General features: G+C 42.1%; 5 protein-coding genes and 1 long non-coding RNA gene across 17 annotated transcripts; 2 read left to right on the top strand and 4 right to left on the bottom strand.

The window, feature by feature from the left end:
• Window positions 1-99,326: 99,326 nt before the first annotated feature.
• LOC115598025 lies at window positions 99,327-115,155 on the bottom strand. The gene is made up of 3 exons (XR_003987331.1): window positions 115,087-115,155; window positions 106,023-106,175; window positions 99,327-99,560 (listed from the first exon to the last, which is right to left on the bottom strand). It is a non-coding gene; the product is annotated as an uncharacterized LOC115598025 (long non-coding RNA).
• A 127-nt stretch (window positions 115,156-115,282) lies between these two features.
• Window positions 115,283-132,548, top strand: AKIRIN2 (akirin 2). Of its 3 annotated transcripts, XR_003987330.1 has the most exons (6): window positions 115,283-115,980; window positions 126,834-126,977; window positions 127,544-127,693; window positions 130,389-130,582; window positions 131,403-131,474; window positions 131,806-132,487. XR_003987330.1 is itself a non-coding variant. In XM_030446992.1 (5 exons), the coding sequence occupies exons 1-5, from the start codon at window positions 115,779-115,781 to the stop codon at window positions 131,814-131,816; spliced, it is 579 nt and encodes a 192-aa protein (XP_030302852.1). In that variant the 5' UTR covers window positions 115,301-115,778; the 3' UTR covers window positions 131,817-132,548. The 3 variants fall into 3 exon arrangements, 2 of the variants coding, with proteins under 2 accessions (XP_030302852.1, XP_030302853.1); XM_030446992.1 differs by lacking the exon at window positions 130,389-130,582 and having other exon boundaries at window positions 115,301-115,980; window positions 131,806-132,548; XM_030446993.1 differs by lacking the exons at window positions 115,283-115,980; window positions 130,389-130,582 and adding an exon at window positions 116,951-117,036.
• A 5,490-nt stretch (window positions 132,549-138,038) lies between these two features.
• Window positions 138,039-173,892, bottom strand: ORC3 (origin recognition complex subunit 3). Of its 7 annotated transcripts, none has more exons than XM_030447383.1 (20): window positions 173,572-173,892; window positions 171,231-171,285; window positions 168,392-168,489; window positions 165,129-165,273; window positions 163,794-163,898; window positions 162,751-162,896; window positions 161,704-161,840; window positions 160,730-160,889; window positions 159,816-159,929; window positions 157,790-157,923; window positions 157,259-157,322; window positions 154,191-154,307; window positions 153,233-153,312; window positions 149,064-149,197; window positions 146,593-146,675; window positions 146,026-146,123; window positions 144,940-145,081; window positions 140,761-140,877; window positions 139,665-139,744; window positions 138,039-138,612 (listed from the first exon to the last, which is right to left on the bottom strand). In XM_030447383.1, the coding sequence occupies exons 1-20, from the start codon at window positions 173,593-173,595 to the stop codon at window positions 138,507-138,509; spliced, it is 2,139 nt and encodes a 712-aa protein (XP_030303243.1). In that variant the 5' UTR covers window positions 173,596-173,892; the 3' UTR covers window positions 138,039-138,506. The 7 variants fall into 7 exon arrangements, with proteins under 7 accessions (XP_030303243.1, XP_030303242.1, XP_030303246.1 ...); XM_030447382.1 differs by having other exon boundaries at window positions 146,593-146,678; window positions 173,572-173,684; XM_030447386.1 differs by lacking the exon at window positions 165,129-165,273 and adding an exon at window positions 171,511-171,590 and having other exon boundaries at window positions 146,593-146,678; window positions 173,572-173,636.
• On the top strand, window positions 173,578-208,681 carry RARS2 (arginyl-tRNA synthetase 2, mitochondrial). Its single transcript, XM_008495386.2, has 20 exons — window positions 173,578-174,038; window positions 174,782-174,855; window positions 175,455-175,560; window positions 176,727-176,810; window positions 180,142-180,239; window positions 181,561-181,616; window positions 183,134-183,217; window positions 184,272-184,348; window positions 188,252-188,407; window positions 190,795-190,901; window positions 191,527-191,622; window positions 194,330-194,390; window positions 197,455-197,531; window positions 198,478-198,602; window positions 202,560-202,627; window positions 202,715-202,824; window positions 203,874-203,969; window positions 206,195-206,269; window positions 207,145-207,208; window positions 208,548-208,681. Exons 1-20 carry the CDS (start codon window positions 173,865-173,867, stop codon window positions 208,632-208,634), a joined length of 1,875 nt encoding a protein of 624 aa, XP_008493608.2. The 5' UTR covers window positions 173,578-173,864; the 3' UTR covers window positions 208,635-208,681.
• A 1,520-nt stretch (window positions 208,682-210,201) lies between these two features.
• Window positions 210,202-228,188, bottom strand: SLC35A1 (solute carrier family 35 member A1). 4 transcript variants are annotated; one of them, XM_030448556.1, is made up of 9 exons: window positions 227,989-228,044; window positions 225,585-225,713; window positions 224,689-224,866; window positions 218,184-218,343; window positions 217,671-217,823; window positions 216,814-216,880; window positions 213,112-213,288; window positions 212,054-212,188; window positions 210,202-210,732 (listed from the first exon to the last, which is right to left on the bottom strand). In XM_030448556.1, exons 3-9 carry the CDS (start codon window positions 224,823-224,825, stop codon window positions 210,602-210,604), a joined length of 960 nt encoding a protein of 319 aa, XP_030304416.1. In that variant the 5' UTR covers window positions 224,826-224,866; window positions 225,585-225,713; window positions 227,989-228,044; the 3' UTR covers window positions 210,202-210,601. The 4 variants fall into 4 exon arrangements, with proteins under 4 accessions (XP_030304416.1, XP_030304417.1, XP_030304414.1 ...); XM_030448557.1 differs by lacking the exon at window positions 227,989-228,044 and adding an exon at window positions 227,655-227,700; XM_030448554.1 differs by lacking the exon at window positions 225,585-225,713 and having other exon boundaries at window positions 227,989-228,087.
• A 3,466-nt stretch (window positions 228,189-231,654) lies between these two features.
• On the bottom strand, window positions 231,655-249,880 carry CFAP206 (cilia and flagella associated protein 206). Its single transcript, XM_008495384.2, has 13 exons — window positions 249,804-249,880; window positions 249,484-249,592; window positions 247,984-248,067; window positions 247,607-247,697; window positions 246,348-246,536; window positions 245,922-246,080; window positions 243,437-243,645; window positions 242,522-242,641; window positions 239,845-240,043; window positions 238,983-239,120; window positions 236,912-237,105; window positions 235,715-235,858; window positions 231,655-231,885 (listed from the first exon to the last, which is right to left on the bottom strand). Exons 2-13 carry the CDS (start codon window positions 249,589-249,591, stop codon window positions 231,655-231,657), a joined length of 1,866 nt encoding a protein of 621 aa, XP_008493606.2. The 5' UTR covers window position 249,592; window positions 249,804-249,880.
• Window positions 249,881-256,993: the final 7,113 nt, after the last annotated feature.

Below are 256,993 nucleotides of genomic sequence, written 5' to 3'. Positions count from 1 at the left end.
CTTGTGTTTTCCCTGCCAAGTATCACATTTCACTGAATTTAAATTAATGTGTGCTTAGCTAATCAGGATACTAGAGCTACTGCAATAGGTCTTGAGACATTTCTAATGTACTCTGATCTTCCCAGAGGCTGAGGCAAGGTAAAGTGATGGTAAAGACAGCAACCTCTGCTTCAGTCAGAGGGTCGGGATCCACAGGGAAACAGGGTGGCAGCCACAGCACGGACCCTCTCACCACCCCATAGGCTTGGCTGTGGCACCTGAGGGGCTGGGTGGGACTTGTGCTGTCACTTCTGGTCAGGGCTGGGGTAAGGAGCTGATGGAATGTCACTGTAGCACCTGCAACAGGTAGTTCAGATTAACCCAAACCACTTCCCTGCTGCTATTGTCCCCTTGTCTCCAAAGCCAGGCAGGGAGCAGGCAGGGAGCTGACAGAGCCCCAGGAGCTGCCCTGCTGCAGAGGGGCTGAGGTGACATGGCCACTGTCACCCCCCAGCCCTGCATCCCTTCCTAATGACTGGGCTGGAGGACTCTCTTGGATCTCTTAGGGTGCAGCACCTAGGCTGCAGCCATCCTTCACCCCACAGAACCCTGTGGGCATCCAATTGCACCCTTCATCACTACGAGTCAAAACCACAAAGATCCAAACTGAGGAAAATTATGAGTTACCTCCTGAAGAGTAACTGGAAAGATAAATTTGTTGAAATTAGCTACAGATTACTTCACGTGGTAGTAACATGACCATATATTTCAGCTTCTTGAGCTGTTTGTTCTCTGATTCAGCCTTCCAGGCTGAGGTGTGAACTACTTGATGCAGCTCTGCTTGCTCAGATTGCTTCCTCTAAGTTTTCAATACTTGTCAAAGGGTCTACATGATCCTGTAGCAGCCCAAATCAGGCTGACACATACTCTTACTCCCTTTGAGGGAGGTGACAGCAGTATTGCTGAAGAGGGATTGAGCCACAAGAGCAGGCAGATGCAGGGAAGTGGGGAACACCAATGCTAATGGTAGCATAGGCTGAGGCAGGAACTTCGGTAGAAAACCTTTGGCCAACTGCTATGCAGGGTGAGAAGCTGTTCTGTAATATTTTTTGCTCTGATGTGATGGATGTTCAAAAGCTTTTAAATATATCCACTTCTCTTTGAAGTCAGAAACAGTATTAAAGATCATCTATAAAGTGTCAGACACAAAAGGCTCTGGGAGCAACTGAAGGGAGCGACTGCTAGACCTGCATTATCCAGCACGATGCATTTCAGGAGACTGACTGGTGTCAGAGGGATTCATAAATGTTACCTCTGATTAAATGCCACCAGCTGTCTGTTAACCTAAGATCAAGAACTTAGGTTGTCTCTGCACAATGGCAGACATCTCAGATAGGTCTGGAAAGTCACTCCAGGCTCAGCTCTGCCCAACCCTGCCCACCCTCCCCAACTATATGCACCCTGCTCAGCCATATGCAATGTGATCCAACTGTATGTACCCTCTCCTAGGTTGTGAGCACGGACTAGCATGATAGAAAAGCAATTTAGCTCTGGAAGCAATAAGTCTTCCCTTCTTCATGCTTTTTATTAGAAGGTCTCAGGCTCACTGCCCCCCTGATGGGGGAATTTCTGTGCTGAGGCTTTGCATGGGACAGAGGAGCTGGAGCAAGGGGTTAAGGGATGGAAATGTGGTCTCTGGAGGGATGTCACTACTCCTGCCAAGGACCTCTAGGGAGAATTCAGCTGTCTGGAAACCAATTTCCTTAGGAAGCAAGACCAAGACCATTCTAGTTGCTTTACATGATATGCAGGTGACATGAACAAGACACTCAGAGCCTCCCTCCTTCTTCCAGAAGCCTTTTCCTTTGTGTAACTCTAAAGATCTTGATGAAGCCCCAGCTTCATCAAGAAGAGGCAATCTGGACCCCTTGAGCAACATAGTGTAGGAGCATTACAGAGGCAGAATTATTGGTGCCAAAGGGAAAACAGGGCAGCATTGTCCCCTGATGGCAGGGAGAGAGTAAGAGGCTCTGATGGAGGTCCCTCTCAGCTCCTCAGTTCCTCATCAGAGGGGCAGGAGCTGTATTGTGGAGCCTATGGATACACAGAGGAATAACAGTGAAATTGCAGGCTCTTGATGACCTCTTGATGAAACATTTTTAGAGGAGCTCTTGGAGGATAAAAAAAAAGGTAGGAAAAAAATCCTCCTTTTTTTCACCTATAAAACTGAAATAAAGAAATAGTGTATGTCAGTCTCTCCAGAAGTCTTCACATTTCCCTTCACTCTCAGAATCTAGCTTAATAAGCTCCAAACATAGACTGCTTTAACAGACAGTATTCTGACATCTCTTCGTGTTATCTAGAAAATGTCAGCAGCTCAAATGCAGAACAGGAATGTGGCTTCAGTCTTAATTCAGGCAATTTATTTTTTTTTTTGTCCTTTGACATCCAGTAGCTGCAGGGGTGATACCTCAATTCAAGAAGTAGCTACAATTAAATGAAATGTGATAACAAGAAACATCCAAATTCCAAACAGATTTCAGTTTAAGGTTTTGAATATGTAAATTTAGAAACATAAATTTTAATTTAAGCTACAGAGAAAAAAATGAATAGCATTTTGGTTGCTTAGAAAATTTAATACATGATGTTTTCTTCTCTCTAAGGGCTTGTAAGTCTAAAGTTTCAGGCAGATGGAAACATTATGAATCTTATATACGCACATCTTGGTTCATTCAATTAAAAATAATTAAAATTATAAAATTATTGAGGTGCAGAGTTTATATATACATAATGCAAGAACAGACCTTGTGACTAGCTAGGCACATACTAACACAATACCTCAGCATATTACTACATCTTCTGCCCCCTTGCTTTTCAAACTCGGCTGCTATTTTGCTCTTGAAACCCAGTTCACTTTGAGGGGTTTGTGACTTGGGTTTTTTTGGGGTTTTTTGGTTTTTTTTTTTTAAATGATTCTCAGCTCCATTCACTTCATTGCAGTCTTTTTTGTACTTCTGGTAGTTTACAAGAGTCCAAAGAGGACCTGACCTGCTGCTCCACCTCCTGTGGTCTGAAGTCTTGCACCTCTTTAGCCACTTTGGGCTGAGAAATTTCAGGTGTGCTTTACAAATCCAGACCTCTGATGAAAATCACACCTTTAATTTTCTTTCTGACTTCATTTTTTGCTTAGATATAATCTTAAACTCAGAATGGCTAAGCTGATGTTTTCTTTTCCTCTACATGAAATTCTGCCTTCTTCCCATCTTTCTACAGTATCACAGATGTGTTACCTTTGACTCAGTCCTTCCACATCACCAGTAGATTTTAGCCTTTTCATCCTTGTAATACTTATCCAGAAGCTCAGTTTCTTTTACCATCAAAACTTCCTTTCTTTTTGCCTTTCATTGCATCAGTTTTAGCTTCCTGAAATTAATTTAAAGTAGTCATTGTTCAGGCCATCTTTCAGGCACCACCCACTGCTTGTCAAGTGCATTCTATGGTTTAGTCAAAATTTCTCACCTGTGTATTTAGGGCCTTTCATTTTTTAGCTTCACCATTTCTGTTTAGACTAATAAATTATGACACTGACCATGCTATTTATTGCAGAATAGTTCCAGCCTATTCTATCCATCAGTCTACCTTTCATTCTTAGAAGATACATCTTCTTCCCATAATGCATTTTAGATTTGGGTAAAATCCCCATATTCACAGAGATACTAATATTCACCTCTGCATAATACCCTAAGAAAAAACAGAACACTGATGTTCTAGTTGGCTCAGTGATAATTTTTCTTTCCTATTCTTTCTATTCCAGCTTACTTTCACATTCATGCCATTTCTCTTCATTACCTCTTTGCCACAAGTAAATAGCAGTAATATCAGCAATAAAACCTGCCACCAAAGAAACCTCCAAATCCTGCACCAGCACTATCAAACAGCAGGCTATCATCTAAATTGTATCACAGATGCCTCTGCATCTGTGTTTCTACCATACAGCCCCAAATCATATGACTGCCTCTGCATCTGTGTTTCCACCATACAGCCCCAAATCTGAAAGAAACTGCCATCGCAGAGTGATATCACCAGCTGCTACCATAATATAAATTCATTAGAGACAAATATCAGACTTTAAAGATAAGAGAGAATATGTTTGAATTTTAATTTCATTTAGACTTTAGAGAGAAAAAGAAAACTGGAAATCCAGAAATCAGTCCCAGTTTTGTAGATCCACAAAATCTGAGTGTCAGTCATGGTGATGAAAAGCTTCACTTCCAAGAAATATGCAAGATTACCCTAAAAATCCTCCCATCAATATTAAATCTGGGTTTTTTTTCTTGCCCTAAGAAAAGGTTTAAGGTCATTCAGACTTCCTCTCCCTGCTACAATACTGTTAAAAAAGTAAACTGGTGTTGAAGTACTATGCTGCTATTGCCTTGAGTCCAACAGATACGAAAAAGGGGCAGCAGGAATGTGTGATAAAGCACAGTTTGGAATGGAAACTAATGCTTTCTTTAGCACTAGTCAAGCTCAGAGGGCATCTTGGATTCAAATTAATGGCAGCTGCTTATAAAATCAGGTTCCAAAAGGACAGTGCATATCTAAAACTACAATTCCTTGCAAGCAGCAGTGCTGCATGGAAGAGAAAAAAGGGGGTATTTTACTCCCTAAATGTTCTACCAATTTTGTCAGTACATTGTATTTTGGATTGGACTTTGATAGTGGGAAGTAGTTGCCAAAGAATAATAAAGTGGCATTCTTCTATGTCCATCAGAGATGTAGATTGGCTCAGTAATATACAAGATTGGCCAGAGGACAGAGACTTAGCTCCTAGCACTCTCATTGAAGCAGTCCAGAATAGTTTTTATTATTTGTCTTCCTTTTCAGAATGATTGTCTTTGTGCATGTGTGCATTGAAGGCTTGGCAATGATATGATCTCGTAAGGCTTTTCATCAGCTCAAGGAGCTTAATAAGAGAAAGTGTATCAGAGCAAATGTTAAAGAAGTTGACCTGTCAGTCAGCGAGCAGCTGAAGAGCTGGGAGACAGCATGCAACACCCATAGGCAGCGGATGCTGGGGCTAACAAATGCCAGGGTAGGGGCTGCAAAAAGCCCACGGGCTAGTAATTTGTGAAGGAGAGTGAACAGCTGAGGATCTCTCTACGTTTTGTGTCCTGCCCACCACACTTATGCACTCAGAGAGCAACCAAGTTAGCTCGGCAGCCAGGATCCAACTACATTCACACATGACTAAAGGGAACCTTAGCAGTAAGGATGTGACATGTGTAGCTTAAATTTATGATGGTTCATCTGCTATGTGAGTGGTATCTTGAATGGAGTCCAACAGCTCTTCCGTCAGCTGCATCCATATGCTATGCATGTGTTCCCTGCTAAGCACATCTTTTAAATTTAGTCTTTGTGGGTGCATCTTCTACACTTTCTCCATGTTTGTGGCTCTTTCATGTGCGTTCTTTCGAAAAAATACTCCAGTTCATTTCAGAAGCTGTGGCAGGCTCTTCACATGCTCTCCAGCCATTCAGCCACGACCTTGTTGGGATGCCCCAGCACTGTCCCTCCCCACTTCACCAAGGCCATGTGGCAGCCACCGTTGCCCTTTGGGCTGCACCATGAGCTGTGAACTCCTCTGGGAACCATTAGTGCTTCCCTGCTCCTTTGTTCAGAGGTGGTGAACATCCTGCTGGTGCTTGCAATGATGTTTGCTCCTATTTAAAATTTATAGGCTCTCTGGCAGAATGATCTGAATATGGTGACAAGTCTCCTCCCCATAGGATCTTATGTGGTGGATTTTAAGACTCATCTGTCGGGTGTTTTAATCAGCGTTCACCATTTTTCACATTATTGCCTCATGGGGTAAGGGATGTGTATTTCTGTCTTTGAAAGCAGTAGTTGCCCTCCGTAGTTCTCTCCCAGGTCTCCAAAGTGAAAGAACCTTTTCTAGCAGAAATAGGTGTCAAACTACCCAGTAGCACAATGGCACACGCACAATAGATTATAAAAGCCTTTTCTCTGGCAGGCATTTGTTCCCAAGTCTTCTTCTGGAACGGAATGTACTGCCCTACACGTCAGCAAAGGACTCAAGGCTCAAGGAAAGTAAGTAAATTAGAAGGGAGAGAAAACATGAAATACTCTTCTCACAACTAACAAATGTGGAGAAATGCTGCTCTGATATTAAGGACTAATGCCATTCTTCAGGGTTGAGAGTTCAGATTTATGAAAGAAATGCATAGGAGTTCCCAGAGGAGGGAGTGAAAGCCAAAACACTCAAAACATAATGAATCTGGACACAAAATGATATGTTCACATAAGAGTGGTATGAGTTAAAAACAGAACAGTGAAGTGCTAAGAAGTAGTGTGTGTGTGTGTGTGTGTGTGTGTTCAGAAATTAAATTGCAAGCAAACGTTTGAGAATGGAATAGTGGAAAAGCTTAAAAAGCAGAGGGATTAAGGAAGCTACTGAAGCTCACGTGGTAATCTGTGCCAGAAAAAAAGTACAGAATTTGGATTTCTTCTGATTTTAATGACACACTGTTTCCTCTTCCCGCAGATAACCTTACTGATGTGATCGTCTTGCAAGGAGAGGGTGAATTAAAAAATAGCATCTATTCAAATATTTAGCACATGCCCACAGTAGAATTCATGTTACCTAACTCCAGTAGTCTGAAAGTTGGAAATGGGATTCATCTGCCCAAATTTAGATTCCTTCAGTGCACACGTCAACAGCTGAGCCAGTCATACTGACTCCTTTATAGGCAATGAAGAGAAACAGGAACTTCTGATGCGTAAGCACATCTCATCCTAACACATATGTCTAAAAGACATCCAGCAAGTCACATGGAGAAGTGGCTTTTTCTCCATCAACTATAAAGAGAGTCCAGACTGTTATCATTATGATACAGGCTTATAAAGTTCAGCAAAATTAATCTCTCTCTGGGTGTCTAATCTAAATGGGTCGTTGTCATTCCTTCATGTTGACAGAGAGAAGTAGTGACTTACAGGTCTTGGTCATCTTGGTCATCTCCCTCAGCTACAGAAACCTAAAATAGCTGGTATGAGCTACTCTCCAGAGATATTTGCTGCTAGGGAAGCCTCTGAGATTGTCCTGGGAATTCGAATTACTTGAGCCATTCCCACATGTCTCTTTTCGTGGTTTTAAATGTTGCCTCCGGAAATATGGAAGGCTTAGGAGAACAGTGCCAGGAGAGGAGGGAGGGGCTTCAAGGGCAAATGAAACCTGACTGTGTCATTTTTATTCAGGTATCATTTAAGCCACTGTCTTCCCTGAAGTTTCTCTCTTCCTCTGTCAGTAGCTACCACTGTTGGTGTTGGCAAGGAAGGGCATAATTTTCTTCAGAGAGGCCATGCTGTGCACACAAGGCTTGGAGGCCTGTCCCAAAACCAGAGCATTGCTTGCCCACTAGCCCACCCTATGCTGGGAAGAAAACACAAAAAAAATGCAGGGAGGCATAGGAAGGCGCAAGGGTGAACGAGATATTACAGATAATGAAACTGGAAATGTCTTCTCTTTTTTTCTCCATTTGTCCCGTATAGTGAGATAATCCCTCAATTCACAGTAATTTCATCCCTCTCCAATTCACACAGTGATCCCCAGAGCATGCAAATGATGGGCTGCAGGTTTTTCTGGTCACTGCACTGCCTTTCACCACTCCATGCCAAGTGAGGCGTGAGGTCTCCTGCAGGGCTCAGGTGTAGCTCTCTGGTGTGGCTACACACACACACAGATCACCATCTCTGGGCAGGTATAGTGGTGTGGGTTGTGGAGGGACATTTTTCATCCTTCCAGACACTGACAGAAATGCTTAGCAAAATATACACCTTTGTCTTCATTTTGCACTGTCCCTCCAGAAAGCCACGTTCAGAACCTCACACCTCTTTTTCCTGTTTAAGCGCCGCTTAATTACCTGCTACATGCAAAATGGATCCTCATTAAATAGAATTTATCCTAAAACAGCCCTGATTAAGCAGAAGTAATTATTGCTCTCTGCCATTAGGCTTAGTCAGTCCCCAGGGAAGCTTTCTGAGAGCAGGAGGAAGATGGGGATCACAGCTCTCTGGTGCAGAGACTCCACTTTGGCTCTGTGTGTGTCTACAGCCCCAAGCTGGGAGAGCAAGGAGGATTGAACTATTGGGGTTACAGATGGGCAGGGCTTTTCTTTTGCTTTGCAGCTCTTTGGGGTACCCCCCTGGCACCAGCTTGGTGGGGCTATTAGGCTGGCAGGCAAACTCTTAAACCATGGGGGAGCCTCACACCTCCACCGCCCCATCCTGGGTTTTTTTGCAAGCTGTGGCAGCTCTGCACTCTGGATGCCTCCCTCATTCGTGGGCCATGCTATCCATCTTTGGAGCCAGAGATGAGGAGAGCTTCCCCTCCCTTTTCCCAGCTCCCGCAGGCATTGCTGCCTGCTGTCTGGGCAGCAGCTGAGCAGGCAGGAGCAGCAGCTGTAAAGCTTGCTAGGGGGAGGGGATAATTTCTTTTATTTTTCCAGGTCTCTTTGGGCTATCCCCATGGGCAGCACACCCGCCAGGCTGTGCTCCTCCATCGGGGCCAAATTGTACCTCCAAATTAACCATCACTTTATAATCTATGTTCTCTGCCAGTAAGCTCAGGGGACCAGGGAGAGGGTCTGGAGGATATCTAGGGACCATTCAGGACCAAACTGAAATCTGAAGTCAGGACTAAACTTAAAATTGAGCTTGCTACTTCAGAGCAGGGCAGATGTTATCCAGACGATGTCTGAACCTTCACTTGGTCTTATTTTTTCCCAAGGGTTTTTCCAGGCAGGTCTCACTCCAACCTGTCCTGCCAGAGGCCAGTTTCTCAGCTGTGAGCTGGAGGCAGTGACACAGGCAGTGCTGGAGAAGCTGTCCCTGGATTAGGTCCAGCTCTGCCTACCTCTGATGTGAGCACAGAGCATCAGAGGAGCCTCTTTGAAGCATGTGGTAGTGGCAGTCCCCAAAGGCCCAGCAGAATCTCTTGCTCATCCTCGCCATCCTCACCCATTCTCACTCTGACCCACTCCTGGGGTGAACACCAGGGCTCATCCTGCAAAAGATCTGTTATAAATACAAAACAGGGCACACAGAGAGGGTTCCCTCCATGGACAAATGTTTTCAGGCTCCAAGGAGCTGTTTGCTCCTTGTCTGCTTCCAGGACAGATCATACCTAGATCTTCATGTATTAAATGTGATGGCTATAAAAGACTACTCAATGAGTTAGCAATGTGCTGGGTGAGAAAACACACACACAAATTAAGCATTAAATCACTGCCTGCTTGTTTCAGGGGAGACACCAGCTTTGTGTTACAAGGAACAGTGAATAAATACTCCCTGTTCACTCCTGCCCATGCGACTTTCCTAATTTCCTAGGTGTAACTCTTTCTCCAGATGGAACATGGCCAGCTCTGTGTCATCTCAAGGCATTTGTCTTTCTGCAAGGCTGCTCTCTGCAGATCCAGAAGTCAAACCACTGAAACTGAAGCTCAAACCTTGCTGTTACCCTGTGTCTCTGCCCACGGTATATGCACATCTTTGTCAGGGAAGATTCTGTGTCTGCAGAAAGAGCATCTTCTTTTCCTAATCTCTCTCATGCCCTTCCTGGCTTTTCAAATTCTGTATCTGTAGGTTACAAAGCTGGCTGCTTGCTTTTTCTGCTCCTGTGTTTGCAGGACACCTAATAATAGCACTTACCTGGAACATTTAGGTCTCCAGAAACTGCACAAACCCTGATCACCACATTGGGCTAGTGAAGGAGCTGAATATTTGGCACCAATTCATCAGAAGGACTGGGAAGGCTGACAGCTCCCTCTTCTGATCTGCCCCACAGCCCCTGCCTTTACATTCCCACATGGGGAGTAGCGCTTGTCCCCAGTTCCTGCACCCAATGCTTTTAAGCCTGTATGTATTAGCCAGGAGCAGGGACTTTTCAAGCTAAAAATCAGATGCTGTTGTCCAACTTGCCACCCTAACCATGGTACACAGACCCATGGCACACCCATGTGACCACATCATATATTCTCAGCATCATCAAGCTTAACCCCACAGCACAGCCACGCTGCTCAAAATGCTCTCAAGAGGAGTGTTATGAATTAAGTAAAAGGAAAGCAAGGTGAGGGGGTATGATGGTCATGCAGGGTGAGAGGCAGTGAGTGGTGAAGCTGTCCTCAGAACCACCAAAGGATTTTCAAATTATGCGTATCCTTCTGGGACAGGATGCAGACATATCAAATGAAGCAGCAGATGCTACTCCCACCTGGGATGTGGACTCACAGAGGACATCACAGTGAGGCACATTTTACGCAGAATATCTGCATGCAGGCAGATTCCTCCTCCTTGACTCCCTGGATCATCTTGCCACACATCTCAGCCTTAGCAGGTGGGATTCATGCAATTTGGAAACGGATCAAGTAGTGAAAAATAAATAAAACTGTACTGTGTGTCAGCAGTGTTTGCTACTATTCCCGGAAGGTAAGTACCAAGCACTACAGAATACTGCTGGCATTAATAATTCCTGCATTCTCTATTTTGTCAGTTCTGTGAGTCTTGCTAAGTCTCACATGAAAGGATCTGAATGTGATGGACTGTGCTGAGTTTGCCCAGAATTCTCAATATTCAGCTGAAAATAAACTAGAGCCCTGATGCCAAATCTTCAGTGCTGATGACTTTGCTTCCATTTCAAGCAGAAAAAAGACAGATTTCTCTTTTTCTGCTGGAAGTTAGTCATATAATCCTGTAATCAGTAGAGTGGTGGCCTATCATTTGCAAATCAGAATAGATGTCAGGAGAGAAAATATAAAAAACTGAACATTCATTGCTCATCCACCATAATTACCATAAATAAATCCTTACATCTGAAAGCAGAAGTGCCAGGTTAGTTTTATGTGTAGAAATACCTTCACATTGTTTCTTTTAAACCTAGCTAATATCTCCCATCCATTTCGTCTGGGACCAGATTATTAAACTGTGGGTAGATCTGACTCTTCCATCCCCCATTGCACGTGCAACATATTTACTTTTTCTGCATTGAACAGATTTTGAGTCTTGCTGTCCGAAGTCAGCTGAGAGACACCTCCAGCCACCTCTAGCTCTACAGCATCTCAGACTTCCACACCACTATCTCTTATATTCTCCAGCCTCTCTGGCACATAACCTGCCACCCAAAATCCTCCATACAAAATATATTTCCTTGACTTTCACCTTGATCTGCACACTTCCCTTACTCTCTGTTGCTTAGTCTCACTGTTCAAAAATCTTCCTGTCATCACTGAAGGACAAAATCTTTCCAAACCTAGCAGTAATCACATTCATTTTTCCAGCTTTCCTCCAATTCTTAGACTTCTCCAAGTGTCTCCTGTCCTGGCATTTCTTTTCCTTGTACCTCTGTTGGGACAGGATATGGTACAGGGAAAGACTTCCCCACACAAACTTCATTGGTCACAACTGAGATCTTCACCCAGATTCCATCTTCTTCCTCTCAGCACAGGTGAATCAATTAAAAAAATGGCAACATAGAAGCCTTTTCTGGGGTTCCCTGTCTGCTCTGCCTTTGTTTCTTCTGTCTGCTAGAGCATCTAAAAAGGACCATGACTATCTATCCCATGGCTATCTCCAGATCTTAGTCTGCTCCCAGCATATTGGTCCCAGGTAACAAAGAATGGGGAAGACCCTGAATCTGAGGGTGTACTTTCAAAAGGTCTCTGTGGGGTATTCCATAAATACTAATCTTTGTCCTAACCTTGGAGGTGCAACCATGTCCTGCTAGTGTCAGAAGAATAGGAGAGTAGGGCCAAACCCCCTGGCAGACAGAGTAGCAGAGCAACCACAGAGAAACTTTAATACCAGATCTTTAATACCAGAACCCCTCCAGAGGCCACATATAAGCAGACAGGAGAGCCCCTGCAGGCAGAGAACCCCCAAGGGAGCTGGGTGAGAGAAGATGTGAGCCCTAAGACACCTACCCCTGCTCTCTTCCCTTTGCCATCCCTTCCCTGTGACAACTCCTTCTCCATCAGACACAGACCTCCATCTGCTCTCAGATTTACACCTCTCCCAATGCCATGAAATTCTAATGCTGTCAGGCTTGGAGTTAGTGCCCAGCATTCACACTACTGCTGCTGGTACATCAGCACAAGCAGCAGATTTTGCACATCTCCCAGCCATTGTTTCAGGCTATCAGGAAGCAGCAGGAAGCCTGCACAGGATCACTGATGCTCTGCTCACGTTTGGGGGTTAATTCATAATCAAAAAGGCTGGAAAATCTTCTTTTTTTCCTCCTAATGACAGTTCGGAAGCAGAGGCTTTGCAAGGAAGAGCAGGGTATGCTGTTTGCTTTCGTCAGCCTCTATGCCTAATGCTGCCTGCTGAGGTAAAACCCTGGTGAAGCCAAGACAACCTGTAGCTTTCATGCCTCTTTGTGTGTCAGAATTAACAGAATGGGGAGAAAGAAAATTGTATATTGCCCCAGTGACTTGTTTTAATTCCACAAACTGCCTTAATAGCCTCAGCCACAGCTGATACATAGCAGGAGTACAGCCTTTTTCTTGATGAAGATAAGGCAAATTTAGAAAAGCACATAAACAGCCCCATCACAGTGAGCCAACAGGCCAGGTGTTTGGCACCACTGTCCTGGAGAAATGGGAGACTGAAGGGCATGAGCCTCCCTCATCTTCATTTATTCAGAGCCCTTTTGGCTGTCCCAGCTCTTGCCATGTTGGACCAGATTTCCCAAGAGACCTTTACTGAAATGGCTGCTGGGGTTGCCCCATTCCCACAGCCAAGTCAGGACCAGGAGCAGGAAAAAAAGAGAGAGATCTGTCCCATGCAGGAAAGGGCTTCCCCACAGGGACAGCTGGAGGAACAGGGTGAGATGAGTGTCAGCAAGCCCATGGGAATAGGACCTGGCCAAAGAATGGCTTTGGTTTAAGATGCTAGGAGCAAAGGACAAGGCAGGTTGGAAGGCCCTGCTGGATTTCCACTGCTGTGGGGTGGCCACAGCTCCTTCCAGGAGGGATGCAGGCTCCCATGGATCCAGCATTGCAGTCACTAGCACCAGAGAGATAACTGGGACCAGCAAAAGAGATCCAATTCCAGACCAGAGAGCCTAAACAGATTTTAAAATAGGTTTTGCCTAAGGGTGAAGAAAGAAACAGTAAATTTTTTAATTTGGGCATGGGCCCATCCTTGCAAGAAGGATGTCTCAGAAAAACAGCCTCTGGAAGGGCTTAGGCAGGGTTCAGGATAGAAACTGTCTGGAGAGATGGAATGGGCTGATTTCTATCAAACCTGACTTGACAGTGACTGTAACCACCTGGTGCAGCTGTGAAAAAATGGTCAAAGCAATTCAGAAGCCAGGTATTTTGCACAGAAGAGAGGGAAAGATCCATACTGGTGTATATGGCACCAGTAAGACCTCGATTCATCTGTGTCAACCTGACATCCCACATCAATGAAACACAAAATCAACAGTAGCAGGCCAGGGGATGTGCTACAGGGAACAGGCAGATTCACGTAGAAGGAGGAGGAGGAGCTCTCCTTGTTAAAGCTGGCAAAACAAAGGATCTGATTGCTGCCTATAAACATACTGGGGGTAGACACCGGGGAAGGAAAACAGCTGTTATGCTGAAGGACAGCACTTGCACAAGAACAAAAGAGTATGAAGAGGCCATGAATACATTTGTGAATATGATTACAGGACATGGTGCCTACAATAGCAAAGGACTTGCCTTGGTGACCAGGACACCCCATTGGTTTTAAGTTGTGCAGCGAATCCCCTGGCTGTTGTTCCTGATTAATTTCCTGCTATTAGCTTTATGCTCCTTGCCAGCTAGTAATGTGTAATTCCTCAGGGTGAAACATTGTGGTATATTTGTCATGCAAAAAACATATTTAGAGCAAGAGCATCTAACCCACCCCATCCACATCCCAATTCATGCAGGAGATGGGAAAAGCTGTTCCTGATGTTGGTGAGAGGAAAGCAGAGCAAGAAAAGAGAAGGTAAAGGCTACAGAAACATTAAAATCTGGAGCAGTTGTTGAAACTTGCTCACCTGCAGAGGCAGAGTAGAGATGAACCAGATCCCTACAGAGAAAAAAACGGGAACGTGATGGCACATGTGGAAAGTTTTTGCACTTGGGATAGCTATTACCGAAGTTTTTGAGTTTTAATACTGCACTAGGCAGGCCGGGGACTGTTTCTGGGTCAGGAGGCATCTTCCTGACTTGCTGCTTCCCAAAAACCAGGGCAGTGGAGAAATGGGGAGTCTCCTTGCTGCTTCCCTGGAGATGACCCTGAGATTCTCCCCAGCACTGCCTGTGTGCGGGAGGGTTGATTTTTGTGCTCAGGGCTCTAGGAAGGCAATGTGCTCCTTACAGTGGTTCAGGACTAATTTTCTGGGCAGAGAATCCTCCATCAGTGACAGAGCATTTTTAGTTATTTTGAGAAGAAAAGAATGAGCTTTTTTATGTGGGTTTCTTTGGGCTCCAGAATCTATAAACGTCTTCATTTTTAAGTGTCAGCCTTGACACGCACAGCTGATTTAGACCTCCGTGATAAATATATCTGCTCTGCTATGGATCATTTTGGGGGAATTATAATTGAATTAAAACTGTGTACTATGTGGGCAGGCTGTGATAGGTAATTAAGCTTATTGATTATGCCACAGCTCAGTTTGTCAGATGTAGCTGCTATTATATACTGGACAGAGCTCATCTCAGATGGTACAGACTGGCACAAGGCCATCCCGTCAGCAGCAGCCTTCACCAGTTCAGGACTTTTTCTTACTGCTGAAGCTGTGTAAGAGTTTCCTAAGCAAAACATATGAACCTTGTCATGCTTGGAAATGTTGTAAAATTATACATTTATCTATCTTAGCAGCCAGGCAGATTGAGTGGTCTGTGAAGCTCCTCTCTAAGCCTGTGCTGGTTTATAGGTTCACCTAGAGGCTACACTCCAGTCAGGAGTAGAAATTGCCTTTGACTGAGGACCACACTGAGCACTGTCAGATTTTCATTCCACGCCCTAAACTCAACACATAATTGGTGGGGTTTCAAATGAGGAAAACCAAAATATTTGCAAAACTGTTCTTTGCAAGCAATGCAAATAAGGGATTTTACCCAAACTAGGCACAGCTTTTCAGAGTGAGAAAAATGCGGTTTGATGCCAGTGCTAAAATAAATCGGGGAAGACTGGGAATAATGGGAGGGGAGAATGGGAGACCTGGGAGAGAGTCAGTGCCATCTCCTCCTAGAGGACAGGCAGCCAGGCTTCCTGACAGAGGAAGGTGAAAGCTGGAACAGGCCTGGATAGGACTGTCTGCTCCCTGTCTGCTCCAAGGGATACAGGCTGGCAGTGGGTTTGCCACATGAGATGCTGCCTTCTCTGCTCAACCTGCCCAACTCATCCCATGGTGACAGGAGAAGCCTACATGGCAGATGGCAAGTTAGGTGCCCAGCTCCTGTCTGTATTTCCAAGCAGAGACAGATTAGGTTGCTGTATTCTTGCCCTTGCCCTCTAAGCACCAATTCTCGTCGTGCCACCTGGGAAACCAGAGAGACAGGGTGTCCCCACCACTGCCTTGTACCCCACCAGCCTTGCTGACTTAGACAGGCTCCCCAAAACCCAAGGACTGCTGGTTTTTTGGGTTTTGTTTTTTTGGTAGAGACACTGTTTTTGAAGGTAAAAGTTCATTATTGCACATGTGCAGAGCAATCCATGGTCGGAAAAGTCTGTGGCTTTAAGAACATCATGTACCTCCATAACAGGTCTGGCCAGACACTGAATCCCCATGTGTCCACTAGAAAAGGGCAGTTCCTAATTTTCAGGAGCACGTAGCGGCATTGAAGTCTGTGACACAATAAGGCCTTAACCTAAGAAATCAGAGAAGTTACTAGTAAAACCTGTGACTGTAACCTGTGGGAGTTATGCTGAAGTCAAAGGGACCACTCACATTTTTAAAGTCAGGTTATGCTGGAGGAGGCTTTTTGAGCTGAGCCTTGGAAGGACTGAGAAGCTTCTGAATATTAGATACTGGGCATCCAATTTTAATTGGTAATACTGCTTTCTCTTCCATTTTCCATACCTGAGCCCCAGGAATGAGAGAACAAGAAAAATTAACTTGTATCTTTCATAGTGTGAGATATGTATTTCCTCCAAGGCTTTACCTTGAAGCTGAGGCATATTTCCTAACCAGAAGACTGAAAAATACTGTGAGAAATGTGCCTGAAAGTATTATTTATGAAATGTGATAATCCAGTTTCAAAGAGAAGAAAGCAATAAACCTATTTTCAGTTATAGGAAAAGATTATTTTTTTTCCTTTTGGTCTCATTCTCTCTATCCAAATCTTTGAGCCTGTTTATTCCTTTTCTTTATGACTGAAATGCGCCATTGCTGAGCAGCTGCTTCTGTTGGGCTCTGACTGCTGCTAAGCACTTCAGTTTTAAAATGTGAACAAAGACAATGTGCCATTAGGGAGGGAGATGCTGCTGGAAGGAAAGTCAAGGTTGCAGTTGTCTCCTCTCAATATGAGACAAGATGCTGAGGTTATATCTGTATTTTCATGTCTAGTAAACACGCTTAAGCCTTTGCTAAATTCTAAAGCTGTTTTCATGGACTATGTTCAGAACACGTTGGGAAAATAAATGACAATTCAGCATTTCATGTTACTCCATTTATTTTATACATCAAAGTATATCACCTTTATAAAACAGAAACTGCACCCCAAACCTCTTGGCCCCCTTGTATGCTACTGCCACTTTGCAACATCCTGAGCCAGCCCATGCTTTACATCCTCTGAAGGCCTGAAGTCTCCTGAGCTGATCCAGTGCACTTACAGACTATCAGGGCTGACAAGACATTCCCTACCAGCTGTGTCCTTAATGGGACCTAAGTGATGCTCCTTCTAGTCAGTCCTTTTCCTCTGTTCCTGAGCAGCTGAGAGAAGAGTGGGATTTGCATTTACTGGGTGTTTGATTGGCAGGTTTTTCACTGCTCTCCCCCATTGTGAGCTCTTGGGGATTTTATACATGGGAAACAAGCCTCTATGGTCTCACTGCGTTTCTTCTCCCATGTTCTTCCCTCCAGAGGTGGAATTTGCTCCTCACATCCTCTGCTGAGACACAGAGAAGAGGTGACCAGCCCCTGGGAGTAATTTTTCCCACCAAGTCCAAGCATCATAACTGGAAAGCTGAAAACAGGTAGGTCTGCAGGAAATACCACTGTCAGGGAGACAAAAATAAGATCCTTGCTTTTTCCTTCTCCCCAGGGCACTTTGGAGGTGCCAGCCAGCCCTTTCCACAGCTGGTGAGGATGGAAAACCACCTCTTCACTCTGGTTTCGACTCCAGGACCTCCTCAGCCATCATCCATCACTCCCCACTAGCTGGGATGCATGTGCACTGATGAGGTTCCAGCCATCCACCACGTCTGCTTGACAGCACACGGAGATGTCTCTGGCTGCAGGAAAAGTCACAGCCACAGGGAGCCATCCCCTGCATCTTCCTGCCTCTCAGATTTAGCAGAAGTCTTTTCCAATAAATATACGTGCTGGGAAGCAAGGTAAGCTAAAGACAAAGATGGGAGAGCAAGAAGAGGCCTTGGGATAGGAAAGGACAATTGACACTTTCTGGCCTCTGATGTGAGCTGACAGGAGATGAACAGGGAGCGCTGTCAGGAGAAGGCAAGTGTGTCTCACAGATCAGTATACCAACCTTGTGCAGTTTGGAGTTTAGGGACTCCATATTTTTGTATTTAGTAGACCTCACTATTTTTTCTTTTGTGAATTTCTTCGGTCGTGCTTTGACTCAGTCACTGAGCCAGGGGAACATGTACCAACTCTGCAGCAGTGGCTGATAGATCTGCCACAAAATCAGCATTTTATTCCTTGGGTAAGCTGTAAAAATTCCTCTACCACTTGCAGGTTAAGTACAGGGTCTCAGGAAGGGCCAGCTAAGTTCTAGTAGAACTGTGTTGGGCCAGGGCAGCACAGGTGGGCATGGGGAACCAGGAACGGGTGTGCTTAGCCCTTCACCAGGCTGCATGGACATGACCTCTCCTCCCCTCCCCTCTCCTCCTCCTTCTCCCCCTCCAGAGGGAGGATCATCTCAGTCCTGTAAAACACAGAACCACTGTGGCCTGATTTACTGAAAAAAAAAAATAATAATTGTCCTTATAGGCTTTTATGGAGTGATTTATAGGGCTAAACTAAGTTTAGCTTTACAAATAGGAAGAAGTGTACATTTTTGAAAAGTTTAAAAATTGAAGGCCCACTGAACTGAAGCTTCACTGAAGTTGACAGAACTCAGTTGAATTGCTGCTGAGGATCTCTCTCACTGCCTATGCTTTTCATTGCAGGCAATATGTTATTTATGTCTCTTTTGTTGTCTTTTGGCAGTGCTGGGATTTGGAAGGCTTTGGTGCATCCTGCCTCTGTGGGACTGAGTTCTTCACCACCATTTCCTGCTCACAGGGAGGGCAGTTCCTGGGGGCTAGCTCCTACTTACCATGCTGAGACTCCTCTGAGGGACCTCGCTGAGTTACTGGAGGAGTCTCTCTAGTGGTAAGCACCATGAAATCTGCAATTTCTATTTCACTGACAAGTGCTGATGTTAAGAAGAAACTGCTAAGCTGACACAGCCGAGCTTATGGACTGGATCTGCCTTCAATGATAAGAGGATGGGAAAGCCATCTTAGGCAAGAAGGGGTGAATTTCTCATCAGTTGCTTTTAGGAGTGACAGAGAGGATATTCCTGGAGTGTACTCTGCTTCTGTTTAGAGTGATGAGATTCTGAAAGTGAATAAACAGAGACGTGTCAGGTGGTGAGAGCTGGTGCACAGACTGGAAGCCATCCACTCACAGGGAGCAGAATGATGGGGTCTTTCTTTTCCCTGGTAATGTATAGCTGGGTTGCCAGGTTTCTTGGTAACAGAAAGAACTGCTCCTCCATCTTCTTTTCCTCAACCACACAACTCTCCTGCCTTTTTCCTCCATATCAGGTTGCATGTCAGGTTAAATTATAGGAGCAGTGATGGAAAGGAAAAAAAAATCAATTTCTATAATCTTTGCTTTGACTTGTTGCCCTTTCTTCCCTCTTTTTTAACCAGCAGACCAGATCCTACTTTCTTTATTTCTCGTTGCACTAATTGGTCTTGGAGGTGCAGTTGTATTTGAGGTGCTTGGCAGCCACGGTATGGCTGAGGGAAGTGTTGACTGTATAAAGAGCCACAACTCTTCCAGGCTGCACACAGCATTTTGAAAACCCATTTCAGGCATAAAAAGCAATCATTGTGGTTTGAGACCAAACAAGCATAGGAATATTGTAACCTGATGAATATTCACCTGAGCAGGTGGGATGTCTTGGCAAAGCCACTGCAAGATGTATCTGTGTGGATGGTATCACAAGATATATTAGTTGTTTAGGGTGAAGGAAATTCTGCTAGGGAAATGCAGTCTTCAACCTGATGATAAAGCTACAGCTGAGTGCTTGGGGCAGTCATATTTTCCCCTTACAATGTCAAGGATAGATTTAAAAGTTCTTGGAAGCTATATGAGAGCAAATGGCCGCTGAGATCAGGGCAGGACTCTCTGCAGGCCGGGAAAATTACTTTGCTTTCAACTGTTCTTCAGTCTGTTGTTGTATTTAAAAATGGGCCCCTTACTACAGAAAGTGGAGTTTTCAATTATTTTATAATAGACTATATTTCCAGAACACAACTGCTACAACAAACTGATTTTTCTAGAAGCATAGGCTCAGCTCCCCGATTCTTTCTGCAGGTTTTTAAGCACTTCATTTAAATGAATTTCTTGGAGAAAAATAACATCTGCTACCATTTCATGCAATTCGATCTATTTCTCTCTCTTAAAGGGAGACTTCATGCCCTTTGTATTTACAGATAGTCATGTTAATATGGAAATTAAATTAAAGGTGGATATAAAGCATACATCAGTTTCAGGAAGGTAAATGGGTCAGTAAATGTATTTTAAAGGTTCATTGAGTTGGTAATCCCATTCAGCACATTTACAATAAAGAGATACTCAGTCTTTTATGTAACTTCCTAAATTTTAATAGCAGTTTATTAAAGGATTGGAAGAAAAATACATAAACAGAGCACTGTGAGCTGGCTGCTCTTTAAAAATTTTTCATAAAGTACAGTGAGCTTCATGCTGAACTGTAGAAAATGCAAGCCTTGAACCAAAACAAACACCACAGCTTGTTAACATAACAAACATAACAGTTTTAATATCTTGTTATTTTTATACCAAAGCAACCTGGAGTCCAACCTCCAGGTATACCAACTCCTGCAAATAAAAAGAAAATGTTGTTCCCACACCTAGCCACACATTGGCAAGGTGGCTGCACAGAAAATGCAAACAAAATCATCCGTCTGAGGGAATTCATAACTCCCAGGGTGAGATCCTTCTCAGCAGGCTGCAAACAACCAGTCCCTGAGCAGCCTTGTTCCTGGCAAGGAGAAGAGAGGTTCCTGTTCCTCAAGGCCTGACCTGCTGCCTGAAGTCAAGGTGAGCCTCAGTGCCATGTCCCCGTGGGACAGGGCGTGTGACACGAGGCACCCGTGAGGTCCCCCAGGATGCTGCTGATTCACACTTGGCCCATGTGCCCTCTTTCTGCCAACCAACCAACCAACCTTTCAATGCCCATGCCCATGAGCTGTGCTGCCAACTGATAGCTCAGCTCAGGGGCTTTTTCTTGCCACATCCACAAATTCTTCCTGGCACGAGTGGTTCTAAACCCCTCTTTGGCTATTGCTGCGCCACCCCATCTCTCCCACAGACTTCCTCAGGTAGGATCTGAGGTCTTTGCTCGGGCTGTTAAGCAGATAGAAATCTATTTGCATCTTCCAGCCCATGAGAGCATTCTAATCACCCATTAATACTCCATCCCACTCTTCTAGTAAGGTTGGTAGCTCACAACCTATCTCCAGGGACATCCTTCAGATTGGATGGTGTTCTCCTGAGACCTGATGAATCTCTGACTGCTGCTAAAGCCCCTTACATCAGCCTGTTCATGTCTCAATCTTTGCCTCTACAGGCAAGTCTGTGCTAGGTTGTTTTTTAAAGTATTTTCTATCTCAAGTCTCCTGAAGGACAAAAACAAACAAACAAAAAAGCATAATTTGCATTTGCAAGCTACCATGTTCCAGAAGTGGAAAGGTGTCCTTGGGGCACCTTTCTCCTTTTCCTCCTCCAAAAGGGAAGGAGGAAAAAAGTAATTGCCTATTCATGAGCCAGCATTGGTTTTCCAGGGAATGCAGCACTCTGAAGGAGGGTACACAGAGAATAGTGGTGATTAGGAAAATACTAGCTCTGATAATTCAGGCTCCTGGAATGAACTCACGCATAAATAATTCAGTCTCCATTCTCCAGTCTACCTGTGAAATTCATCACATTTTCTGTCTTGAATTTTCTTGTCACAATGCTCATATCTGGTTTATAGATAAATCCAGTCAGTTGAAATGTAGCTGGAAAATAAGACCCTCCTAGCCTTCATCTGCTAAGGAGAGCACCTTTTTCCTCCTGATGTGCAGCAGTGACTCCTGACACCCTAGAAAAGAGCAGGAGTAAAAAAAAAATAGTGCTGTCTGCTGTATGGCTGTTATAGACTCCTATGGCCAGATTTAACCATCGTGTTTCATTAAAATGAAGACAGTTTTCTCTGAGTTCTCCAGGGCTGTGCTTGGCTCTTGGTTTGCAGGCCAGGCACAGCTCTGCACTTAAACACTACAGCTGTGCTGCCAGCCCTCTCGGGACAGAGGAGATGGAAAGTGATTGCAGAAAAGGGCTGTTGAGCATCAGGGTTACTTTGAGAGGCTATAAAGCAACACACAGTGCCTGGGGATGCAGCACTGCCAGAAGGCTTTGGGAAATGTGGGATTTTGGTTCCGTCTGTTCATCTGGGTTGCAGGAATAGAGCCCACCTGCTGATGTTGTGTTTGGGTACCATGGCGTGCTTTGTGCAGACCTTCTTGTCCTCTTCACACGCAGCACTGCTGCTCCTGCCTGGAGGAAGACGGAGCTGGCCCTATTCCTGGTGTCACAAAAACCTCCTCATGTAGCCTGGAGCCACAGGCTTGGTCATGCTTGGAGGCTCCTGTGTAATGTCTTCAGAGCACAAAATGTAGGCAGAGCAGTACTCAGACTTTATGGGTCTCAGTCCTTGGTTGCACCCCTTTTTTTTCACATGCAGAGATTTCCTGTCCACATTGCCACCTGTGAGGATGGAAAACAGCTCTCCCAAGCCTGGAGGTAATTGTTAGTCATTACTTTGGTAATCTTTGCCCAGAATACATTTGTCTTGGGGCAGGAACATGTGAGATATTCTAGGCTCCCTTCCCAGTTATGCTTGCTCCAGCAATGTGCATAGATTTTAATGTGTGCCTGCCAGTTTACAATGCCTGAAAATGAACTGTTTGTGGATGGTCTTAAATCCTGCCTGTGCATTGCTGTTTATGTTTGTTTATCCATTAAGAGCTTAAACTGCTTTTATGGCATATATTAGGCCACGGGGATATTTTAAGAATGAGACAATAAAGGCTATTGCACAGGTAGTAAAGTGGTTTATTTCTTTCATTCCTTCCTCAGGCAGTGTCTGTTCTGGGATGTCCACCAATGGAAGGGGAGGATACTTGGAGCTGGTGATGGCACTGACAGCAGCTGGCTTTCAGAGGTAACTGGAAGGAACTAGGAAAGGCAGGAATTGTGCCATTTGGCCCTTTTCTAATGTCCTGAGAGACAAAAAGCTTTATTTTGTCCTATTAGTTACTGTTCATTGCTAATGTGGAAATATCAGGAACGCTGAGTCTCATCTTCTTTGTTGCACTGGGGGTTTTTCTTCCACAGGGCAAAAGCCATCCCAAGGGCAAGAAGAACCTTTTTAACAGCACAGATTGCCCAGCAGCTGCATCTTCAGGCATTCACAGATCCACAAATTACTCCTATGCACACACACGCCTTAGACTCAACAAATTTTGTCGAAATTACTTCCCACTGAATTCAATGCCTCATGTTTTGGCATCTGTATCACCACGAGCCTCCCAGGTCTCCACACTCCTGGACAGAGGGCTTAAGGCAGTACCCTCAGGGATGAGGGTATGGAACAGGTTTTTATTTTCTGGAGTAACATTCCATGTGTGTGGTCCTCACCTAGCCTGAAAAAAAAAAAGTCCCAGAATGAGAAACCTGGTGCCCATGGAGACCAGTACCACACAGCACAGGGTGCAACTGGGCAGGAGCTCTCTTGATGGTCCGCACCCTTATATTTGGCAGGGAGGACAAGGCCTGCTGGATTCAGAGTCTGTCCCTCAGCTAACACCAGGGGGAAAAGCTGGGAAATTAAGCATCTTCAGGGCTTGCCAGATTCCATGTTCATGTTCACACCACAATGTGAAACCAGGAAGAAATATGACTAAAAGACAGCTATGTGTCCTTATGTCCCAGGCAGTCTCTGATGGAAAACTTAGACTAGAAATTAGGTCATAAAATAAGTTCCACTGCACCATTACACCTCCAGTTCAGTGGAGGACTCTGGGGCTAACAACCTGCAATGTTTTTTCCACCCATTTAGTTTGATGAATCTCGCAAAAACGCAGTTGCAGATCAGATCTACTATCGTGCTCAGACACCAAAACAAACCCTTTCTTACCTCCTCCTTTTAAATCCCACAGCTCGGATAACCCGCTCAGCAGCCTCTGACATGGGGAAGTCAACACTTGCAAATGTAGCAGAACAGCTCTTCCAGAATAACAATGTTGTTACCAAGCTCTGTGTGGGCATCTTAATTCCAGGAGAAGAGCCGCTACCCCAAGACTCCTTCTAGAACAACTATTTTGGTAAATTTCCAACTGTAGGCAAGCCCTAAGCTTTTCAGTCACGACTGGAATGAATCATTCATTTCTTTAGGAGCATGTAACAATCCTGCATATAGAGTGTCTCAGTCTTCTTGGGTCAAAAAGCTACACGGTCTAGAGTTGAAATGTGAGGAATTGCCACAAATTAGAGGTAAACTCTTCCTCAGTTTGATGGCTCTCACTTTTGCAAATGGTTTCACTGAAGTTAAGGTGGCTGCTAAAAGCCTTAAGTGAATCTGAAGCTTCTGAAATGGAGACCAGAGAATAATTGCACCACGGAGTATCTGTAATATTGGAGGCAGGAAGGGATGTGAGTTATCTGCTCCTTAAGAGAGAGGTAGATAGCAAAACTGAGGTTAGAAAACTGTTATATCTGCTAAAAAGCAAGAGGCAGAGATGCTGTCCTCCCCCTTCCTTCCACAGCATCACCTTGACCCAGTATGGCAGATGCTTTGGGCCATGTGTCCAGGGTGACACCTGGCTTCTCTATACTCCTGATCAGGACAGCACCTCTTTCTGGTCTTGGTCACACAGATCACAGAATGTTAAGGATTGGAAGGGATCCTCCCCAAGAGGCTAAGTGGGGTAGCAATTGAAAAGCCCTGCACAAGCAGTTTCCTCACTGGCACCTGGACCATATACCCCCCTCCCAGAAAGAAAGCTCTGGGATATCTGTAAATGAATTCCCAAGGTGAGCTGTGTCATGGGTTAGGGGTGCTTTTCATATAGCTTTTAACTTCTCCCCCTTCCTATTTTTAGGCTTCAGGACAATTAAGGAAGAGCTCTTCTTTTTCTCCTCTCCTCTCCTCTCCTCTCCTCTCCTCTCCTCTCCTCTCCTCTCCTCTCCTCTCCTCTCCTCTCCTCTCCTCTCCTCTCCTCTCCTCTCCTCTCCTCTCCTCTCCTCTCCTCTCCTCTCCTCTCCTCTCCTCTCCTCTCCTCTCCTCTCTTCTTTCCTCTCTTATTGTTATCTCCACTCTGCACCCAGTGATTCTGATGTTTCAGGCTCTTTGGAAAACTGTCCATGCCCCTCCGAACCGGCCTTCTTGAACTCTCCTCTGTTTGCTGCTGCATCATTTCCAAAGTATGATAACTACACAAACACACATATATATAAGGCTGTTGGCACCATTAATTTACATCATTGTATCAGCATTACCAAATAACACTTTCCATCTACAATTTAGCATCTCTCCAGCTACTTTTTGGACCACCACTGACCGTCCACTTTCATCTCACTTCTCTTGATGATAGCACTGTATTCCTTCTTTGGAGGGACTTCAGTCAATTATTTCTTCTATTCTGCACTGCTTCCTGGAGTTGTTAGACTCCATTTTGTTTGCCATAATCTTGCTCAGTTATCTTGCTGTGTCAAGACCCTTCTGAAGCTCCTTACAACTCCCTCTAGTTCTGACACGCTGTGGTAATTGTTTTTTAAAATATGACATTTTCCACTGTTCTTTTACACAATCTACACTTTATCAGAACATAATCAGGCCTGGATGGAGGGAGGGTCCATAAAGGGGCAGAAACACCTGCTGCAGAAAGCCATGAGACCCTTTGATACAAGCTCCCAGGCTTTTTATTTTTAGAAAAAAAGGAAATTATATTCCGAGGTCTGTGTGGTAGTGCCTCATGTTATCAGTGCTGAGTTCCCTCTTCCTCGGTGGGTATCCTTTCACATCACTTCTGATCTAATCATCAGATGCTTTGTTTGAAAGCCATTTCTGCTTTTATCTTGTTGCTATAATTAAATTGCTTATCTTTTACAGGGGCTTCTGATTTAGGGCATGGTGTTTTAAGAAAAAAACAACCCAACATATACTGTATTGAAGCATCCTAACCAGGCACTTATTCAGTTGTAGGCATCTTTTCACCTTTACAGCTTTGCTCTGTCTCAGTATGCAGGGCAAACACAGAGGAAACTGTGAGTAAGACTTGTGCAACTCATTTTCACACTTCTCTCAGTCACTGTCTGGAGAGAAGCAGCCTGATCTTAGAGGACTGAAAAAAAAAAAACCAAAAAAAAAGCCAAGCCAGGAGAGGGATGAAAGAAATTCGGAGGCAAGACAGGGTAAAGGAAAAAGCAAAATTGCAGACGAAGTGGCAGAGGGAAATGGGAAAATGGGAAAACAGTGTTCTGTAACAAATTACTGAAAAAATTACAATCTCAGTGTAATACTGTTAGGATGTGGAGTATCTTTTGAGGCACTTTTCACTAAAAAGAGCCAAAACATGTTTAGATGGATACCTAAATAAATAAAACCTTCCCATTCCTCCTTAATCTCAGATGGTCTTATTAAGAGCTCAGATTCATAAAAGGAAAATCCTATTAAGCTACATGTGCACCCTAGCAGTAATGTTTTCTTTTAAAGATACGTCTCTCTCCTACACACTCCCAAATCACTTAAGAGGCTTTTATTAAATTTTAGAGTTAGATAGCTTTCCTTTGCAGACAGCCCAGAAGTAGGAAATGCTGGCTAGTTAAGAGCAAGGGAAGGCAGGCAGTATTGAGTCAAGGAAGAAAATGAAAAGAGAAAAAAAAAATCAAAACAAAACACTGTATTAAAAAAAAAAAAAAAAAAAAAGTTCTCACTCCTGAAGGAGCTGACAATACATTTCAAAATGATACAAAGTCCCTATTTCATATAACCATGTTACAAGTCAGCAGCATGTGAAAGAGCAGAAGGCAACACCACAAAACCAAACAGTGCTGCAAGAAATTATCTGCCTTTAATCACCCGGTAATTTATGGTGACACAGACAAGGGGACTGAGCCATGAGAACAGTCACACCACTCCAGTGGTATGTATGTATTTATGCCAGAGATGGGCAGGTTTTACTGCTCTTATACTGAGCAGTAAATTAGGACAAATACATGATGTTTGTTTTGTTTTCTGGGGGAGAAAATGATTCTGCTTTTGGGGTAAATCCCCAGTAACACCGTTGATGTTTTTAATTCATGGGTGGGCTCCATTAATTTGTTACATCATTTTCCTCATTAACAGCTTATTAAGGCAGGCTACAAAAGCAAATGGCAGCACATGGATTTCTTGCAGGCAGGCATCACCTCCCAGACAGAGAGGTTGAAGGAGCGGCCACCGGGCTGCCCGGGCTGTACTCCAGCCGCATCTAGGGGCTTTGCAGAGCATCCTCATCTCCTTCCTTCTGAGCATCCTCATCTCCTTACTGATTCAGACAGAGCTGGGCTGGAAAACAAGTCCCAGAGGAACTGACTCCAACATATCTGGTGGCGTATGAGGCATTGCAGCGAGGCAGATGATGTAATATCGATTGTCTCTTAGTGAAAGAGGAGGGGAATGTCAGCCAAAGAAATTATGCCTGTGAATAGCAGATGAGGAGGAAATAATGAGAGAACTGGTGGAGTAAATGAAGACATAAAAGCATGTAATACAAAGAAAGAAGCATTTGCTCTGACCCCGGTGACCTGCTGTGGTATTAGTGTACAGTTTTAGTAGTGTAATGATCATTAAGGCTCTGATCTCCATTACAAGGAGCATGGAGATTTCTCTCCCTCATACAAGACTGTGCATTTCAGTCTGGTATTAATAAAAATTGGTTTCACATATCATTACACTTCCCCAGCTTAATCATCTTTGAGTGCATTGTGTGTTCAAATGTTGCCATTTTGGGGAGAGCACTGAGCCACTCATCTTAACAGGTTGTTTTTTCCAGCATCTCGGCACAATCCCTTTCAGCGTACACAAGCGCTGTCACCGTGGCCTGTTTTGGCAGAAAAGAAATGAGGCTCAGGTCTTCAACACAACCATGTGGCAGTTTGAGTTGATGGGCTGTGGTTTTTTTCCAGCCTTCAGATAAATAATACTATTTTTTTTAAGTAAAAAATCTGATAAGTGACTGCATGACGTGCAAATGTATCAAGAAACACTCGTGAAGAATTTTCCTCCAAAACAAACTTTTGCCCAAAAACTGAGAGGGAGATGAAACAGACATTTGGCTTCATAAGCAAGTTGGATGTAGCAAGGTTGTTTCCCTGCTGGCTGGAGGTGATGCTGCCATGATGATGGAGTCTCCCAGCCCCAGCTGGGCTCAGCTCTGCTGCGGGAAGCCCAGAGCCATGGGAGCTCCAGCACAAGCAGCGGCTCACTGGGATTTGAGGCTGCTCAGCTCCTGAGATCCCCAGGAGACAGAGGCAGCTGTTCCTCTGTTCTGCACTGGGAGAAAATAATAAAGACCAGGAATGGGTTGATTTTTCCAAGTGATTCTTTTTCCCTTTTCCTTGTTCCCCACAAATTATTTTTTTTTGGGGGGGTGGGGTGGAGAAAGTGGTAAATGACTCATTTTTCTGGTGAAACAAACTTTTGCAAATGTCAGGATTTCTTGTAGAATAGAAGTCTTGCATTTCAACCAGCTCTCAGCAGAGACATTTCAAACCAAGGCATCTGCAGCGTGTTTAGTTTCCTTAGTTACATGTCATATGCATCCAGGTAGAAAGGGCAAGGGTCTGACACAGCTAATACAGCTTTTTCAAGTATCTGAGTCCTTCCATGGCTTTTAAAGAAGCCAGGAGTGTCTGTCTACAGCCAGGAAGACAGCAACAAGAGTACATCTGACCTTGCCTCTCCTCGACCTTCCCCCTTATCATATCAGCACGTTTCCAGTTTCTGCTTTCTATTGTTTGAAGAAAAACAGTGCTTCAAGGAAAGGGATGATTTACAGTGTACTTACTTACTTCACTAATTCAGGCTGTGCACACAAGGCTAAGATCATATATCCTTCTCCCCAGATATGAATAGGGGCTGCCTAACCTTGATTTCCTCTGAACAGTCAGTCTCACTTTCTGGTTAAACTAGAAAGTTATTCCCTCCTCTTCCAGGCCAGAAAGCCCTGCACAATAATCCAAATGCACTAAGGAGTCTCCTTCCTGGGATACTATCTTTTCTTGAGATGGTTCTTCTCTGCCTTGTGACATTTAGGTCACTGAAGCCCAAATTGCCTTCTCAGAGAGTTGCTGCACATTTCCCTCAAAACTAGTGGTAGCAATAATTTATAAGCTCACGGGACAAAACCACAGCAGATCTTGCTGAGCTTGGAGCAAGACAGTGATCCTGAACATCTTCTCTAAAGATGCTACCCTTGCTCCTAGAGCAATTTTTCTAGACGTCTCCTATGTATATGAGAGCGGGTAAAGCCACAAAGCGTGGAATTAATGATACAGAGATGCTTGCCTGGTTCCGCAGAGTCTGCAGAACTCCTTTTCTGTGACATGTGGACAAAGTTTCTTTTTGGTGCTGTAAACTGTTAGATATGGGCTGTGGCGGGTGATGTAGGAGCTGCAATGCATTTGTCTGCACTTGACTGTGCACATCATATTCTATGCTGAAAGAAGTGGCTGGGTGCCAGAGCAGAAAGTTAGTTGTTTTGTTCTTGGGGTGGCTGTAGATGGGGACAAAATGACCTTTTCTGAGGGCAGCTCAGCTGGGGCAGCTTCTGGAGTGAAAGGTGAGGCAAGGTGTCTGGCAGAGAGCTAGCAGATGGGGCTGGCACTGACACCAGGAGCTGAGTCCTGCAGAGGATGGAGAGCAGGGGTGAGTTCTGGAGGCAGAGACTTCACCTATGGATGAGGGACACGAGAGGCTCCTGAAAGTTTCCAGACTCACAGCAGGCTGGGTTCACCAGGAAGGAGGGAGTTGATTTCCACAGCTTTTCTTTTTATTTTGCCCTCCCCGGGGCTCTGAGCTTCCCTAGCTTGGCAGTTGTCTTATTCTTATTTACATTCCCACAAAACCCAGCTTCAGTGACACAGCCCCAGCTGCTGGGGTGCTCAGAGATTGCTTCAGGAGAAAATGGGAAGCAGATAACCCCAAAGCTCACATGCCAGTTACCCCAGTGAGATTTCTTTCCCTGGTGCCAAAGAGGCTGCAGCCCCTTTCCCTGGAGAAGGAATCCTTGCACAAAATCCCTGTTTCCAAAGACACCCCGGCCCTTCCCTGGCACCTGCCCAGGAGAGGAATAGGGTCCACATGTCCTCCCTCCCTTGTCCCATGGGCACATCCTTGTACCCCAAACCCTCAAAAGCCATCTGCTGAAATGTCTCTATCTAGGAAAGAGAAACAGCACCAGGAGTGCTGATGCTGGGATATAGAGGGTGTTCCTAAAGAACTTAGAGGATTTTTTTATGTCTGCAGGTCCAGACAATCCATCATTGGAAAGAGGGAGACACCAGATGAAACAAACAGCAGAGAAAAGCAAAGAGAAATAATTCTGTACACAGCGTGCTTGTGGAGTGCCTCTTAAAAAGAGTTATTTGGGACAGGTTGTACTGATGCTGGATTATAAAAAGGACTGGATAATTTTATAAGCAATACAATCCTTCTGTGTAGAGTTATCTGAAGCTTCAGAAAATAAGGTACTCAGCTTACAAAAATAAAATCTCCCACTTGTATCTTATGATTATACAACTTGCTGGATCAATTACCATCCATTTTTTTTTTAAGTTTACATTTCCTCAGGCCTTGGGTACCGCCCAGGACTGGTGGTTCAATCTGAACTATTAATGGAGCAGCAGTGAGCATCCTAATGGAACAGATCACATTACCAAAAAACAACAACAAAAAAATCCCAAAAAACCCCCAACAGCATTGATTTGTTGTGTACTCATCGATTTAGTTCCTTCCCTGACAGAAGCAAGGCATGCTGTGATCCCACTGCTTGTTCTTCACCTGTCCATCAGTCCTTCCCCCAGCCTCCTAATAGCCTCATGCACCTCAGACTGCAGCAGCCATGAGAGCTTCAGTGGGGCCACCTCCTCCATGAGGGTTGATATTTAGACCATCTATTGGACACACCAGTCTCTACTTCTCTCCTGTTCCTGACCATGGACTTCTGGATTGCTGGTGGCACTGGGGGGGACACAAAGGAGTGAGGGATCCTGTGGCAGAGACAAAGAAAAGATGGGGAGTGGCTGTGTGTTCAAATGACTGGGTTAGGAGACATGAGAAGAAAGGAACATTTGGTTAGGGGAGGCCTAGGGAAACAAAAATTGGCACAAGAGATAAACTGAAAGAAACAGGGCTGGGGGGCAAAAAGAAGGATGAACCTCTCAGGTATCCATCCATCCATCCATCCATCCAAAAAAACAGATATATGCTTTCATTAATTTGCCTTTTTTTTTGGCTGCAGTCGTCTCTAAAGTGTTCCAACAACCATGTTCCATTTCTCCCCATAACTTTGTGGACAGAGCAGACTGATGCAGCCTTACTGAAACTGACAGCCCTTCTTTTTCTGGGGGGTATAATGGCAACTACCTCCACTTCAAACCCTGGAAAAGGGAAAGATAGGGAAAAAATCCTTAGCAAGGCAGAGAAACTTTGGGAGGACATGGCAAACAGCACAGAGCCTGTGTGCCAGTTCCTTCAAGCCCCCTGCAAATGGGACTGGGTTGGGGGCATGGCCAATCAGAGAAGCAAGTGGGGCCAAAATGTCACTGCCCTTGAGGTCTGATGTTCTCTATGGATCCCTGGATTATGATGAGGAGCTGCAAAGTCATCCAAAGTCTTCTTCTACCACTCAGCCAAAGCCACCACTGGGTGCTGGAAGCATGCTGGCAGAGGATGGAAAGCTGTGCCCTGGATCTTCAAGGATAATCTGATACAGATTTTGGCATTTGACAAGGAGCTGTTATGTACCAAAGCTGGCAATATTCTGGAGCACTGGCAGACAGGCATTAATATTAGTGGTCACAACCACTGCACGAGTGTTTTCATGTGGGTGACAGCAAAGGACTTGGGCACAAGTGGCACTGTTGTGGTCATTCTGCAAATGAACAGTGAGGACGGCTCAAAGCTGCTGGAGAGGGATGGGAGGGCAGTGAGGGGGCAAGAAGTGCAGAGAGTTTCATCTGTGAAAGGTGTCTTGTCCAGCCTATGGGCCTCACATGCCTAAAACCCACTTTTTGTCTCGTTCTGATTGGGCTTGCAAGTGCAGTTTCCCTCAGTTGTATTAAAACTGGGGATATCTTACTGCAGCATCAAAGCAGGACCCAGCTCCCCATGGCTGCTTATTTCCCAGGGTAGGGAGTATTGTGGGCTCTCCACAAGCTGTGGCATTCAGAAGCACAACAGAAAAAGAAACACTGCTTGCACAAAAGGTTTTTAATGGAAGGAAGAAAAGAGCACAGCAGAGAAATGTGTTCAGATTACAGGCAGTCTTAAACACACACCAGGAGTCTGGTCTGAAGCCCTGTGAAATCAAAGAGTTCTGTCAAGTGTGTGTTTCTGTCAAGAACAGTAAGTTTTTTGGATCAGATTCCAAGTGCATTTTTTCTCCTTTTTTTTTTCCCTGGTGTTTTTTTAATAATGAGTAAAGCCACATCAGCTGTAATGGATTGCTTCTCTTCCTGCTTTCAGGAGTCAGAAAGAGAATCATTGAGCCATATTCTCCTGCTCCTCTGCAGAAAGCAAATGGCTATCCTTGGATATCAATCACTGGGGTAAAAGCTAAGAAATGTTACCAAGGAAACGTTGTCAGGCCCATTGGCAGTCTCCTTTGTTTAGTAGGTTTACCCACGAGCAGCATTTTATTGTTCTGAAATCAAGAAATATCAAAATAAAATAAATGCAACATTTTTGATGGACCGACCTGCTAGGCACCCTCCCTGGTGTAACCAGCACCCAAACTATTTTGAACTGCTTTAATCCACCAAATAGAAAAAGACCTCTAAGATCACTGAGTTCAACCATCAACCCAGAAAAAAACCACCACGCCCAGTGAGTATGTCCTGAAGTGCCACATCTATACATTTTTTTTGATGTCTCCAGGGATGGGTGCTCCACCACATCCTTGGGAAGCCTGTTCCAGTGCCTGACTACTCTTTCAGTGAAGCAATTCTTCCTAATATCAAGCCTAAACCTCCCCTGGTGCAACTTCAGGTCATTTCCTCTAGTCCTGTCATTATTTACTTGAGAGAAGAGGCCAACACCCACCTCGCTACAACCTCCTTTCACATAGATGTTTGTCACTGTGTAAAATGAGTTCTTTCTAAGAGCAGGTAAACATTAAAATACTTGTAATACGTTAAAATACTTGCAAGAAGAATGAAAGACTGCAATGTGTCACCCGTTGATCCAGCTGTGAATCATGAATAATAGCAAAGCATGTTGCAAAAGAGACAGAGCTGACTTTGATGGGCAAGGTGCCACTTTTACACTGTGTGGGTGCCTTTAGTACTCATGAATGCAAGGGACTAATAGCATCAATTTCAGTGCCAGACCTCATAAAACAAGTGCTGTGCCACACTTCTATCATCCAGCACTTACAACCTCCTCCAGCATCACCCAGCTTCCCCCTCTGCTGCCCCCAGCCCGGTTTTCCCAATGCCTTGCTTCCCACTGCTCAGCACCTCCTGGGAGGTGACAAGTGCCCTCAGCTTCAAGTCACTTCAGTGCAAGATGAGGGCACCTGGAGCCTTGTAGGAGGCATTCGTGCTTCAGCAAAAATTTGCTATTTAAATAGGAGGCTGTTCTGTGTGGTTCGTGATACACACAAATAGAAACTCCGGTGTCACCGTTGTCTCCTTCTATGATCTTAGAGTAGATCTCGGTCTTCAAAGGTGAAGGGTTAGTGCTCTGTGTTACTGCAGAAATATAGGTAAATGCCCAGCTTAGACAAGCAGCAAAAAGTGCCCATGAAACACCTCAGATTTCCCACTAGTTCATCTAAAATAATGCCACTTCCTGGGCCCCAGGACCTTTGGAGAGCATCTTTTCCTGAGGCAATATTCAGCATCCTGGTGTGTCCCCCCAAAAAGAAAAAACAGTAGTGGGGAGACATTCAAACACGTGGGGAAAGCAAGACCATGTGCTCACAGTACAAGTGGAGGAAGGACTGCTATATGTAAGCTCCAGTCCTGCTCTCACACAGATCCAGCTGCAAGGTGCTGGGAGCTTGGAGCTGGTGCTGGGTGGGAATGCATTCTCTGGAGTCACTGGGGCTTTAAGCAGCATTGTGCCAAAGCATTGTCAGAAGAAACATCAATAAAAGCCATTGTTTCTCACACAGGTGCTTCCAAGCACTATAAACTTTCCCTCAGACAGAAAAGGCACAGTTGATGCCATAATTATTGCAAAATAAAAAGATTAAAATGGATTGATGTATTCAGGCACCAGCATCAAGTCACATATCTCTCTGGTTTTATTGGCACTTTCTTGGTCATGGCAGGGGAAGGTGAAGCAGGCAGTCCCACTCATTAACTGTAATATTCTCTGACTTATACCATTCTTTTTCCATATTTTCTTTCCTTTTATGTTTAAGGACAGAACATCCTGGACTGCATGATCCTGTGTGAATAACAAAATTGGGTAAGGAAGGACTCTATTATTCTGGAAGGAATAAAGGGAAAAAAAAAGCAGGAAAAAAAAAAAGGAAGAAGTAATGATATTTTCTCCTCCTGCTGACTCTAGATCATACAGCATGCTCAGCCCTGCAGCCACAGGCAGGCTGCAGGGAAGAAGTCAATCAAAGGGGATGCTCAACTAAACAGCGATATCCCAACGCTGGAGCAGCCCTCCAAAATCATGCCACCCTCTGCAAACCCTGCAGGGATCAGGAGTTTACCATCCTACTTGTGACTGAAGCGACTGTCACTTTGGGGATGCTGTGCCTGGGCTTTCATTAGACTTTGCTCATGTGCCTCCTGCAGTCTGCCAGAGCCAGCTGGTGTTTTGGGTGCCGTTCAGAGGAGAAAGTTTACATCCATGCTAAATGCTGAGGAAACCTTTATGGATGAGAATGTGCATAAATGTCTGTCTGCTCAGGGCTTTGCTTTCTCCTTTCTTATTTTGCTGCCATTTGTTAGTCAAAATCCATCGTGATGCTTCCTGATATGGATTCAGATGAAATTACTTTCCTCAAAACCACAAGGGTCTTCATGAAAGCCTGCAGTGGAGATACTGAGGGCATTAACTTGAGACTTATGCCCCCATCTCCGTTCCACCAAAGATTTCCTTGCAATGGATGCAAATCAATTCTTTTCTTTTCTTTGTCTCATCTTCTTATCTGCAGGACAGGGAAGGTGGCATCTTTGTGCCTCTGAAGAAAGGCATCTACAGTGCAATTCCCCTCCTACCCCTTTTCCCTGGGATAAAAGATCTTCCCCTCACTATCAGGGCTATCATGTGAGGCCATTGGTCTGGAAGGGCAGACACCCCCCAGTAATCTGGCCCCTTCCAAGGTATCACTTTGAAAAGGAGCCACAGCATCAACCCATTGCTCTGTCAAGACTCCCAAAAGTCAGCGAGCACCATCCCTTCATGGAGATTAAACCAGTTACAGGCAGAGAGGACTTCAGCTCTCTGAGGGAATGATGCCACTCTTCCAGAGGCAGGAAGGAAATCCTATATGGCTGGGCAAGATGACCTGGCCATGGTTTGCTGGGGGACAGACGAGGTGCAGAGGACTGTTCGTTTCCACTTTCTTTCCTCCAGTCTGGATAAAATGAAAAGAAATTCCTTTAGCTGACAGAGATGAGCCAATGTACTTCCAGGCTACTATCACTCTGCTCTGCTTTCTCCTCTTTTCCCCTGAACACCCAACTTCCATTTCTTGCCCCTGCAATGGCTGCAGACAGGGGAGACAGCTACCACCTGCCAGTGAGTTGGTGGTGGGTGCTAAGTGGTGAACAGCTGAGAGCAGATACACCTAATGACTGCACCTCACTCATTAGAAGGTGAAGGGAAGGGGGACAACAGAATGTGGGCAATTTACAACGAAACACAACTCCAGCCTGGCTGATAACAGCCCTTTCCTACCTTTTGTCACTTGTGAGATGCTTGTGCTGATGCCTGATCACCATGAAAGCATGTCAGTCCCTCCTATATCATAAATACGAGGGCTCTCACAGATGCTGAAGAGCATTCATAGCTCTGTTGCTGCCTTCAGAGCAAATGCTGATCTGAATTAGTTGAAAATAGTACCATTTGTCTTAGCACCATTCCCTGCCTTCCTGTCCTAAACCCAGTATCGCCTAAGTGAAACATCCCCAAAGTGAGCTTCTTGTTCATTTGTATTGACAGCTGGTGAGAGGAGATTAAAGATGTCCCAAGACACACAGCCAAGTAGTCTCCTCTCTTCTCTGCTGCTCTAGGTCCTTACCCTGCCAGGGAACAAGTAACTCCTTTAAGCAGCAATCCATAGCCGATACTCCCAGACCCAGAGAGCTTCCTTTCTTTCAGGGAGAAGTGGGGGTAATCAGCAAAACTGAGATAGAAACATAGCAAATATTTGCTTAATCACATTAAACAATCTGAGGGAAAGGAGCCCATGAAACGCAACAAGGGTTACAGATCAGGCAAGGGCAAACTAAATGGGGGAGGAAAATGTCAGGAGTCCAGAGGGTGCTAAGATATCTCTGGCTCCCAACTCCTGAAATCCCCCTCCTAGCTTTAGCTGGCTTGCAGGCTGACTGCTGACAAGACAGCTGTCCTCATCCCCTTGGGTGAAGGTGACAGCCCAGGAGAGGCTGTCTCCATAGGAAAGGAAAACCCTGAGCAGTGGAGCTGAGCGGGACTGTGCCCAGGGACCCTCTGCCCTACTCCCACATCGGCAGCTGCGGGGACTGCACAACCACAGCAACTCCAGCCATGGCACCACCAGTGTCCAGCTGAGTAATGCACAAACAAGAGAACCCCCTGACTGTTCCCAATGTGGTGTTTAAGAACCAGGAATGATTCGGGACAGCTGTCTGCCGAGGGGATTTGCTGCCACTGTCATCCCTGTGGTCCCCTGTTCGTGCGCTGCATGGAGAAGACGAGGTTGGTTTGTGATTTTCCATTAGCTGATTGCTTTTACAGCCCCTGAACTTTATTCCTCTATACTTGATCATCTGGACTTTTATTTGTTAAAGGAGGCATGACATATAGTCCCTTCCCTAATGTGCACTGGGTTGGTTTCACCTGCTCTCTCCCTAATCCGAAGAGAAGCCACGTTATTATCCACATATATTTCTGCCTTGTTTTTTTCCACGGAACGTGGTCTGTTATGTACATAAGTGTTCATACGCCACCCAGTGGCTCCCGGGTACTGCTCTCACCAGCCATAGTTCCTCCAGGTGCCCAAACCCCTTTTCATAGAATCATAGAACTGGCTGGGTTGGAAGGGACCTCAGAGATCATCAAGTCCAACCCTTGATCCACTACCGCTGCAGTTACCAGACCATGGCACTGAGTGCCACATCCAGTCTCTTTTTAAATATCTCCAGGGACAGAGAATCCACTACTTCCCTGGGCAGCCCATTCCAGTGCCTGATCACCCTCTCTGTAAAGAAATTCTTTCTAATATCCAACCTAAACCTCCCCTGGCACAACTTGAGACCGTGCCCTCTTGTCTTGCTGAGAGTTGCCTGGGAAAAGAGACCAACCTCCCCCTGGCTACACCCTCCTTTCAGGGAGTTGTAGAGAGTGATGAGGTCTCCTCTGAGCCTCCTCTTCTTTAGGCTGAACAGCCCCAGCTCCCTCAGCCTCTCCTCATAGGGTCTGTGCTCGAGTCCCTTCACCAGCCTGGTTGCCCTCCTTTGGACCTGCTCCAGGACCTCGATATCCTTCCTAAACTGAGAGGCCCAGAACTGGACACAGGACTTGAGGTGTGGCCTCACCAGCACTGAGTACAGGGGCAACCGTGGGCTACCTCCCTGTGGCAAGTACATTGCACACTGGAGCTGTGCTCCCTGGGGACTGCAGGCAGCGAGGTCCTTGGAAGCTCTTTCCATCCCTTCCACACCACTCATGCACCGTGTTCTGCAGTTTTGGGGGTGCAGCACTGTGCTCTGAATTTAGCACAAGTCAGCAGGGTACACCCTTTCCAGACACTCACATCTCTCATGCACATGCAAACATTTTCTCCCAGCTAACCTGGGCATGCTGTCACGTTCTTAGTTTTATGCCTTTAATCAAATGAAAGTAAAAAAAAAAAAAACAAAAACAACCAACCAAACAAACAAACAAAAAAAAACCCACACAAAAAACCCAACCCAACCCAAAAAAACCCAAAAAACAAAAAAACCTTGGGCCAAATTCTAGAATATCCTTTCCCACTTAATCTCTAGCCTTTGGGTCCTTTGGTCAAGCATGAAAATGCTCTGTGCCCCCCAGCCTCTTGCCAGGTCTCCCAGTCCACCCTGCTGCTCCTGGGCTGAGCTGGCAGCTAAGGAGAAAACTGAGAGGAGAAGAGAAAATGCCAGCATCCAGCTGTAGACAACTCAATCCTTTCTCCCAGTCTGCCTTCCCCTCCTTCTCAATCAGAAAGCCCCCTTTCCTCATGTCCTCAGAGCTGATGCCCAGATCACAAAAAGACTTGGGTGGGACTTTAGTTTGCCTGAGTTGCCATTCTGGCCTTTCTACAGATTTTCCTCCATCATTTTCCTGTAAAAAAAAGTTCTACACTCATTACCTACCCCTTCAAAAACCAACAGCAAGCACAAAGAGCTCTCCAGCAAGATTTACATACCGTGCTATCCTGTACAACAATAATTTCCCAGCTGACTTTCTGCTTCTTGCATTCAGCAGCCCCTGCTTAACTTCATGCTTTAAGAGTGTGCTTTCTGATTCGACATGTAGTTATTGGACATTACACATTCATCTCATTCATTTCCCTGCTCCCCAAGGGGATGTTCTTCACCATTTGTTGCCATAATGCTCGAGGGCAAGGAGTAATTTTTCTTATTTAGCCTCAGCTCTATTATTTTGCCCTGCCGTTTGCTGTCGGATGCCAGAGATGAGATGCCCCTTTGGGCAGAGCAGGCACACTCCCTATTTGCAGCACAAATTGTTTTCTTAATCACCCTGAGCAAAGCAGCAGCAGTAGCTGTATTGGGAAGAGAAACCTCACCCTTGCAAGGCCATGTCCTACTGATAGCCCACGGACTGATCCTCACACGCACAGAACCCTCATCCAGAGGGAATGATCATGGAGGTCTCAGCCCAAAACATGGCATTTCAATGGAGTCAGTTGCTTGAAGTGTGCCAAAGCTGAATCAAATCCTACTTGCAGGGACAGGCAAGTGAGCTCTTATATTTACAAGTACAGTCAGATCTGGATTTTGTCCCAGGACATGTTTTTGCTGGTTAAGACAACTGAGCAGGGGCTCAAACAAGTGCAGGGAGCCAGGCAGCAGTTCCTCCCTCCAGCTGCTCAGGTGACTTGTCCCCAGTGGTGCCTTCAGAGAAGACAGGGAGATAAAAAGATGGAGACTACCATTCTGGCTGCTGGATGCACCCAAATGCAGGCAACTCCCTTCCAGGAAACCCTTTGTCAGAGACCAGAGTGGCCAAGCATATTCCTTCACTTTTATTACCCAAAACTCACAACTTGATGCTCCATAACTCTTGACCCCAACCAGATAAGACACAGACCAATGCCTTGTGGTCCACTAGGATTTGTGCTGGCTGTGACCATTTCCATGCTTCCTGGAGCCAGACTCACTGTGGGAAAAACCTATACGTGGATTTTAGCGTTTCAGTGCCAGCCTTTGTAACCCTGTGTGCCACACCAGGGTGGGCAAAAGGACACCTCCCACCTAGAGAGGAATGTGGGGCAGGACTTCATGTGAAACCCAGGCAGGTTTCAGCCCAAGTCCACCCTTTTGCATAGGTACTGCATTCCCTTCTCAAGCCTTTCTGTATCACTGTGTCTGTCTGCAAGCACTAAACATAATAAAAGGCCATTGCAGGCTTCATCCATGCCTGGCTATAATTAAATAGAGGGACTGATAAACTGGGTATAGTTATACCTCTCCATCTGGTCTCAGCAAAGGACCACTGACATTTTGTTCATATACCCTCATTTTTTTATCCCTTTCAGAACATGATTTGCATCATAGCTTTTTAATGAGCTAATAGTTAAAATAGCCCCCTATAATTATGCTAGAATAATCCAGCATTATTTCAGCTTAATTATAGGGGGTTATCTTAACTATACATCATTTGCAGTTCTCAGTCACTCTAATGCACAGATGTCTGAAGAAATGACATAAAACACCAGCACATTATAAAATATCTAGAGTGGTGCTCATTTCGCCTGTGGAAAATGATCACATCTATTTTCCCTACCTCTGCTATGCAGTCTCCCTGCTCAGATTATTTCCTGCCAACCAAGAGATAATATTGAAAGCAATGGAAATAAAATACTTCACTATCTCACACCACGCTTTGATATTGTTGCCTCTTTCATTTTCATATCTCCTTGATCCTCTCACAAATCTTCACATCAACATGCTAGAGTTGATTTCTCCAAAACTTTAGCAGCTCTGGAAGCAAACCAATTCCTAAACCCAGGAACCTGCCTTTGTAGCTATGGCCAGACTACAGGCCTGCCTTTAACTTTGCTGTGGGTTTTGTTTATCTGCGCTATATGACCCAAAAGGATTGCCCTGGTAGCACAAAGCATTGTTAATCTCCTCTCTCCCCTCAGGGACTGCCACATCTCAAGCAGATGTCATTATTGGAAACACCATCTAACTTCTCTCTTCTGCACCATGTGGCTCTTCCATCTAGGGTACCTCCTGCTGCTGGATGCAGGATGTCTGTGAGAAGACAGGTGAGGACTTACTGGGAAGTGGTTGTTGTCTGGGGAGGTGTAGCTGTCACCTCTGTCCCCCAACACTCAGCACCCCACCATGTGTTGCCACACTGATGCTGTTACCAGTAGCTCTGCTGCATTCCCTCAGTCCAAGCCCACACTCAGGCATCTCAGGCTCCAGGACTCCTTACAGCAGTCACAACTCTCACCTAACCCAGTCATCCCTTCTCATCTTACAAGTCAATTCAACCTGCAAAAAAAAAAAAATAAATTTGGTGGCCACAAGGAAGGTACAGGCAGCTGCCTCTGTCTTCATGGCCAGTGCTGCCTATAGGCAGAGTAAATATTTCCATTCACAGCTTCAGATGATGGTTGGAGGGGATGAGTGTGGCAGAGAGGTCTGAAATCAGGCAGCGATTTGGGCAGGAGTTTGTCCCACAGCCCTTGTGCTGTCCCTGTAGTGCTTGGACAGCCAACACTGATTGTGGGGACAAAGAAATGCAGCAGCTCCTGGGTACCCAGCAGAGAAAAGGACAACTGAGAGGTCTGTGCAGCCCCAGCCCCAGGGCTGCAGGGCTGTCTGGTGTGGAGATACATCCTGGTACCCACCTGCAGATGGTACCCATCCAGCAACTGCAGGATGCCAGCCCCACTGGGAAAGCTCTCCTGGAGATGAACATGATGCCCTGGGTCAGAAAGTAGGCCAATGATGAGAAGCCTGCACAGTTGAGTGACAGCTCCCTGACACTGGTCTAGAAAGACCAGTGAGGAAAAATCCTCCTGGGTCCTGGAAGTTCCAGCCTGCTTTCTGCAACAAGAAGGGAAGCTTTTAGCGTAAGATCACTAATGGCCCTTCCTTCGTTAGTATCTAGCTTACCCTCATCTTCGTGATCTTGCAGGACCTTCAGCTAGGTTATACAGAAGACAACACCCTTTCCATCATTTCCAGAACAGTGGTAGAATAAAAACAGGGTGCTGAAATGCAGATAGGGATTTTATGTGCTGCACAAAGGTCCTTACATTTCCAAACAACATGATATATTTGATGTACTTTTCAATTTAAAACAAGCAAGGAAACAAACAAAACAAATACTGGAATAAGTTAAAATGTTGGAATACCTAATATTTTTCTAAGGGAATCCATAGCATGATCTACAATAAGCACCCTATGCAAGGAATGCAAGGGGAACCAGTGTATATATTCTTTCCCATTCACAGGTTTACATACTCCAGAAAAGGAAAGGTTTACAGGAATATTCCTCTAGGTTTGAGGACTTTCATACAAGGAAAACATCAGAGATTTGTTCATTCAACACCATTCTTCACGTTGCCTTGTAGAGCAGGATGAGAAGGAAAAGCTTTGTTTCCTGGAATAGGTGAAGGAAAAGGGATGGTGGGAAAGCTGGTGGTGGTAGCCCATGAAGATGGTAAGAGCTGCATGCACATGTGCACAGGCAATGCTCAGCGGGGAGAGGGCCACCAGAGACAGACTGCAGCCACATGAGAACCTCTGCAAGTTCTTTCTTTGGAGGATGTTACTATGAAATGGGTCCCCATAAAGCAGTGAGGGATAATTGGTATTATTGACCAGAGATGGGCAGCACTGCTCACTGCTCAACTCAGGGAGGTGTTGAGCACCATGGTAGAGCAAAGGAGAGGACTGATGGCTCCAGGGGAGGTGAAGGTAGAGCTGCATTTCTGTGCAGTCCTTGAGCCAAGGACTATTTTTACCTTCCCTTCTCTCTTTTAGCACCTGTGGATCATCCTAATAGGCAGAGACATAGCATATAATAAATGTCATAGCCTTGCTGGAAAACACCTCATGGCTTTTAAACTAATCCCTTGATACTTTGAGAGGACTGATGCATAGCATTGATTAAACCTTGGTTGTTGGTCGTGCTAAGGTAACACTTAGTGCTTGTAGTGTGTTCCCTTGCCAGGCTGGTCTCTGTCTCTGCTCCTCCATGCCACAGGGGCTTCAGAGCCCCCCCAAATAATGATCCTGATGCTGATTCTCTGAGCTCAAGCCAGAGATATACATCCTTCAAGCACTAATTTATCTTCCCTATAAAGCAGTAACTGATGTTACAAAAGCCTCATCCTTATCCCAGTGGTCTTACAACCCCACCAGCATCTCTCATCCTGTAAAGAGGTCCTGGTCTCTGGAGGGTGCCACCTCTCCTTAATTTATTCTCCCTGTTAATTTGCTGATAGACCTGCTCACTACTGTAACTTCTTTTCAAATGCATGTGGACATTTCCTTCTGCTCAGTGGCTCACAAGGTCAAGGATCTGCACTCAGGACATGAGAGAAATGTGATACAAGTTTCCTTTACACTTGATATGGGGCTTTTTGATGATCTCTTTGGTACTTTTACTTCTGATTAAAAAAGAAAAAAATAAAAAATTTACTCTATAGTCTCACCAGATAGACAACTGCATTTGAATGCAGGCAGATGCTTGCCTGAAGGGTAGTGTCTGGCCAAGATGATCCTCAAAGCAATAAAGTTCATGCAGGCAAATGGACAGATTGACCTATGCAACAAGAAAAATATCATGAGGCACCACGAAGAGGATCAACCATGAATTATTTTTAAGACACAGGATGCAGTCACTCATCCCACATCTTAGCAGGTTGTTTTTCAAGGTATAGAAATAGCCCGAAATAAACCACCTGAGGATTCACAGCTGGAATTTGTGTCTGTGGAGGCAACCTGCAAAAAATCTCTGCATGTTCTCCAGGACTTGCAGATATGACCAAGCCCTGAGGCCCTCTGGCCCTGTCTGTACTGTGAGGTGGAGAGTGACCCTAAGGGTGGTTTAAGCACACAGAGCATCATGACCTCTTCCCTTTCCCACCCATCACAGGGCACCTGACTGAAGAGGAAGGAAGAATTATTTTTTGAGCATCTCACATTCACCAAAAGGATCAACACTGACCTTGTGAGACTCATAAACAGGATGCTGATGGTGGAGAGGGCTGCAGTAGATGGTCCAGTCTGTGTTCCATCTCTAGAGAAGACCTTGACAGGCAGGTGGTCCAGACCTAGCACAGTGTACCTGGAGAGGGTTGGTGTCCCTCTCACCTGTCAGGTCTGCAGCTTGGGCTAAGAAAGGGTCTTTGAGTGGAATTTGCAATGTAAGGGTGAGGCTGGGCTAGCCTGACTTGTCAGCAGAGACATCTCCCTTGTAGATAGAGTCTCCTTTAGATGTACATACTGAAGAAATGTAGACTCTGAAAAATTCCAGCCTTGCTATGCTTCTTTTGATACTGTGTAGTTGTAATGCTACATGTCCCTACTTTTGTGTATCAGGAAAAAATAAGTATAGGGAACTGGAGTTCTTGTTCATCATCTGGTAAAATGATAGAAAGTAGTCTCAGTGAAGTCTTGAGTATTAGCAATCACTTCAGTATGCATTTTTACTTATCCAGGGTTTTGGAAATATTGCTAGAGAGCATGGGATGAAGACTTAAAAGAAATCACCTCTTATGACCTAACAAATCTATTAGAATCAATTATACTGAGTTATATCAAGCTGAAAGCTGACCTCAGCAGCAAATTTCTGTGACCCACTTGTGAAAATTGTAAGGATTAAATCCTCAAGAGTTACAGAGGCCTTTAGTACCTGGAGGTCTGTTTGCTCTGCTCACTTATTTATATATGCATGCCTTCCTGCTACAGTTCTTCATTAACCTCCTTCATCTTGTATATGAATCAAAAGTATCTTTCTCCTCTCCCTTGCTGATGCTTAAAAGGTCTTCATAGAGGTGAACTGGAAATGTCTGTCTTACACTCTAAAAGTTTTCACCTTCTGGAAATGTCTGGAAAATCACTTAATGCATCTTATCAGGGTGGCTGACTCCTTTTCCCAAAGCCTGTCACTTCCCAGACTCCTACAAGGAGTATCCTACACCATGTCTATAAGGACTCCTACATCAGCCATCTCTAGTAGCCATCCTGGGCTGCAGGTGACTAGAAGTTTCATTCCTTTACCTTGCCTTTAAAATATACTTCAAATAGTGACAGCACAGCTGATAACGCTTGTTCTGGCCCAAAATCTTCTCAGCTAATAGCAGGCACAGGACAGGGGCTTCTGAGTGAGAAGACTTGATATCAGAGTCCTTTTTAGCAACACAGAAGAAAAGGGCATCTCTAGCAACAGGGAAAACCAGTTGTCTTCTGTGCCTTGGGTGGCCAGATCTTGCTCTCAGCTGAAGTCCCTTGGCTGAGTCCCTTTAACTGCCTGTGATGAGTGTTTAGGTCTGGGTGACATTACTGAAGTTCATCTAGCTGTTAAATAGTAATAAAACAAATTGTCAGCACCCCCTTGACCCCCCATTTAATGGCAGTGCTGGAAGGATTAACAAGTGTGAGAGCTTGATGAGCTCTGCCAGAATGTTCCCAAGCAGAGCAACTCACACATTTTAATGAATTTGGCCAGCAACTTCCCTCGGTGCTTTGCTTTCTTGCATATTCATATGATGAGCTTTTATCAGCATAAAGTCTTGTAAAGGCAGAGTTTCCAGGCTGTACACTTGAATATTCCCAGGGAGCGGAGTTGGAAACTGGGTCATACAGGTGGTGAAGCTGGAAATCTGTGTGTGGCCAGACATGTGGCAGGTGCCCACAGACTGGTCCCTGTCCCTGCTGGGCAGTGATGCTGGGGTGATGCACTGATGCAGGGATGTTTGAGAGGAAGATAATAGGTTGGTGTAAAAAAAACAAAACCAAAAACAAACCCAAACCAAACCTAGAAATGTACGTACCAAACAATTTGCACTAACTGGGAGCTGCTTTTGAGAGCACTGGCTGAGGATACAGGATTTTGCTTCTTTTGCTTCTGTATCCCTTACCTCATCTCAGTGTGTTAAGTCAGAGTGTTTCAAGGTCATCGCTGGCACAAGGGCTCATGCTGACTGTAAAAGTTTGAATTATTTAATCCTTTAGGGACTTAGGAGGGAAGAGCTAAAGGCCGGACTGTGGTACAAGGTATATCACACCAAACAAAGAGATGGAGTTTTTGATTGTCTAATGAGGACTCCCTGATGGACTTTCACTGGTACTTGTGCTTGTTCATTATTGCCCCTTTACTTCACATAGCCAGTTCAGATACTAACTCAGCAAATTACCTCAAAACTGTGACTTGCCTGGTAATGCATAATTGTGCTAATTAGATCTCCACATAATTTAAATCCCTAAGTAAATCCTTGATTTAGGGTGAGCCTTTGAAGGTACACTGAACGAATGAAAGTGCTGAGTCTATTGAAGAAGAGTCGGGCTTTCCGTGTTCTATCAATTGATCTCAGAAGCTCATGATGTCCAAAGGCCACGAGTGGGCTCCGCGGCTCCTGCAGGGTTTATGAAGCACTGTGTGCTGTAGAGAAAGGTGTCAGCTGGGACCCAGTGCCAAGTGGGGGACACACAATCAGATCTGCTAGGGAAGGAGGACTGGCCAGCTCTACACAGGTGGGATGAAATGGATATTGGGTTTATTAATTTTCTCAGAATCGATGAGAAATCAGACATTGTTAAAATGTGTGTTCCGTTTAAAGCCCCAGCAAGGCCAGCTGCTCACTGAGTGGATAAATTTCAGCAACTGCCTGTGCATTAGAATACAGACTAAAAAGGAAAAACTAGCACAACTGAAGCATTAAACCAATGCTGACAGGACATGGGTGAGTACACACAAATTGTGTTCACAGCCCAGGATGTTCAGAGCTCCCGTTTGCATCCACAGACATCCAATTGTTCAGATGCTGCAAGCACATGGTCCTTTTCACCTGCCTAGCCAGAGTCTGTGGCAAATAGCTACATAAACAGGGGTAAATAGCTATGTAAATGGCCAGTTCATCATGCCCACATCTGGAAGTGCAGCACCTGCCACAGACTGAGGATATCACCTCTCAGGAGCATCCAGATGGTTGTCTGAGCTGTCAGTCCAGACCATGTCCTCATGGAAGCTGCTGAATGTCCCCAAGAACTACAGCATCCCCTGAATGCTGCCTGTGAAATGCCAGCACTGCCCCAATGCCTGTAGCTGACACATCATAGAATCATAGAATCGACTGGGTTGGAAGGGACCTCAGAGACCATCAAGTCCAACCCTTGATCCACTACCGCTGCAGTTACCAGACCATGGCACTGAGTGCCACATCCAGTCTCTTTTTAAATATCTCCAAGGATGGAGAATCCACTACTTCCCTGGGCAGCCCATTCCAATGCCTGATCACCCTCTCTGTAAAGAAATTCTTTCTAATATCCAACCTAAACCTCCCCTGGCACAACTTGAGACCGTGTCCTCTTGTCTTGCTGAGAGTTGCCTGGGAAAAGAGACCAACCCCCCCCTAGCTACCCCCTCCTTTCAGGGAGTTGTAGAGAGTAATGAGATCTCCTCTGAGCCTCCTCTTTTCCAGGCTGAACAGCCCCAGCTCCCTCAGCCTCTCCTCATAGGGTCTGTGCTTGAGTCCCTTCACCAGCCTGGTTGCCCTCCTTTGGACCTGCTCCAGGACCTCAATATCCTTCCTGAACTGAGGGGCCCAGAACTGGACACAGTACTCAAGGTGTGGCCTCACCAGGGCTGAGTACAGGGGCATCCTGCCCTCCTGCAAACAGGAAGGATAAACCACAAGCAGTTCTTTAAAACCAAGTAATTCAGCATTTACACTGCAGCTGTCAGACCACAAATCTGGAGCAGATGTTACAGCAGGGCTCCAATTCTGCTGGTCCAAAAAGAAATACAGTATCTGCTCAGCTCCCATTCCAACCACATGCAGGAGCAGACTCTAACATGTACATCTCATGCTGGCTTATGAGGCAGAAACACTCGTGATTCTAAACTAGTCAGCAAGATGGTCCATGAGGCCCCATAATGGTTAACACTCCCTTACCATGGAGAGGTTTTTAGTAGACTCAGTCCATACACTGTGTTGTTGCCTCCTCAGTTTTGATCATCGATCTGAAGAGCATATTTCCTTGGAGAACAACAAAGAAATTCTGGCTGCAAAGCTGCTGAAAAGGCCACTTTGTTTGATTTTTTTTTTTCTTATATCGCTTTGTGTTTCTGCTTCACAGAACAGAAGGGCAATAAAAATTAATTTCATGATGTAATAAAATGTTTGCCTCAGAGGTTTCTGGAAGACAAAGCACTGATATTTTATTTACATGCAAAAATTCATTATGGATATAAAAATGTGAAGACATGGTGTGATTGTTAAACCTTGGGATACTGCAGGCTTAGGACAATGTAATCAACCAAATGAAATACCATTTTAAACCAAACAAGGTTATAGACATTACCATTAAACATGATGGTAAATAAATATACTTTTCCCAACCCATAATTGTTTAATCTTCATGGAGTGGGAGTACAAAAGCTTTGTTAACTGGCTTCAAATGATTCAGGATTTGGTTCCTAATTGAGAAAATCTGCCTTTCCTGAGGTTAGCAGATGTTCAGAACAGTTTCATAATAGGTTATCTTAGTTTCCCAAGGTTGTGTTCCTCTTCTCCCAGCCTACTTATGCTAAGCCAAAAACCCCGTCTTGTTCCTTCTCTTGCTGCCTGGCTTTCTAACAAGATAGAACAGCAACTCCAGAAATAAGAAAAGTAGCAAGCTGGGTGACCCTTGTCTGAGGGTCACTTAGCTGGAGGATGGAAAGGGAAAATCGAGAGAGTGATTATTTAGTGTTTTTAGGGGGGTTTTCTTCATTTCCCGAGACTCCACGTTCCTGCCTTCAGGTTGAGTTTAGGGTGTGCAGGGTGAGTGAGGCCATGACACAAGTCACTTTGTGTTCTTAGTAAGTTAGAAAGACATAAAGAAGTTGTTTTTTCTGAAAGGTGGCTTTCTCTGGCAATGGGGTATGCTGGTGTACAAAGCATTAAATTGTTGGCTGGCACTATGCAGTGCTTACTAAAGAAACTGCAGAAGACATACAACCCACTGCTGAGAGCCATCACCTCAGCCTCCCTTGAGGTTTAATCAAATGCACACAACTAAGGTTTACATTTGTTATTACCAGGAGGGCAATAAAAATGAACTGCACAGCAAAGATCCTGTTTCCCCAGAAGCTGGTTATCAGCCCCATGGAGCTGGTGGGTGCCAGAGCTTTTGTTTGGGTGTTTTGCAGAGGCTGAAGTGTTCCTGCCTGAGCTGAAATAGCTGAAAGGGTGGGAGTGGAAACACGCTGCATGGCAAAGCTGGGACCTGGGGACACGGGCAGGAGGGTCTCTGTGTAGCCAAATGCAAGCACCCAGGGTGTCTGTTTTGGGGGAAGGCAAAGCCAGGAGACTGATCCTAAACCAAGGCAGGGAAAGGAGGTGGAGGAGAAAGGAGAAACCTGAGTAGATGCAAAAAAAAGGTCTGCATGTTCACTGGGCACATTAAATAAGCAGAAGCCATTATGCCCATCATCTCCAAGCAAATCCAGTCCCATCAGCCCAGAAAAGGACAGAGATACATGATAAGGGTGTGAAATGTCACCAAAGAAGTCAGAGAAAGGCAGTAAGCCACAAGACAAGGGTTTACAGAGTCACCACAACCAGGAAGTTTTGGGGATGGGGAAAAGAAGGACAGGAGGTTTCAGCAAAGTAACACCTTTCCCACCTTCAGCCCCACCAGCAGCATTCAGAGGATCAGGGCTTTGTCCACATTTTGTAAAAAATCAGCTGATGCCCAAAGCAGAGACCACATTTTGTGTCTGACCTTCCAAAAAGCAAAGCCAAAAACTTCAGGGAGCCCTCAGCCCAAAGTCGAGGTCTCATTTGACCTATTTTAACCTATTTTACCCTTGTTCCCACATCCTGAACCCATCTATACAGGGAAGGTTCACCAAGCCTGAAATGAACTGGTATTTTTTAATAAGCATAATTTTTACATTTTTTAAAGAGTACTTTCAAGAGCGTTTTTTTGAGCATGGCTGTAAGTAGCAATTTTATAGCAATAACACATATTTTCCCAGTGTTAGATTTTGGTTTTTGCTGAAGACAGTAGCAAGGCCACAGCATGAATACCAAAAAAATCATTTGCAAGCTGTAGTGAGCTTACAGTATGTAAGCTCCAGTGACCCATTAGATGTTTTATGAAGAACTAAATAAGTTATTGGTTTTTTCTTCCTTTTCTAAATACCACCCCTCAGAGTTAGGATGGATGCACAGGTTGATATGACCAGCAATCACCAAAAAACATCCCTACTCTCCTGCTTCAGCCATGAGTACCCCGTGCAGCCCTCTGTTTTCAACATTCAGTCCACAAACCTCCATGAACTTTTAGGCTTAGTATTTAGGAGGGCAGCATAGTTGTCCAGCACTGTTTTTGCCATAGAGTAAAACACTACATTTTTTATAGCCAGGTCTTGGTCACACTAGAGCCCAGGGGCTTGGGGAGTTAAACATTCCTTTTTTCCAGGGAGCTGGAGAGGGTTTTGGAGGCATGAATGAAAAGGCACACTCTCCTGTTCTGGGACCATTTGTCAACCCACATCTAAGGGAAAATTGCCTGAAATTGCTAAGAATTGCACTCAGTGACCCACACAGTCCTTTCCAGTCCACCTTCTGCAATAATCAAGAGTCACAGACAGAATGCAATTATGCAGGGTGGCTCAGTTATGCATAATAAAAACATCCCACCAAAAGGAACAGCCTGTGAAGGGGCAGCAATACCAAGAGACCAAGCAGTGATAGTGCTCAGGGGACATTAACCTACAATGAGGTTTAGAGACAAATAAAGATTAATACCATTTCAGGCTTCTTCAGCTGGGATGTTATGTTAGAAGAGAGGATATTTTCTCTCTTTCCCAGTAATGAGCTCACTCTCATATGACCTCTCAACACAGAAAATTACCATGTGCAATTACTCCGCCAGAGTGATGCAACCACTCTTCAGCTAAGATCACTCTTACTCTGAAAAAAAAAAAAATTTAAAATTTTTTTAAGTAGTCAAGGGTTCAAAGAAGAGCTACGAAACCAGTGAAAAATCTTATAAATCTAGGCCAATTTGGTTACTTCCCAAGCTTCATCCTGGCTGTGACAGCCTGTGCATAGCACATACTGACTCCTGTGGGAAGGGTGGTGAAGTTATAGAAGCAGTTGCTAGATGACACAGAGTAAAGGGGAATAATGTATGCAATAGATGCTACTCGGGAAGGAGACATCGTAACTGTCAACTACTCCATGCAGAGAAAGAGCAGATTACTGCAGCCTAAAAAGTCATTTTCCCCTTAGAGGAATGTGTCGGAAACCTATTAAATTGATGCTAGAGTAATCACTAATAAATAGATAGTCCTGTAGCAGCAGAAAGAGGGACAAAATTACCAAAAAAGTCTTTGTTTTTCATAAACCTGAGAAGAAGTAGTGGTGCTAGGCATTTTTGCTTTCATTTGGAAGGCTTGCCAAAGTAAGATTTTTCAAAGCAACTACTCCTGATAGTGTGTTGAAAATGAAGATTTTTCTTTGATAGCAGCAAAGTGCATAAATGATTCACCGGAGACAGAAAAAAAAAATTAAAAAAAAAAATCAGAGACAGGGTGACAAAGTCACTAAGCGAATGCCAATGTGAAGTGGGATTTCAGAGAGCTGGTAAACAAGCTTCCACCCCTGGTACATGCCAGCTTGAAGATTAGAACCTCAGGGCCTCACTTTCAAGCGAGGTTTAATCAGAATCTCCATTTCTGCAAGTGCTGATGAGAAACCGTGTCTGCGTTACTGCGCCGCAAATGAGTTCTGAGTGGAAATGTCATAGCAAGATACCTGAGCCTGAAGTCTGTGGGGAGAACTGGAAACATGATTAAATAAGGGTACAAAATGATCACGGACTAGCTAGAGACTTTCTCTTCTAATTAAACTGGTTCTGGATTCTGGAACAGATGGCAAAGAAACCTGTATGGTTTCAGGGTGCAGTCTGACATCACTTCAGGGATGTGGTTGCTTGGCATTGCAGATGACTGTATTTGGTACTCTATGAAGTCACTTTCTGTCCTGTGATTGTATGTCCTTAATTCTACTCCATCTGAAGACAGCTATAAATGGTTCAATGACTCCCATAGGTGCATGGTGTCATAAGGATGTAAAGTCTCTAGAGAAGATGGGGAACCCACCTCCACAGTCTGTGCTTCTTAGGGCACAGCAGCAGCATTTGGGAAACACTAGTTGTGACAGAGTGGTAAAAGTAGTGTGCCATCCACCCCTGGGCTCTTTCCATAAGTACAGAGAACTGAGAGCTGGGTGTAAGACGGTGGCTCAGTTCATTGGAGCTCTTTCACCACTACCACTCAGCAGAGTGGGTGCTCCTTTGTCTTTTCTCTAGAGTAATGGCAGCAGGAGCCCTCCCATTCAACAGCTGAGAGCTACATCAAGTCCCTGAGTGTGATTCCTGGTTTTTGGGCTCAGCAAGGTACTCAACCAAAGTTTTGTCTGGGGTCTTTTCAAGACATATGGATGTTTCAGGAAGGTCCCAGGGGCACAGAAAAGGTGAGTGCCAGACCTTCACACAGTAGATAGCAGATACTAGTCATGGTTGCATCTGGTCTTGAAAACACTTTGAAGCTTCATTATTGTTTTCAGGCTTGTGCCCATTCCAGTCTGATCCCATCCATGTTCTGGCCACGACCTTGTTCTAACTTGGTTGCCACCCCTGATTTGAATAAGCCCTGACAGTGCACTATGGCTGGAAATGAAGGCCTGGCCCCATCCATGGTCTTAAGTTGTGCTGAGGGAGGTTTAGGTTGGACTAATTAGGAAATTAGAAAGAATTTCTTTACGGAGAGGGTGATCAGGCATTGGAATGGGCTGCCCAGGGAAGTAGTGGATTCTCCATCCCTGGAGATATTTAAAAAGAGACTGGATGTGGCACTCAGTGCCATGGTCTGGTAACCACAGTAGATCAAGGATTGGACTTGATCTCTGAGGTCCCTTCCAACCCAGCCAATTCTATGATTCTACGTTCCCCTTTCCTACTGTGCAAAATGAGTTAAAGATACTGACAGATGGGCATTTCTGTGTGTCAGCTGTAAATGGTTCTGCATATCCAGGGAATCAAGGAATCGTACCCCTGGACGGCAACCTGAAACCATTTTGAATTCAACCCAACCACTCCAACCCAACTCTGCTGCACTCCCATGTTTCTTCTGGAATAGTTATTTGCAAGCCTAAGAAAAAGGGGAATAGTCCTGTGGTCTTTATTTTGGGTTTTTTTTTAAGGCAGATCCAGCTCTGTGCCTGTTTCACATATGGTCCCACAGGCAGATGAAGGAGCAGACATCCAGAAGCATTGAGCTCTTTCTCATGAACCCCGCACTAGGATTAAAGTAGGCAGGAACTGTTAATACAGTCCAGCCACTGGAAAACATATATCAGTTTATAGCCATCCTGTTTCCCATTACATTTATGCTGAAAGGCATTTCCTTTATCTTTTGAACTTTCAGAGAGGGGAAGAGGAGTTAAGCTCACTGTGATTCTTCTTTCATGGGCAGGATACAACAGGCTGGTTTTAGAGGCAGTGAATGAGGATGATTAATTACCACTCACTTTCTCACTCCATCAGATTAGCAAGGGACATGCCTGTCATGCCAGCCTCCCTGCTCCACCTCATGTATACAGAGGGTGAGTGGTGTGACTCAGTCTCACACACCACCTTCTGAAGGGAAGAGACAGATCTGTGAGTAAGAAGGACACGGTCCCCAGTGTCCTTAATGCAGCAGTGTCAGCCTGCACTGAAATATTTATTAAATGCAAACACAGAAGTGATTGTGCCTTCCTAATTTGGCAATGCCATCTGAAGAGTTAGAAGGCACAGCACGGATCAGCTTAATTAAAATGTTTCAATTCAGAAGCTAATGATCCTCATCTGGCCACGCAAACGCAATGAAGAAAACACAAAAGATGAATGAACTATGACATTATAATGAACTCTGGGACATAGTAATAAATGTGGATTTCCTTTTGTGATGTCCAGTTCCCCTTTGTGCACATACCAACCAGGAATCACATATCAGATAAAAGAGATGATAGCTACATCACAGAAACCTGGGACCCTTAGCTGGGCTAATGGCCCAGCACGCGTTAAAGCCCCATTAGCAACTACAATGGAAATGAATAATGACTGTAATAAATAATGAAGACCTGTCCCTTAGAGAAGATGTATTATATTTCCCATTGTATATGCCAGTAGTTAAGAGTATTTATAAGCTACAGTCACAAATGACTGGCTTGTGCTAAATGTAGCTTGGAGTAGGCAGACTCCAGACTTCCAATTTTCTTGGAAGTCTCCGGGCCGAATTCAGCAGCTACGTCAGTGATACTTTCAGCAGTACCATTTGTCCCCCACCTGCAGGAGCAACATACAATTTGGTGCTCCGAGTATATGAAGGAAATTGCTACAAAAGTGGTCATAAGTTTTCCTTGGTGTCCCTGCTCTTTGAACACCAGGGTGCCTCGTGACAGCCTGTAGGGAACCAGGAGGGGAACCAGGAGAGGTCACAGAGAAGAAGCCACAGTTTCCTTAGGTGGAGAAGGGACCTGGAGCAGAAACCAGAGAGCTGATACTTTTTTCCTTGGACAGCCTAAATGTTAAAGTGTCTTCCCACCCTCACACAGTGCTCTTCCTGCCTGCCCTCCCAAGGGAATGTGGAGCCACTGCTGGCATGTGGGAGAAGACACCCTGTTGAGTACAGCTGTGGGCAGTGGTGGGCAGGAGTCATTGGCATCTGCTCCAAGTGCACAATGATTTGAGCAAACCAGCTCTGGAATCACACAAATCATTGGTCATTCAGTGTCACTTCAGGACTTGTAAATTCAGAATAAACCAGAGTAAGTGTTTCCTTAAACCAGCCAGTCAGCGACATCCCATCCTGCAATGAGGGTGAGCCAGACAGTGCTGCCAACCCCCAGAAAGTGCCTGGCTCTCCTGTTCCCACTTGTCAGCATACAAAACAACTTGGTGGATTTTGTTTTTCCTGTTCCCAGGGTTCACTTTTTACACATGCAAGGTGAAAAATATGTTACTAATAAGGTTGAAGGCTGGAAACATTAAAAAAAAAAAAAAAAATTAAAAATGGGGGCTGTGGAAATTCTGCCAGCTAGGCTTCTGCAACAAGGGGTTTCAAATTGTGATGTTATTAATCACAGACCCCTATATGATTTTCAGAAAAGTGCATAAGCCCAGAAGTCTTCCAACTGCTAATGCTAGTCCTCTTGGTTAGTTTTAATATGCCCCTAGGAGTCCTCCACAGCCCCCCTGCCATCTTAACCATGGGATAAAAATTACTGCTCTATCATCATAGCTATAAGAAAGGAGGTGATCTGTCTGGAGTGGCCACTTTCACCATTGGAAGCTGCTGCAGGGGCATGGCAAGGACACAGCAATGATCTGGGTTTTGTTGCTAAGGGGCAGCAAGGCCACCCAGCATCCTTGTGCTACACTGCTGAAGAGCTGGATGCTTGGCTAGTACAAATTAGTGCGTGCTGTCAAGAGAATTTGGACCTTACAATGCATTTATTTAGCAGCTGAAGACACTGCTGGTGCTTCCAGGAAGCAGAATGTTTTCACAAAAAATGGGAGGTTTTCAGCTGACGGTCTTTGCAGTTCCTGCAAAAGCAATGAAGAAACCCTCTTGGTAAACAGGTAAAAGGAGGAGACCTACTTTGATTAGAGGCTGCAATAACATCCATTTCTAGCAAAGCCTATATGAGGGGCTACTCTGTCTCAGGCAACATTTGCTCTCTTGGTACATGTTTTAAACCTGGTATGGTGAACAAACCATGAACTATGAAAGTATCAACCTGAAAAACCCACAAGCAATGGGGGTGTAAAATTACCTGTACAACTACCTGTATAATAAGTACAAGGCTTTCTTGAAAGCAAATTTCTTTGCTTTGAACCCCTGTTTTCCTTAAAGTTTGGCATGATCTATCTACCAAATATACATGGCCATCGTGGTGAGCAGGGGGGACAGAGAAATGTATGAGTTATAAGTAAAGCTGGACAAAACATGAAGATAAAAGAAGCAAGAGCTTCTTAAAGCTCAACAATTTGTTTTAAATGTCAACAAAGACTATGAAGGAAAGCAGGCATATTTCTTATGAGCAGCTGTCACAGGGGGAAGAGGCAGCTAAGATGGAATATGAGTCTGAAGATGATGATGCCTAAAGGAAAGCATCATGACATTTCTTCAGGCTCCCAAAGTCATTCAAAAGGTTAAACTGAATTTCTTTCCTCAGATATTATATTAAGTGAAATCACATCATTGTATGACTGACCTTTCTTCTGATAAGGATTTTAGACATGTATTTTTAATCAGTCAGAAGGATTGTGTTGATGAAAGAAAAATCTCCTCAGACAAAATTATTAATGTGAGCAATATGGTTTATGACAGTCCAGAGTCATCAGAAAGTGTATTTTCCATAACTTAAACCCAACAAAATATACAAGCACAGCTTTTGTTTTCCAGAACAATTATTTTTTTCTAGAGGAAGAGAAAAGCAATTAAAATATAATGTGTTTATCTTTGTATTTATGAATGTCTTTAGTTCTTTCCCCAATAAAAGATATCATCAATGATCCATTTCTTCAAAAGAACTAGTTTTCCAAGACAGAAGAGTTGTAAGTGTTGTTAACATCTCCCAAGAAATTCAAACCTGCCAAGCTCTGCTTTATTTGGTATTTCTCTAAGTCAAATATGTCTGCAGTGAATAATACCCAAGTCAGTCTCTGTGAGAGAGCCTCTGAACCAGATTTCAGTGCAGAAGAAACTGCTTTTCATGTGAGAAGAGTGAGGAAATCAGTGAAAAGCTAGAATGATAATGGCCTGGTTTCCTGAAGTTTAGGTGTAATATTTCCAGTAGGAATCACTGTAATGCATTTCATTGAGGGATTCAGTGGATGTGTCTTAAAGTGTATATTCCACTGTACTGCTGGGGATTTAGGATACCCAAATTACAAGTAAATTTGCCAGCAACCACCCAAAAGGAGAGCTCTGTATTGGGCATTTGTAGGGCTACCTGTTTCATCCTTACTTTGTTATAGCTAAAATGCAGTTTCCATTGTGCAGTTGTTAGGGGATTATAAGGGAATCAGCTGCCCAGGTTCTAGGCAAGGTGCTAAAATATCATCCTGTGACCTCTTCATAACAGCTTTAACAGCATGGCTAACAAAAGTCTATAAACTTCTGTGATGAACTAACATAGACATTTTCTTTTGGTCCACTGTTGGGAGAGTGAACCACTCATGAATTTTGTCCCCTTTTTAGTTTTCTTTCTTCTGAGATCTTAAGGTTTTTTCCCAGATAGAGAGAGCTCTTCAGCATTAACACCAGAAATATTTTTTGAAGAAAAACAGTTTCTTTTAAAAAAATCCCAGACTAAAGGTACTACTGAGGTTTAAAAACAATTTGAAGACAGACGTAAAGATGGAAAAAAAAACCAAAACAAAACACTAATGTTCTCCAAAAATTATTTGTTCCTGGCTTTGTGGGGGCATTCACTTGCAAGCTAAATACAAGTGGACATCAAGTTCTGAAAAACAAAAGGAAGAAAAAAACAACAGAGCATTTATGTAGTGTGAAAACACTGTGAAACTCAGGAAAGTCCCCATGTCTCCATTTCCTACAGGAATTATAATTTTCCAGCCTGTATTTCATTATTTTTTATGACACTCTGTGGGGCCAGGACAGGTGGGATGGACCTTTTCTGAACAGTGGGTGGGCTTTGTGGGTCAGGCAGGTCCCTGGTCCCACAGGCCTCTTGTGCCAGGACATGACCCAGGTCAATTCATCACAGCACTGAGAAAGTAATCCTATTCCTAAAGCTCTCTTACAGGTTCAGATCACACAGAGTTTTTTTGATAGGGCACAGCTCTCAAAGCCCAAAGAAAGACTTGGAAACTTTAGAATGCATTAAGATACCCATCTCAAGGAGCTAGTGGTTTTCAGAAGCTTATGGTTGTTATCTACTATTGACAATCAAATGGATTTAAGCATGTAGCTGCCATTTGCAATGATTTGCTCAATATATGAAAACTTCAGCCACAGACTTCTGAACTGAACTTCCCCAGCAGTGAAAGGAGCATCCATCCCAGGGGTACTGGTAAATCTCCCCATAATGAAAGAATATAGTGGTGGAAGGGTAGGTGGTGGGGGTTGAAGAGCAGCTGCCTTCAAGGGGAAGGCACAGCTGAGACCTACAGTCATGGGACTTACCCCGGACAATGCAGGTCTTAGGGTTGCTGTCTGGACACAAGAGAAGCTTAATCTGGACAGCATCAGGAACCGAAATGGTGTGAGGAGTGGTGCAAGCCCAGAGCTGTGTGTGGGCAGGGAGACATGGGAGACGTGGTGCTGAGAGCATGGCCAAGCAGGCAGCAACAGTGGGCTTGGAGGGAAGCTAGGGAGAGTCAGAGAGGTGGTGGCAGGTATATGAGCTCATTTTGAGGGCCTGTTGTACCTGCATGGAAAAGAGAAGGGTTGAGGTGGAAAAATGAGCTTTGCCAGGGTTGCTGTGGTAGAGATATGGTGGTGAGCCCAGTCAGGGCTGTGAGGTGAGGTTGGTAGGGTTAAGATGTTTGGCTGTGCTCTCAAACATCAGGATGAGTGCATGCATGAGTCTACAGGTACATCCCATGTGCACAGACATAGTGCTGTTGTCACTCAGCCCACGGCATGACTAGCAGAGCCTTTAAAAAGAAACCACACATGCACAAATATTTTATGTGCATGCCTTATACATAAGGCATGGGCCAAACGACTTGCCCACACAGTTCTGAAATGTACCCTTTTAATCCCTTTGGTGCCAAGGAAATGTTATTGACTACAAATGGTGACAGGGACAATCACACAACTCAGTCCATACGTATAAAAACCAGCAGGCAGATCATAAATGCCTATTTGAAGGAATACAGATGAATCAGTAATGATATTGGGGTGACTAGCCAACTGCCTTAATTGATATGTACAAAACCATATGTGCTTATAAGCTTACAAATGCTAACTCACGCTTATCACCATCTGCACAGAAAAGACACAGTAAATTTCCTTTTCCTAAATACAGGTTTACAATTTTAAAAGAGATGGGCTGGGAGGGTAGTGAAAGGCTGTGCCACGAAATGTCCATCACCGTGGGCACGTGAGTATCTTTCGGACCTGAGTTGTTTAGTGGCTGTAACAGACGTTGGTTGTTGTCCAGCTTAGTGTGAAGATGTGAGATAAATTGAATAACCAGCTTTTTAAGCAGAAAAATAAAAGCAAGTTTTGTGACAGATTAGGAGGAAGGGCAGTTGTACAGTGGCTTCCCTTCCTCTGCATCTTCCTAGAGCTGTATATGAACCCACAGGAGAAGGCTCAGGAAGAGCAATCCAGAAGTATACAAATGACTTACAAGTCCACAAGTAGGTCATTGGTCACCAAAACTTCTGCTGGAAAAGCCATGGTGGTGACAAATGGTTGCAGCAAGACGAAGCTCTTTTAGGGCACGGCGCTTCAAGGTCCAACCAGGTGTCCCAGCAGATACTCATGAGTAGTGCTCTGAGCCTATAGCCCTCAGAGTTGACCAGCCTGGATCAGTGCTGCTGCTCCAAGAGGAACTGACCTCTCTGCTGGCTTGCTCAGGACTGAGCTGAGCCTTTAAGTTCAGGCCTCACCTTTTATTGGCCCCCTAATCCTGCTCATGCACAGTGGGGGCCCACCCTAATCAGGCACAGGTGGGCTTAACACAAGCTCATGCCCGCTACCTGGCAATTAGTGGCACCTGGTTGCCTCATTTCACTACAAATGGTCACATATTTGTTTCCCCAAAGTTGCTGTGAGAACGTTTGGCTGAGGGTATAAGTCCTGATCACTACAACCAGAGGGAGTGCAGAGCACAGAACATATTACTGCAGACTGGCTCATTTTTGTGACCCATCATCAACTGCAGGCAAAATCAGATGCCTTTGTTTAAAATCAGGTGTGATGGTGGCTGAACAGTAGCCTAGAATAACAGTCCAATTGCCAGGGAAATGATTTAGTCTGACTGTAGTACTCCTGCATTCATAAGCCAGCTCTGCTGGCTCTGCTGTGGGGTGGTCATGCCAGGAGAAGAGCAGCAAACAAGTCTAAGAAATGGCCTCCTGAATCACCAGGAAAAGGAATTGGCTCTGGTGCATTTATTGCTCACCACATGGGTTCTTTTCCTGCTAGATGTTATTATGCAGTTTGAACAACACTAAATAAAATCTTTTTGCTAGCTTATCTTCACTGCCCATAGAAGAAACTTGCACGTATGTTTCTAACTGTAAGGAGTTTTATTTGATAGCAAGGTCTGTGTCCTATTTAAAAAGAGATGGGAGCTTAAAGTTGAGGTGCTGTATTCATTCATGCCAAATGTGTGTGTTTTCTCATTTCTTGGCACTTCAAATATGCTCCAGATCACTCACAGTCAAGGCCAACCAGTCCTATTTCTGCTAACATAGCCTGAGCACACAACTGCAGGGTTGATGCCAGCTCCATGACTGGTCCTGAGAAGACAGGTGACATCCAGCCTGGCATAAAGCTCTTAACATCATTCAGCCCCTTTGGTTCAGCAGAGTGAATTTTGCATTGTATATTGGTTTTGTCAAGTATCAGGTGTCCTGTAAGGTTATGGGACAAATCCACAAAGATATTTTGGAGCTTAAATTCTCCTTAAGTCAGGAGATAACGGGGGCGGGGGGGGAAAGTGCTTATACATCCCCTTGCTTAACCAACACAGCTGAAAGTTTTATCCTATCTGTCTCCACAGAAAGATTCATCAGGCTTACCTGTCCTGAAGCCTGCCATTTCTGACTTGGGCTTCATGACAGAAGATTATTAAGAAAGAAAAATTGATAAGGATTCTCTTGACACTTCTGAAACACAGAGGACATGCATGTGTGACAGGGACAGGTGAGTTACTCTCATTTTAAAAATCCTGACAGTACTGTGCACTAATAGTGCCATAAATATTGTATCTGTGCCACAAAGGAAGCAGAGTTGTTATAATTCACCATCATGCTGGCACTGTGCTGTGTCTGGGTGACCTGCAGGCTCAGAATAATAATGACAGAGATTCATCAGACCCCACCATGGACAAAATGGAGAGGGAGTATGTGATGGGTAAAGGCTTTGATCACATTAGATGATCCCTGTTGAAGGAAGGATTGGATGGGAAAGGTGCATGTAGAAAGTACAATTTTTAGACAGGTCTCAGTAGTTCTCAAATGACAGAGAACCCCTGGATGTTGGCAATAAGTGTCAGTCACTGCCAATTTAACAGGCACACCTGAAACAACTCGCTCCTGACAAGCTGGCAAACATGGCAGGGGAGCCAGTAAGTAAGAAATTGATCCAGGGGCCCACAAGATGCCCCCACCCAACATGATGCTTCATTTTTTTCCCCCTCAGGAATGGCAGTGTCTGGTCAAGCCCAGCCAGTACAGCAGCAAATTCCAGGCCACCATCCAGCTTGTGGTGGGCAAAAGATGTCATGGGAGCAGGGACTCCAGGTCATGTTTAGTGGGCATCAGGACCTTGTGCACAGGGCCAAAGCAATACAAAGCACTTCCTAAGCCAGGAGCCAGCAGAGCAAATGAGTCCCTTTGGAACCTGCTGCCCAAGAAGCCCAAGATCTTCAGATCTGAAGCTCTCTGAGTGTTTTCTTCAGCTGTTTTCTTCACTTTCCCCATCTCCCTGTGCACTACTGTCTCCAGTTATGGTAATCTGTACTCAGGACTTCAAAAGCCCCAGAATAAGGTAGCAGGAGCAAGTCAGATGTGATCACTGCTTTGAGAAAGGAGGCACCAAAGGGAAGCAAACTTGGCCTCTCTTCCTTGAAATCCACATATCATGGAGTTCTTCCTGGAAATATACCAAGCATAAGTCAAGTCAAAGGAAATAAAAGAAAAAAAGCCCTAATAAAGAGTAGTTCAGAATGTACAGTTTTTACTGCTGTTGTTTAGAGGTAAAGGCATTAGCACCTTTGAAGCTCAGGGTCAATGCTCAATGTGCAGTGTAGTTCATTGTAGTACACACCAAATGTACTCAGAGATTTGAAAATCAACAGTAAATCAGAAAGCCAGAATTCAGTGGTAGTTTCTAAAGGCATTTAGCAAAGCTTGCCTGTGATTCCAAAACTCAGTTTTATAGCAAATATAGCAAAATAGATCAACAATAGAACTTTATGCCAATAGTTAACGCTACAACAAAAAAGGACCAGAAGGAACTTGAAAGGTGATCAAAATCACCCTTATCCCAAAGAAGAGCCAACAATAAGTTTACCAGCCCCACAAGGGCTTGTTTAACCTGTATGCTTAAAACTCCAGGAGCTGCAATTTAATCTGTGTGCTGCTCGTCCTACAGATACTGCAAAGTGGTTGTTCTCTTTCTCTTTAAAGATATTTTTAACAAATTTGAAGGCTGTTATGAGTCTTTAATTCTTTACACACTGCTAGTCTAATTAGTTTAGTCTTTCTGTGGACCCCATGGTTTTGACATCTGTCAGTGGTCAACTTCTCCTCTGCGTCCCCTCCAGCAGACAAATGTTTTCTTTGAAGTGCAGCATCCAAAACTGAGCTTAGAGCTGCAGTCCTGGCAGCACTGACCTTAGCAGGAGGAATATTTCATTTATACTGCAAGATAAACTGCTGTTTGCATTCCCCACAGTAACATTTACCTCTTTTATTAATTATTTTTTTTATCATGTAGACACAGCTGATTTATGTTGGACCTTCAATCCATTCAAAATTCCTCTCTTTTCTGCAGATTTCCTGAAGACCAAGTATTTGCCATTAGATATTTCTGTAGATGGCTATTTCTACCCGTGTGTTATACCTTGAATTTTTCCTTGTTGAAACTGACCCTCGTTATTTTCAGACCATGCCTCCATTTTGGGAAGACTGCTTTAAATTTCCAGCCCTTTATTTCAGCAAGTTAGCAGTTCTTCTCAGGTTTATATCAGCTTCAAAAGAATACATATTCTAGTCCATCATCCAGATCATCAGTGGGAACACAGAACAGAGTTATGGCAACATCACAGCATCTCTCTATAGCATAGAATAGTAATCAGTATTTTAATCTGGAAGAAAATCTAAAGACATGACCAGTAGCATTTACAGGTGGCAGTGACATACTACATGAAGTCAATTATACAAGGATGTTTTCTGTAAACTGGATTCATCTGAGAAACATGAATATGCCAAAATGCAAATCACAAGCATCTTTGGAAATTAAGAATTCAGGTCATACCTGTGGGATGAGGAAGTGTGCTTTGGAAATTGTGACACTCAGACTTAACCCACTGAAAAGCAATCTTGAAGTAAAGCAGCAGCAGGGCATAGCAACAACCCTTGTACAAGTAAGCAGTGAATCATGAAGCAGAAAAACATCCAAGGAAGGGATCTCTTAGATAGTCAGAATGTTTCCTACAAAAATGTTTCCCAAATTAAAATTAAATTGACAATGCAATTTTTAAAAGGCCAGCAATGCACTTCTTTCAGATACCTATCCACCTGCAAGGTATGATATGATATATGCAGAGCAGTGCCTATGATCTGCAGTGTCAGCATGATTCCTTACTCAATTAAAGGAGCTTAAATGTTTGTGCTGTTGTAAAACATGAGGGTAGAATTCAGATTGGTGTATTCAAGGCACCAGATGGATGTGTGGGACAGGGAACAAAATCCTGTGGTCCCCAGAGGAGTGAGCAATAATCCAATTCAAACTTTCAAAGTCATAGCCCGTAAAAGCAGAAACTGCACAAATCAGTGTTTTCCATTTCTGAAAGTTCTGAACTGGCAGATCTTCCTATGTAGTCCAGCTTGCTAGTAAATCTGATCACAAAGAAAGCTTATGAATTAAGAACTAATGTGGTTTTTCAGTTGCAGAGCTGAGGCTGAGAACTCTTTTCTGTAAACATTAATATTGCACAGTTGAGTGAAAACTGAAGAAAGTAATGTTTGTCAATGAAGATTCAGAGCAATCCTGTTGCTGAAGCTTTAACAAAGACTGCCAGAGCAACAGGAAGAAACACCAGCAGAGCTCATTTCTCTATTTTTTTTAATTTTTTTTTCTCAGTTTGTTGCTAAAAGCTTTCCACAACCAGAAAGACTGCAGGGAAAAGGGGCATTTCAGACTCCTTATGGCAGAACTCTCAACCAAAAAAATGAAAGCACAGAAGGAGCCTGGTTTCTACCATAGCCTTGCAGACAGGCAATGTACTACTCTCACTGGATATGAAGTGCCACCTCTCTCATTAGCCCATGGCTATTAGGACACCCAAGGATGGCTCTTTCAGGTACTTCAGAGGCTGGTGTAAGGACCTTCCTGTGATAGTGGCCACAATTATGTGGGGTAATACAAGACTGCACTTGAAAAAAATCTGTTTTGAAGATGGCACCACAGAGAAAGCCATCTATCTAAAGCCTGCAAGTGGGCTTCAGGATCCAGTGCTGTGGAACACCTCGGGGAGCTTAAAAAAGACACAAGAAGACTTCTTTTTGCTGCCCTGTGGTACTGAAACAGAACCACTGCTGATGTGCATCTCTGAAATCTCCTTTAATACAGCATTTTTAGTGTCTAACTGCTTCAACTGGTCCCATACAGTACAATACAGCTCTGTCTCCTTTCTAATGTATTTAAATGTATGCAAGAGAAGTGTGGCTACAGTGCAATTAAAGTGCCATTTCTGTTCATTTTAAATGTCAGTGCAATTAAAGTTCATGGCTAATAATATTCACAGAAGTGTAGAATTTTCTATGGATTTTTCTAGGCTCGCCATTTAATATTTCTGGAGATTTCCATATGTGAAATCTTTATCTTCTGTTAGCACCAGTGCTTGGTTAGCTGCAGCCCTTCTCTACTCACAGAAATCTTGGACCTGAGGCTTGCCTGTGCTGAGTATCTATTGCAGGCTGATATGGGATCTATCATGTTGTTACCAAAAATCACCTGACAGTGATTTAATCTGCAGTTCTTTAATCTGCAAACAACTTTATTTAGATACAGGGATAGAGCATCCTCATGCACAATGGAAAAGGATGCATGTCCTTGAGAAGCAGCTGCTGCACCTGCAGCAGTCTCATTCTGCTTTCATGCAGGGCTACACCAGGGACAGGCATCACACAGTCTGATTTTTAGTGTGTTGTGATGTTCTGGAGGGTTCCTGGCTGCTTTGTACTCTCCCTTCACCATGGCTAGAGCAGAGCAGAGCCCTTGCCACGGCAGCCCCAGGAACTCTTTTCTTCTTGCTTGCTTCCCTGGTGAAAACCAAGAGAGTTTTCCCCTCTGGAGGAAGCAATATTTTTTCCATGTAGGAACTTTGAGGGTCCAAGTGGGTATGGCTTGGAAAGGGAAAGACACAGTTCACTTTTGCAGGGCCACAGCAGTAAAATGTTCCAGGAGTTGGGTTGTAAGGAGGTTATCACAGCTTCCCAATAATCTCCCTGTGACCTACAAGTGAACCTCCCTACCTTTGGTACTGCTGCAGCTTTGGATGTATTCTTCATCAAGAAAATGAAAAGCATGGTTCTTACAGATTCTGCATGCCACTGAAGAATAGATCTCCCCCCCAAAAAAAGAGGAAACCACATTAGGTGAGCTAACAGCATGCAACAGGCAAGTGTAAAGCCACTCTGGACCCCAGCATGGAGCAAGGTCTTGAAGAAGACAAACAAGGCAAGCTTTCTGTGCAACTTCCCTATATTCTTTAAAGACCTTTTTTAGCTTTGCCCAGCTCTGGGCTTTTCCAACATTTTTATTTCTCACATATTTTAATTTTCTGTATTTAATGCTAGGTGCCAAAAAATAACTGACGTTATCTTCACAGTTCTACTCATCAAACAATTAAAGATTATTAATTAAACCTACCAGAATGATCCACAAAGTATGAAGCGAGCTCTGTGCTATTGCAGTTACGGAGTAGTTTGTGGGGAGTTATGATGATTGATGTCTGACATAAAAGCAGATGAGCACCTAGCTGACATATGTGTCCTGACTAGGGACATGCTCTTAGACCTGGACTGTTTCCTACAGACATTTCTTTTCACCATATGCCTTCTCTATGCTTTGGCACAGGGCCCTTATCTCTGGCTTTTAGACTGTAAAGCATGCAGGAAGCTGCTGCATGAGGCAGACAGCCCCTGTCAGCCTCCATCCACCTTTCCTTCTTGTGGTCATTCTTCAGCTATTCAGAGCATGGAGAAAGAGATCCGTATTTCCTCTACAAAGGGCCACTATAAAGCTCCAGTTAACTAGAAGAGTAAGTTTGTTCCTCAAAATTAATAGAGGAAGGGGAAAAAACAGAAGTTCATAGCACACAAATACAGAAACCACATTTCCATTTCAGAAAGAATAGCTGATATCCTACTGCTGCTGATATTTTAGCATTATTCACATTAGTTAATTCACCCCAACAGTCAGGCAGATCTCCTTGCAGCACTAGTGTGAAGTCCTTTTTTTCTTTTGAGAAGCTCCAGATTGTCCCACGGAGAAAAAAGAAGGAGCACCCAGGTGCCTCCCACTGCTCCTAGTTAGAGAGTACAACCCAACTGCACACACCAAAGCTTTTCAAAACGGTGCCTTCTGCATTATTTTTTAGCTTGTCCCAGCTGGGACATTGCTGACACACATGTCAATAAAGCAGCAGTACTGTGTCTCAGATGTTAGAGCCCAAAACCAGTCTCTAGGTGGGCTGCTGCAGAAACAAGTCTGGAAGAAGCTTCTGCTTCTTTTAGACTCCTCAGGAGTGTGACTCTGAAATCACTGCATGAATATCAATGTGCCTGCAGCAGGCTTGTGAAGTTCAGCATCAGCTGAAACCACTTGAGAAACGGCTCTCACTGATTTGCAAATAAACCAGAGGGAAATGGGATAAAACAAAGAGAATTATGTGGATTATTTAACTGGACCGCAAACACTCTAATCCTGTTGCTTCCTAGTGCATAAAAGTCCCAGAAATCTGAGGTGTTTATTCCAAAATAGCAGCATGGATGACACAAAAGTATCTTCATCACCATGGCAAGATCCTGTCTAAAATTCAGGTGTCTCTCTGTCTCTGGCCCCTCTGCAACCAGCAGGTACTTCACCAGAGCTCTGACATGGGCAAGGCGATTGAGCCTGGTGGTTTGAATCCTCCTCTACAGATACTTGCATCCTTCCACTGACAATCAGCCCATTTTTGGATGGCAAAAGTCAGTTATGTGGTGTAAACCCTGCCCAGCTTGGACACACTGCTACAGGTTTTCCATGATGCTTTGAAATCACTTCTCAGTCAGGAACATGCCAGAGCCAAAAATCCTTGAGTGGGACCTTTTGTCCATACACCAACACTCCCACCACGATGCTGGTGGGCTATTGCCATGTACAGATGATGCCAACCAGGGCTTACTTCAACACCTGACATCTCCTTGAGATCCTGGTACCTGCTGCAGAGCAATCACATTGCAATAAATAGCATCTCTCTGACCTGAGATGTCTGAAGACCATGGCAGACATCAGAAAAAAAGTTTAGGAAGCTGGGACAATACCACAAGCAAGGAAATGCTAGTTTTTTACAAACTAAAGATAAATCCTTCAGGGGGACAGCCCTTTGCATCATAAATAATGAATATGCATCCTGCTACCAAAGCAGACACCTATAGAACAGCTTATACACATGGTTTTGTTAGCCTGCTTTGACTTATATTAACACCAAAGGGAAAGTAAACTTGTAGACAGACAAAATTACTTGAACACATTTTCCCTGAAGACTGCTGGATCCCAAGAAAGTTTTTTCTCTCTAATTTAGTGAAGAAAATTTGAATTCATAAGCAGCATCTTGAACTGAGATTTTTCCTTTGCAGAACTTGCATTCAGCCTCGCTACCTATGTCTCTGATCTTGACTTAAGATGATGGTTAATTCAGATCTGTCCAAAAAGAGACAGCTCCATAATTGCTTATGCAAAGAAAACCTTATCTGCTTCAAGCATAAAGCCTGATGGAAGAGAAAATTTACAGTCATAGAGGGCAAAATATATTTTGTCCTTACTTGGGCTGGTTTAAGCCTTGTGGAGTGTAACACAGGAGGGTTGTTTGTTTGTTTGTTTTGCTTTGGGAATGCAGCTACAATTAGTCATCTCAGAGAAATTAAACATCTCTATGAAAAAGGTATTATTCATGTATTCATGCCCACATTAACCAAAACACTCTTCTTCTTCTAAAAAAAAAAAAAAAAAAAGGAGCTGTTATTTAATTTGAAAGCTATGAAATGCAAACAGCTCAGGGATTTTCAGCATTTAGGTGCCCTTCATGGACAGGGAAGGAGGACAGTGGGCAGTGTATATGCCTGGTAATGAAAGATGCCCACTCCATGTGGAAGTAACACACCCAGAAAATGGAATATGTTCACCAGAAAATGGCTCTGCCGTGGCACTGAAATGGTACTGCTTTTCAGTGTATTCATCATTAATTACAAGCAGCACACTTGCACAGATAACAATATTAATATTCTGACCTTTAACACTCACATTAACATTCTAAAGCAGCACAGCCAAAGTGAGTTTATAGCTTAGGTTAACCTTTCCTCTTAAACCCTCCGATCTCTTTCAACACAAAATCAGAGGGCTGCTAATGCTGACCAAGATGGGGCTCCCCCAGTGACAACCAGATGAGGGGGAAGAAGGAAAGCCAGGTTGGAGGCTCCTCCAGGATGGGCTGTGTCCCTTTCAGGCACACTTCTTGCCTTCACTGGACCAGGAGAAGCATCAGAGTGCCACCATGTGCACCATGGAGAGCTTTGCCTACTCAGAGTTCCAAGCACAGCCTAAAAAGCATCTGTGCCTCACAAGTAATGGCTTGGGCCACCAGGAGGTTGCCTGGGCTACCAGGGCCATTCAGGCTGCAAAACCCATCTCTGACATCCCACTCATTAAAGCACAAGCCTTTGGGTGAATTTTCTCCTCCCCATCCCATGGTGGGAGTGGGAGATGAGTGAGTGGAGGCTGGGCTGGTACCAGCTGGGCCTGAACAATGACATAGGCACTGCTGAAAATCCCTGCATACAGACAGAATACACAACAAAGGTCACCTTTTTCTTAGATATTTACATTTTCTGGGGTTATTTAAAGGTAGTATTGAAAAGAACCAGTCAGGAATAAGGAAAAGTGTGACAGAGAAGAATAAGAACCCATTGTGTTAGGAGCTGTACAAATCCAGAGAAGACAAAGCCACTATGCTAAGAGTGGGGATTATAAAACATTAATGGCCTACCTTTGGATGCCTTGTCAGTGATTTTTTGGTCTGTGGTGGCCCATGAATCCTCATTAAATGCTGTCTGCATCACTCAGAGCTCATATTCAAGAGGATGCCACTAAATCACACACAGGCACTAAACACTGCTGTGGAAAACACCAGTTGTTCTCCTTCCATATTACCTGATGCTCCTGGCCTGCCTGGCAGAGTGTAGCTTCTCTCCTTTTATAGGTTCAGCATTACAGAAGTTTCCCCTGAAAAGAAATGTCTGGCTACTTTTGGTCATTTTTAACTTCAGCAGCTTAACTCTGTGTTTTTCTTAAAGTCATGTTAAAATCTTTACAATTCTTGCTTTGGATGAGAAAGGCAAAATGTCTGTCTTTGAGACAAAAGCAACAAAATCACTGAATCACAGAAAGGGGTTGGATGGGACCTCAAAAGATCATTGAGTCCAATTTCCCTGCCACAGCATGTAGAACACATCCAGGTGGGTTTTGAATGTCTCCAGAGAATGAGACCACAATCTCCCTGGGCAGCCAGTGTCCTGTCACTCTCACAGTAAAATTTTTCCTCATGTTTATATGGAATCTCATATTCTGAAGTTTATAGCAATTGCCTCTTGTCTTATCATTGGGCATCACTGAGAAGAGCCTGGCACCATCCTCCTGGCTCTCTCCCTTTATGTATTTATAAATATTAATGAGGTCACTCCTCATTCTCCTCTTCTCCACACTGAAGAGGCCCAACTCCCCCAGTCTTTCCTCATAAGGGAGATGTTCCACTCCCTTCATCATCTTGGAGGCTCTGCACTGGAGTTTTTCAGGCAATTCCCCATCCTTGACCCGAGGGTCCCAGAACTGGACACAATATTCCAGATGCAGCCTCCCCAGGGCAGAGCAGAGGGAGAGGAGAATCTCTCTCAGCCTGCTAGCCACCCTCCTTCTAGTGCACCCCACCCAGGATGCCCTTGGCCTTCTTGGCCACAAGGGCACATTGCTGGATCATGGTCATCCTTCTAGAATCCCCAGGTCCCTTTCCCCTTCACTGCTCTCCAAGAACTCAGTCCCCAGTCTGTACAGGTACTTGGGGTTGTTCCTACCCAGATGGAAGACTCTACACTTGCCATTGTAATTCAATAAATTTTTCCCTGCCCGACTCTCCAGCCTGGGTAGGTCCCTCTGAATGGCAGCACAGCCTTCTGGGGTGTCAGTCAGTCCTCCCAGCTTTGCATCATCAGCAAACTTGCTGAGAAGGCACTCTGTCCCATCACCAAGGTCATTGATAAAGATGTTGAACAGGACTGGACCCAGCACTGACCCCTGGGGGACTCCACTAGTTAGAGGTTTCCAGCTGGACTCTGTGCCATTGATCACCACTCTTTGGGCTTTATTGCATAACCAGTTCTTAATCCATCTCACTGCAGATTTTCCTATCTTGCAGAGATTCTTCTATTCTTCTGCACGAGCTTGCTCATGAGGATGCTGTGGGAGGCTGTGTCAAAAGCCTCGTAAGGTCAAGATAGGCTACATCCACTGCTCTTCCTGCATCTACCCTTTCATTCACAACATCATAGAAGAATATCATATTCATCAAGCATGATTTCCCCTTGGTAAATCCATGCTGACTGCTCCTGATAACCTTCTTCTTTTCCACGTGCTTAGAGATGAACAAGATCAACCTTGCATTTGAAGCTTCCAGGTGAAGAGAGGAAAACTCCTGCCCCACAAGAGACTCTTCAAGAGATCACATCTTGCCTCACCTGTATTTTTGCTGCTCCTAGCAACCCTTTGCCAATAGTATTTATGTCTGAGATGCACAGTACAGAAATAGCCAGGTTCCTGTTAAGGAAAGAAGCTGGGGAATAATGCCATGCAACTCGTTTTTATAGCAGCCCTTTTCACATGCAGTGGTCCCTGGTGCCCAGCATCACACCATCACAAGCCAATAGAAGGCTACTGGAGCACCAGCCTTGAAGATGCAGGGTTATATGTCCAGGGAATGTTGCCTCCTTCTGCAGCCATGTGGCTACTGGGGGTGTCCAGCAGAGCACAAGCTCATGCCTTGGATCATGAGGGCAAATTAGCACCTGAGGGTACATTGTGACTTGCCATTACTTATAAATATGTTCAACAGAGGCAGTGGACAAGCTGAAAAAGTAATGGTAAATTAAAAACACTTGATAGTTTCAAAATCTGGCTCCTGCTCATGAATGGAAATAAATGTTGTAAGGGGTGATTCAGGGAGCTTAACTGGTCCTGTGGTTTCAGAGAAGGGGTCAAAGGAGTTACAAATGGAGATGCTGTACAGCTGGAGACCAGAGCCAAGCAGCGTTAGGGCCAATGACTAGGAACCCAAGGCAATCAGAGTGACTGAAGACACAGCAGGAGGATGGTGGGACTACTGCTGAAAAACAGTTAATTTATCCAGAAACTACAGATATGGCATGTCCTGTGCTATCTGGTACTGCTTATGATTGTGTGCCACATTGAAAAGACAAGGACCCGGAGCCTGGATTTCTTGCCCCACTGTGGTGATGATTTTAGAAGCAAAAACCTAAAATATTAATGCCTTATTTTAGCAAGTGAGACAAGGACCATGTGATGGCCTGCTCCAGCAGCTCCGTTTCCAGTTCAGGCTGATTTGGTGTCATTCATTGCTTTGATGTCATCAGTGCTTCTGCTGCTTTGAGGAGGTCTGTTGTTTGCATTAGCAAGAAATGAGAATCAGGTCTTCAGTAGTCACTGGCAAACATCAGGACTGGGGGGGATAATTTTCATCCTTAATCAAGGCTACAGAATAGCAGGCAAGTGGTTATGAGACAGTCTCATCTGGCATCTAAGGGCACTTGAATTGCAAATGGTGTTTGTTCTGCTTTCCTTCAGCAGCCCTTTGGTGTGGGTGCACATCTGCACTTGGGAGCAGAAGAGGGAACCACTTGCTTTAGCAAAGAGGACTGAATTCAGTATTCATTTTAAAACAAAACTTCAGATGGCTTCCCAGGGGTGACCTTTATGCCTTTATGTGACGCAATTACACTGTTACTGAATCTTCTTTTTTTATTCTTGCATGGCTTTCACTGGGGAAAATCACACTGAAAGCAACAGCTATTTTACAAATATTATACACCTGGCTCTGACTGTGTGCCAAGGTTTTCCATTAAATGCACACTATGTTGAGTAAAAATACCCTGTCAAGGCCACTATACACCGGGTAGAGTTTCAATAAATATTTATTGCCCTGCCTGGCCAAAAGCAAATAACATTATGTCTCCTTATCAGAAGATTTAATATTCATGCAAGCCTGCTTTGCTTTTTATTGCTGGTCCTTTTAGGAATCTCTGGGTAAAATTTCAAGCTATTTGTTGGCATAAACACCAGTAGAAGGACCAGTGAGGTGTGCCTGCTGCCTCGCTTGCAGCCAGCCTGACAGAAACAGCAGCACAGAGAAAGCAGATCAGCTGCATTGAACCCAAGACATCCTCATGCATGGATGGAAGAATGTGAAGGCTTCGGGACAGTTACAAAAGTCCCTTTTTTTCTGCTACCTTTCCTTCTAGTTCTCTTTCCTCTGATTCGAACACTTTTTTTTTTTTAAGTGAACCCTGTGACAATAATCCTGTCACCCTGTGCACATCATGCCCTACAGGGACAGAAGCATTTCCTGTGTATATTCTATCATTAATGCATGGGATCCAGATCAGACAGTGAAGAGTAGATGTCCTGACAAGAGTGCCAGGGCATTTTTAATGGTCACATTTGGATATGACAGCCCTGGGGCACTCTGCAATATCATTCTTCCCATTCCCAAGAGGCTGACAATTAGGCACAAGGCAACCATGAGGGTGAGGGAGGAGAAAAGGAGGAAGGCTTGGCCTGAGACATCCTTGTGTCTGTTCTGCTATCACAGCAAGAGCAACCCCCGTGTCCCTTCCAGGAATGTCACCATCTCCTAATTGGTGCTCCACCTCACCTTATGCAGCTGGACCTAGGGGCCCAGCACCGTGTTTTTAAGTTATAAGAATGTTAGGTCAGATTGAATGGGTAGGTACCACTTCGGCAAATGTCAGCCAGGGAGTGCTGTAGCCTCTTTTGGTCCACAGTGTTGTAGCCTCTTTTGGGCAGCCACAAGAGGGCAATAGGACCAAACCTAGGTGTCTCTTTCAGCAGAAAACAGGTAGGAGCAGAGCTCATCCCTGCAAGATGCTGGGCGCTCGCTGAAGGACACTGAGCAGAGCTGCTCGGAGTCAGGGAGATGCAGCCCTGGACCAAGAGCATCAGTTTGGTCCTGCAGCATCCAGCCAGGTCGGCTGGAGCCATGAGCAGGTCAGAGGCAGAGAGCCAATGTTGGTCCCCTCCCCTGGCCCTGCATGGGATTCAGCAAGGAGGGGACACCACCAGCTCTGGTGCAGAAAGCTCAGAGGGAATCACTCACCCACCTTGCTCCATGGGAAGCAGAGTTTCACCACTGCTTACAGGAGAAAACATCTACCAGCTCTGCAAGCTACAGCCAGCAGGCATGTGGAATGGTAAATTATTAAAATAATTGTGTTCTTTACCCATATTAAAAGCTGAAGTGGTGTACCCTGAGCATTACAAACCCCAGTGGGAACGGGATAAACATTCCCGTTGTGCAAGTACACTTTGTAGCGGGGTTTAGCAATTAGCTGCATCAGAATAACAGAATATCAGAAGAAACCTGCTATTTGCATAGAACATCACTGATTTTTCCTTCTGTGCTTTCCATTTCACAGCCTTCAAACCATTTTTAAAGAGACAAGTAGAGGCAAGGACAAGAGGGAAAGCTGTGCGTTTACATGCTAAACACAGCGTGCATTGAAAACAGCAAAAAAATCCTATGACTTGAATCCAGGTCAGCTCTGTGTGAACAATCCCACTAATAGGCCTCATTATCAAAGGGAAAATTGGTTCTTGCTGCTGGAATTGTTATAAACGAGGGTTGTTAAAAGCTGAGTTTATTACTGTGAAGCTGGAATGCATTTAAAAACGTTATTGAAGATTTTCCAGTCGCCTAATAATTTTATTAGGAACCACTTAAAAGATCAGCTGAAAATGTGGTAATTTTTGCATAATACAAACAAGACTTATTCTTCATCATGCAAAACTACTGTGGTTTTATAAGTAAGGTTTATGTAAAGCAGCCATGGAGGTTAGAGGTGATGATGACCTCCACATGAGAACTGACTTACTAACAGAGTTCAGCCCCACCAATATGCCAACAAGTGTTGAAAAGTCCCTCCCGCTAAAAAAAAAAAAAAAAAAAAAAAAGTTTACAGCCAACAGGTTTAAGGGACTACCAGACATTGGCAACCTCCAATTCAGGTCCAGATAACTGGCTCAAATCCTGACCCAGTCACCAGTAAATAAAAGTAGCTCCAAGAACCTTATCTGACAGGATGCTATGGTCTGAGTTTCTCACAGACACAAGCTGCAAACTCAGCAGTTAAATGTGTGAAATGTGTACCTTAACTGACCTGGGCTGAGCTCCCCATGAAGCAGACACTGCTAACTGGCTGAGATGTTATGTTGACTGAGAGCACGCATCTTCCAGGCTCAGAAGTTAGTGCCTACTGGGCATATGTAATATAGGTTTTGAAGTTAAATCCCAGGGCAAAAGGCATATCATCATGGCAAGGGTAACTGGACTTGCCCCAGCAAGCCATTGACCAAGCTCAAAGACATACAACTCTCTGCAAAACCCTTTCCTCTGACATGGTCTGTAAAGCAGCACACACCAGAGCTCCCACTAGCAGAGTACTTTGGCTGCATGGATTTAGTCAATGGATTAGTGATGTTCATCCCTTCATGGCTTCTTATTTTCCCAGAAAAGGGGAAGAAGGGGTACAACACAATTTTTTCCATTCTTCGTGACACAGGAATTGAGGACAACCTTCTCATTGCAACCACTGGGAGGAGCCATGGCATTTGCCTCGAACCTTCAAGAGCCAGGTTGGCATGGGCACCACAGCCTCAGGGACCCTGCATAGGGTGGCCACTGGTCTTATGGACACCAGTCCGGGAGCTGAGGAGGTGCTCAGCACCAGTATTTTGGGTCAATCTCTGCAGTAGCATCATACCCTGCTGTAAGGTATCCGGCAGGGACAGCTGAGGAGGATTTTGTTCCTTCAGCTGGACAGAGGAGCCAGGCAAGGCCACTGACCTTGGCAGCTGATCTCATGGGAGAGAGCCCCTGCAGCACAGCCTCACAGACACTGAACTCCCCCTTCCATCTGCCTCCCCAGTTTCCTGGAGCCTGGAGTTATGCAAAGGGTTTTGCTCCATTTCCCTCCATGGCTATCATGTCAGCTCCTGGCTAAATTGCTGTGACAATTAGGGGGAATAATAGGGAGATGTGACATATGTTTTCTTTTACTTCAGTGCTGGCTGCTGAGAACTGGAACTAAAGGTACCAGGCAGCTTCTTCCCTGCCTCTGGAATTTCAGAGAGGGTAACTCCAAAGCATTAAGAAGGCAGAAATAATTACACTTGCAGAGACTAAATTAAAAACAATGAGAGAAAGTGCATGGTTTTCTTTGTAGCAGCCCTTGCTTGCAGCAGTTCTGTATGTTTCAGATAAATAGAGCAGACACTGGGAAACCTTTTGGAAGCTAATCAAAACCTCTAACACAACAGTAAAATCTTCTCACAGCTGGAGCCAGAGAGCAGCATTAATATTTACTAGCCAATGAGTATATTTACATGAAAGAAAGTAATCCACGAGTATCTTCAATATGAAATTAAAGCATACACATGGGCTAGCAGGAAAATAAAACAAAACTTTTTATTATGTCTGTGCCAACATCTCCAGTAATGGGCTAATAATTACAAATGTACATGCAAGGTTCTTGCAGTAGGGAAGGTTTTGCAGCAAACTTTTTTCTCTTTTGAGATCTCAAAGTCAATTGTGGCCGCTAAATTGTAGGACACAGAGGAACAAAACCCAAAGGTTTAATTTGGGATAAAATACTTCACCACGCAGCTTGTCAACTAAGATTTAGTGTGAGAACTATGGAAATATTTCACAAATGCCTGGGCTACAATAGCACTCGGATGGCGTTCAAGCCTAGAGAAGAATGTTTTGGAGAGCAAAATACAACCCTTTCAACTAGAAAACACAAGGTTTCATAAACATTCCTTTAGGTCTACTCTTGTCTTTGGTGGGGTAGCATTTTTACTGGCACATAAGGACAACTCTGTGTCAAGCCATAAGAACTAACAGCCTTTAATATATTAACCAGGTGGTTTAACAAACTGAGGATGAAAGCATTTAAAGAGGAAGAAGGAGGCCCTGTACTTGTCTCCATCACGACTCTCCCCACATCATCTCCACTGTCATCAGAGTTTCCCCAAGGCATGCTGTGTGTTAACACAGCCACCTTAGGGAGACACTTACATTTGTATTGCCTTTCTATCATCTGTTCTAACATATGTTAATGGGTTTGTTTGCATGCACAGACCCTACTGATTTACCTGAAGGTCCAAGGTTGCACCAGCCTAGGGGTATTTTGCATAAGGACACTTCATAAATGTGACAATCTAGCTTATAGATCTTGTCATTCAGCCAGTGACAGACCAATCTGTACACATGCTCCTACACCAAACACTTTATTGCTAACAGTGCGGTGAGTACATCATGTGGCTTAGATACAGCAGCTTACAGGGAAATGCTCTGGATATCTTTTTCCCTTTGTTCCAAGAAGCACCTAGCTCCAAGGCTGCTCTACTGAGAGCTTTGTAAGGCTTTGCTGCATTAGCTTCATCCTGTCATTCTGGACACGTCGTTTTTCACTATTATGCTATTTGTTACTCATTTGAATTTCTGCTACAGTAATATCAGTAGAATACCCTGTATATCCCAGACCAAAACAGCTGAAAGATGTCAAAAGGAAATATTGTTGGTGCTCAGAGAATGAATGATTGCCTATATCACCTTGCCTTGAAAAGTGTGAACTATAAAAAAAAATTGAGCATCAATCTTAACAAAAATTTTTGCATTGGGTCTATCAGTTGTTACCAGTCCCTTCTGCAACTTTCAAGGTTCTGTTATCAAAATGTTTTTTTTTTAAATTGCTAGTGAAGGTCTCAGGCTTTATCCCTTAGGAGGGTGTTATTGAAAGAGAAAAGTGTAAGAAATTTAAACATTCGATTTATTTATCTTTTGGGGATTGGGCTTTTTGGATTTTTTGATTGTTTGTCTCAGCTTAGCTAATGGAAAGTCACTAGCATCAGTCTCATGTTACTGGAATGAGTTTCACTATCGGGTTGTCAGAGCTGCCATATTACAGCTGCCAGCCCTGCAGGAGGATATTTATTACTTGAAAAACAACGGTTCCCACTGGATTTAGAAAACAATATAATTGCAGTATTTTATAGGGCATGTTTCATAAATGCCAGAGGTGATTGGCCTCTTTCCCCAACCCTCAGCACCCATTTCCTTCTCCCTCTCCACTCCCCCGTCAAGGTCTGGGACCACTCCAAGTTAGTGATGCTCCCTGCATGCTGATGCACTGAAGTGAGGGCAGCATTAATTGCCAACTTAAGTCTAAAACCACACAAGGGAATGGCAAAGCAAGGCTGGGGGTCAGGTACAACCAATCCTGCCCCTCTGAAGCCAGGAATGACACCAAATGTCATCAGAGCACCCTCCTGCAGACCCCGGACTGACCTGAGCACATCAGAAGGCAGCATCGTGTTGCCTCTTGCCTCCTCAAACCAAAGATGCTAATCTTCAGTCAGAGGTTAGAAGCAAAGGCAAGTTGGCTGAAGGACAACTAATTAAGTGATATATATGTATACTTTTATATAATGTAACCTTCAGCATAAAGAAAGCAAGACTGAGTCCAGATTTCGCATTCACTTCAAGCCACATCTTCCAGAAAGAACTTGCAGAGAAAGGAAAAAGAAAAGGAAGAAATGGAGAAGTATACTACCACAGAGCTGGCTGGCAATAAGGAAAATGACTGGGTAATTTTAGGCAGATATATAGAGAAAAGTTAAAGAAATCACATTTCTTGGGTGAAAAGAATGAAGGCTAAAAGGGTTCTTTAGGGCGAACAGAAGCCAAAAATGAAATCCTGGTCTCTGGGCACAACCCGGTGCTTTGCAGAATATTCTCATCACGTATCAGGAAGGCATTTCCTTAATTTTTCCTTACAAAATTTTCTCTACAGAGAATTTCCAAGCTGAAAAAGACAAGAGAAATACTTAGAAGTTCTTTAGCTCTGGGCCTTGACTAGGGAAGACAAAGTTTAAAGTCACCCAGAGAGTTCCCAGGAAGATGTACTCCCTGACAGCTTAGCAGCATGGTTTTTCCCCCCCCCCATGGTTCCAGACAAGTTTCTCCTTCCCATCCCTGCACACAGATTCTTGCTCAAAGAAGGCACAAAACGCAGATGCCCAGCGAGGTTCAGCATCAACACATCCTGCAGGTGGGGACCTCAGCAACTGTAGCATGACAATAGTAATGAAGCCTGTCCCAAAGGGGATATGGGAAACAGCAGCAAATACTCAAAAGCAGAGAGCATTTCTGGAAACAATCACTTATGAGGGAGTTTAAAAGCCATCCCATTCAGAGTTCATGGGATCTAATTTCAGAGGCATGAACATTTGTAGAAAACGGGTTTTCAGACAAAATAAAAATCAAGATGATAATTAGGTTTTTTAAAAAGAGAGAGAGAGAACAATCGTTGGCCCTATATAGAAGTTGCACAAAACATGTTTAAATGTACCCTAATTAAATAAGTTCTGATTGCTTGAACACTGAACAGTCTTTGTCTAGCAGCATCTTCTAGAGAAAGTTTGCCGTGCTGGTTTGGCTCCTGCTTGTGGCCAACATTTGCAGCCAAAGAGGAGAAAAATCACTGCTTAAGCTGATAATCAGCTTTTGCTTCTAACACAGTTTTAAAAGCTAGCTGAGCAGGTGAGAGTGTATGAGAGGTCTGAACGTGTCCAGGGTTGAAGTGATGCTGAGACTAGACTGTGCTGCCATGCACAAAGAAAAGACATGAGCTGTGCAGCTAGTGCCAGTGAGACCTGGGAGCTCTTTATTTTGTCCAGTGTCTGTTTTCTAGCTAAGCATCCACCAGGCAGGAGCTTCTCTGGTGAAGTGAGCTTGCCCAAAGCCATACTTCACAAAGGATTATCAAGTTCCTTTCAGAGGAGACCAAAGAAGGAATTAACAAAGGGTCAGAGGACAGGTCATCCCTGCTCTGACCACCAGTCAGCCAGGTCAGTATCCAACCCTTTGTAGTGTTCTGGATGTCTGGTGGCACAGGACACTCAGACCTTGTTTATGTCCTCACTTCTCAGGGTTGGGTCTCTGTGACCTTACAGTGAAGTCCTTAATATCCACATCCATAAAGTCACGGCTCTTTGAGGTCCCATCTGTTGCTAGGCTGCATCAAAAAGGGGGATGGTGGGACCTCATTCTCAAAACTGCCTCATCATCATCACCTCAACACCTTGATATTCCCAAAGTAGAAGAGCCAGAATTTTATTCCCTGCTGTCTGCATTTGTATAGCACATCCCCAGGCTGTATTTGGTCTCACAATCAGTGACCTCACAGAAAAATATTAAGACTTACATTGCAACAGATTGACCTGGTGAGATATGCCAGCCGTGACTTTCATGGCTGCTCTGACTGACTCCCAGATCCTAAGGTCTCTTTTTGCTGGCAAAACATCTGGCTGGCAGAATCTGTCACAGCATGCTGTAAGGGTACAACTAATTCATTTCATAGCCACTTCATCGTGCCTAATGCAGCACAAAGATAATAAAGCAGTTTCACTCTAAAACACTAGCTCCCAGGTTGGTACAACAGATTAAATTGATTCAGTCTGGGCCACATCACCCCATGTGGCAATTCATAATGTCAATGGGACATTAAACAGTAGGAGTTGTCTTCTTAGCAGTCAAATCACATACCATCTGCAGCCCACTGGAGTGCCCTTCTGTTAAGTTCCATGTCAGACTATGGGCCCTAATATCATGCCTGTAAGTTACCATAAAGAACCATCTACCTACAGCTGATTCCTTGGCTAGTTCACAACAAAAAGCAGAGAACCCACTGTGTACACAATGCTGACAACACTAAGTGTTTCACAAAATCCCCTTGCATTTTCCCAGGAAAAGCTGCTTTTGATCAGGTGCTGATGGGGGTTTCCAGATCTTGACTGAACTCACATTTGCTTCATCTGTGCTCTGGGCCATGTGGAGTTGGTTTCCAGGAAGGTCAATTCCCTCCTGCTGCTGCTACCTCGGCTGGCAAGCCTGGGAACACACAGGAGAGTCCCAGCCCATACCTGGGAACTGTCTCCTTTTAAACCACAGATCTAACCTGTCCCCACCATCTCTGAGCTGTCTCTGCCATCAGTATGATGTTAGCGAGCCTCTTTGTGTACCTCAGCACTTCTCCAGGGTTTATTTTATTAGAATTGGCTCTAAGAAAGCTTGCAGGCAGCCTTGATATGAGCCCCAGTCTTGTCAAGGACATACAGTCATATCACAGCAACTACAGGGCTCTGCAGAGCTGTGACTGACAGTCCTGGTATCCTAGAAGAAACTTGTATGGACTTTTTCCTGAAGTTAGTAAAATGCCATTTCCCTTTGATTACTATGACATTGCTTTTAGATTCCTATCCACATGTGCTCGCAAAAAAACAAAATACTAAGAAAAACTCTTCTTTCCAGTCCTACCATACTGAAAGAGTTTCCTTCACTCTCCCACCCCACCAGCACAGGGACACCTCTGGGCTGTGAAAGACCACAGGGCAAAGAAAAGGTCATGGCTGGAGGCTCATCTCTGGAAAAATTTGACTTCTCCAACCTGTTTGGATTAAAATCTCCAGGGCATTTGAACCACATGATCTAAGGAGCTCAGCTACTCCAGAAAAAGGCAGTGTCCAATACTAATAGATATAATCCTGATGGTTTTCAGCTCTCCTTCTCTCTACCTCTTGCACAGTGCTGTAGTGCTTATTCCTACCCCAAGGCCTCCTTTTGCTCCTCACACAGCCTGCCAAAAGTCAGGATGGACAATTGCCTCTTGTGACTGACATGGAGGAGGAGAGCTTCAGCAGTCATCAGCAGAGGCCTTCACAACAACAAAACTCACTCATCTATTCTTCCACCTTCCTAAAGCACAGCTTGTGAAGAGAGAAAAGATGAGAGACACAGAAAGAAGGAAAAGCAAGCAAGCAAGCAAACAAGCAAGCAAGCCAAGGAGTAAACTTCTTTTCCCTCCTGTAAACGAAAAGCTGTTTTCCATTTTTATGGTTTTTAGCCTGAAGAACTTTACAATTCTTTTTAAAAGAAATATATAAACTGCCATTTGATAAAAAGAAGAAGTTTGCTCTCTAGTGGCTGAATTGGGAGAGTTTCATCCAAAATTTTTTTGCCACTCAATATTTGCTCTCTACCAATATTTCCTATTGAACAACTACCTGTGGCCAGAGTGATTGCACCTGGGAAAAACAAAGTACATGGCATTAAGATTTAATCCCATGGAGATTTGAGTGAGAAAAGGAAATGGCTTCTGTCTCAACATGGTTCCTGATGTGGGAACATGCTAGGATAAGGTCTGAAGGATGAACTGGTATAGGAGAGCTTATGTGGAGACCACTGTGGCAGCAGGTGTATCCTCCTGGTGGCATCTGGCCTTTGATCATATCAGACCAAGCCTGCACTGTGACTCTTCCATCATCATAGTATTTTTAAGCTGGGACTGGTTTGTGCTATTGGTCAGGATGCCATTGGATGGGAGAGTTAAGAACTGGGGGCAGAGTAGGTCAGGAGGGGGCAGCAGCTTTGCCCAGTCTGGGAGGTGGACAATAGACACTTGCCAAGCTCCTGCACGCATTCCTGACCCCAGGCCACCTTGCAAAGCTGAGCAGTCTATGTCAGGATTTAGAAGAAATTTCCACATTTATGCACATTTGCATTTCTGTCCCTGGTCTTTAGCCTCAGGGATTTCAGAGCAAGACGATCCAGTCTGCTCCACTCCCCCAGTCCCTGCCCTCCTGATTCCCATTTTAGAGTTCCCCATCACAGCTCCTCAGACCACATGTAGACTACAGCCCCTGGGATCAGGATGGTGTTTCTGAAAAGTTCTTTTCCCAGTGAAGTCCCCTTAGGAACAGAAGGTCAGTGGCAGGCTGTCTGTGTGCCACCACCATCTCATTTTTCTGCTTACATCACATCTGGCAGTGCCACAGCGTGATGGGATTAGCTCAGCAGTGGTAATGAATCAGACATTTCCTATTAACAAACAAGAGGGAAAGGGAGAAACAAAGAAAAAAAAGGGAAGCTTTTTTTTTTACAGCCACAGCAAAGGCCAACCCCATCCACTCATTTTTTTTTCAGACCTATTATTTCATGGAAAACCCTGCGAGACCTTATGTGTCGGCAGGCAGATGGAGAAGGGGACGAAACAGATGAAAATGACAGCCAGGTCTCAAAGGCCCACCCACCCCTAAGACCCATTCCCAGGCAGAGTAATTGCCAATCAGAAGCAAACTACTTTATAATTAAAGCATTGTACGAGCAAGGGGATGTCTGGGGCTTTGCTTAATTGCTTGACACATCAGAGCAGCACAGAAGCACGGAGAGAGGGGTTCAGGCAACACTTGCTGAAATCAAGTAAGGGGTTTGCCATGGAGCTAATCCAGGACAGGAGCGGAGCCAGGGCATGGGCAGAGGCACTAGAGAGCCTCCAGCCAAACCCTGCTCGATCTTAGCTCAGGAGAGCACCACCGGCTCCTTTCACACATCTGGGACAGGCAGAGACACATCCAGGCCCTGAGGGTTCTCATTCCCAAAAGAGGAGCCCCACGTGGTTTGTCGCTGTGGATCATGCAAGTTCGGGCCATGCCCCATGGCTCTGCTGCTTTTGCTCCTGGACTGCTGCCCAGCTCTCATGCTGCATCAAGGAGCCCTTTCTAGAGCACAAGCCCTGCTGAGGGTGTCCTTCTCCTTTCTTCCTATCATTCCTTCCCTGCAGATGGGCCTAGGAGTTTGTCCATGATGCTGGACTATCACTCTTACTTGCTCTGCTCCTCATGCTTAGGAAATCCTCTTCTGCAGCTTAAAGCCAGAAATGTGCCACTGTGGTTACCCAATCCAGTCTCCAAAACTTGGTTTGTTGGGCTTCCCAGGACCAAACCCTTCTTGAACAAAGGTATCTCTTTGAAAAAATGGCTTTTGTGTGAGAAGGAGAGATGGGTGATATGGGAAGTCTGTCCCAAGCACTGTGTGTGTGAGAATCTCACCCTGCAGAGCAGAAGTTGATCTTGAAACAAGTCATGTGTAGTCATTTACAAAATAAAGCCACCCATACATCAGGGATATTTCATCACTATGGCATTGCAGAATTTTGATTTATTTTTTTTTAAGTTTGAGGTTAATATTGCAGATGGAAAATGCAGAACCAGCTTTTGAAACCCCTTCTGAGTTTAATCTAGCCCCTGGAGATGAGGAAGTGACTACGTTAGTTTCTGGGATTGTCTCTTGCTACAGCATCATTTCCTATTATGAACTAGCCCAGTGTGACACAACATCAGTGGGAACCAAACTTAGGCTTTGGGTATTTTTGCAAATCCCTAATCTTCCCAGGAACCAATACCATTTTCCAACTTTCTCCAGCATCAGCTGCCATGGTGTGCTCTCTGCACACCACTAACAGGACCACAGAGCTACTTCAGAAAAAGACTCTATTAATCCATCCTGGAAGGGCCATTAACCCATTCTTCTGACACAAGGCAGCAATAAAATTGCTGAGCATGGAGTTGGGTTGATGTTCAGATCAAACAAAACAGAATTATGCCAGTGAGACTTGTAAAACAAGACATTCCCCTTCCTGGGGGTCTTCATTTCAAACAGGCCTGAGGAAAAAGAGCATGTGTATCAGCACTTTCCTACAAATAGCAGAACCTTCTCAGGATGTGGAAGCACCGTATAGTCCCCTTTTTGCCCATCAGTCCTTCCAAGAGGCTAAATTTACTTGCTTGGCCATGATACTGCACTACGTCTGCCACGTGCTCTGCTCCTCATGCCATAGAGTCTAGCACCAGAAAGGTTTCACTGTGGCTCTTTTCTCATCTCCTATAGAACCTGGATCACTGGACATCCTGCAAGTGATCAAAGGTCCACTTTTAAGAAAAACAAGATGAATGTTAAGTCTCCTGTTAGGGGCAAACCACTTCAATCTTAACTGAAGTCTTTGAAGTCTGAAGACTATTACACTCACTGTAAGAAAATGCATCTTTTTTTTGTCTGAGTTTGCTTACTTTGTGCTTCTACCTACCATTTTTTTTTCCTGTTCATCTGATAGAACAAAGAGCATTCTGCCATCAAACAGCTGTCTTCATCCAGGCAATGGTAAGCAGTGACCAGACCTCTCCTCACCCATCTTTTCAATGAGCCAGGAAGAGGAAGGCCCTGGAGACTTTCTAATGTGCTGCCACTTCTGTTCCCAGATCTGTGATTTCACATTAGACATGTGTTGAAACACATGTTGTTCGTTTGCACCCAGCTGAACAACCAGTCTCAGCAACTGAGCCTTCCCCCACAGCATCAGTGACATGTTCAATAAAAACACAGCTTTTGGATAATTATTCATATCTGTGCTTATGAGTTGATCCCCAGCTGTCACTGAAGACAAACCTAATGCTGTTTGGGCAGATCAGGATGATGAAAGTAGACCTTACATACAGGATGGAGGATCTTGTATGGGAAGGAGTGATGCCAGAAAGGACACAAGGCAAAGAAGCAGGTTGAACACCAGGTCCTTGGGATGCCATGACCTTTGCTCCCTCTTCAATGAGGAGAAAAGACAAATCTTGCCTGTCCCAGAGGTAGAAATCTGGCAGGGCTAAGTCTGAAACTTTGCTACCCAAATGAGGACATGCTCAGTGAGGTCTCCTCTGGCCTCTGAGGCTAGACACACTGTTCCAGATGGAAGCTGAAGTCATCCAAGTTGCTGAAATGTCTCTCCTGCACCTTACAGCGTGTGGGGAGGCTGTCAAGAATGGCAAGCAGATCGGGAGGGAGGGGGAGATGTGTTACTGCAACGTGACAAGAGTAGAAATTACATCACACCAAGCTTTGATGTCTCCCCTAATAACCTCTCAGAAACAGTTTTTCTGATTTGCTTTCTGGCACTGTTACACAACTAGATTAGATTTCACCTACAGACAATTCCACCCAAACACAGGGCTCTCTGAACAGGACATGCTGGAACTTTGTTGGTCTAAGTCACACTTCAGCAAAGCTGAATGTGGCATAAAGCAGCTTTTTTGTTTTGGTTTGGGTTTGGTTTTTTGGTTGGTTTTTTTTTTACTAGCTTTGAATCTGAATGAACTCTTCTTTTGACTCAGCTTTCATTCCCTGGAATCTCTGTTTTTTACAGGGACTTAATTCCTGTCTCACTGCAAGTGAAATCAGGGCTGATTAATTCTGTTGACTTGGGTGCTGTGCTGTGAACAGGAGATGTCTTTTAAAGTAGCTGAAACTTCTTTTAAAAGTGTATCTAAGGAATAAAAGTGAATGATGAGGTTGTTCTTATGTATTCGTAGCGTTGCCAGGGAAACCATTTCCTGCCTGTATTTATCCCAATTCATCTCTGTGTTTTCAGGGAGGGGAGATAAACCTTCCAAAATAAATAGACAATGCTCTGAAATGAAGGTATTTATTAATGAGCTGGGGTACCCCCAAGAGACACACTATGGAATCTGGTACTTTTCCAGTCAAAGTCACCAGTTGAAATACATTCCAAATTAGTAACTTCTGAAAAAAATATTATATATGAATAGACAGTCTGTATTGCTGGTGGTCTGTGTCTAGTCTACCTTGGATGGGGCTGTACCTGGAGGGAAAAAAAGACATTAATTTGGGGGTTTTTTGTGCAGCTGGTCCTTGAAGTCTATTGCTATCTAGACTTGGCTCTTCCAGAAGAGACACATCTGGAAAGCATGGCAGGCAGTGGGTAATCCTGTGAGTAAGGAGAGGCACTTGTGGTGCTCACAGAGCAACTTGCAGAGGATCTGAACCCTGTACAGGACCCACAACATAGCTGCCTGCCATGGGCTGACATAATATGTCCTGGATCCTTGTTCCTCAGGGGTGATCTGAATATATTCTTAGGAAAAAGGCAGATGGAAACAAATGTGTGCAGCTATGTTTGGCTTGGTGGGATTGACTGTACTTAAGAAAGGGTGCCCATCCCCCTTTTCTTCCCAATAAAGAGTCCAATACTGAAGGGGGATGGTTAGACCCATGTCTATGCCATTGGCCTAGAGATCAGTTCCTGACTTTTCACGTGCTTTAAGACCTCACCTCATGAGAACTGGGTAATAGCACTCCTCTATCTCATTAAAGGCTAAATACATAAAAGACTGGGACACAGAAATATCATCTTCTTGAGGACTAAAACTATATTTCCAGTGACATATTGTCCTGTGCTGTTAAAAATGACAGCACGGTAATTATCCTCCCACCTTCTGTCCCAAACAAATACATCGCTTCTTCAGTCCCTGGAAGCAAGTAGATCTCTTGAATGGGATCCACCCTTCTGGAGACCTGAAGATCCACCTTGTCCTGGAGAAAAAAAGTATTCCTAGAGCCCTCAGCCAGCTATTTGTACACAAGCTCCTTGTAGACCCAATGTATTGGTGTCTGACATGTGGCATATTGCAGTGTACACAAGAAAGCACAAGCATCAGGAGTAGGGTGCCACCACCCACTTGCCACAAGCATTGCCTTTGGGGCTACTGTAAAGTACCTCTGGAAGCCAAACCCCATGGTGATGAGGCCAGCAGAATGAAAAGCAGGATGGAGGTAAGCACACTTGCTCTCCTCATCTTTGCTGAGGTGTTCAGACCTTCCTGACATGTTTTCCATTTTGCTGTCTTAAATGTTCCTCCTCAGGTCAGAGCAAGAGTTCATCTGGAAAACCCTCATTGAGGAGATTATATGCAAATACATTAAAATCAGAGCATATTGCTGGAGACATGTGTTGTGGAACCCATGGGTGTGTTTGGCCTGTGGCTTTTTGACTAGAGAGCTCTGGGTTGGGCTGAATCTCTAACCCTGAGAAAACTTAGGGGGTTCTTCCAGTGACTCTGGTGGCTCAGGGATGTGGCTCCTCATCCTTGGTACCTGAGCATTTTCACTGGTGGGGGAAGGATGTGGTTGGCCTGACAGACACTGTGCCTTGCCATTGGGCTTTGCAGGACCCCAAGATGGGAAAAAACAAGGAGGGTGATGAAAGTTTGGGGAGGAACTGGGCTCTCACACAAGCACGCACAGCATCCTACCATTTCTTCTCCATTCCTAGAAGCATAACTGGGTGTGCAACTAGATCCCTTCTATGAAGACAACTGAAACCAGGCTCTCAAAATCGTGCAGACTTCTGCAGGGGCATTTTCTGCTTCTGAGAGGGTTAATTTGGTTGTGTCAATTGCCAGCAAACTTTGCCTATGGCTCATTAAACCAAAAGAAGAGTGGCGACAGACAAAGGATTTAAATGATCAGCTTTTAAGCCAATCTAAATGAAAAAGATAAAATGGCTTTGTGGAGACAGGCCATTCATCTGCAGATGTCACAGGCTGGCTTAAATTGGCACTCTCACCCTACCCCTGCATCTGAGATAGCTGTGAGAGATAGCTAAGCACATATTTAAACCCCAAACAAAACACACAAAGCTGCTTTAAATCAGAGGAGATGGCCAGAGGATGGAGTTGCTTATGCATTTCCTGGGTGGATAAGACTCCCTTCCCATGCCCAGGATGGTTGCCTGTAGGGCAGCAGACCTGGGCTTGGCGAGGTGAATGAGATGCCAGAGGCAGGGAATGGCAGAGGAATTTCTGGTACTGGCTTCCTGTGAAAGAGAAGAGGCAGGGTGCTCCACTCTGAGCATCACTTTGAGCATGGGGTGTGCACCCTGGAGAAGAGGAGGCTCAGGGGAGACCTCATCACTCTCTACAACTCCCTGAAAGGAGGGTGTAGCCAGGGGGGGGTTGGTCTCTTTTCCCAGGCAACTCTCAGCAAGACAAGAGGGCACGGTCTCAAGTTGTGCCAGGGGAGGTTTAGGTTGGATATTAGAAAGAATTTCTTTACCAAGAGGGTGATCAGGCATTGGCATGGGCTGCCCAGGGAAGAAGTGGATTCTCCGTCCCTGGAGATATTTAAAAAGAGACTGGATGTGGCACTCAGTGCCATGGTCTGGTAACTGCAGTGGTAGTGGATCAAGATGATCTCAGAGGTCCCTTCCAACCCAGCCAATTCTATGATTCTATAAAGGGAAGGAGCGAGGAGACAAGGCACTGATGCAGACCTGTTGGATTCAGATCAGAAAATGTAACTTCTTCTATAGGTCTGCTGGCTCAGGGTGAGAAAACACATGGTGCTTCCCAGCCCACATAGCTGTCCTGGGCAAGCTGGGCTGTGCACACAGCAACCCCATCAGCAGAGATCTTTTGTCATCTTATTTTCAAGGAGATTATAGTCAAGAGCTGCACTGCAGACACCTCTTTTAGAGCCTTTGGCAGCACTTCCATCATAGCAGACAGACCAGGAGTACTGGGCTCCTGGAAGTGGAGATACAAGGTGATCTTGCATCCTGAGATATAAGTGGAGTGAGATATGGAGCTTGGCCAGACCTGTGCTGCCCCTGGGCAGTGCCAGCCAGGGATGCCACAGCACTGCCTTGCTGGAGGGGAGCACATGCATGGATGCCTTTGGGCTTATGGACAAGCATGAATCCTGAGCCTGGCCCAGTATCATAGCAGTGTCAGGTTATGCACCAGGAGAGATCAAATCAGCAGGTCTCTTGGAATGAGTGAAGAACAGCAAAAAGGAGGCAGGAGGAGGACTGGGGACATGGGGAGGAGCTTGTGCCAGACATGTACTGAGTGCTGCCAGACAGAAAAAAAAGCTGAGAACAGTCATGTGGGCAATCCCTGGAGAAGAAGCTTGAGTTATCCTGAACCCTCACTATGTCTTTGAAAAGCCAAATAAGTTCTCATAAGTAAACACAACAGACCTAACTTTATCATACTTGGCATCTCCCACCTACAACAACTTGTACGACACTCAAGGCTTGCAGGTATATGGGTCCAAAAAAAAGTGTTTGGAAGGCTATGTCTGACTTGAATCAGCAATAGCACTGATCTTGGTCTCAAAACTCTTACATGTACAGCATAAGTATTTGGAGTATAGAATACTGAAATACTAAAAAGGCATTTTGGTTTGTGGCGTTGAGAGTAGTTCTTAAATCAAGACCTACTCTGTCTCACGACAGTATTATCCCTGCAACTCTCTGCTGGTTGGTCAATGGCAGGATGAACTTTCATTATGGCTTCTTGCCAACATGCAGTATGATGCAGTTAATTAAAGAACCATAAAGTTCATGTGTAATGCTAAAGATCACCTCTGCATCTCTAAATGCATTCAGAGGCACTAAATCACTGGCATTAAATCAGCTGTGTAATGATGGGATAATTTCATTCGCCTTTTTAAGCTGCGGTTTATCCGGTCCATTATAGGAAGGATATGTCATCTTATGATTTAGCTGAAGGTGATGTCAGACTGTATGATCTATAATTTAGGCCAGATTTCCAATAATATTTTGATTTGACAGCTCTGAAGTATGAACTTGAATGATTAGACTTTTAAGCACCCTTAAGCATAGGGTGCTTAAAGAGCCAGAGATGCCAGAGGAGAGGCTCAGAGCTTTCAGCTGCCTGGTGCACCTCCTCTAGCTGGCAAAACAGCTCTCCAGGGTGGTATTGATTGTATTTGCTGGAGAACTGGCTGGGTGCACAGCATGGCCTCACCCATGCAAGACCTGAGCAACAGATTGTAGGAAACCTGAGAATAGGTGTGTCTCCTGCTTGCACCCATGTTGCTGAGGAAAAACCCATCAGGAAAACTGGCCTTGAAATAAGGAAATGCAGTACAGTAGAGTTACCCTTAGTAAACACATGCCTGAAGAGAAACAGGTGACTAGATTCATAGCAGAAGTGGTTTAATAGAAGATGTAAGAAACAAACAAACAAAAATGTTTGCATTGCTTCAGCACCACAAGTTTGAAGTTCTCTTTGAATAAAAAAGCCAACAAAGCACTTTGGATTTCATATTTCCCAGGCTGTTCATAATATTATCACACAGCAGACGCAGTAACCATTTTTAAAATAATAAAAATAAACTCTGTGCCAGGGACAAAATCTTGGGAGATGATATATCACTTGCCCTTGCTCTCCACAGACTGCACAGAATCCTGTTTTGCCAGTGCCCAGAACACAACTGGCCTGTGTTCTTAGCCAGGAAGAGCACTTCTAGACCCATACTCCAGCACTGTGGTTTTCTGGAAGTAGATGCTTTGGGTCTCTGCTAGGTAGAGACCCCAGCTCTCAGCAGGGTTAACCAGTTCAGGCACCAGTCCCCATTTACTGTTCCCATTTACCTGCCCCACCAGCCCTGTGGGTCTCAACTCTCCAGTCTCTTGGGCTGGGAAGCCCAAAATAGTAGCAAAACTCTGCAGCAATGAGGTGTTTGCATGAGGCTGAGGGTTACAGGAAAGAAAAAAACCCAGGCAAGCTGGCCTGTGACTGGCTGCTGGATGCTGTGCAAGAATCACCGTGCTGTTGGACTCAGTGATCTTAAAGGTATTTTCCAACTTAAATAATGATTCTAGGATTCTAAAATGGGAGTGTTTCCAAAAAGGGCACCAGGCTGCATAATTCATTTCTGAAAGAGTTATGCAGCTGTTACTCAAGTCAGTCCTTGCCATGCCACAGTTCCCTGATAGTATCAGGAACTACAGGGACATTTGTCAAAACAGGATGACGTCTAAAGATAGCATTGAACCTAAGGGAAAGGAATTTAAAAGAAAACAAATCACCATGGTTACAGTGTAGGGTGAGAAAAGTGTTCCCTTTGTGGGGAAACCTGACGAGGTCACTTTTGCTGATATGAACTCCTGAAACAGCCCTCAGCCAGCAAAAGGAAAACAAGGGAGTCTGGTCAACAAGTACAGGCAATTTAATAATATCCAAGGTTGCACAGCCCAGCTGCTGTAAGTCAGACTCCCCTGCAGAGTACAAGAGCTTGGGCCAGGGACCTCAGTGATTTGTACCCAAATCCCAGCTGGATCCCACACGTTGCTACAGCGCTGCCAGTGAAGGTGGATATGGTGAAATCTCCACTGTACAGCCAAACACCTCCACCAGTCCATCCAAACACCCACAGCTCAGAGCCACAACCCAACAATGCACTGAAGCCAGTGCCTAGCACCAAGCCAAATGGCACATGGTGCAAAGCTTGGATAAATCAGCTCTGGGTAGTCACGCTTGTTTAAAATTGTTGGTGGGGTAACCTTGGAGGAGTGTGCTGGGTGCTGGATGAGGCACTGCTTGCCCTCACCACCCTGCTTCTCTCTTTCATCACATCTTCCCACAAGCAACGTCAAGGCAGCACAAAATCAGCAGCTAACCTGATGGAAACCATGTGCCTGGTCTCGTCCAGTGCCTGCAGAAATGCAGAATGGATTTATAAAATCGTAAATTCTGGATTTATACCATCCAGTTTTTTAAAAAAAAGCAGGCCCTGGCCCTTTGCTTCATGTGAAAAGCTGGCAAGGGCCAGAGCCTGCTTACCTGGCTGGTGTATGAGGAAACACTCACGGGTAAATTGTCACCCCTCAGTGCTCCTTGAAGCAGCAGCTGTGGTACCATCTCAACTCTTGCCAAACCCCACGTCCTAACCTGGTTTTATGCATAAGTGCCAAGGTCCTCAGCAGCTTCTCACTCAGCCCTTTCCCCTGGTCTGGAGAGGGGGAAGGGTGACAGGAACAGATCATGCCTTTCATACTCACTCCATTTCCATAACATTGCTCTGGTTCGTGGATTTCCTGGCTTCTCAGTGATCCCAGGTCAGACCCACCCTGTATGGCTCAGCCTGAGAAGAGGCTATCACAGCAACCACAAGGCAAGCAGCCCAAGTGTAAGGCTTCTGGCACAGATGCAAGCTGGTTGTGTTATCAGAGTAGGAAAAAAACATAATATAAACATTTGTCTCTCCAGGCAAATCCAAAGAGAGATCTTGGTCTTTTCCCTGCTTCCTGCAGGCCTTTGTGTCAAACTTTGCAAGCACTCAGGTATCCAGGTATCCATCTTTCACCACTATGTGAGAAGATGAGACCCAAAACAGAAGGATCCTGGTTTGGGAACTTCTAGTACCATACACCCCTGAAAATCCCCTTAGAAGTGTGGACAAGAGAGTCCTGTGCTTTGATGACCTCAAAAAGAAAGGCCACAGAAATCCTCCAGCTCGTGAATATTTGGTTTTTTAATTTTGGGTGGTGTGGCCTTCCTTCCCAAGGCACCTTGTTGGAAGCTATGGCTGAATGGAGTTTCTGACATGGTTTGCAATTCTCCAGAGAGGACAAATTTGTATAAAAGCACCGCTTCCCCTCTAAGCTCAAAATAGTGTCATATAACCAAACTGTGATGAGCTGATGAAAGTTTGTTCTGATGATGTAATCCCAGCCACGTTAGGTAAGACTGAAGGGTGGAATTGCCATGGACACACAGATTTTGCAATCTTCCTTTTTGGAGCTTACTCATGCACTTTAAGTTAAATGAAGCTGAATTAGCCCTTCTATTTTCAGTAAAGACCATCTTTGTGTTTCTGACTAGTGTTTCTCTATCCTCTTACTACTAAATTCTTAAAGCTTGGGGTTTTTTGCTGTACACAAGTAAAAGACATAAGCAACAAACTCAATATACAGAAGCAGTGATAAATTGACTATACAGAAGAGTAAGTTTACAATTGCCCCTTACACTCCAGGCAATAGTGGGTTCCTCTGTGGCATGAAGGAAGATGGTAAAGGTGTTTTAGCTCTTTTTACACTGCTGTGACTGCTCTGGTATCCCACATCTTTTCTTCCGAATGCAAAATCAGCATTCCAGCTATGTAGATGCTAAGCATTCCTTTTTTCTTAAAATCAACAGTTCAAAGCATCTGACTAAAATTCATTTCTCAGCCTTCTGACATCATCCTTTCAGTATCTCTCCAGCTATCAGAGTCCAGCCAGAGAGGAAAACTGAACAAATGCCAAAGCAGACAATGAACTTTGCCAGAATTTCTTCACTTGCTGCAAACAAGTCAGCCAGTAAAAGGCAACTGAAAAGGACAAACTCTTAGCTGTGTTTTTAATTTGCTACACACCTTCCAGACATGAGTGAAAACTGCAAATAGTTATACTGTGTATAGCAAAACCAAATGCATGACTGAGGTTACAAACAGATTTTATGGTTTACATGTGGCCACTGTGTAACATAATGTACCTAACCATTTATTTTCCCAACTAGTTATATCAATACATCAGAAGGCACTGGGTATTTTGCAGTTGGTTTCCTTTTTTTTTTTTTTTTTTTTTCCAGAACTATGTTGCAATAGAGTTCTTAGCACAGAAATTTATCAGAAGTATTTACAGTTGGTTGAAAGTTCAAAGGAGCAAGATAGGAATTCAGATTAACTGAAAATCTAAACAAATGTAAAGGAAAATGAGGATTAGATTCCAAAACCCTCCTAGTCTACACTGGCAAGTCTAACAAATGTTCTCGATTTGTGCTGGTTGTTAAAGAAGTGTAAATTCCATGATAAATTGATGTAGCTCCTGGGATGAATAAAATCAATAATGTAATAACACTGAGTTAATACCAAGCTGATGTTGATTGAAAACGAGTGCATTCTCAGAAGAAGTGCATTTGCAGAAGGAGAGATTAGTAAATCAGGGCCAGATTGCCAATTAAGCCTTGTTATTTCAAGGCAGGCTAGAATAAAATAATGTGTGATGAAGAGAGTAGGATGAGAGTAAAGCTATTCAGGTGGCAACTGAGTGTTCAGGGAGTCTGTGATTCCTGGATGGGAGCATGTGAAGAAGTCAGTAATGCCCTCAGAAGGCCTGGAGAACCTGATTCATTTCTGATGGCATTTCCCATGGCTATTTCTAAAAAGGCAATGCCAGGGGGGATAGGTTAGGAGCAAAAGACCTTTACTCCAAAGAAATGGGGCCCCATTTCTTTGCAATTTGTCTCTGATTTAGACATACATTATTTCATCCCCTTAGCATATGGTGAAAACAGGTGATGAATGGGCCTTCTCCAGCTCCTATCTCACCTGTTCCCTTGGCACCTTCAGTGCTCTTGCTGCTTATGTTTTACCTCTGTTGGCTAGAGACTCATTGAGTGACAGCTGGTCCTGTCTGAATACCCTGCTCAAAGCAACTAAGGGCTACTGGGAGGAATTTTTGGCTATAGTAACTTATAGTGCAAATCCTAAGTAAGGTTTAGGTTTTAGGAGTTTTGAGAAAATGAAAAGAGAACACAAAATAAAATGAATGTGTGTAATAGAATGAACAAATGAATCCTGGTCTCTTATGTCCTTCTATCTCCCTCTTCTCTTTCCGCATTGGGATCCTCTACTACAAGGATTCTCTGGTAAGACTTCTCTTTCAGAAAGTGCAATATTTGAATTATTTTCTCTCCCAATTTTCTGGAAATTTATTATAACTTCAATATTGCTGAGACCCCCATACTTCTGAGGCCTCTTCAACTTCTGGAGTTGGGCATCACGGTCAGAAGTCACTGGAACAGATGAAGAGGCAGATGCACATACACAGGGCATGAACTCTAAGCCAGATTTTAAAAATATTCCCTTTATTATTCTAAATTAAGTGGAACTGTTTTGAAGCAGTGAAGGGAGAATGACTGACAGCTCAGGGTGCTCCTGGGTCTCAGCAATTACCTTTCAGAGCAGACATGGGGAGACTGTAAGAGCAGCAGGATGAGGAGTGACTTGCCTGCAGGTATGCAGAATGCCATCACAGAGCCAGCTCCAGGTTTCTCACTTCCAGCCCTCTGCCCTGAGAAAATACAAAGAAAAGTCTCTCTTTTCCTATGGCTGTGAGACTTACACATCAGCTGGATGACTCCTCTGGTAAAATACTGACACTTGTGTTCAGACAGATCACAACCTTAGTCTGCAGAACATCTCTCCCAGGCAGAGGCCCCATCACTGTCTCAATGAGTTGATTCCTTCATGCTTGGGTTTTGCAGCAGCCTCAGACTCTCCATGATGCCTGTGATGGGATCCATGCTGCACACACCAGTGGTGATGAATAATTACTCAAGCAGTTACCAAACCGTTCAGACTTACTCTATGAACTTACTCTGACATGGATTGGACAGGAAGATTTAACAGGATAACCACCCAATCTTGCTTACACTTGATCCCCTGCAAGTTGGTCACCAGCCCCAGCAAAAAGAGATGAACCCTACATGCTCCCCAGGGTTTCCTTTTAGACACCACTGTTTTCTAATTGCAATTCACCACTGTGTATAGCTACAGAGGATAGTAAGTAACAACAGAGGGAAGATACTGGTCACAAATACCCTTAAAATGAGCTATTGCAACATTTCCATGTTGGGATCAGGAGAGGCACATTATCCTCAGCTTTGTGTGAATGAACTGTGACTGTCTGGCAGCTCTACAGCTCATTCAGCTTTTTGCCTCCAAGTAAAACACCAAACTCATTCATTATATTTGGCTTCAGGGCACTTGAGAGCCACCCTGAAACCTCTCAATCTTCAGCATGGACAGCTAATCTGGACAAATAATTTCAAACAGTTTAAAAAAGAGTTTGACCCCCTAAGTAAAATAATGGAAGGTTAAAGGGACATCTTGGTGTGTATCTGAAGAGAATATAAATTGAGTTGTTTATTCCTTCTCTCTGGAGCCTGTGCAAGGTTCAAATTCAGTTTATAAGCTTATCAACAAAATTCATTTTATAGAGTATCTTAAACTGAGTATCCCACTCAGTCCTATCAAAGCTTTTCCAGCATGAAGCAGCTGAGCAACAACCCTTGCTCAGTTAGCCAAGTCAATGTTCTTAATCAGTATAAAAACATTAGAATTATGATTTTTAATAAAATGGGTTTGATCAGCTTCCAACGAGGTGGCAGAAGTCTATGCAAAGAAAAATTCCTGTCTGCTCCTAGAAAATGCCTGTGAGGCCTATAAAGTGTCAGGCACAGAGAGGACTCTATGGCTCACTGATGAGTGACCTTATTATCATGGGAGGAAGGTGCACTCTCTCAGCCTTCACTCTAACCCACCTTCAGCCTGAGCTCTTTGAGCTAGTTCCCTGCTTCTGCAAACTCATTTATCTCAGCCCTTTCCACTGGATAATAATCAAGCCCCTGGGCTTTGCCAGAGATGAAAGTATGAGGCTTTTCAGTTGTCTCGCTTTCCAAATCCATTGCTGCTTCACATGCTGTAGTTGCTTACTCAGACAAAGTGACCTTATGCTGAAAGTCCACAGCAGATGTTGATTACAGACAGAGCAATGCTCAGGAAGTGATGTTGGCAGTGCAGCATCCATCTGCCTTTCTGGGCACTTGCTCACTTGTTTAAGAGGAAGTGGATGTCCACCCAAAAACACTGCATGGACACAGCTGTCCCCAGCAGCCACTTCTTGGTAGCATTCCTACAATGCTTTTCCAAATAGAGGCCCATAGGTGACAGCCTCTGCTCAGGGGTCATGCCATGTACATGCAGACATGCCCCACAGATCAGCCCAGATTAGCTCAAAAGAGCTATTGTGCTCTTTTGAACTCTTTAAACATGAAGTCAATTCTTCCAGCAGTGCAGAAGGTGCTCCCTCAAGCCTACAACCCTATAAAGAACAGACTCGAGAGAAAAGCCACATCCTGGGATGTGTAGTCCAGGACACTGATCATCTCAAGCACAGCAGGAAATCAAGTTATATTGCTCAAGGCTTCAGGGTTATTTGGGGTTGTCAAGCAGCTGGATCTCTCTGCACTACAAAATGGAAGAATTAGAACACTGTTTTGCAGGGAAGTCCCTGACAGGCTCCCAAGCTTCTTTATGTTTCTGTTCTACAAATGATCTTATTCCAAAAGTGTTCAAAAGTTCCAAAAGTGGTTACTGACTGCCAGTAACCATCTTACTACCCAAAGAATAGCTCAGGTTTACTCCTGTATACAGCTGAATGAGAGATAATCAAGAAACATTCATGGCACTGAGAGTAAGAGCCAATGGGGGAAAAGAGGTTGTTATGAAATAAAATTATTCTCTGGAATAGCTCTGAATTTCAAACATTTAAGGCCAGAAAATTATGTGAATTGAATTCTGGTCCACACAATTAAGTTACAGCAAGACACCAAGGCCATTCATGTGCTGGGAAAAAGAAAAAAGAACTAATTAATGAAGATTCACTTCTGCATTCATGACTTCCTCTGCTCCCTCCAAAAGGCTGTCAACAGAAGTGGGCAATAAGACCAAAGCAACTGGAATTGCTTGAGGAAGAGATCTTACCAACGGGACCCATTCATAACATCAGCAAACATTTCAACTTGGAAACCCACTCATATTTGGCAGGAGGAACATTTTTTTCCCTTGGAACTATGTTTGAAACTAAGCACCATTTGCATGCATCAGCACCAAGGTGTTTCATCAGTGAAGCCATAATCTCCTTCTAGGATAATTTTGGCAGATTTTTTCACTCCCCAAGGAGGCATTGGGAGGCAGGAGGGAGGCCTTTACAAACAGACTTGGTGCAGGGAGCTGAATGCTAGGAAGGAAACTCCAACCAGCAGGCTGAGTGAGAAGGAAGGAGGCATTTAACAGAAAAATTTCATTCCCATTTATTTATATTTTGATGGCTTAAGCATCTGCAGATATTTGATAATTTTAAATAACTTCAAACAAAAGACAGGAAAAGCAGACAATCCATCCTAGTAGTTCGTTCTGCAGAACATCAAGTCAGGCAAGCAGAACAATTCCCTCAAAGCCTGAATGGCCAAGTCCTATTTCATTCACAAAATAAGACCAGGAAGAAGAATAGCTGAAGTTGTCAGTAACTCCACAATTTTGAAAATAGGAGTAGGTCCGTGGGTTCCAAAAGACAGACTTTTGATGAAATTTTTAGACCCACTTGTTAAAATCTCTACATCATGCCCTAGTAATATCCCATGAGTAATCTCCAGCTTCAAGAAGTACAGGAATCATGTATTTTTGTCCTGATGTCACTATCACTTTCATAAATAGAGCACAGTCCTGCCCTTTTTCCATCCTTTATCTCCAGCAGACAGAGTGGAGTTGCGGAGATGCACATGGAAGCACACAAATCTCAAGAACATCTCCTCAGGCTGCTGGCTACCCGTTGATAACTCATTCTCTCTCCCACCAGTCACACAATGTCTGTAAAACCACCGAAGTCTACACACCACGTCTGATATGTCAAAGTGCTGCAGCCAGTGCTTTCCTACATAAAGTTTTTAACTGAATGAAAAGCAAACTACAAGTTAAAGAAATAGAAAGGATGCAGTGTTATCTTTCCCTTTTTGTCTTGGTGATTGCCCATCAAGCTTATCATCCTTGTGCATCCTTCTTTCTTATCACAACAATGACAAGAAACTCGAGATTTTTCCTCTGCAGACCTGATCACCCTACTAGTATCACTGATCTCACAGCCCTGACCAGGTGTGACTATCCACCCTGGCACCCCTACACCCCATTTCCATCCTGGTGCTTCTGCCCAGCTTCTCCTGTTTGTTAAAAGAAGCATCTTTATGTCCAATTGTAACTGCCATGCTATGCAATCACTGACAGATACAAGATAGAGTTGAGTCAGAAGCTTTCTAGGAACAGCACATCTGCCTTGTGCTGCTGAACTGTCAGTCCTTGGAATGCTTGTGAATTAGGTATTTGAAGAACCCATTTGCCATTGTATTCACCAAGCAAGACACATCCTCATTCTGGGTAATAAGATCTCCTAATTCAAATTCTTAAAAGTGAAAAACAAATGCCTTGCTCTTGCAGTACTTTTTAATATAACCAATTACGTACCTGTGAGTGTAGAATACTGTTCACCTGCATTTTTCACCTGTAGTGTACAGTGACAGAAAATAATTATATGCAGAATAGTTGTTGAATTGTTGCTGAAGACAGATGACAGCCTGGTTCAGTTCACATCAAGCCTGCTAACAAGCCTGAGAGATGATACTTTTTGATGCACTGTTAACTCTTAGTCATGACATTTATTGCACATTGTGTGGGATAATAATTTGATATAGGTTTGATCCTGTAGTTTGATAACAATAAGGTGTTTGTTATATATTTCAGAAGGAACTGAACGGGGGGCTTATAATTCTTTCTAAATACTTGCTTCAGCCAAGTGAGAGGGATCATGTAGGACATCATTTGGAATAGTTCACTATAAAGCCTCCATCCTTCCCATTTCATGCTGGTCACTAGTTGTTGATGTAGTTAACTAGAGATCCTACCAGTAGGATTATAAGAGATGTCTGAGTGATTTTAATTTTTTTTCCACTTCAGCATTTCTTGCACCTCCTCTAGGAGCCACTGTTCATCATTGCCTGAAGCAGGACTCCAGACTTAGATCAGTTTGACCTCATACAGCAACCTCCACCTTCCTATAAATAAGGAAGGTGCATTTCTTCTTCAGCCTGCTAGAGTGGATGCAGTGTGCCTGTGAATACTCACCAGACTACCCTCTCCTTGCTGCCTCCACTAAACTAAGTCCATGTGTCCCATCCTTGTAGGACAGAGCCAGAGTCACTTTGCTCCCTGACCCCAGGCTTCTGGCAGAGCTGACTGGGCAGTCTGTAGCTGGCAAAGCAAGTGGATCCAGGAAGCCAGAGTGGTGGAAAGGCAAAAAGGAAACAAGGAGATGTAGGGGTTGTCTCACCAGCCACAGGCACAGCTGCAAGGTTGCTGCCTGTCCATGCTCTGTCATCTGGGGGCTGAATGCAGTGTCCCTCTCATCCAGCACGAAGAATGACTTCTCTAAAGCATCACAGCCAAAGAAACATCAGGTATTCACACTTTAATATGAACAAAGAGCAACAGTGTCACTTCTGGTGAGGAATTTGAACACAGCAGCTTTCACACAAAACCCAAATAATTACAAGGAGTGAGGGTCACAAGACCTGTAATGAAAAAGGACCAGGAGGCATAACCTGAGAATATAAGGCTAAGATCCTAAGAAAAATCAGGTTGTGTTTATGTAGCTAGCTGGATAGTGTGACACATGATTCAGGTGTTTTTGTGAGATGCAGCCATATAACTACAAACTGGATAAAGCTGTCAGATTTCTGTGGGGTTCCACTGTGCTTCAGGGAATTGTCACACCCCTAATGCTGTGCTGGAGAGGAAGAAGGTTACTTCCCCCCCCCCCAGGGGAAGCCTGGCTTGTCATGCAACAGGACCCATATTTTCCCAATCAAAGGCTGCACCAGCCACTTTGCCAGGAATGGGAGAGCCACACCCCACCTGCATAAAATAGAAGAGATTGCAACAAACCTCTCTTAAAAAAAAATTTGCAGCTCATAATGGCTGCAGGCCACAGCAAGCCATTTTCTCTCCTTCAATTAGTGATCTCCTAAATGACTCATCAGTGAACACTGCATCAAGGGACTTGCAATCTGAAAGGGCCAGTATCTAAGTATTCATTGACAGGACTGGTAGCACCACTTTTTTGAAGATTGCCCAACTTCTCTTTGTAAGGTCCCACTTTCAGTTTGCTTACAGCTCTGCCAATCCTTTATCAGTTCCAGCTCAGAAGTTTCAAGCCTAATACCTGCCTACAGCTCATTGCCTGTTTGTTGGGTTTGGGGGGTTGGTTTGGTTGAGTTTGAAGCAGGTATCTTTCTGTTTAAACAGTTCAACTGTTCCCATGAGTGATTTGTCAAAACAAAAACCAAAAAAAAGTTGGGGCTTGCTTCCTGTAATTGCTCACTGTAGCAGAGAACTGAAATTTAGGCTAATGGTCCTCAGGTCATGCCAACAGAGTCCACACCAAATGGACTTCTGGGGGTAACCAGAATGCAAAGGAGCAACTCACTGTGTTTCAGCCCACATAGTAGGTGAAGATGGTCCCTCCTTACAGCAGATACTCACAGCTCCACCACCATGGAAACCCTGTCATCTGCCTAGAGCTCAGAAAGTCCAGCAACTGGGCTAGTCAAAAAGAACCTAATGAGAGGAAGCTGGGCAATCTGAGCCAAGTGCTGGAGCAGAAAAGAAGGGCTCAGTTGCCAGGGTTTCACAAAAGACACAGAGCAAGCTGTGAATCAACCAGGACTGGTCAGTCCTAGCTCCTCTAAACTGAACCCTACCTACTGCCTGTACTGTGCAGCACTATGACAACATCATCATGAGCAGTGTTTCACCATCTCAGGAAGGAACCACTAAGCTGAACAGGGCACAGGCATGTGGATGCAGGCTTGCAGTTAAGAACCTACCATTAGTGTGCCATTTGTGGTCACCAAGTGATCCATTCATTCCCTGTAAGGTTGAAACCTACTTGGACCAAACCCAAGAGAATGACCTGTGAGCTGTCATTATTATCTTCCTCTGTCACCAGTTTTCTTTTAGTCCAGAGAAATGAGCCCTGCCAATTCATACAAACTAATTTAGGAGAGGCTCTAATTTCTGTAGGTTACATTCTGTGTTAATACATTCTCTGGGCAGATACATGAGAATGATAGGCATGTGGCTATGTCAGACTTGAGAGATTGTTGGGCTAGAGAGCCACCTTCAATCAATCAATTACCATTGATTAATTAGATATATGATGAAGGACAGCAAAGATAATGTTCTATGAACAATGGATCTAAGCATGTATAATCATTCACCATTCCAGTCATTCACCAGCCATGGGCCCTGCAATATGAGGTGTCTGGAGCAGGATCAGAGACTCTTTGTGGTGGGAATAGCATCCTAGGGGAAAAGGAGCTGTATCTTGGAGGAGGAAGAAAGGTTTCCTGCAGTAAGAACAGAAAACTATGTCAAGATAACTAATAAAAGAGGATGGATGATATCGAGGTGAAAGAAGTTAGAGGGCTTAAGCTGGAAGAGGGGAGGAAGTAAAGTAAGGCAGAGGTACTTGGAGGAGGGGCTGATATTTCAGGTGGAAGGAGGAACAGAGACTGACTGCTTTCCACTCTCCCAACTTAAGGACTGAAACAGGACTACAGAAGCTAGAACTAGCTTTTTGCCCCTACCAGGCAAGTGTCACCTGTGCCATGGCATACTGGAGGGTCCTTGCAACAGCCAGGCTGTAATGGGGAAAAAGCCAATATCAGTTCATGAGTCCTCCTCTGGAGTACAGGCTGACTCCCAGTTGCATAGGGACACAGCCTGGACAGGTATTTGCAGCACCAGAGGGCACCAGACAGCAAGGCGCAGGTGCTCAGTGGGTCCTTGGGGCTACAGAGCTGAGGGAGTAGGAATAGGGGGCTGAGCTGGAAAAGTAGAGAGGAAAGGTTGTATTTCATAGAATCATAAAATTGGCTGGGTTGGAAGGGACCTCTGAGATCATCAAGTCCAACCCTTGATCCACTACCACTGCAGTTACCAGACCATGGCACTGAGTGCCACATCCAGTCTCTTTTTAAATATCTCCAGGGACAGAGAATCCACTGCTTCCCTGGGCAGCCCATTCCAATGCCTGATTACCTTCTCGGTAAAGAAATTCTTTCTAATATCCAACCTATTTCACACCAGTCAGGGTGGCCATGTCAAGAAACATACCCATTTTTTCATGTGTTCTTTGTAGCTGACTTTGAGTAAATCTCAAGATACACGGCTTCTGGGATTTCTCTGGCTGCCCTGTCAAATCAAGGAAATGAGGCTACAATGTAAATTTAACCTACCCTCTACTACCTCTACCTCCTTTGCACTGGGCATGCCCATACCAGGCATACCCCAAGGGAGCTTTGCAGGGAGTGTAAAACACTTTGAAGAAAGGGGAACCATCAGAGATAGCTTCACAAGTGTGGTGAAACTTGCACTGGTGTTCTGTATGCTCAGCACTTAATTTACAGCCCTAGAAGCAAGGAGACACCAGGTAAAACTTTCAGTCCATGCACTGTGTCTTGCAACCCTTCAGCCCAAAGATACCACCTATACTCCCCTGGTGCCTGTCACTGAAGCCACTGGTCTCAGTTGTATTCCTGCCCCGTGTTAACAATCCTGGTGGCAAGAAGGCCCAGAGGCAGCCCCTGTGACACAAATCTCTGCACTGATACTATCACTGGAACACCAGAAAAATCAGGGTTGCTTTTTGCTCTGTGTCCTTGTGCTCTGAAATTAGATTTCCTTAGATGTAGGGTAATTAATACGAGTCCTCTCCTCAAAAAAAAAAAAAAAAAGGCACAACACTCAGGCTATAAACCTAACTCTTCAGCTGCATAGCAAGAAAGAAGTATTACATCCTTCCTACACAGCCTGCTCAAAACCCAGTCTTGGAGCTCTAATGGATTGCTGAAGAGAAGCAGCTGTGGCCAAAGCAGACTCCCAGCCTTGGGGAAAGAGAAAATACCCTACCTAGCATGATGATTTATGGATGTGTTCAGAGCAAGACTTCCAACTGTTCCCCAGCTACACAGCCATCTTTCTCACCTACATCCCCTGTTTAGTTTCTTTCCCACTGAACTTTTTAGTCAGGTTGCTTCATTTTTAGCCTTGGGTTTTGTCACAGCAACTGCTCAGAACAATAGAATCCTCCTTTCAGCTAAATTAGCTGATTTAGCTCTGGCAGCCCCTCATTTCAACTTACATTCTTACTGCTCTGCTTGAGTTTCACAGCAAGCTGGGCCACCAGGAGTGAAAGGATGTGGTCTACCAATCACGCTGGAGATTAGAAACATGTTGCTTTGGAATGAAACCTAAGAAAAATATGAGGATGCAGCTGAATAGGAATAATAAGTATTCAGAAAACCTTGATGTGTCATCTTAATCATCTTCCTATTCATGAATGCACTTGAAACTCCTTACAAGGTTATGATAAGGAGTCTCTCACCATGTTACAAGAAGACAAAGTGTTCTGGTTTTTTTCCAAGCAGCATGTTACAACATGCAAGCAAATGCTGTGTGCAAAACACTTTTCACCTCCATGTTCCCCTCCAGAACTGTATTTACCCTTGATAAATGATGAACTATGTCCTCCAGCTGTCCTACATATTTCAGACTAACAAGGGCAGCAGTAAGGTCACACTGATTCTGGAAAGCTGTCTATAGAGACAGAGGGGCTCATGCTGTGTCATGGGCTCTGTATTTCATGCAGCCTGGCCTTCCAGAATTCCTTTTTCTCCTGAAGAACTGGCAACAGTTTACATACAGTGCTCTGAAGTTAAAGGCCTGGCCAGCTTATGTATTTTTTTCATCTTATACCAAACATTAGCTTGTTCCTTTAAACCCTGCTTGACCTTAGTTTGGTTCCTGTTCCTCTGCAGGACCCATGCACCAACAAGAGAAGTGAAAGCAGCAATTCCTGTTTCTTTCCACTGCTCTGAGCAGTGCCTGAATGCTTGAAAGTGAGTAAGAGTAAGAGCCAGAGACCTGCCCAAGAGGCTGAGTGAACCTCCAGTTCTAGCTCAAAACAGAAGGGATCCTTGAACCACCAAGGATCAGAATATAAGGAGCAGAATTTCCAGCCATCATCTAGAAATGGGAGTTTGTTCTGCTGCCAGAAACATATGGTCAGACTGCCCAGGAGCTGAACACTAAGGTTGGGATTCACCTCACTGAATTCTAGCTGTCTAAAAAATTCAGATGGACATCCAGGCCTCCTCAGCACACAGCACAGACAGACAGACAAAGGATTCATCATACCCATTTCATAGCTATTTTGGGCTGGACCAAATTGTTCCTGGAAGGTGCCTCTTTGTCTCCTTAGGGAGTAAAGACTGGTGTGGGCTAAATGCTGAGCTATCAGATGGCTGGGGTTAGGTGAGAGGCGCTGAAACCATCTTGAACAACTATGTTTATCTGGGTCTTTGCCAGCCTCTGTATTTGTATCTGTGATCTCCCAGCATTGCTACTTCCAAGCCATCTAGAGGGCTGCTGGATAGCACCTCCAGTGACCCCATGTTGCTCTCTGGCTGGTTTTGTTCTCAGGCAGTTACTTCCCTTTAAACCAGGAACATGATTCCAGAAATCCAAAGGTGATGGGCTATGTGGAGGAAAAAATCGGGGGGTTCTACCTCCCATACTTTTAATGATGTCTGAAAAATGCCCAAAAGCTGCCCTTCAACAAGTCGTTCTGTGAGCAGTGTAACTGGTGACTCTGGATTTCCTAAGGATTTCTGTTTATGGTTAAATTCTCTGATGCTTATTAACATACAAATGCCAATTACAGCTTCTACACTTGGGGAGGTCATAATGATCCACTCCCACGTAGTGTCTGATCTCAGCCATCAGTTCTGTCTGGGCCTTTCCTCCAGTGAAGGCATATCCAAGGTGTTGTTTCTTCTAGAGTCAGCTACTTTCCTGATAAGAAGTGGCCTACAATTTCAAAGATAGGGGTTGGATGTCAGAAACTTGTAGTAGTCTTCAGCAAACCCAGCAAGCTTCTTAAAAACACAAAAAGAACCCATTTATGTTGTGAAGAAATAAACTTAGAATGGAAATACTCCTTCCTCTGCACAATTTTCAATTAAAAGTTTTCTTCATCTCTACCTTTCTTCCCCATTATATCACACCTTTGAAGGCACAGGTCTGGCAGATGGTAGGAAGAGGACAAAGAGAGTAGTTAGTTTTGTTGTTATTTAGATACTGAGCACCTTAAAGTATGCTAGGAACAGTTGAGTTGGGTGGAGAAGGCTTCCTGATGGAAAATTTTGACTCCTAAAAAAAAAACAAAATAAGAAAAGGAGGAGGAAAGGAGGCATTTGGAAAGATAAAGGGCAATTCAGTCCTTTGAATGCTCATATCATGAAACTGAGTATGAAATAATTACCATAAATGAAGCAACTGGTTCCTACACCCTCTGCAACCTGGATGACATCCTTCTTTGTCATCAAAATAAAAGTTACTCACAGAAAACACATTACTTATTGCTTTATCTCAGTCACCTGAGTTCACATATTCAAAAGGAAAAGACTAAAGTCTTTTAAATAATATCTCTCTGCAAAGAAATGAACAAAGATTTTAACTCTGTTTCCTTCTCCAAAACTACTGGCACTAGGACACACATGTGATTTTATCCCTAAACAGGGTGTTCCTTAGGCTCTTTGCCAATTTAATTGGCTTATTCATATCCTTCCCTTCCAGATTACCTCAGGGTGATTTACATGTTGGAGGCCTATAAACACTGATGATTCAGTGCATGAAAACAAAAAACATTGTTCAGTGTCTGACAGGGTCCTCACTGGCTTTTTCCCCAAAATTAATTGTTCATATTGGAACAACCTAACATATAATCAACCTCTGACATCATCCTGATGTTATACAGACAAAAGAGTTTCTAAAATACAATGGAACTAATGTAATTTGTCTTTTACCAATGTTTCCAGGTACTCTGCAGGAGCAACAGAGAACAGGCAAGGTTTTCAAACAGGGAGGTACAGATGCTCCCAGCCCAGATTCTTCAGTCTAGTGGCCATTTTGAAGACAGTCTTCTTCTGATTTTCCATTAATAAACCACTTGGACTAAGCTGTAAAGAAATGCAAATATAAAGAGAATTTTGTTTCCTCTGTCTTCAAAACATAACTCTTCATCTAGCACTATAACAGCTACAAATATGATGTTACTTAGAATAAGCAGGTGGGCTTGCAATGAATTCAGAATGAACTTCTTTCACATGTCGTAACTGAACCCTCTGCCTAGGAAACATCTGCCTCTACCTAGGCCATTACAAGACAACTTTACCTTCACCAAATACAGAAGCAAGCAAACATTTGTATTCATGAATAAAGAAAAGCTGAAAGGCTTATTTTTGCCTTTTTGTTGTTTAAAGTCTTTAATGTATCTCTCCTTTTTGTAACATGAACAGTTTTGATAAAATGCACCACAAAACTTTACAGAATATATTGCTTCTCTACATCTTCAGTAACAATTTAATTATGTTCTTTTCTTAGTATTGTTAGAAAAAGCAGTCACTTGAGCTCCTTTCAGGGACAGATTACTCCACTCCATATTCAAACAGGCTCTGTTTTCTCCTTACATTATATGTCTCTGCAGTGCCTTTCCTATGAGCTCACTGCACCTAGACCAAACCTATTACTGGCTACCTGGCCACTCACGCAAATCCAAAAAAATTCTCTATGTTCAACACCCAACTCCTCGAGAAAACGAACCAGCGCTTTCTAATCCATTTCATGGTCAGATTTCCATAATATCTTTAAAAGCCACAGGTTGCTTCATGAAGCAGTCTTCACCACTATGGTACTTGTTTTCACAAGGACTTTGGTATATCAGCTGTAATAAAGTCTGTATTCTTTAATAACATAGTTTATGCACTTAAATACCTGCCAGGGGATGAACACATCTCCACCATGTTAGATGAAATATTTAAAAGTCTGGCATTTTTAAATCAGCACAAATGCCTTAAAACTAGTTTCCCTGATTGCACTGACAGTTGTGGTTACAGGTGTTATGCACTTAAAGTGCTGCTTAGATATTAAAACTCGCACACAAATTAGTTCATATTTGCATTCACTGACTGCGTTTATCTATGAAAAATCTGCAATACATCTGTCATACCCACACTGTCTCCATATAACATGTTCATACAGAAGTTCTAAGCAACATCACAGAATTATTACAGTCCACATATGTAAATGCAAGTGAGCCACTGCATGAAGCTTTTAATATATAATACAGGAGAGCGAACATGTAATGAAATGGTGGGAAGAATAAGGGATGAAGTCCCTAGAATTAAAGCATGTATGTACATAATTTTTATAAAGGCAAGAATGTTTCACTCCTTTTGAATACTTTAAAAACATTTATGCCACACACAAACCAGTAAATAAGATTCAGATCTCACAAGAAGTCCATTATAGGGTCTAATAATTTTAAGTCTTAGAGGCATTGCCTAACTGAGAGAAATAAACCCAGCCCACACTTCAGACTCACTGCGGGAAAGTGGGAAGCTGGCAGCCCCAAGAATTTCTCTTCTTTGATCCAAAATGAAAAAGGATAATAAAGGTGTACATACTCACTCTCATCTAGTTTTCACTTTCTTCAAGGAAAAGACATGCCGACTCAGGGCACCAGTCGTGGCCCAAGAGAATTTTGGTCTTATACTCCTTGCACATCAAACCTCTACTTTAAAAAAAAAGTTCTCAAGATATCCTCTCCCCTTCCTTAATTCAATCAATTCTAGTAACAGATGCTTCTTTGTTGCTTGTCACCGAAGTATTTTAAGCACTTTCAATCCTGTCTCGTTTTATACTTGTTTCTAAACGAGTCAGCTCTGGCCCTCAGCTCTTTGTTTTCTTTCAAAACCTTATTGAACGAGCTGTGCTCCTCTGCATTCACTTCAAGGACACCACGTTTTCTTTTGTCATGATAACTCTCACTCTGAAAAAGTCTCAAACTTACAATCAAATGCAAAAATAAAACTCTCTTTTCCATTTATTCTTCTTAATCGCATCCTGATGGCTGCGAGCTTCAGATAACCACTTGAGAGGACATGCTGGGGGTAACAATGCAGAAAATGATGCCGAATCCTTGCTTATCATAGCTCTGGCACGAAAAAGCTGTAAGTGCATTTTATTTGGGAATGTCCAGGATGTGTCTCTATATTTGCAGTTTATGGTGCAACAAGGATTGACAGATGCAGTAGGTCTGGCCCTCCCATCCACACCGGGGCCACATTAGTAATGCCCTTTCTAAAACATTAAAGGTCAGCATGTGTTGTGCAAGCATGGGTATTGTATAGAAAACCTGCTCCTGCTTCCACCCAAGTCAACAGGAAAATAGAACAGTCTACGAGTCAGAGCTTTCCTTTCTCTACACTTCTTTAAATGTCAACCAATGTTTTATGTGGTTGTTTATTAAATAATAATAATACAATAATGCCCAGAGGTTCCAATTAGGACTGGGAAGTCACTGCAGTGGGGATTGTGCAAAGGCAGGGAGAGGAAGGGATGAGGGGGCTGGGAATTGGACGGCTCCCCAGGAGCAGGGGACAGGGGCTGGAAGCTGACTCCTCTCAGCAGGCGGGAAGGGCTGCTCCCAGCACTCCCTGCCACCGGCAGCAGCTAAGCCTTTTGTTTGCGTGGGAGTTGGAAGTTACTTGGGTTTTTGGTTTTATATTTGTTTGGGGGTTTTTCACGTCGAGATATATAGCATAACCAGGAAGGCATACAAAGAGGTTTTTCTTCAAAGTAGCTGAGCCCACAAAAGGGGGGGGGGGGAAAGAGTATATGTAGATGTATATGCTAATTCTTATTAATTAAAACCAGAGTGCTGTGCTGGAGCTGTGCACAGGCTTTATTAAATAATATTAAAACAAAAGGCTGATTTCCCTTCCACAGAACTTTCACCTTGGCAAAGCCCGGCTCGCTGCTGTGGAGTTGCTCCTCACATCACTCCAACATGAGCTCCAGGAGCCTTCAGGAAGGACTCAAAAGCTGATAACAAAACAAAAGGACAAACAGGAGGCACATGGGGAGGACAACCCTAAGGAGTGGGATAAGAACAAGCATGTTGCTCTTGGCAGAAAGCAACTGGCAAAAATTAATTGCATAGTCAGTCTCTCGCTCGGTTATTTTTGTTTTGTTTTGAATCAGGATTTGTTTTTATTAAAGAGGAACTGGATATATTTCAGCAGAGGAATCCAGGCTGGACAGGCTTTATGGCAGGAGTATGTTCTATGGGGAGATAAGAAAGAAGACGGCGTGGATTTGGTTCACAAGATGGGCGCAGTTGCTCCGGGCTTAAACAAAAAGGGCAGCATGAATGAAAGCCCTTGGAGGAAAGGAAGGAAGGGATTAGACGAAAGCTGGGCTGGACCTGAACGTGTGGGAGCAAAGACACAAATCCTGAATTAAGGCAGCAGCACAACCATGCCAGACCCTGAAGGTGAGGCCTTGAACAGCATGGATGAACAACACAAGAAGGGGCAGAGTGTGGGGAGATCCTGCCGCTTGGAGAGGAAAAGAGGGGAGCAGGGTAGTGAAAACTTTATTTGCTGGACTGTGGAACAGAGAAAGTGAGTGGAAAGGCTAAGCTAAAGATTTCCTGGGAGAAACTTCTAGAAAGCTGATAAATTATATGAGCATCTTCAGGCTAGAGGTGACCTAAGTCTGTTAAAGAACTTCAGAAACAAGGTCTGAGGTGGGGAAATGGGTCACTGGAAATATTTAACATGAGAACAAACACAGTCTAAAACCAGCATTCATATGGTACAGAAAAGGGAGCAAATGAGCTCAGAGGACAACAGGATTACCTGTGGTGGTGAAGAAAGAAAAAGGAAGGACTTTGCCTACAGAACATGGTCATCAACTTGTTCTTTTATGAAGAGAAAAGGTAGGCTAAGTGAGAGGTACTGTGTGGGCTTGGCAGAGGCAGGCAGAGATGGGGAAGCAGAGGGATGGGTCTGTCAAAAGTGTAGAGGAAGGGTAAGAGTAGGTGTGTAGAGGTGGCACAATGAACCTACATACTCACCTCTGAAAGCAGGGACATTAGCTGGAGAGAGAGAAGGGAGGGTTTTTTGAATAAAACATAAGTAGGAGTATCTTAAAAATACGAAAAGGATGGAAAAGACAGGTAAGATAGTGACAGAGAAGTTGGACCCTCAGTAAGTCATTTGGTAAAATAAAAGTATTAATTCAAGTCCTCAGTTCTTTGTTGTTTTTTATAGAAAATTTGAGTTTATAAAAGCAAAATTTTCAGCTGGCTTCCACTGAGTTTCCAGGCAAAATTTCCAAAGAAGCAACAGGTCTAAAATGAGAAATACGTTCACATTTTTTCAGTGGGCACACCAAACTACAGGGCTAGGTCTAAGGAGTGAACAGAATGAATGGTGCCTCAAACCTCCTCCTAAACCTGAGGAATTTAGTAGGAAACAGTTACTATGCCTCTGCTGTCAGTGTCCCATGCTGGTCTGTGCACTAGGATACCAACACAGAGGAAAAGCCTGACCTTCACTACTTGACAGGTTTGTGCAAGCTCATGGAGGAAACAGGTTCCAGTCCACTCCAACACTGGAGAGAAGTTCACAACTTTAAGTGCGTTTGATTTCAATGGCCCTTAATTCACATGATTAATATTTGGCCTGTAATTTTTTTTCACCATTCCACTTCAATATATTTTTAGTTGACTTGATTCTACTCTCCAGTTAATACGTAACGTCACGCTGCTCCTTTACTCTTTTAATCATTTACAAAAAATTGCCCTACAGAGATATAAAAGAACAATATGGAAAAAAAAAAACTTTATATACAAAATTTAGTTTTCCTTTCTGCTAGAGCACTGTGACATCTTTTTAAGAACAAAGCAGGGTTCCATTTGGTGCGCTGTTTTTCCAAAATTCAGGTAGGTTATATGAAGTTAAAAAATGTAAATTCTTTACAAGAAAAAAAGGAAGATAATGGATAGGCATAAATTTAAATATTTGACAATGGAGGGCAAGAGTACACAGGACACTGGGATGTAAGGCAGTCTTCCTTTTATTTGCAGTAACATTTCCATCACATTTCTTAAGACACTGCCCTCCCCATACCTCACTAATTTTTGTTTTTGGTGGATCTATTCAAGGTTGTGATTGACAATGGATGGAAAATTGCACAAATCCACACTTCACCAGTGTGAATGCTTTCCTTAAATTGCCAAGGTAATTGCAGTAGTCAGAGCTGCAAAATTTTACTCACTACTTCCTAATTATTCTATAACCAGGTCCATTAGCACAATTCACGCATATACACCAGCGAGTTTAGTAATTTTCCTTTTATAGGCTGGATATATTATCCTGAATATAGGTGAACTGATTCAAATGGGTTATTACTGCTTCACCTTCCAAGTAAAAAGTTTAGTTTCTCTCTGACTTCATTGCCACTGTATATTACAAAATGATTGCAAGGACTTCCTGAGTCATTCACCATAGTCTCATGCCACTGAAAGCAACCATACCATAAAACACCTTCTAAAACGCCTTATCTAAAAATATCTAAGCCTCAGTGAAAGATTTGGGGTTGATTTCAGTTATTTTCAACTATACTCCTGCTAGTGGAAGAGTGCTTTGGAAATTCCTTTCTCCTTAATTAATCTTTCCTGGATATGTATGAGTGGAAGTACATAGAGTATTTCAGATGCAATACACGTTTTCAGTGCCTCTCTTATTAGCAAATATACTTCTGCAGTTCTGCTGGAAATACCTTAGGTCTGAGAAACACATTTTTCCTATTGAAGGTCACTCCGTGTTTCAGGGTCAGATGATATTTTTTGGTACAGTTTACCAGCATTAAGTCTGTAGCTAAAGAAGCAGAGATGACCTTCACTGACCTCTGGCCTTCTCTCCTGTTCCTGTGAATCCTTCCCTTTTGTCCAGCAGTATCTGGGTGACAGTACAGCAAAGCAGATTGAAAGATTTATTCCATTTTTCTTTTTGCTGTTTCTTCCCAACTTACAATTCCTGCACTAATCCCCATTTTTTCATCTCAGCTAATCCTTTTTTTTTTTTTTCACTTGGCACCATACAAACTCTTGACTGTAGTCCTGACACAAAACCTCCAATGCATTTTGTCTACAAAAGCTGCAACCACATTGGGTACCTGACAGATCAGTAGGGAACCTTCAGAATGCTTGGCTGAATTCAAGTGGAATGACACTTCTTAAAATGACACTTATAAAAATGACATCAGGGTGAGATGGAACAAGCCCCAGAAACAGCTCAGCTAACTGGTGGTCACTGGTTTGTGAGCATGGCTCGTTAATGAGAAATGAGCCACTGTGTGAAGTAGGAGGAATATGGTTAGATGGCATAAAAGGACTGCAATGTGGAGTGTGCATCAAATGAAGAGGATGTATCAAGGAAAAGGAAGCAGAGTTAAATGGTACATAAAGGGGGAGAGGAAGACAGAAAAAAACCCCAAAACACCACCACAACAACAACAAAACCAACAATGGGGGAATGGAGCAGTGGCAGAGGAAGGGGAAGAAAAAATAATGCATAAAGACCAACATTTGGTCACTGTGATATTACCACCACAGCCCCAAAGCAATGCACTGAAAGGGTTACTCCTCCACTCCATTCTGAGCTGTACAAAGGTCAAAATGTTGCCCTGTGCCTGGACTTGTCTTATTAACAGGTGCCATGCCTGAAGTGCAGATCCAATAAAATCTAGCACCACACCAGCAATAAATAAGCTCTCCAAATCCCAGTATTAATACAATTTGTGGCTACTATTTATTCTAGAACTATATTTATAATTTTAAAGGCACCGCATCCAGCACATAATGGAACATGGCAAATTGGTTATATAGTAAGTAAAAAAAAAAAAAGAAACACATAACCAGTGGTTTATAGCCTTGACCTGATGGTGTTTCCTGCCACAATGAAAGCAAAAACACGTCTTTCCCTGACAACCATCAAACACTGTCACTCCTGTGGAGATTTTGCTGCTTTAGGGCTTGTCTACATGCAGAGTTACATTGGTTTAGTTTGGTTTAACTTGCTGGAAAGGGCTCTGTGAATTGACTTAAATCAGACTGACTTCAATTTAGCTCAACAAATTAAAGGTCAGATAAAGTCTGAGTAACTCTGCTGATTAGGACAATCATGGTTCTAATCAATAGCTTACAATTATAGCACTGCCTGTACTACAAAGCAAGCAAAATCTTGCTTTCCAGTAGCTTATCTTGATGAAATTTTGCCTGATTCTTCAGACTTAAATTGTGCCTGAATGGTCCTTGGGATCTGGTGCTATATGAATTAATTGTGACCAAACCTTTTCTGCTGCTGAATGCAGAATATATATGCAATATAAAGCTGAGTGGGAAAGTGATGGTTATTCTTTTTTTTTTTTTCCTCAATATTACACTAAAACACATGTGCTTCTCAACACAGAGATGCAAGTAGAAGTGGCTAAGATTTGTATACAGGGCATCCTGAACTAAACTGTACATCACACGTGCTGGAAAAAATGCAAGGTTTCCTTAATCCAAAGCATGCAAGAATAACTTTGCCTCAGTCTTCCTGGGTGAAGTGCTCAGTAGGAATAATTAAGACTGCTGCACATATGCAGGGAAACTTACCTGCTTTGGGAAATGTAATGGATATGAAAAACTAATTGAATGGGAAACCAGTTATCATTATCCCAAAGAAGAGTGTTCACAGGAGGAGTTATACCAGTGTAGTAATAGTAGGACAATTTTAACACCATAATAATATGAGTGCATTTCCTGAGCCATGTTATGGAAAAGCAGAACTTGTCTTAGTTTTAGAAAGGCTTGTTAGCAGCCTCCTTTCCAAGGAAATACTCCAAGTATTTCCTCTACAGCAGAGGAATATGTAGCAGCAGTGGAATATAATTTTGCTATTTTCTGTAATTAGTTTTAGGTCAAGGTATGTCAGGTAAACCTAAATGAGAATTTCACCTAATTGTTCCAACACCACCATGAGCTATCTGTCACAGAAAGAAAATTATTAATTACTATTTCTATTTTTGTTGGGCAGAAAAGCTCTGTCAGGTCACCCCATATCTCAAAACATCAGTTATCCTGAGAATTGCACAATCACATTGCCAGCAGAGACATCAGGTTTGTGTTTAGACCAACTGGGTGCTGCTATAGCTTAATTAACAATCTATGCCAAACACTGATCACAGAAAGCAAAAATCTGCTTCGGAATGATAGCAAGCTTTGTTTGGGGTTTTAAAATGCACTTAAAGAGAAAGGAAGTGTTAAAAGCTTATGAAGGCACATTTCTCCATTTAGCTCCCAAGGACAACCTATCTTTATGTTCATAGTTAAAGTAATAGGAGTATACACAGAAAAGTTCAGATATATGTTGGGGCCTATCAACCCCTGCCAGCTGCTGCACCGGGGTGAACTGCGCCTCAGTTTATGTCAATTAGGAAGCTGAAGAGGAAGGCACCCTGCTCTTCCCACAAGCACCAAAGAGTTCTTCGAACCGCTTCCCTCACCGCCCTCCTGAAGCAGGACAGCTCTCTACGCAACTGCAAGGATACCAGTTGGTTGCGCCGAGATACAACTCTGAGAACCGCGGAGCCCTTTCTTAGCTGCCACCTCCCGGTACCGGCCTTATACCTCCGGCTCCTGCATGCTCCCTGCTCTGCCCCCATCATGGAGGCCACTGAGCGCACTTTGCCCTTATTTCACACACAGACAAGGGCCCTACGGACACGCAGCCTCTGGATGACCCGCTCAGCGCCTGCCCCCGGCCGGAGCCGGACAGGCCGCGGGGCCTAGCGCAGGCAGCGAGCTCTCTTGCCCCCTTTGTGTCTCCGGGAGCTGACGGAAGCCCTCCGCCTCTCCCACGGAGCAACCAGAGGACCCAGCAGCCGCCTCCGGAACGGAACCCTGAGCCGAGCCCCACTCCTCACGGGCGGCGGCGGCAGCGCCCGATCCCCACAGCCTCGTCCTTTAACCCGCACCTCAGACCGCAGCCTCCGAGGGGGGATTTAAATCAGAACCCGGAAGTCGGAGAGGCCCGCGCGGGGCACGACGGGATTTGTAGTCCCACGGTCCCGGGGGGCCTCCCGCCGCCGAGCCGCAGGGATGGGGCGGGGAAACCACAAGTCCCTTGAGCCTCTGCGGCCGCCACCGCCCCAGGAACGCAGGCGCAGTGCGAGGGTTGGTTTTTGAATCCGCGGCGTTGTTATTGACGCCATATTGCTGGTGTGGGAGTCGCAGAGGGAAGTGCCGCCGCCGCCGCCGCCCGGGCCCCGCCGCCATCGCTCGTCATCGGCGGCCCCACACCGGCTAACCGGGCCCAGCCCCGCGCCCCTCAGCCCAGCTCCTGCTCCGCCACCGGCTGCGGGCGGAATTGGCTCGGACAAGGCAGGGCGGGCAGCGAGAGTGGGGATCCAGCCGTCCGCGTCGGAGCCGCTGGGGGGGCCGGGGCCGCTCCCCAGAGAGAGGCCGACAGGGAGGCGGCGGAGGCCCTGACGCAGCTGCCCCCTCCTTTCCCTGCCGCCCTCCCTTCCCTCCCCCCCCAGCCCGCCCCAGACAGCGGGGAAGGCGCCTCTGGGCAGGGCCGGCTGCTGCCACCACTACCGCCGCCGCCGTCGTCTCCCCTGCCCCTCTCTCCGACCCCACTTCCTCCGCCCCGCCGCCGCTCCGCACCATGGCTTGCGGCGCCACATTGAAAAGGACTCTGGATTTCGACCCGCTGCTGAGCCCGGCGTCCCCGAAGCGGAGGCGATGTGCGCCATTGTCAGCCCCGGCCTCGGCAGCTGCCTCTTCTTCTTTCGCCGCCGCCTCCCCGCAGAAATACCTGCGTATGGAGCCCTCGCCCTTCGGAGAGGTGTCGTCCCGGCTCACCACAGGTAAAGGGAGGCGGCCTCGCCCTGCCCGGCAGCCCCCCGGGCCGCGACGGCCGGGGGTGGGTGTGTGTGCGGGGTAATGTGAGGGGGTCTTGGGGGGATTTCGCCGGGGAGAGGAGTGGAGGGTATGCAGGGCCGGGGGGAGCCCGGGAAGGCGACCCCGGCGGGATGTGTGGTGGAGGAAGAAGAGGGGAGAGTTGGGTGGGATTGGTGCCCCTTTCCATTTTCTGTTGGACTGTATGGTTGGCAGCGGCGGGGGCCGGGGAGATCCTTGCTCGGCTTGGCACCGCCGCGGCAGAGACACAATAGAAATGGCCGTTTGCAGCAGGAGAGGGGGAGGAGGGACGGGGAGGAAGGAGGAGGAGGGGGGTGGGGGGGCGGGTTGAGCCGATGCGGACGGGTGGCCATAGGAAAGGGGTCGGGGGGGGTGGGGTGGGGGAGACTGGCGAAAAGGGACCCGAGGGAGGGAGAGTGGTTTGGTGCGGGAGGATTGATATGGTGCCGGGGAAAAGGGGGAGGCCGACTTTCCTCACGTTGGGGACATCTATGGGGGGTTCCCTTTCCCCCTCCCCTCTCCTCTCCTTCCACGAATGCCTGAATGTGGCAAGGAGAGCCGCAGGGGCGAGTCAAGCTGCGGAAACGCTGGTGGGGGCGGGGGGGTACTGGGGGAGTGTGTGACCGTGGTGTCTGGGGTGGGGGGGCTGAGGCTCGCTCCTATCCGGAGCCCCTCTCGGTGGGGCCCTCATCGATCCCTTGCAGCCATTATCGGTGGGTCGAGCGTTGCCAGAGTCGAGGCGGCGGCACCTCCTCCCCGTTGCTCAGACAGCGGGGGGGAAAGGAAGGGGGTTGGAGGGGAGGGGGGGCGGGAGGGAGGGCGGGGAGCACGGCCTGTCATCAATCACCCGCAAAATGCCAGTGGGAAAAGGCAAAAGCAGATAAAACAAAGGGGTAATTCCGCTTCCAGTCCCTTAATGCATGCCACCGTCCCGGATGGCCCGTTCTGTGGCATCCTTAAAGTTTCGTAGGAAAACCGAGCGATGAAAGCGATTGTGTGCAAGGGTGAGAGTTGCCTTTAGGGCAGATGAAATGAATTCGAGCAGTGTCCTCGTCTCGGAGGCGGTGGGCGAGAGCGAAACCCTTTTACGTTCTTAACGTGTGAGAGATGAGTCAGCCGGTGGCCCTGAAAGCTTCAGGTCTCCTTGTGTAATTGTTGTCGATTAAAAATCAAGCGAGTTCCTTTTACCGAGGAGTAGGGAGAGAAGAAAGGAATGAGCCTTGGCTGGGCACGCAGGATTGATTGGCCCTAGTCTAGTGGGTGGCTTCCAGTAATGCACTTAAGAACGGTTAAGCTCTCAGCCATGAGTGGCTGTAGCGCTGAGGTATGGATCTGTGTCCTTTGTGTGCAGGAAAAAAGCCCTCTGCAGTTGTTGCAGCTGAATTCCTTCTGCTTTTGCATTCGGTACACCCTTTTACACAAAAGTTGGTTCCGGATTACTGCTAGCATTGCTGAGCAGTAAGTTTGGATGTGTTTTCAAATTGCTATCTTCTCTATGTAGACAGTGTCTTCTTTAGGTATTTTTCTGAAAACTATACAGTAGAATGCATTTTTTATAGGTTTAAAGGAAACAAAAAAATTTGCTATGGAGGAAGTATATAGAGGGCATACAAAGTACTTAACGCTTGGCATCAGTGCCTTGATTTTTTTTTTGAACCTCTAGGAAAAGATCTTGAATGAGTCAGCGGTCTGGGATGAGACTTGTGATGGATGGCACTCCCTGGTACAGTGAGGCATTACATATACTTTGACAGAGGTGTTTATAATCAGAATTATTTTGATTCTGTTTAGAATATAATCGTTGCTCCATTACAGGGATTTATTTCAGCTTGTGATTTGGAGATCGTAGGCTATGAATAGTTTATATAAATATTGTCTGGTCAGTAAATGTGTATTGGTGAGTGGAGAGGAATAAAATTTTCACCAGAGATAACCTACAGCAATATTTGAGGTAATAGATATCTCAAAACTCCTGAATGATTCTGAAGCTGTTAAAAACTGAAATGTTAATGAGGTTGATCAAATACAGGCCTCATCTTCTCTTGAGAAAACCAGAGGTGCAGGAGGTAATCCATGTGAAAAGGTGATTCTGTAATGACAAGGGTGTGTTTAATGTCAGCCATTTGTATAATATAATGAAAAGTGAAGGACAGTAAATCAAAATGTCTCTTACTGCACTTGAATAACATAAGCAGAACTTCAGGCATTTCTAAATTTTGCACGTTTGCACAGCTTTTGATTAACATTTCCATGGCTTTTGCTTAAAAGCTATGTAATAAGAAAAAAAAAAATCTTTTTACAGTGCAAGTGCAAATGTGACCATTAAGCAATTTGCTTAGTTTTTACTCTTCATTGAATTTAGGGGTGTTATGATATTGTGTATTCCATTTTCAGCATCAGTGGACAAATTAAAGGTTATAATTTCAAAGGGGCCGCTTGAAAGATTGTGTGGGATTCATATCTAATTTTGTAAACGTACACTAACTTAATAAATTGTGGGTTTATTAATTCTTGAAAGAAAGATGGTTTGTTCTACAGCTCTGTGTTAGGATGAGGCAAAGAGTGCTGCAGAAAAATGTATTGTTTTCCGTTGACTGTAAAATTAATGTAGATGACCATTTTTGATGCAGATGTCTGCTTCTAGGTCAGATAAATCTTGCTCTGTGTATGAAAAGAATTCCAGTCCAATTTTAAAAGTGTCCCAGCTGAGTCACTGTTTTGTTAGGTTTTGTATTGGGAAATTTAGTAACAGCAGCCAGAATTCAGTTGACTTCACTTACAGTTTTCTCAGCCTGTTACTGTAATACTTAGGTTTTCAGCACTTAAAATGTCGGTATGAATTCTAATTAATGAAGATAATGGTCATATGAAATCAGAGCTGAATATAAAACTTGATTTAATTTAGAGTTCACCCTTAGGCACTTTTTTTTATCTGTGTCTCTGTCCTGGTAGAGTTTAACTTCACCCAGTGGAAACTATGTCAGCACCAGAACTTCTTAACACATGGTTAATCATTTCAAAAATGTATTATCTGGAAGCAGAATGTGGATTGATTGAAGGGGGGGTGCTGAGAACTAAGAATACAGTGGAGTAGTCAGATGAGAAAACAGCTGTCTTTATAGAGAGGTTATGGAGTGGTTATAGACAAATAAACTATATGTCTGTTGGAGAGAGGGTGGGCTTATTCAAGATGAAATTTATCACTCACAATAGTGTTTTAATATTTTTTGGTTATTTGAACAGCTGTTAGGTCACTTCCAGCTTCACAATGAATTTGGCAGCCAAACTGCTGTTGTGGCTTTACCATCTATACTTTCTATGGAATTGTGTTTACTGGCTTGAGCATACTCAGGATATGTTTGCCAGTTTTGGGGTACCATTGTTTGCATCTAGAATTATGTTGTTATAACTGTGCTCAGGGTAAGTGGTGCAGAACACATCTGCGTGGCAAAAGCTGGGTTCAAATTTGAAAGAGTGGCTCTTTTAAAATTTTCTACTGCTCAAATACAACAAATAAGTTGTACTTTCATGTCAGCTCTAGCTATGAGCGAGACTGTTCTGTATGATTGGGATGACTGCACTTGACTCTGAATGTCTGTGAATAATGTACGTTTTTTTTCCCCTGGAGTACTAAGGGTGCTATCCTGTTTGGAAGTTGTTAAGTTAATATTATGCAGTGAAATGAGGAAGCAATGGCATTTTTTTTCCTGTCATCTTCTGGATGTTTTAGAACCATATTTTGTAGTTTTATTCTGTTGAAAGATGATGTTCTGAGGGGAAGATAAAAAAGGAAAAAAACAAACTACACTGAAGTTGTTTTTTAAATTCAAAGGCAGGTCAATATTAGAAAGCCTGCACATCTGGGTATTTCCCAGACTGAAGCTGTGGTGGAAAATATAGTGTGAGGTGGAGAGGAGGGAGAGATAGTGTTGATCTTAGATCCCTGTATCTCCTAATTCATGCTACATATAACTGGAAGACAAACTGAGATAGACAGCTTTCTTCCAAACTCCTCAGCCAAAATCAGAGGTTAAATAGCAGCTAGAACTTTGTAAAATAAAATTTTAAAAATGTTGTATTTAAAGACTGTTGTGACATAGCTTAAAATTCAGAAACTTTTGCATGTGCACAAGCAGTTTTTCCTCTATAGGAAACAGTCATCTGCCTTAACACTTCCCCAGCAACTTACTGATGTTGCAAACCAAAACATTTTAGTGGGTGGGGTAATTGAGAACTACCCTTCAACTCAGGTTACTGGTTGAAATCCAAGCAGAGATAATGTAAAGTATTTGACAGAATATGGAAACTATTGAATTAATGCAGTATACAGTGATGAGTATATATGATTGGTATTTGCTGCTTTAGAGGTAGTTGTATGGCAAATATCTCTGGTTAAAGGTGGCAAATGGGTTTGGTTTAAGAGTCCCTTAGTCATGAGAGACTCTTTCCAAACAGAAGATGGGTAAATTTGTCTTTAATATATACTTTTTTTTACAGAATAATCTGGGAAAAAAATGATGAAACTAACACAGATTTTCAGGGTAAAGGCAAGAAGATGTCTTTGACCTTTTGGAATAGGAAGAACTGTTAGTCTTCCCTATGGGCTGTCCTCCTGTGACCTTTCAGTTGCCCTCTTGAGCAAACTTAACCACTTTTGTCTGAAGTTTGGTCAGACAGTAGCCAAATACAGGTTTGGCTTTTAAATTAATAGATCTAGTGGCTTTGGAATGTGACATATTCGTAGTACTGTGTCTCTTTCCACTTAATTTCTGTTTTGTTAACATTTATTCCCATGTGTATTATTCCTAAATTATCTTGGCACGGTGCCAAGTTTCTCATTGTGCTCCAGTATTGCAGAAATCATTAGGATTTTTAAAAACAAAACATTCCCACCCCTTAAAAAAAAAAAAAGGCAAAACACATAATGGCTGCATCTGGACCTGGTAATTTAACTTATATGAGAAATTCCTTTATAGATGCTTGTGGTGACTATAAATGTTAAATACCCATGGTTGGAGAAACCATAAAATGTTGAAGCAGTTTTTCGTTTCAGTGGCAAGTCTGATAAATGCAATGTGACATTTTTCTGTGTGAAGAGAAAGATCTAATTGCTGTGTCTAATACATTTTGCATTGCTTGATTTATTTTTCATTCCTCAACCCCTTGATCAGGAGAACTGGGATTTCCTGAAATAACACATTTGCAGTATGAGTTTATGCATGTGTGAGCATTCAGCTTGTTGTGGGAGAACCAGAACTTTCATCAACTTGAGACCTTGAATAATAGGGTCTCATGAGGTATGGCCAGCTCTGTGCCACAGTCTGTTGGGAGCTGCTTCTGTCCATTCTGTAGTTATGGACACTGAAGTGTCAGTGGGTACCCTTACCAGTGTTCTTTTTGCCCCTTACAGCATGCTTCTCTCAGGTGAGCATGATTTCCAAAAGTACATCTTCTATTACTGAAGTCTCACAGACCAGGCCTAATTAAGAAATGTAACTGGAGAGATGGAGTATGAACAAAACAAGATAGTATAAAGAATAACTGGATTATTTTAATTTGTGTCTATGCCCGTGGATTCCCTGGTAAAGTGGATAGCAAAAGTAAAGAATACTGTTACCCATTGCTCTGTTACAGTGCTTAAAATTCATGTTGAGTGTCAGTAGTCTCGTGGGGAGACTAAAACTAGGAATGTGGAAGCATCAACTAAATGTAGAATAAAAGTGTTGTCCTCATGGAAATGTTGTAAATTTGAACTAGGACAGTAAAAATTGTGCTTTAACAGGATCTGAAATCCTTGGAAGAGGTCTGCTGTTGTCATCAGGAAAGCCTTTGATTGATTCACTTAGAAGAAATCTCAGGCATGGTTCAGGCTTAAATGCATACATTGAATGGTGACATTGCAAACTGAAACCTGAGCTTTAGGTTCCATTTCAGGTCAGGAAAACTGGCTACTCTGATTTCAGCCTATTAAGTCACCTTCCTACATGTTTTGCTGAAGTTTCCTTCAGCTAAATGTAAGAAGCCAGGAACTTAGATGGGAAGTTGCTAGTTTAAAAATCAAGCCAAAAAATAAAAAAACATTCAGGAAAAAAGTCCTTCTGGGAAAATGATCGTAAGCTTCATAGTTGATAAGCTGTTACTCAAATGGAGAAAATAATTGTTTGCCTTGTTATCTTTTCAAGTTGAACTGCTGTTACCTTTGTACATAATATCTAGATAATTACTGGTCAGGATGAAGTTAATTAGATGACACAGCTTTGAAAAAGAATAACTTGCCTTTTTATGGTGAATTAAAGGAGGTAAGATTTCCCTCCTTGGAAATGAATACTTGGTTTTGTAATTCATTTGTGTGACAGATCATATTTCAGATACCAAGTCTGTATTCAGAATTGCCCCTTCTTATTTCATGCAGCCTTCATTGGGTATGTGAAAGCTTTTGAAATGTGAAACATTGGGTCCCCCAGTTGCATCTCAAATTCTGAAAGAACACTGGTATGAATGCTGTCCTTCATCTCAATGCAATATTTTGTGCATATATTTACTCTGCTCTTAGTGCTCAGAGTTCTAGGTAGAAAAAACATCTCTGTACATCTCATTATATCCAGGTGTATTTTACTGAATCTCCTATGCTTTCAGTGGTCATGGTGAGACAGTAACAGTGTTTGTCACTCTTCATCTTATCCTCGAACCTTAAGGGGGCATATAATACACTCTTGTGTAACTGGCCATTTTGAATTTGAAATGTAACTTCTGAAGTACTAATTAATTTCAGTGTTTTTGAACTGTGGCTTTTTCTTGTTTTACTACCTTATATTCAGCAAGCCTAATTTTCACTTTTGGCACCTCTGCCTGGTCTTTCTTTTTAGCTTGCTCGGTGCCTTCAGAGGTACCTCTAACAAGTAGCAAACACTGAGCACTGGGGATGAAGTAAAATTAAAAAAAACCTGAGGACAGACCACGGTGATGTATGTTTGATCTTATTAAATATATTCCCTTTGGCATCTCATTAACTAAAATTGCTGCATGATGTTCTTATTTGAACTTCACCTTTAAGATGGATGCAAGTCTCCATTTAATGTGTCAAATGAGTTCTAATATGTACAATGCAAGTTCTCACTTCAGTTTTAATCTTAGAGAAGCTCACATAGATTAAGTTTTCTTTAATGAGTGCACTTTCAATAAAATAATTAAAATGCATGTCACTGTTGAAAAAGGCAATTTGGGCCTCTGCAATGAAGAACACATAAATAAATTGTCCTGCACTGACACCAGTTAAATGCACATTTTAAATCAGTTGTCAACTGCAGAGAGCTAATTAGAAGTGAAGGAAGCTGAGAAACTGAACTTGAAAAGACAGGAGAGTTCTCTAGAATCAAAGTTAGGTTGGAGAACAAGGTCTACTAACTCCCTAGCTTTGTTCAATTGGGCCAGAGCTATGAAGGGCTTCACAGTTAGATGTCTGCAAATAGGTGGTGTTAAAAGTTTTCTAGTTTGTACTGCCTTAGTTTCTCATGGCTTTCCTGAGAGATGAGATGCTATTAAAACCCTTTTGAACAGAACATTTTTGTTCATTTGACAATTTTTGTGGATTTATTAAGCAAAACTGTAACACCAGAAGTAACTTGCATTTAAATAACTTCTTATTCCATGTATTGTTTAAAAAAATAATTCAACTTGGCATTCAGCTGTTAATTTAAAATGGTCATAAAATTTGTAAGCTTATATTTCACTTCACAGTGAAGTAATTTTGTATAAAGACAGATTTTATGCGACTGTATATTAAGAAAAAATGTCTATTCAGTTTTTGCTGCTGCAAAAATCATCTGCCTGTTTAATTTGAAACATTACTTGTATGATCACTCATGTGAGAAGTCATGAACTTTTCAGTGCTGTGTTAAGCTTGTATTTCTTGACTATTAATCTCCATTTTACAAATGGTGGAAATCGGGAAGTATGAATCATTCTCACAGTCATCTTGCCTACTGGCAGCATGATACTGAATAGAGCTTGGAGTTCAGTTCTCTGTGCTGAGCAACAGTGCCTTCAGTCAAGATCTTAATACTGCCTTACCAAAGTAGGTTATGTACATGCTCAACCAGTGTTCAGTCAGAACTTCAGACTTCAGTCTCCTGGTGGCTGTTTGCAATGTAGGTAGCATATTCTGTTTAAATAGTTCCCCCCTCCATCCCACCTGGCTTAGTTTTATACCTTTACCTGAAGTCACAGTAATGCGGACTGTCAAAGTGGTTTTGTTGTGACAAGGATCTCTCAATGTATGTCAGTGGTTTTTCGTGAGATTTTAGATGTTCAGAACAAGATGTGAAAATTGCAAGTTAAAAAGTGCTGCCAAATTAGAAGCAGATGAAATTACTGTAATATTGAGACTCCTATGTCCAGTGTTCAGTATAATTTGGAATAGTATCATGTATCCTTTGTGCACAGATACTAATTTTCTATCCCTGTGGTTGTTGTTCTAGCTCCTGAGTTTTATCCATTAACCAGTCTGTTTAGTTGTGTGTTACTTTGTTTAATTTGGGTTTTTTGTTTTGGTTTGGGTTTTTTTCGTTGTTGTTGGGTTTTTTTGTTTGTTTGTTTTCTGGGTTTTTTGGATGGTTTAAAAATTCTTTTGGTTGTTAATGTGGTTTGAGAATGTTTCTGCAAGAAGATAATACAAAGGAGAGCTGTAGAGAAGATTCTAATCAAAGTTGTTACACCCAAAATTTGGGTGATGTTTCTGCAGCTCATGTAGAATTTGGAAAGTATGCTCTAGGTGAAGTACTGGTAGTAAAGGATGCTTGTGATCTATTACACTCTTCAGTTACTGTAAATACAGTATGAATGTTTGCAGTCACATTTCTCATAGTGTAGACAAGTTTTAGGACAGATATTATCTCCAGAGCTAATTTAGTTCCCACTCAAAATGACGCAGTATCACTTTAGCTCGAGCAGCACTTGATTCTGAGGAAAACTACTGGTTTGCCACCATGACACTGTTGAGGAAAAGTATTGCAGGGTCATTCTCCAACAAAATGCTCTGTGTATGCACGTGACAAATTCTACATGGGATTCTATTTTTGGAAGCCTGACTGCGTCTTGGCTTAACCTGATTAATGTATTTCTGTACCATGGTGGAGTGTAGTATGACTGGTTTTCTACAAAAAGTATGAATCTTCCAGGCTCACCTGTGTTCCCCACTTTCTTGTAGTTTCCTTCTCTTCATTTCCCTGCTGTGCTGCTTTATTATGTTTTCTGCATTCACTGCTTCTTTGAGCCAAGTTTTTGATCCTTCTTTAGAGAGCTGAAAATTGGACGAGTGCTTTTAAGCATGAGACTGAAAAGGTACTAAACTGCAAAGCCTTCATCAGTGGACCAGATCCAAACAAGAAGCTCCTTTGCTGAAAATAATAGTGTTCCTGTTGACTGGAAACAGTTTCCTCTCTTTGTATGAGCTGGAAGCCCCCAGATTATCTTATGGATTTGAATAACCACTGCAAAAGTTAACCTCTGAACCTAGGAATTGGCAAATGTTTGCTTCTGCTTGCTCTAGCATAGATGTCAGGCCACTGACTGAAAAAGCTGGTAGGTGAAGTTACTTGCTACACATGACTGCTTACTAGAAAATGTCCAGGTAGGGCACCTCAATAGCATACACTGTTTGCATACCTGAAAAACAGTTAAAAAGTTTTTGATACTGTTTTGACAAAATGCCAAAATAAGAAGGTACTGAGTGAGTGGAGTCCTCTGCAGCTCTGACATGATCACACTGATTTGTATGTATCTGAGCTTTAGAAAGCTGTTTTTGCAAAAAGTTTAGAAGTCTCAGGGGGAGCTGGTACTGAAGGAATTTTTTAAAAATTAATTTGAAAGTAAAAAATTTCATAAAGAGGGAGGTTTTGGAAGTCTTCTGTGAAAGTGTCCTGTAAAAAATAGAAAATGGCTTTTTTCTCTTTAATATCTTACGTTGCCAGATGATACAGAGTTATGGCACTGATGTACCTGAGAGCCTTTCATTACATGGAATTTTAGAGAGAAGGCAAAAGGACTGATAATTTTATTGCAAAGATTACTTTTCCCCCCCCCCTTGTAATTCTGCAGTGGAGGTGAGATTATTAAAAGCAGTTGCTGGATTTTATTCAGTGCAATCAAATCCTGAACTAAATATTAGGATACTCCTCTAAAAGATACTGTTGATCTGGCTTTTGCAATTGGGATAGATCTGAGGCTATGAAAAATGTTACAAAAAGCTGTGCTAGTATCTTGGTTTCCAATTCCTTGAACAGTAGTTGCTTTATGCATATTTTGTCTAAATTGTGGTGGTTTTTTTACATCTTGCCAGTATGCCAGTAACTGTACAAGGGAGGAATGGTATTTCATTTACATTTTTTATTCTGGAGTCTTTTGTTGCCTCTAACTGTTAATGATAAACCCTGTCCAGGGGAGAAAGGTGGTTGTAAATTACATGTATGAAAAGAAGAAGATAGATCCCAGTAGAAGTTCTGCAGCCTAATTTTTATATGTGTTTACTGTATGTTTGATAAATTTTAACCTTACAGTGTTTAGGTTCTTTAATAGTTCTTTGGTAACAATAGTTGACCTTAGCATTTGTACTAGTGTCCTCCTAGTGAGAACAGTCTGTTTCTTTTCTTTTAGCTGGTGTCATTGTATGTGTCTTAGGTAAAACACTTTTTTTTTGCAGGCCATGATTTAAGAGTCTGGCTTTGTTTGGTGTTTCAGTGAAAATAAGTGAAATATTGAAATTTAATTATTTTAGGCTTAAATTTTCTCACTGTTTTTCTTTTAGAACAAATACTCTACAACATAAAACAAGAGTACAAACGAATGCAGAAGAGGAGACACTTAGAAAATAACTTCCAGCAGACAGATCCTTGTTGTTCTACTGATGCACAACCACATGCATTTCTCCTTACTGGACCAGCTTTGCCAGGTACCCAGAAAATTCTGTGTTATTCTATTATGTGTTCTCAAACCCCGTTTGTGTAAATAATTTTCCCTAATTATTTGGTGGGTTTTGACACCCTCTCACCAGTTACTGTTGGGTTTTTTTGGCAATACCACTATTGATCTGGAAGACTGTAGCTTCTCATTTCAAGAATCACTAGGACACAAACCTTGCATTGTTTTTAAGAGACCATCCTGAATGCCCTGCTACTTATAGTGTAATAGGCTTCTGCAAAGCAATTGTCTTTGAAAAAATACACTGTACTGTAATTTTTATATAAAGTAGAAGCTTAAATTTGTAAATGGCAACTGCCATTGAAATGATGTTTACAGTGTGTAACACTCTTGGTGTTTTCATACCCATGTGTATTGTCATTTGTAGATGTCTTCCGTTTGGGTGATTAATAGTAATTAGAGGTGTTCAAAAGGCAGAGACTTTTCTAAATGTCCTGTGAAGTTCCTTCAGTGTAAAAGATTTGAAGAAAATGGATTATATAAATGGTTCAGTACTAGTTCTAAGTGTAAATTTTATTCCCAAATATTTAATCTTAGGTACTTCATCTGCAGCATCATCACCATTGAAAAAAGAACAGCCCCTCTTTACTCTCAGACAAGTTGGAATGATCTGTGAACGTTTGCTGAAAGAACGTGAAGAGAAAATCCGTGAAGAGTATGAAGAAATTTTGACCACAAAACTTGCAGGTATATTATACTTCAAAATAATGTTTTGGGAAGAGTTTGAAAGCTTTAAAACTTTTCCCATTTTTGTGTTACACTGTTTTTTTCTGACCTAATCTCATTAAGGAATGAGATTGCATAAAGGACAGGGAAAATTATGTGTAGTCATTAATGGATTTTTTTCTTTCATGCTGCCTTAGATAGAAACTAGGACTCCTGTGTATTACCAATCAATGGAACCAGTGGTTGTATTTCAGATGGAGCTTTTTCTTGCTATCATGTTTGGATTGATAATTTCCTCTTCATTTTTTTTTTTTTTGCTCAAAAGACTTGCTTTTCTACTGGGTTAAGAGCTCTTTGTGAAGGACTTTTTTTTTTTCCTTCTTGGGAACTGACTTCCTTTTTCTGGAATTTGGCAAGGAGACAGCACCTAAGATTTCCCTTTCTTTTCCCAGTACTTAGCATTACATTGCTGCCAGTCGTGTTTACCATCAGCCCAAGTGTCAGTAGTAGCTGCATTTCTGATGCTCTATGTTAAATTGTTGCATTCCACATCATTCAGCTGATACTTCTGGTGCCTGATGCCAACTTACCCTTTCATAAGGATCGTGTCAGTGTCAGCATTATAAATAATGACCTTTATTTTACTGTTGATGTTCCCTACTTTAAAACATCTTGCCAGCATTTGAGCACCTAAATTCTCTTGCATTAAGAAGTAAGTGCCTTCACAGTATGATTTGGTGTCTGGTTTAACATTCAGTGTGATAAGGAACACCTGAATGCACTCCTTGGCAGCAAACCTACTTTTGAATATGCATGGGTATTTTGCTTTGCACCTGACTACGCATCAGGATTAAAGTTTTCAAAAATCTTCATGTGTGGAAATAAAATCTTCTACCAGCATGCCCATGCCAAAAGTCACCAGACTTGCATCAGGCTTGTGGGTTGGCTGTGACAGTATTGTCTCTGCTCCTGAGCCTCTGTTCATCTTCTGTGCTTACTGATCTGCCGTCAGTATGGAAGAAATTACTATAGTTTGGGTCCCTCTTAAATCTGCATCTTTTTACAGCTGTAACTAGAGCCCTAAGTACTTCTGTTTCTTTGGGCCTAATCTTCCTTTTCTGTATTTTTCTTTTTAGCCTGCTGCATGCCTAAAAAATGGGATGCTGTAGCTATTTTATTCTTCTAATTTATGTGCATTAGGAATTAGTTAATTTATTGCATTCTCTTAAATGCATTTCAGATAGCAGTGATAATAACTGAAGACCAAAAATATTTGCACTTGTTCCAGATGCTTTCTGGGTACAAATTTGTAGTTCTTTGCATCAGGAACCCCTCTGGCAAGTTCTTTATGTTTGCTCCATCTGTCAGTTCCAAAGGGAACATTTTACTTTTGGGGAGAAAGGATGGGGATGGTTTCTCTTTGGAGGATTGTGGTGTTCAGTGAGATGAGTTGGGTTTTGACTTAAAAATGGGGGTTTATCAGCAAAAGAGATACTGGAAAGATACTGTTACTACTGCATCCCATATATCAAGCCAACAATACATTTTCAGCATTATATGGGAATTCAGAAAGAGACTGCCAAAAAGAATTCAGAAATTCCTTACATAGAAGGCTAATTACATTTTTCTGCTGATGGAATGATTATATATTTTTCTAAACTTTGCACAGTGAGGTGATACTCATAAATTAATGAAGTCAATGGAAATATAACTGGAAATTCTTTAATCTTGGTTGGAGAGCTTCTTTCAAGTGACTTAAATGAATATTTGGATCTCAGATATTTTCCTCATTCCTTTCTGAATCACACTTTTCTTGTAGGCAGTTAGCCAGTTCTTTGTGAGCAAAGGTGCCTTTCATGCAGAACGAGTGTTTGATAAGTAGGAAACTCAGATCACTGTGGTGCCCTGATTTCCCCTCCTATCTCTGTGACCTGAAACTGCTGCGTTTGCATGAACTTGGGTTTGCAAGATCCTTTGCAGATACTAAAACAAGAGGAGTGTAAGGGGCTAAGGGAAACTTTAACTTGAAAGGTTTTCTAGAACCTGTGAGAAACAGCTTTTTATACTAAAGGTCAAGTTGTAGATTATAGTACTTAGGTTTGTATTTGTGGCATTTAGCTTCCTTCTGACTTAAAATAAATAGTTATAACTGGTTAGGGATGCTAGTGGTGCAAGTATCTTTACAAGTGTTCACTTAAATTTTTAAGCAGTTCACTGCAGGTTGCTCTTACCTTTGGACTGCTTAACTTTCTCAGTTGGAATGCCCTGATAAAGAGGATTTTTAGTAACTGTGGATTTTTCAAATGTCCAAAGCCATAATTTTAATGAAGATGGTGCTACAAAGCAGCTGTGTATGTTGACTTAAATGTTTAAAAAAGAAAGCTTGGAATTAGTTTCTGGCCTTTAATACAGACTTTTAGGAAAAGTTCTAGTTGCTGTTGTTATTTTTGGAAATGGTTTCTGGGCAACAGACCCTTCAATCTGCACTTGGTGTTAATTTGTTGCTTGGTTAAGATCCTTGCCTGGCTGCTGAAAAGCCAGCACTCAGAACTGCAGTGAAACAGAGGTCCTGCTTGTGGGCAAAGGGGAACCACGTGCCTTGTGACTCTGGGCCCCTTCAGTCAGGCATGAATGTCCTTAGATCGTTGGGTCCGGTCCATATTTGGGGCTGCTGCTGCACTGCTTGCTGATTACTGATACCCTGTTTACTTCAAAGGTGAAGCTCATCCCTGCAAGAGGATGGGGACTTTAATGGGGCAAACCTGTGGGACTAGGAACCACTACAAATCTAACTGCATTTTTGGTTGAAGATTGCCTTCTTTGACCTTGCCCTTTTCTCAGAACACCCCACATTGCTGCACATGTATTTTTCCACAAGGGAGGAAGGGGAATGGAGAGGAGCGGCATCTGGTAGATATTACTCTCCTTGTTCAATTTCCTAATTCTGAAAGGTGATATCCTGCTGATGAGTGCAATATTAAAACTGGATAAAATACTGCGAATGTATTTGTATGTTTGTGTGTATAGAAGGAGTAATCTTTCTGGGAAATAACAGTGTTTAGGTCAAAGTCAAATTAATACATGCAATACCTAAATTTCAGATTACGCAGTAGCTGTTTTCATGAAGTCCACAGTCAACTGTGTGTCTCCTGCTGTGGCTAGTTTTGTGATTGGAATAAGCCAGGCATTAGCCACTGAGCATTTCATCCTTCTAGTTTGTCATTTACTTTTGATTTCCTGGTGAACACGAAAAAAAATTTCTGACTCTGTAGCAAGTCCGTTTCCTGTACTTCTGTGTTTCCATTCCATTAAATTAATTTTCTTACATCTGGTAGTGATAGGAGCAAAAATGTTTCCAACCCTAGCACAGACTTAACACCATGTTTGCTTAACCACTCTGCCCCCATTGTGGATCTGTGATGATGCTTAGCCAGGTGTTAGGTATATTCAGGTCTTTGTGGATGTGCAGCATAATTCTCTTTGAAGATATTGCTTTCTTTCCCATTACAGAAGTTTGTGAGGGGAAGTCTTTTAATTAAGGGGACATGTGCTGCATTGTTCTCAGGGATGAAAAGAAAATGGCAGCTGTGAGCTGTGTAAAATCATTTGAACTGTTAGTGGATGTGTGTTTAATTTACACGATTTATATGTACAAAAAAGAAGCATTGAATATTTTTGAGCTTAAGTTAAACTTAATATACTCACACCTCTTAATGCTTCATTCTTGCAGAACAATACGACGCATTCGTGAAGTTCACGCATGATCAGATCATGCGACGATATGGAGAACAGCCTGCCAGTTGTGAGTATCTGTTTCTTCTGGTTACTGTAACAGCATTAAGTCAGTGAACATTCAATAATTGCAAACAGCCATTTTTCTATTGTAAAGGTTCAGCTAGGCCCCAAGTGAAAATACTTTAAATTAGTAATATGAAAGACCAAGCTTGGAAGTAACATGAGAGATAAAATGCAGCTTTTGTTTAAAACACATGAAACTGTTACCCATGCCTCTTTGTTATTTTTGAAGCAGGGTTTGAGGTTGCCAGATCAAGTTTGTAATAGAGCTGGAATTTGTTAACTCCATCATTAACTCTTTTTTTTTTTTTTTTTTTTCTTTTCTCTTCTCTTTCCAGATGTTTCATGAATCACACTTTCTGCATATGTGGGCTGCCCTATACACCCTGTTTATTGTTGCAAGCTGTCCCCGTAAAGACTTGCAGCAATGCCATATTTTTTCCCCCTGTGAACACAGGTTATTTCAAGCTTTTGTCAGTGGCAACCACTCTTATGCAGCAACTGGTTTTGGAGTGCTCCCTGATGTCAGTACCACCTGGATGTGGACCTTTGCTACCTGTAATAATACCAGTGGCCTCATTTGCTGTATCATTACAATTTGGCTTCTTATGTTAATAAGTTTGAAAAAGTAAAGGATTAAAGCTGGTGTTCTAGAAGTTGCCCTTCACTGGTTGTGTAAATAAAAATGTAGAATGACACTTCTGACTGAAGTTAGTGTGGTTTTCATAACTGTGCACTACAACAAAGCTGTAATCACAGTTAAGTTAGAATGTAATCCCAGGACAATTTTAAGCAAATAGCCCACAGTACTGCCTGTGAAATAGTGAAGGAGGGCATTTCTGTATTCCATGACTTTTTTGGGGGTTAAGAATGGGTTTATATGATTTCTCATTTTTGTAGTTTTTATTTATTCTATCAGTCTTTAACAAATGTTTATTGCTGCAATTTTTCAGTGTATCATTGTTTTACTGCCCTTGTAGTACTGGAATTTAGTTGGAAGAATAAAACATTTACTTCTAATCTGTTTGTTTTTAATACGCAGGTGGAACTTCTGCTGTGTATGAATAAACTTCAAACCCAGTGTTTAAATGAAAACTTTTATTTGGTAGCAATAGTGGGTGTGTGAGAATTTTAGATCAGGAGAAAAAGGTAGAGTAAAATCTTCAGATAATTCTTCAGAGGCAAAGAAGTCTCCCTCAGATTGGCTCCTTGGTTTCCTGCTGCGGAATCGAGTTTGTTACAGAACTGACAAGAAACTGTTGATTTCACTTGCTGCAGCTGACTCAGAACAGCTTTGCTTGTCTTCCTTCAGATGTAAGTGACACATCTAAGGAAATCTGCTCATAAGATACAGGTGCTTGCACCACAAGCTGGAACTAGGTAGGTGTTGGAGGAACTCAAGGTGTGTTCAGGCTCAAGAGTGTTGTTGAGTGCATTCAGCTGTTGCCCCGTCACTGTATTGGTGCTGTGTGGTTCTGAGTCTCAGTGTGAATTACTGAAAAATTTGTATTTGGCAAGTCCAAATCTGTGTTGTGGTGGGCTGGAAGTAATTATTACCAAATGACTTGGGTCATTAGCTTTGAGGACTTAAAAGCAGTTTCAAAAGAATCCTTTGATGATAAACTCTTGTCTTCTCTGACTTCCTATCAGCTTCTGATTAAGTGTAACTCTGTTGTGTTATAAATCTTTGTACAATTTCAAATTAACAGAAGAGTTTTAGTTGAAATGTAATTGAAACTTCGGGTGGTAGATACACACATTAATCTGCTTGTGCTAAAGCTTATGATTTCAGAGAAGCCATATAATGAGCTCTAGTTTTTGGTGAACTTTTATTTACTTAGTAGTGAGATTACAGGTTCAGAATTAGGCACTTTGCCACAGTATCTGGACCATTTTGTGCCCACTTTCCTGAAACCTTAGTCAAATATTTGGATTCTTTTTACTGTGCTGTCAGAGTCTCAGAAACGGGGAATCTCTCATGGACTCTTCTATTGGGTCTTCTGTTACTGAATATAAATCTTTCAAGGGCTGAAATTTTGGTTGTCTGCCTCAGGGTTCTCAGCCCCTCTTTTTCCTGCTCCTCATTTTTTATGTCCTTTTATTATTAACTTGACCAAAGCAGGAAAAACACTGCTACTAGGTGGACCACTATCCAAATTCTACCATCCTGATAATCCCCTGTATCTCCTGTGTTCTGGAAGATCCTTGTTGCAACTTGATAGGAAGGTGTGTGTGCCTAACTGATGACTTGAGATAGGAGTAGAATTAAGATACCAGCCATTGTGATCATCTGTGTGTCTCATCTTTTCCTTTGGGATATTAGAGTTATTATAAATAAGATGTGATGTCATGTCAACACCTAGCCACTCCTCTGCTGCTCCAAATTAGCACGTAATAAGCAGTCATATGGCACATTAAATATAATGCCACCATGGGTGCTTATGCATCAGGGCTGTGGTATGCTTAATTTGTGCCTGTTTGGAAAACAAGGTTGCATTCTTTGAAATTTTTCATTTTTTAACCTGCTGCGTGTCATATCTTGGGCTTCAGAACTGGCTCCTTTTCCTCATCTCAGTGCCAGTATCTGACGTGGTAAATTTCATGTGAAGGGCTTGTTCTAACAGGTGACTTACTCTTAACAGGAAAATGGTTGGCTGGTATTCACTGTTGGAAAAAAATGAGGTTGAAAAAATTGGGGTGCTGTGAGGAGCAGGCTGGTGCTTAAAAATAAACCTGCTTTGGAGCACATTCTCAAAGACTTTGGAGTCCCATAGAAATGGGCAAGATTCAGTACTGAGTTCTTTGCACTACATTTGTGGAGGCCACATTTACAGTGTTTTTGCAAGTTGTACTTAACTGCAGCCTCCCCAAAAGCAAACTGAGGACAGTTAACTGCTACTGAAGAGAGTGAAACTGAAGATGTTGGTGAACCTGTTTTTAAGGTGGTGATGTGTAGGATTTTTCAAGCAGGTCTCAAAAGGGTACTCGGCATTTTTCAAGGTTGAAAAGGAAGGAGATGGGAGCAATCTTGTGTGCTGATGCTTGAGATCTGTCTGTGTACTCCTGAAAAGCAAGATCATTAGGAGATTCTGGTTAGAAACTATCTTACAAAAGCTCTCTCTCCATTCCAGAGATGGGGACTGGAAAACTTTACCTCTGTGATTCCACAGTGGGAGGGGGAAAAAACCCAAGGCTGGTGAAGTATTAAGAGTTCATGCTTTTGTGACCTTTTTATTGAAAGCTGTTCCCTGAGATGAAAAAATGAAAGGATGGATGTTTGGCTTTCACAGGCACTGGGCTTGTATTTTACTGCTGTTGCAGGCTTAAGTATAAAAGGAAAATTATACCAAGTTTGTGTTTGAAACCAGTAGTGCAGTAGTGTAAAGAGGTGTCAAAGAACAGCATCTGTAACAGCAGAGAAAAGCAGTGAACTATTCAGACAGGAGTTTCAGGTCTGATTTTTGGCAAGAGTTATGTTGAAAGATGCAGCTACTGAAGAATACAATTGCCACTGGTTCAGAGGTCAAGATTTACATAGTTACTGTTGCAGAGCTAGTTACTGGTTTGGGGATTTTTTTGTTTATGTTTCTGTTTGCTTTCAGTGAGCATTGCAGACAGGTTTCGAGGAGCATCTGCACAATGTGTTTGTTACTATGCAGACAGTTGTAAAAGAACAATTTTTAAAAATCGTATATATTTGCAGTTGGAATCTCTTGTGTATTTCAGCCAAGGTTTCTGAGGGTGAGTTTGGAATATTTACAACAAAAAGCATTAAAAGAAATGATGGGAGGAGCCAAGTGCAAAATTCATACTGTATAGGCAGATTATCCACAAACAGAAAGCCTGGTGTTTATAGTAGACTGCTAGCACCAGGATTTCATTAAAGGAGGAAAAGCCTAAGGTGCTTTTTCATAGCTGTAGTGTCTCTACTGTTCCTGATGCTTGTTCAGAATTTAGCCACTCAACTCTTTCCAGGTAGCTGGGACTCTGACTACAAAGTCCAGCCTCTGAGGAAAGGCAGACTAAATGTAATTTATAACCAGTTTGGTTTAGTTTGTGTTTTTAACTGTTGAACTTTTCTGCCTTCCTTATTGAAGAAAATGAAATTGCACATTACTTCCTACATTAGTCACCTTTTTTCTTTCTACATCCAACAGTCTGAAGCACCAGATACTGAATTGTGGATATGATACTGAGAAACCATATACAGAATATCAAATAGGTGACTTGACACTTCATAATTTATGTTATAAAGGGAAGATACAGCCATTTAACTTGATTTTTCTGTCTTGATGTCATATTACCTGCACATTTGGGGATTAAAAGCCACACACTGTTGAGGCTTGCTTCTCGTTTATTTTCAAATATTTAACCTTGAAAAGGTGTGCAAGTTGGATATTGTGGGCTTCCCCTCCATTTGGTGAGGTTAGGGGAGGGGGGGCTGTGGCAGGGGACAGCTGCACAGACAGCACTTGGCTCCCTGTCCTCTTGCAGAGCAGTGAGACATTCAGCTGTTTAGCTGCTCCCTGCTGTCAAGTGTATGTGCAAGATAAATAGGTGAGGTTCAGGACAGGGGAGGGCTGTTCAGCATTCCCAAATTTCTCACCTCCCTCGCTGCTGCTTGAAAGCCTTATGTCTACAGATCACGATGGCTGAGGTGCCCTATTGGCCTCTGAATCATAGAATCAGAACTGGCTGGGTTGGAAGGGACCTCAGAGATCATCAGGTCCAACCCCTTACCGCTGCAGTTCCCAGACCATGGGCACTGAGTGCCACATCCAGTCTCTTATGAAATATCTCCAGAGAGGGAGGATCCACTACTTCCCTGGGCAGCCCATTCCATTGCTAAGAAGAACAGTGGTATTTGTTTGCCCCCACATCCTCATGGAAGAGAGGAACTTTGGCAGCTGCTCCACTGCAGTCCTAAACATTCTTGCTGGAGTGTTCATTGTTAGGGCTTCCCGAGCTGTGTGTTCAGGCAGTGTAAATGCTGATAAACAACTTGTCCTCAGCCTTTTAATTTGCCTGGCAACACTGAGAACCAGACCCTCCCTGAAGTACAGGAGGAAGTATTGCTGTGTCTCTGCAATTAGAGCCATTGGAAAATGCATGACTCCAGCCCTCACCTACCCAGAGTATTTAAAACAAGCCTAACCTATCCTATATACATTCCTGGGTAAACAGCCTGGTAAGTTAAACATGTTCTTGTAATAGGACTTCCCCCCCTGTCCTAGTACAGATCTGGTTTATGGAGGTGATTCAATCTTCAGTGCTCCAGGCTATCGTTTTCAGTTGTTTTGAGTTAGCTGAAGTGCCAGAGCAACCCAAGTGGGAGCACTTGGATTCCAGTGACAGCTGGACCCAGGCACTGCCACTTAAGTGCCTCAAATAAAAGGCAGGTGAGGTCTGCAAGCCTCCTTCAGACAAGTGAGGAAGTCTGGGACCTATTTGGAGATAACAGTCACAACAAACTAATCATTCAACTTCTAAGGAGGCTGGGAGGCACAAAGTCTAAAAACTTTTTTCTAACCACAGCTCTTTCCTGGATGATAAGGCTGACCTGAAGGCTCCACCCATGCTGCTGCAATGCACGTGTCCCAACCCTCAGGACAGATTATCAATGTTTGGCAGGCACACATGGTGTTCTGGAGGGAAAGACAGCTTTTTTCCCTTTCATTTCTAAGCCTTTTTCCATGGCTGGAAAACGTGGGACACTGACATCAGCTTAAACACATTTTTTTCTCCAACCTCAGCCTGACTCAAGCTTAAGCTCAGTGCCTTGAGACACACAGTGTAATTGCTGTGTGCCAAAGAAAGAGACTGGGCTGGTTAGGACATACCTGTGTTGCTCTGATAACCTGGATTCAGGTGTAGGTTTTCCTTAATGCAACCTCAGGTTCCTTGGGAACTGGGATTCCAGCAATGCCCATGGTTTCCCGTGCTTCAACACCAGTTTATTTTGTGAATTTTGCTACACCATCATGCACTGATCCGTGACTTCAGGCAGAGAACAGCAGCTCTCTGGGCTGCAGCCATGGGCTGGTCCAGTCCTGTTCCTACAGAGGGAACCTGTACTCAGGTGTAGGTGTTGCTCCATGCAGGCAGAGACTGCATCCTGGGTTTGCTTACTCTGCAGGGCCAAGGGACTGAGAAGGTTCTTTGACTGAAGATCTGTTAGATAAGCAGTGGTTTAGCAGGCTCAGTCAAGAGTTGTTATTTTCACACAGCTGTTTCCTTTGCTTGTGTACAGTACAAATCCTCAGCAAAGAGAAAAAGTCACAGTGTGTGCTTCAGATGTGGATTTTACAGCCTTCTTCTACTGTGCATGAGAGCCATATTCTTGTTTAGTCTATGCTGACACAAGTTCCCCTGACAGCAAAAGCCAGCTAGTACTAACCAGCTGCCCTAGAAAAGGGAATTATTTAAACAGTTTGTTTTGCTTTTCTAAGAGAAGAAAAATTTGTACCTTCAAAGTTACTTAGCCCTATTTCCTCTCATGAAGGGTTTTTCAGGGAGTTATGACCAGTTTTGGGTTGAAGAACATGCAGCAGAGGCTGAGCTTGGAAGCTTATTGTCTTTTTTAGCATACTGGTTTTATTTATTTTTAAATTGGTAGTTCCAAAGGTCGGGAAGGCATTTTATAATGATGACTCAAATCCTATCAGCTTACAAGCAAGTTAGTAATACTGCTTCATCACTTCTGGAGCTTGCAGAAGCCAGTGTTGTGCTTTTGGTTTGTTAGCCTGAATTATGTCAGTAAAGTTAAATATCACACATCAAAGAAGATTAAAAACTGGCACAACAATACAGCATTTGGAACATGAGCATTAATAGAGCCGTACATTACACAGGGAGGCTGAGTATTAAAAAAAAAAACCACACTGCTATTCAAGTCTATCCAGGCACTCAGAATGTATCTCACAACATTCAGTCATCATTGACTTTGACTCAGTGTGCAAAGCTAGAGAGGACGAGTTCAGTGGGATCACAGCCATTGCACAACAGTAGAGAACAGGTTTATTAAGGTCCCAGTAGCGCATTAACAGCCTCCCCATGTCAGCCTTGCCACGTGGTCAGTTTTCTGCTTGCTGGACTTTATGAAGCCTAAGAGTTCCAGTTCAGACACAGCTCGAATGAAACGAGCACTGAACATGCCAGTTAAGGAAATGGATTATGCTTCCATGACACACTGATGGAGACAGTGTTCTCTCCAGGAGGGGAAAATGACACAAAACATGTTGCAAACTGCAGCTGTTGGAAATAAGGACAGAGCATGATTTACCTACAGAAGCACAAATCTTCCATCTATTTTTTTTTTTTTTAATATTTCCTACGTGCATACAATGTGGAAATTAAAGAACAGTTCCTTTCCCCACTGCTAGAAGCTTAAAGCCTACAAAGATACTAATTTTGCAGTCTCAGAAAAAGAATTTATGCTTCTGTATGCCCTCTTTGGCAAGAAAATGAGAGAGCACTTTTTAAGGTTTCATAAAACAGCATTACCTTTTCTTTACTCTCTAATCACTGTAACTTTCTTCCTGCATTCCCAATACACCACAGCTCTCCTTGAGTTCAGAGAATTTAGTTGTGTTAATTACCTGTCGAGCTTATGAAAAAGGAAAAGAAAGCTGAGGTGTAGCATTAAGAGCATATAAATATTCTCCACCTCTTCTCTGTGGGAGCACTACCTTTGCAGCCATGGGTTTTTGTGTTAATGCTCATCCTTGAAGTATTTTGTATCCCTCACCGAAGAATAAGGACAAAGCAGAATGCATGTTTTGTGGGAACTAAAATTCTCAACTCCAAGGTGCTCTACAGAGACAGTACCTTTGTAAGCATTTCCTCTGCTAATGCTTCCATCTTGTAATGCTCTCTTCCTATGCTGCTGCTATCCCAACTCTCAGATTATGTCACTAAGTAGAATAGCTTCAAATTGCTCTATGGACTGATGGTTCTGTTACAAACCCAAACAGCTCCAATGGACATGAAAGCTGCTCTCTTACCTTCTCCCCCCCAGCCCAATTATTTTAGCCAATCTACTTCTGTGCCATTTTCAGTACATTAAAGCTGTTTAAATCAGTCCTCTTAATTTTCTGGAATTACTTATCAGTGCACATGAAGCTGCATTTTTAAAATCCTGTCTTGTTAATCCTGTAAGCATCTGAATGTCAGACTTGAGATAAATATGAAAGGATACTGGATAGTATCATCCACCTGGTCTGAGGAAGCTGCATCTGCATTTTGTCCCTCCACTGACATCACCACAGTTGAGAAAGCCTAGAAATGGAAAAGCAGCACAGATTTAACACATCACAGAGAGACATATAAAATAAGGAGCTCTGAGCTGCTGGCTATCAGTCAGGAGGAATGAGATGTCTAAATGGTAACTCCACAGAAAAGTCAGCTCAACTGCAATCAGAACAGCAAGCAAGGTTACATATTATGGCAGGAACAAAGGAGGAAAGATGTCACTCTGAACTCAGATGCTCAGTACAGTTCTGGTGCCTGACTCATTCTCAAGAAAATACAGAACTGAAAAACATTTTCAAAGCAAGTCTGCCTCAACGTTCTGGAAAAATGAAGAAGATAATTTGGCTGTGAAGAAAACCATAAAATTTTGGGACAGCAAGAGGCTGAGTAGGAATCTTCTGTCCACTTTTATTTCCTATAATCAATCAAGCCAGCAGAAGTACAAGAAGTCCTCTGCACCGCCTGAGTTAAGCTACAGAATTCCTTGCCAGAAAATGCTGTGGTTGCTAAAAGTTATACTGGTAATGTAATTCAGGCAGGCCTATGAAACAGAGAAACCATTCCAGTTTAGGAAACTTCAGAGCTAAAACATGTTTGTTTTATCATACTGTGTGTTCTCTTGTTATACTCTGTTTTTTGGACACCATGAGACAGGATGTGAGGCTAGAAGGACCTTTGCTCTCCCCGAGCACAGGCATTCTGTCCAGTAGCCCCACACTTGCCAAGCTGCAGCAAAAATAGGGGAAAAAAAGTGAAATACTTAAAAACAAAAGGAGGGAAAAAAAAGGTAACTTTGTGAAGCATAAAATCTGATCTGTGAGCAAAAGATTTCCACTGCAGAGGAATAATGCTGGAAATAAATAATTCAGAATAGTCAGAGGAAGATTCCATGGGCTGAGTTACTGTGTGTTATTGTACAGGAGTGACTGAGGTAAGCAGTGATTAAGCTGTCAAAAGGCTCACTAAAGAAAAGGAGGCATGCAGCATAAACATAAATTGGACCACTGAAAGCAGGTAAAGGCACTGTGTGCATTGTCACTTACCTCTAACCAATCAACGAGATTGATCAGTCTGCCACATTCCAAATGAAGCTTATACACTATGCATATGTCAGGGGCTTTGTTGGAAATGCTTCCTCCTTCACTTTTCAAAGCCTGATTCTGATAAAAAAAAAGAAAAATGAAATGAGTAACTTTGATCCGTTTTTACTCTAGAACAATCTCCAGGGCTAGATGCAAGATTATTTCAGGAAATTCACATAGTAGGGATTTTAACTAAATGCTTTCTGGTTTTATGTTTTTCCAAATGAAAAATAAATAAAATGTAGCATTAAAAACAAACAAACAAAACAACAACAACAAAACATTAAGCCACTTCACTCCTGGTGTTCCTTCCACAACTTTGTTCATTTATGTAGTCTGTACCCTAGTGAGTGATTATCTGATTAGGCTTTTCCCCAATTCTTTTGCTATTTCAATTTGCATGTAAGAGAGAAATATTCTTTCTGTTCTACACATTCAGGAAGAGACACCAGCCATGAATTGCCTCAGACTACTACATAGCAAATGCAAAAAAGTGTCCCTGCTCTGCTCCCCCACCACCACTGAAAGGAAGGAGGAAGTCTTAGTACAGATCTGTCAGATGCCCTAAAAAGCAAGATTGCTTCTCTCAACTCCAAGTTTTATCTTTGAATCATTTTCCTCTGGCATTAAACTTAGACAACTATAAAGGCAAAAGCCTGATTTCTCACAAACCATTCTATATGTCAGAAAATTCAGGTCATCAGTGCTCAATCATTTGCCTAAGTAAAAAAGCCACTTGAACCAGAAGCAAAAAGTTTCTGTAAAGCTGCAGAAATTTACAACTGTAGTGTAACAAGGCAACCAGGTGCCACTAATTGCCAGGTAGTGGGCATGAGCTTGTGTTAAGCCCACCTGTGCCCAATTAGGGTGGGCCTCCACTGAGCATGAGCAGGATTAGGAGGCCAATAAAAGGTGAGGCTCAAACTCACAGGCTCAGCTCAGTCCTGAGCAAGCCTGCAGAGAGGTCAGTTGCTCTCAGAGCAACAGCACTGATCCAGGCTAGTCAGCCCTGAGGGCTATAGGCTCGGAGCACTACTTGTGAGTCTCTGCTGGAACACCTGGTTGGACCTTGAAGCGCCGTACCCTAAAAGAGGTTTGTCTTGCTACATACAACTTCTCATACAGTTTGTGATTTTTTTTTTCCAGTTTTCAGTTTCATTCAATGTAAGAAGCCAGCTCTCTTAACATGAGAACAACCACTGACTGTTCCTTTCAGTCTGCAGAATTTTTTTCAATAATACTGTTATATACTAATAAAAGGTTACTTTTGGGAGGTCTATATAAGCCCTAGCAAGGATACCTTCATAAATAAATGCTTCTCAAGACAGTTGGGCAAAGAATATGTAACTTTGCTCAAGAATCTCCAGCCTACCTGTCATAGACCTCAATCCCTGCAATTTGTGTGACTCACATTCAGTTTGGACTCCAGCATTTATGAGACATTTCACACTCTCCAGAAAGCCTAACAATTTTCAAGTTTGTTTATTCTGTACAAGGAACACAAAAGCTGCAGACATCAGGTTAATATCCATCAGCTCAGTCCAGGTGGTCTCAAAATAAATTCAGAATAATATGGCTAAACCCTCAAAATGCTACAATCCAGACAATAATTTACCACATTATAACTCAGCAGGGTACCACAGTAATTTCAAATACTGCTGTTTCTAATTGGCACAGGTGAAGTTACACCTCCTGGCTGATCCAGTGGCCCACCACTGCCCAGAGGGATAATCCTCTCTCTTTCCACCCCCTCTACTACTTCTAACTCCGAGAGGTTCCTACACCCATGTGCCAACTCTGGCATTGCTGCACACTTTGCATTGATTTTCTCATCTTAAAGGTCAGAACAGTTACCACAACCAAGTGAGGATGCAAAGAGGTTCATCTGTAGAAATTATCTAGAGCTGGAACACATGGAAGTGCTGAGAATGATCTAGGAAAAATACTACTGATTGGCACTGCGGGGATCTTTGTCAGCACCTGAAAGGATTCAGCCTCACTTGTGGTAAGTAGGCCAAATCTTCACAGAATATCAGGAGGGAGCTGCAGCTGTGTGCAGGGTCTCAGCTTCCTGAGACAGCAGCACACTCCTTGTCCCAGAGAGGAAATAACCAAACCAACAAGCAGGAAGCTGCCCCAGAACTGGCAGCCAGATGTGAAACCACCTACAGAGCACAGAGCTGCTGCTTCACAGTATGGGAGTGGGAACAACCCAGAACACTGTGAGGGGTGAGGGGTTTCTCTTGCCTGACCCTGCCCCCTGAGGCTGGGCAGAAGACAGATTCCTGTCTTGCTCTGGAATCTATGTTACTGTCTTTCCCAAGAGCCAAATGCTGCAATCCCCTTTTCTCAGATACAGGACCTTAATTGAACATGAGGATTTTCATTTCATGGTGATCAAAGTACCTCCATAGGTAACAGGGCTCCTTCCTTGAGATCAGTGTGAAAAATCACCCTGCACCATCTAAGCCCCAGAAGAGCAAAGATCAGATTTCTTTGTGCTGATATAATACTAAGAAGTGCCTTCCAAGTTAAAACTTGTTGATCTTTCAAGAGATCAGTGAAAGCAGAATTAGATGGGTTGTTGGGGTTTTGGTTTTTTGCTTTTGGTTTGGTTTGGTTTTTTGTTTTTCAGGATAAGTATGATCCTTGGTTGACACGTTGCTAAATAAATAAATGGACTAGATTCCTGTAAGAAATGCATCACATATTAATCATTTGCTGATACTCCACTGAAGCAGATCCTTTTGTGCCCCAGCCTGCTGGAAGGAACAGCTCTAGAGAACTTTGCTCTGGTCATGGCCCAGGAAAGTAAAAGCCATGGATACAATTAAACAAACAAACAAACAAAAAAATTTTATTCACATGGATTAGAATGCTAATAAAGGTATTCAGCCAATATTGCTTCTGTTGGAAACTATGTCAAGCCTTCACAATCTACTCAGAAAACACTGGAAATATATTAAAGTATGCAAAAAAACAAAGGGCAAAATGACAGAGGGCTCTAAATCCTGTCAGCTCAAAAAGAATACTTATTAAACACACCAGCAGCTAAATTTTGCTAGCTCTCCTAATCTGTATTTTTATTTTTACAGGTTTTCTAAAAATATAAATTACTGAGGTTCACATTTGGTCTCCTTAATGGTAGCCACTTACTAGCTACTAGCACAAATAAGCTCTTTAAGTGGTATTTATTAGAAATAACTCCTGCACATAGCAAAACTGACAACCTCCATAGAAATAGAGGCACAGTGCCAAAAAACCCAGTACAAATCAGACTGTAGATTTCAGACTGATCTTTATCAAGTGTGGTTCCTGACAAGTGTTGGCTTTGACTGAAGTAATAATCACTCAGTTTTCTTCAAAAACGTAATAATGTTTTTAGGGAAAGTTTTTGGGTACAGGGATAATTCCCAAGTAGCATCTGTAAACAAGGACAAGAAGAAATGTGTGTTCACTCCTTTTCCAAATCCCACTCTATTCCTTTCTTTGGGTCACCCTGTGATTTTGATTTATGAAAGAAGTGGGAAAGGGGATGTTTTTCTTCTCTAGAAAAGAGCAGGGTTAACTAACAGAATCAATAACAATCTTTTTTTTGCAGATGGAAAAGATAGGATGTCAATACACCACAGATACACGTATTTGAAGGAGTCCTTTGCTTTTATTTTTACATTTATTTTAGTATTTAAGCTACTGTTAGTGTCATCAATCTGCCTAAACAGAGCCTTCACCTTACAGCAAGTTTACACATTGAGGACTAAGCACCAGCCCTGTAAAGAATATCTCTGGACAGAGCCAGAGATTTTTCCCCACAGACAGTCAATCCATCTGTAATGGAGGACTGAATTACTTTTCTCCTACATCTACAGAAGAAAAAGATCATGACTCAAACTGGCTGGGGAAAATGGATTCCTGATATAAAATTCTTTCCATAATTAGCTGCCTTATTTCAGCCAGACAGATTCCCTAGCTCTCTGCAAAGCCCTCGATTGCTTATCAACACTAACTTGATGGTTCCCTGCAAAACAGCTGAATGTGTGCCAAGCTTCATGAAACAGCAAAACTGAGCCTTACACATCCTCCTCCTGTGTAGCTTTCAGAAAGTACTCCAGCTCCACAAACAACTTGCTTGTTCCTTACCTTCAGGTAGGAGTATGGGTTATTCAAGGCTGTGTGAAGTGCAGTCCTTGGGGCAGCATTCAAGTGCTCACGGAGAACACTTGCTCTGTTGAAATACACTATCTCATGCAGAGTCTTGTGGTGGGCAGGAATGAGGTAATTCCTGAAAAAGCAACAGGAAGTATTGGGGAAGGAGGGGAGATACAAGTTCTGCCTTCAGGGAAACAACAAAGCCTCCTGCAGTCAGAGACTGCAAGAATGTATTGTTTCCCAACTATTACTGACAGATCTCTGAAAAAAAAAAAAAAAAAAAAAAAAGATGAACAGCACTGAAATTAACTTTCAAGCAGGGAAGTCAGTTATTATCAAGCCTACAACTAATGGGTTTTGTGTAGAACTCCATCTGGACCACTTACAAATTCAGTAATAAGGGCAGCAGCTGAGATGCAAACACCAGTCATGTACTCTGCTCCACAGATCTTGCTGATCCATGTTGAGACTTCCTGACGAGTGTCTGCTCATCTTTGCCTTCATATTTGAAGCTTTTTTTCTTGGCACAGTCACATTTCTGTCAGCGTCTCTGCCTCCCCCTTCCCCCCAAGGCTGTATAATTAACAACTGCTTTCATCTCTTACCCCACCCCAAGCCTTTCACATTTTCTGCAACAAAGTTGCCTCCAAAACCCTATTTGCTATGCCTTGCTCACCAAAACAGCTCCCAAAATAGGTAGGATATCACCCATGACATCTATGTAGTTTCGTAAGTAGAACAGATCAGCTAAGATTAAGGTGAAAAATCTTGACTTTACTTTGCCACACACACCCAATCCTCTCAGCTTTTTTCTGCAGCCAAAATAGGTTGGCCTGTTCATGTGCCAATTACTTCCACTAGTCTATGGAAAAGAGGGGGGTTTTTTGTGTGTTTGTCTGGGTTTTTTAAATATTATTTTTAGAGCCCTTATTAAAGCAAGAATAGGAAAGGAAAAAATAAGTGTGCTTCATACCACAGGAAATAAGATATCATTTTGACAAGATTAACATGTTAACAAAATTTATGTTGCAACTTAAGGTGCAAACTAAGGCAGGAACATAAAACAAGAAAGCTCACCTTACAAGGCTGTCTATATAGTCAACAACTTCAAAACGAAGCATTTCAAACTTGGTCAGTTTCTTGGACCGCCTTGAGTCCTTCAACTCCAACAAAGTCTTAAAAAAAAAAAGTGGTGCATAAAACTACACGGGAGGTAGTTGTTCTCTGGAGAACACAGTCTATATGCTTAACATGTATCATTTTTGCTGTCATGTCTTTACTGAAGACATTTGAAAGTGTGATCATGCAGTTATTCTTTTTTGAGACAGCATATGCAGTTCTCACACTCACAGGGGTTTGGGAAAGTCAAAGAAATATGTATTAGCCAGAATGTAATTTACAAGTTTGTTAAGAAGATCACTCATTTTTATTTTAAAATCCTGGCTTTTGAAAGGTCTTTTCTATAATGTTCTGTGCCTCAGGTGGGCCTGACATACATAGTTGCTACTTGTTACTTGATTTTTAAGAATTATTTATACACAACCCTTTCTCAGAGCTCCAACAAGGAAGAAAAAAACCATAGTCAATTACATCCTGGAAAATTCAGTTAAGGAACTAGTCAGTAAAGCCTACAACAGGGCTCACCTTCTGAAGATGATAAAGGTCTGTCTTCTTCTGGAGCTCCTTTTGTGGCGATACCGACACATCTCGTTCTTGGAAAGCTTCTTCTACTAGAACAAAACTGATGTTTGATACGTGGGGTAAACTTTTCCCGGTTTATATAAACCCCTTAACCCTGGCAATCTGAGATGTATTTGCTGACACAGACCCAAACACAGGCAGCTTTTCAGTCTTACACCTTGTAAAAAAAAAAAAACTGTTAAAAAAGGAGTTTGCGGTGCAGCTTAATCAACAGCAATAAAGGACGCAAGGCAATGCAGCCCCAAGCAAAAATCCACCATGAGTCTTGCACATCACTTGAATTCTGCTTCTGTCATCCTAGGTCATCCTCCTGACATCTATAAATTGGACAGAATAGTACCAGAAACTGCTGATGCTTTAAGAGTGTTCAAAAAGCCACACACTGCATGTTATTTCCTTCTCATGGACAAAAAAAAAGGTTAAGGAAGAAATTAGTTTCCCCTACTCAACCCAGAAATTGCAACCAGAGCAGTAAACCAAAAGCAAAGGTATTTCATTGCCCAGTTTTATTCTCATATTTTATAACAGAATTCTGTTTTCATAGCCATGTAGTTTGTTGATCAATTGCACCAATAATCAGTAATTTTAAGGTAAAGACAAAAGAAGCAAAAATTTCCAAGGTACAATCAATGCCAGAATAAATGATAATCAAAATCAAAAGGTAACTTGTTTTCTTGCCTTACTTAAGAAGATGGCAATAAAATGGAGATTCCACCTACAGATCACAGGTAAAGGTCCAATCAGCAGTGAAAACCTTGATATATAAAAGCTTTTTAGTGACCTACACAGAATGAGTTGGTATTTGTGATGAAGATTTCAAAGCAGACAACTTCCTCTCTCCACTAACTAATACTAAACCAGTATCTTTTGAGTTTTGGGTTTTTTTTAATCAGACCCTTCAGCTCAAAACAGACGGAACAAGCTTCATGTTTTTCAGTTTTCCAGCTCGTTAGGCAGTGGGGAAAATGGACTTTGTTAAAAAATAAATAAAAAGCAAAATGTTTCGACTGTATTTTCACTCTAAGGGCTCTGTAGGAGATTTGGGTACATAACATTTTTGGCAGACTTCAGAAAAGATCAACACAATCACAGAAATGTACAGGAAGAAGTCACCTAAGTGACAGCAACCTATTTGTGTAAAGTTTGTCTTAAGTTCCTCTTCTCACTTTCATTACAGCTTAAATCTGCTTTGAGAACAAACTAAGATCTTTCATGGGGTCATCAGACCTGCTTTAAAAACATCTTCAAATTCTAAGTGAAAATAAATATTGTCTTTTGTGTTTTATAATTCTGCATGTCCTTGAATTGCCAGAGTTGTTCTTTCTCTTTAATTCACTCAAGGTAAAAATCCAACTACTTAAAAAGCCTTTTGCTTGAATTCTTTTTTCTCCAAAATAGGTGAACCTTTAGGTTTCCCAGATTCTTCAGTGCTGGTACCTTCAGTGACATATGCAGCTTTTTACAAGTGGTCACCTATTTCCTGTATGACAACCCTGCTATTACTGCATCTGTTAAAAAATACACAGTACATTCAAGAGCCAATTCTTCTAAACAAGCCTCAGTAAACCCTAGAGCATTACACAACTACTTCAATTAATATTAGACTGCATTTGGTGACTTATTGCCTACTTGTCCACATGCTGGGTAACAACCACAATGATAATGAACTTCATTTAACAAGCCTAAAACAGACCAGATGATAACCACTTCATCTTCAAAAGGGAATCATTGGGGAGCACTTCTCCATAATTTAGGGGAAGCAATGAAATTTACATTCTGGAAGAATGCTGGAATATTTCATATTCCTATTTCAGGAGGAAGAAGGCCATTTCTGTTACCCTGCCTCTGAAAGACAGACAGTTGCTCCTACTCCTTTGCCTTACTAAACTTGCAAATACTCCCTCTGATATCAACACTCCATCACACAGTCCTGAGAAGTCACAGCATGTCAGCAGAGCCCTAACAAATAGACCTTGGTGTCTTACCTTTTATGGGAATTCAGCTGAAGGTGCAGGTGAAATAACTTAATATACATTTGTCTGAAATAGCATGTCATAAGGAAGCTTGCTTATCTTTCAATATCTCTTTGTATTTGTTAAATGTTTTTAATGATTGCAACATCTGGTAAAATGCTTATAAAATACACGTATGACAGATTTAGTGAGTAATGTTTGCTAATCTGTCCAATTTCTTATCTTACATCACTCTTCTGTATTATAAAAAGCATGAACCATGTACTAATAATGAATATAAACGTCTCCTAATTTAGTGCATGTATTTGAAAATGCAATCCTGAAAAAACTGACTGTTTGATACAATGGCAGGATATCACCAGGGAAAATCATACACATTGGTCAGATTATAGAACAGCTTTCATATAACCTGCAATGGAATTTATGATGGTACACACCCACCTTCTAGTTTCTGAAACTGGGTCAAGAACTCCTTCAACTTCTCTACAGTCTTATCAAACTCCTTTCCAGAAGATGACACAAAAATTTCCACACATTGTTGAAGCATGGTTACCAAATCAGACTTATTCAACATCCTAAAAAACACAATTGTTGGCTGAAGTTGAAACAGAGAATGATGAAACAGCTTTCAATGTTCTCAGTTGAAAGAAAAAAAAAAGTTTACAAATAATTAGAAAAAAAACCACTTTGAAAGAGAAAATTGCCAATACTTTAAGCATTCAGTCTTGCAGTAAATCCAATTATTTTTTTTCCTTGCTGTCATTGATCCACTGGATAGATGAACCTCACATTTTCCTGCAAAACTGACAATGAAAGCTTTTCTGATACATTACCTAACACCAGTAACTGGATACAGAGTTATAATTTTTGGAACTGAGTGTCATGGTTTAACAGATTGCAGAGTTCATAACTCACTCCCAAGAACAGTAAGCGAAATGGTAAAAAAACTAAAAAAAAAAAACTAAAAAAGACAAGTATATATTCACACATCCACAAAATCCACTACGCTGTGATTCAGAATGATGCTCAAAATGATGCTCAAACAAAACCCAAATTGCTGTTTTCTGTATTTAATTGCTGTAAGTCTAGCCACCACTAGAATCTTGGAATCATTTGGCTGGAAGGGACCTCTTGAGATCATCTTGAGCAACCTCCAGCCTAACATTTACTTACTTTTAATTATGTATTAGGAAATTTTACAAATGTCATCAAACCCTTCTCGGTCTCAAAATCTTCATTTAAAAGATACCAAAGCAAGTCCTTGCAAATACCCTTAAATGAAATCCAGAACTACAGTCATTGCATCAAGCTACTGGCTTGATTACACATCCATGTAACTTTTTTCCTGCAGTGCCGGAGGTTCCCATTGCTAAACACTCTGCTTCTGAACAAGCACACAATTGTAACAGCAGCTGCTGTTACTAAGAGCCCTTCCCAGCCTATTCTTGTGTTTTTGCTTTGTCTTGCACAGAACAAAGTTGCAAAAACAAAAATCACAAACCAAAGGTGCTGATAGTTGAAGGATTTTAGAAGGCAGAAAAAACACAGCTACCCACAAAAGGGAGGATGACAAAAGAATGAAATGGTGACCTGTGTGCCAGCTCCCTAAACACTGACTAAGAGAAATTTAAAGGAAGAATTCAGAAGAGGCTGGGGAAGCTTTATGCATACCTGGCAGCTCAATTGCAATTTGAGCTCTAGTTTCTAACTGGCAGTGGACGCTTGTGAAGGCTTGAATTTGAAACTTCAGTTTATCCCATTCAGGTTTTTGTAAGCCAGGTGTTGTCTTCAGATACACTTGTTTTGTACAGAAAGGCACCCAGAGTTAACAACAGAAAAGATGACCTTGACAACACCAAAGGCTAGCAAACATTTTGAAACCATCTTGTAAAATACAGAGGGTAAACAAGATAGCTTTCTTCCAGGCCAGACAAAACACTGCAATAATTAAACACCTAAGATGAAAAGAGGATAATCACATCTGGACATCTGTCAATGGGAAAGAACAAATTTCTTTTACTAATATTATCCAAAAAGAAGCTGCTATTTCTAGAAAAACTTGTTTTTTACAACAATGGGATTACAGGTCCCAAAGAACAGGCAAGAGGATGTTTACCACATACCAGGAAGCAGTAAAGGATCCTTTTCAACCCTTTGGGCTTAAGATCACTGCAAGGTATGACAGGTTATCAGAGAGTGAGGTTAACATTTTAAATCACATAGGAGACAGGCTTAAAGCAGAAAGGAAGATCTCAGATCATCCAAAGACAGTAAATAAATCTGACTACTCAGAGGCAAGTTATGAAAGAGAAAGAAGGAAGCTAGAGATGAAGTCTATAGAAACTCCTGAATGCTGAAGTAGGGAGTGATCTGAAGATGTGATAACAGAGATTGGTCAACAACAAAATGAGAGCAGTCCTGGAAGGGCAGGACTGTGATAAGCAGTATGTGGTGAGTGACATCAGTGATTAGCAGGAGGAAACAGAGTACAGTCTCTAGACAGAAGACAATAGTTCAGACAATCTTCAAAGTTTTTCCTCCCGAAAGCTTGGCCAGATGTCCCAGCCATTTAGCTCTCCACAACTAACCAAGACACTCCCACATCTCATAATCTTATCTCTCTTCTGACTGGATTAATCCAAAGTGAACTAAAACTCACACATACTCCCTCTCTCTCCCCATGATGTTTTTTAGACCCTACTCTATTGAAGTAAAATAGCTATTGTCTAGATTGCTTAAGTTAGATCACCTGAAACACCACCTCTGGGGATAGCAGGAGTGATAAAAACCAGTTGAAGGAAAGGCTGAGGTACAGAAAGAAGCAACTAACACAATAACCAAAAACCCCACATCCAAACATAATTTATGCAGGGTAAATTTAGACTTCAGTACAACTGGAGAAAGACACTGATCAAAAGCTTCTTTGCTTTTTCTTTCTAAATACAAGGAACAAAGATGGACAGCAGAATAACACTGAAAAAAAAGAGATGGAAAAGGGTGAACCTAAAGATATCAACAGGTAATGTGGTCCCTGGGAAGGCAGAGAAATTAAGGAATAGTGACTAACTTCCATACCTGGGCAAAAGGGGGAAAAAGTGTGAGTGGAAGGGAAAAGATAACACTTTATAATTTTCTTCTAGAGGACAGGTAAGACTATGCAGAAAAAGCAGAGACAAGAGGAAGTGTGTAAAGTTGAAAAGGGAGTTAATGTAAAAATTAAAAGCTGAAAAATTATCATTCCTAAAATCTCAAGTATTTGAATGAATCATGTATAAAGAGTTCTGTTAAAAAATAATACAATTCCAGAATTTAAAAATTAAAAATAAGAATCATCCATTAAATGAATGACCACAATAACTGTATTTCTCTCACAGCGAGAGCAAGAACCACAGGAAAATCAGGAGGGAGATTAAGAGATAGTCACAAAGGAGGAGTAAGCCAGAATCCAGACTGTGATGGCAGCATCAACTTTGACACAGTAAAGAAGAAAGCAAATCAAACATAGGAGAAAAGGAGAGGAAAAATGGCAAGAGACTGAAAATTGGAGAACACACAGTACAGGAAAGCAAAATTACGTATTGTGGGCAAAAACTGATTGAGTGCTGTCAAGATTCAGGAGAGTCAGTGAAGGATTAAGAAGGAAAGATGAGAAATAACAAATCAAGTATGTAGGTCTTTCTAAAGGGTAAGTGTAAAGAACAAGGCACAGTGGCAGTGCCTGAGAACCACTCAGTATGGCAAAGAGCTTGTTTCCTTGTATACATGAGTCCAGAAAGTTATCCTCCACCCACCAAAAGACAGGTTTTACTTTACATTCAGTTTTACTGTCAGACACATCAAACCTCACAGGCTCAGAGGCTCTTGAAGCAGCTGTTAAGTGTTGTACCAGCCCCAAGTCAGACAGAAGCAATGTATTAGCTGAATGGATGCAGCTATCAAGAAACAGCCACTTGCCACTATAAAAAGTGTAAAGTCTGTAGGTGCAGCATTGAAACAGAAGGGTTTTCTATAAGAGAATTGGCTTAGATGACTTTTCCATTTTAGATACTGACAGACAACACAAGTGTAGGTTCTCCTTAAAGTGCTAAGATCACAGTAACACAAAAAAACAACTCAGTCAAAAAACTAACTCAGTGTCTGTAGAAACTGCCAGACAATGGAGTCAGGGGGAAAGCAGCAAACAACAAAAAAAAACCCAACCCAAAACCCAGAAAGGCAAAGAAAGGCCTTAGCTATGCTTTGGAACAGATTCCAGTTTTCACAATAGATGAAAAATTAGGCCAACTAAAACTAATAATTTGGTTGATAATATCTAACACAATCATACTTTGAAAGACAAAGCCTAACTGATGTTCTCACTCACACACAGCAACCTCAGTGGTTCCAACATAGTTACTTGGGGCACAAGAGATATTAGAGCCTGGTTTAGTTTCATGGAAAAGAGCAGAAAAACATCATGAAAACAGCAGTCAATCATACTTGCAAACAACCTCCCACCTGGTTGTGATCGGGTAATATCTTCAGCTTAAAGTTCCAGAATAACAGATGACTGATAGTCTCCATGTGTGCAATGGTATTAAAACAAAATGGAAAAGAAAAAAAAAAATCACCTTGCTAACTGAAGAGATGATTCATACTCTTTTGTCTCCCACACTTTGTTTTCCAAACATGCACAGTGCAGCTCCCTGATCTGTTAGGAGGAAGGTGAAGAGAGGAGAAAATGTTTACAAACATAGAAATGTGAACTCTTAAAACAAGCTTTTTAAAGTAACACACTTGTTCAGAGATGCAGAATGATTGCAGAAGAAATGAGAGTGTTTAGTTATCTTCCAGAACTGAGCTCATAGTGTTGCTGGAGTCTAGGGTGTTGCTCTGCAATAGGTTTCAAACAACTAATGTTCAGAGGAACATAACTGCATAGGACAGAGAGGAACTCCAATCAAATGCTCCAGCTAAAATACTGGGAGTTTTCATGTTGATTTTGTGGTTAGGAACATATTCTAATAACTGTGGAAAACACATCAAGAACCAACAGAAAAGTGCATATGCATAGAATATATTGCTCCTCCAGTGGAAGAAGAAATTGTTTAGAATGAGAAGGTGGATTTAATGACATTAGAGTAATATGGCTGCTAAGAGCAATTACCATTCTTCCCTTACTTTCCTTTTATTCTGTACAGACAGCTGTTAAAACTCAGCCTCTTCATCTGAATTTGATTAATGAGCTAAAGTGTGATAGAAGAGTACACACTGTCTGCAATGCATGCAGATAACCCCAGATGTAGCAAAGTCAATGTGTGGATTTTTTTGCTGATCTGTGCATCTGCCTCCTCCTCAAAACTCCTTCCCACTGACTGACAAGGAATCATCTGTGCCATTAAAGGAACCACAGGCAGTTGCCCTCTGCCCATAAGAAGAAAGCATCTATCTCCATTTTAGCAAGTAAGGAGCAAAGTAGCAAAATAGTAGAAACCCAAAAAGAATAAATATTAACCAGATGCCATACTTTGAAACAAAAAAACACCCCATGTTTCACTAAAATGGAAAAATGGAATAACAGTACATCACCTGCTTGCCCAAGGGGTACTTTGGAAGAGAAGATGTGAAAACATGGAGACATCTCAGAACTGGAAGATAATTTTGATGGTAAACATTCAGGTCCTCCAGCAACTTCTGTATTATTCCCTACAGTTACAGAATAATTGTTTTATAAGTCATTGGGACATCCATTTATTTAAAACTCTTAGAGTATTTAAAATTACTCCGAAGCTTTGACATTGCAGTGTGCTATGATTTAAATCACCAGTCTATTTAGCCTATAGATTACATATGTTATCTCAGAAAAACCAGACTATGCACTACACCTTTAAGAGACAAGGAGAAATTATTTAGCTACTTTTACTGAAATCCTTATTATTTCATTTTTATATTAGAAATGCATTTCAAAAGTTACTTCCTGTATCATGGGTGTCTGCTGTTTTTTAGGTATATGTAAAAAGACCAGTTCACAGGAAATAAAGAAATATGCAGTTGTTTCTCCTTTGGGCTCTTATATTCACAGATTCAAAATTGCCAAAAAAAAAAAAAAAGAAAAAAAAAGAAAAAAAATAATCATGTATTAGAAAAAAGAAATTATTAGCTGCTGCTACTGAATTTACTGGATGGCATCATATTAGCACTTGTCCCCCATGGAAGTCTATGTAACACTTCTGGAAAACCACATCCAAAAATTTCTGATAGCTGTATTAAGTTGCATTTAAGTTTGTGATTCTCGACATATTTTACTGCTATTTTGCTCAACTCTGAGCAAACTATTCCAAACAGAAAGAGAAAAGTAAAACAAACCACAAAAGTTAAACTGAAATACAGCATGTTAAATAAAAAGCAAAATCCTATCTGTAGGCAATATTAGGAAGCACTGACACACAGAAAGGTTAAGTATAATAATGCAAAGACTGAAAATAACAAAGCCACTTAGTGTTGCAGAGAGCTTTCCAGTGTTAAAAAGGTTTGAGGTGATTTAAAACATTAAAGACATTTCTCCCCATAGGCTTTTTATCTACTAAACTGAAGGATTACTGAAATAACAATTATTTAAATGACTTTCAAGATTTTAGGGTAGACAGTCACAAGTCTGTATTTTAATTCTAGGCAGGATCATTAAAAAAATAAATTATCCTCACCACAAGAAAAGCTGAGAGAAGAAAATAAGTTATTTTTAATGCTGCCACATCAACTTCATTACCTCCAATCCAGAGCATTATAGCATCTGTGTTTCCCTCATCTTGTTTCCCACCTCTGTGGTGATGTAGTTTGTATACATAAATCACAATGAAATAGGACTATGTATTTTGCCAGATAACAAAGTGGAAAATGCATATTCAGTTTTGAAAAGTTTGAAAACATTATCAGAACACTACGCAATGGTATTTCCATAAACACAGATCATCACACTTATGTAATTTGAAATTAAATTTGCAATGGGAACTTGTACACCAAGCTGTAAGCAATTAGATGTAAAATTGCTTTTAAAAATGATTATTCTAAATAGGTGGAACTCTTTCCATAGTTATTAAAAAGTGGCAGCAACATGGAATATAAATTGCAGCTGACAAAGGGTATTGCAGGTTTAGGTTCCAAGCCTGAACAGCAAGTTTACCTGGTCCTGAACATGAGCAGTAAATTTACATGAAGCAGTATCATAGTGACTTTGGAAGTGTTTCTACTTTAAAATTTTGGAATGATCTATGGTAGGTAAGTATTACATACAGAACAAACAGCACCACATTAATGCAGCAGTAGGGCCTTTTCTCCACAAGTGCACATAAGCACAAGCACTCCGGCTTCTTTCTCAAACTTTAACGTGAGGTTTTGAGACAAGAGGGTACATTATTTAACATCTAATGTTAAAAATACAAAGTTTAAGTTGATGAGTGTTCAGCTTTAAAAGTAGAAGCACATTACATGGTCTTTAAACAAAGGAAATCTCAGCTGCTCAACCCATTCCTTCCCTCCTTCAGCAGAAGCATTTATGCACCTGCAGAGTGAACTGCATTGGAGAAATCACTCTGCAGAAACAACTCAAAAAACTCCCATATTTGTCTTTTTTTTTTTGTCAGCTTACTTTATTGTGTTGTTTCTCCTGATTACATTCATTGCACAGCCATGCCAGCAGATGTGCTGGCACATCTGCTGAGGTACAAATAAACAGTAAAGGAACAAACAGTAGCTTAAGCTGTTTTTGCCACTAAAGACCATGGATCATAAAACCATGCACAAATCATGTCTCTCCTTAACTACTGTAACTGTACTGCACTTCCAAATATGATTGCTACCAACCTCCCTTCCAGCCATTAACATTGCTCTTCACACTTGAGAAGTCCTTACAGACCATGAGGCTCTGCTAGGATAAATTAATTGCTTTATCTCTAGTAGCACTCTTTGCCTGACAGCTTTGCTACACTTGAGATGAAGAGTTAGGAGAAACCCTTTACCCTGAGCAATGATTCTACTGGGACTGATTCAGCTGCTGAAAATAACCATCAGATCTTTGTGGGTGAATTGCTAAACGTATCAATAGTAGTAGCCTGACTTTAATGACTTGACAAACCTTGTGATAAACATGTAACATAAATAAAAGTTTTAATCCTGTAAGACAGGTGGTGTGAATGTGTGCCACAGGACCCAGACTGCCCTACTGAGTTCAATCAGAAACCACACAGAGGGTATGGAGGATTAAAAGCTTATGAAATAACCTCCAGGATTACTTACTTATTCTTTATACACTTCACTGAATTTTCAAAAAAAAGTCTTATTAAGCATTAGAAGATCAGGCCATAAATAAATCTTGTAACCTTCTAAAGCAGTTATGTATTTCTAGATATAGGTAAAAGTTAATGTGTAGCAATAACAAAAAGTTATGAAGCACTGTATAAAGGTATACCTGGCAACCTTAAAAATTTGTAATGCTGACCTGCTGATCCCAGTTCTCCATTACTGGACATGAGTCATGGTATGTACTGTATGAAAGATGTTATACAGAACTATACGGTTTAGTCTTGTATGTTATTATGCTTCACAAACTAGTATATTGGCAAAGTTACTTTTGCTCTCCAAGGACATTCATAAAGTTTTACCTTTAGGATGTTGTCTTCTGTCAGCAGTGCAACCTGTTTCTCTGATGCCTGACTTTCCACGTAGCTAGTGGCATGAAAAAACAAGAACATTAAAATTATAATATAAAGTATGATTAAAGATTATGGTGTTAGCAAATTTAAAAAGATTATGCTGCTATAATGATTTCTTTGGAAAGATTCAAAAAGGGACAGTCAAATCCAGCAAGTTGAAAGGCCCCTCCAAAACCCTAGAGATTATGCTCCAAGTCATCTTAAAAAGTTCAAGAAGTTATTTATGGTTATTTGTCATAAAAGCTTGTTTCTGTATTAAGAATGAGAGAAAGAAAGGTTCAAATGATAAAACCTCTTCTAGGCTAGAAGATGAAGGCTTCCTGTAATTATTTAGAACTGTCCTCCTCTAATCAACTTACTTTTTCAACAGGTACATGTGCACAAGTAATCTACATTTTTCATGGAGATATTTGCAGATTCCTTTTATCCTTTTAAAACTGAATAAATAGAAGATTGTCCAAAAATTTATTTGCCCTTTACCTTCTAAAAGAGGGCAGTCTTCGAACATTTTCACACTGCTCATGTGTTAAAGAATTTACTCTCTTCTTAGTGTCTTCCTTCTGGCAACACAGCACACTTAGAGGCTGGGAATAGAAGTGTTCCACAAGACAGAGCTGAAAAACAGAGCAATAGCCAGTGATGTTAATGAAATTCATCCTCCTTGCTATATATCTACCTTTTGATGCTTTCTTATTACTATAGTGTCTATGTTAAAATGGTAGTAATGGTATTCTTTTTAAAACAAGATTCATTACAGTTCCTAATTATTCCTTATAATACTACAGGACACTGATGATTCAGTTTTGAATTCAGTCAGACAATTACCCTTTTTTGTGGTATGCACCATCTGTATTCAGTACTTCTTACACAGCAATAACTATAGCTTATAAAATATTTTCTATTCACTTACGTGAATTATAGCATTAAGTTACATATTTAACTCCAATGCTCACAAATAAGAGAGTACATTTAAAGATATAAAAAGTAACTTCTGTATAAAAGCAAGTTTTTGATATATCCTTATTTCAAAATACACTGATAATCTCTACATACTACAGGCAAATACAAATGTGCTTTATCACTAATTTCAGCTGCACTAAATGCTTCTAGTTTCAGGGCTTTGCAGAACAGTAGCATATACTCATCACATCCAATCTTAAAAACAAAACACCCAACCAGACAGACTAATAAGCTTTTTAAACATAAAAACTGCCAAAGGGAAAAGACACTTCCTGTCAGATAAGTTAACAACAGTCCTAGACACAACAAGATGAGAGGGATCCCTTGTATCTATCACATAAGATATCCAATCTGAAACTGCTTCATCTTTGAATATTTTTCATTCACAAGGACACAGCAATGTGCTGTCAGGGCTAGGATCTGAATTTTCATATCAGGCCAACAGGGAACCATTAAACCCTGGTGACTCTTTTTCCAGTAGGAGTTCAAACCTACGAAAATCCACACAAGTCTGTCTGCAGGAATAGATCCTACAGCCAGGGTATTTCTCATGGCTTTGTGTAATTATTGAATCTTAAGCATCAACAAATCTGAGACACAAAAGGGAAAGTTTTACTAAAAGGTTCATTCATGGGACCAGGCAAGAAAGAAACAATTTCACAATCCTACATTAAAACAGATCACTTGGACTAAAAATTCTTTGGAGAACTCTTTGTCCACGATACACAAAAGCTACAAGAAGACTCAGACACAGAAATATATCTAGATATGAAGATTTATATACGCCAATAAAAATATAATTATCATGCTCTGCAGACTACTTCTGGAACCCTTGAAGTACTCTACTTTGTCTCATGGAATCACAGGATGGCTTAGGTTGGAAGGCACCCTAGAGACCATCTACTTCAACCTCCCTGCCACGGGAAGGGATGCCTTTCATCTAGACAAGGTTGTTCAAGGCCTCATCCAACCTGGCCTGGAGCACTTCCAGGTAGGGAGCATCCACAAATTCTCTTGGTAATCTGTTCCAGAGTTTCACTGCCCTTGTACTTAAGAGCTTCTTCTTAATATCCAGTCTAAACATATTCTTCTTCAGTTTAAATCCATTTCCCCTTGCCTTGTCACTGCCCACTCTTTATGAATAAAGTCTCTCTCCAGCTTTCCTGTATGTTCCCTTCAGGTACTGGAAGCAGCTATAAGGTGGAGTTGTTTTGTGGCAGAGTAAGCTTTTACATGCCTTTTTATACCTAAAAATTTTCCCTTATAACCTTAGAAGTTAAGGGAATTACCTGGTCAATTACAGTAGACAAGTGCTCCTTACAGGAGAGGGACTGGAAAAGCTCTATGCACAGCAGAGAGGAAACAGAGTGAGGAAGTCTGGTTTTAACTTTAAAACACCCCCGGGTTCATAGATCCAAACTGATTCCCAAGAATGTTTTTTCATCCAATTAAGTGATTAGGACCTAAGAAATCTTTCAGGGCTTAGTAATTACCCTTTGTTTCACAACCATAATTTGAGTTCTTGTTACCAGTTACAATTGCCTACCTGAAATCCTTTGATAAAATTCTGGACAGAAAAATCATGGTACAAGAATACATTGATGAGAACCTGCAAAACCTTCTCACCCAGTTTAAAGGGGAAATCAGTTGGCAAAAGCACCTACAGGGAGATAAAAAGGAAAAGTAGTCTTTACAGAAAATTCTTTCCAGAATTTAGAAAAAATTATAGGTACAATCTGATACAACTGTCAGTATGTGTCAGCATTCAACTAAATGAAATACTAAATACATTGCCAACTTCTAAAAACTACATTCCAGATAAAATGTCCATGCAAAGATTGATTTTTCAGGTTTATTATTTCCACCACATTTTTGTAAATACCTCTAACTAATAAGCAATGTTTGAAGTTACTTTTGCTTAGCAATATTTTTGCATTTATTTGTAAAATTACAGCACTTTCTCTCTGTTTGTAATAACCAAGCATACCAACTAACTTCAGCATGTGTAACAGTGATTTTGGAAATCCTACACAAGGTGGTGTACTGAAATCAGGCAGGCACATCCATACAGCTTGACCATTTGCATAATCCTGCTAATTCTGATGGGCAGCAACATTCAGGCTGAACTCAATTTTTCTGTGTTTAAAGATTTCTTTTTCTGGGATAAAGTAGAACTCAAAACCAGCACTACTTTAATGATGAGGTGGGAACCTTGAAGTGTAATTGCCCAAGCCTGTATGCACAGATATCAATACAAACCAAAGATGAGAGCAGGTCTGCGAGTGGGTCTTAATGTGAGAAGGTAGCTCTCAGTTTTAAGCTACCCTGCACAGAAATGTCCAGAATCCACAGCTCTCAGGAACAGATTCCATTTCAAAAGCTTCAGGCAAGCCTACTTTTAAATGCCACACATGTACACTTTGCATGAACACACACACTCCTATTTAGAAAGGGAATTACCTGGTCAATTACAGTAGACAGGTGCTCCTTACAGGAGAGGGATTGGAAAAGCTCTATGCACAGCAGAGAGGAAACAGAGTGAGGAAGTAAGCTGTGGATAATCATTGGAGACGTAGCAATTCCAAAAATCAGTACTAGAGGTAATTCATGGATATGCTGACTAGATCATGGGGAAAGGGATAAAAAAAAACAAAACACCACAGTGGTTGCATTATAGGAAATCATGAAAACAAATGCATTACATTCCTACAACACCACCAAGCTTAGATGAAGAAAGGGGTGAATTAAAAGACTTGTTGATAGTAAACTGAAAAGAGTTTTGATTTGGAAAAAAGATGAAAAAGAAAGCTATTTAAAGCCCTAAAGTAGAAAAGCAAGTTCAATTATATTTTAGGATTCAAATTTTCAGGAACTGGCATAAAAAAAACCTTTTCAGTTAAAGTATTAGTAAAGCTTGTATCTTCCCAAAATGTTATATTCAGAGAACAGAATCTTATAATTTATTTCAAAGAAATAAAAAAAAAGTGAGTTTTATTGTTTTTATAGAAGTAGGTTTTATATATTCCTATAAGCTAGTGACCTGAAAGCAGTATAACATCAGTAGTCCCCACAGAGAATAAACTCCAAAAACAATTTTTAAAGTTTACAGAAGAGATACCTAGGCATCTCAAAGATTAGGTTCACTGTCACAAATTCTGTAACAACCAGTATACATAAAGCCTCTTATGTAAAGAATTAAATCAAGCCACCCAGTATCTCAACCCTCCCTTCGGGCTCTCTGGGTCAGAGTCCCAAGTTAGCCTGGGGATAATTTATCCCCCAAAACTAGCAAGTCAGTTTTTGCTCCATCACTGCTGCAAAGAAGCTGCATCAATATTTGAGCCCAGCTCTACACTGGCCTTGTTGCACTTCAAAACAGCTGCAAACAGAAAAAGGGTAAAGAAGTGGAAGAATTAAACTTCAGGGCACGTTACCTGCTGATGACTATGAAGTCTTGAAGTACTTTTGTGGTGAAACTTTCCATATCTTTGAATATAACTACAACTGGAGGAGACTGCCAGTGTCTAGAAGAGGAAGTTCCTTTTTCACTCAGAGCTGTAGACTCTGTTTTCTTTAAAGCCATTTATTATGCATTAATAAACAGAAGACAGGAAAATAAAATATTGGATTACATCTATGATATTATTATGCTCCAAAGTGACACTGACTTATTACTACATTTGTATTTATCATTAGCATCTAGAATTGCAATCTGTTTTCCTTCTGTTTGGCACGACAGGAAATACAAAGAGTAAACTATTTTTTTAAAACTCACATTCCAACAAAGACAGGAATAGCACTGTAGGACAGAACTGGTGAAATTCTGTTGGGACTGAGAGAGATTTGAGTTGGGTAAACAGACATTGTCCATTTACTATATATAAGAAACCCAGTAATAAAAAAGGCTGTACTTGTTAAACTGTTATTTGGTACACTGCTCTGATGAAGTAATGATAAAATAACTTCTTTCATTCATAACTGAAACAAAACTTAAAACTTCATTAGCTTTATTAAAATAAAAAAACATTTTGAAAATTATTTTCTCACTGCTTGCCTATGTAGTGTGTACTGCAGATGACATAATGGTCCTTTGCCCTGGAAGGCTGTTCTTTCTAAAACCTTTTCTTTTAATAAATAAAACATCTCAGTACTCCTGGGAGCAAAGCATCTGGCATGAAGCAGATAGAGTATTTTAAGTTTCCAGTTCCTAATTAAACATATGATAAAATAGAACTCTGCTTGTTTTCCAAATTCTGACCTCATCAGAAACCAACTCCACATTTGTTATGTGTATTACAGACTCATATTTGAATCACCCCAATCTCAGTTATCTCTTAGTTATCTCCCAATCTCAAAGCTAATCTTTGGCACTTTTTCACTATGGCATAGAAATTTCAGTTTTTCAATTTATTTTTTAAAAGTGTCTAAAGGTCAGGCTTTTTTAGAAACTGAAACAAAAAAAAGCAACCTAAAAGTCATACCTTTGTTACACTCTCATACCAGGTGATAATGGAATTCATTGAACAACGTATTCTCTTCTGGGAAACCTGCACATAATCCTCATCTTCCACGTCTACATAGCAGTTCATCAGCTGCCCCATCAGCTTCTGGATCAGATTTTTTATGCCTTCACAACACGTATGAGGACACACAGTGAAGACATTTGGTTAGTCAGCAACAGCTCTTTAACTCACACTCTAAAAAATTACTCCAAATGATCATTTACTATATTTTACTTTTCTAATTATTCCCATTCTCTCTCCAAAATGCACATCTCGTGCTCCAGAAAGCTTGAAAGTATTCATGATACGCATGTTGTTAATAAAAATTATCCTATTCATTTGCCTAGATAGCAACAATTATGGTTAAGATGTTGGCCTGCACTTCCCCTGAACTCCATCCACATGCATCCACATGACCTAAAAATAAATAAGTCAGCCCATCTCCTAGGTCTGGGGATGCTGCCATAAGTGATTTTAGTCTTTTTACTGAAAAAGTAAAATCAAAGTAAGAAGAGTAGAACAACATTTTCTTCTATTCATTCCGGAGAGGGTGATCAGGCATTGGAATGGGCTGCCCAGGGAAGTAGTGGATTCTCCATCCCTGGAGCTATTTAAAAAGAGACTGGATGTGGCACTCAGTGCCATGGTCTGGTAACTGCAGCGGTAGTGGATCAAGGGTTGGACTCGATGATCTCTGAGGTCCCTTCCAACCCAGCCAATTCTGTGATTCTATGAATGCCCAATTAAACAAGAGAAAAGCTAAACTACAATATCAATAGGCAATCCACTAAGCAGCATGCTTGTTAATATGTTTGCTACAAGTAGTGTTTCAGTCTTCACTGTTTTAAAGAGGACTGGATACCTCTTAAAATACCATGGGTATTACTGATGTGCTAACACTGGACTGAGCAAAGGGTCTTCAAGACCCCTCCATCCTGTTATTCTTAAGTTTGGGGCAAAATCTAGAATTTCTAGTTAATTGACAGCTTAATCAGATGATGCAATGCTACTGCAGTATTTACCTGGGCAATCTTTGGCTTCCAGCAAGGCTACATAAGGAGAAATGTTATTCTGAAGGACTTCTGAGAGACTTCTAAAAGTCAAGTCATGATCTGTAACATTTACACCTAGAAGAAAGACAAATTTTAAGGACGTTTTCCCTGTGATTTGTGACCTCAAAGACCGAATAATAATAAAGAGCAGACAAGAAACAGAAGATACCTTAAATATTCAAGTAAGCAATAAAAAACATCACATCATCTATGAGGAAAGATGAAAAACTAGCAAAAGATCAGACATGTTAATATAAGCTGATTAAAAGAAACACAGAATCACTGCAAAGACCCCTCATACAGTTTGGAGGTGTTGTTGTTTTTTTTTAATAAAGATTTCTCAGGGGTGCAAGCCTGCAAGGAGTAGGATTGTGTTTCTAACTTCCCTGCTCCTCATGCCCTCAGAAGCCATCCATAGTCATCTAAGGCCTGGAGACAAGATGAAATTCACCTTCTTCAAAAGAAGAGCAGAGACCTGAGATCTAGATCCTTACATGCCTTATGTAAGGAGGAAAATTACTACGAGTCAGTATGAACTATGGTCTGAATTTAATACAACCTACTCAATATTTACTGCCTTTGTTAAGCTCTTTACCCAATAAAACAAAAAACCAAACAAAACTAACAAACCAAGAATCAAGCCCCCCCAGAAGGCAATTCACAGCTTCTTACACAGAAATACTCAATATTCAGAGCAGAAACTTCTCACTTTGAAAGTGAGAAGCCTATGAAAGCAGAAAACTTTCCAGGCTTTGTTAGCACTCCCGTGGTAAATTTGAAGCACGGGCTTGATCTTAAGTTCCCTAAAATCAACCACTTAAAATTCAATCAGGTTGCCTTGAGACACATTTAGGGTTACAGCTACAACCCTTTGAAAGAAATGAGGGGAAAAAAGAAGACTTCAGAACTTCACTAAATGACATTGCTTTCTTACACATAAAAATTCATGTTAAGAACATATTTAAGATATACAGAAGCTGTGTAATTCCATGGTTAGTCACAGAAACCACCCAAGCATGTTGGTAGCAGAAAAAGGGACAGAATCAAAGCATCTCCAGTACATCAGGACAATAAAAACCCAAAACAGACCTTTGTGGAATGTGTTACCTCACTGCACTACTTTGCATACATGCAAAGGGGAGGGAGGGCATATCCTGCTTCCTTCTCCCAGCCCAGCCACTTCTGTTAACATTTCTGAAGCTGATACTGCTCACAGTAATTGCTGGAAATCAGCAATATATCTTCTCCTGATTTCTGCATCAGTTCTAAGCAGGTATGTAACAAAATATATATTTTAAATATTACCTAAAATAAGAGCTGCAGTAGGTATTTCTCTGGACTTCATCCGACAAGTCCGTTCTGCTGTCTTCTCTTGAAACTCAGAATGAGAAAGCTTCAGAAAATTTACTAGATTATCAAATAACTGCTTGTTCAAGTCCTCCTGTATTTGCTGTAAATGAACACAGAGATTTTATTTATAAAAATGTGGAAAAAACCAGAATATCTTCTTTTTCCTACACATTTTCCTTCATAATTTTAAATCCCTATAACTCCAGGGTAAATTTTAAAGTGGTGCTAAGCCTTCCTGTGAACTATGAACATGTCGATTTATTCACTGGGTATCAAACACAGGCATTTCCCATCTTTCAACTTCTGGTCAAATGCCTCAGTGATAATTTGGAAAGCAAGTGAGTTTAAAGCTTGTGGTGTGACAACACAGTTAAAAGATTAAAAACACCCATGCTGACAGAGTGTAAGTGACAATGGAGGAATAAAACAATATAGTTTCTGGAAGAATTTAATGAAAACTCTTACAAAACACCTGTAAATGTTTTTCTGAAGAATCTATATGAGAACAAACATTTAGCTCCTCCAAATCTAATTCAGGGAAAAAGAAAAAAAAATAAAAAGGAAAAGCAGTATGTACATTTTATAGGAAAAACTACTAAACCTGGTGACTGCCATCTTTCCTACAGTGCCTTTTGCCTTTCAGGATGATTTCCACACAAAAATATGTATGTGCAAGAATATTTGAAAAGGTGAGAGAAAGCAGGGAGAGATAAAAATTTTAAAGAGAGATACATAGTGGCAACAATATTTATGTATTAATTATGTATGTGCCTTTGAAAATCTGTCTCTAACTCAAGTTATGTTTTCTGCTAGAACAGACAAAAGAGCACTCTGAAGTTCAGGTTATCAGTCTATAGTTTAGGCCATAAATGTTCAAACAAGAATAAACCCCTGCACCCAGTAAAACCAAGATTTCTTAGCCACAAGAAGGGACACACACAGAAGAGAATTTGATTTTAACACAAGTGGCAAAAGCCATCTCCAGCAGTACTGCTGAGAGGGCTGTCAAAGGAGTTAAGCTCACATCTCCATGGGACTGCACATGAGGTCTGCTCAAAAAACTAAGCTCTGCTTCATTATACCAGAGAGTTCCTGTTGCTCTCCTGAAAAACTGACAAAACTGTACACAAAGTAAGCTTTTTTTTAATCTTATACTTATTGAAAAAAATATTCTTCTAGCCTTGCTGATGTTGATTGTGCAACTCTGAGTTCTCACTCAATAAATTCTCTGGCAACTCAGAAGAAACTGTAAGATGGAATTTTAAAAAGAAGAGTTTACTCCATCAACTTTATAACAGCTCCTCTGCTACCATACATTCTATAACAATCCTCCAAACTTCTGCTTCAGAGCCCAGAGCTTCTGATCATTACTATATGTGTTTTCACTAAGCTGCTTTAACAAGAACCTAAATCCTGACTTAGCATGGTTACAGTATGAATTATTCCAATCTGTGAAGATGGAATCCAGTCTGCCATAGCACTACACATTTACTTAGCTTTCTCAAAAATCCATCAGTCTTTTCTTGTCAAAACAAAATCTGTTACTTGCACTATTTGGTAGTGTTCCAGAAAGCACACAAGGCTCTGTGCCTCAAGTGACCAACTCATTTACTTGCATGACACCACTCACTCTGGAAAAGTCTTTTGACCTGGAAGTTCAGTCCCTCCTACAACAATAGGTTTGGTCATGATTATCTGTAGAGACGTCTGAAAACCATTATCCACACATCAGAGCTGAAATTAGCTAATTAAAACCCCACATTTCAGCTTTTTTTTTTTTTTTTTCTAACCTGGATCCTGGTACCACAACTGGAATTCCTCACTTTACAGGAAGGGAATGTTTCTTAGAGCCCTTGATGAGATCTATCATAAAAAGAACATTCGCAAGCCTGCTGCTGAGAGCAGGAGTCAAAACTGGGTTACCCTGCAATACTGAAACAAAAAAGGTCCAGAATTCACCTTCCAAAAATGAAGGACAGCTCTTGCAGTACTCCTGCCAGCTTTTCATGCCATGAAAATCTTTAAAGAATGTACTCACCAGGCAACACATGATGCTGCCACAACTACAGCATTTTATGATGGACATAAAAGGCCAAGAGTGCTCTGTAACTAAATACTTGGAGGTCAAATCCTCTTTACTCTTCAACACACCTCAAGCAGATACCAGAGAACTGGGAAAACACCAGCAGGAGCACACAGCCTGCCAACAAATCATCAGATAGCAGTATCCTGACAATAACTTTGGGGAACATTCTGCTAAGCTTCCTTAGCAATACTACCAGAACCCCTAGAACAGAAGTCCAAACCAGCAAGCCACACACTTTCTAGGTATTCTGCCACTGATCAGGTTTACTACACCAGGGTTTCAAAGTATGTAAGAAATAAAACCCTGACTGGATAAAGCAGACACCTGCCAGCTCTGGCCCCACAGATAATGCTGCTCTGAGCAGGAATTCAGTCTACAGACATTCTAAGGTCCCTTCCATCCTGAATTATCACACAATTTTATATGTAAGAATAATTATAACCTCCAAGTTTGCCAACATCGGGATAAAAGGATGGTGACTCAAAACTCAGTAGAAAAAAATGTAAGAGATACCTCAAAGCTGTATGGAAATGATTATTTATACTAAAATCCAAATCTATAGCCCTCTAGCCAAGGCTATAGGGACAAAACAACAGCATGCCAGCAAACACACAACAATTAGGAGGCCAATATTAATATGATACTAAGTCTGATCCTCACCTAACAAATCTATTATCTGTACTCAGACAACAGACTATGCTTGCAGCTGTGGCATTCAGTATTTGATATCCATGCAGTTGTATTCACATAAATCCACAAGACTGCTATGAACTCTGTAACACTGAGGTCAAGAGCAGCCTAAAACCCTTAGGGGCCTGGCAAGTACACAACTGAATTGAAGGTAGAAAACAGCAGCATGCCAGGAAATTATTACAAAGAACAATTAGTGAGAAGCTTGAAGCAGCAGCTCAAAGCATCAAAAGCATGTAGTTGTGTGGTTGGAAGTAACGTGTAACTGATGGATTTATTACTACTATTTTATATTATGGACAGGGAGCTCAGCCTTAGTCCGTATTTCTGGCTTTTTTACTGTTTTAATTAATTGGCCTTTTAAAAGTGTAAAAAAGACCTCCAGAAACATAGAAACAAGCAGAATTCAAAACACCACTTTAGTATTGGGTGCAAGACTCACCTCTGTTTTCGCTTTGACCTGGGCCCATAAAGACTGACAAGTAACAAATCGCAACTCAATATCCTCTGAATCACCAATACTTTCTCCTAATCCCCTATCTAGGAAGAGAGAAAACAGATGCAAGCACAAAAAAGGTATTAGTAAAACAAAACATCTTTGTTGAGAAAAAAACAAAGAACCCAACCAAAACACAAACGTTTTAATATAGATATATATATCTGAGGGAGATGACTTTTCTCTTCACCAACTAATTAACTGCTGGCATCTGGCAGAATAAATGAGGGAACAAGCAGGATCTATTAGCCAAGTATGCAGGTAAAAGGTAGAGAACTGGCTTCTATCTCAAGTCCCAGATGAGCTGAAGGCTAAGTCAGAGCAAACAGTCTTTATTATTATAACAAAAGAAAATAAAGTAAAAATATAATCTCTCCCTTGTTTCAGAAAGTTTTTCCAGTCTGGTTTAGCTACTACTCACTCCTCCTTCACTGTTACAGTCAGATATGAACCATAAAGGCTTCCAAGAATAGATACATGAAAATAATTTCTGTTCCCCAGGTAAGACGAAGATGACAATTTCTTTAAAATAATATGATATACTAGGAAAGTACATTCGGATTACATGCAATACAAATTTCTAAGTGCAAACCAGACCTACATCTCCGGCTCACCTCTTAATTTCTTTTTGCTTCTATACATGCTTTTTATGAAAAAGAAAAGGACACCAAATCCTTTTTGGTAAAACAGTGTCTTGGCTCATTTTCTGAATGCTTTCCAGGTGCTGCCCTGGCTCACAGATGAATACAGAAACTCCCTGCCAGGCAGTATGGACAAAGAGATTTCTGGGACTAAAATGGGAGACTGGAAAGGAACCAGTATAACTAAATGAGATTCTTCTCTCTTTTTTTCTCCTATATTGACACAGTCTACATATGTCTTTAAAAAACAAACAAACAAAAAGCTTGGAATCATCCTTCTACTCCCAGCATATATTTAGCATGTCTGCTGTAGCTTTAATGCTTCACTAACACCACCAGGAGAGCACAAAGACTGAAGGCTAAGTAAACAGCCTGTTCACTATTACTAAAAGACAGCATTATACATAACAATGGATTTTTACTGAACATGCACATAAAAAAAATTAATTTGCTATCTGTCAATGTTCATTTCATGGCCATTCAATGGAGCATTAGCAGGAGCCTGATCTCTGGAAAAGAACCAGCTGATGAGGACACTCCACCTCCTGAAGCATAAAACCCCCTCAAAACATCTCTGTAAATGATAAACAAAAGGCATCCCTCATCCTTTATCTTCATCACTTTCCCTAAACTAACACCTCATTTGTATCCCTAAGAAAAATCACTTAAAATACACAACACAATTTTATTACAGCTATCACATTACTGGTAACATAATTTTCTTTTATAATACCATAAACATAATTTTCTTTTTATAGTACCAAAACCCAAAATGTAGGTGCTAATGTGCACAGAAGGACTTTTGTGGGCTGCAGTATTATCAGCCACCAATGCTGTGAAGTTTCACAACTGAAATTTCACACTTGGCAAGTTTGGGCTTTCATACAGGAAAGATGCACAAAATACTGCTTATTTTGAACACCATCCTAAGCAGGATGCAACCAAACCAGCACACCACTGCTTCTCTTTTAGTCAAATTTGGTTTTCTTTCCCAAAGCACTTGCTAACTAGAATACTTTGTGGGATTTATTGAAGCATTACTTATCTCCCAAGACAAAAATACCCAGTTAGGGGGAAAATTTCAATGTGGTTTAAGGGCACAGGTCTTGGGTGTTCATTTACCTTGCAATGACTAAGAATGACAGACTGGATTCTATTTCCCTGCCTCTTTCCCTGAGCTACAGATGTGCCAGCTCTCACAGAAAAAAAAAAATCATTTGCAATTAATTTTAAAGCAGGTGTTACAGTAAGTCCCTCTGATAATGAATGAGGTTGTGGCAACTTGGATAAAAATCCAACCTTATTACTTTCCCCTCCAATTTTTTTTATACAAACTGTCACATCTTTTTTGCTGCCCAAAAACATCTCACCTGGAAATAAGGACATTAAATTTCTCAATTGAGTCTCAAACAGTAACTATTTAAGCATCATTACTTGTGGCTCCAATAAGAATCATAGAATCATAGAATTGGCTGGGTTGGAAGGGACCTCAGAGATCATCAAGTCCAACCCTTGAACCACCGTTGCGGTTGCTAGACCATGGCACTGAGTGCCACATCCAGTCTCTTTTTAAATATCTCCAGGGATGGAGAATCCACTGAGCCAGACCTGTTCAGGCTTTGTCAAATGACAAGAGACCTGTATATACAACTACAGGCTGGAGATATGAAAATATATAAAACAAGCACTAGCAGACAGAAGACATAGAATCTTATATTCCTGCTCCTTTCCCACAAGAAACTTAGGCAAACTACTGAGAACATGATGAGACTTAAGAGTGCTATATAATTTCTGAGGCCCACAGTTTAAAAGTGGCTCATTCAGATAATAGATAAATAATCTGTCAGTCAGCAAACAACTTATGGTAGCATGGAAAGGAGTTCTCCTGTAAAAAAAAACAAACAAACACCTGCAAAGATCGCATAGCTATATATATATATATGCACATCTTGATTGCTGAAGACAAAAAAGACATTTATACCACCCATCAATTTACTAGTGTTCCTCTGAAGAAATATGTTTTCAGCAATACTTACATCAAGGAGCAACAGAAATCCTCACACAGCTATGACAGAATTAAATGAGATGTAGTGAACCTTCCAGGATTAACCCAAACATAGCAACATACATCAAAATGCACTAACCTTTTTTCTCAGACACCCTTCTCCTCTTGGCACTTGGTTTAAAAACAAAGCAGCCCTAGAGAACAGCAATAAAAAATACAAACTTCAACACAAGTGTCAATCTGATTGGCTCCTGAGGCCACTTAATTCTCCTTTAATTTCAGTGCTCCATTGATTCAACAAATTGAACTGAACTGACAGCATCTTGATATCAATTTGTACATTGTCCTTTTATATTCCTGTTTCAAGTTGGAAACTAATGGAAGAAGTACCCTAGCCAATTTGGGAGGAACTTTTTCACCTTTCCATATGTTCTTCAGTTCAACCATCAACTAGAACAGCAGCAGATTCTTTAAAAGTCTTCCCATCTCTCTCCAGCACCTTTAGAATTAAGAGGAAACAATACCCTGAGGACCCACCAATGGAGTTTTCTCAGCACAGCTTCAGTTAAAAACAAAAGAAAGAAAGAAAGAAAAAAAGAGCAAGAAGCTGGGATGCATAAAAAAGTGACCAAGAATAATGCAATTAATATTATTAGTAATTCACAAGTTCAACTTGAATCATCCAAAATAACTATAAATCATATATATAAAAGAAGAAACAATGTATGTTTAGGTCAAATGAAACATAAACACTACCTTATGCTTTACACCATTAGATTACCCTACACCACTGAACATAGCAGAGACCGGAACTCAAAATGGCAAAGAAATATTATATGTAAGACACAGGAGGCAAGGGGACACACACACACACCTTTCTCTACCTAACTACTTAATGGCAACAGACACTTCTGAAATGGAAATCCACTTGTTTTGGAATAAGTTTTCACTTTGTTTGGAAGTACTTCCCTTCACTTCTAGAAGTAATAACCTGCACAGTGACTTCCACACTGAAGGAACCAGCTGCACATCACAGTCCACTGAAAAACAATATAAGGAAGAGGAGTCTTCCAAAGCACATTCCTTCCTGCTGTGAATCCCTGTTATCATTCACTATGTGCTCAAGCCAGGAAACAAGTTAACCATTTCAATACAACATTTTAAGTCTTACAGCTTATTAAGACTCTGATGAATGCACTGTTCCTACTGGCAACCCTGACTACAGGCCAGATAAAAGCTTTCAGCTCAGAAACATCAAGGTGATGGTAGATAATTAACATTTTGTGTGAATGACTGCACCTTTATTTTTATTTTTTAAATTCAACTAGTTTTGGGGGAAGATGTAATGAATGTTTCAAAGTGTGTAAGCAAGCAATACCAACAGATTTAGCTGGAAGTGACAAGCCTACAGCTACAACACTACTGCTTGGTTCTAGGTGAAGTTTACTTCAGGCACAAGCACTTTTCATGTGCCAATAGGATAGAGGAGCAAGATAAGAGGGCAGACTGTTCTGGGAAGTAAAAGTGCCTTGGGTAAAGCGTGACCCAGTGGGCTCAGGGAACAGGTGAGGAGCCACCAAAGCCTGACAGCAAGGGAGATAGCAGGATAGAGCACCTGGGAGGCTGGACACAGGGGACTCAATGATCTTGAAGGTCTTTTTCAGCCAAGGTGATTCTGCGAGGAAAACAGCAGAGGGGTCCCCAATAAAAGAAGGACCTGCTAGAGAAAGTCCAGAGGAGGGTAATGAAGGTGATGAGTGGGCCAGAGCATCTCTCCTATGGAGACAGGCTCAGATACTTGGGGTTGTTCAGCCTGGGTAAGAGAAGACTCCGAGGAAAATTCACAGCAGGCTTCCAGTACCCGAAGGGATCTACAGTAAGACTGGGGAGGGACTTTTTACAGGGCCTGTAGTGACAGGATGAAGGGTAACAGTTACAAGATGAAACAGGGTAGATTTAGATTAGATATCAGGTGGAAATTGTTTTCTGTGAGGATGGTAAGACACTGGAACAGACTACCCAGGGAAGCTGTGGATGCTCCCCTCCATGGAAGCGTTCAAGGCCAGGATGGATGGGGCCTAGAGCAACCAGGTCTGGTGGGAGGTGTCCCTGCCCATGCAGGGGGGTTGCAAATAGATGGGTCTTCCAGGTCCTGATCCTCTGAAGGGGAGCAGACGCTGGACTCGTCAGGGAGAGAAGGCGACTCTGCAGGCCGGTTCCTTCAGCACCTTCACAGCCGCGATGCTCTCCACCCGCGGCCCAGTCTAAAGGAGCCGCTCAGGTTCAGGACAAAGCCCCGGACCCGCCGAGGCGGGGGGAACAACCTGTGCGCTCACCCGTCGAACCTCACCCCTCCTCCCGCCGCTCTTCCAGGCCCCGAGCCGCCTCACCAAGGCGGGAACGAAACCCAGCGGTCGTCCCCGTCCCCCCCCATTCCCACAGGAGCGGATGTTGGGGGGCAGCCCCCTCACCCCCCTCACCTTGGAGACGGAGCACGTGCTCATGTCGCCCCTCTGGTGCCCCAGGACCCAGCGGTACCGGAGAAGCTGCCCACAACCGCCGACAACCGAACCGCAGTGTCGGGGGGGTCGGAACACGCAGGAACCGCACACGCTGGGAACGCCGCCCGGCTCTCAGCTTCTCCGTCAGAGGAACACCGGGAAACGCACACCGGCTCCGGGTTCCTCCGTGACAGGTTCCGGCCGGACGCGTGGGCCGCACTGGACCTCCCCCCCCGCCCTTCCCCGCGCCTCTGCGCACACCTCCCGGACCGATGGACTATTCCTCCTCACGCCCCCGTCCTGAGAATGGTACGATCCATCCCGCCCCTGGGCGGGCGGAAGGGAGGAGGAAGGCGGCGAGGGGAGAAGGAAGGGGCGGTCGCGACCTTCCGTGTGGTGGCAAAGCCATGGCAGCGTGTTCCTTTCGGAGGAGCATCGCTTCTCAGGTACGCCTCTCCCTCCCGCAGCTTGCCCGGGGGAGGGGCTCACCATTAACCAAGACTTCTCGCTTTTGCCCTCCCCTGGACACCACCATCCTCCCCTCCCCCCGTCTTCAAGTGGGCCCGACCCTTTGCTCAGTGGCTCCGCGGGGGCTTCCCCTGACCCGCAGCTCTCTGCCGGGGGACTCCGTGGGGTTTTGGGGGTATCCTGACATCCCTCCCTTCCCCTCCGCTGCCTTTCCCTCACCTCCCCATCCCGGCCTTGGGAAGGAGGTCTCCCAGGGGCAGGCTCCCTGCTGGCCTCCTCGTTACCTTCCCTCACACCTCCTGCCCCGCTCCAGCCGTCTGCACGTCCTCCCTCCCTCCACTCCTCAGAGGCTTTAAATTAGTGAGAAGTTAATGAGGAGGCTCTTCCTCTTGGAGAGAATCCAGACTTTGGGAGCTTTAATTAGAGAGGGTATGGGCCTCCTTGTCCCTCCCCCGCCTTGCTAGGTAAAGGGATAAGTGTAGTGAGTGGGTAAATCGAGAGGGATGTGCCAGAGTTTGGGGGAGGTTCCTTCGTGGATTAGAAAAAAAAACACCAAAATATCCCAACAACAAAAAGCCCTACCACGTTTTCTGTTTTGTCTTGTGTTTTCTACGGCTCCTTTAACATCTCATGGGGTTGTGTTGCTTTTTCTAAGATTATTTTTATTGCTTATAACAGTTGATGTTTGCTTACTCCACTCTGTGCTTTCTTTCAAATTTAGATTTCAAAGGTTTTGGATCTGCCACCAGAAAATTTAATAAAGGCCATATCTGCAGTTCCTGTCTCCAAAAAACGGTACTATTTACATTTTGTCTGAAAATGCCATGTTATATTAGTTTCTGTTGTGCTTATTGTAGGAAGAGCTTAATGGGACTTTAGAGAAAAAGAAAACCAGAAAAAGAAAACAAATAAAAATCTAATTAAATCACTATATATTTTCGAGCAAGCTCAAATCAAATATAAATCAAATATAATATCAATATAATAATCAAATTACTTAAAAAGTGGTACAATTTATAGGCAGGCGTTGAATGGCAAATTTTTCAGCATTAATGAGCTGAATGTGAAACTACTTGGAATCTTTGTAAAGTTCTGTATTCTTTTTCAGTCTCTTCCTTCAGAGTTATAATGATGTTGGCAAGTCAATTACATTTATTCATGCATATAATTGTTCATTCTGAAATTGTGTCCTCACCTATCTACTTTCTGATTGTATTAGAACAACGGTAATATTTGGCATTGTATCACAGCTTTCTAAACATATTGAACTTTAGGGTATCTGACTGGCTTCTGTTAGCCAATTGTCATATGCAGAGTAAATTTGGATCTGCTAAATCTCATAATTTCAGCAGAGCTGGGTTTTTTTCTGATTTTCATCTATTCTTTTTTTCCAGACACGTTGCTGATTTCCAGCTTTCCATTGCTTCCATTGCAGAAGATGGTTCCAGTAATTGCTTAACAGAAAATCTTCAGCTTCAAGCTCAAAAGCTAGCTGAAAGGGTATGCTAATGTGTTAATCTTGCATATTTGATGAAATAACATGAGGTGCAACAAGAAATGGTGTTCTTTTGCCATGCATCTGCTAGAGTCAGTGTAGTTTAATGACTGCACCTGGTGTCACTGTATGCAGAATCTTCAGAGGGAACTGGAGAAGCAGTTTTAGGTAAGGTTCTTGTGAAATTATTGCTTTTAAGATAGTTTGCAAATGAATAATATTTCAGAAGTTAGGAGGGTACCTAAAGTGTATGCATAGTCTGTACTGTTGCCTAAAACTTGAGGAAAAGATTGGGTATGCAGTGGAGAAAGTTAACTTCTGGGTCAGACAGGCCAGATTTTCAAATCCTTAAGTCCTTGAAATTGAGGATTTTTAGAACAGCAGCTTTGTAAGGTTAGTCTGGAAAGTGGTAGCAGCTGAGGTGTTAAGATTAACTACAGCATAAAAAAGAAGCACCATGCAAAAAAAAGTCTACAGAAGTGACACAAACCTTGAAGGAAGGGGGGGAAATAAAAATTTTGAGAACTTGGTATGCATAAAGTTCAGCAAAAGTGGGATCAGAAGGATGATGCTAAGGTTTGAGGGATCACTTAAGCTGAAAAAAATCCTTAACAATCTAGAAGTATGTTGCTGGTGCCCCTGGAGGCATAACTAGGATAAACTGGGAAGTTGTCACAAAGTTTGTTGCAAAATGGAGCTATATCACATAAAGGAAGTGCAAACAAGATTCTTCATCTGCATCAGAAAGAGCAAGATGGAGAAGGAATCAGTTGGGTTTCTGTATGATCAGGAGTTAAAAAAAGGACAAATCATACCAATTGTGATACTGCTGAGAAGCTGAAGTTCCCCATTTCATTCTTCACTGCTGAAATGTTAAAGAGATCTGTGTGTTGGATGTGTTCTTGTAACAGGTTAACACTCTGAGGTGAAAGTACTAATGGTGCACAGACATACAGCCAAAAATTCTGAAACAGCATGAGGCTGAGAAAACTGGGTTTGTTCAGCCTTGAAAAGGCTTAGGGGAGACCTTATTACAATGTTCCAGTACTTACAGGAGAGCTACAAAGAAGATGGAGACTCCCTGTTTAATTAATATTTATAATGGATGGAATTACAGTTTCCCAATTTAACTCTTCTCATACAGAATCTCTGTTTTGTTTTGTTCTTATAGCTAAAATGTGATGCAGTAGTAAGTGAAATCAGTGCTGGTCCAGGCACAGTGAACTTTACAATAAACAGGGAATTATTAGCAAAGGTAAGTTCTATACCTTTTAAGGTAGAAATAAATTTCTGAATATAAAACTGTAATACTGTTGTCTTGGAAATGTCTTCATTGGAAATATCTTTATTGATGATTTAGATGAGGGGACTGAGTCCATCATCAGCAAATTTGCAGATGACACTAAGCTGGGGGGGGGGAGAGTGGATCAGCTGGAAGGCAGGAGGGCTCTGCAGAGGCACCTGGACAGACTGGAGAGTTGGGCTGATTCCAATGGGATGAGGTTCAACACGGCCAAGTGCCGGGTCCTGCACTTTGGCCACAACAACCCCATGGGGAGCTCCAGGCTGGGGACAGAGTGGCTGGAGAGCAGCCAGGCAGAAAGGGACCTGGGAGTCTGGATTGACAGGAAGCTGAACATGAGCCCGCAGTGTGCCCAGGTGGCCAAGAAGGCCAATGGCATCCTGGCATGTATCAGGAACAGCGTGGCCAGCAGGTCCAAGGAAGTGATTCTGCCCCTGTACTCAGCGCTGGTGAGGCCACACCTCGAGTCCTGTGTCCAGTTCTGGGCCCCTCAGTTCAGGAAGGATATCAAGGTCCTGGAGCAGGTCCAAAGGAGGGCAACCAGGCTGGTGAAGGGACTCGAGCACAGATCCTATGAGGAGAGTCTGAGGGAGCTGGGGCTGTTCAGCCTGGAGAAGAGGAGGCTCAGGGGAGACCTCATCACTCTCTACAACTCCCTGAAAGGAGGGTGTAGCCAGGGGGAGGTTGGTCTCTTTTCCCAGGCAACTCTCAGCAAGACAAGAGGGCATGGTCTCAAGTTGTGCTGGGAGAGGTTTAGGTTAGATATTAGAAAGAATTTCTTTACAGAGAGGGTGATCAGGCATTGGAATGGGCTGCCCAGGGAAGTAGTGGATTCTCCGTCCCTGGAGATATTTAAAAAGAGACTGGATGTGGCACTCAGTGCCATGGTCTGGTAACTGCAGCGGTAGTGGGTCAAGGGTTGGACTTGATGATGTCTGAGGTCCCTTCCAACCCAGCCAATTCTATGGTTCTATGATTCTTTTCTATGTAAAATTGTCTTTTGTAAGCTCTTGTCAAGAAGGGTCTTGCTGATTTGTTGTGCACGCCTAGAATTTAGAATAAGGCTCACAAAAGTTTATCCTTATGAGGAAACAATGTATCTACCATTCTCTAATAAACACAGCTACTCCTTTTGCTTTTCTTTCTGCTTTAAAAGGCAGACTTGGCATCTGTTTTTGTATTTCTATAGTATGCAGCTCAAAAGGTTTCATGTTGCATGTGAAGACTCATTTAAAATAGAGAAGGGTGATAAAAAGACACCTGAAATAAAAGTATTTTACAGCAAATCTATCACAACATACCTTACCAAGGAAAGGAAAAAGGAGAGGGAAGATGTATTCCTCAAAGCCCAATGCTTGACTGAAATGGAAAGCTTAATTTGTGAAATCAGTAATTTAGTGAATATGAGATACTGCTCAGTCTACAAAAGTAGTGCCTCTCTTGTACTCTCTCTGCATTATTTGCATGAGTTTCGTAAAGATAAGTGGGTGGCTGGTGCTGGTAAACCGTGGACTGAATGAAAGCATTGGTAAATCACTTCAGCTAACTTGTGGGGCAAGCTACATTGTGTTGTTCTGTGCCTTAATCTATAGGGCTAGCAACTCGTGGAAAATTATATCATGATCTTATAAAAATTAATTACCTCTCTATCAGAAGTATGAAATCAGGCCTTACCTGTTACTGATGAAGCCCTCTTTCTGTCAGGACTTCCACTGAATCATTAAGCTTGCCTAAAAAAATAAACCTCTTTAATTTTGCATTGGCTAATGATTATCCTTCTTGGTATCAGCACAGCAGCTGACTATTCACTGGAAGAGTTGTTTCTGTGATAAACTTTATTAATGGACAGGATTTTACAAAGTGCTTTACCTATTGGGATTCCAGTCAGTGTAGTGCTTCAAGTAATACTATATATTTGGCCTAGTAGAGTTTCTCTGGAAAAAATGTGTAATTAGCACATGTATTGTAATATAATACATATACATAATACAATACATATACATAATACAGTACATAATTTTGTATTATGTCACAGTGGAGAGAGGAGAAAATAAAATTTACCTGTGACTTTTGCTGATAAAGGGTATAGGTCTGTGGGTAGTTGGTCAATTTGTGTGTGTGTCCATAAGAACAGAATTAATTTTTTTTTTTAAAAGGCATTTTTTAAAAATTTATTCAATATCTGCTTCAGAATAATTTAAGGTGATTTTTGTAAAGGAAAAAAATGAGAAGTTTCCATAGGGGGTGAGATTTCTACTTTAGTTCAAATTGTTAAAGGCCTCAAAGTTTGTCCAATACGTTCAGCTTCACATAGTGTTTATTTCATAAATTTAAAAGCACTTCAAAATTGAAATGTAACAACTAGAATTGTTTTCATAATATTGTCCTGTGTTGGCATCTGGTTGACAAACTCAAGTATGTAGGGCACATACAAGGATTTTCCTTGCTGTATGAATGATAATATAGTCAGCATAGGATTCCTCTTCCCCCAAACTGTGTTCAAGCCATTGGAGAAATATTTTAAGCCACGGGAAGTGTACTCTGTGTTCACACCTTAACAAAAACCTTGGATATAGGTCATGACTGCTGGGGATTTCAGAGAATGGCCAATCACCTCAAAGCATGCCTGGATAAGGTGTATTTGTGGGAAGAGGAAGGGCAGAGATAGGCTATGTAGCTTATTTTTTTATTATTAAAAATACTTTTTAAAAAGCCTGGTGAGAACATTTGGCTTCGCTCTGAGGCAAATGCTCTCATCAGATTTACTGCTCATAAGCTCTCCTACTTTTTCACCCAAAACTATGGTCTAGTTCTACAAGGTACTCTTTTTATTTTAAAATGTGCTGCCTCAATTAAGAGAGATGAAGGTCCTGGTTAGAATCCTATTTACATGAGAACTTTTATTTTACATGAGGACACCATTCCACCCACATTCTTGAACTTAGTTTCCTTTCCTGCCCACCAGTTACCCTCAGATTACTCTCCTGCTCCTTCGTGTTAGGTAACACATGGCAAAAATTTAGGTTTTCTACTTCCTCTTAAGTTTCCACCAAAATTAGCCTTGATTTTTCATAAGTCTATTTTTAATTGATTAGATGCAGCTTTCAAAAGTCAATGGCACTTGAGATCTTGTTTGCTTGGCAGACCAGCCACCTAATTGCTAAAGTGAATAAAGGCTGTGAGATCAGACTGTTGTGTGATCAGCAAAAAGTTTTCCTGATCATGGGCTCTGTTGCTAAAACATATTTTCCTCTTCATTTTTTTTTTCTTCCTTGTTGTTTAGACTGTGTTGCAGCAGGTGTTGAAAGATGGCTCAGAGTATGGAATAAAAAGTGAACTTTTCTCTACGGTGCCTAGGCAAAAAGCAGTGATTGAGTTCAGGTAAGCATGTGTGGTGAATATTTTTAGAAAACTGCCTTGTTTTAGAAAACTGCTGATGGCTATTTTGCTGATTGATATTCATTGCTGTAATGTAGTGTATGTTACCTGTGAAATTAAGCCATATTTACAGTATTATATTAGTCTGTATTTGGTACTTTGTTATGTTTGCCCGGTAGCATGTTACTTATGTTTAGGGAATAGAATCTTTTTGTAGAACATGTTTTTGTTATTTGAAGAGTTCATGTATCACACTGCCCTCAAGTAAGAATAGTCTCATTTAGTACACAGTAGCATTAGTTTTAAAGTAGGTTTTTTTTATTTTGCTACAGTATTATATTAGTCTGTATTTGGTACTTTGTGTTTGCCAGGTGGCATATAACTTATGTTTAGGGAATAGAATCTTTTTCCAGAATATATTTTTGTTATTTAAAGAGTTCACCTATCACACTGCCCTCCACTAAGAATAGTCTCATTTAGTGCATAATAGCATTCAGTTTTAAAGTAGGCTTTTTAAATTTTGCTACCAAGAAACATCACCTAAACTTCCAGCTACTAACCCATTTCTTTTTTCACCTTACTACCTTCCTCCCTAACTTACTAAAGCAGACATGGTTTTGTCTTGCTAAAGTTCTCAATTGCTGGCCCCAAAATTTCTGTCCAGTGCAGTGTTGTTTACAGTAGTACTTATGGAATGAAAAGTGGCTGACTTGGATCTCTTTATATTTAAACAGTTTTGTTCACTTAACACTCCCTCTGCAGGCTTCCATAGTCATGGACAGTCTTTAATTTGGAGGGTGAATTTGCATAGTTGAATTTCCATTACATTATCAGGGGTAAACAAGAGTAGGTTGTTGTTTTTTGGGGGAGGGGGGCTCTGATGGAAGAAGAGTTTTGGTTACTGAGTCTTGTACACAAGATCCCCTGTTCTGGCATGAGGTTTATCTAATAAAGGCACGAGGAAAACAATCTATATGTACAAAACACTAGAAGTGGGAAGGTAGTACAAGCCTTTTGCCACTAGTGTTGTTGTGGATTGGAAGGTTCTTTGATGTAGGGTTGCTTGGGTTTGTTTGGGTTTTTTTCCTCAGTTACACTGGCTGTTAACTAATCCTGGATGAAAAGAGGATGGCTGGATCTGTAACACTGGCTGGATAGAGAAATTTGCTGTCTAGAACAGCAGCTGATCAGGGAATTTTAAGGGGAAATTGAAAATTGTGGGTTTGTTTCAGTTGTTCTATCTGCATGAGTTGAATGAATTTGACTTTGGTGATCCGGCAGTCTTGTGTGCTGAACAAAGATTATTTCTGAAAATTTGTTACAGCTCTCCTAATATTGCCAAAAAGTTTCACATAGGACACTTGCGCTCCACCATAATAGGTACGTATGCATTTCACTGCCTCCTCAGAGGGTTTCTTTGTTTCCCTGTTTCACTTGACAGGGAATGCTGCAAACCTTTCACTCCTGCTGGAGTGGCTGTGTCAAGCTCGACTTGCTAATTAAAAACCTTTTGCTCATTATGCAGTGAAGAAAAGAGTGTGATGTGTTGCTGGCAGATTTATTAAGTCACACACAATGTAGTTTTATGACTGTGAACGTTAAATGAAGTAGTTTAAAACTGTTCAACAGAGACACCCAGGGCAGTTTTCACTGAGGTGTTATGAGTCCTTTGAAATTTAAATTTCCAATTTGCACTGGGCTGCAGAGCAGGCAGTTAAGTCTTGGTGGCTGTCTTGGAAAAAGCTTGCTTTTATATGTTAATTACTTCATGCCAGGATTTCTAACAGATGTTGTCATTTGTAATGGAATAATAAATAAGTTTATTGTGCAGTACTCTAATGGCATATAGAAAATATTATTTCTCCTTCTTTTCCCTCTCTCACAAAAAAAAAAAGCAGCTTATTAGAAGTTCCTACAGCAACTTTGCAGCTAATAATGTATTACTTTTAAATTATATTCAATGTATCATGCATAATTTTTAATTACATAAAGTTAATTCTGCCTCTTGTGGACTAATAGTTGAGTTAAATTACGTATTTTTGGTTCCTCACATTCTCCTTCTGTACCCATCACTATTAAAAAAATTATTTGGTAGATCAATGTTTGTCCAATAATAAGAGAATGAATTGACTACAGAGAATGGAATTGAAAGTAATTGCAAACTATAATATGAATTTATAATAAAAGAAGAGAAAGCTTGCTACATCCTTTTATACCAGTAGTGCAATTTAAAGGTGCCCTTGAAGCACAGGAAAATAGAGGAAGGGATCCAGGTATTTCACATCTTTGGAATACTGTGGTTGTAGCTCAGCTCAGGAGAAAGATGAAGGGGTTTTGTTTTAGTAATAGTTAGAACCAGGATGTGGTTAATTGATAGGGTAAATTTGGAGGGTATCAGGCACAGCATATTAAGTGCAGAGCTCAGTACTGCTCCAGCCACTATACAGAGATTCAGGACTTGACCTTCTCTGTTCAGTGTCACAGTTAACAGCAGTTTGTGAATTTTGAGTCCTTGCTTAGCCTCCTGCTGTAAGACTGCCTGAGTGTCACAGAAATTATGTGGACTGCCACAGATTTGTGAGACTACAAGAAGACTTTAAAAAGTGTTTTTCAGGTCGATGCACTTTGCAGGATGTGCATGGATATACACACCTCTATGTTTTTATCACTGTTTTGTGCTACACTTTGTTGCACATTTCCAGTACCTGGCCAATTTTTTTGCCCTGTTTAGAACACTACTGCTTTTAGTTTTGAAGTATTTTAGTAAATTCTGTGGAGTAGTTAATCTGATTGTCTTTCCTTTTCATTTTGAATGCAGATCATACACAGAATGAAAACTGTTTTGTTGTGAGGCTTCCAACAACTGAATAGTAATACCAATTTTGTTTCCTTATCAGGGAATTTTATAGCAAATCTCAAAGTTGCACTGGGGCATGAAGTAACAAGAATAAATTACCTTGGTGATTGGGGCATGCAGTTTGGTATGTTTTGGTATTTTTTTTTTCTCCTGTACACTTTGCTACCCTATAATACAGTCTAGCATTCAAGCTTCAGTTTTTGCAGGCCCAGTGGATCCTCTCAGGGCTCAAAAAAAAGAGTAATATCTAAGAGAGATCATTAGGAAATCAAGTTCTCATTACACATAGACCAAGTTATCCTTGAAGGAACTCCCTTTCAATAGGACTAGACACATTTTCTTTCCTAAACCCTAATTTATTTTTCTTACCTCAGTCTGCCACAGCTTCTGTTGCACTCAGCGTTTCCAAGAGGAATTTTCTTGATACACTGCTATTTGTTAAGTTGTAGAGGGCTTTTCAAAGGGATAACTACATACCTCTTCCTTACAAGGCTTTCTTCACATCAGTCGTGGTCCTTGTAATCTCAGAGGAATGAGATGGCCTTAAAAGCAGCCTCTGAAAATCTGAGAGGCTGCAGGGTGAACATTACTAGATTACTAAAGGAGTTAATGGGCTCTTTTGATTTATAAAAAAATAATTGGCCATTTGGGTTTCTTGCCCTTTCAGATGGCTTTTGAAAAATGCTGATGCTGAACTAGAGATGTGAAAATAAGCTGCATGTTCTCAACATGCAGCAAAAGGTTGCCTTGAAACTATTGTATATTTTGTCCCAGTTTCTATTGTCTTTGAAATACGAGTGCTATGAAGGAAGGAAGGAAAATGAGAAGTTTTGAGTCTGTTCTGTTGCTGGACAGTTTCCACTGTGTGATTTCTCATTTGCAGCTGGTTAATGTCTAAAGATAATTTTCTCCCCAGGTTCAGAAACACAGATTCCATTTGTGAGGGATTGAAGAACCAACATAGTGTTTCTCACTAGTTTATTATAGTGTTGGGATTTTTTTTTTAATATAATAGGTTATACTCTTGTTTTTGTAGCACACACCATTAAATTGCTTAAAAATATAAGGCATTAGTTTTATTACATACAATGTCAAGATTAGACTTGCTTACGAAAACAGCCTAACAAAACAGTGTATTCCAGGCTATTATCTAACTCTTTCTTTAATTGTTATTCAAGGCTTATTGGGTGTTGGTTTTCAACTCTTTGGCAACAGAGAAAAGCTAAAATCCAGTCCTTTACAACATCTTTTTGAGGTAAGTTTAGAGAAGACCAACTAGGGATTTCAGAGGACAGTCTCTTTAACTTGGCTGTCAGTTTTTTACAGAATGGTACCTCTGCAGCATCATGGTGAGACTCGTGTTGGGCTTAAATTACCTTGCTTGAAGGACAAGTGCTAGCCTGAGCCATGGCAGCAGAGGAAGGCTTTATTAGGCTGAAAAATGTGTCCCATAAGGGAGATAATCATGTGGATACTTAGGCTGCATTGATTGCTGCTAGCAGCACACCTGGATTGACTGATATAAACTGTCCCAGCTGGACACAGGTGACCACTGACCTCACTGTGGTAACTGTGGTGGAGCTGATGCCTCACATCTAACACTGCATTATGTTAGTTACCACAGTTGTGGAAAGAAGGGGTATGGTGTACAAATTCTCTTGATGTTAGTGTTTTTAAAATAAGCAATATTTAATTTCTGTTACTCAATACACAATTCACTGTGGGTGGAGAAAAGGATCTTTAAAGTCTTTAGTATCTAATATGGAGCTTTGGCATCTATAGGTAAGGAGGGGAAAATATCACTTTTCAGAACACTGTTCTGGCTCTCCAGAACTCTTCTTTCTTCCATGAGTTTGAAAGAGCCAGGAGCATTATAAGGTGCAGTTTTTGCTGACCTGTGTTCAGAAAAATGCCTTTCAGCAGGCTGTTTCACTACAGGAGGTTGCCCATCGTGCCCACCAGCATGGTGCAAATGCTATAAATAGCATTTCTGTGTGGCAGGGACAAAACTGATTCAATGGGCTACCCAGGTCAGCAGTAAAGATTGAGGTAGTTTAACAGGCCTTGTTTTTCCAGCACTAATATGATCTTGGTTGGTTTGCTTCATTCAAAGATGCCTAGTAGCATCTGAGTTAGTACTTGTTTCTTCCTGTTTACCAGTTCTTATGGTGCTTCTTGTTTTATACAGTTCAACAAGCAAAAAAGCTTTTCACCAGTTTTTGATCTTTTAATTGATTTTTGCTTGATAACCATGCTGGCTGTAACACAACAACACTGTGTGAGAGAACGTGAATTCACAGAATCACAAAATTTTTACAGTTGGAAAAGACCTCTTAAGATCACTGAGTTCAACCACCAACCCAGAAAAAAACACCATGCCCAGTAGAGCCTGTCCTGAAGTGCCACATCTACACATTTTTTCAATACCTCCAGGGGTGGTGACTCCACCACCTCCCTGGGCAGCCCATTCCAGTGCCTGACTACTCCTTCAGTAAAGAAATTCTTCCTAATGTCAAGTCTAAGCCTCCCCTAGTGCAGCCTCAGGCCATCTCCTGTAGTCCTATTGTTATGTACTTGAGAGAAGAGGCCAACACCCACCTCACTACAACCTCCTTTCAGGTAGATGTAGAGAGCAATAAGGTCTCTCCTGAGACCTTATAGAGAGCAAAGAGGTCCTCTCCTCTTTTCCCAACTAAACAATCCCAGTCCCCTTCTCACAGGACCTTTCACCACCTTGGTTGCCCTTCTGTGTACCTGCACACATCCAACAACCATAAGGGTAGGTTTCTGAAAGCCTAATGTTAATGTTAGAGCTCTCATCCTTTAAAAGGAAGACCACATATGTTGATGGGGCTTTGTCAGGGTTCTTGTCTGGCATTTCCAAGTGTTCTCTTACTACAAAGCTGAGCTGTGCTTCACCCTCTGAGCTGGAGATGGAAACTATTGCTAATGCTGGTGTTCAGACAGGATGTCACAGGACAACTGTTTTCACAGAAATCTGTTTACTGGCAAAGGAACAAACTGTTTGAATACTTGGATGCTCTACAGCTGAATACATATTAGGCAGATTGTTTATCTGGCACAGTAGCTCCTTCAGGCATTGCCAGCTTCTTTGATATAGATAATTTGTGTTTGCTTGTTCCTTCATCCCTGCAGCCTGCTCAATAAAACTGATAGATTCTTGACATGGAGGTGTTTTAGAGCTGCAGGACTGATTTAAAGAGAAAACATGAAGCTGTCCCATTCTTCTTGTTCTGTGTTGCTGCATATTTTAAAATTTTTATTTATAATTTCAATCTCAGGAAGAAAGTCTCTTAGGATTTAAATTTCAAATACCTGAATTTTTGCACTAAATGGTTGAAATAGCATCTATTGCAGTAACATGTAAGCTCTATGACCTTAAAGTTACTTTCAAGTGCAGACAACAGCATTCAGTCAAACTGCAAAAGGTTCTGAAACACTGGTTGTTTGAGTGGTTTCTCAAATATTACCAGTTTTTAACTGTTTCTTTGGCTGTATTCTTGGACTATATAAAAAACTGAGATGTGTTTCAAAGTGCTGGTTTTTTCTGCTGTTGTGTGCAGAATCTTTCCTATAGTTAATTTATAAAGAATTATGTACAAATAAATATACTTTTCCAAGACTTTTTGCACTTTCCATTTTGGTCAGAAATCAGATGCAAATATGCCTTTGGGTTATTTTTGCTTTATAACAACAAAGATTGGTGGGAATTGTGTGTTAGAACGTGTGAAGCAGCTGATGGGGGTGAGGGAACTTTAAATTTCCTTTTTGTGGCAGAACTAAGCAAAAATTAATCTTTGAGGCTTGTCAGTAGTGCTGCCTGTTAAAATCTTTAAAAATCCTGAGACATAAAAGGGAGGTGAAAAGTTCAAGAACTTGCTGTGGAAGCTTTTTTTTCTGTAATAGGCAGAACCCATTTGAACATGGTATTTTTGGCAAAACTTATTGTCTGAACATTGCAGGAGGATTTTATCAGGATTGCTGTGATTTAGGGATCAAAACTCTCCTACAAAGACTGCAACAGCAGTGAACTATCTGCATCTAAATACATATTGTAGCCACTAGTGAATTATTTTTACACAGTACTTTTCCTTTTGAAAAAATTTTCCATGGGCTTTCAAAATGCTCTATGTTGAAAGCAAGGAATTAGTGTCTAGGCAAATATTCGGTCTCTAGATATAAAGGAATATGTTATCATAGAACAGAATCATAGAATATCTTGAGTTGGAAGGGAGCTATAAGCATCCCTGAGTCTAACACCCTAGTCCTGGGCAGGACTACCTAAAACTCAGCCAGATGAGTTGAACTCTGACAGGTTTGTTTCCAGTGTTCTGAGGAGCCTGTTCCAGTGACTGATCACCCTCTCAGTGAAGAACCTTTTCCTCATGTCCAGTCTGAATTTCCCCTGACAAAGCTTCATCCTATTTCCTTGTGTTCCTGTTGCTGGTCACCAGAGAGATCAGCACCTTCCTCTCTGCTCTGCTCCTTGGGGAAGGTGTAGGATGCCATAAGGTCACCCCTCAGCTTTTTCCAAGCTGGAGGGACAAATTCATTGTACATAGCTAAGGCTGGCTAATACAAAAGTTAGTAAAATTTTAGTACATTGAGATTCAGCATGTGTGCATCTATTCCTATTCATATGTTTGGCTTCAGCCTTGAGGAGTCAGCCTGTATTAGGATGGGTATGCAGCATTACAAGTAAGTGAGTTTTGGATCAGAATTGGTTTGGGTTGGTTTTTTTAGCTTGTAAAATGTTAAATCTCACCAACTTTGTGGTCCTCTGAAGAATAGGTTCTGGTTTAAAAGTCTGATGGTTTCCCTTTGATGCATAAATGAGTTCTTCCATACTTTGCTTGAATTGTTTCAAGGTTATGAAGAGGATGATAGCCACAGTAGTAAGGACTTATGGCCTTAGTCTTGTTTCAAGATAAACTGCACATTTTCCTGTTGGAGTCTGGACTACTCATTCATCCTCTAAATAGGAAATGAGTTAGTTTAACCCAGCTTTAAAATTTTGATATTACAAAAGTCATCTTTAAATGGTTTGTATTGTTCTTGCAGAACTTAGCTCTGCTTATTGTTTTATAGAAGGAAAGGATTATACTTCTTCAGTGTTTTCAGTGCCATTATATTTCAGGTGTATGTGGAGATTAACAAAGCAGCAGAAGATGAAGACACAAAAAAGCTGGCTAAGGATTTCTTTAGAAGAATGGAGGAACATGATGAGCAGACATTGTCACTTTGGAAACAATTTAGAGACTTCAGTATTGAGGAATATATCCGGATTTATAAGGTACAAATCACCCACTGCTTTTTCTGTGTTGTTGGTAAAATGGTCTCTTTATCTGTTGCTCCATCAATTTAATTGACAATGTACAGAACCATTTCATCCAAGACACTGCCAAACAGTGGACTGTCTTAGGAAAAGAGTTTGCTGAAATGTTGTCATTTCATTGCTTTTCCAGTAAACCAAACAGTGTTGTGGGGAAGATGTCTCTAAATATGCCAGGGTATGCCCCATTCTGTTTAGAAGAAGGACAGTAGTTCATTTAACACCCAAGCAAACTGTTCCTGTTGTTGCTAACAGCCTAGATACATTTTGTTTAATGGTGTCCATTTAATTGATCTTTATCTGCCTTCTCAGAAGCCACAAAGCCCTGAGTATGCTGCTAAGCAGCAAACCAAATCAGTCTCAGAGAAACATTGTACAGTTTTGCTTTATCTGTGAAATCAGCAACAAGCCACTAAATTTAACAGTTTCTATTTAATAAATTGTATTAGGAGATAACTCTGTTTTCACATTTCTTGTCTAATGTAATGCAGAGCTGCAGATGTTGCATATTAAATTGAGTGTAAGTAATTACAGCAGGAGGAGTTTGCAATAGTAATCAGTGCTTAAGTTACCTGCAGGTTGAGTTGAGCTAACATACAGCCACCTGTTGCATACAGCCACTCTGATCTCAAGAATGGAGGTGGTGTACACAGTTTCATGAGAGAAGTTTGTGCTACTGACCACAAAATTAATCTTATGAATTTGGGAAACAGCAGCAAGATGCATCATCTGTCCTGAATCCAGTCTCTTGGTATTAACACTAAGTAATCTTACTTAGGAGTCAATCTGAAAACCAACTAGTGTTTTTCTTTCCCACATTCTTTTAGTGAAATTCTAGAATGCATGCCCAGTTTTTATGGGCCTTGATACCCAGGCCCTGGGACTCTTTCCTGGATAAGGAGGGGTGGAAGAATGAGATATACTTTCAGTAGTTGCTAAAGATGTGTAGTGGATAGATAAGGAAGCAGCATTGGGATACCATCCCTTGGAGTGGGATTTATAGAGGAAGTTAGACCAGAACAGGCTGGTTTTGTGTAGATGAGGTTGATAAGGATAAGACAAAGGATGGACAGAACATAAGGACTGAGTTCAGGGGTCAGACACCGAGGATGACCACAGTCATGCTTAAGTGCTCAAGTGCTAAGGACATTTGCAAATGCTAACAAGTTCCTGCAAAACTAATGAATATGCATATCTAACCTGTATATAACCTCTGTGCTCAGACAGCCAGGCATGCACATTAGGTTGGAATTATCCCCTGTGCATCCAGCACCGTAATCAAGAGTACCAACCAAACAGTGACCAAGTGCTGTTGAGGTGATTTTCTTTGTTTCAGCTTAGACATTTTTTTTCTAGCTTGCAGCTCCAAAGAATTTGTGACTAGGTTTATATTGCTTCCTTCTAGTATTATTTACTCAAAATGGGACTTTTCTGTCTTCACTTACTCTTGATGTATGTGTTGAAATTGGTCACGTCTTCTTTCATCCCTGATTGCAAAGTTAAAAGAGAAGGACCCTGCCTTTTCCTTGGTAATCCAGATAACCTGGCTGTGATTTAATTTATTCACTGAAACACAACTGAATTCATGCTAAGTACTCTTAAGTTGAGATCTCCTAAGTGAGACACAGCCTTGATAATTCTAGTAGAAAGCTGTCCTATTAGGGTGAGTGTTGGGCTGTGTGTGCAGCTGCATTATGATGGTCACTCATCATTGATCACATGATGACTGGTACAGCTGGATCTTTATCTCTCAATTCCTTTTAAAACTAATAAGTATTGAGCTGATAAACTGAGAGCTTTGTTGCTCTCAGACAGAACCTTTGTCTTTAGTACTATTACATTTTACCCAGTTTAGGCAGCTAAGGTCATCCTGTCTCTCCTAGAAGTACATTCAGCCTTCCCAGTAATGGTGATTTCTCTGTACTCAGCAGTGTTTGTGAGCAGCTCTTGCTTTTTTAAATTTCTTTTAGCATCCTTTTTAAATAAAATTGGTTTCAAGTTCCAGTAACTTCTCTACAGTCCACTGATTTCACCTTCAGCACTGCAAGTTAGAGACCTACCTCAGATTTTTGGTACTAATTGCTCTCCCCAGTTTACTGCTACTTTCTCATAAGCATTATATCCAGCACCTCATTAAAGTCGGGGAGGTCGATTTAATGCAGAAATCAATTAAATCAAGTCCAAACATCCTTTCCTGTTGACAATGCACTGATATTTTCTGGAATAAATTTAATCTTTGCACTCTTATCTGACCCATGACACAGGCCTGTCATCTGAATTAATCTGGGTAAATTATTAGTCTCAATCTAACAATGTTTCCCTTCTCTGGTGTTTTTGGAACTTTTCAGCGTCTAGGAGTGCACTTTGATGAATATTCTGGAGAATCATTTTACCAAGAGAAGTCCCAGGAAGTTCTAAAGATGTTGGAGGATAAAGGACTCCTTCAGAAAACTACGTATGAACTCCTTGTTCACTGTATTGCTGTAGTTTACTTGAAAATTCAATTGCATTTCAAATGAAATATGGTGAGCGAGGTGTGTACATCATCTCAAGGGAAGAGTTTTCTTTAGATCACTTTGGTAGCCACCTGAGTAGAAGGCCAACAGGATTTGTGTAATCACAGCTAAAAGTTAAGTTCACCTTTACTTGTGGCTAGCCCAGAAGCCTGGCCATGGCCGAGCAGGTACAATGACAGTGTTCAATTCCTGATAACCTTTTATGCTGTTAGTTAGTTGGGAAACAGCACGTGCCAGGTAAGGAGCAGAGTTAGATTAGATTGTTGCCTTGATACACTGCCTGCCTGAACGGGGACAGAAGCTGTACCTTGGAATGTGCCAGAATGTGGGCAGGTGGCTCTCTGGCATCAGTAGTGCTGACAACAAACTTAAAAGAGTGGTCTTCAGAGGGACTTACAGGAGATAGTCAAAGAATAGAATGGGATTGTCTAGAGTGAGGGGGGTTATGTGGCAAGAAGCCTTCATTTTGGTTCTGACCTCTGTCTCACATGAGCTGTACTTTACTTACATGATGTACTTTATATCTGATTTGCAATTATTTCAGTGCTTTCTTTCAACTTACAGAAAAGGGACAGGGATTGTGGATCTTTCAGAAAAGAAAGACCTCTCATCATTTTCTACTGTCATGCGTAGTGATGGGACATCACTTTATATAACAAGGCAAGTCAGCCCATCTGTGTTTCCTGCTATTTATCTTGCCAGTAAACTTTATTGGAGATGATTACACTTGTAACTGATAGTACAGATTTTGAAGCTTTTTATTTCTGGGATGGAACACCTTGACAAATGAGCAATTGTAACTGGAACTAGCAATGTAACTATGATGGGGTGAAAATGGCTCAGGAAAAATATCTTTGAAATACTTTTCTTTCCCCTTAAGCAGTCTCTTTCCATAAATCACAGTACTTTATCCAGCTACTGACATTGAAAACAAAGCTGGGATTTCTTCATTTGATAAAGACTTGGCCAAACAATGAGTTTTATAAATACCTTTGCTTAAGATGTTCATTGGCTGCATGATGTGGAAAAAAATGGTTTGTTCAGCTATGTCTTAATTAACTCAGTGGACCACCAGCACTGTACTATCAGTTTTATCACTCTTTTCCTATCTTCTTGTCAGTATCCTAGAATTCCTCTTGGGTATTTTAATATGTAATCTGTAACTGTTTCTTTGTGCCAGCAATGTAAATAAATCAGATGTCTAGCCCTCAGAGTAAGCTGTGTACAGCTTTTCAGGACAAGATTATTAGAGAGATGCAGTCTGTCAATCCTGCACAGTAGGGAACTGCCAAATCCTGTAGCCAGAGAGAGGGAAGGCTGCCACAGCTCTGTGCCCACAGGTCCAACCAGTAGTAAAGCTGAGCTGCTGTTCCTTTAGGCACACAGACACATGCACGTGTATACACACAGCCAGTCAAACAGGGCAATGCAGACAAAAATGCTCAGAGAGGAGGAGTGGCCTCATTTTATTCCTCTCTGTCTGGTTAGGAGGAAGGTGGAGGTCTAATAGAGTGAAGAAATATGCATGTTTGTATGTATGTATGTATATGTATGGTTATGATATATTATCCACTTAAGTAATATGTACTATATGCACAAAGTATGCAGGCACAACATGGGATCCCTCCAGTAGCTGAATTTCAGCACTCAGTCTACCCATTTGCTGGCCCTTGGGTCCCCAGGTCTCCCCAGTTGCTGGCACCTGGGCAGGCAAGCCTCCAGAGCCTATAGCCCTGCTCCAGTTCCTGGTACAGACATACCCAGAGGGATCTGCTATGTGGTCCATCTAGCAGATGGCCCTGAATCCTCCCTCTACCCTGTTGCCTTCTCCATACAGACATGCAGGTCTCTCAGGCAACCCCCATGGTTCCCCCAGCCCACCTGATACCCACATTACAGACTCCTCTGTGTGTTCACAAACAGACCTGGGTCCCAGGGCACTTTCAGCTACTTTCTGTTCAGTTTGATATTTGCTCTTAGCCTTAGTGCCCTTGCTCCAGTTGTTGGCAGCACTTACACCTTTGCCTCTGTGACCCATGGTCAGACTCCAGTTGCTATCCCCTCATTTCATTTGCCTCCAGCCCCATCAGCACCACAGATGCATGGTCTATAGGAGCTGTAGTCCTCAACTCCAATTACTGATACTTGTACCTCCAAACAAATGTGCACATAGAAGAGAGATGCCCTCAGCCAGGAAAAGTTTGAAATTAAATTTAATGAGAAGACAGGGCAGACTGTGCTGATTAGGTGCAGGGCACAAACAGACAAACCAACTTGTTTACAAGCCACTTGTCCCTTTTATCGTCTTCTCCCTCTCTTTTCCCATATTTGGTTCTCTCCCTAAGCATCCCATAATAAGTCTCATGCAATTGCAAAATGCTTTTCCTTTGCACCCCATGTGTTATGTGTCTCCTCCCTCAGTCAGAAAGTGGCCTGGGAGCTGCTCCTGGTGATCCCTGAGGTAGGTTCAGCCTGGAACACAGGGGTGAAGGGCTGTCTCCTGTGACAGCCCTTTAAAGGGCTTAAGCAAATTGTTTCTCTGTTATTTTGTGTGTGTGAAGATGAGGTTTTTATCATATAAGCTAACACTGAGCACTCAAGTTAGTTTTCCAGGAGAAGGTGGCTTCTCTCAAGTTTCCCAGTTGATTGTCCCAGCAGGCAGACAGAGGCCAGACTTACTCCAATCGTAAGAACTGTTTCCTCAGTAATTTTCATAGTTGGTCATTTAAAAAAACATTTCAAATGTCCTGAACAAAGTACACATGTCCTCTTTTCTTATGTCGGGTGTACATGGATCCTTCTAGTCAGGCAGTCTTCCATAAAATTATTTTCCCAAGAGGCAAATAATGTTTGAGTGAAAATCCAAGTAGTTTCCCATTCCATTTCCAATGCAGGTCCAAAGGAGGGCAACCAGGCTGGTGAAGGGACTCGAGCACAGATCCTATGAGGAGAGGCTGAGGGAGCTGGGGGTGTTCAGCCTGGAGAAGAGGAGGCTCAGGGGAGACCTCATCACTCTCTACAACTCCCTGAAAGGAGGGTGTAGCCAGGGGGAGGTTGGTCTCTTTTCCCAGGCAACTCTCAGCAAGACAAGAGGGCACGGTCTCAAGTTGTGCCAGGGGAAGTTTAGGTTGGATATTAGAAAGAATTTCTTAATGGAAAGGGTGATCAGGCATTGGAATGGGCTGCCCAGGGAAGTAGTGGATTCTCCATCCCTGGAGATATTTAAAAAGAGACTGAATGTGGCACTCAGTGCCATGGTCTGGTAACTGCAGCGGTAGTGGATCAAGGGTTGGACTTGATGATCTCTGAGGTCCCTTCCAACCCAGCCAATTCTGTGATTCTATGTTTCTATGATTATTTCTTTCAGAGATCTTGCTGCTGCTATAGACCGAATGAATAAATATAGCTGGGATACTATGATTTATGTGGTAAGTTATTCTGGATTCACCAAACACTACACAGTCAACAATCCAGGGGGCCTCTTGCTCCCAGTATGACTTTGGCACATGGTATTCTTGGCAGGAAAATATGTGCTCAGCAACTGTGCTTCAGTGTGGCAGTGTTTCTTGGTTTTCTTTTAGTTCATGACCCATAGTACGGTTGAAAAATAATCTCTGGAGTTATTACCTTTTTAAAAAATTAATTGCAATTAATTTTAAATGAACTTTTACTCCATTTACATAGTATTTTCTTTATAAATGTTGTAATTAATACTTAAGCAAGTCAGAAAAAGCTGTTAGAGTATAAGGGATCATAAAATGTTAATTTAGAATTGTAGAAATGAGTGTTCTAAAATGAATCTAAGTCTACACTACGGTCCTGATATCTTATCTGAAATATAAATTTTTATGGCTTTGAACAGTGCCCTGGTTTCGTTAGGTAGAAGTCTCACATAAAGTACTGCTTTATCAGTCTGGACCAGTTGTAGATAGGGAATTTTTTAATATTTCTTGGTTTGATTGATTTGTTCTTTAACAATGCCAGCAGTATCAGTAATGAATAATTATGAAATAAAGTGCATTTCAGAATTCTCATCTTGTTTCAAGAAAATTAGAGACAGTCTTATTTCATAGCATCAACTTATTTTTGTCAAATCAACTTATTTAAAAGAACATTAAGTTGGTTTATTAGTTGTAATGCTGTAAATCAGTGCACTTGCCAGTTTGCATTTTAAAGAAATCCTACTCATTTCATAAAAATGCAGTGATGTGAGCTAAATCTTCAAAAGCATTTAAAAATGTGCAGCATGTATTATTAAAGAGGTGCTAAGATTCTGATGAATGTTGCATTTAAAGGAGTTGAAGAGACTTCTAATATATAAAAGTGTTTGGATGATGCTCTGAGGCACATGGTATGATTCTTGGAGTGACCTATGCAGGGAAAGGAGTTGGACTTTATGATCTTGATGGGGCCCTTCCAACTCAGCAATTTATGACTCTATAATTAAATATAATCCGTGCTGTCAAAATGCAAGCTTCTCTCTTAGAGCTAACCACTTAGACTATAATTGGATGTTTATAATTTTGAGGCTTGTAAGATAAAAATTGCCCTTCTTCACAATACAAACCTTCTTTTTGAGCATTTGTGTGTTATTTTTGCCATGCTATTAAGCTATGTTAAAAATCAGTTTTATGAAATTGTAGTGTCTACAGGTTCATCTTTTTTAACTTGCACATCCATGTTTTGAGGATTACTTTTAGGCAGAAATGAAGTTGTGTGGTATTCCTAGTATTTGTTTCCAAATTTGGTTTCCTTGCAATTTTAATTAGGTGGATAGCTCAGACATCATAAGCACACATTATTATGCTGCTTGCAGTTAACACTCAGCGTCCCAAAACTACAGGAGTTGATACTTGGCTTTCAGGTGGCCAGCTGACACCTGGTTGTACTGCCTGATAGGTATTCTGATTTTGGCCTTTTCTGATTCTCTTTATTCCATGGGAGCTTAAAGGATTATTTTAAAAAGATGTTGGATTATTATTAGATTATTATTTACTATTAATGATTTTAGATATTCTTCTGTATGGCATTTCTATATACATTGGTCAAGATAAGCAATTACAATTTTAAGTCAACTTTTAATTTAATTTTAGCTGAAAATTCTGTTATGAACACTCAAGAGGAAGCAATTGAGTTGAGGATTGGAGTCTTTTGTCAGTGAGTACTGTCATGATTTGTCACATTATCTACTCACAAAAGACTGCAGTCCTCCAAAGAGGCTTTTATATCCCACAGTCATGGTCCAGGTGATGAGGGAGATGCTGTTGTAGACACAAAACAAACCCAGTCTTTGTCATGGCATGTGTAACCTCTCATAAAGCAGGAGAATAGAGATTAATCCAGACTTAGAGGGGAGCAGAGGAAACAGCAAGGCAGCCCTGGCCAGTAGTGTGAGTTGACCTTCATCTAAAATTTATCAAGTTTATTGGGAGAACTTCTAGTGAGGGAGATCTGGCTTTGCCAACAGCTTCACTCAGATGTAAGGTGCATGGGAAAGAGCCTGGAAGGCCTTGACTGAAGTGCTGATCACCACTATCATTTTATCAGCCTTGCCTGTGAATCTGCAGAGGGAGAGGTGATGGATAGGAGTGTGGAGCAGGGTGTGAGCAGCTGTGGAAGAGAAGGCAGATGCTTGGGGCTTGATACACTGGTGGAGCTGAGAAAAACACAGATAAGCACTTCACTCCTTGTGCTCTCTCTCTCCCTGTCTTGGAACACCAGACAAATAAGAAAATAGTGGTTATTTGGTTATCACTGCAGTGTTTTTCCAGGGGGAATAAAGAAGTGCTTGTGTGACTTAGCCAAAGCAGCTAGGTAGGAAAGTGAACTTTGTAACAAGAGCTGTAGCTAGGTACACACAGATAATGGCAAGACATAAAGTTCCATCAGAAACTTCCTTGAATCACAGGATAGAGTGACTGGAAGTGGAGCAAAGCACAAGATGCATCATTAACATGAAAATGATAATTTTAAAATTTATTTATAAGTTACACACCTAATTTACGATGTAAAGCTTCCCAAATCACATTTGAGACAAAATAAACTTTTGGGTTCTGGAGACAGAGATCTTAAGGAGGTGCTCTGTTTCTAAGGCAAAGGACCTTTAAAGTTTGGTTTCCCAAGCTGTGGGAATATAAAAAGAGCAGCAAGGTTCTGAAGTGAATGGTGGGCAGTTCACAGGTTATGTGAAAACACAGATTATGACTATGTTTCTCCAGAAAGAACACCAATGTTTCATTGCAGTTCATGGCCTTGTCTTCATGACCTAGGAATAATAATTTTTGAAAAGGAAGATTAATTTTTCTGATAAAATGCAAAATCCCATTGCTATAGATTCCAGCTGTTAGATTTTTTTGCCTCTCTTCATAGGTCATAGTTCTGCTTGCAGTGACTTACTGGCACAGGATCTGTGGTGTTGTGTGTTTGTGTGTTAAAAGCTAATCCTTATCAAACTTGGAGTGCTTTCTGATATGGACCAATTCTGTTCCCTAGACAGATAAAAGCCAAAGTAATCACTTTCAACATTTGTTCCAAATACTGAAGCTCATGGGCTATGACTGGGCAGAAAGGTATGTGTTTATGAACCTAAAATATTTACTTATTTATTTAAAAATGGATAATTACATTGGAATTTCAGTGGAGTGCTTTTTTGGAGAGAACCTCTTGATTGTGCCCATGATAAAATGGGAAAAAGTGAAACAATCCTTTAGAGAACTGGTGGCATAACTTTTGGGATACTGAATAATTACTTCTTGAAGTGTGATACTTCAGCTGAGATCTGAAATCTGAGTTTGAATCATGCTTCAGGCTTGAAATATCTTTTGCAGGGAAATGTATCCCCACTGTTATTCATGGTAATTACCAATCTTGTTAGCAAGCTGAGCAAAGGTCAATAATGGATCTGAGGAATAAATCACATTCCTCTCTGACAGACTGCATCTCTTTTGTGGTTAAATATAGGGTTTAGCCTACAGGAATGTTAGTCTGCCTCCTTTCACAGTGCATACATATGCACTAAAATTACCTTAAGTTATGGAACCAGGATAATGCTTGAGATTATTGTGAGAAGCAGCAATGAATGTTTTATTATCAGCACTGATTGATTAAACTTTTAGTTTAATGTGGCCACAATAGAATGATTATGACTCCCTTTCTGATGTTATTAACAGATCTGTGTTGCTGCAGTAATTTGATCTGTCTACATCCTGCCTCTCCCCAATTTACTTCCTTGAGTCTTCTGTGTTAAGGCTGGTATAGTAGCAGGAGGGGTTCCCAAGAGCATGCAAATGACCAGGCTATCATAATTCTGATCATAATTTTCTCACTATATCATAAATATGGAGCTTTGGTTGCTGAAGTGAGAGTTACTGATTCTATCGCCCAGCTTCCCACGTTGGAGCACTATTTATTCAGCTGTTATTGCTGTTTTCTGGTAAGAATCCAGCTCTGAACAAATACTGCAAACATGTCTCTTGATTAAAATGTAATTTTGGGTCCTGCTGCTTTTCACCACAGGTGCCAGCATGTGTCTTTTGGTCTAGTTCAAGGGATGAAGACACGGAGAGGAGAAGTAATTTTCCTGGAAGATGTTTTAAATGAAGTTCGCTCAAGGATGTTACAGAACATGGCTTCTGCAAAAAGTTAGCTATTTCAGGTCTTATTAATTTCTTTGTTATGTTCTATGTTGATCAAAAACAGGTCATCTTTTCTACCCTTCACCCTGCACCAGACCAATTGCAGCCATATACCCTATCTGTGTGCTTTTTGTATCTTCTGTGATAAAAACAATGTTAAAATAATCCATTGCACCTCTGAACTTGCCTGAGCTACAGATGTGCAAATTTTAACATTCAGTGAAATTACTTCCTTGTGATTTTGCACCGGGAAGGAAGTACCTGTGCTTGGGGGACAACAGTTGCTTTTTTCCTGAGGGACAAACTAGTCGATAGTGGGGTTAGGGCTGCAGTACAGGGATCAATCAGATTTAATCCAAAGGATTTATAGCCCTGACAGTTCTCTCTGGCAAAACTGACCGTAGCCTGTCTGCAGCCACTGCCTTGTGACTGTTTCCCAAGTCTCCAGGAGGTCGCTGGGTTGCACAGAACCTGCTGGAGAGGATGCTCGCCTGCACCTCGGGCTGTGGCCCCAGAGCTGCTTCCTCTGGAGGCAGTAAGGATTAAAGCAGTTCCCAGTGAAAGGCTGCCCCCTCCTGTGCTTTCTGGAGCGAGGTCCTCAAATGAATCAATGAAGTTAAATCTTCAGTTCAACGAAGGCTAAGTAGCAGTCTTATCTTCCTTGCTCTGCTTCCTCATCTTTTTTAATCTAGGTAATTTTGGGTGTAGAGTGGACATGGAGGAGGGGGGGGTAGGTGGGCAGAATGATGGAAGGGTGACCCTTGGTTCAAACCAGTTTCATTTCAGAGAGGAATGGAGCTTAGAGCTTCAGTTTAAAGGTTAGTGTCAGAGCTGGGTGCAAAACCAAACTTTTATACTGGGCTGAACAGGCACAGCAGAGGTACAGACCCGTGTTCCATTGCACAGGTGGTAGGCAGAGGAACAGCTAAAAGGAATGAGGTGTTCAGATGGCACTGCTGCATTCCCCAGGGCTTATCCATTAGATCCTAAACCCTGCCTGTGCTTGTAGAAATGTTCCCCTTTATATTTGAATTCCTGCCTTACTTCCCCTTTCTTAAATCAGAAATCTTAAATCCCTGACTTACAGCAATGTCTTCAGTGGTTGAAGTTTGGATACAGAGTAGAAGATATTTCATCAAAATGCCTCAGTGTCATTGGAAAGACTTTGGTAGCTGGGCATCTAGCAGCCAATGCTATATTTAAAAATCATGTCTCTGTGGAGCTGGAGCTGATTAGTTAAATACCTTTGTATAAACTCTTCCTTTGCTATTAACTTGACACAGTTCTTTTGCTATTTATATTTCCATTATTGGTACCCTTTTTCTTTCTACTCAACAAATCCTGCAGTCCACAAAAATCCTCTCTATGATGCCTATTGTTTCTTTTGCTGCTTCACTTTCTCTTGGATGGCTTTGGCTGCATCTTGTCAAGCATATAAACAAAAGTGAATTCTGAGACAGTTGTTCTGTTTTGAAACAAATCTCAGTTATGAAGTGTAATAATGTAATCTAAGCACACCTTGTGAATGCATGTCCATCTGAGACTTCTCAGGGCTTTGAACTATCCCTATACTTTTCAAGCTTAGGTCTTTCTGAATTTTGTAAACAGCAAAGGTGTGAGTACTATGAGCTACTTAAAGTTTTTTCGGTTAGCTTTGCTGACCTGGCACAAAGAAATAGCAAGGCAAAAGATAGAAATTGAAGTATACTAAAATTGTGGTGGAAAGCTGGTTCAGTTCAAGTGGTGCCTTAAGAGAACACCTCAATTCTCCACAGTCTGCTGGGACAAGAAATTGTAAGCTTAACTCTGCAAATTACATATAGCACAATAAATATGTATATATATTTATTATATATATTTGTTATATATAAACAAATATATAAAATATATGCCACAATAAAAAAATGCACTTGGCCCTTGCTTAAGAGAACAGATTTACCTTGTAAAAGAGTATTATAAAAATAGTCTTTTCTCTCCAGCAGGGACAAGAAGAGGTTCCCTCTGATCTGAGTTTAAAAAGAAAAAGCTTTATGTGTGTCAAAAGCATGATCTTTTCACTGGGCAAGGTTGTGGGTCCAAATAGAAGTAAACTGATTTCCCAGGAGATCCAGCATCTAGAGTGCTGTCACGTAGGCAAGTTTACTGTACTTGTGATGAACTGGAGCACCAGTTTGGCCTTGTGAACTTCCCTGTGAGACAAGAAATGAAACAGGCCCTCTGGTGCATTTCTGTACGTGGCAGGATGCTCCTTATCTGCTGAAGCTGTGAAAAAGCTGGAAATAGCTTTGCCAGACCTGTCCCTACAGGTGTTGTGAGGACATTCACTCTCTTAGACTCTTCCTGATTAATTCAGTTTTGTGGTGATAGATTTAAGTTCAGCCTGTGAAGTTTGAGGAGCTTTGGAGAGTTTCTTGTTGTGTCTACCCAGGGAGAAGGGCAAATCATGCTGTCTGGTGCCCTTTTCTGATGGAATGATTGCATCAGTGGACAAGGGAAGAGCTATGGATGTCATCTACCTGGACTTCCCTAAGGCCTTGGGTATGGTCCCCCACAACAGTCTTACTGCTAAATTAGAGATATAGGGATGAAATAAATGGACTGTTAGATGGAAAAGGAATTGGCTTGATGTCCAAGGAGTTGCATGTCAGTGGCCCAGTGCCCATGGTGGAAACCAGTTACAAGCAGAGTCCTCAGGGGTCTGTACTGGGACCAATACTATTTAATATCTTCATCAATGACAAAGGGGATCGAGTGCAGCTTCAGCACGTTTGCAGGTGACACCAAGCTGAGTGGTGCAGTTGATTCACTTGGGAGAAGGGATGTCACCCAGAGGGATCTGGGCAGGCTTGAGGAGTGGGACTGTGCAAACCTCATGAAGTTCAACAAAGTCAAGTTACAGGGCCCTGCACTTAAGTCAGGGCAGTCACTGGTATCATTACAGACTGAGGGATGAATGGATTCAGAGGAGCCTTCCAGAGAGGGATACTGGTAGGTGAGAAATAGGACATGAGTGGGCAACCTGCACTTGCAGTCCTGAAAGCAAGGTGTGGTCTGTGCTGCATCAAAAGAAGTGTGACCAGCAGGAGGGGACTCTGCCTCTCTGCTCTGCTCTGGTGAGACCCCCCCTGGAGTACTGTGTCCAGTTCTGGAGCCCACATTGCAAAAAAGACATAGACTTGTTGGAGCAGGTCCAGAGGGGAATGAAAATGATCAGGGGGCTGGAACACTCAGCAAGGGGCAATGGTTTTAAACTGAAAAAGAGAAGGTTTTGATTATGAGGAAGAATTTGTTTTTTACATTGAGGTTGATGAGGTGCTTGGGTTGCCCAGAGAAGTGGATGCCTCATCCCTGGAAGTGCTCAGTGTCAGGTTGGATGGGGCTTTGAGTAACCTGATCTCTAGTGGGAGGTGTCCCTGCCCAGGTCAGGGGAGTTGGACTAGATGACTTTTAAAAGTCCCTTCCAACCCAAACTGTTCTATAATTCTCTCAGTTCCAGTTCCCTGAGTATAGGTATCTACAGTGGATGGCACAAATAGTCTCTGAATGTCCCGAGTGCTCTCTTAGCCATTGAAACAATTTTTCTTTGACTCTTTATGCCTTCCTACCACTTGGAATTTTTAAGCAAAATCTAAATTGCCCTGTCATTCTCTTCCTAATCTTGGAGATTGATTGCCTGCATTGTGAAGAGGTAGTCTGTCTAGCCTGTTGTAATGAAACCTTCTGACCTTAAAATGAGTGTTACACACACTAGGGGGAGTGGGAAGAAGCTCATCTGAAACAGCTGTATCTCAGCTTTTAAGGAAGATTTATATCCTGGACTTCTTGCTGTATGCATCCTGACAGTGTCCCTATTGCTTGTCCACAGTTTTAGAGGATTCAATTTTATTGGCATCTCCAAGTCTGAGCCAGGGAGTCATTATGGTACTACTGACTTATGATTTCTTTTTCTGTGTTTCTCTTCAGCAACCAAAGAGATAGAAGACCCTGTGGAGACAGCAGAGAAAGTTGGTCTTGCAGCATTAATAATTCAAGTGAGTCTGAGCTGCTTCTGCCTTCTGTGAAAAGTTAAAAATTGAGCTGGAGAGCCATATTGAGGTGACATTAATTTATTATTCCAGGACTTCAGGGGCCTTCTGTCATCTGATTATCAGTTTAGCTGGGATCGAGCTCTTCAGAGTCGTGGAGATACAGGTGTGTTCTTGCAGTACACCCATGCCAGACTCCATAGGTAAGAGAAGTGTTTGTATGCAGAACTACAGTCTGACATGTATCTTGGCCTTATTAACTTACTGATCTGTCAAGTAGCAGTGTTAACTCCTTCCCGAAGTGACACACTTTCATTTTTTTCAGCAGAGGTGTGAGTTTATGATGTGTGAGTCCTGGCCTAAACCAGGACATAGGGATTCCTGAGATTTCCCAGAAGAGCAAGCCAGTTAAAATGAAATTTCCACCTCATTGCCAAAGGGCTGAGCTGACTGTCTGTGTACTCTTTCAGTTCTAGGAACAGCTTTTCTCTGTGGCTGGTGTCAGTGATGAAGAACAGTGACTATAGGATTAAGGAAACTGATGTAAAACCCAAAAAGCCCAGACTTGTAAAATATACTGAATTACAGAACTTAGATGGTTTTGGCTACCACTGTAGCTATGGAGTTTTTTAACACTGTTATATCCCAGTGCTGGTAAAAAAGGTTGACATCAAGTATCTGGTGCTTATATCTTAAAAAGAGTTTCAGAAGAGTCCAGTTCAAACAGTTTTATCAATTATAGTGATCTGTCAGAGTATTTTCAATGCAGACATCAATATCTATTTTCATGAAAGCATTTAAAGCTACTTTCCTGTATCAGGCCAAAGGTCTGCACCAATGTGGTATTCTGCCTGAGGCAATGGTAGTAGGAGATGATATTCAGAGAGAGCTTGCAAGTCTGAGCCCTTTCTGTCTTTCTGTAGTCTGTTCCTCTTGTACTGCCTTATCACTTAGGTATTGATGGCCTTAGGGTACTGCTACAAGGGTACTGACTGCCTCCTTAGTCCTTTTAGCATCAGCTGCTGGACCTGTTCTCTATGTGTATCTTTAACCCTGCTGATACTTAAAGGCCTAGCACAAATTTTAATTTTTTTTATCTTGGTTGAAGTCACCTGGTTGGTCTCAGTGTTCCATTCAGCTTGAGCAGAAGTTGCCTACCCTTTTTTCTTAACAACACAAATTACCATTTTTCTTGTTCAGCTTTGCTAAAGAGTTTTTCATTCAGTCTTTGTTTTTCATTTTTACATTTTAGTTTAGAACAGATGCATGGGAATGAGCAGCTAACTGATGTTAACGTGGCATGCTTGCAAGAGCCAGATGCCATCTCTGTTCTTCAGCATCTCCTCAGGTTTGTCTAGTTTTATTTCCAAATACCAGTTCCTTTAAAATTAAAATCTGCATTTTCTGCCAACCTGTTGAGAAAGCATAGATGATCAGAAGAGAAAAATGGCTGTTTTGGGCAATGGCTTGTCTCTTGGGTCACACTGATTGAAACAGAGTGGTCCTCACCTGAAATCTTTGTGGACTTTAGAAGCCATATGAGGGACAAAACCAATATTTGGAAAGTACTCTAGGTACATGAGCTTCTTATTTCTTACCTTCACAAAGATACCCTAAGCTCTATACAAATATTAGCTGAGGATTTGCTTGGTCCCTCTTGTTTTGTTGTTGTCACAGGAGAAAGGTGAGAATAAGTGCTCCTGAAGCATGTGTGTGCACATTCAGTAGCTCAGCATCCTTCAGAGCTGCTGAACATGTGCTACTAATACCTGTGAATAGCAAAAATGTTCTTCATTCAGCCAGTCCTAAAGTTGAGCCATTTCTGTTTCCATTATTTCATAGGTGTGTAATTAAAATAAGGAGACAGGGGAGTGAATTATCCATGTTGTGCAGCCTGTGATGGAGTTGGAAGTAGCTGAGGCTTTCAGGATGCCCAGTGAGAGGTCCTGCGCACTGCACAGTGCCAGAGAGTTAACTCCTGTGGCCACACTCAGGACTTCTTGAGAGCATCTGATTAAAATGCAGACTTCCAGAAGTCAGGTCAGACTCCCAGGTGGCTTCTTTCAGCCTGTAGGCTGCAGACTTGTACTGTTAACTGCAATGGCCTCAAGAGATCTGCCTGCAGTTTATCATGTGCTCAATGTTCTCTTGAGGAACAGCCAGATCAGCCAGCACTCTATAAACAAGACCAGTGGTGTCTTGTTTATGCAGTGTAGTTGTATATTGGAGGAAACTCATGGGTTGCTTCTTGTTTTTTATCAGATTAGTATATGGCTGCCTGTCTTATGGGTGAAAACTGACAGGGTTCCTGTATTTCAGGTTGATTTGCAAGCATCACTGGATCCCAGACATGTCCATTTCAAAGAGAGGTTGCTGATCCACTGCAGAGCTTTTATTTTTATCAAGCTCCACGTTATCCAGTAGACCAGGCACTCAGTTGCTAATAAACTCATTGAAATATCCCATGATTTTAGGAGTAACAATTACTGCTCAGTCCTCCCTGTGAGCTGCCATCATTCTTCCTGAAAATTTTCCATCTTAAGACACTCCCGAGCTGTCAGAAGCCCCTTTTCCATGGCTCTGCTTCTGCTGTTTGAACAGCTACCACAAACTTGCCCTTAAAATTAGCCGAGTAGTTCTGAATAGCACTGACTTTGCAGACTAATGAATAGTAGATTGAAAGCAGCAAGCACATGCCTGCAGATGTGGAATTACTTAACTGTTAAAATTATCTAACAAGTTGGCCAACACTGAAATGGCAACTTCATGAAGCAACAAAGTTGGTATCAACAGGGCCCCCTCATGATGAGGGCTTATTCCCCAGTTCTCCTGCAGCTTGCTTTTAAAGTAGGAAAATCCCATGGAAGTTCAGTCTGGGGATGCTGGCAGAGATGGGCCTGGGAGCTGAGCACAGACCAGGAAGCCCACTTTGAGTTGGGAATCTGTTCAGCCCCAGAGGTGCTGGTAACTTCTTGCAGGCTGTGGGGAGGACAATGTGTAGACAGGAGAACACAGAAAGATTAAATAATGGATCTCCATGACTCTGCCTGCATTATCCAGGTTGATGGCTGTATTACATAAATTGATTTTCTTCCAGGATTATGTAAATGCACTTTGTTTTTGTCTTTTATGATGTTACAAGATACCCTGTAGCTACTCTAATTTCTAAACTGCATTTACTAAAGGCAGCATCATCCTCTAAGGGACTGTTTTAATACTCTTGGTTATTTAATAAATGTTTTTTTCTCCTAGGAACTTACAATTAGTGCTGAAATGTAAAACCAGACATAATGTTCCAGAAGCAAATATAGCTCTTGCACTGCCTTTCTGTGCTCTGCCATCTACAGTGTTTGCATGATGAGAGAAGCAGAAGCTGTCTCCTTCAATAATAACTGAACAAGGAAGATATAATTTTGTGTTAATTACATAGATTAAGGCTGGTTCTGAAGATTTTTATTTTTTTTTTAATTTTGCAGTGGTGGTTTATGTGTTTGTTCTGATTTAAGCAAGTCTGATGAGCCTTATATACTTCCTGCCACTTCAACACCAAACAAACCTTTTCTTTCTTCACAGATATGATGAGGTCCTGTATAGATCTTCTCAGGATCTGCAACCCAAGCACATTGTCAGCTACCTCCTCACACTCAGGTAAGGTGATTGCTGATACTGGTGTCTGGCTCTGGGAAGAACAGATCTTCCTGAGCTGGCTCTGCAGCCCTCTCACCTGCACTGCTTTGAAGAGTAATAACAGTGGGAAGATGTACAACTGTGGGACACTTTTCCTGGAGCAGGAAAGGTGTTAAGTAGGATGGCAAATAATACAATAAATAGTAGAAATTGAGGATGGAACCAGGAACAAAGGAGCCTCCTCAAAACCAAACTGCTTTCAGGAAAAGATAATCACTTGGCTGTAACCCTGTCTGAACCCCAAATCCTGTTTAATCCTGTTTTAAGAAGCAGATTTGAGCCAGTAATATTCTCTCAAGTCTCAAAATTTCAGCTAGGAACTTTTGTCCAAACCCCTTTTGACCACTGATCTCAGTCTAGATGTTGAGGTGGACACAGGCAATTATTAAAAGTCATACTGTGTGTGTAACCTCCACAGGGACCTGTCTGATTTCAGAGGACAGGCTTGCTGGAGGAAGCAGTAGAGCCTGCATATGGGAAAAGCTTTAACAAGTGAAGGAAAATGGTGTTAAGGAGTCATGTGCCTTGGGGATGACAGGGCAAGCTCTGAAGTAGTTTCTAGACCAGTTTGTTGGGTTTGGGTTTGTTTTTTTTTTTTTGAGGGGGTGAGTGGAGAGATGGTTCTGGGGGTTTGCTACGAGCATTAAGTTGTTGATGGCATGCAGGCTACAGAAAGCCAGGCCCTCCCTCTCTGCCTCAGCCAGGTGAAAGAGGCTGCTGGAAAGGAGCCTTTGGCATGCTGCACTTGTGCCTTTTCCAGTTCTGTGGCTTTCTGTAGCCCGCAGCACTGCTCTTGCCAAGAGACTTCTTCATTCTCCTCATGTTTTGCATTTCAGCCATCTTGCAGCTGTGGCACATAAAACCCTCCCTGTGAAAGGCAGCACCCCTCAGCTGGCCCAGGTACGGGGGACAAGGTGTTTAGGTGGCTGGCATCTGGGTAGGGCATCCCAGAGAAATGATACATTTGGGTTTTCCCAGCCCAGCTGTGTAAGCACAGGGGTGGATGTGCACCTGGGGGTGACCACCAGCTAGCCTGAGCCCTGGGTTCTGCCAGGGGTGCTATGGCTGTGCCTTCAGGAAAAGGCTGTTCTGCCTGAGCTTCCCAAAACTGAATGCTCCATGAGGACAACTACTCCAAACCCAGACAAACCCCTTCTCATCACCTTTCTCTCTGAGTTTTTTTAAAAAAAAAAACATTTGAGCATTTAACTTGCTGGCCAATTGCTGATGGTTTGCTGTAGTGGTTATGTGGGCAGACAGAGAATTAAGAGATAACTGAATCTCTCCCTTCCTTCTTGCCACCTACATATCCCAAGCTGTCTGTGCTGCCTTTCTAGCTAAAGCTCTGAGGCTGATAATTGCTAATGTGCAGTTCCACGTAGATGCAAATTATTTTCTAGTGAGCTGCCAGGCAATGTTTGACCACTCTGCTGCTCAGTAAATTATATATTCAGTATTCTACCTTTTAATTTCCTCTTTTATGTATTTCAAAAACCAGTTACCTATCTGATTTTGGTAGGAAGTCACATGGAAGTGTTGAGCTGTGCTGTCAGGGAAAAAATTTCAGTGAAATTCATGGAGCTACATTCTGTAGCTGAGTCCTGTCTTTGAAGATGGTTTCGTGCATTCTTGGGAAGAACAACTAAGACAGTCCAAGCTACAAGGAAAATGTCTTTTCCTTACTCTGTAAAAGAAAATATTTCAAAATATCTGTGGCACTGTGGCAGCCTTAAAGGATGAATTATTTCAAGTGAGGTTGATAGGGTTCTTCTCAAAACACCAGCTATGAAACAGCCAAGACATTGACAAGGAAGAGTGGCATTTTCAAAGCAGCCCATAGCTGCTGGACAGCCTCTAACCCAGGCATAGCGAGAGGGGGAATCCCAGCAGTATTCTCAGGCTGCAACAGCCTGTGGTACATGAAGGTTTTAACTTCCTAGTCATTGGTAGCTTGAGGACTGGGATGGACACCTCTTTCCAGTTTCCCTTTGTTGACAAATGTCCCTCTGCTGACACAGCACTGGGCTGTCAGGAGCTGGTGTGATTTCTGCCAGCTCTGGGGGTTACTCAGTGCTCCAGTTATGTGACTGTCTGAACCCCAGCACCCTGCATGGGGAGGGCACCAGAGAGTGCACAGTGTCCTCACCTCTGACAGGCTGTTCCTAACTGCTTCCCTGAGAACTACACCCTATTTATTCAGTAGCAGTATCATAAGCTGATTGCTGGTGTTGTTTTCCAGGCAAGGCTCTGTCTCTTTCAAGCTGCACGTTCAGTTCTGGCCAACGGCATGAAACTTCTTGGCATTACACCTGTAACTCAAATGTAAAAACCCTGTAAAGTCACATTTCTCAGTAAAAGTTTTTTTTTTTTTCAAGAGAATATAAATGCTGTCCTCTGTGTCATTGCTAACAGCCTGGAAACTCAGTATCTGCTCTTGGATGCTCCATCACACCAACAGCAGAGGAGCTTGCGTACAGTTTTTTTCTCCCAGGCACTTGGTAGTAGAAGTGTCTTTAAGATGCTAGTTTGCCTGATATTGCCCATAAAAAAAGAATACTTGCTCTGTATTTGCCTTTGTAAATACAACATCCTTGTGGTAGAGGAAGTGGTATTAACAGTGCTGCCCTCTCAGTGATCAAAGCTCTCCAGTTGCTGTTGTGTACTTCAAGCCTAAGGGCAGGGCAGCTGCCGGGGCTCTGTACATTGTAGCGGTCACTCCACGCATGCCAGAGAATTATACCACGCCTTGTACTGTGCTGCCCCTTCAGTGCCATCAGCCACATCCTGTTCCTCACCCATTCCTCTGAGCCGAGGAGGTGAGGAGTGGGGAGAGGAGGGAGGGAGTGCAGCCCAGCTGGTGGAACAGGAACCGCTCCCTCCGCAACCTGCCTGCGGTCAGACCTGGCAGGGGCTGCTTGGCACCCCTGGGCTCTCACCTGTAAGGCAGGGCAGGTGGCTGCTCCAGCCTCTGAAATGCCCACCAGCACCCCCACCTCAGCCCTGACTCACCAGGGCAGCACTCTGGGTCCACACTCTTAAATTTTAATCCACAGGAGAGCTGGCAAAAGGTGTGAAGTGTCCTCTCCCACTGGAACAGAAATTGTTTGTTACTCCTGTGCTTCACCCCCCCCCCCCCATATGTTCAGGTAAAACCCAGTTGGTTAGCTCATGGCTGAAGGAATCGAACCAGGATGTAAACTCGGTGACAGTTCTGACTTCACGTGGAAAGTAAACAAGTTGGCCAAAGCACCAAAGTCGTCAGTTTTCCCACACTGGAGAGTTGAAGTTTCTGGATGGGTTGAACTCGGTGAGGCCTCAGAAAATGAGGAAGGAGGTTGAAATGATCCAGTTGGCACTCATAAATTAAATGAAAGCCTAACATGCATTAAAGGGACTCTTTAGGCATCCTTCTCTTTTGCACGAGAAGTTTGAGAGATAAAACATACAGATAAAAAAAAAAAATCTTCTAGTGTGACTCTTTGCATTGTTCATACCTCAGCCAGAACTACGAGAGGACATATGAACCCTACCCCTACACCTCAGGTTTGACAGAACACAGAACAGAATATAAAAGAAGATCCCTCTACCAGCTACAGTGGATATAAACAACACTTGAAAAGGAAAAGAAAATTGGCAGCTCAAGAGAAAACATCAGTCTTGCATTCTGACTTTTTAAACCAAAGAGCAAGTGCTGCTTCTGATCACTTCTAGGTAAGTGATGCTTGAAGTAGTTACTCCTGGTGGAGTTGTCTCAGGGTGCGTGAGCCTTGATTGCTTGGAGGGAAAAAATACTACTAAATCATAGAACCACTGGAGAAGTATGTATATAACCTAGAAGAAAAACTTTTCCCATCACTGATTAAACTGCAACTGCTAACTATCTTAAGAGAAAATGCTGGCAATAATTGCTCTCTTTAATATATTTTTATGAAGCTCGTGGGCATTTCTCCCCTCAAAAGAGCAAGACAGTTTATCAAATACACAAAGAATCAATTTCCCCCCATTATATACATTATATACAATTGAGTGTTCAGTTCCTTCATTCTGCTTTCCTTGGAAATGGGACTCTTCACAGTCTGATGCAAATGAAGAAAACCTCCAGTAAAAGACCCATCCAGCTCCTCGGCCGTAATGCAGCATCAGCAACTGGAAATCTCCCATGTAAAACAGAGCTAACTTCTGCTTTTAGTCTACCCCACTCAAACCACTTCATGACTAGCTTAAGGCTAATTTTTAAAAAAATGCAGGGTTTTTTTGCAAAGTCATTTACTTTGTCCATTTTTCTGGGCAACGTCACACAGCAGCAAGTCTCTCTTTTGGGCTCGTTGTCTCTGAGGACTGGATTTTGGTGGTGTCTTGTCGAGGTAATCCATAGAGGTAAATGGAAATACACACCAGGAGAGCACCCAGGGAGAAGCTGAGAGCTGAAAAGAGACAATAACAGTTTATTTGCACACCCCAATCTGAGAGGAAACCTTCAGAAAACTAAGCTATATAAGTTGTAGTGATATCTGAATGACAGCATTAAAGCTACTCAGAAGTAAACAGGACAACAAGCTGTTAGACATTCACAGGACCAAGAATTAACTGGTTACTGAGAACTCTTTAGTGTTTACAATCCCCACACCATTTCAATCAGTCCTGTATCAGCAAGAACTTGGGTGATAGTCAGAAAAACAATCTTGAAACATCTCCTGTAGTTCCAGAGACTTGTTTCACTGGCTTGTTTTACAATAAACTTGATAAGGACAAAGTTGATGGGATAAAGGAGCTTGTGATAGCACACTTTGCCTTTCCATTTCCACACAGGATTAAGAAACATTATTAACTGAGGCTCTCACAGAAACACCACCAGTCCAGGTCTGATTTGTGTTAAGCATCAAGATGTTCTGCCCAAGTGAGTTTTAAACTAGTTGTGGTTTTTATCTCTTGCTTTAAGGTGCTCTCTTTTCAGCCAAAACCTGATGATTTTCTTCATATGCAAGTTTCATCTCACTAATGCCCTACCAAAAAGCTTGTTTTCCATCCTCACATCACACCAACTTCAGATTACAGTAGGAAAGTAAAAAAATACTTAAAGCTAAACAGAGAAGGACTGAACAGGAATTGTTTGGTACAGTACCAGACCCAGAACTGATCTGGAAGAAAATCCTTTGTAGTTGCAGGACAGCCCAAAGCAATCTGCTCTCAAAAATATTCACCACATCAGTCCTCACCCCAGCTGCTGTCTGACTTGCTCTCATGAGGTGTTGCCCACAGCCAACAGGGGAGGCAAAAGTTAATGTGGTAGCAGGTATAACTTAACAGGGATGTGGCAGAGCCCTTGCAGGAACAGCCCAGGAATTAATCTGGCACTGCCTGTACTAAAACCAACAAGAAATGAGTACTTATCAACAGCAGCCTTAGGTAAACAGCTGTATCACACACACTGCATCAGAAAGTGATTAATGAATAAAGCTGTATAAACTCATAAGCAGTTTAAATCAGAAAGAACCTTCCCATAGGAGACTGTAGGATGCCTCCAAAAGCACAAATCATGAATGCTTTTGAAAGCAAGGGATCAACAGGCACCTTGTGTAACACAACAGGGATAATACATTAGTGTGCAGGAGTCACGGAGAAGACTAAGTTAAAACCAGAAAAAAACCACAGGCAAAGGTTAATGCTTTGGTAGGAACAGCACACAGCTTGCTAGGCAGGAAGGAAATGTGTGTACAGTTTTTTTGGAGGCAAAAAGACACTTACTTATCTGGAGGCCAAAGAGGACAACTGATGCCACAGTAGAAAGAACAATGGCTGCTGCTGCAGAAAAGCCTTTCATGATGTTATCTGTGTACTTAACAACAATAGAAGTGTAGAGGCCACCTACACTGGCAAGAACTGGAAAGCAGATAACATTTTTCTGTTAGTAAAGGTGCAGCAGGTTACTCTTGAAATGGTGCATTTCACTGTGCTGGTGAACTCCTTTGGGCTACCTCATCCTAACTGGCAATTAAGTGCAACATTCAGCAAAATGGGCTGTCTACACATCATCTGGTAGATCAGATATGACTTATTTAAAGATTATCTATTCACTACTCACTCAAATCCCCCTCTAATCCATCCTCATGAGACCCCCCTGGAGTCTCTGTGTCCAGGTCTGGGGTCCCCAGCACAAGAAGGACATGGAGCTGCTGCTGCAAGTCCAGAGGGGAGGCACAAAGATGATCAGAGGGCTGGGGCACCTCTGTGAGGCTGAGTTGGGGTTGTTCAGCCTGGACAAGGCTGTGGGGAGATCTTAAAGCAGCCTTCCAGCATCTGAAGAGGCCTGCAGGAAAGATGGAGAGGGACTTCTTACCAGGGCCTGTAGTGACAGGACAAGGGGTAATGGCTTTTAGATGAAAGGGTAGACTTCAGTTAGATATTAAAAAGAAATTATTTTCTGTGAGGATGGTGAGACACTGGAATAGGTTACCCAGGGAGGATGTGGATGCCCCCTCCCTGGAAGTGTTCAAGGCCAGGCTGGATGGGGCTTTGAGCAACCTGGTGTCCCTGCCCATGCATGGAGGCTGGAACTTGGTAATCTTTAAGGTCCCTTTCCAACCCAAAATATTCTATGATTCTATGATCTATACTGCTCTTTTGGCACAACTTTAAATTCAACAAGTGAATAATTTTCAAGATAATGATACTTTTAAAAAACCCCACACCCTCAAAACATGGTATAGTGGGTTAAACTAAAATTGTAGCTTTGTGCAATCACTCATATCATAGTTTAAAAACCAAAACAATGCAAAAAGACTCTAAAACCACAAGATACTTACAGATGACAAGCCAGACGTAGTAAGTATAGCCATAGAAGAACCCCTTCTCAAGAACTTGGGCTCTGTCTGACATGTACACACCAAATAAAGTCACCACAATCCCAGATAGGTACATCTGAATATTCCTCACCCACAAGGAAGTATCTGAACTCTTCAAGACCTTCTCAAAATAAACTCCTAAAAAAAAAAAAATATTTCAATGAGATGAAGTGTCATCCCTAATGATTCATGGATCATAGTGTTTTAAAGCCAAACAAGGTTACTGGAATCATCTTGCCCTACAGTCTAATTCACATAAGTTCCCAGTGCAGAAGGTTCCAAAAAACATCCTGCTAAAACATGTCTCCCAGGGCAGAATCATTTTAATGGGTATGTAACATCAAAATTAGATTCTGTTTCTCTTTACAGTTTTAACAGTGAAACTACTCCTCATTTCTGCTTAGTTGACAGGCTTCTGTCCAACAGTGTCTTCTGTATGATTCTACACCAGAAAAAAAAAACAACCAACCAGCATTTCACTGGTATTTTAGCCCTAGGACAGTATTTATGAGGCTGAGGGAAGCGGGGATGTTTAGTTTGGAGGAGGCTGAAAGGAGACCTGATTGCTCTCTACCTGAAAGGAAGTGTTAGTGGGGTGGGTGCTGCCCTCCTCTGTCAAATGAATAATGACAGGACTAAAGGAAATGGCCTCAAGTTGCACCAGGGGAGGTTTAGACTAGATCTGGGGATAAAAATTCCTTACTGAGAGAATAGTTAGGCATTGGAATGGGCTGCCCAGGGAGATGGTGGATTCTCTGTCCCTGGAGGTATTTAATAACCATGTAGTTGAGGCACTTCAGGAGATGCTCTAGTGGGTGACACAGCTTTTCATCCATCTATATTATTCAGAGGGGATGTTGACAGTTGGACGAGGTGATCTTAGGTCTTTTCCAACTGTAGTGATCCTGTGATGCTATGTAGAATTTTCCTCCACTGTGACACTTAGCAGTAAAAAAAAAAAAAAAAAATCAAAACCAGGGGTGGGACTATATTACCTCAGCATTGAGGCTGAAAATTCCTCAGAAGCCTGTGGAGTACTTGGCAGAGTGGCAACACTCTGAAATCACAGCTTCAGGGGATTAAAAGAGCCAGTCAAAACCAATGCTAATTGAAGCTAGAGAATGGTTTTGAGGAAACTGAATTAATTTTGATCTAATTACTTTTATGATCTGCATTACTGAAATTCCCCAAATGCTTTTTCATTAACTCTCTTGGGGAGGTGTATGTCAGAGTAAAAGGCTGACATTTGACAAGGCCATTGCTGGCTGCCCTTTTAACCACTGCTCACCATACCAGGAGGCTGCTAATCTCTGGAATTTCTTTTGCATTGCAAAACAAGACAACAGTTTCCAGGACTCAGATCTTCTCAGCCACTTCTATGACTTTCTGCTGTGAGTCCTACTGACTAAGTGCTTGTTGCTGATTAATGTTACCCAAGATCTTTCATTTAATTGGAGAAAAGTACATAAAACTGACAGAGACAGCACAGAAAAAAGACCTGAGGGTTAAAAGCCCTAGATACACACTTCTCCACTCTTTTATTAATGAAAAAAAAATTACTCTATTTATAAATTATTTAGTAGAGCCTCTCTACTCTTTTATTAATGAAAAATGCAATTCAGTAAGAGTACATGGAATCCTTATGGTGAGAACAGATCAGAGAATGTTTCAGGGTTTCAAATAATACTACCATGTTTCTTCATTTATCACAAACATACATTTTTAAAACCTAAACCACAACAGCAACAAAGGCCCAGTCTTGTTGACAAATGCAGTGCTTAAAAGAGTAATAGATCTCAAGTTCTCTGCCCACTGAGAAGACCCACAAGAGCACAGCCAGACACAATCAATGTACTAGACATCTGGCTTGAGTATGAAGTACACCTGTTAGCTTTAACTTGTTATAAAACAAGTCATTCAATGCTTTCAGATTTAAAAAAAAGTGCATAAAAAGCACTTCACCAGGCAGGATAAAGGAAAGAATGGGGGCTGTTCAGGAGAAATTTTTCTTCAGTTTTAAGTCACACAAGATCTGCCAATATATATTTGTTCAATGCTTTTATATACATTGTTGGGCTCTCGGATGCTTGGAAATTATCACAGGATCAGCATTTTGAAGAAAAACTTCTTTCCAACTCTGATGGACAGAACCACATAAATGTGGTTTTTTACTTTGCTGAATTAATATAAAACACGGTCAGTCCAGAAACAGAAGGTTTAATGCCAAAACAACTTCTTCATTTGGGCATGGGTAGGAAGAAGAGAAAAGGAGTTTAAATAGTATTTATTTTTTCAACATGTAAAGCACCAAAGGCAGAAGGAGCTCCATGGCTGAACTACTCTGCTCTCACAGCTGCCTCAAGGCTACAGCTCTCAGTTAAGGAAACACCCAAGCTGCAATCCTGATGTGTCTAAATCCTCTGGACCTGCCCACATCAGCCCTTCCACTGGTCTGAATTTGCAGACCTTCAGCAGCACAGCTATCACCCCACGTTATCAGAGAGACACAGAGAGCTTTAGGAGACTCTGAAGGCTTCACTGTGTATTCCATGGATTGGAAGTGTGTACCAAAATAAGTAAATATATAAGCTTTCAGGCAAAGCTGATTGAGTTCTACATAGTCTTATTTAGTATTTCTGCATCAAAGTGCCCATTTCACTGCAAAGACACCAAAGAAGAACAGCATCTTCCTCCTTTTCCTCCCTGCCAGCCAGGGTGTTTTTCAAGAGTAACAAGAATTTTTCAAGAGTGTGCACACAGCACGAGATGACTCTTGAAGGATTATATAGTAATAGAGGTGGGTGACCTTGTTTTCTTATAGAGTGAGGGGGAATAATCCAGTTTACAGGCAGGAAAATATGCCCCTGTGAGCCAAATTTCCATTTAAGTAGTGACTTGCATTTTGTTATTTTATTATTTTTGAGCACCAACTCATTGGTCTTCCAGTTCTGGTCTTTTTCTGCAGAAACCAGGTGATAAGAGAAAAACTACTCTAAGGGAAAATGCTGTTTGTACAAAAATACAAAACAAGTAAAAAACAAAACAACAAACAAACAAACAAACAAAAAGCCCCCACAACCAAAAATCTTTCATGGAGTTAATCTAGGCTTCCTGCTACTCATATTCTTCCCTATCTTACTTATGGTCCCTCTGCATTCCAGTTAGTTTCTCCACCTACAGGACCATGTCAATGTGTATTTTGGAGCTAAGCTAGCACAGTAATTGAGGGAGGAGCTCAGTTCTCCTTACAAAAAAAAAAAAAAAAAAATCAAGTATTTAATGCGATCACCATAAGGGAGCTATTCACTGCTGAGCCAGCTTTATAAAATTGATGTACATTAATTAATTTTACTGAGAGAGTCATTATGGATGTTCCCCACAGATATATTCTAAGCATTTGAAAGCCACTTCCAGTTGCAAACCAGCCTTCTCAGCTGCCTCACATAAAACCAGCAGTATGTGCTCCCAGTCATTTGCTTGACAATTGGAGTAATCATGTCATGCATCTGTCATAACTAATGCAAGTGGGAGGTAATTAGGGGCAGGGGGGATCAAGTCCTTTTTTATCTTACAATCAATGAAGACAGTTAGCTAATGTAGACTGTTCCATCATGAATTCTCCAGCCCTTTTGATGTGACCTGTGTACAGGAGTAATACTGTACCTGCAAATCCTGAACACAATACAGCAACAGCAATTGCTCCAAACCCCACCAATGCGTTTTGCTCCACCTGCAACATCAACCATTATTTTAAAAAGGATGCAACACTTCAGTAACTTACAATAATCAATTCCAGAGCTACTCTGTTACGTGCAGCAAAGTTATTAGCATTTCATTTCAGCATAAACTGTACTTGCTTGGCTAGAGCTGCCTTTCAGATGAGCTCAGTGTGGCTGCCTGGTGGGGTTTCACTTCCCATGTGTGCTCTCCCCAACCCTTGGGAGTGGTGCTCAGCAGCCCTCTCCCCTTGGCTGCACAAACTGCCCTTCCCACTCCTGCTGCTGACCAGCAGCTAAGACCCAAGTAACAGGAGACATTTTGTTTCTTCCTTGAAGGAGATTAGGTCAGTGCTTCTGAAGGGTGTGTTTGAATGATACACCCACACCCACAAGACACTGGAGTTTCATTCTTAATTCCACCAAGGGTTTTGATTCCAAGTTCTCTGCTCCAACAATTACAATGATACCAGGGCCAACTGCTGGAAACACTCTATTACTCAGATACCCCTATGATGGTGCATTAGACTGATGATGATGACTGTGGTAATTTATACTAATTGTAGAAATCAGGTGCCTTTCCAACAAGTGAGACAATACCACAAGTCTGCCTGAACTGGTATAAAATAAATGTGAAAGTGAGTGATCACACTGATGTTTATGTGAAGTGGCTGGGAGCAGGAAATGGGTGATACTGTGTGGAATGTTAAGAGAATTTACCTTGATCCCAGCTGCTGGGAAGTGAAATACAAAGGATAAGGCAGTCTATTCTTTGTCACCAAGTGGCAAAATGTGACCTCTTACCTGTACTTTTGTAGCCTGAGCAGGGTTCCACTGCACAAGGGTCACACCCCCACAGAGCATGAAGACAGAGAACCACTGCAGCTTAGTAAGGGAACGGTTTAGCATCAGGACTGTACATAAAGCTGTGCAAGGGATCTTCAGCTGGTACGTCACCTAAAGATGGGAATATAGTGCAGAGGATGTGGTTTTAGAAACTCTTCCCAAAGCCAAGAAATTCAAATAGAAAATTCAACTACAGAGTGACAAATGCAATTCTGAATTAACTGAATTCCTCCAGATCCTTGGGCTTCTGTACCATTGCCAATGTGAATCTGAAGTGACTTTAGCAGCAAGTGGCTTAGCTCAGAATACCAGAGCGTAGGCTCCCAGTGAAAGCCAAGTGATGTTTTGTTTTAACACCAAGGCTGAAGAGTGTACTCTGTGCTAGACAAACAGATGCCTCAAGAAACACGAAAGACAGATGCATTTGCAGGTCAGATGCATTTGCATTGTCATGACAAAAACATGTATTACCTGGTAGACTGCTGCATCCAAGTTGCTAAGAGCCACAAACGCCATATTATTTTGGAGAGCATACACCAAAGATGGAACACTTAATTTTAGCAGTTCTTTATGACTTCCAAACACATTTTCCTTTAAAGATGTTATTAGCCTTGTCAGACTTCCAGTTTCTCTGCAAAATCAAATATGTTAACATAACTGAGGGCTCTCTAAACTGGTATGTGAAAACAGAAATCAAATCCATGCATCCTTTGGGAAGGAGGAAAACTTATTCCCAACAATCAGTTGTACCCTGTGCCCAATAAAGAAAAATTAACTGGGAAAAAACAGGAGGCTATCAACAAGTCAAAACCCCTGAAGGCAAAGAGGACACTCTGGAACTGGCAGGTCAGATGCATTCATGTGTAATAAACAACCATGAACACTGTGAACAGTGGAATAAGTTACTAAGTATTCAGGCAGAGGGACACAAGGCTGTTGTTATGTCCCCCTCCCCTTTTCTGTTTTTGTTTGTTTATTCTCTATTTATGTGTGTGGTGTCAAATCCTTGTAATTTTCTGGATCCCCTTTAAACTGGGCCTGATAGTACATCCAAAAAAGTTTGTATCCTTGCCCACTACTGAGCTGGAACCACCAACCAGCCCCAGGCTTCCTCAGCCAGCCCTGGGCTCCTCACTGTGCTGTGGGAGACACTGGTCCAGCACTCACCATGTGGTTTGGCAGGACATGTGGCAGCTCCTTGTTGCCTTGCACCTTCACAGGTCTCCTTCATGTCATTACAGTGGGAACAAGAGCAGGCAATAAGAACATGTTGCTTCTTGCTCCTCTCCCCTTTTGTGGCTTGCTCCTCAGCTTGTTAAAGCTGACCTCTGCATTGCTAGTTCTCCCTTATCATTTGTACATCAATCTGACATTTCTTGTTTACTTGTCGCTGCACTTTGAGTCCTCCAGTTCCCTTCCCAGCTCTCCACAAATCCCACGTTCTTCTCTTGCTTGGCCACTCAAAAATACCAACATCCAAAATCACTCCTGTCCTCTCCCACAGACCTCTCCACTTGCATCCTGTATTGCACTTAAAATTTAACACTCCTTTTGCTTCCCTTACACACACACATGAACAAATGACTCACGTCTTCCTCAGTACCCCAGGAGCCCAGTTCCCAATGTGTCACACAGGTCCCAACTTCTTTCTTTTTACAAATGTGTGCCATCTATCAGCCCAAAACTGTAATGCAGAATCAGCAGTCTGTCTATCCCCCAGGCTCCTTCATTAACCACCTTGTTCCCTCATATTCTCCATTCATCATCAGTTCCCAACTCTGTGGTCCAGGTTCTTAAGCTTTTCCCCTCCAAAGATTTAGGCTCTCTACCTAGTCTCATGATCCTTCTATCCAAGTTTCCCCTCTTTTGCCTCCCTCCCTGCCTGGAACCAAGATATCCCTCCTTTCCTGTAGTAAAAAAAAGCAGGCAGGTGGCAAGGAATTTATTTGTCATTTTCCCATAATAGAGAGCACACAAAAACCTCAGTGTTGGGACAGTACAGTTAAAAGCAGAAGTGAATGTGATTTCCCACACTGCCTGTACAAGCAAGGTCACATGTGAAGTTCTTTCCTAACTTGAGGGAATATTTCACTTGGGACAGACTTGGGTGACACTGAACATGTCACATGTCTGGCCACAAGGTACAACATTGACACAGAAAGTCAGCAGATAAGTAGCACTTGAAGCAAAATTTGCAATAACAGGGAAAGAGTTCATGTTATAGCTCACCACGGTTAACTGCACTCCATATAGAACTGTATAAAATGTTATGAGTCATTGACATTATAGGAAAAAAATTCTGCATTACTTATTCCTCAATGTATTTGTTATATTCATAGAATCATAGAATTGGCTGGGTTGGAAGGGACCTCTGAGATCAAGTCCAACCTTTGATCCACTACTGCTGCAGTTACCAGACCATGGCACTGAGTGCCACATCCAGTCTCTTTTTAAATATCTCCAGGGACGGAGAATCCACTACTTCCCTGGGCAGCCCATTCCAATGTCTGATCACCCTCTCAGTAAAGAAATTCTTTCTAATATCCAACCTAAACCTCCCCTGGCACAACTTGAGACCGTGCCCTCTTGTCTTGCTGAGAGTTGCCTGGGAAAAGAGACCAACCCCCCCCTGGCTACACCATCCTTTCAGGGAGCTGTAGAGAGTGATGAGGTCTCCTCTGAGCCTCCTCTTCTCCAGGCTGAACAGCCCCAGATCCCTCAGCCTCTCCTCATAGGATCTGTGCTCAAGTCCCTTCACCAGCCTGGTTGCCCTCCTTTGGACCTGCTCCAGGACCTCGATATCCTTCCTAAACTGAGGGGCCCAGAACTGGACACAGTACTCGAGGTGTGGCCTCACCAGCGCTGAGTACAGGGGCAGAATCACTTCCTTGGACCTTCTGGCTACACTGTTCCTGATACAGGCCAGGATGCCATTGGCCTTCTTGGCCACCTGGGCACACTGCTTGCTCATGTTCAGCTTCCTGTCAATCCAGACTCCCAGGTCCTTTTCTGCCTGGCTGCTCTCAGCCACTCTGTGCCCAGCCTGGAGCTCCCCATGGGGTTGTTGTGGCCAAAGTGCAGGACCCGGCACTTGGCCGTGCTGAACCTCATCCCGTTGGAATCAGCCCAACTCTCCAGTCTGTCCAGGTCCCTCTGCAGAGCCCTCCTGCCTTCCAGCTGATCCACACTGCTCCCCAGCTTAATGTCATCTGCAAATTTGCTGATGATGGACTCAATCCCCTCATCTAAATCATCAATAAAGATATTGTCAGGCACTGGGAGATAAGATGTACAAGAAAACCTATAGTTCCTGGTAATACCTAAGGACAGCTGGACTAAAGTACTTCTTTCTGAAATGTCTAACTGCAAATAAAATATAATTAGCAGAGATGCAGTTCTGCTCTGTAAGAATAAGAAGTCAAAAAATACCACACAGTAATGGCTTCTTCTACCTGTCAATACTAAGGTGGGCTGTGGAACAAGAAAATAGTATTTAAACCATACCTACTTCTGTTCCAGACCAAGGATGGTGAATTGGTTGATCACGTGTTTAAACTTGAGTCACAGCAGTTAACAGCAGTTTCTATCTTGTTTGACTTCTAGCATGGAATTTCAGCAACGAAGAGTAAGAGGTGCTCAGTCAGCACCATTTTCACTTTAGTTTCTGAGCACAAAGAGATGAATTATCCAATAGTTCATCTTTGCCATGGCTGTGCTGTCTGAAGCATGCACTTATCAAGAATCTCTAACTGTAAAACTGAATTCAGTGCAAAGAGCACGTGGAGACAGATTTCAATCTACACAGAAAAGAATTTTAAGCAAGCCTCTGCACACAGCTGATAATGCAAAATAAGGTGCCCAAAGATGTACACTACAAAATTATCTAGCCTGAATTTCTTGTTCTTGATGTTGACCTTGATTCAACTTAAAAAACATACCCTATTTTCTTCCTAGGTCTGAATAGGGGAGAGATACTAATAACAATCAGTCCTGCAACAGGAGAATTGCATCTGTTAGAAAAGCTGAAGTTTAAAACTAGAGTTTGCAAATCAGCTCTACTTTTCTTCGGCCATTGCTAAGAAATTGTATACCATGTAAGAAAGCAGGCAACACAATCACCAGATGGTCAACTAGACTTTAAGTAAATAAGAAAAACTGAGAGGACAGTTGACTAAATAGTTAACATAGCTTAAACTATCATAAACTTCCCTCTTGAAAGACAACCTTTTGGCATTCATACATGCAGTGTGCCTTCCAGGAGAACCCTTTAAACACAGCAAAGCATAATGTACGGATGTGTGAGAAAACAAATTCTGGAGAGGGAACAATGGGGGAGTCATACTCCAATATCCTGTATCCAGGTTGTTTTCTAACTGGGTATTAAATGACAAAGGCACCTCACATCGGGTGAGACAAACTGGTTAGGACTTTAAAACTAGAGGAAGCTGTGAAGGAGACACTGCAGGAAACTTCTGCTCAGCACTTTTGTAAGCAATCTAAAATGGGAGATTTAAGAAACTGCAAATTTTTGCTGATGATAATCAATTGTATGAGATATCCAAAAGGAAACTTCCAATAGCTACAGAAGGGTCTCTCACTACACTGAGACAAATTCACCAGATTTTTTGCCATCTGAGAAACAACTCTGTTACCTGGACAGCAAAGGAAGGTATTTGGACCTGCAAGGTCCTGGACACCAAAGGAAGGTATTTTGCACCTGCAGGCAAGACAGCCTGCTAAGAAGAGGTGAGAATGGCCTGATGGCCAGTGTCTGCTAGTGATCATTTCTCTCTCTCCCTCTCAACTATGGAGGAAAAAATCCACTAGTTGACCAGATCAGAACAGATATAATAAAAACATTCAAACAGCTCAGTGATTCATTCCATTTTAACAGGAAAACAAAGCCTAATTGTCAATAAATGAGAAAGAATCATCGGAAATTATAACCCCAAAATATAGCAACCATCTCTAAACTAACTATGGGTTAGGGTTAGGATGAGGGGGAAAAGATGTGAGTAGCTCTCTGACACTGCCAGCTCCAGGCTCATCAGCATTCAGAGAAATGAGCAGAACAGAGACCAAGACAGAAAGCAGAGACAACTCTCACCCCTTCTGCCTAATGCCATGGCATGTTCACATCCTGAATGCTGCATACAGCACTGGTTCCTGTTTCAAAGGAGATGCAACAAAACTGGAAATGCCATGGAGAGGGGTACTAGGATGATCATGGAAAAACTGGACTAGGACTCCCAGTTTAGAAAATAAATGAGCAATGAAAACACAACACACACCTGTAGAGATATGAAAATAAAAATGCAGGGGGAAAGACTATTTATGATGTCTGTGAACACAGGAAGACAGAATTCAGTGAAACGCTAGGTAAGGTGTTTTTTTAAAGAGCACTTTTTCACTTACCATGTAATTCTACTCCAGCAGGTGTTTTGCAGGTACAGTAGGGACTGACAGTAGAAAAGCAAACTGGACAATCTCACAGGATTGTTAGGGGCTCCAGCCACCATGTGCACACAGCCAGGCTGGAAAATCCACATGCTTCTGCCACCAGCTAAGGAAAGCACAGCCCACGCTTGCCCTATTGCCTGTACTACTGTTTCCTGCTGACTGCTGTTAAAGGGAAGACAATGGGCTGGACAGATTTTTGGCTTTGCAGGGCTGTTCTAAAAACATAACAGACTTCTGAGTTAAAAGCAACTGCCTTTAAAATTATTTCAAGCACAAAGATCATCTGAACACTTAATGGGCACAATATTCCTGACCCCTAACAAAAGGCAGATTGCCCACCCTGCTGAACTAGACCTCCCTGGTATACTGTAAGCAGCCTGGGTCTACAAGAACAGATTTGAGAAATCATACACAGGGGTGAGGCCACCCACAGGTCCTTCACTAGGGAGAACCATGGGCTGATGCAGTCTCCAGAAAGCAGGCTGGAGCAGGATCCACACTGGCCACAACACTGCAAGAACCACAGCACAACCACTCGTCAACAGAGACACCTCTGCCAACATCTGCTGCTGGCAGAGTGAGAAGCCCTGGGTGAACTCAAAGAAAAACAGAAAAACACCACCAGTTACACTTGACTTTTCTGGCACATTACAGTTAATGAAAGATTAAACAAAAAGCATCTTTTGCCACAGGTGCCCAAACAAATTCAAGTACTGCCTCATTTCTAAAGCAAGTAAAATGCCATTCTGGTATTAAGTAGAAAAGATCTGATGAAAATCTGAAGCACACTATGAGACTTTGTGATCCTCTAGCACAAAACAGACAGGCTTCTGATGTACCAAAAGACACAAAAAAAATAGGCAGAGACCCTAAAAGAACAAATTCTACCACAACAGCAAGAACCAGGCGTTGGAAAAGTTCAGAATATGAAGATCCTTCCCAGGAAGGATGTAGCATAGGGAAGCTGAGAGAAAAGGCAACAGACTGATGGCCTCCCTCCTTCACATGCTCATGTGTGTACTCAAGTTCCAGCTCCTAGCAGCAGTCTGGAATTACCCAAACTCCAATATTGTCTGACCACACACCCTTTCAGCTTTGGTTCCTCAGGTTAGTAAAGACAGCAAAGTGTCTGTCTAACCTTGTTTGGGAAAAATTGAGTAGGAACATTACAATTTTATACAACTCAGCATACAGTAGCTCACATTCCAGCTTTCACCTCCACCAGTTATTTTAAAAACCCAAAACATCGCAGATAATCCAAAGTGACATTCTGAACCTATCCCAAAGCACACAAAAATAGAAAACATGCAGAAGGGACACACCTGAACACTGTGGTGTTTACAAAGCAGTTTCATCTGAGGAGGACTCACAAGCTCTAACTCGCTCTAAAATGACTCTTCCACAGCAGGACTACCCCAGCTGCCTCCTCCACTGTATCTCTCCTTCAGCATCTCAGAATCTGAGGTTAGAAGCCTAGATTTGTTTTCAAAACACTGATTAGCATCCCCATACTTACTTAGCTAACATGCCCACACTCAAGAACAACTTGATAACTTCAGTGATGCACACAGCTGTGGTTGAGAAGTACAGATCTGCCTCCACTGTCCTCGTGTACCGCAGTGCGACCGTGTACGTTGCAGCAACCAGGGTCATCACTGTGAGGCAGTACAACTTGAACAGCAAGCTGACATTTTCTGAAAGAGAACAAAGATGACAACTCAGCATGCCCTTCATTTTAATTTAAGAACTGAAACAGGGTGCTCTCCAGCTGGAGGACAGCATCAAATACACTACTCTGGCAGCATACAGTAACTGTGATGTTGTGAAATAGTTCCTTTAAACAATCTGAGTTAAAATTTTAAAGTCTGTTCTAAAAGAAGCTGGTATAGGAATTCCAGGTGTTTGAAAATAAGATGTCCTCTTGCCCTAATAATCATCCTTCGTTCTAGAAAAGCTAATCAGAGACTGCTATTTATCTAACAGTAATCAAAAAGTCTTTCTGTCTGCCCTGCTCTTTAGCTGATGGTAAGTGCTCACTCTGAAATGGCAGCTGGTTGAGTACAGAAGCCTGACACAAAGAGCACTAAAAGACCAGTAAAAGTAAAGAGAGAAGGTAAGTTCAGTATCAGCAAAGAATCCAGCAAAGCTTAATACATAAGGCAGCATTTCCTTCAGCCTTATCTGCCACATAAGTTAGTAACAAAAGAGAGTTCTGCTTAGAATGGTGATGGGACATTACAAAAAGGGTTTTCTTAGAAAACACTAAGGTTATGGATATTCAAGTAAATTAAACCATACCAGGACTATGGATCACTGGTGTTATCCTCTCTATCTTCCCTATGCTCCCACACTCCTACATCAGCAACAATTCCAGTTACAGTTTTGGCCTTGACCAAGTAACACCCTGCATACCTTGGGAGATGGCCTGTTTCAGACCTACTGGGAAGGCAGTTTTTCTTACAGACACCCTCTTCTAAGGCCTGAGAGCTTCATGGGGTGGACAGTTCATTCCCATGTCAGAGAATGGCCGAGACTGTGTCCCTACCAGTAAAGAGAAGAGCACATGACTCCAAACAGGAACTGTCTACGCCAAGGCATAACCTCTAACACAAGGCATCAGCAAATGTGTGACTATAAAACCATTTTTCAAGCTGATAAATTATTCTCTGTTATGTATGGCATCTGAAGGGTGAACGCTGGTTGTTCTGCATCTTTTGGGCCATTATCTGTGTCGTTTGGAATATCCTAAAGAAATGTTCTTTAATTGGTGTAAGTTTATGTTCTGCTGATTAGGGAATGAGCTAACAGATAACCTCCAGGCAGATCTGTAAATAACTTTGTTCATTTAATACGGGAATGAATTGCTGAATCCAGCGCAACTGATATTTTGGTTCACTTTTTCTTTCAAGTGAGTGATGTCTTCTATTGCATAACATTTCTGCAAGGTACAGTTAATACCTCCTGCTGCTGCAATCATTTAAATTAGCTGCTTCCTTATAGATAAAAATCTTACCCACGTCAGTAACCACTTTTAAAAGGTAGAGCAAATTAATTTTCGGACTAACAATACTTATAGGAGACTAACAAGCTTTTAAATTAAATTTGGATTGGGGGGGGGGGGCAAAGGTCAGGGGGAAACTGAGGGCATAACAACCAGGAAATGAAATTAACACAGTCCAGCTTTTTTTAAAAATATTTCCCAATACTGTTTCTGTCAGCACTAAAGTAGCATTAAGAACATGCTTTCACACACTAAGATTTTAAGTTTATGCACTACTGAACTAAAAACAAATTTAATACTTGCCTGTATTAACTGCTCTTTAAAAATAAATGCCTCCATTTGGCAACGGTTTGAAAAGGTGGGTAAGTCAAATGCAGCAGGACACAATAATGCATCTAGCTACTATACTTAATAGTTCCAATGTTAAAAGCTATTTATAGTTTTCAGCCAGAGCACTTCTCCAGCCTGACTCACGTATCTTCACCAGTAACAGTGCAGCACTGGGGGCAGAAGGAAAACACTGTTGGGGTACTCATCCCTTTTGCTGATAAGCCTAAACTTATACCGGCTTTGTAAAAAAATAAACAAAACAAACAAACAAACAAAACCCCAAAACAAAACTAGCTAAAAGCTGACATGAGCTGTCGTTTCTTTCCCAGAGTTTCTTCTGCATCCCACTTGAATGAAACTACTTCCAGCAAAAGGGACCAGGCAGCCAAAAGCCTGAGGCCATAAACGCGGGCCTCCTACACACCTCCACACCCCGTCTAACCACCCTGCCAAGGTGCTTTGAAATGGCAGCCCAAGGCCAAGCCTGGCACTCCAAGTAGAGCCGGGCACCTGCCAGAGGCAGCCAGGGCGATGGGTACCTCAGACCCAGCCTGACCCAGCAGCTGGCTGCTCCTGCTCCCGGCCCTTCCTCCCCTGAGGTGCCCCACTTCTCATCCCTGCCAGGAGCAGAGTCCTGTGCAAGGTGGGGGGATCACAGAAGGGTTGGATTGGAAGGGACCGTAAGGATGATCCAGTTCCAACCCCCCTGCGTGGGCAGGGACACCTCCCACCGGACCAGGCTGCTCCAGCCTGCTCTGGAACACTTCCAGAGAGGAGGCAAAGCTGGCAGAGGGACGGGCATCGTCTACCTGAAGGGTTTAAGCCCACCCGGTTTGCCCGAGGGCTCTGGCTTCGGGACTATCGTGTCTCTGGCATCGCAGCAGAAACTCAGAGACCGACGGTGTTTTTTGGGACATCAGCAGGACCAAGTGGGGTCGGTACCGAGGAGGAGGGGGATGCCCGTGTGCACTGACCACGTTGGTTCTCACGGTCCTGGCCTAAGCCCTCAAAATTATTGCGCCACGTTCAAACACCCCCAGAGCGGGAACCGGCAACCGGGGCAGCACTGCCCCGGAGACGGCCGCGGCTGAGGGTCCGGCCGGACGGTGTCTCTCAGAGGCAGGAGGAGCGGCGGTACCGCTGCACGATACCTTCAGCCTCCGCCAGCCCCGGGCCAGGCCGGTCACCGGCGGCGGGAACTGACCGGGAAGAAGGGGAGGAGAGCTCCTCCCCGGTGCGGCCCCGCGCCCCCTCACAGCCCCTTCCCCCCTCCCGCCCCCGCGGTGGTGCCGCCCGCCCGCCCGCCCGCGCAGCCCCCACGGGGAGGACGGTTCCACTCCCTGCGGAGGGGGAGGCCAGGGGCTCCGCCGGTCGAGCTTTGTCTTGTGGAGGGGGGATGGCGGAACCGGCCCACTTCTCCGCTCGTATTTCCCCCGAGAGTCCCGGTACCCCTCCACCTAACCCGCCCCGCACCGCCGCCCTCACCTTTCGGAGGCGACATCGTGCCCGCAGAAAGCGCCGAGGCCGCCGGGCCGGAGCCGTCCGCCGTGTCCCGCCGCTCCTCCCATCACACCATAGAGAGCGGCGCGGCCGCCTAGAGCGCCCCGGCTCCCGCCTTTCACCATAGAGTTGGAGGCCCGCTTCGCCCAGATAGCCCTTCTTCCGCCGCCCCGGGAGGGAGAGGCCGAGTCCGTCTGGCGGCTCCGGTTCCGCCCCGCGGGGAGGTCCCGTTACTCTCCGGGTGCATAGCGCTTTACTACCGCTGCGCCGAGCGGTCTGTCAGGGAGGCCCCGGGGATAACTCCTTCGCCCCGGCCCACCGTGAGAGCCGGGGCCGTACAGACCGGCTCGCTCCGGAGGCTTTGGGGCTTTTAAAGTTTTGGAAAAGGGAGCGGTACTTTAATGCGTGTAAGGACACGGGTGTTCGTGTAACCAGCGGGTGATGTTAACGGCTGCGGTGATGCACGGTGCCAAGCTTAGGGAGTTCACGTCAAACGGTGATTCCTGCCGCCCTTCTGCTGCCTGTGACCCCAAGAGCGACACACAAAATGGAAACAGCCCCCGCACCACCTGTAACTAAAGGTGACCCGCGTGCTGCGAGTGCCTGTGCTTTCATAGAATCATAGAATCATAGAATTGGCTGGGTTGGAAGGGACCTCTGAGATCATCGAGTCCAACCCTTGATCCACTACCTCTGCAGTTACCAGACCATGGCACTGAGTGCCACATCCAGTCTCTTTTTAAATATCTCCAGGGATGGAGAATCCACTACTTCCCTGGGCAGCCCATTCCAATGTCTGATCACCCTCTCCGTAAAGAAATTCTTTCTAATGTCCAACCTAAACCTCCCCTGGCACAACTTGAGACCGTGCCCTCTTGTCTTGCTGAGAGTTGCCTGGGAAAAGAGACCAACCCCCCCCTGGCTACACCCTCCTTTCAGGGAGCTGTAGAGAGTGATGAGGTCTCCTCTGAGCCTCCTCTTCTCCAGGCTGAACAGCCCCAGCTCCCTCAGCCTCTCCTCATAGGATCTGTGCTCAAGTCCCTTCACCAGCCTGGTTGCTCTCCTTTGGACCCGCTCCAGGACCTCGATATCCTTCCTGAACTGAGGCGCCCAGAGCTGGACACAGGACTCAAGCTGTGGCCTCACCAGGCCCCTGAGTACAGGGGCAGAATCCCTTCCCTGGACCTGCTGGCCACGCTGTTCCTGATACAGGCCAGGATGCCATTGGCCTTCTTGGCCACCTGGGCACACTGCTGGCTCATGTTCAGCTTCCTGTCAATCCAGACTCCCAGGTCCCTATCTGCCTGGCTGCTCTCAGCCACTCTGTGCCCAGCCTGGAGCTCCCCATGGGGTTGTTGTGTGTGTGTTTGAACAACACTAAAGGCTGATAATGATAATCACTGTGCGCTGTTACTGACCCCTTGCCCACGAGGTGCGGTTTTGCGTGGTACCATGAGGATGCTCACTACTGCCCCAGCAGAGCCGGAGGGGCAGCTCCAAATAAAGACTCGGGTTCAAAGGGGCATCACTTGAACAGCATCTCCTCCTTCACATGAACAAAACCATTTTGAAATGTAAATTCTTTTTTCCCACTTAATTATTTTATTGGCAGTAAGCACCGGGAATCTCACACGCGTATTTCTCATTACCATGAGTAAACTCGTAGGTACTGACAAAGCCAGGGAGGGACTTTTTACAGGGGCATGTAGCAACTGAACAGGGAGTAATGGCTTTAAGCTGGAAGACAGGAGATTTAGGTTAGGTATTATGAAAATACTTTCACTATGAAGGTGGTGAGACACTGGCACAGGTTGCCAAGGGAAGCAGTGCCTGCCCCTCTCCCTGGAAATGTTCAGAGCCACGCTGGATGGGGCTTTAAGCAATGTGGTGTCTGGGAGGTGTCCCTGCTCATCCAGGGCAATTGGAACTAGATGATCCTTAAGGTCCCTTCCAACCTAAACCATTCTGTGATTCTGTGTTTCTGCCAAAATAGAGATGCTGGTTGCAGCTGTACTCCCCAGTGTTTTACAATACTGCAGTAGCTTCTTTAAATAGAAAAAAAAAGTGGGATAAAAAGGACTGTCACTCATCAGTTTTCTTTTAAAGAAATGTGTTTATGTGTGCTTAAAATACCACTTTGTTGGTTCAAAGTCAGAACTTTAATATGAAAGGTTCAAAGCAAATGATAAAAATACAGGGAGGTGACAGCAAGAAAAGTATTTCATTAAGCAGCAACAGGGTGTTGTCTTTGAATAAAAAAAGCTGCAGCTGGTAACAGCATTCATGTTTTTATCAATAAATCTAAAAATCAATGCCAGTCCATCACTGAACAACATGGAGAAACACCACATCTGGTTGCTACTGATTCTTTCTTTACAAAGGAGAAAATCACCCAGTGGAAACTATCTAACATTTTTCTACGCTCCTCTCCTGGTCCTCTTTTTATGTAATGCCTTGTGGATTTGTCCCAGTTGTATAACTTTAAAAGTGAAGCCTTGAAGACATCAAAACAATACAAGAATGCTACTCTGCACAATACCACAGAAAAATCACCCAGAAGCTTCTATCTCTGAACTTTGCTGTCACAACTTCGTATCACAGGGACCCAGGGAATCACACTGCACCACAGGGCACCTGACCAAAAGAAGAGACTTAGGAATCTTAGCACACCTTATGTAATCACAGTTGCACACAGGAACATTTTGCAGATAATAATTTGTGGAGTTCTTTTCTGTTGTGAAATGTCTCCCTCTTTTTAAGTACTCCCTACTTCCACTGGACAAAAATTATTTCATTGTAAAGCTCCAATGATTCAGGTTTTCACAAACACTAATACCAGCTGCAGTTGCATTCATCAGACCTGGCATGTACTTCACTGCCACAACGAAATAAACCTAAAAACCTTTTCCTGTTGTTGTTTTTTCAAACACATGTCTAACAGAGCTTTCAAAAAGCTGCCCTGAAGTCAGGTTCCTTTGGTTTGTCAGGAGCTCACCAGCACACTGTTTAGCCAATGAATACAGACCTAAAAGACTTCAGGAGCCTAGTAAGAGGGATTCCCTCCTCTTGACCTCCCTGCTTTGGCCTGTGCCCGTAACAACTACTATCCTGCAAAGACACTTGGGTTAATGACAGCAGGAATGGAGAGAGAGGCCCAAGGACCTGGTCTGATACCATTTTGCTGGCTTTACCCTCCTGATGATTCTAAGGGTGGAGATGTGATGTTCAGGTGACTTCCTGGGATCAGTTTTATTGCCTGAGCAGGAGTTGCAGCACTGGCTTTGTTTCTCATAAAAGCTGTTTGCCTGGCATTGTACTTCTTGTGTGCCAAAGGCAGGGCTCCTCAGGACAGTGTTTGAGTGAGCAATTATTGTATCAAAACCACACGGAAATCCTAGAGCACACACTGCACATTTAAATGTTAGTTTAAGTCTTTGGGAACATCTTGATTCTACATTGCTATTTAAAATCTGGATGTTTTAGAGATCTAATTTCTATCAGTTATAATTTCTATCGGTCATCAGTCCCAATAGAAAAGGTAAATGAAATAAATCAACTGAAATACAACAAATGAATTAAATCTTAATTCAGATGCACAGAGGGATTTTTATACATACATTGAATACATGTCCTTAGGCTTCTCATTTTCCCTTAGGCTTCCTCTACTGGTCTTGTTAAGTCTACTTTGCCCACATGAGTAGTAGGAGATGATTCTCCTCGAAGCCCTTGCAAGAAAATCTGTGGTCTGGGTACATTGCTGGAGTTGTCACGCTTGGTTTGTGTGCTCACATCCTTGGGCAAGTACACTTGGGTGCAGTTCTCCCTTCTCATGTGGCTGTGGTCAGTCTGCATGGCGTGAGTTAATTTGCAGCGTAGGTTGGCCTAAAGACACAAGGAGAATCAGAGTAAAGCATAAGTTGCTTTAGGTGTGCTGTTACCATTTAGATCTTACAGGCTTCACAGGTCTGTAACATGTCCCGTGTCATGCTACTGCCAATACAGTTGCAGCTGTGACATGTGTCCTGGTTTGATAAAGGATAAAGGATAAAGGTGATTTCCTGTCTTGTACTTTTGCTTTCAGCTAAGTCTCTTGTAAGTAGTTGCACTTGCTGAAATTAACAGCAAGTTTCTCAGACAGTGTGTGCTTCTAGGACTGATAACACTTGATGTTTATAGTTACTGCTAGAGACTGGTGTGCAGAGCCAAGGACACTGCTCAGCTCTGAGGAAAACTTTTACCCTCCAGAAGGAAGAAAGAGATCCCACCTGCAGCCCTCCTTTGGGGAGAAAAGATAGATGCCAGAATTGACCAGAGTATTCCATCCCATACACGTCATACTCAGTATAAATTTGAGGCATCACAAGGGCCAAGCCATGATTTCCTGCTTCCAGCTTCCGGCTGCCTGCCCTTCCTGCCTTTCCTGCTTCCCTTCCTTCACCCTTCCTTCCCTTCCTTCAGTCCTACATCCTGGAAGTATCCCATCCATTCATCTGCCTGTGGTCCTGATCCGTGCCAGCCCATATCTGTGTGTTCTTGCCTCCAGTTCCCGACTGCTGCCAACTCCAGGAGTCCAGCCTGGACTTTACCAGGGCTGCCCTGCAGCCTCAGTGGGGACGTGAGAGTTACTGGGGAAAAAGGGGGAAGGAATGTGGTATCCATTTTCCTGTATATTTGTATATATTTAGTAATTTTTCCTATTTATCATTAGTGTTTCATTAAGGTTGTGTAGTTTAGTTTCCAACCCATAAGTCTCTCTCCCTTATTCTCCTTTCTTTATCAGGGAGGAGAGAGAGATTAATAGAGAGCGTCTGTTACTCGGGTTAATTGCCAGGCCAGTGTTAAACCATGACAGACATGGTTGCTCCTGAAGTAGCAGGATGTGTGAACAGCACTGTACGTAGCCTACGCAATTTTAACTCAGCCTCTTTCTGCTTTTTGGTCACTGCACCTCGAATTCTGTTGAATGCTGAAGCCTTTGTTTTGTTAGAATGAAATGCTGTCATGGTAAGCTTTCCCAGTGCTTCAAACTAATTTCAATGAACCTAAAAGCACACTGAATGTTATGGCATCTGGATACATCTCTTCGGGCATTTGCAACATGAAAGAAGTTTGAGGATCCTGAATATTGTGGATAACCCAACTACAGGATCAAATCTTTGTCTGGTTTCTACCAAATGTCAGGAGGTTAGGCACTGTCACATAAAACAGACAGATAAAGATATCAGATAAAAAGGAAAAAATGCCTTCTTTCAAAACATTGCTCACTGCACATTGGCAAGGGTCAAAAGTTAACGCAACTTATGATGAAAGCTCTTTTGAATCACAAATTGTAGATACAAACCCCAAACCACTTCTCACAAAGTGTTAATATTACAAACAGTTGAGACAACAAAACGTTCCTTATTCCAGTGAGCCTTCTATGTCAGCAGTGATGTAAAACACTGTAAATCACATGACATAATGATGTCATTGAAATATATACAAATTCCAGCCTCATGTGGTGGGATCCAGACCTCTGCACGTAAGAGAAAAAGTCCCTGTAGTTCAGTGCAGTCAGTGGAGACTGGAGCCAATGGAAGCAGGAGAATGATTATGTTGGCCAGATTTGATGTTCCTATCAGGGTGAGCCAAAATGCTCTCCAGACTCCACTAGCCAGGTCTCTCTCAACTAGAATGAAGTTTAGGCACCAATATGTAGATGCATTTTGATATCTCAAATCTACATCGGAATATTATGCACAGTGTCATAATGAAAAATACAGAAAAGAATAAGGAATTTATAGAAGAGACAGCATGGAAAGAAAAAATATTTAAGTCTTTTCTTTTTCTGAGGGTTTTGCTGACAATTAGAACAAGTGCTGTTAGGAGATACTGTTTCTCTGTTAAGTTTATCCCTCTTAATAGCTGACTGAAGACTACTGCAAGGAACTGTGCTTGCACAGAGAAGCAAATGTCAGCTGAAAATTTTACTTCTAACATCAAACCTTCTAACAAAGTTATATTTTAACACTTCAGATCACTACCAGTTTTCTGGCTAAGCGTGAACAACAGGAAAACAAAACAAAACAAAACAGGGCATCTGAGCTCATCCTCTAACAAAACCTGCAAATATGTCCAATGCTCTCCTAAAGTATCAAATTCACAGATGCTATTTCTGTTAATTTAGCACTTTGATTCTAAATGTTGTATCACCTCCATATTACAAATTTGGCATAGTCACTGCAGACAAAATACTTCTGCATGCATCTGTGATTTTTTTGTTTCAACTCAGCATCACTTACCTCCCACATGCATAGTTGAAGTTAAAAACCCCTTAGTACTTTAGATTGATTTCTCCAAATATATCAAATTAACAAACAAAATACTTGCTTGTGAGTGGTCTTCATGCTCAACTATTGGAAAACATTCATCTTTGCACATGCTAAGAAAAACCACTGACCACATCTTACATTTACTTGTGTACTTTTGTCCATTACAGAAGCAAAAGAGGCTTTTAGGCCTCTTGCAAACCTAATTGGCTTCTTTATATACCTCAGTAACAACTACTACTTAGAATCCTCTACAAGCCAGTTAATACCAGCAAGACCTCTCAGTCCAAAATTTTGGTTTCCTTCTATAATTTTGGAAATTTCATGGCAGAAAGGACAACAGAAGGGAAATAAGCTGCTCAGCCTCTCCTCACACAAAAAAAAAATTACTAACCCTGCAGTATCCTGTGCCCAGCTGATACTGGTACCTGCAGCATGCTCGATGCTCAAAAGTTCATTTTGACTGCATTGTAAAAACCAGGTGCCATACCCTGACAACTGCATGTGCTGGAAAGTGCTAGAAAGGAACTTTTAAAACATGTACTGCTATTTCAAAAGCTTTTATGTTTGTGGCCAACCTTCTGTGGACAGAAGGATGGATTTCCAATCCATCAGAAATTCATCATGATAGTGTAACAAATTTCCTCTGGCTTATATATACAACACAAACCCTACTTGCTCAGTTTCTTACCTTTCCAGTTCTATATGAAAGAGGAATTATTTTATTTTTAATTTTACTTTTAAAAATCAGAGGTGGCTTTAGATAACACTAACAATCAAGATAAAAAAGTATTTCTTTATGCAAAAGACAACAAACAGGTCTCATACTTTGATAGCTTTCAAGGATGGAGGTGTTAGCTCAAAGATAGCTTCTGCAGTCAAACATGTCCAAAGGTATTCCTGACCATTTTCTGTGACAGTTACTACGGTTTTTTCTTCCTCTTACTTGATAGTGATGAACATTAATACAAATACCTCAACTTGTAAGAAACTTTTGTATCCAAACCTTTCTGCAACATTTTTTTTTAAACAAAGAAAACATATATATAAATATATATATATAAACATATATAAGTATCTTCAACCTGTTAAATCTATTTGAGCATAGGAAATGTTAATCAACAAATTGTTACTTAAAGCAAACAGCTGAAAAATTTGGAATTAATAGACTTAGCAGTGGAAATACTGATCAAAAAAAGTAGGGAAAAATATGGAAACAATGAGAGAATAATAAAATCTAAAAATAAGAAGAGAAGATACTGGAAAAAACTGCTGAACCAGTTGTAACAGAAGTGTGCATCTCTGAATAAGGTTAGATTTTTGTTGCAACGAACAGAAGTTTACAATAGTTTATTCTGAACTTTGTTAGCCCACAATGAAAATCTGGTAATAACAATACAAACCAATTTTATAGCTTTTCTTCTCATTTCCCATTCATTCCATTCATAAGATGCCACAATTCTTGGAGGCAAGATGTGAGTATCAGTTTGAGTACTACAGTCACATTTTGCAGTTGGTTTCATCAAGTATTTGTCTGCACTCCTGGTCTGGGTGAAAAAATAAACCAAAACCAAGCAAAGCATTACTGAGAAGAATACAGACACCTAAGAAAAATAGCATATGGACATGCTAATCTTTAAAAGCAAATAGAAACCTGTTAAACCACAAATGGATCATGATTTTCACATTAAACAGTATTTTTGTTCCCCTGTCCCCACTAAAAAGAAGAAACCACTAAGTATTTGATTAATTTAATTTCCAACAGAAAGCCCTTGAGGCAGAGGCCCCAGCTGAATTTCAGACTCCCACATGCCCAGTGAGTGCTTAAGCACTGAATTTAGGTAACAAGCAATACCACCACCACTGTTTTAAGATGCAGACACCTCAGCTTATCTTTATGAATGGACTAAGAATCACAAATCATAACTGGGAGAAGCAGCTGCATCTCTGACAGAGTCAGAATATAAATTGCATCTTTCTTGCCAAGGGCCAGTTTGTGACTACCTTCTTTCCATATCTAGGGACACAGAATTCACAATGGATCACTGAGAACATGTATGAATCCAAATAAAATCTTCAGATTTCACATGACAGCACTGTCATATTCATTATTAATTAACTCCCTTTCATTTTGTGATATATTTCATGATTCCTGCCCCCAGATACCACTACACCCTCATCCAGCACACACTGATGAACAGCTGAGCTAAAGCTCCAGTTAATATTGTATGTGCCTTATCTTCTATTGCATTTATTTATTGTACCTCTAAGCTACTTTTGCAAAAATGAGGAAAAGAACCATCAGACAAAGGATCTCCCTAGGCTAAGGACAAACAGCTTTTACCACTGCCATAATCCTTTGGTTTTACATATTCTCTTATGAAGACACAAGGTGAGAACAACATTAAGGGAAAATGTTTCTTAGCAACAGCCTGAAGACCTTGGAAAGACGGAACTTCAGACATTCTGTAGGATAGACACATGATTATACTTCTTTTGTAAAGATGGGTATCATATCATGTGTTCTCTTTATGATCTAGAAAGGACAGAACCACCAGTGACCCAACAGTTGTTCAGCAAGAGGCATGAGCAATGTGTACCTGTGAATATGGAACAAGATTCTCAAACTGATGCCGTAGCTCAAGCAGGTGAATCAGCTCTGCATATTCCTTTGCTTTTTCTACATTCAGTTGAATGAACTTATCTGGATCTTGAGCAAAGGTGTATGCAGCTTCTTTGGAGCTGAAAACATAACACCTTTCCTTGTGCTTCAAAATTCCAATAGCAGGATTTCCTAAAAACCAAAACCAAAACAAACCCCACAAAATAAAGCAGTGAACAATATCATATCCAGTACAAAAGACGTTTGTAATCAAGATTCTGTGTTTCCCTCAAATCAGTTTCACTTCCTTTTTTTTCTGAAATCAGAATAAATCCCTGAAAGTAAGCTTTTTAAATACATAAATGTGTTGGGTCAGTACAACTGCTTTAGATCATTTCACATCCAGCATACCTCATTGCATATCTGTCAGAAAAACAACAGATCAGAAACAGCTATCACAAAGGCATAAGAAAGCAGCCCATACCCACAAATGTTTCCCCTATCATCTCCAGCAAATATTTGACTGCAGACCAGCAGTCCATTTATACCAAAAGGCATAGCACTTACATTAATTGAAGTAGCAGATGAAGCAGCTTAGAAACTGGACAATAAAGTAACAGAGAAAATGAAATGTCAATAAATGCCAAATAACTTAATTAGGAAAACACCAATTGAGCTCAAGGAGAGTGGGCAGGCTCTCCTTCAGCTGTCACTGCCCATCAAACACCCAGAATCATCATAGCCAGTGCCCTGAAAATATTAAACAGTGGCAGTTAAAAAAGCAAAAAGAATGTCAGGAATTAGTTGGATGCAAACAGAGAGGGAGAAAAACAAATAACACTATACCAAACTATATTCTACACTTGTAGCACTACATTTTGTTCCAACAAAACAGAATAGAAAAAAGTAAAATGGAGGGAGTTGGAAGTGATCCTTTCACAGAAGGACAGAGAAAAAGCCTCTTCAGCATTAAGAAGAAGCAAATGAAGAAAAATAATGTGATACAGAGTTGTAAAACCATGAACTGTGTACACTATAAAATTACTATTTGCTAATTTTCCTAATAGAAAGACTATCAGATCTCTGATGAACTTATCAATCTCAAAATGAGGTAACTTTTTAGAGTAAATATAACTGTGGGACTCTTGACAGTAAAAATATCCAGTGGCAAACTCTAAATGGATTAAAAAAGCAATTAGATAAATGAAAAAGCTCTATCAGGGATTATTCAGCAGAAGGGCACAGACACAATATTTATCTGAAGAAATCCCATAACCACTGGGTACTAGAGCAAGGAAGGTTATAATTAAGGAAGGATAATTCCTACTTGATTTCTCATAATCTTCAAGTGTTCATGACTGACCACATCCAGAAATTGGATACAGGGCTAGAGAGACCTTCAGTCCAACCCAGAACAGCTGTTCTCAATTGCAGTACTAAATAAATTAAGTAATACATTGCCATTAAAATACCTATTCTTTAATACTGCTAAGTAATTTTCCTCCCAGTATTTTCCCCCCAGCCACCTGTAGGTTTTAAAAAAATCTGTATGGATAGGTTTTATAAGCATGGGGAAACAGAGAACATGAACTGATGGAGTAGCTGAAATAAGGCTTGCTTTTAAGACAAATGACAAAAAATTTTCCTATGATTAGCTGACCTAAATCAAGTGTACTTAAGCATTCTTTTCAGAGAAGATTTTAAGTACTGTACAATCACTGTCTAGAAATACATGTGATGTAAGAGAGAACAGGTGTGTTTGCAACAGATAGATACACAAAATATAAGGAATGACCATTTTTCTGCCTGTATTAAAACACATTAACATCCTATCTTGTTTCTGCCCCCACTTACTCAGGCCTGCTTTCTCTGGAAGCCCTCCTACCTTCTATTTAGGGCAGTTTATTTAGCTATTAATAAAAGAAAAGGAAATAAGTTATCTGGAGTAAAAATGACAAGCATGAAAATACAGCACTCCAGCTTTGAAATAAGAGGATGCACTCAGAACATGTCTTTACATTTTCATTAGTACTTAAAAAATAAGGAAAAGACCTAACTGCAAAGCATACCTGGGATGGTGAGGCCTTTCACACCAATCGTGTATGCACAGAAACCATGGTACTGGATCAGCAACTGATCAAAATTATCAGTAGTTTCTGGAAAAAGCCATTCTTGGTTCTCAAAATCAGAAACATTCACTCTCTCTCCTAAGAAAAGGTTTAACAAAGCATCAGTTTTTAAAAATACAGTGATGTTACAGCATATTACACAGATTACTGTGCTTTTCACAGGATGACCTGCAGTGCCAAGATCCCCAAAGCAAAACTTTAGCTCTGCCTTAGGAGAGACCCTATCAAAAAAACAGACCTGCAGGAGCCTTCTTTAGTAGCATGGTTTTCTTTGGAAACAAGGGAAGGCATCAGGAAGGTAATATCTTATTCTTCTATGTTGCTTTCACCCACTCATGCATTACAAATCCCCTGGAGTACAACTTGGTTACTTGGGATACCATCTTACAAATACTTTTGATAACCAAAGCATCATTATATTATATTTTTTATTTCCCTCTCCATTTCAGAATCACAGAATGGTCATGGTTGGAAAAGACCCACTGTGTGCAACCAAAGCTCTGAAATGTATAAAGACATAAGCAAACTTAAGAGATGTTAAAAAAAATAAGGTAGAAATATTCTTCTCTGACGATTCTACAATTTTTATAAGGTATATTTGTATATGGTAGTTATATTTTAATTTTATATATAAATATAAAAACTGCATTAAAAACAAATCACACACTACAAGACTCCTTTTTATTTATTGTGCCAAGTCTGATTATCAAAAAAAATTAATGCATAGCATCTTCTGCAAATAAAATTCAAACCCAAAAATCTTTTAAATGAAGGAAAACAAAAAAGTAATAACTTTCAGTACCCATGGTTTCTCTTATCCTTTCAGCATCACTTTTCACAGTCACTCCTTCCAGAAGAGATGTTAGCATGTCCTTAGGAAAAAGCTTTGAGTGGATTTTTGAGAACTGTTGAAGCTTATCAGTCATACTTGTGAGGAAGCTAAGCAGCAGCATCTCATCCTGAAAGCTGGTCCAGAGGTTAGAAAGGGCAATAAAGAGAGGCTAGAAAATAAAGAAAATTATCTGAACTTCAGAATTTATTTATGTCTACAACGTAACCCAAGTGCTGTGCACAACAATCCCTGCCATTGGATAAAGTGAGGCTGATATCCAAGGGCTTCAGCTCTTGGAAATTCCAGGGGAACTCCTGGGATTTTAAGAGGACCTCCCCTCATGTATGTCCAAAGCACGTATGTCCAGCATGTAGGTCTAGAGGCCAGAATGGTATTTTCCTACATTTTACTCCAAAACCTTTTCCAGATACATTATTCTGAGACCATGCTTGGACTTGAGTGCTTCACTGACAATACATTCTTATAACTGAAAATAAGTTGTGCAGGAATAAGAAGGACCAGAAGAAATGTACCTGTTTAACTACCAAATGAAGTAAACCCACACCTATTCACAGAAACCATCAGGATCTGCTATTTTGTCTGCCTTGCTTCCAGAGTGACTTGGTACCACAGCCCACAGGCCATCATGTGAGTCAAAAATAATGGTGTGCAAGCCCCTTCAGAGAGGAATGGAGTTCAGGACAAAACTGGAATCTGCCTTTCCCAACATGCATGCTGACATACTGGTGTACATACATAGAGAAGAAACGTATGAGCTTCAAGTATAAATACTGATTTCAATGATAATGACATAAAGTGTGTGCTGTAACATGTAAATGCACAGAGCATTTACAGGAAAAGATGTGGCAATCCAGAAAGTATGCCAACAACATTATATTTTATGAGTGTGAGCAACATTATTATGAGAACAGCCAATGGAGTCAGTTCAGGAATTCATCTGCATCACTAACATTGTGGAAATGGTATGGTTAAAAAATGGGAGAAAGCAAAGGCAAGACAGCAAGATCAAATTCATTATTACTAGAATAAACAGTTAATATTAATGAAATCTACTTTGGTTCCTAAACCAAATGTTTATGACATACATAGGCCTTATCCTACAGTTTTTAAATGGCAGAACATTCTGCTTCTTTACATTCCTGCAGGATTCAGCTTCTCAGCAACCAGCCAAAACCAAGACAAACTATTTAAATGGTGCTATAATAGGGAATCCCTACAAGGAAAAGACCTGAAATCAAAAGACATTACATATTCTGTCTTAGGCAGGGAATAATAGACCAACTAACCAACCTGAAGAGGGAAGAGATCTAGGAAAAAAGAGGACAGCAGCAGACAGCTTCTAGGGAAAAGAATAATGTGAATAGCAAACACTTAAGCCCCATAAAGAAGAAAAAAACCTGCTTTGAGCAGCTGGGAGAGAGGGTAAAATGCTCCCAAATGATAACATTTGTCTTATAAAATCACAAGCACACATAAACTGAAGCATCAAATCATATCTGAGATGTAGCTGGGTCAAAGTTCTGTTCCCATGAGCTTCCAGCTCAGATGTTCTTACTTGAAGTGTAAAAAATATTCCTGAGCAGGTAATAGGGGCACGATCTTCCTTCTTCCACACTGGACTTTATTTTGCTAATTACATGTTTAGAAGGATGAAATATAACCTAACATACATATGAACTGCAAGCTAGTTCAGCAGCTGACTACAAGGAATTAAAATCACAGACATCACACAAAATCCTGAGCTCTTCTATTAAAAGTAAATTACCCCTGGCAAGAAGTCCCTCCCCAGCTTTCCTGCAGGCCCTTTCAGGTACTTGAAGGCTGCTGTAAGGTCTCCCCAGTGCCTCCTCTTCTCCAGGCTGAGCAACCCCAGGCCCTCTCAGCCAAGTACAGAACAGTTCAGTACATCAATACAGAGCACTGACAGTGCAGAGGTACTTGGCTGCTCGCTGGCCAGACAACACACAAACCAGCAGCTCCCTGTGGGATTTCCATTTTAGACTTCACCTTAGGAGGGCTTTAGTTGTGCCTCTCTCATTTGTTTTTCACAAAACTGGCAGAAAATAACATATATTGAGATCTCCACATTGACAACTTTGACTGAAACTGGCCAACAGGATCAGAAGCTATTGGGAGGGGCAAAGAAACTGAAATCCCCATAACAGAAACCTGATTTCTTTAGAAAAAATGATATCAAGGAGTCATACTGTAATTACAGGAATTGCTATCTGAAGAGACTTTAAAAGAATCACACCCTGATGTGCTGCTTTCTGTTATTACTATTTTGTTCTTACTATTTTTGCAAGGAACAGGAGAGAACATTTACACAAAACAAATATATCACTGTAAAGCCACAACTACTGACAAATAATTAATGACACAGTACGATGGCATTTAATTCCTTCTCTCTCTTTTTGTACCTCGTTCTTCTTCTTTTACTTTGAGGACAAGTGCTTTAGTTTAGTTGCCCCTTGAAAAATCACAGATGCTGTTATAACAGAGAGAAAATAATGCAGCCTTTTTCTTAACACAAACTATGCAAAAAATACACCAGCAAAGTATTTCATAATACTTCAGTAATTTTTCATCATTAAAAAGAAACAAGTTTTCCATTCAAAATACTTACAAAAACTTCTTTGGTATCTACAGAAACCCTATCCTGCACTGTGTTTACCAGCTGCTCCATTGTTGCTGCAAATTCCACATTCACCTTTTCAACTTCTTGAGCACTTGTAACTGCATCAGACTGGAAAGAGAACTCCAGGTAAGAAGTATGACAGTCAAAAAATCAAGTATTTACTAACAAGAATTTACTTGGATTTATCATTCAGCTATTTTAAGGCAGCTGTTTTGAGGAACAAAATGCACCCTAGCTTTCCAGAAAATATATCTTCCTTAACTGTTCAGGTATAAAACCAGGTACCTGTCTCATATACCAGTAATCCTTACCTAAAACCTTTAAATTTTTACAATGAAGAGAACTGGAAAAAATTAAGAGAAATATTATTCCAAGCTTTATGGTATACAGAACAGACTAATAAACCCCTGCAGTTTCTCAAAAGAGAAATGAAAAAGTCTTCTTAAGCAAAACAAGTTTCAGGAATATAAATTGCAGTCCTCAAAGACTTCTGATGACTCCCTATGTGTTGGGGATGCTACAGACTAAAATGGAGATAATTTATGTACTGAAGGAGAGTTTTTCTCCTCCTTTTGGGGCAGAATGAGTACACAAAGAAGAAAACAGTCCTACTTTTAAAGTCCTTTGTTAACAAAATTAAACTGAAGAAGGAAACCTCCAGAAAATAAACAGAAGTACAGTCACACGTCAGCAAACAATCAACTTTGTCTTTTACCTGACAGTAGCCAAGCCCAGCAGGTTAGGTACAAAACTGAGTATGACAGATGATGTAGGTTCTCATTTACAGAGATGAATTTTATTTCATTTATTTCTAAATAGTTTTTCTTACATCTCTGTGTTGGTAACTTGAATACATTCCATCTGCAATAAAACCCCACAGGATATAACATGATGGTATCTCACCAGGAGGATGCAAAGGAAGGCTTCATATTGTCTCACATTGAACAGTGCTTCTCTTAATTTAAAAGAGCTGAGCTGTGTAGATCTGTGCAGATCTTCCTGCATGGATTCCAACAGAGCTGTGTACTGGTGGGCCAGCATATGGCAGGTACTAAGACTTTCATCCACAGTCTGTGTAGCTGATGGAATGGCTTCATTCAGAATGGCTGGCACTATTTAAATATATGAGTTACATTTAAAAAGAGTCATTTAAATCATTAGCAGATGATTAGCAAATGATTAAAGTGCAATATTAGAGCTAAAATTTTGGTTTCCAAATTTTGTCCCTATATTTATGAATTGTCAAACATTTGTGTATTAGACTCAGCCCCTGTATCTTACTGGTTCAGGATTACAGGTGTGCAAATACCCCAGTCAAGTTAAAGACTGTGAGAAAATCTGTTTTACAGTAGATGCAGTTCACTTGCTACAAGTGACATGGGTTTCCTGAGACTTTAGGCAATTTAAATTTAAATTTAAACTAACTTTAAATTCTCAGTTTCCTCATTTGTAAAATACTAACAACAATTACAGGCCTCCCATTGCATGAGCACTTTGAAATCTACCAGTGCTCTAGGAATGAGTCAGGCTATAATAAAAACAAAAGATAGATACTAGATGAAAAGATACACCTATGCAGTTATTAAAATTTGGCACTAGTACTTAAAACCCCAACAAATTCCCCCAACTGGCACAAGTCAATACACATATTTTAGCTGATAAAAAAATACACTAAATATTTTTTCCTTTAAAATTTCAATATCATCAGCAGACAACCATTAGACTGAATGTTTCCACATTTTTTGTTATTTAAGCAGACATCCGTGCAAGGAAATAGGATAAGATGGCCTAGCCATTTCCTTTAAGTGCACAACACAGCCCTTCGTTTTGTGTGCTGGACTTTTAATTTTAGAAACACTGGGAAGAAACACTGCAGTATGTAGGCTTGGGGTATGTCTACTGAAAGCCCTGAGAGCTCTGAAAGGCTTCCTTTAACAAAGCTGGAATGGGCACTAAATTTGCACAGGTATTACAAGTGGCTTAACCACAGGTGGAGAAAGCTTAGCATTTGGCTGATTTACTTTTTTGGAAGAAGAGTAAAAGGCCAAGGTGGAGTCCTAGCTCTGCTGCTAATACTTCAACTAAGGCTATAGCAGACTAACTACTGGCCTCAAGCATAAAGACATCCTGTTTTATCTCCTCACCTAAAAACATTCATGCTGTGGTTTTCCATCTATAAAAAAGTGATATGTAAACAGGTCAAAGAAGTCAATATTACAGATAGTTAACAAATTTAACAGGATTAACAATCATACTATCTACTCTAATTGATTACAAACCCCACAGATATTATAATGACAGACCACAACTTGTTGTAATTCGTACCTTTTGTATAATTACAATAGTTCCATGTTCCCTCGTGCTGTAGCCAAGGCCCAGTGGACATAGAATAGAGCCAGATACAACACAGAAAGCATATAAAAACAGAAAACCAACAATGCCTTGCTTAGCATGTGAGAAAAAAATATAAAAAACTTCAGAAAGTTGCTTACTTTCTTTTCTGATGTGGTAGTTATATTTTTTTCCTACCTATACTGCTTTACTTAAAATACTGTCTAGTTAAGCAAGTATCTTGCTTTCCAATAAAGCACAATTTTCTCACCAAGAGAGGTATGTGGTGTAGCTTTTAGTCCAAAACCTTGGTCTTTTAAAAGAAAAGATTTTCTCCTAAAATTGGGCTGCAGATCTTTTTTACAAAGAAGTCTCCAGACAGAGCTATAATACTACATCTGCTTTCACAAAAACATTTCCAGTAACTAGTCATATATTTGGTTATTAAACTTACCAGAAATAACGCGGCTTTGGGGGAAAAGAGGAAATGCAAGGAATAGCAAAGTCTTGCCCTAGAAGAATGCAGCTTTTGAAAAATTCCAGGATAGCCACTGACATTTTTTGTTTATTAAAAAAGCAGAAATATCCAAAATGCAAAAGACTTTTGGGAACATGTTAAGAATCTTAAGAGGTTACTCTAAATTACCAAAATACAGGTTGCCCCTGCAACTTCTGTCACTTCTCATCATTCATCCTCAAAGGAAAATTGTAATTGGATTGATAGTGTCCTGTCAAGATTTTATGTAACTCCTTTTAAAGGAAAACATTACATATTTAATTCACTTAATGGCAAGGGATCAGGGAACAAGTTATCGTGAGGTAAATTAGTGCATGAAGTTAATACATATAATCCTTCCACCGTAACCTTATCTATAAAAGTACCAGCCTGTATGGAAACATATAATTAATAACAAATCTGTACTTCTCCTTCAGTTTTACAGACCCTGAGTCAAAGCTGTTTATCTAGGCAGATGGGATATTATAGGGGCTGCTTCAGTGAAGAAGGCCAGGATGAATTAATTGGGAATACACAGCCCAAATGCAACTGGATACTTACAGTCATCAATGCTGCTTCCTCCTTTACTGCATTCCTTGTTGTACAACCGAATTCCCGTGACTAGCATGGCAAAATTTTTCAGCTCTTCCTCTTTGTCCTTCTTAGTGAGTGAAATGAAAGCAATCATCTCTGTCTGGGGGAATATACTCTGCAGGGCAGCTATAAGCATTAAAGAGAGTGAAAAAAAACTCAGTCCAAGGGAACAGAAAATAAAATAATCAAACTAGCAAAACTACCATCTCCTGAAAAATGGCAAAAAAGCAGGAAATTCATGGCACATTTAGACTTCAAGGCTGAGCAGTGACAGCTTGGGTAGTAAGAATTCACCATAGTCTACCACATTTGTACCTAAAGATAAGCAAAGAAGAAGTAAAATTCCACTTTTCAGTAAGAAAAGCTCAATTTCATAGCGGGGAGTTTACTCACCTGTTACCTCCCTGACAACCTCAATATCTGTTGGGGATCCCAGGCCAGATCTCAGCAGCACATAGGTAACAATCTTTTGATACATATTCTCCATTTCTTTTTCTGCACGAGGACGGCTGCCTGTGATCTCTCTGACCAGAGGAGCCAGCCTTTCCTCCAGAACACGCCGCTGCTCGCTGAGTAACTCAGCTGGGAAAGAAGGACGGTTAGAAAGTACTACCTAAATTATTTGGAATTTGGGTTACACAGAGGGTGTAAATCACTTCCCCACTCAGAGCACCAATATAAGGTTTCTCAAGCACAGATATGTGGAAGAGATGTTCAAGGTACCATACCATTATAATTAGTGACAGTGGAGTTAAACATTAACATAATTACTGTGATTAACATCAATCAGTAGAGTCCAGGCCAAATGAAGCAGCAAGTCTCTGGTTCTCTGGACTCCTCTGACTGCATTAGGACCTAACACAGATGTTTCATACATACCTGAAAATACATGCTCAAATCTCAACACAGCTCAGGATGTCAGAATCTTTCTGGACTTACAGAGCTCACTGAGTCCAGAAGACTTTGAAGCTGCTTACTAGCATTGATAATTTTTAGTTTTAATCCATGTTAACAAGAAACCAGTTTCATGACCTCCCCACATAGAAATGTTTTTTTCTACTCTCTTGTTCTGTGTCTCCTGTGTCCCAGCCAGCCCTCAGTGTCCCACTGAGACCTGGAGTTACAGTTACAGCACAGACATTCTGCCCATCCCATTTTTCTTGCCCAGTCCCATTCTCAAATCATATGAAGTCATCACTGATTAACCAAAACATACTCTGCCAAAATTGCAACTGATCATTCAAGATTGCTCATATCTCCCAATAAAGGATATTGACAACACATCAAGTTCTCTTTCAGACACATGACTGCTGTTCTTTTTTAGATATACAGGTGCAGTGCAAGCTTTTCTTCCTGAAGGCAGCTAGCAGTGGCACCTGAAAGCACAACTGTTTCCAAGCAATGTAATACATTATATTCAGTAAATCTCTCAGGACAAGATGAGTGTACTCTCAAGTCTGATGCATATTTTCCCCCTACAATATCCATGCTGAAGCACCATACTTCCACATAGTACCTTTCCCTAGGGATTTTTATTTTGTTTTACTGTCAGCAGTCAATAACAGGAATAATTATTAGCCCTACAGAGAGGGATATTAAATCCTTACCTGAGAATCAACTTCTATGAAAACATCTATTTAGACTGAAATTACCTCGACTTGCATAGTTCATATCAAAGTAAACTTGCATCTTAATTGTGCTTAGGGATGGGTTTGTTGTGTCAAGCAGCCTGGTAACACAGATCTAAGAAGAGAGACAGAAAAGTGAGTTCATTCTCATCACAGGGGTAACTTCTGAACTGATGGTGACTATGGTACAGGTCTCCCAACAGCAACAGACCCCCTCCCTACCATTTTCTTGACATACTGGGAACACCATGAAGCATGAGGAAAGCCCTAGTTTAACCTTTAGCTGTAGAACAATGAAAATAAAGTACTTCAAAATTTGAAAAGTTTAGTTACAGGAACAGATAGAAAACAATGCTAGAATCTTAGCTAAGTATTGACTCTGCAAATTATAGCAGAATTACCTGGGTAAGATTTTGGACATCTGTTTGTGTAAGTACTTGATCCACATTAAAGTCATTTCTTGGATCTAAAACAATGGCTTTCACCTAAAGAGTGACAAAAGAAAGGTATTAAATTCTACCTCAGTATATACTCCTTGCAACTAACCTTTTATTTTCTGAAAAATACCCAATCCAGTCAGTATTTCTTTACTATTCTTCTTCACATAAGATCTCCAATAATTGAACAAAGTTTATTAATTTCCCACTTGTTCTAGTTTCAATCTAGTGTTCTTGGACATAAGTAAAAAAATTCTATTTGTAGCACAAACTTTGTAGATAAATGTTTAAATACAATTCCTTTAAAAATTTCCTGGAAAAATATTTTTCTAAGTAAAATTCTATAGAAAGCCACCATGGTTGTTTAAAAATTTCCTGGAAAAAATTTTTTCTAAGTAAAATTCTATAGAAAGCCACCATGGTTGTTTATAGACTTCTCCGTTGGTGTTGCATCCATCAATATAAATATTTAAAACTTGGATAAAAAATTCAATGTGTTCTACATACAGAGAAATAAGTTCATGTATGCAGGCTGAGTATCTTACCAGCCATATGTGAAGGGGTTTTATCCATTAAAATATTTATACTTAATTGATTTGCACTGCTTTTGAGCCCCATGTAAGTGACCCAGTGTCGCTTTTAGAAAAAAAAAAAACCAAAACACCATGCTTAGCAGTACTGCTGTGAAACTGCTACATACACATAAAAGTTTATCAAGAGCTGATTCTGTTCTTTTACAAACAATAAAGAATGAACCTAGGCTTCATCTTCCTCAAAGTGGATTAAGATTATATTCCACAGTGGTGCTGTGTCTCTTAAGAGGAGATGCCAAAGTGTACAATGTTTTTTAGAATACTTATAGTTGTCTACAAAGGACAACACTGAAATTTCATTTTTAGATTAAGTGGGATCCAAGCACACTCCTTCAACTATTTGTCCTACTTTTACTACCTGCCCCTGCCTAAATAGGGGAACAAACAAAAAAATCCATGACAACAGTGGGAAGAGAAAAATTAGTTTTCAGGCTTTTAGGACCCTATACTGAACATTATTCAATGCCACCTTAAAACTTGCCAGTGCGGACAATCAGAAACTGAGATGTTTTACAGCTCAACCCACTCCTGAAAGCCTCAGGTGCTGCCACCCGAGCCTTTTAAGACCAAAGGAATGATTTATGGCCTCACTTCACGTCACTCAGTCCAAGTCAGTGACTGTGGAGGACCTGTTCACCGTGCATAAAATTAAGCCCCAGCCTCACCAAAGACTTAAAAACTGTTTTAACCTACAGGTGCCCAGTTTGAAACTTCTAATCTACATGCTGTCAATACATACTTACCTTAATTATTTTACAGATGGAATTAGAACGTGACTAGAGAAACATCCAGATGAAATATATAACAAAGTATATATAACAAAATATATAACCAAAAAACACCCCACCCTGAACATTTAATTTGCGCTTACCATGAACGCCACCAGGGTTTCTGACACGGTTTGTCCCTGGGCTCTGCATTCTTGCCCGATTTCACGGATGATTTTCTTGATGATATCTTCGTTCGGGACGCGAGCCATCCTGCACAAACACACACGTTAACGGGATTAACATTTTTTTATTTTTTTATTTTTTTAAAGATTTCAGGTGCGCGTTTCCACGTTTCTCCTCGAGCAGCTGCGGGTGTTCTTCCCTCCCCCGGTACCGCCGCGCTCCCCTGCTCCCACACCTCCCCTCCCGAACCCGCAGCGCTCCTACTTTCCCGGGGGTCCCCAAAATGTCTCGGTCTCACCTGCACCCCAGTCCAACCCGGCCCGGTCCGGCCTGGCCCGACGAGCGGCGAAGGGCGCTAACAGCCGTCCGTTGCCATGGGGACGCGGCCTGGGCCGCGCCTGGGCTTGGGCCGCTGCGAGGGCCTCTGGGCCGGGCCTTTGCAGGTGAATTTAATGATCTTTATGTGCACCTATGGGTATTTGAGTACGCAAAACACACGCTTACATGCCACGCAGAGATGCACGTAGAGAAATGCAGAATATATATGTGTGTATGTACGTGCACATGTAGTTGAAAAACATATATGCATACATGCCTGAATATATAGAGGCATAAGAATATATGTATATGTTTACATAAATATCCTCATGGGCATACAGATCACGTAGGTGGACGTCTGTGGCTGTGTGCATGCATAAACATACATATGTGTATAGACAACTACATACTATACATAGAAATAGGTAACTAAATATTTACCCTTAAATACAATATATATGCATATGAGTAGGAAAATGTGTATGTGAGTGTATGTGTATCTGCAAATCATATATATGGGGATATGTAGCCATATATATACACACATAGACATGTATGTGCATACAAAACCAAGTACCAGGGCACAGGTGTAGGACAGCAGAGCCCCTCAGGAGTTGCTGTCACATAGCCCATGAGCACTAGATACCAGCTGCATCCTTGGACACCCAGTTGTTGTCCAGGTCCAGGTCACCTTCCTCGGTGGTGCTCCCCTCCTCCTGGGAGTTTATCCTTTAAGGGATACTTCTCCTGCTGCAGAGAAAAGCAGGTGCTGAGGACTTGATGGCGCCAGTGGTTGCTATTTCATCCCAGCTTTAGTGGCTGGTGGCTTCTTACTGGGGATGGATTGCACAAGGGGCACTCCCATAGAAGAGCTTCAGGAAGTTTAATTTCAGCCAAAAGGTTTCTGGCCCACGTGCTCGAAGCCCACTCTTCTATACAAACCAAACTATGAAGAGATTTTCTCCATAAACACACTCTTGATAATAAAAAAACAAACCCCCACAAAACTTGACTCTCGCTCACACACACACACACACACATGACACCCCCTCCCCCCCATCTGCGTTATCAATACTCACGGTCATGTCAGTTTGCTTATTTCCTGGAGGAATTACAAGATACAAGAATGTCTTCAATTGACATAACTGACATTCTTTGATAAACCCAGTTTTGATTTTGTCAGTAGGAGACCTGCAAGACAAAGAGCACTTGATTCAGAAGATGAAACAATGGGAACAGATTTTTTGAGTGACTACATTGCAGTGTTACTGCTTTCCTTTTGAAGAAGCTGATATTACATGGAATTTCTGAAAAGCCATCACTGGTGCTAGCTCATACCCATAATCCCAATAGGATACATCCAAATGCCACTTTTAGGCTGCAGACTGGAAGAAAATAACATTGAATCTGCAGCACAGCTCACTGAGAATGTAAAGCTTTTTGTTTTCAGCATTTCAGTATAGTATTAAGCTGTATTTCAGATAGCACTTGGAGAGGGAAGGAGAGAAGGAGAGAAGGAGAGAAGGAAGGAAGGAAGGAAGGAAGGAAGGAAGGAAGGAAGGAAGGAAGGAAGGAAGGAAGGAAGGAAGGAAGGAAGGAAGGAAGGAAGGAAGGAAGGAAGGAAGGAAGGAAGGAAGGAAGGAAGGAAGGAAGGAAGGAAGGAAGGAAGGAAGGAGAAGGAAGGAAGGAGGAAGGAAGGAAGGAAGGAAGGAAGGAAGAAGGAAGGAAGGAAGGAAGGAAGGAGGAAGGAAGGAAGGAAGGAAGGAAGGAAGGAAGGAAGGAAGGAAGGAAGGAAGGAAGGAAGGAAGGAAGGAAGGAAGGAAGGAAGGAAGGAAGGAGGAAGGAAGGAAGGAAGGAAGGAAGGAAGGGAGGAGGGAGGGAGGGAGGAAGGAAAGAAGGAAGGAAGGAAGGAAGGAAGGAAGGAAGGAAGGAAGGAAGGAAGGAAGGAAGGAAGGAAGGAAGGAAGGAAGGAAGGAAGGAAGGAAGGAAGGAAGGAAGGAAGGAAGGAAAAAGAAAAAAAATTAAAGAAAAAGAGGCAAGGAAGAAAGGTTTGCAGTCTATATCAGACCACAAAAAATATATTGTAACTGACTAGTAAAATCTAGAAGTCCTCTAAGGACAGGGTTGCAGAACCCTATCTCGTGATAACAGCAGCTGCATTTCTCATCTAGAATTAGTATCGACTTTAAGATTTTAGCATATTTCCAGGGAAGGGAGGACAGGTTTATCTCGTGTTCTTGTAACAGGAATGCAAGACCCTTCTTTTTGCCCTCCCAGAGCTGCTCTGGATGCAGGTACTCAGGGCCGGAGCCGCGGGAGAGCTGTGCCCCCTGGTGGCACCTCGGTCCCACTGCCTCACGGGAGAACCGGGAAAAGATTCCTCGTTTCTACACCTTAGTTTGAAGAGACATTAAAAAAGACACAGCGGTTTTAAAACTACTCTAAAGCTTGACACCGTAGTTCTCTCTTCAAGGGAATGCGTATCACCTATCAGACAAGCCTGCTATCACATGCGACTGGCTGTCACACTAAGGGAGTCACCTCTTTCTCCAGCTACATCCAGAGTCAGAACTTACTCCATAGGTTGCTCAAACCTGAGGACATCCCCTCATTTTGCTGCTGCAGGTACAAAGCACACAACTAGGTGCTCTGACGCGGTGGAGCTGAAGGGGAAACATCCCCAAATTGGCAATGTGCCTCAGCACCCAAATTTGGGGCTCAACTTGAGCTCCTGGCAGTCACACAAGGTGAGTGTGGAGCTTGTGCCCCAGAAGACACGACTGCCAGGATGGCAACAAGTATTGCTGTATGACCCACTGCATACACCCATTGCCTTGTTCCCAATGGAGAGGCAGAGCTTTGGAAGAGCTGATCCAAGCTCCACTTAGGCAGTCACCCACAACGAAGGATCCTTCAGTGAATAATCCTCCAGTCATTGTCACGCATCACTCATCTGAAAGAGACACTATTCAAGTTGACCTTCCAGCTCTGTTGGCATCTTCCTGTGCTCAAGCCTCACCTGATCAGTGGCTGGACAGCAAGCCAGCACCACCCCTCTGGCCTGAAGGTTTCTGCTGTCAGAAGAAATGCAAGGTACCAGCTAAAGCTCTTTGAAGATGATACACCTAGAGTATGAGAATTACAGCTGACACTGCAGGACCAAGCAGGAGCTGGCTTACTGTCCTTTTCCCCATCTTTGAATTTCAAACACTAGCCATGGTGTTGGCATTTTTGTCTGCTACATTTCAGGGTCCAGAAAACACCTTGTTTGACACAGGAACTGAAGTTCGCTTGATTACACTTTATTCTTCCCACAGAGCAGTGCAAGGAAAGTCTGTATTCACACAAGAACAAAAAGCTGTCTCTTTCAATAAGAAAATACACTCAGTCTACCTGTTTTTTTGTCAGTTCCAAACAGTCAAACGGAGTTCTCATGCTCAGAAGTCTACACTGTAAGGGCTGATTTTCAAACTTAAGAATGTTTTGGTGTCCCCTGCAAGATTTTTTATTCTCCCTTTCTCCTCAAACCCGCACATCACCCTCTGTCCTTGGGTGCCACCACGTGGTGACAGCTGACTGGGCTGTCTGGCCGGGATTTAAGGACACATTCACACAAATGCACGCAGCATTATTTTCAGTTTCCAGTACTCTCCTGGAAAGCTATGTCAGTGGTGGGTATATATCCATTTTGGGTTTACTGAGGCACAATGCAGACTAAGAGGACAACGATCAGAATCTCAGCTGACATCTTTAGTAATTATGTGTGAGTTGGTCTCAATGATCCTTTTATGGGTTTCCTCCAGTTTGAGATATTCTATACTCGAGATATTCCATGATTTAAAGTATCGTTCAGGATATTCAGAATACTCCCTTCTACAATTTGGTACAGGAACATTGGTCTGTTCTGCTGTTTTCTTCTCCCAGCTCTGTCACTTCGGGTGCCTGGGTATGTTAGAGCTATGTCTCCTCCTAACTCCATTTCAGAACTTTTCTAAAATATGAGGATATGTAACAGGGAGCTTAGACTTAGTAACTGTACAGGGAACTTAGATCAGGGGATCTGGTAGTTCTCCCCATAGTGAAAATACCACCAAGGCAGCAAGATTTTGCTGGACAAAGAATTCTAATTTGACTTTTAATTTAGAAATAAAATTTCATTTACAGAGGTTGACCCTTGATTTAAGCATTTCTGGGAAAAAAACCCAGAAGCATAGAAATGCAGTTAACAAACGCCCTATTATTAAACTGGACCCCCTAACAAGCACAATGGATACACTGTATTTGCTAGGTTACAGTAAAGGGTGTGGAGCAAAATTACTTGTCCTTCAAACCTTGAGACCTCTGGCATTCACTGTGCAGAGGGAGCAGAGAAATTCCAGACATACCATCATCTAATGCCTCAACTGGAAAGTCCTCCAGAAGATGCATTATTCAACGGTATTCAGGTGAATCACTACCTAAGGCTCCTAAACAATATTACTATTACATTAACATTTCAGTCAAAGGCATAATAAAAAAAAAGACACAGATCAAGAGCTTTTTCCATTTATCATTCCTCTAAAAAAACCTGCTGATAATTAGATCCAAGACTCGTCATATACTACTTTGACACACATCAAGTAGTTTCCAAATATTCCTGCTGACTTATGTTCCAAAAGAGATGCAGTTTGGCCAGAAACACACACTATTTAACGGCTTATCTACGTATTACCTATTCCTTATGTCTCAGATTATAATAATTTAGAAATATTATTCTTACAGGAGTAATGCAGTGCAATGTTAAGGTGAGTCATTACAACTGGCACAAAGCTGACCAGTATGCAAAAGCCAAAAAAGTGATGCACTAATTACCTCATGAGCTGAACAAGTGTAGGAGACAACTGTTGGACACTACCCCACACTGACAGGATCCATCAGGTGATCCAGGACTGATGGGTTTTTTCTCAGTTCAGGCTATAGGAACTTCTCCTGAAGTTATGGAAACACAACTACCCAATAAACAGATGAAGGGGAGAGCCTTGTAGGAAATATACTGCTATGGCTGTTACTTCATTAGTGAAGAAAAAAAAAATTCCCTAATAATGGGAATATTATTATTCCAGTTTGTAAATTAGCTCCTCATGCAGCTCACTTTTATCCAATTACAGACTTCTCACTGCTGTAGAAAGATGCTCTTCATTTGCCTGTCAAAAAAGAAGGGAATAATCAGTTAATTATTAACAGGGAGGACAAGATGATTACTATCCACACTACTCTAGAAAAAGATTCTCCCCTGAAGTGCTTCCCTCACAATAAGAAATGAGGTGAAAACTAAGCAGATACCCTTGCAGCCATGTACAATTTTGCAAATCATAGAATGATTTTGGTTAGAAAGGGCCATAAAGATCATCCAGGTCCAGCCCCCCTGCATGGGCAGGGACAGCTTCCTCTAGACCAGGTTGCTCAAAATTCCATCCAACCTGGCCTTGAAAACTTCCTGGGATGGGCATCCACAGCTTGACTGGGCAACCTGCTCCAGTGTCTCACCATCCTCACAGTGAAGAATTTCTTCCTAATATCTAATCTCAATCTACTCTCTTTCAGCTCAAAACTGTTAACCTTTGTTCTATCTTTACATGCCCTTATAAAAGTCCCTCCCCAGCTTTCCTGCAGGCTTTTCCAGGTACTGGAAGGCTGCTGTTAGGTCTCCCCAGAGCCTTCTCTTCTCCAGGCTGCACAACCCCAACAATGCTTCCTCAAAATCCTAAATTTTGATGCCCCAAAGCAATTCTATTCCCAGAGCAGCTTCTCCCCCCTAGAGCTACTATTAAGACTTAAGATGCTGTCAATTTATGCTGAAGACTTGGCAGAATAACTCCTTAGAGAGCTGCGCCTGTTTGTACTCATCTTCAAAAGCAGTATTGACTGGAAAAAAGTGTATTTTAACATCACAGGATGCCTTGTAACTGTTAGAAGACAAGAAGGATAGCTGAATTTGCACTTCTTACCTTTTTGTTCAGAAATGAATAATCATACTTTTCTACAGGCATGCAACACTGGCCAGCTGGGATTGTTTTTTCAGTCTGTCTTGTCAGCTAAGCTTTATAATAGAAGTTAAAACAATGTTTAGCAAGGCAATTCTCTAAGGAGAAAGAAAACCAATTACAAATGCAGAAAACATTTCTTAGAAGTAACCATTTAATCATAAACATAAAACGAGACTGAAAAGGACTTCCTTGCTGAAATACAGACTGGAGGCTGTTCCTTGGCATGCACAAACATTTAAGAAAGACAGTTGGTTTTGCTTTGAATCAAAGGCATGTCTTGTAAGAAATTTTTTAAGTCCTTTTCTAGGTCAATTTACCATGCTGACTCCCTCTGACCTCCCATTCAGCTCCATCCCATGGCGAGGAGAAAACTGAAGTGAAAAGTAGTTTTCTTGATGTCTTTCTCAAGGTGTAAGCTGGAGGCCATACAGTGCAAATACAATGCAAAGCAACAGGTTCCAAAAAAAAGCCCTTGTTCTGGGCAGCTCTTTCTAGTCGGTCATTTGCAACATCTGTTACTACTTGGAAAAAACAAAAAGAAAATTCCTACATTTGCTTTGAGCTCTTACTGCCAGAGCTGTCCAAGTTGCTTTCACTGGCATATCCTTAGTAACAGCTCCATATGGGGATATTAGGATGCAAAGACATGACCATCAGCCATGAGAATGACCTGCTTGGTGCTCCCTTGTAGAGTCAGAGGTAATCATAATTTCAAGACAGTCATCAGGGAACATCCTGAAGCAGACCACACTTCTACACAATCTCCCACTTTCCTTGTCAACATTAAGTCTCACTTTAATCAGAATTTTTTCTAGAGATTCTTGTAGCACTACTTAGGAGGAAGATTACCTATAGTTTACACCCATCTTGACATGCATGTATGGACACCTGCACATTTAGGGAAGTAGCATGCTAATACCTGTCTTGGTCTGAAGCATCAACCAAGAGCAGCAGAGAACTGTAAGAAATATCTTTAAGCCCAAAGAAGCCCAAATGATTTGCCTCAATGTGCCTATGAAGTATATAAATGTCTTTTAACTAGATAACTTCTTGCAGTTGGCTACATTACAAACAAAGACTTCATACACCTGATTTGGGGCCTCTACTGACTGCAGCCTTCCATAAATCTTTGGAGGACTCATTC

The sequence above is a fragment of the Calypte anna genome, chromosome 3 (assembly GCF_003957555.1).
Source record: "Calypte anna isolate BGI_N300 chromosome 3, bCalAnn1_v1.p, whole genome shotgun sequence".
Taxonomy (NCBI): Eukaryota; Metazoa; Chordata; class Aves; order Apodiformes; family Trochilidae; genus Calypte; species Calypte anna.
Note: the sequence above shows the minus strand (reverse complement) of the source record. Positions and strands in the feature narration are given on the sequence as shown.

What these genes read in the sequence shown, in the direction of transcription:
- AKIRIN2 (XM_030446992.1), top strand. Translation starts at nt 115,779, where the DNA reads ATGGCTTGCGGCGCCACATTGAAAAGGACTCTGGATTTCGACCCGCTG. An exon ending in GTCGTCCCGGCTCACCACAG is followed by an intron (nt 115,981 to 126,833) that starts GTAAAGGGAGGC and finishes TTTTTCTTTTAG; the next exon opens with AACAAATACTCTACAACATA. An exon ending in TTTGACCACAAAACTTGCAG is followed by an intron (nt 127,694 to 131,402) that starts GTATATTATACT and finishes TCATTCTTGCAG; the next exon opens with AACAATACGACGCATTCGTG.
- ORC3 (XM_030447382.1), bottom strand. Translation starts at nt 173,595, where the DNA reads ATGAGCACGTGCTCCGTCTCCAAG. An exon ending in CAGAAGACAACATCCTAAAG is followed by an intron (nt 154,308 to 157,258) that starts GTAAAACTTTAT and finishes CTGTAACTGTAG; the next exon opens with GGAATAATACAGAAGTTGCT. An exon ending in CCAGTTTCAGAAACTAGAAG is followed by an intron (nt 146,679 to 149,063) that starts GTGGGTGTGTAC and finishes GTTTTGTTCTAG; the next exon opens with TAGAAGAAGCTTTCCAAGAA.
- RARS2 (XM_008495386.2), top strand. Translation starts at nt 173,865, where the DNA reads ATGGACTATTCCTCCTCACGCCCCCGTCCTGAGAATGGTACGATCCAT. An exon ending in CTTGCGCTCCACCATAATAG is followed by an intron (nt 181,617 to 183,133) that starts GTACGTATGCAT and finishes TTTCCTTATCAG; the next exon opens with GGAATTTTATAGCAAATCTC. An exon ending in GAACATGGCTTCTGCAAAAA is followed by an intron (nt 198,603 to 202,559) that starts GTTAGCTATTTC and finishes GTTTCTCTTCAG; the next exon opens with CAACCAAAGAGATAGAAGAC.
- SLC35A1 (XM_030448554.1), bottom strand. An exon ending in TGGATGCAGCAGTCTACCAG is followed by an intron (nt 217,824 to 218,183) that starts GTAATACATGTT and finishes TCCCATCTTTAG; the next exon opens with GTGACGTACCAGCTGAAGAT. An exon ending in CTACGTCTGGCTTGTCATCT is followed by an intron (nt 212,189 to 213,111) that starts GTAAGTATCTTG and finishes TCTGCTTTCCAG; the next exon opens with TTCTTGCCAGTGTAGGTGGC.
- CFAP206 (XM_008495384.2), bottom strand. Translation starts at nt 249,591, where the DNA reads ATGGCTCGCGTCCCGAACGAAGATATCATCAAGAAAATCATCCGTGAA. An exon ending in CCTTCCTTTGCATCCTCCTG is followed by an intron (nt 242,642 to 243,436) that starts GTGAGATACCAT and finishes TTCTCTTTCCAG; the next exon opens with TCTGATGCAGTTACAAGTGC. An exon ending in TAGATACCAAAGAAGTTTTT is followed by an intron (nt 240,044 to 242,521) that starts GTAAGTATTTTG and finishes TTTATTTTCTAG; the next exon opens with CCTCTCTTTATTGCCCTTTC.